This window comes from Neovison vison, chromosome 14 (genome assembly GCF_020171115.1).
Source record: "Neovison vison isolate M4711 chromosome 14, ASM_NN_V1, whole genome shotgun sequence".
Lineage (NCBI taxonomy): Eukaryota > Metazoa > Chordata > Mammalia > Carnivora > Mustelidae > Neogale > Neogale vison.
In genome coordinates this window covers 27,699,329-27,943,311 of record NC_058104.1, presented here as the reverse complement: position 1 = coordinate 27,943,311, position 243,983 = coordinate 27,699,329, and the positions used below count along the sequence as shown (strand labels likewise).

At 47.5% G+C, this 243,983-nt stretch overlaps 4 protein-coding genes across 12 annotated transcripts; 3 read left to right on the top strand and 1 right to left on the bottom strand.

Annotated features, from left to right (window-relative positions):
- Positions 1–28,316: 28,316 nt before the first annotated feature.
- CEP20 (centrosomal protein 20) lies at positions 28,317–46,590 on the top strand. 2 transcript variants are annotated; one of them, XM_044233115.1, is made up of 5 exons: positions 28,317–28,394; positions 32,235–32,432; positions 34,874–34,958; positions 39,590–39,726; positions 44,841–46,590. In XM_044233115.1, the coding sequence occupies exons 1-5, from the start codon at positions 28,367–28,369 to the stop codon at positions 44,915–44,917; spliced, it is 525 nt and encodes a 174-aa protein (XP_044089050.1). In that variant the 5' UTR covers positions 28,317–28,366; the 3' UTR covers positions 44,918–46,590. The 2 variants fall into 2 exon arrangements, with proteins under 2 accessions (XP_044089050.1, XP_044089051.1); XM_044233116.1 differs by lacking the exon at positions 39,590–39,726 and having other exon boundaries at positions 44,841–44,925.
- A 5,746-nt stretch (positions 46,591–52,336) lies between these two features.
- On the top strand, positions 52,337–165,451 carry MYH11 (myosin heavy chain 11). 2 transcript variants are annotated; one of them, XM_044233107.1, is made up of 42 exons: positions 52,337–52,413; positions 69,809–70,170; positions 80,977–81,133; positions 100,457–100,484; positions 110,231–110,333; positions 111,852–111,872; positions 114,209–114,301; positions 115,460–115,523; positions 117,132–117,230; positions 119,963–120,106; positions 124,440–124,535; positions 126,444–126,562; positions 128,154–128,306; positions 129,187–129,360; positions 130,592–130,765; positions 132,278–132,392; positions 135,002–135,195; positions 136,462–136,583; positions 136,715–136,784; positions 136,959–137,119; positions 138,283–138,391; positions 140,819–140,950; positions 141,042–141,248; positions 142,125–142,262; positions 143,335–143,458; positions 143,941–144,112; positions 145,781–145,993; positions 147,421–147,565; positions 149,496–149,702; positions 151,069–151,173; positions 151,262–151,414; positions 151,647–151,895; positions 153,583–153,795; positions 154,087–154,299; positions 154,515–154,676; positions 155,078–155,206; positions 155,485–155,573; positions 156,008–156,131; positions 156,649–156,857; positions 157,757–157,865; positions 157,955–158,127; positions 164,888–165,451. In XM_044233107.1, the coding sequence occupies exons 2-42, from the start codon at positions 69,826–69,828 to the stop codon at positions 165,018–165,020; spliced, it is 5,940 nt and encodes a 1,979-aa protein (XP_044089042.1). In that variant the 5' UTR covers positions 52,337–52,413; positions 69,809–69,825; the 3' UTR covers positions 165,021–165,451. The 2 variants fall into 2 exon arrangements, with proteins under 2 accessions (XP_044089042.1, XP_044089043.1); XM_044233108.1 differs by lacking the exon at positions 111,852–111,872.
- A 1,133-nt stretch (positions 165,452–166,584) lies between these two features.
- Positions 166,585–199,834, bottom strand: NDE1 (nudE neurodevelopment protein 1). Its single transcript, XM_044233109.1, has 9 exons — positions 199,765–199,834; positions 191,766–191,889; positions 190,202–190,355; positions 185,002–185,150; positions 173,223–173,359; positions 171,300–171,479; positions 170,162–170,253; positions 168,364–168,515; positions 166,585–167,543 (listed from the first exon to the last, which is right to left on the bottom strand). Exons 2-9 carry the CDS (start codon positions 191,846–191,848, stop codon positions 167,450–167,452), a joined length of 1,041 nt encoding a protein of 346 aa, XP_044089044.1. The 5' UTR covers positions 191,849–191,889; positions 199,765–199,834; the 3' UTR covers positions 166,585–167,449.
- Positions 199,835–204,226: 4,392 nt separating this feature from the next.
- Positions 204,227–243,770, top strand: MARF1 (meiosis regulator and mRNA stability factor 1). 7 transcript variants are annotated; one of them, XM_044233892.1, is made up of 27 exons: positions 204,227–204,322; positions 207,885–208,086; positions 210,260–210,949; positions 211,695–211,869; positions 212,785–213,011; positions 214,309–214,426; positions 215,014–215,186; positions 216,703–217,128; positions 217,327–217,484; positions 217,571–217,729; positions 218,724–218,913; positions 219,623–219,801; positions 221,329–221,409; positions 223,596–223,832; positions 223,944–224,063; positions 224,784–224,959; positions 226,272–226,492; positions 227,245–227,387; positions 227,544–227,677; positions 228,782–228,984; positions 229,637–229,864; positions 233,115–233,345; positions 235,916–236,128; positions 237,357–237,417; positions 237,505–237,630; positions 239,189–239,359; positions 241,128–243,770. In XM_044233892.1, exons 2-27 carry the CDS (start codon positions 207,943–207,945, stop codon positions 241,370–241,372), a joined length of 5,229 nt encoding a protein of 1,742 aa, XP_044089827.1. In that variant the 5' UTR covers positions 204,227–204,322; positions 207,885–207,942; the 3' UTR covers positions 241,373–243,770. The 7 variants fall into 7 exon arrangements, with proteins under 7 accessions (XP_044089827.1, XP_044089826.1, XP_044089828.1 ...); XM_044233891.1 differs by having other exon boundaries at positions 218,721–218,913; XM_044233893.1 differs by having other exon boundaries at positions 216,700–217,128; positions 218,751–218,913.
- The last annotated feature ends 213 nt before the right edge of the window (positions 243,771–243,983 follow it).

The window sequence follows — 243,983 nt, the reverse complement described above, 5'->3', positions numbered from 1 at the left end:
CCATACCAGTGTTGGAAATGGAGGCAGCTTCTCGGTGACCAGGTGACAGATCTTCCAGGAGAGAAAGGCACTTCCTTGGTAGTAATGAAATTTCAAACTGTAAATTGTCCCCCGTGTTAAAGACAAAAATTTCTCAGCAAATAAGAAAGGAACGTTTGCTCAAAGAAAAAGGTCACTAGCACCTTAGAGGTGCCAAGTATCCTCGGGAGAAATATTGCCTCTTGGGGCGCCTGGGTGGCTCAGTCATTAAGTGTCTGCCTTCAGCTCAGATCATGATCCCAGCGTTCTGGGATTGAGCCCTGCATTGGGCTCCCTGCTCAGTGGGAAGCCTGGTTCTCCCTCTCCCATCCCTCCCTCTTTCTTTCTCTCTATCAAATAAATAAAATCTTTTTTTAAAAAATTGCCTCTTGTTACCTTTGCAATTAGATTTGTTGGGTCTCTTATCCCAGCTGGAAGAATGGCCAAGCTGAGTTTGTCCTCTCCGTTTAATTTTTGTTTGCTCGCAATTAAGGATCATTCACTGCATTCTGTTCGTTTGTTCCTTTATTTCCACCTATAGTAGTCCCCACTTTTTTTTTTTTTTTAATAATATTGTGTTGCTGAAGAGAACAAGCCAATTATACCGAATGCCACGGGTTCCAAATGTCTCCTTTGGTTTCTTCCTTAAAGTGGTCTGATATGTTCCTCTGTCTCATATATTTTTTTCATTGTTTTATTTGTTTACTTAGAGCATGCACACACAAGCGGGTATGGAGCTTGGAGAGGGGCAGAGGGAGAGAGAGAATCCCAAGCACATTCTCTGTTGAGTGTGGAGTCCATCGTGGGGCTCAATCTCACAACCCTGAGATCATGACCTGAGCCAAAATCAAGAGTTAGATGTTCAACTGACTGAGCCATCAAGGCGCCCTTATTCTGTGAACTTTAGATCTGAAAACTTCATTGGATCCAGGTAAGTAAACATGCATTCTGAGGGAGGTGCTGGCAAGGACAGTTTTATTTTATTTTATTTTATTTTTAAGATTTTATTTATTTATTTATTTGTTTGACAGAGATCACAAGTAGGCAGGGAGGCAGGCGGTGGGGGGGGAGCAGGCTCCTCGCTGAGCAGGGAGCCCGAGGCAGGGCTCGATTCCAGGACTCTGGGATCATGACCTGAGCCGAAGGCAGAGGCTTTAACCCACTGAGCCACCCAGGCGCCCCATGACAAGCACAGTTTTAGGAGGACCTGTATTCCATGTAGACTTAGCACCCTGCCCCCTCCTAGATAGTCAAGCAAGAGAAATGAAAATGGATGTCCACACAAAGACTTGTACTTGGATGAACGTTATTCATAATAGCCCCCAAACAGGAAACGAGCCAAATCTCCATCAACAGGTGAGAGACAATTTGCAATATATCCATCCAGGGATAAGAGCTCAGCAAGGAAAGGGAAGTACATCTTCGATCCCTCTAGGAATCATTCTGCTGGGCGAAAGGAATCAGCCAAGAAGGGCCACCTGCTGTACATGGTCAACAGAAAAACAGACCATGAACTGCCTGGAACCTAGGAAAGGAGGAATTGACTGCAAAGGAGCATGAGAGAATTTTCTGGAATGATGGAGATTTCCTTTCTTGTGTCTTGAATATGATGATGATACATGCATATACATCTGCCAGATTTCATCACAGTGGCTAATTTAAGTGGGTCTATTTTATCGTATGTAAATGATATCTCGGGGTGGGGGGGAGGAAAAAGGACTCTGTTTGGGTCTCTGCTTCTGTGTGCTCTCTCTTCTAAAACCAGTATCCCTGAAAAAGTGCCCGAGGTTCAAGATGTTCCCTCCTTTACAACTGTGCTTCCTCCACCTCGCAAAAGTAAGGCAACACTTCTTACTCATTTCAGAACTTAGAGAGAACTTGGTAGTAAAAGCCTGGAAGCCAGAGGTATTGCGTGAGATCATAGTGTGTGACTAGGAAAGAGAATGATCCCAAGGACCCTATGACACATCCTTTCGCAATTCGGATGGCTTCCTGTTTGCTTTCAATCCCCATGGGGAAGCATGGCTTTTTGAGGGATTTTTTTTTTCAGATTTTATTTATTCATTTTAGAGAGAGAGCACAAGCAGGGAGAGGGGCAAGGGGAAAGGGAGAGATCTTGAACAGACCCTGCACTGAGCATGGACCCAGAGGTGGGGCTTGATCTCACAACGCTGAGATCATGACCTGAACCAACAACACCAGGAGTCAGACACTCAACCGACTGAGCCACCCAGGCACCCCCTACAAATAATTTCCGATAATGAATTATGATGTGGTATGTGGCAAATTACATAGAGGTTCAAACAGTGTGAACTTGAGTCACTTAGCAATGACAAAATTCCCATTCCAGTCTCCTGTTTATGTGAAAAACATTTCTCAGTATTTACTTCTATAAAAACAAAACATGGGACCAGCAGTTATTTTATCCTAAACTCCGTCCCATACCAGTCATGGGTAGCTGAACCTGAAAACAAATACACGTAAAAATAACCAGCCCCATTCATCTCATTAAAAGACTTATTTTAGAAGGAAACATTTTATATGTTGTACATCTGAAACTAATATTACACTGTATGTTAGCCAACTGGAATTTAAAACTTTTTTTAAAAAGAATAAAACAAAACAAAATAATAAAACATTTTAATATATAACAATTACTGATCATGACGCAGTATGGTTATATTGTTTTGATCAATATATTCAAATAATAATTGTAGTGATAATTCAGAGAAAAAAATTTTTTTAAGATTTTATTTATTTATTGGACAGACAGAGATCACAGGTAGGCAGAGAGGCAGGCAGAGAGAGGAAGGGAAGCAGGCTCCCTGCTGAGCAGAGAGTCTGATGCTGGGATGCTGGCCTAAGGCAGAGGCTTTAACCCACTGAACCACCCAGGCTCCCCCAGAGAAAATTTTTAACACTTACAGTCTTTTTTTTTTTTTTTAAGATTTTATTTATTTATTTGACAGAGAGAGATTACAAGTAGGCAGAGAGGCAGGCAGAGAGAGAGAGGAGGAAGCAGGCTCCCTCCCGAGCAGAGAGCCCGATGCGGAACTCGATCCCAGGACCCTGAGATCATGACCCGAGCCGAAGGCAGCGGCCTAACCCACTGAGCCACCCAGGCGCCCCAACACTTACAGTCTTAAGAACACAGGACAGCTTTCAAAATCACACCCCTGGGGAAACAGGTCCTTAAAAATAAATAAATAAATAAATAAATAAATAAATAAATGTCACTACACATAAGCCTCTTTGCAGCAGAGACAAATGATGGGGTTGATTAATTTTAAAAAGCCTTTCTAGTATATTACCTTAAGATAGATCTCTGTGGGGGAAGATGAATGAAACTATGAGTTCAAGGAGGAAAAAAAAAGAGGGAAATGAAGTTTCAAACTGTTAAGAGCCTGTTCTTATATTTTTTTTTTCCCTATGACATTTTCCATTTGTTTTCATGATGGTGTGAGATTCTGCTCATGGATTTGGGGGGAGGTTGTTTAGTTTTTATTTCATAATCATAAACATAATCATATTTTATTTCATAATCATAAACTCCACTCTGCATTCCAGCTAGACTTGGAGGTAAGGAAAAGAAACCCAGTCAGCCACAGCGAACTTCTTGGGGGCTCTCGCCATGTCTGGACCCAGAAGGGTCCTTGGCTCCCAGAATATCCCAGTCCTCTGTCACCTTGCCAATGACCACAAATTTGCCATCCAACCACCCAGGCTTGGCAGCATGGAGGAAAAACGGGAAAGGTGCTTGTTGTGGGATCCAGTATTTGCCGGGGACCCGATGCCAGGACCTGGGTGCTTCAGGGTGAAATTCCCACCCTCCAATTGCTCCCCGGAGATGGCCTTGCTGCCAATGTCATGATGTCGCACAAATCTAGGAATAATCCTGTGAAAGCAGGAACCTGTAGAACGAAATCCTTCCTCCCCAGGGCCCAGAGCCCTAAAGGGTTCTGTGGTCTTTGCAGCTTTGTTTGCAAACGGCTCAGAGGAGACATGGCCCAACAGCTGGCCATGCAGTGTTAGGATGACCCTGGCTCGGCGAGGCAGGTGGTTTCAGACCAGCAGCTTCTGCTCATGGAATTTTTTTTTTTAATTTATTTATCAGAGACAGAGGGAGAGAGAGCAAGCACAGGCAGACAGAATGGCAGGCAGAGGCTGAGGGAGAAGCAGGCTCCCTGCTGAGCAAGGAGCCCGATGTGGGACTCGATCCCAGGACGCTGGGATCATGACCTGAGCCGAAGACAGCTGCTTAACCAACTGAGCCACCCAGGCGTCCCGGAATTTTTTTTTTTAATGAATGATGGCAGGTATGTTCAAGAGTGTGAAGTAGAAATTAGAGTCTAAAATATGAATATAATAATTGAGAAATGAGGCTGCAACTATTGAAAGTTATGAGAGGAACGCCGGGGTCGGGGGGGGGCGTGCAGTTGGTTAAGCATCTGCCTTCATCTCAGGTTCCTGGGATCGAGGACCAAGTCTGGGTCCTTGCTCAGTGGAAACCTCCCTCTGTCTGCTTCTCCCCTTGCTAGTGCGTGCTTTCTCTCTCTCTCAAATAAATTATCTCAAAAAAAATAAAATAAACTTATGATAAAGTCTAGATGTCGACTTAAAAATGCACAAGGGGCACTTAGTACTTAGAAGTTCTTTCAGGAGAAACACCAGGAAAATACTTGAAGATTGCTAAGTAAGACCTCTGTCCATCTACTGAGCAGTACCGTGTCCACCAGGCAAAAAACTCAAAATCAAGACTGGCAGTGTCCCTGCTTTCATGGAGCTAACATCTAGTAAGTAACAAATAAAAACAAAGAAGGAAACAACCCAGTCTCAGGAACTGATACTTTGGGAAAGACAAGACAGGTGACCCTTGAAAAAAAACAGGAATTAGGGGTGCCAATCCCTCCCCCACCCCGCAGAGTTCAAAATCAGGGAATGACTTTCAATTCCCCCAAAACGGAACTACTAAGAATCTACTGTTTTTTTTTAAAGATTTTATTTATTTACTTGAAAGAGAGAGCATAAGAGGGGAGAGGGTCAGAGGGAGAAGCAGACTCCCTGCTGAGCAGGGATCCCAATGTGGGACTTGATCCCAGGACTCCAGGATCATGACCTGAACTGAAGGCAGTCACTTAACCAACTGAGCCACCCAGGCGCCCCAAACCTACTATCAACCAGAAGCCTTACCAATAACATGAACAGTCAATTAATGTAGATTATGTATGTTATATGTATTATATACTGTATTCTTACAGCAACGTAAGCTAGAGAAAAGAAAATGTTATTAAGAAAATCATAAGGAACAGAAAATACATCTACAGTACTGTACTGCATTTAAAGAAAGAAGTCCACATATAAATGGACCTGCACAGTTCAAACCCCTGTTGTTCAAGGGTCAGCTATAAAAGTAACAGAAAGTTCCTTGGGTGGGGGAGAGGTGAGTGTTGAGGGGAGAGGGGGCAGATGGGTTGGTCAAGGTAAGTCTCACAAGGGTAGTTACATCTGAGCTGAGACCTGAATGACAAAGGTGTCAGGAAACAGAAAATCCAGGGAAGAGAGCTTAGGAAATAGCAAGTGCAAAGGCCCTGTGGCAGGAACAAGTCCAGTACATTCCAGGAACAAAAAGAAGATGCCTGTGGCTGGAGTATGGTAACCCAGAGGGAGTATAGAATAGTTAGGCGGGGGACATGTAGACTGTGCTCTACAGTCTGAATTTATTCAGACAATAGAAGTCCTTTAGACCAGAGTTCTGCAACCTCCACCCTACCGACATTTGGTCCAGATAAGTCTCTGTCATGGGGAACTGTCCTGAGCATTGTAGGATTTTTGGCAGGATCCCTGTCCTCAACTCAACTAAATGCCCATAGCAGCCCACCTCACTCCTCTTTGTAAGAACCAAAAATGTCTCCAAACATTGCCAAATATCCTCCTCTCTCCTTCTAAAGGGGTCCTACATGGTCACCAGAAATGCTGATGCTCGTCTACGCCTGATCAGCTGATTAGCAGAAAAACACTCATGACCCCAGTGACTCATGGCCGACTGAACACGTTTTATCTCTGCTCCCTCGTATAACCTCTCTGAAATGACCATCGAGGAATCAGAAAGGTTTAAATTGACGAGGACAAGGAGAGCAGGAGAGGAAACGACATCGGATGAGGAAAGTGGACAAAATTTTGGCGGATGGAAAGCCAGGGATAAGTGACTTAGCAGAACACGGAGATGGAGGCCAGCAAGAACAAAGCTAATCCCCACCATCGAGGCCGGAGGAGTCTGAGAAACGGGTCACAGGTGGAGGCTTCCAAAATGATGATGGTTAGGCTAAAACCTCTGAAAAGTCAAGATGAACTCAGTCGTGCTGGAGTGACCCCAAACACCCGCATCTCAGTAGTTCAAAACCACTAAGGTCTATTCTTTGTTCAAGCTTTGTGTCCTCATGGGCTGTGTTCACTTAGTCTGTTGGAAAAGTCACGATCTCAAAGGTGGATGATGGAAAAGAGAGGTTCAGAGGGTCCCACTTTGGTCATTAAATCCTCCAGCTTGGAGCAACACAGCATTTTTTTAGATGAAATTCACATAGTATAAAATTCACCATTTGAAAATGAGTAATTCTTGGGGCACCTGGCTGGCTCAGTTGAAAGAGCGTGTGACTCTTGATCTCAGGGGTGTGAGTTCGAGAGATTACTTAAAATTTAAAAAAAAATTTTTTTAAAGATTGTATTTATTTATTTGACAGAGAGAAAGAGAGAGGGAACATAAGCAGGGAGAGTGGTAGAAGCAGAAGCAGGCTTTCTGCAGAGAAGGAAACTGGATGCAGGGCTCGGTTCCAGGGCCCTGGGCCAAAGGCAGATGCTTAATGACTGAGCCACCCAGGCACCCCAAAATTTAAAAATCTTTTTAAAAAGATTTTATTTATTTATTTGACAGAGAGAGAGATCACAAGTAAGCAGAGAGGCAGGCAGAGAGAGAGAGGGAGAAGCAGGCTCCCTGCTGAGCAGAGAGCCCGATGCAGGGCTCAATCCCAGGACCCTGGGATCATGACCTGAGCTGAATGAAGGCAGAGGCTCAACCCACTGTGCCACCCAGGCATCCCTAAAAGTCTTTTCAATAAACGAACAATTCAGTTCTATTTAGTACCTTTACAGTGGTCTATAAGCTCCATTCAGTTTAAACATTGTGATCACCCCAGGAAGAAACCTGCGCCCATAAACAATTGCTCCTCAGACCCCTCTCCCTGTGCCTCTAGCAGACATCCGTCTGCATTATGGCCCTATGGAGTGACCTCGTCCAGATATTTCATGTATAGGAATCCTTACTATTTGAGGATTCCGTATTTCTGAATTTGCCTACTCTCTAAAATTTACTTATAATCTTCCGGTTGAGACTTGTGGCCGCTTTCAGGATTATTCGTGGAAATGCACAGAGTAGCAAAAAATTTGAGCTGCTTAGCCTGTTCCCAGCCAAGGTCAAACAAGGCAACACTCCTCTTGTTTCAACTCTCGGACTCTCAGCAAGTATCCTTTTTGCGGTATATTTGGTGCCATGTATTTTGCATTTTTGTTGGTGATTTCGCTTTTTTTTTTAAAAACATTTTATTTATTTATTTGACAGAGACAGAGAGAGAGAGAGAATGAGAGAGGGAACACAAGCAGAGGGAGAAGCAGGCTTCCCTCTGAGCAGGGAGCCTGACATGGGGCTCAATCCCAGGACCCTGGAATCATGACCTGAGCCGAAGGCAGATGTTTAACATCTGAGCCACCCAGGTACTCCATGATTTCACTTTTAAAATGGTCCAAAGCATAGTACTTGAGGAATGAGTGCTAGGAAAGCACACGTTTTAGATCAGCTTTGTTTAAGCGTGGGTTATAATGCGGTGGGCTGTGAGTTCAGTGTTTATATATAGGTATATGTATATATATAATATAGTATTTTATTATATTATATTAATATATATTCAAAATGGTTTCTTTAAAAAGAAACACACATAAATCAAGGGGTTATGTGTTTTTTTTAAGATTTTTAAATTTATTTGAGACAGAGAGAGCATGCATGAGCAGGGGGAGGGGCATAGGGAGAGGGAGAACCAGACTCCCCACTGAGCAGAGTTCTGGAAACAGGGCTCCATCCCAGGACCCCGGGATCATGACCAGAGCCAAAGGCAGACGCTTAAACGACTGAGCCACCCAGGCACCCTGAGTACCTATTTTTATTATTTTCAATATCTACCTAGGAGTGGAATTGCTGGGTCATATGGTGGCTTCACGTATTAACTTTTTGGGGAAGGAGTGTTTTCCACATGGGTTGCACCATTTTACATTCCCACCAGCAATGTATGAGAGTTCCAATCTCAGCAACACTTGCAATTCTCTGTTTGGTTATTTGTTTTCATCGTAGCTATCCTCGTAGGTGTATTTCACTTCCCTGATGACTAACGATGCGGAGCATTTTGTTTTGTACTTGTTGACTATTTGCATATCTGCTTTGGAACAATGTCTGTTCAAGTCTCTTGTTCATGCTTTCGTCGGGTTGTTTGCTTCCTCGTTGTTGAGTGTAAGTGTTCTTTTTGTGTTCTGGATACTAGGCCTTTATCAGATACATGATTTGCAAAATATTTTCTCCCATTCTGTTGGTTGTCTTTTCACTATCTAGATAATATCTTTTGACACAGGTGTTTTTAATTTATTAAAGTCTAATTTGACTATTTTTCTTCTGTTGCTTGTGGTTTTGGTATGCTAAGAACCCATTGGTGGGGTACATGGGTGGCTCAGTCAGTGGAGCGGCTGCCTCTTGGTTTCAGCTCAGGTCACGATCTTAGGGTCATGAGATCGAGCACAGCATAGGGCATAATGCTCAGCGAGGAATTGCTTGACATTCTTCCTCTCTGCACAAATGCTCTTTTTCTCTCTCTTTCTATAATAAATAAACAAGTCTTTTTTTTTTCCTTTTTTTAAGAATCCGTTAGCAAATCCAGCATCCTAAGGATTCACCTCAATGTTTTCTTCTAAGAGTGTTAGCTCCTGTATTTAGGTCACTGATCAATTTCAAATTAATTTTTGTTGGGGAGCCTGGGGGGCCTCCGCCTTCGGCTCAGGTCATGATCCCAGGGTCCTGGGATCGAGCCCTCATCGGGCTCTCTGCTCAACAAGGAGCCTGCTTCCTCCTCTCTCTCTGCCTGCCTCTCTGCCTACTTGTGATCTCTCTGTCAAATAAATAAAAATTTTTTTAAAAATTAATTTTTGTCTATGGTGTGAGGTAAGGGTATAGCTTCATTCTTTTTCATGTGTACATCTGGTTGTCCCAGAACCATTCATTGAAAAGTCTCTTCTTTTCCCCAGTGAATGATCTTGGCACCCTTGTCAAAATCACTTGGCCTTTGGTTCGAACTATCCACATGGTCCAAGCCAACCTCAATGGATAAGGTATAGGTGAAAGGAAGGAGACTAAAAATACTTGGTACGTGAAATCAGTGACAACCGCAGCCTTCATGGAGGAGACTGCAGAATTCTTCTCCAGGAAACTAAATAGCTCAAGAGGAAGATCTAAGATACTAACATTTGGAGCTCTCCAGGATAGGTGGGCGTCCCTCACATCTCCCTACAATGAAGCCTGCTAGGCCAAAAAACTCTCTTCACGGTAGAACTTCCAGAAGCTTTTAGCTCCTCATTCTAAAACATGAACAGGCAGCCCAAGACTCCAGATACCTGAGAAAAGTTTTTATTATCAATGACAAGTCCAAAACAATGAGCAAAAAGGGATTTGGAGAAACAATGACAATGAGGGTCACAGAGTCCCCCAAAAGCTACTGTAAATACTGTGGAGAGATAACAGATGATATATCATTCCTGAAACAAGAACAGTGCATCTTTTATTTTTGCTTTTACTTTTTTTTAAAAAATATTTTATTTGTTTATTTGATAGACAGAGATCACAAGTAGGCAGAGAGGCAGGCAGAGAGAGATGGAGAAGCAGGCTCCCTGCTGAGCAGAGAGCCCGATGTGGTACTCAATCCCAGGACCTTGGGATCATGACCTAAGCCGAAGACAGAGGCTTTAACCCACTGAGCCACCCAGGCGCCCTGCTTATACTTTTTTAAGTAAGCTTGAACTCACGACCCTGAGATCAAGACCTAAGCCAAGATTAAGAGTCGGACACCTAACCGACTGAGCCACCCAGGTGCCCCCATACTAGAGTATTTAAGGTGAATTCATGACCTCTGTAACTTTTCTTAAACTATTTCAGCAAACCACAACCAGATAGCACATTGTACATTCTAGAACAGCTGTAATAAAAAAAAAAAGACAGCAATAAAAACGGATGTGGGTTTTGGTTTGTCTTCCTTCTCCCCAGCTCCATGTTTAGCTGTGTGTCCCCCCAACTGCGGACGTTGCTAACGCTACGGCAACTCGAAGTCCTCTATCCAATAGAGAGGTAGCCGCTGTCCACTGAATTCTTCACCAACTGCCACAACTGTGTAAGGTTTAATCTCAATAACACATCCCACTCACACTGATTCTACCCTGATTCTACTTCCCTGATCCAACCCTAATCGATGTAAGGTTGGTACTAATCAGCCGAGGAGAGGCGGCCATGTATTCATCAATGGTACTGCACACCTAGGACATCTCAGAAAGGCCTTACCTACCACTAGAAATCATAAGATGTTTGGAGGGAGGGGCTGAGAGGGCCAGAGATAGATTGCAAGTATTTGTTTGTTTGCTTTTTTTTTGTTCCCACATTGGGCATGTATACATTTTTCAAACACATGTTCATGGATTTATTTATTTATTTGACAGAAAGAGAGGGAGAGGGAGAGAAATCACAAGTAGGCAGAGAGGTAGACAGAGAAAGAGGAAGAAGAAGATTCCCTGCTGAGCAGGAAGCCCAATGCGGGGCTCGATCCCAGGACCCTGATATCATGACCTGAGCCAAAGGCAGAGGCTTAACCCACTGAGCCACCCAAGTGCCCCATCAGATCTTTTTATTAGGTACTCGTTAGGAAGGAGACTTGCTTTTCACTCTTTTGCACTGTCAATTTTTTTTTTACCATATGAATATATTTTTCAAAATAAATTATGAAGATTTTAAAATCAGTATGATAGCATCATTGTTGAAAATCAAAAATCTAAAGAGGTACACAGTAGGAAGTCTTTCTCCCAGTCCTGTGTCCATTTACATAACCCTGACACTCCAGGGGGTAACTGCTATTATTAGTCTCTTGTTTACCCTTCCAGAATTCTTCATACACATACCCATAAATCTATATTTCCTCTTGGTGTGGTCTGAATGTTTGTGGTACCCTCCAAATTCATATGTTGAAATTCACACCCAATGTGACCACCTTAGTACCTAGGGCATTTGGGAAGTCATTAGGTCATGAGAGGGGAACTCCCATAAATGAGATTGATATCCTTACAAAAGTGACCAGCAGAGAGTTCCTTTGTCCCCTTCTACAATGCAGGGACACAGAGAGAAAGCACTGGCTATGGACCATGGAAAGGGCCCTCGCTCAGCCATGCTGACACCTTGACCTTGGACTTCCCAGGCTCCAGAACTGTGAAAAATAAATTTTTATTGCTTATAAGCCACTCAGTCTGTGGTATTTTGTTATGGCAGCTTGGGTGAACTAAGATACCTCTCTTCTCAAATCAAATGCCATAGATTATGTATCTTTCTGAAAAAATCTTGCAGCCAGGGCAAATACACAGGGGACCAGTGGCTGCGTTCCTTGCATTCAGAAGAAGCTGAGTATGCAAATCCCAAGAAGTTCTGATAAAGGAATCCCTGGAGAGGCGTTCCCCACTGTTACACTCTGTTCTCTGAACAGTCTTTTAAAATTTTTGATCATTTATTAAGTTGCAAAGAGCCAGGTCCTATGCTCTGCTAAGCACCTTACATATACCACCTGTTTTCTCTTCTTCACCAGCGACCAGAGCCCATGTACAGGAGGCACAGTGCCTAAGACCATGATACTTACTTTTTGGGCCCCATGAAAAATACTTTAATTCTTTTCCAATCAGAAGAAAACAACAACCCTTCCTTTATTATATGTGTCTTTATAATAATGCAATAATAAAATATAGTTTTAGATTTTTTTTTATGGAGGAATGCAGCACCTCACCCTACCAGGTGGGTACTACCATTACATAAATCATCCAAGGGAAATCATCGAAGGGAGGATATTCAAGTCTTAGAAGTGCCTTGGCCAAGATCAGGCTGGAAAGTGTGGCAACAGGGACTTGAACTTAGGCCTGGAGGAACCTGCGTAGCCATCAAGCCAAAAGATCTCCCGGTCAGTCCTTTCCCATCCAGGGAACGCGTCTGGCTAGAGCTGGGGAGGTTTATGCTGGGCGGAGAAGAGTTGGTAGAGATTTCTTGTAGTTTCCAAAATCCCAAGGTCTGTCACATGGTAAGAGATAAGCCCTGTTTTGAATTGTTCCTGAGAACCGAGCTAGCACAAACAGAGTGAGGTTGCCGGAAAGTAGATTTTGATCCAGTGAGATAACGGCTTCCTGGGACTAACAGGATCCCTGGCAGTGATAATTTCTCCTGAAGACAGAAGACCCCAGCCGCTGACAAGAAAAGAATTCAAAACCAGACTCTGTTGTAGAGGTTTGCTGCCTTGGGAAGGGGATTTGGATGAGAAAGAGATGAACTTTTGTGTCCCTTGGACGAGAAGAGTTTACATTTGTAAATATGAGTCGTTCATCAGGAGAGGGGAAGGGAGACCCTCCCCAGTTGTACCCCAGTCTCACGAATCCTTATTGAGTTCTCTCATATACCATGGCTGGGAGCCTAAAGGGGACAGACTCTTCGGAAGAGCTGTTGACAGTAACTGTTAATATTGAGACTGTGCCTTTGATGTAGCAATTCTGTAGGGAGGAATCCGTCCTACGATAGCAGCACACAGGTGAGCAAAGACATTCGCCCAAGGGTTCCCCCCACAGTATGCTTACAACTGCAAAAGATTGGTAACAACTGGGCGCCTGGGTGGCTCAGTGGGTTAAAGCCTCTGCCTTCGGCTCAGGTCATGATCTCAGGGTCCTGGAATCGAGTCCCGCCTTGGGCTCTCTGCTCAGCAGGGAGGCCTGCTTCCCTTCCTCTCTCTGCCTGCCTCTCTGCCTACTTGTGATCTCTCTCTGTCAAATAAATAAATAAAATCTTTAAAAAAAAAAAAAGATTGGCAACAACCTATGTGTCCATCAGGGAACAGATTAATCAGAGGATATAGGATTGATATATTGTGAGTGATGAAGATTCCCCCACCCTTAAGGATATCGCCCTGGGAGGGGGTGTGTTAAACAATTAACAAGCATGTTAAATCATGCAGCCCAGTGGGGGGTGCATTGGGAACTTGGGAACGTGGGGTGAAGGTGGGGGGCAGGATGCATGTTTAAGTAGGATGGCTGGGGTGGGACTCACTGAGGTGACACCTGAGAAAGACCTGAAGCTCAGTAGGACACTTGTCCCTTCCTGTCATTCTTTCTAAAAAAAAATTTTTTTTTCAAGTTTTTGTTTTGCAGACTCCTTACCCAACCTGAGGTTTGAACTCTCAACCTGTGTGATCAAGGGTCGAAGCTCCAACCCTGCGGGGAAATTTGCTGAGATAACACCTAAGAAGGGCCGGGCCTCGGGAGGACTATTGTTCATTTTAGTCCTGAAATTAAGAAGAGCTCCTAGCTCTTATCTCAGGAAGATGTCTAAAAGCATTTCAGTTTGCAAACCAAGAGTGGGAGGCCTTGGGCTCTGGTGACTGTCTTATCTGCTTCCCAGAAAGGAATTGAAACATCTCGCTGTTGCGGGGAAGGTCCTGCCTGGGCGTCCTGTTTGCCTGCCTTCCTTTGCAGCAATCGGTCCATTGTGTTTCCATCAGTTTAACTGCTTGGGGAGGCTCCTCGGCTCCCTTTGTCCTTGATAAAGGCCCACAGGGCCTCCTCCATTAGGCAATGATGAAGCCACTGGTGTGGTAAAGCCTCTCCCTGGACAGGAGGTCATTAATCAGCAGGTCCTTAAACCACAGGGGTTGGTCCCTATCAATACATTTATTCCGTGTCTTGGCAACAGACAGATGGGAGGTACCAAAGGGATCAATTGCTTGCTTCCCCTGACTCCAACCAGGCCTTCTCTAGTTCCTTCTAAAAATGGCTCGGGCCCCTTTGGGGTAATGGGTATCTAACGGACTCTGCGCTGGTTTATATGTCACCTGAAGTCGAGAAAGGGGCTCCTTCAAAGGGAGAAGAGACAAACAGGATCTTTCCACAACACCAGAAATAAGTATCCCAAGACTGATCAATAAAGTCCCAGTGCAGGGATGAGGAAAGGCTTCACTGGCACCAACGACACCCCTGGTGGGACCAGAGAAGACACAGTTGGGGTTTTGACACAGGGAGATGGGGGATGGTATCCTAGGCAGAAGGCATAGTTAAGAAAAACGCATGGCAGCTGCTGACAATGGAGCCTATTCAAGCTGTTCTAAGTAGTTCCTTTTGTCCAAAACATAGCGACAAAGAAAAGAATAAATAATAGTAAAAACTAACATTCACTGTGCATTTAGATGTGCCCGGCAGCATTCAAAACACTTTCTACTACGTCTGATCCTCCCAACAATCCTGTAAGAAAGCTTATTAATATCCCAGTTCTCTGAGTGCGGAAGCAGAGGCAAAGATAGATGAATAAATTACCCATTTGTGGCACCACCACCAATAATAATAACCCTGATGATCAACTGCCACTGATTGATCACCATGTCCCCCGAGTTTTGGATGTATCTCTTCCTTTGATCCGACCCTCAATGTTCAGGTGAGGAAACTGAGGTCTGTGTAGGAGTAAAATTTTTGTCTATTACTGACGCTAAGTTGGTATGAATTCTAACCAGCTCATTATAAATTGTTAATTGTAATTCCTGGGGCAACCACTAATATAGTAACTGGAACATATATAGTACAAGAGATAAGGGAATCAAAAGAGTACACTAGAAAATACCTATCTAACAACAACAAAGTAGGCAATAATGGGGGAATTAAGGAACAAAAAGATATGACACCGAGAAAACAAATAGCAAAACAGCAGAAGTAAGTCTTTACTTATCAGCAATCACATTCAGTGTAAATTGATTAAGCTCTCCAATTAAAGGGCAAGTTGACAGGATAATCAAATAATATGTACCAATTATTATGCTTACTAGAGATCCAGAGGCAGAAACAGGCTGAAGGATGAAGGATAGAAAAAAGGTATTCCAGGCAAATAGTGGTCAAGAGAGCTGGAATGACTGTATTGATAGCAGAAAAATAAACTTTAAATAAGAAACTGTTACAAGAGGGTGCCTGGGTGGCTCAGTGGGTTAAGCTGCCACCTTGGGTTCAGGTCATGATCTCAGGTTCCTGGGATTGAGTCCCACATTGGTCTCTTTGCTCAGCAGGGAGCCTGCTTCCCTCTCTCTGCCTGCCTCTCTGTCAACTTGTGCTCTCTCTTTCTCTCTGTCAAATAAATAAATAAATAAAATATTTAAAAGAAAAAAAGAAACTGTTACAAGAGACTGGGGCGCCTGGGTGGCTCAGTCAGTTGAGCATCAGACTCTTGGTCTCAGCTCAGGTCATGATTTCAGGGTCCTGGGATCAAGTCTCCGAGTCTGGCTCTGTGCTCAGCATAACAGAATCTGCTTCAGGTTCTTGCTCTCCCTCTCCCCTCCCCACTTAAAAAATACATAAATAAATCTTTAAAAAAGAGGAACTGTTATAGGAGTCAAGAGTCAAAGGAGGACATTACCTAATGACAAAAGGGGAAATCCATTAAGAAGATATAATGATTAATCTATATGAGCCTGAAGCAGAGCCCTATAATACATGAAATAAGAACTACCAGAGTTGAAGGACAAATAGTTCAACAATAATAGTTGGGGACTATGACACCCTACTTTCAACAACGGGTAGAACTACTAGATAAAAAATCCACAAGGAAAGAGGCAACTTGAACACCATAAAGCAATTAGACCCAACAGACTTATATACAACATGTCACTCAAAAACACCATGGGCATAGAATGGAGTGGGAGAAAAACCACATGAACATCCCAAATGAGGCAGGAAAAAAAAATTTGGTAAAATCCAACACCATTTCATGATCAAAATATTTCACAACCAGGACTGGAAGGAAAATATATCAACAGGGTAAGGGATATACAAGAAAAGCCCTCCCTATAAGCAGTAATGGAAGACTTAAAGCTTCCCCCTTTAAGACAGGGGATTAGACAAAAATGCCTACTTTGGGGGCACCTGGGTGGCTCAGTGGGTTAGGCCTCTGCATTCGGCTCAGGTCATGATCTCCGGGTCGAGCCCCCGCATCGGGCTCTCTGCTCAGCAGGGAGCCTGTATCCTCCTCTCTCTCTCTCTGCCTGCCTCTCTGCCTACTTGTGATCTCTGTCTGTCAAATAAATAAATAAAGTCTTTTAAAAAATGCCAGATTTTGCTAATTCCTATTCTATACTGTGTTTGAATATTTTACAATATAGGCTTTATAATTGTTTGGGTATGGTGAGTCTGACAGATCAGGAGATGACTGCCATTGAAAAGGTATTTTATGAGGGATGCCTGGATGGTTATGACTCCAACTCTTGGTTTTGGCTCAGGTCATGATCTCGGGGTTGTGGGATTGAGTCCCCTGTCAGGCTCCACACTCACCCGCAGAGTCTGCTTAAGACTTTCTCTGCCTCTGCCTCTGCCCTTCCCCACCTCCCAACCCTGCTCTCTTCTGTCTCAAATAAATAATCTTTTTTAAAAAATCCTATTGCCCTTTTTAGCAAATATGGAAAAGTCAAATCTAAAATTTGTATTGTATTCTAAGGGACCCTGAAAAGCCCAAAGATCTTGGGAAAGAACAAAGTTGGAAGACTCACAGTTTACGATTTCAAACTTAACTACTAGGCTACAATACCGGAACAGTTTGATACTGGCATAAGACTAGACACAGACACATAAATGAATGGGCTAGAGCTGAGATTCTGGAAATAAGCCCATATAGCCATTGTTAATGGACTTTGACAAGAGTGCCAAGACAATTCATTAGGGAAAAAAAATAATCTCTTCAACAAATGGTCATGGAATGACTGGATATCCACATGCAAAAGACGGAAGTCAGACCTTGAACTCACATTGTTTAAAATTAACTCAGATAGCATCAACAACCTATATATAAGAGTTGAAACTGTAAAACACTTAAAAGAAAACCTAGAAGCAAATCTTCATGATCTTGGATATGACAATGGTTTCTTTCTTTCTTTCTTTTTTTTTTTTAAAGATTTATTTATTTATTTATTTATTTGACAGACTGAGATCACAAGTAGGCGGAGAGGCAGGCAGAGAAGAGAGGAGGAGGCAGGCTCCCTGCTGAGCAGAGAGCTTGATGTGGGGCTCAATCCCAGGACCCCGAGATCATGACCTGAGCCGAAGGCAGAGGCTTACTCGACTGAGCCACCCATGCACCCCTATAACAATGGTTTCTTAAATGTGACACCAAAAACACAAGCAGCGGCAACAACAAAAGTAGATTAATGATAAAAATAATAAATACTAAAAAAAAAAATAATAATAATAATAAATACTAATATCCAGTTTATCAAAATTGAAAACATTTGTGCACACTGTCAGGAGAGTAAAAAGGCAACCCACAGGATAGGAGAAAATATTTGCAAATCATACATTTGATAAGTCTCTGGTATCCAGAATATGCCAAACAAAACAAAACAAAATAAAACCCCAAAATGTTTACAACTCAAGAACAAGAAAAACAAATAACTGCATTGTAGAATGGGCCAAGGTTTCAAAAAGACATTTCTTCAAAGAATATACTTAAATGGGGGCGCTTGGGTATCTCAGTCTGTTAATGTCTACCTTCAGCTCAGGTCACAGTCCTGGGGTCCTGGGATTGAGCCCCACATCGGGGGTCTCCCTGCTCAGCGGGGAGTCTGTTTCTCCCTCTTCCTCTTTTGCTCCCTCCAGCTTGTACTCTCTCTCTTAAATAAATAAATAAAATCTTAAAAAGAAAGAACATACTCAAATGGCCAAAAAGCAGATGACAAAGGCTCAACACCATTAGTTATTGGGGAAATGCACATAAAACCATGATGGGATGATACTTCATGGACACTAGGATGTCTACAGGAAAAAAAAAAAAGAAATAACACTTTTTGGTGAGGATATGGAGAAACTGGAACACTTACGCACTGCTGAGAGGAATGTAAAATAGTGCATTCTCTGTGGAAAAGAGTCTGGCAGTTCCTCAAAAAGGTAAACAGACCAAAACAACAACAACAACAACAACAAAAACCTGATCCAGCCCTTCCCTGCCTAGGCATACAGAATGGAACGGAAAACAAGTGTTCAAATATTAACTTGTACACAAACGTTCCCAGCCTCTTTAGTCATAACGGCCCAAAAGGAGAAATTACCTAAGTGTCCATCAACCGTTCACTGGTAAATAACGTCTCCTCTAGTCAAACAATGGAATAGTTCTCAGCCAAGAAAGGCATCGAGGTACTACTAATACGCACGACATAATGGGCAAATCTTAAAAACAAGCTAAGTAAAAGAACCCACGCATAAAAGTCCACAGATTAGATGCATCTGTTTATATGAAATATCCAGAACAAGTGAATCCAAGAGACTTAAAGTAGTTTAGTGGTTGGCAAGGCTGGGGGCGGGGAAGCAGGGAGGTGGGTGTGACTGCTTCATGGGGATGGGGTGTCCCCTTGGGGTGACATAAATGCTCTGAAGTAGATAGTCGTGGTGATTGCAACAACGTGGTCAAGGTGTGAAAAACCATTGACTTGTATCCCTTAAAATGCTGATTTTTATGTACATGAATTTTACCTCAGTCAGTTAAGAAATGAATAGAAATGAGACCCAGCTCAAATGGGATCTGAGGAGAGTTTTGCTAAGTGTTTCCGAGCAATTTCTGGATCTCTGGGACATCTAGTTGTTTTCTCCTCTGACCATTCTGGTACTTGAATGGGATCCTTAAAACCGTCCTCTGACCATTCTGGTACTTGAATGGGATCCTTGAAACCGTCCTCTGACCATTCTGGTACTTGAATGGGATCCTTGAAACCGTCCTCTGACCATTCTGGTACTTGAATGTGATCCTTGAAACCATGTGGGTCCCCTCACCAACCCTTTTAAAAAATGGCTGTCCCTCTATGGGGGAGGGAATGAGGGCATCACTGGCGTGCAGTTTTGCACTGTGCCCTGGATAAATGCTTCCCACCAAGTAGGTAGTTGGAGATGGCAGTTTTCTGGGCTCTTCTTGGGATGTGGTTGAGTCTTTTCAAGTAAAGAGATGTTTTTTTTTTAAAAATTGCCCGGTCACCATCTGCAGCAGCAGCAGCAGCAGCAGCCTAGAGAAATCCATGAAATTATAAAGAAAGAGGGGCAGGGGGGCGCCTGGGTGGCTCAGTGGGTTAAGCCGCTGCCTTCGGCTCAGGTCATGATCTCAGGGTCCTGGGATTGAGTCCCGCATCGGGCTCTCTGCTCAGCAGGGAACCTGCTTCTCCTCTCTCTCTCTCTGCCTGCCTCTCCATCTACTTGTGATTTCTGTCAAATAAATAAATAAAATCTTTAAAAAAAAAGAAAGAAAGAAAGAAAGAGGGGCAGGGACCCAGGCATAAGTCGGGTTTTAAACCTGCTAAGAATCTGTACGCCTAGCTGTGCTTAACACTGATTTTTCTTACCAATAGAGATAATTGATTTGCATAAAACAGTCTAATCCATCACCCTAAACCAAAATCTTTTGATTCATGTATCTAAATTGTCCAGTGGTAGAGGGCCTGGCTGGTTCTGTTGGATGAGAATGAGACTCCTGATCTCAGGGTTGTGAGTTTGAGCCCCACCTTGGGTGTAGAGATTATGAAAATAAAATCAGGGGCACCTGGGTGGCTCAGTTGGTTAAATGTCTGACTTCTGCTCGGGTCATGATCTCAGGGTCCTGGGATGGAGCCCTGCTTCCCTGCTTGGACATCTCACTCAGCAGGGAATCTGTTTGTCCCTCTGCTCCTCCCCCTGCTCGTATGGCCCCCCACCCCATAAATAAATAAATAAAATCCTAAAAACAAAATAAAGTGTCCACTGGTAAATTCGGCTTCAACCATGGTCCAGGAGCTCAAGAGTTTCTATTTTTTCGTTCTGCTTTTCTCTTTGTCGGTGACCTTGTCAGCCAGGTTCTACTCACTCATAGTTAGAGATGACATCCAGCCCTTCCAGCTATATTCTTCCTAGTAAGCCCCAAAGAAAGACTTCATTCCTTATCCAACAGCTCCAGCTGATGTCCTGGGTTTGAATCTCATTGGCCCTGCTGGGGTCACATGTCCATTCCTGAGCCGGTCGCTGAGGTGGGTGTGCATAGAGTGTCCTAAGTGACTAGAACTGGGTCTTTTTTTTTTTTTCAAAGATTTTATTTATTTATTTGACAGACAGAGATCACAAGTAGGCAGAGAGGCAGGCAGAGAGAGAGGAGGAAGCAAGCTCCCCGCTGAGCAGAGAGCCCGATGCGGGGCTCGATCCCAGAACTCTGGGCTCATGAACTGAGCCAATGGCAGAGGCTTTAACTCACTGAGCCACCCAGGAGCCCCTAGAACTGGGTCTTATGCCCACTCCTACAGCCCCACTGAAAGTAATGGGGAGCAGGGCGTTAACGGTTCTCCCGTGGAACTTTAGGGTGCTGTCCTTGGAAGATGGACGATAAGGGGAGACAACAGGTGTTTAGGGGATTTTTTTGGCTTTTGTTTTGTTTTAGAGAGAGGGGGGCAGAGGGAGAGAGAATCTTAGGCAGGCTCCCTGCCCAGCACAGAGCCCCATCTCACAACCCTGAGATCATGACCTGAAATGAAATCAAGAGTCGCTTGCTTAACCGACTGGGCCACCCAGGTGCCCCAAGAAGCAACAGATGCGTAAAGCACAGGACCGACAGAGCTCTATGCAATTGGCCCTTTCAAATTCACTTTGTGCCTCTCTGTCGCCCTGATCCTGTCACTTGACCCTGCTTTCCCTTTCTCAAACGTGCTCATTGTTTGACCTCAGGAACCTTCCACGCGCTGTTCCACGTTCCTGGAATGCTCTTTTTGTCCACTGTGCCTAGCGGACACCTACTTATCCTCTGGCTCTCAGTTCAGACATCACTTCCCTAGGGGAGCCGTGGCTGTTCTATATGTAGAACCGTAGCTCCCATAATACGTGCTACTGTTACAAGCTGACTTTGACACTCTGTCCATTGAGATGTGTGTGGGTCTGTGTCCCCTTGAATCCAGCTGAACCTGAAATTCCCATCACGGTGCCACTATGTGACTCGGGGAGGAGTGGCATTGTGTGACTTTCATAAAAGGTGAAAAGCTTCTGCTATCTCTCTTGGGAGGCTCACTCTTGGAACCCAGACACCATGCCATGCCACCAAGCTCAGGTAGCCATGGCAGGGCCCCCATGGAGAGGAGCTTGGATTCGTGGTCCATATCCCTGGGTGACAGACCGCTGATAACCAGCATTGACTTGCCATCCAGCCATGTGAGGAGCCATCTTAAAAGTGGTTCCTCCATGGGGCACCTGGGTGGCTCAGTTGTTAAGCATCTGCCTTCGGTTGTGTCATGATTGTAGGGTCCTGGAATTGAGCCCCACATTGGGCTCCCTGCCCAGTGGGAAGCCTACTTCTCCCTCTCTCACTCCCCCTGCTTGTGTTCCCTCTCTCTCTATCAAATAAGTAAATAAAGTCCTTAAAAAAAAGTGGATCCTCCAGAATCTTGTCATCAAGTGACAGAAGCCAGACATAAGAGGACACATAGTATGTTTCTATTTATATGAAATACCCAGAATGTTAATAGCTATAGGGACAGAAACTAAAGTTAGTGGTTGCTGGAGGCTGCAGAGAGGGAAGCAGGGGGAGTGACTTTTAATGGGTGCAGGATTTCTTTTTAAGAGAATGAAAATGTCCCTGAATTAGATCGTGAGGATCATGGCACAACTTTGTGGATCTACTTAAAACCACTGAGTTGTAGAGTTGTACCATTTAAAATAGTGAATCTGATGGTTTGACAATTACATCTTTAAGGAAGTAGATCAGCCAGGGGTGCCTGGGAGGCTCAGGGGCTTAAGGCCTCTGCCTTCGGCTTGGGTCATGATCCCAGGGTCCTGGGATCAAGCCCCACATCGGGCTCTCTGCTCAGCGGGGAGCCTGCTTCCTCCTCTCTCTCTGCCTGCCTCTCTGCCTACATGTGATCTCTGCCTGTCAAATAAATAAATAAAATCTTAAAAAAAAAAAAAAAGAAAGAAAGTAGATCAGCCAGTCCCAGCCAAGCTGCCCTGTCTGATGCTCTGTGGGCCACAGACTCGCTGTCCAGTCCCGATTCTGCCCAAATTGCAGCTTTGTGGACAAAAATAATCATTGCTGTTTTAAGCCACAAGGTTTGAGGATAGGTTTTTTTTTGTTGTTTGTTTGTTTGTTTTTGTTTTAGGATAGTTTTGTTACAGAAGAAATGATGTGGGTGTTGATATGTAAGCTTCCTCCAGCCACCTCCTCAGTGTAGGGCATGGTCCCTGCTGTCCCTGTATTTATTAGAACTCCTATTTCAGTGCATAATGAAATATTTGACTAATTGCTATCTTGACCCATCTCTGCTTTGGTTTTAGCGTGTCTGTTCTCATAACAATTGGAGGTCGGAGCAGAAAGAGAAGTCCTACCGGTGACAAAAATTTGGAAAATTGGAGGAGATTTTGGGGAGGGCATCAGTATTCCCCTACATTCTTTTCCAGCCTGAAGAATTCCTTATTGTATGGATCTGTGAGTTCACTGAAGGAACCACATGGTACAGACTCGTCTAGTTCAGAGCGAATATCAAATCATCTGTCCACTTGGAGGATAAATGAAATGGAGAACTTTGGAGCTGGCCTCAGACTGTGAAGGTGGCCAAGTCTCCTCCCAGCTGTCTGAACTTGGGCAGGTCACTTTGTCCCCCTGAGCCTTCCGTTCCTCTTCTCACCCTTAAACCAGGATAACAATAGCACCTACCTCCTGGGAATAAATTAAATGGTGCGTGCCGAATGTTTCACACAGTACTGAGGATAGGGATGACTACTTCTTCAAAAACAACAACCGCTCCTGTTTTTAGGAGTGTGTTCAGAGCAATGATATTGCAAATAGAGACAAAAGCTATTTCCCCCTTAATAAATGCAAAAAGAATTTGAATTCCCCTGGGATTCCAACCCATCCCTCTGACTCAGCAGTTTGATTTTGGTTGACATAGTCTTAGGGGCTGTGCATGGACAATGTGGAAGCCTGTCATATTTTCCAAAGCTGCCTTGACTTGTCCGATGAGGAGATACTGTTTCTATAACGTAGTTGTCTCCAATTTGTAAAATTCCATCTATGGATTTTTTTTTTTTTTCCTGCGTAATCTCTACCGTCTCTTGCTGCAGGTTTTAAGAAAAGGCATGCTGACCAGGAGGGAGGTGACTAAATCTTGGTCAGACACTTGACTTGTTTAAACGGAACTCGGTCCAGGTAGGTTCCTCTGATAAAATACATTTCAGCAGAGTTGCCTCAAGAATTCCTTAATACCTCAAGAATTCCTTAATACCAGGGGCGCCTGGGTGGGTCAGTGGTTTAGGCCGCTGCCTTCAGCTCAGGTCATGATCTCAGGATCCTGGGATCGAGTCCTGCATCGGGCTCTCTGCTCCCGCGGGGAGCCTGCTTCCTCCTCTCTCTCTGCCTGCCTCTCCACCTGCTTGTGATCTCTCTCTGTCAAATAAATAATAAAATCTTAAAAAAAAAAAGAATTCCTTAATACCTAATCCTTTTTGTAAACAAGGCATAGAATAAATGTGGTTGCTCACCCCTCTGAAAAAAACCTTTAGTAAGTGGCATTCTCATTTTTAACTGGCAGATCTGTTTTACTTCCTCCAAAGGGCTGACATTAATATCCACCGCCTTCCTCAACTCCCACCCCCTCCACACAATTCCACATTAAAACCTCCCACATGTCAATGTTCCAATGTGAGAACCGTGTCTATGCCATGGTTCAGAAGCTGGAACCTGTAATCTCCATGGGTTGCATTTTCTCAGTCACTGGAGAGCAAGGCTGGGGTATGATCCTGGCTCTAACGCACTGTCTGCTTGCTCTGGCCGGTTACTTCTCTGAATGTCAGTTTCATCTGTGAGATGAGCTGGCTTGCGGCCCTTCATTCATTCGGTCATCCTACAAATATGTGTACCAGAGAGGATCACGATAGGCCAGGTCTCGGTCCTGCAAAGTGATCAGTGTGGGCACCAGGCTGTGAAACAGAATTGCAGCCCAGTGCATGTGGGCAGAACGGCCATGGCGGTGGGGCAGGGTAGGGAAGTTCTGGAGCCATCTGAGGGTGACTTAGACTCAACGTTCCCGCCGCCCTCCAGGCACAGTGCAGGGAACGCCCTTTGCTTCAGAATGGGTGAGTGATGAGTCACCCTTGAGAACCTGGGGAAGTGGAGTAGGCTGGGGACTAAGGGCCACCAGACTCCTTACTGGTGTCTGGGGTCAAGTCACAAGTTCCTTGGGAGGCATTTGTTAGAGAGGGCCAATGGGATCAACTTCTAGGGAGGGGTTTTGGGGGAGAGGAGGAGGAAGAAAGTTAGACTGCTTTGCAGTCCCCAAAACAACCTCAACCTACCCCTTCAGGAAGTTCTGAAGTTGAGGAGATCCCAAAGAACTGTCCCCGGCTGGGATGAGGAGGCTGGAGTTTTAGACCCTAATTCGGCTCAGGCACTGGAAGTGGTCTGCTCCCCAGGGAGGGGGCATGACCCTGCGTTTCAGAGGTGGGGACAGGGGTTTGGCGCATATCTACTTGGAAGCCTTCTCTGGTCTCCGTACCCTCCCTTCTTCTCTCAGCCCCTCTCACCTTCCCAAATAGATCTGAGAAAAGGAGCCTAATGTGGCCAGGGAAGTTTTAGGAAAAGGCAAGGTAGAAACTTGAGACCTGACGAAGGAGCAGAAGTCAATTGGGGAGGAAGAGGGAGAAATTTCTGGGCTGAGGGATAGACATGTCCCGGGGGGCAAGCAGCAAGAGAGGGAGGGGAAGCAGGGTGGAGGGAGGGAGAGGGAGAGGTGTTTCTCACTTCAGGATAACCGAAAATAGGGGTCACTGGACTTGGAGTCCAGTCCTGACTTTGCCAAGGGCTCAGAAGTTACTCAAACTCTCCCAGCACCCAAGCTTAAAATATTGAATCTGGCATCCCGTGTGTAGGCAAGCAGATACTTAGCAATTTTCCTTTCTCTAAACCATCGGTGACATACCACACACTGCCTACTGGACTGTGCTTTTAAAAATTTCTATCTATGGGACACCTGGGTGGCTCAGTTGGTTAAGCATCTGCTTTCCACTCAGGTCACGATCCCCGGGTCCTGGGATCAAGTCTTGTATCAGGCTCCTTGCTCTGTGGGGAGTCTGCTTCTTTCTCTTCCTCTCCTCTGCACTTGTGCTCTCTCTCTCTCCCTCACTCTCTCTCCCTAAAATAAATAAAAATTTTTTAATAAAATTTCTCTCTGTGCATATTGCTGATAATTACATATGGATATGTTTAGAACTCACTTTTCTTTTGAATGTTTGTGTCTCTTTTACGACTGTACCTTAATTTACTTAACAGGTTTCTCTGCTGATGATATTGGTATTTCTGAGAACTTTGGAAAAGTCAAGTTGATTGAGGTATCCGTGCAATAAAGTTCATTCTTCCAAGTGGACAGCTCTATGAATTTTGATCAATACATGCAATCATGAGTCAGAACCAAGATGTAGAACTGTTCCGTGACTCCAAAAATCTCCTTAGTGCATCCTTATGGGCAGTCCCCCTGGTAGCCACTGATGAGCTTTCCATGCATTTTCCAAAGGGACTTTGCCTTTTCCAAAATATTACGTAGGTGGAATCCTATATGATGTGGCTTTTCGGGTCTTGTTTCTTTCACCAAGTGCAATGCATTTGAGAGTCATCTGTGCTGTTGCCTGTATCAGTGGCTAACTCCTTTTAATTGTCCCCTGGTACAGATAAAACACCACAGCTAATTTATATCCATTCACCAGTTGGAAAACATTAGGTCATTTCCAGGTGGGGCAATTATGAATAAATCTGCTACTATTTCATCCTGGCTTTGGGTAGAGATAAATTCGTATTTCTCCCGGGTTAATACCTGGGAGTAGGATTACAGAGTTGTTCGGCAAGTTTTTGTTTGGCTTAATCAGCGCCAGCCCAATCGATTTCCAAAGTGACTCTACCAATTTGTTCTTCTACCAGCAATGAATGTATACTCACCAGCTTCTGTTATTGTCACAGTCACTTGTTTTTGTATTTTGTTCATTCTGATGGGCACATATAGATTTTATCTACTAGAAACAGTGTTACAGTGAATATTCTTATGTACATATCCTGGGGGATTAAATGCGAGTGTATTCATAAGGTACGTTCTTAGAACTGGAATTGGTGGGTCGTAGCGTGTGAAAGGTTGATTAGATATTGCCAAAAACCCTTCCAAGAAGGTGGGGCCAATATACACACATACCAGGAAGGAATGGTAATGCCTGTTTCCCCACATCCTCACCAACACAGTGTATCAGGTGATTGTTGTGTGAGCTGTTGGTGAGGACTTGAAGTAAAACATTAGAGTAGTGCCTGTCATCTACAGAGTGGCAAATCATGTAATTACATGATTACCAATACGAATCTATCAATCACACTATTATATGCCTCTTTCTCTGAGTTCCTCATTGGTATATCCATGATTGCTTTACTCTGAGGAGCTCAAACGTTCTACCTATGAAATTTGGTAAATCCTTATAAATCTTTTCAGATGTTGGCCAGCAATTCAAGCTCTGTGGGGTTTACAGAATAGGGAAGTGTGACAGAATAGGACCTTTCTAAGTTTACAGAACAGAGCTGTGTTCCACAAGGTCAGAATTAATCTCCTTTGGAATGCAAATGGACTCCTCTATGTTACAATGGCTTTCAAATTATTTTTTTTCCACTGCTACACTTTGAGAAATACACCAAGAATCACAACGCACATTCATACCCAAAACAGAAGTTTCAAAAACATCCCCAATACTTATTTGTTTTCTATTTGTTCCATTCCATTTCGCTGAAAATAGTTTCACTGGGAGCCACTGATATATAGATTTCAAAACCTACTAGGGGTTAAGACTAGCAGTTTAAAGGTCATGGTTCTAGGATCTAGGTCACAGGTATTGGTCTTCCTGGCAATGGAAGGAATCACAGAACCCCACACTCTGCTTTGGGTAGATTATTCCCATTTTCTTCTTCATTCCCTTGGGCTGGTAGAGATTATTTGTTCCTCAGTTATTCACAAGTAACTTTTGGACTCCTGAGGTTCTCTACCCATCATTAAGGGCCAGCGGAAGAGAACAGGCTTTGAAAGAGCAAGAGGCTTGGATTCAAATCTCACCTGCACCCTTTGCTAGTGATCTCGGTTAAGGCTCATCAGTCATCAAAGACTCCGTTTTCTCTTCTATGAACAGGAGTCATAACAGAGAAATCAATGAGCCAGCGTGGGTAAAGCTAATCAGCACAGCGTCGGGATCCGAGTAAGTCCCTAATACAGTGGTTCTCAAGGTGTGACCCCCAGACCAGCAGCACCAGCATTCCTGGAGAACTTGTTAGAAAAGCAGCGCTGAAGGGACGCCTGGGTGGTCCAGTGGGTTAAGCCGCTGCTTGCAGCTCAGGTCATGATCCCAGCATTCTGGGATTGAGTCCCACCTCGAGCTCCTTGCTTGGCAGGGAGCCTGCTCCTCTCTCTGCCTCTGCCTGCTTGTGCGCTAGCTCTCTCCCTCTCTCTCTCTCTCTGACAAATAAATAAATGAAATCTTTAAAAGAAAAGTAGTTCTGGGATCTCACCCCGGATTGACTAAATCAGAAACCCCAGCGGTGGCGCCCCGCGATCTGTTTTAGCAAGTCTTCCAGGTTATACTGAGACAGCTCAAGTTTGAGAACTACAGGCTTAATACACGGTAACCATTGACAATTAGTTCCTGAGGCTGCAGAGCGAGCACCGGGCAGGAAGGATTAAGAAAGTTAAGCACTAAAGTACCTACAGCATCCACTGAAGAGGGTTCTAACCTGCCTCAATCCCGGTTCCTCCCCCCTCCTCCCTGAGCACCTACAGAGCTCGCTGATTGGTCAAGTCCCTCCTGACAGTCACCAGCCACCCAACCCGGGAGAGCGAAAACTGAACGGGGTGGCACCGAGAGCTGCAAGGGCGGCGCGCCTATTGGCTATAGCATAGCGGGGCGGAACTGCGCGTGCGCACAGACGAGGCGCGACGCTGAGGGCGGTTGAAAGATGGCGACTGTCGCCGAGCTGAAGGCCGGTGAGTGGCAGTGGAAAGCTGGCCGAGTAAGAGGCGACTGGCCGTCCTGTGAAAAGGATGGAACGAGCGGAACACAGAGTTAGCCTCTCTGGGGTCGTTCTGCGGCGTCAGGGCTCGCAGAGAGTCTGGCTGGTGTGGCCGCCGATGCGTCCGGGCCCTGCTTGAGGGAAGCGGTCGCACAGGGGCCGTTCAGTTTTGGAACCAGCTTCGAGCTGGAAGAGGAGCGGCAGGACCCTTAGGTTCCCGAGAGGACTATAGGCCTGCACGTTGGGCCTCTGGCGCATTTGTCGGACCCCGCTCGAGCCGAGGCTTTGGGCCGCAGCTTTCATTTGGGACTGAGGGTAACAATACCCGTATCCGTTATTGGGGTTAGATGCAACTCCTAAGCTATTTGCTTCCTTGTCTCACGGGATCCTTATAACAACCTTTGGGGTAGGACCCGATCTCCATTGGGAAAATCGGGAGGTAGGAAGTTTCCTGGCTTGGCCGTTCTCTGTTTTTCACCAAATTCCACAAAGGTGCGAGTCCTCATCGTACGGGTAACGGGTTTGTGCACTGATGGTTTGGACGCAGATATCCAGGCAAATAATAGTAATTATAGTTATAAGTGGCATAGCCTTTAATGTCAGACACGGCCCAGCCCCTGTGCCACCTATTAGTCTAGGGACAACCTTATGCCCGTTTCATGGATGGGGAAATTGAGGTGCCATAGAGGTGACACAACTCGCCCAAAGTAACTTAGCTGGAAGGAGGAGTGCGTGAGAACCTGGGTAGTCTGCACCGAACTCCATCCAGGTCTCACTCGCTGGGTGATGCTGCTGCCCGTTTAATAAAACCAGTTCCCGTTCTTGGGGACCTTGCGCTCCAAATCAGGAATTGTTAAAGATCTGGCAGGGAGGGGCTGGATCTCTTTGAGAATAGGATTCAGTAAGCATTGCTACAAAATGTGTACGTGGGGCACTGGGCTGATGAACAGTCAGGAGAAAAAAAAAACAAACATTCCTTTCTCCACAAGAACAGATTTTTCAGGTGAATTTGAGCACCGTGTCTGCATGAATTACATAACACTTGTAATACTGCGTCAGCTTCAGTGGATTTAATGATACTTTGAGATATGAGGCCAGGTGAAGAACTTCTTTTCTGAAGAAGTGGTTACGGTACAGAGTTTTAAGCATAATCAAAGGAAAGGGCAAAATGGTATGGAACCTGAAAAGAAAATGTAACTGGGCATGAAGAATGTCCTTCGTAGGGGCACTTGGGTGGCTCATTCGTTGAGCGACTGCCTTCTACTCAGGTTATGAACCCAGGGTCTTGGGATTGAGCTCCACATCGGGCTCCCTGCTGGGTGGCAAGCCTCCCTCTCTACTTCCCCTGCTTGTGTTTCCTCTCGCTGTCTCTCTCTCTCTGTGTCAAATAAATAAATAACTTAGGGGCGCCTGGGTGGCTCAGTGGGTTAAGCCTCTGCCTTGCGCTCGGGTCATGATCCCAGGGTGCTGGGATCAAGCCCCGCCTCAGGCTCTCTGCTTCCTCCTCTCTCTCTGCCTGCCTCTCTGCCTACTTGTGATCTCTCTGTCCAATAAAGAAATAAAATCTTAAAAATTAATTTAAAAAAAAGGTCCTACATAGGGGTGTCTAGGTGGTTCAGTCATTGGGCGTCTGCTTTCAGCTCACATCCTGATCCAGAGTCCTGGGATCATTGGCTCCCTGCTCCGTGGGAAGCCTGCTTCTCCCTCTTCCAGTCCCTCATTCCTTCTCTCCATGTGTGTCTCTCTGTCAAAAAAAAAAAAGAATGTCCTATGCCGGTGTATCCTTTTGTTTTGTTTTGCATTCCCAGTTCTGAATATGGTTTGTGTTCAGCAAAACTCGGTGAAAGTGTATATCCCACCTCAATTATCTTAACTACACTGTATGGCCTTTTACTCCCCAGCCCCCTTAGGGGGAATTGGGGAGGGTCGGAGGGGGAAAGACAATCTTGAGTAGGCTCCATGGGCACTCTGGAGCCTAGTGCTTGCTCGATCTCATCACCCTGAGATGGTCAGGAGCCAAAATCAGGAGTCAGCCCTTAACCCACTGAGCCGCCCAGGTATCCCTGGGCTCTTACCTTATTAAAACATTTCACATTTTCCACCTCACTTGGTTTTGCTTCTGAGAGGTAGAACTCATGTTGGAGAGGGGAGCTGAGGCATGATGAGCTGGTGATGAGACAGGATAGGCTTCCTAACTCCCGCTTCATTAATTGTCATTTCTCTGCAGAGTTTGAGGCTGTGCTGTGTGCAAATTCAGAGTAATTGGGACAGGATCCTGGCCAGCGAAAAAAATCTCTTCCATTTAATTTCCAAAGATGGAGTTAGAGAACCGGGGTTTGGTTATTATCCCAAGAATATGATAAGGCTGAACCTTCCTTTTATGGACCTGTTACAAAGTCTGATTGGTACCTGTACTCGCACACCTGTCAAAAAGGTTGGGGGCATGATTTAAAAACAAGGGGCAAGAAAGGTTAAAAGTTTAGTCTAAGTCATACCTCTGTAATCCTATCACCCAGGTTTTTGTTGTTGTAAAGTTTAAAGGGATTTTATGTTTATGCCTACTTGGGTAAGCTTCTTGGGCTCCATGCATGAATTTTTTCTTTATTTTGGTGTACTTATTTGGTGCCTTTGGCAGGGTGCAGTACAATATTAAACTATGTTTATTACATCAGTAGTATACAGCACTATACGCTAATGCTCCCAGGTAGCATTTATGGAGCTCTCACTATGTTCTAGGCACCGTGGGTGAGATGTGTAGATTGGGTTAGTTATTTAGCCATTAGGGACAATGTGAAAAAAGGAGTTTCCATACCACTGCATGGAATGATGCCAGTTCAGCTCTATGCCCCTCACTGTCCATACTAGTATTTTTAGTTAAATCTCATTATCACAACTGATACTGTAATATGACCTTTGCTCATCAAAAGGAAGTAAGATTACATTCAGTGTATATATCCCTGATTGTTCAAGATGGCAGTGGTAGAGCCACGTGTTAGATTTCTATCTAGGCTTACAGTTTTAAAATCCTACTGGTTTGGTTTTGTTTTGTTTTTTAGAAAGTTAACTCATAAGTGTCTTTAAAAAATAAAACCCAAAGAAACACCTTTTTGTTCAGAATGGGCCATTCCCCAAAGGTTTTTGGTATCAGAGGTTTTATTAAAAGATAACACATTCCTTCCTTTTATGAGATGTACTTGTTATCTTTAATCATTTTTCTAGACTGGAGGGTTTTAGTGACACAGTCCTGTCTGCAGTGATAAATGCTCTTGAAAATATAGGAGACAGGGTAAATTCAGGCCCCAGTAAGCCAAGTGTAATTCTGTGCTCCCTTTTCCTCCCTTACTGACGATGCCTACCAAACTATAGCTTCCCACAGTGATGATGCTGGAAAGATAAACTTGAATTTGCTTACCTGTATTAAAATAGCAAGTCATTGCAACTTGAGAACTTTATTTTTTATTACAAACGTGATGCTAATCAGATAACTTGCATTCAGCTCATTGTTTAAATCAAAGCAATGGCTATGAGGCCATTTACTTTTTTTTTTTTTTAATTTATTTATTTGACAGAGATCACAGCAGGCAGAGAAGCAGGTAGAGGGTGGGGGAGGCAGGCTCCCTACTCAGCAGAGAGCCCGATGCTGGGGCTCAGTCCCAGGGTCCTAAGATCATGACCTGAGCGGAAGGCAGAGGCTTAAACCACTGAGCCACTCAGGCACCCACGGCCATTTACCTTTTAAACATATTTCTTCAAAGTATGCCTGAAGGTGACCAGATTTAATCTAATTGAAGCATTAATGTTTTATGTTTAACAGTTTTAAAGGACACGTTGGAGAAAAGAGGGGTATTAGGGCATTTAAAAGCAAGGATCCGAGCTGAAGTTTTCAATGCCCTAGATGATGAAAGCGAACCCCGACCGCCATTGTCTCATGAAAACCTTCTAATTAATGAACTAATTCGGGAGTATCTGGAATTCAACAAGTATAAGTACACAGCATCTGTCCTCATATCAGGTAAGAGGTTATTATTATTACTTGCCTGAAACAAAGTCTGCTTTTTCCCTTCCCTCACTTCTCAGAAAATATTGAGGCTGAAAATCTAATTCCATTACCACACAGAGTCATCCAGGTGACTGGAACATAAAAATCTCCTGGTCTCCTTCCATAGTTTGAATACATTCTTTTGGGGCTTATTGTATTGTAGAAAATAAATACCTAAACACTTAAACTAGGTGTGTGCTTGGAAAAATCATCTGTATTTTCTGATACTAAGGATAAAAAGTTGTTTTTGTTTGCTGCCAGGTTTTTTCTGTGTAGATGCTTTAAAAATACAGTTTCAGAGGCTCAGTCAGTTAAGCATGTGACTCTTGATCTCTTGATCTCTTGTCAGGTCTTGATCTCAGGGCCATGGGTTTGAGCCCCGTGTTGGGCTCTGCACTTAGCCTGGATCCTACTTAAAAAGCATTGGGAAGATAAACTCCAAACTCACTGTAATGTTAGGAGGGAGAGAAATGGTGTTAGGGGAGGAGGTGGGCAGTTAAAGAGACATTTATCTCTTATATTTCATTTCTGAAGAGAAAGTAAATAACTTTCTTGATAAGGAATGCACATTAATCAAGATAGACTTTCCTCTGGGCTGGGGGAGAGAAATGGGATTGGAAGGATTGCTTTAAGTTTTCTTTTCTTTCTTTCTTTTTTTTTAATTTTAAAGAGTTTATTTATTTGTCAGAGAGAGAGAGAGTGCACACAAGCAGGCAGAGTGGCAGGCAGAGGCAGAGAGAGAAGCAAGTCTCCCTGCCGAGCAAGGAGCCTGATGCGGGACTTGATTCCAGGACCCCAGGATCATGACTGGAGCCAAAGGCAGCAACTTAACCGACTGAGCCACCCAGGCGTCCCAGTTTAAGGTTTCATCTGTACTTTAAGACTATTTCATTCCTCAACCAAAGGGGTAAAAAAAAAATAAAGAGACCATAAAGTAGATTTTGGAAGAGAGAATGAATTCTTTGTGATGTTGGACCTTTTCCACTTAATAGATTTTTAAATTAACATTCTGTATCTTTTATTTAATGTTAAGCACATATCTTAACTGAATGAAGACTGGTAAGTTTTAGTGGTTTAAGGATCATCAGCCTCCACTTTCCTCAGTTTGTTATAGATGGCTGTATAATACTGTTAACACTCAGAAATGAAGAAAATTCATGAAAATATAATGAATTAGGTCTTGGACCTGGGCTTCCCTAGAATGAAATGTAGTCACATTTGTCAAGTTTCATGTTAAGTGTCTTGGCTTTTTTTTTTTTAATAGCTGAAGTGTAATTAACAATACAGGGGCGCCTGGGTGGCTCAGCAGTTAAGCATCTGCCTTCGGTTCAGGTCATAGTCCCAGGGTCCTGGGATCACGCCCCGAGTCCGGCTCCCTACTTGGCGGCGAGAAGGCTGCTTCTCCTGGCACTGTGTCTCTCTCCGTCAAGTAAATAAAATCTTTAAAACAAAGCAAAAACCCAACAAGACAAAAACCTTTTTCGGTATGCAGTTCTATGGATTTTACCAAATACGTATAATTGTGTAACTGCCACCACACAATCACTATAGAGAATATTTTTATCACCTCAGAACTTTCTCTGTGCCCTGTTGTAGTCAACTTCTTCACCTACCCCAACCCCTAGCAACCGCTGATCTGTTTTTTTCTGTACCTATCATTTGCCTTTTCCAGAATGTCATATAAATGAGCCCATTCAGGATGTAGCCTTTTGAATGCACTTCCTTTTGCTTAGCGTAACGCATTTCAGATTTAGCTGTGTTGGGTTTTCCCCCCCTGAATAGCATTCCTTTGTATGTCTGTGCCGATTTCTATATTATCAGTTGATGGCCAGTTGTGTGTAGTGTTTTGGCAGTTACCAGTCAAGTGGCCATTAACATTCACCACAAGTTTTTGTGTGCAGGTAAGCTTTCTTGGGTAAAGAGCTAAGAGTGGGATTGCAGGTTATGAAATACATGCTTACCTTTCTAAGAAATGGCTCAACTGTTTTCCAAAGTGGTTGCTCTCCTACTAGCAAAGCAAATATAAGAGTATACAGTTGCCCTGTATCCTTGCCAGCGCTTCATGTTTGGGTAATTTTCCTTTCAGAATTATTACCACCAAGTGGATATTGTTACTGTCCTGTGTTTAATTTGTAGGCTTCAAAAAAAGACTTCTGAAGTCTGGTATGCAGACACATATGTTCCCAACCAAAAATGGGGGGATTTAAAAAATGAATTTATGTTAAACTCTGTTAAGTTATACATATTACAAAATGATATTTTGAAAATCATAAAGTCAAGTACAGTTGGCTCTGCCTTGGTACGTGCCATCATCGTTCTTCCAAAATTGGAAAAGTCTGTGTAACTGGTAAGTAGTTCTTACCAAAATCGTATGTGCTTTTTAGATTAATAAAGACTCATGATTTTTCCTCTAGAATCTGGTCAACCTGTAGTTCCATTGGACAGACAGTTTCTCATCCGGGAACTAAATGCATTTGAAGAATCAAAGGATAACACAATGTAAGAAGTTTTTTTTTAAAATAAAGTTTTTAAAGATAAAAACTTAAAAATAAGTTTTTAGATATTGTTGTATTGGGAGTCATAATCACATAGTAGTGGTTTTGTTTCATTTTAATTGAGCAGGTATTTATTTGGTTTGAGTATGTGTCTAACACTGTACCAAATCCAAGGTGTGTAGCAACAAACAGGATAAGGCCTCTGTTCTCTGGAACTAAAATTCCTGTGGTTTCAGGGGACTGAGCATCTGTCTCACTAAGGGTCATTCTTCTTGGCTTCTGATGCATACCTTGTTTTCTTCTGAGGGTTTGCTCTCCCAGTTGTTTTCTTCCTCACGATGAACTCTTCCTCATTGTTTCCTTCGCTTCAGCATAGGCATATACTCAGATCTCCAAAAATACCGTTCAGCTCGTTTTTACCACTGAACTTCGTGAAAACCAGCCACCTGCTTTCATTTTGTTATTCTCCCCTCTTTGCCTTCTCTGCATATTAAATTCTTCCTTTACCATTTATGCTGAAACTATGCTCTTGAAAAGAAGTGTGACTGCTTTCTAGTAGTTTCTTAATTCTGTTCCTACCTCAAAGTTGCTTAAACTTTTTCCAGAGGATCCCTGAATGGCCAAAAAAATTGCCCCCAGGAGGCTCAAAGCAGTAGCCCCTCCCCCACCCCCAGGCACAAATTTCTTTGAAGTCTTATGTTTTCATCCTTCCTTTCTTTCTTTCTTTCTTTTTTTGTTAACATTTTATTTATTTATTTGACAGACAGAGATCACAAGTAGGCAGAGAGGCAGGCAGAGGGGGTGGGGAAAGCAGGCTCCCCACTGAGCAGAGAGCCCAATGCGGGACTCGATCCCAGGACCCTGAGATCATGACCTGACCCGAAAGCAGAGGCTTTAACCCACAGAGCCACCCAGGCGCCCCTTATGTTTGCTTTCTAAAAATTTCTTGATTTTTTGTTGTTGTTTCTGCTTCATGGTATAATTGTTTTACCGTAAAAATGTTATAAATGACGTACCACTTAAATTGAACTCTCCCACAAATATTTGTATAATTAATGTTCCAGTATCATATGCCACTTTTATCCTGTATTTGGTCCCAAGACCCTGGCATCAAGAGTGGGTGTATATCTGTATTTCCAATCTGAGAAGCTCAGTTTTACTTGAGTTTCTGTAGCATTTTGTAATAGTGACTCTTCTCCCTTAAAACACTTTTTGTCATTTGTCTTTTATGAACCTTTACTGTCTAGGTTTTTCTATCCGTAACAGTGTTCTCAGTTTCTTCATTGTTCCTTCAGGGTTCTTTTAAATCGTGAGTACTCTTCCATGTTTTGTCCTTAACAAAATTTTTCTTCCTGTCCCCCTTTCCTAAGTATGCTTGAGTCTTTAATGATGCCTCTATGTTCATGACTCTGCTTTAAATCTGACAGATTAAAAAAAAAAAATCTGACAGATCCCGCAAATTACAGAGCCCCATTTCTGCTGGCATCTCAAACACTGTGTCCAAAAATTAAATGGGTTATTTTCACCTTCTTAAACCCCCTTGTAGGTTCTTCATATAGCCATTCGGGTCTTAAACTCAGAGTCCATGTACTTTTCTGGCTACTTCCCCTCTCTCTATTAATTAGTCACACTGCGGTTCTGTTACTTCTGCCTGGGCACTGTTCAGAAGCCATCTGTCGGGGTACCTGGGTGGCTCAGTGGGTTAAAGCCTCTGCCTTTGACTCGGGTCATGATCTCAGGGTCCTGGGATCGAGTCCTACATCGGGCTCTCTGCTCAGTGGGGAGCCTGCTTCCCCCTAGCTCTGCCTGCCTCTCTGCCTATTTGTGATCTCTTTCTCTCTCTGTGAAATAAAAAATAGAAGCCATCTGTCTGCTTTCTCTGTCTCTGGTCACTTTCTTTCCCAACTTACCTTCATATTGCCAACAATTGGCTATCTAAAAGGCAGTTACTGCTTTGTTTATTTCACTGTAGGGCTGCCTGGGCGGGTTAAGCGGTTAAGCCTCTGACTCTTAGTGTCAGCGCAGGTCTTGAGTTCAAGGCCCCTGTTGGGCTCCACATCCATAAAAACCACAAAACAAACATCTCCGTTGTCAAGTTTTCAGATTTTTAAAAAGTAATACAGATTGTGTATTTGAAATTTGCTAAGAGAGTTCTTATCTATGAAAGTGTCACACACAAAGTAAATGGGTGAGGTGATGGGTGTGTTACTTAACTTGATAAGGGGAATTCCTTTGCGCTGTGTGTGTGTGTGTGTGTATCAAATCATCATGCTGTATCCTTTAAATACCATACAGTTTTATTTCTCAATTATACCTCAGTAAAGCGGGGGTGGGGGCGGGGGGATATAATATAACAAGTAAAACAAATACTAGATTTATGTGCTGGTGTGAACATAAAGCGTCTCTCCATAAATACGCTGATATTTTTCAGCAAAACTTAAGAATTTTCACACAAAGTAGGATGAAGTCTAGAATAGCCTTAGTTAGGTCAAGCCATGCCACCAAATGAAATTTGTGCCAAACTTATGACGAAAACTAGTTTTCAGAGTTTTTGTGTTTCACCATTGCAAATAAGGTATGGTAAGGCTGAACTTAAAAAAAAAAAAAAAAATTCTGGGACGCCTGGGTGCTCAGTTGGTTGAGCGGCTGCCTTTGGCTCGGGTCATGATCCCAGCGTCCTGGAATCGAGTCCCACATCGCGCTCCTTGCTAAGTGGGGCACCTGCCTCTCCCTCTGCCTCTGCCTGCCACTCTGTCTGCCTGTGCTTGCTCTCGCTCTGACAAATAAATAAATAAAATCCTTAAGAAAAAAATTCTTTTTGTAAACTTTTATTTAGAAACATCCTAATGTCCATGAATTTGTAGATTAAATATGCTAGCTACATCTTTTGTAATAACATCTAAAAAATCTTAAAATTTTAAATCTTAAAACTTCATTGATGTTAATTTAAGAACGAAATTGTTTAAAAATCTTCTTAAACCAATCCGCTCTTTCGGAAACATGGGTTTTAAAATTAAACAGAAGATGGAGATTACATTCCTGGGTATAAGAGGTACAGTATAAGATATATTCCTTTCCTAAGAGTTGAGGCATCTTAAATAGAGAAACTTCCTTTCCTGCTTTCCTCCTGGTCTGAGAAGTTGGCATGCAAGCAGTTAGTTATTGCTGCGTAACCCAGTACCCCAAAATGTGGTGGCTTGAAACAACAATCATTTATTGTCTGTGGTTGGTCAGGAATCTGTGGGCGGTTCCGGGGCTCTGTTTCTCAGGAGATCCCAGTTACTATGTAGCCAGGGAGGTCCTCATCTGAAGGCCAGACTGGGGCTGCAGGCCCCCCTCCCATGTGGCTCGCTCACTTGGCTGCTTGCAGGAGGCCCCCATTCCGTCCCTGTGTACCTTTCCCTGGGACAGCTCGCGGGTCCTCATGACGTGGCAGCTGACTTCCCACAGAGTGAGGGGCCCAGAGAGAAGGCACGGAGGCAGCCACAGTATACTTTATGACCTAGTCTTGGAAGTTGCACGGTGCTGTCACTTAATACCTTATTTGGTTCATAGAAGTGTCTTGAGCCTGCACTCCAGGGGAGGGCAGTTAGGCTCCACCTTTTGAAGGGAAAGGAATGTCAATCTTTAAACTGTCATATCAGCTAGTAAATAGATAGCTCAAAAAAAAAAATCAGTGAAATTGTATTTTCAGTGGTGAGATTAGAAATGAAAACATTTCTGTTGTACCTCTCCTCATTGTTAGCAAGTAGCTTCCCTTTGTGCTGGGGTACTGATAGAGATCACCAGGCAGAGTATTGTCATGAAAAGAATATAGGACTTGGAGTTCAAGTAGAAAGTTGGTTTACTTATGGAGGAATCTCTAGCATATCTTCCGTGAGCTGTGGTGGGATGATCACAAGACAAGGATAACCTGGAGAAAGGTTAGACTGTTTCATAAACTGTAAAAACAGCTTTTTTTTTTTTTCAAACCTGCCCTTCCTCCCTAAAAATAGCTTATTAAATATTAGTTCGTTCTTAACTCCTGAATAGCTAACATTTACATACCATTTAATATATGCCACGCACAGTTCTAAAAAGTTGATATTTATTAACTTATTTACTCACAGCAACCCTAGGAGGTGAGGGGTACACTCAATCTTTATTTATAGAGGAAGAAATACGTATCAGGGCAGGGACATAAAAAATCTTGTTGAGGTCAAGTGGTGAAGCCAGGATTTGAACCCAGGCAGTCTGGTTTTTGGGACATCCCACCTTTAGGCAAAGATTTATGCATCCAGTAAGTGTTCACTGACTCCTTGTTGTATATCAGACTGTGCTAGGCACTAGGAAATCTCACGCCAGACTTGAAAGGCAGAATTCCTCTGTATTGATGGATGGATGATGTATTTCAGTTTAGGTGATGTTTGAGTTCTTAACATAGGTTCTCTGGGTTTTTAAGTTGTTTTTTGAGTTAAATGTACTCTTAAATTTTAAAAAGCATTAATAGTTTGCGATTTGGATAGTAACTGTGTGTCTTGTTTCAAGTCTGGAGAGTTTCCTGGCCCTTCTGGTGGCAGAGGCTGCCTTAAGAGAGATTTTAAGCTTTTCTTAAATCTGCAATTTAAATTGATTTTGGTTTTCTTCCTGCTACAGACCTCTTTTGTATGGAATTTTAGCTCATTTCTTGGATGGAACTAAGGATGACCTCCAAAATCCATTTCTGAGAGGGTCTTCACTTCAGCCTTCAAACCCAAATCTTGGCGAACAACCTAGCAGAAGAAAGCATAAGGGTATGAATTTCCTGGGATTCATCATTTAACTGTTAGCAATATTTTTTTCTTTTTTTGTTTTTTAAAATTTTTTAAAAGATTTTATTTTTAAGTCATGTCCATACCCAATATGGGGCTCAAACTCAAAATCCCTAGATTAAAAGTTCTATCCTCCACTGACAGCCAGCCAGGTGCTCCAAGTATTTTTTTCTTCTTAATATTTTTCTCTTGGGGCGCCTGGGTGGCTCAGTCAGTTAAGGGTCTAACTTTGGCTCAGGTTATGATCCCAGGGGTGCTGGGATCGAGCCCTCTGTGGGGCTCTGCTCAGTGGGGACCCTGCTTCTCTCCCTCTGCCTGCTGCTCTGCCTCCTTGTATGCTCTCTCTCTCTGTCAAATAAATAAATAAAACCTTTAAAAAAATTTTTTTTTCCTCTCACAAATAGTTTTTCCCTGAGATTTTGAGTCATAGTTTAATTCTCCTTACATCTAATATGGTTGAAGTCTGTGTTACTGATCCTCCAAAAAGCAAAATGGTGTTTGGAAAGGGAATCTTGAGGGGATGGGAGAATAACTGGACAAAATTTTTAAATATTGTTTCTGTGCCAAAGCATGGAAAAACCTGATTTTTTTTCACATAGATTTGTATTCTTTGGAACAACTTAGATCATTGGCATTCTCAATAAATAGATTTTTACCAAATCATCACTTTCTTCCCCCGCCCAAGACTGAAGAAAGGCAAGATTGCTGAATACAGATAGGGATCTCACAAGTGTCTGTATCCTTTGTATTTTTAGGATACTGTTGGTGGAACACTGGTAGTACCTACAGATAAGATTCTTGAACAGCCCCTATTTCTTTCAGAATGTTTACTCTTTAAATGTGCTTTCAGTTGTTACCACATCAACAATAGGATCTCACTTTGATCATCTGAACTGAATGGTTTATAGCTCTTTCTTTCCAACCTCAGTAGAGTTGGTCTCTTTCTAAGGACAGTCAGAGGTGGGCCTCAAGCAGCAGATGAGGAGAACAGATCAAAATCTTGAATGTTGAAATAACCTTTTAAGAAACATCTAAAATACTAGTTATCCTTCTAGGTTATCGTAAGCTGCTGTGAGCAGTATTAATTCCGTTAAATATTTGCTGCGTCTCCTAGGATCTGAACACAAAGTGTTTGTAAAGCAAGGTGACCTCTTTTGTGGGTTATTTCTGATGTCACTAGGAGTTACTCATCTATGTATCTTAGACTGCTGAGCTGGTGAACCATTGAAAAAGAAATCACCCCACCTCCGTACTTTACAGTTGAGAAAACCAGGACTGAGATACTAAGTGAGTCCTGTAAAGCGCGTGGCTGATCCATTCTCGCAGCATCAGGACCTCTGAGGGCCATTCCTGTACACTTCTCCACTTAAAGAATGTAAAGAAGTTTTCCTAGTTCCCTTTGCAAGGCTTGGTAAGGAACTGTCATTAGTACCTACTATTTGACAAGTACTTAAAAAGCGAAACAAAATGCACAAGGGGACAAGTAAAATCTGTAAGCGTTCAAATAATAAAAAAATCAAGTTCCCTTGAATCACTTCCCTTTTGTCTCTCCCTCACTCCCTGATCTCCCTCCCTTCTGTGGAAGGTCCCTATTAGCAGCTTGGGGGCAAGGGCCTCCTTCTGGAGTCATTTCTGTGCATGTAAATTTGTATGTACCGCTACTTGACATGTTACCTGAGATTGGGTTTGTTTTCCCTTGTCTTGTCAGTATGTGCAGATCTTAACTTTATGTAGTATTGTATAGTATTGCTGATCATCCCTTATTGGTGGACTTTTATATTTTTACGTTTTTGCTATTACTGTATTGCAATACAGAATTACTTCTTTGTCCATGCAGTATTTCTCTTGTGTGGACGTCTAAAAGTACAGTTGTGGTTCCAAGTGTACGCGTATTAAAAAAACATAGTAGAAGTTTTCTAATCCCCCTCCAAGAAGGCTTTACAGCAAACCCGTGACATGGATACTTTTAGTCCTATAAGGAAAAATAACCTCTTGAGCAATCACTTTTCTGGCTTGTAAACTTTTTTATTTTTTATTTTTTAATTTTAAAAAAAGATTTTTTTTATTTATTTGACAGGGCTCACAAGTAGGCAGAGGGGCAGGCAGAGAGAGATAGGGAAGCAGGCTCCCTGCTGAGCAGAGAACCCAATGCAGGGCTCGATCCCAGGACCCTGGGATCATGACCTGAGCTGAAGGCAGAGGCTTAACCCACTGAGCCACCCAGGAGCCCCTAAACTTTTTGTTTTTACTTCTTGATTTATTTTCAGGTGTACAATACAGTAATTCCACGCTTCTATACAACACCCCAGTGCTCATCACCTTAAGTGTCTTCCTTAATCTCTGTTACGTGGGAACCATCAGTGTATTCTCTAGAGTTAAGAGTGTCTTTTTTTTTTTTTTTTTGTAAAGATATTATTTATTTATTTGACAGACAGAGATCACAAGCAGACAGAGAGGCAGGCAGAGAGAGAGGGGGAAGCAGGCTCCCCACCGAGCAGAGAGCCTGATGCAGGGCTCGGTCCCAGGACCCCAAGATTATGACCTGAGCCGAAGGCAGAGGCTCAACCCATGAAGTCACCCAGGTGCCCCAAGAGTGTCTTTTTGGGTTGTCTTTTTTGTTCCTTTGCTCATTTGTTTTGTTTCTTAAATTCCACATATGAGTGATGTCATTGGTGTTTACCTTTCTCTGACTGACTTCGCTTGGCCTGATACTCCAGCTGCACCCATGTCACTGCGTGGCTTGTAAGCTTGTTATAATCCGTCTCAGTGATGACGAATGACTAATAAGAAAGGTACACGTCACGGAGTATTTCTTAACCCATTTCTGTTCTTTTGAGACGTGGGTCACAATAGCTGGTGGGAGCTTTACACCATGGAGATGGGGGGACTGGAGAGCATGGGGGGAGGGGAGAGGCACACTAGCTGCTTTGGGGCTCTCGGAGCCCTCAGAGAGGTCCAAGTCAGTTGAGCTTGGGGCTCGTGCTCTGTGGAAAGCTCTGTGGCAGGCTCAGAGGTGAGGACAGCTGAACTAATAGGAGAACAGGGATCTTGCAAATTATTTTTCTTAAACCACCAGAAATTTTCTTGATAAAGGTGAACTCTTTGTGCAATGATTTGTGAAGAATTAGCAGCCGCGAATGGCATTTTTGTCCCAGTAACACATGTCAGCATTTACTTTCAGCATCTCCTTTTTCAATTCTAGCTTACTGTTTGATAGAAGTGTTTTATTTGACAACATGGGAAGGTTATGAAAATTTAAAAATATTATTACTCAGATTACAATACCTGATCTCTGCAGAAGCTCATCCGAGGTAGAACATACTCAGATGAAATTGTCCATGTGTGAACACAAGTCTAAAAGCAGGCCATCATGGGAGCTCTTGTGTCACAGCTCCCAAAGAGCTGGAAGAAAGGATCAGGGGTTTTAAAAAAAATTTTTTTAAAGATTTTTATTTATTTGACAGAGAGGGAGATCACAAGTATGCAGAGAGGCAGGCAGAGAGAAAGGGGGAAGCAGGTTCCCTGCTGAGCAGAGAGTCCTAGGCGGGGCTTGATCCCAAGACCTGGAGATCATGACCCCAGCCAGAGGCTTAACCCACTGAGGCACCCAGGCACCCTAGGAACAGGGTTTATGTAGACACACTTGCCTCTGGGATGATGACCAGTTCATTAGGGCTGCTGATGTCCGTGCTTGAACACTGGAGGCGGAGCAGGTTCTTAATGTAAGTGAAAGACCAGAAATCTTCTAACAGAGAAAATAATTAGCATCGCAACTTTACTGCACGTCAGTGAAGTGCGTGCATCTCATTCTTCTTAGTAATGCTTTTCTAGAAAACCTAAAATGTCTGTCGCCTCAGGATATTGTTAACTTTGTTCTGTCCAGCAAAGCTGCCTGAAAATGAGGGAGACAGTCCTCCGTGATCCAGACCTACAGTCTCCAGTCCTTGTGAGGATGATCAGCCGCTGGGGACTAGCAGGCCTGGGTGTAGAATCAGGTTGTCTTTAGAATTAGAAAATCCAGGGACGCCTGGGTGGCGCAGTTGGTTGGACGACTGCCTCCGGCTCAGGGCGTGATCCTGGAGTCCCGGGATCGAGTCCCACATCAGGCTCCCAGCTCCATGGGGAGTCTGCTTCGCTCTCTGACCTTCTCCTCGCTCATTCTCTCTCTCTCACTGTCTCTCTCTCTCTCAAATAAATAAAATAAAATCTTTAAAAAAAAAAAAAAAGAATTAGAAAATCCAGGTTGCGTTTTTGGTGCTGAAATCCATGTTTCTAACAACTGTCTCAATCTGTATTCTTTTTCTCCTGTCATCAAAATCATAAAAATGGGTTTTTCCCGTGTAAAAGTTATCTAGGGAATATTTTCAGTTTTTCACAGCTTTTTAGAATTTAGTCTTTGCCTTGCATTTTTGTTGCATTTGGATGTTAAGTCTCTTCAGGTTCCTTAAATCCAGGACACTTCTGCCCTCTACCCCTTCTCCCCATGACAAAAATTGAGCAGAAGTGACTAGGACCCCTTTGATTGCCAGAGCACAGGGCGTGGTCACAGGGGCTCTGGTCGCTTCTGAACTCTCATGGAGTTTCATTCTCGTGTCTTTGGCTGCCGAAGATTTCTACAGTTTCTTGGATATTTTCTGATGTGGGTAGGAAAATGTAAACTCTGCTAGTTTTTTTTCTTGCCACAAGAGGGTACTGCTGAGAGGCACTGCTATTTGAAGGTGGGTTTTTTGGTACTTTATTTTTTTCTTTTTAGTTGAAGAAGTTTGGCATCCCTCGAAATGTTAATTGAACACCCTGTCCTTTCAGATTCCATTCCTTACATATCATGTAAGAGAAGTTTGTAACTGCTACTTACACACGGGTTTACACTGCAGTGCTCTCTATTCCCTAAAAACACTTGATAGTGAATCTTCAGTACTAAATGTTCTGATTTCTTTAATAATGCTTTTAAAATGGTGAGTTTATTTTGTTGTCGTAAGCCACCTAAAGAACATACAATAGTAAAAACATAACATCCGAAAATACATGCAGCTACGCCTGCACACTGCCTACTTTGACTTGGGGTAAGTATTGACATTGTTTTCTGTTCATTTCAGGTGACCGCCTAAGAACGGAGAAGGGGAGTAGTACTAACATCAAAGATCATCTTGTTTCTCAAGCAGTGAAGAGATGACATTTCCATTCGGGGCATCTTTTGTCTTAAAATTGTGTCTATCAAGTAACATATTTACTCTCCCAACATTACCAAAATACACCACTAGTATTTGTCCTTTGTAGAAATTTGAGTTTCTGCAAAAACATTTAGTCCTTCCTGTTTTACTACATTTGTGAATAAAAGCTAACTCCGTCATCTAGCTTCCTAGATTTGACTCGAAAGAAAATACGTTGTTTTTAGAAGGTATTTTGAAGTTTTTTAAATTTTTGAAAACTGGAAGAAATTTTTAGTACCCCTTATATTCTTTAAAAAATAAATCAGGTCTTTATAGCCATATGTTCTGCTCTTTAACAAGGTTACATGAAATTTCCTTCAGGCTGGAATTACGTGGATTTGTAGAAAAATCCATTTGCGTTTTAAAAAAACGTTTTAAAAAATGTTAAAGCCTGATAAAATGAATTCCTGTGATGTTCAGTTTTTTGTTTACAATTAGCAGTTTTTCAGATAACCATTTATAATTTGGTTTAAATATCTGAATTACTATCCAGATCTGAACTTTTAAACTAGGTAACAATGTCCTTGTTCTTTCCTTAGACCATTTTGGCTTCTACTGGAAGATTTAATTAAAAGGTAGAGGGGGAAATAATTCTTTTAATTTTGCTGTAAGTCAAACAAAGAGTTTATTTTATTATATAAAGAATGTGGAATAAGCATGAAGAGACAGGCTTTAGGAGAAATACCAGAAAGCACCTTTTAAAAGATGGCATTGTTTAACCTCCATGCGGCCCTCAGTTGTGCAATCACAAGATGAGCTCCGAAAGAGCCAGTCCCTGCTTACCTGGACTCACTGCATGTCAGTTTTTTATTCTTGGGTTAGAAAAATGGTAAGAGCTCTTCCTGTACTATGTCTAAAATGCTATTTTGATATTTATGAAGACATTTTTATAACGTGGAGGCTGCAGACTGATGTCACTGAGCCAGCTGTGATGATAGCCCTGGTTGGCCAAAGTCATAAAGTGTAATCCGACAGAACGGCACAGGTGCCCCCATACCGATGACATTGAGCTTGAATGTTTTCCACAGGGCAAGGGCGAAGGGCTGTAGATGGCAAAATTGGCCTTCTCTTCAGGGTGTTGATTCGGTGCTGTCTTTTCAAAGTTTTGAGTTTCTCTTTGGTGTTGGTAAGTGTTCAGTCCTTACAGATGAACCAAGAATTTTTATCTGAATGCAGAAAATTATTAAAGAAATCCCATTAAGCCATACTTTGCAAGTGAGAAGATTCTGAGAGGCCCTGTTGATGAGCTAGGATTACAGAAGAGATACACTCTTGGAGCTCATTTCCATTTTTCAAATCAAATCTGTAGTATCTGGTAACAATTAGGAATCCCGTTGTATTGTATGTGGGAATATAAATGTCTGAATTCTTTTCAGAGGACTTGGTTTACATCCAAGGATGTTGGCAGTGGACACTAAGTTTACCTCAGGAATTACAATCATGCGGGACTAGATTAAGAAAAAATGCTGGAGTTTATAATTTTGGTTACTGATAGAAAATCGTCACAATATAAAACTAAACAGAATTGTCCCATGTAGTTCATAGCGTGTTTATATGCATTGTTGTGTAACTTGTTTGAACCTGGGCAACTTTTAGAATACTTTTCAATGTATTAATAAAAAAACAATTAAGCAACTCTTTTTTGTGCAAAGGATGTTCCTATGACTCTTCTTTCATTAAGAGCTGGCCACCAGGACAGGAAGAAGATTGGGAGTGGCTCCCCAGGCCTGCCTTCAGGATCTCCCGCGGCCTAGTAGTTGGAGGATGTGGAGTGAGATGGAAGGAGGAGAACTTGCCCTGGCGCGCGCCCCGGGCATCAGCCACATCAGCCACCCTGCAACACTTTTCATCCAGGAGCCTCATGATGTCCGTCTCTGGGGGGAACGGTATTATAACCTGGGGGGCCATGTAGGTGTTCCAAAAAGCATATTTAGTAGTATGTTTTTATATTTGCAAAAAGGAAAACAACCTGTTTTCAACACACTCAAGATTTTTGAGATTTGAGGTTTCCACAAAAGACCTTAGGTTGAAAAATCTGCTCTAGAAATTTTTATATTCAGGATTTTTGAACGGTGTCAATTCATTTATAAGCCAGTCATTGAAAAAGGTGCACTGGCTGAGACATTAAAGAAAAAAACAACTGAGGGGGGGAAACTGAGGGAAAGACAAGACAAATGTAACTATTCTCCTGCCTCATAAACTGAATCAGTGCATCATTGCTGGTGCTTTTCATGGGGTTGTTGGGAGAAGTTCTCCTCCAGAAACAGGGAGAAGTTTTAGGAGGAGATTTGGATATACAGAAAAATAGGATGGGAATTGAGACTGAAGAGAGGTTTAGGAAAAGTGGAAATACAAAACTTGGGCAGTCCAAAAGCCCAGCAGGAGCAGAGGTGGCGTTTGAAGATGATAAATTTAGCTTAGCATATATGTTTGCACAGAGTAAACTGATAGCTTTATAATGATGTGCAAGAACGCAGCTGTATGACTCACATGTCTGTATGATTATATAAGACTTGATGTGTTCTTTTAACCTAAAGCCAAGTGTACATGAAGGATTAACATTGTGAGAATATGCCTTTAAAGGCATTTGAGACAATGCTTCCCAGGCACTTGGTATTTGACTTTCGTTAACCATTCTGCAAGGATCGTGTGGTCTTTGTTCACTTGTTTTTTTTTTAATGAAAGGTGAAACTACCTTTTTACGAAAAATTGCTTTTTTTTTTTTTTTTAAGATTTTGAGAGAGAGAGAAAGAGAGCAAGGAAGAGGCAGAGGGAGAAGCAGACTCCCTGCTAAGCAGGGAGCCCTATTCCAGGCTCAATCCAGGGCCTTGGGATCATGATCTGATCTGAAGGCAGACGCTTAACTGACTGAGCCACCCAGGCATCCTCCAAAATAGACTTTACCTTCGAGAGCAAGCTCAGGTTCACAGCAAAGCTGAGTATAATACATAGAGAGTTTCTGTACACCTCATATCCACTCCCTCACTCATGTCACTCCTGCCCCCACACCCCTACCCCTGCAGGGAGTGTCACATTTGTGCCAACGGGTGGACCTGTGCGGACACATTATCACAGTCCATAGTTCACATCAGCGTTCGTTTTGGGTGCTGTTCGTTCTGTGCATCTGAACAAATGTGTGATGACACCTATCCACCATTCTAGTACCAAGCAGTATTTTCACTGCCCTAAAGTCCCTGAGTTCTCTCCGTTCATCCCTCCAGCCCCCCAACCCCTGGCAACCACAGATCTTATAACTAACTGCCTTTCCCAGAATGTTATATAGTTGGAATCCTACAGGATGTGGTCTCTACAGACCGGCTTCTTTCCCTTGGTAATATGCACCTAAGATCCCTCCATGTCTTTTCATAGCTCGAAAGCTCGTTTGTTTCAGCACCAAAGAATATTCCATCACCTTAGTGTACCAGATTGTCCTTTCACTGCTGAATAGCTGCTTGGTTGCTCCCAAGGTTTGACAATTACCGATAAAGCTGCTTTAAACATCCCAAGCGCAGGCTTCAGCATGGACTCAAGCTTTTAACTCATTTGGGTAAATTCTAAGGAGTATGATTTACTGGTTCATATGTGAAGAACATGTTTTGTTTTGTAAAACACTGTATAACTACTTTGAGAATTTTAGGTATATATATTTAATTTATTTATTTGACAGACAGAGATCACAATTGGGCAGAGAGATAGGCAGAGAGGGAGGGGGGAAGCAGGCTCCCTGCTGAGCAGAGACCCTGATGCAGGTAGATCCCAGGACCCTGAACTGAGATCATGACCCAAGCCGAAGGCAGAAGTTTAACCCGCTGAACCACCCAAGCGGCATTTAGGACCATTCCTAATGGAGGGTAGAGAATCTGGAGTTACCAAGACACCAGAATCGGAAAGTGATGAAGGAGAGAGCATTGCAGGTCTGTCTGCCATGCAGTCTTGTCCTGGAGACGTGTGGAGCCAACACGAGTGAAACAGAAGGGGCTTTGTGCAAGAGATAGAGGCGAGCTGGGCTTATGGCCAGGAATGATGTCCATTCACAAGAAGGCACAGTGCTGTGCAACTCTTGGGCTGGAGGACTTGAGTGCTGGTACATTTTTAAATAATGAGATTGTGAAGTACATGCAGGAGTAAATCATCTTTGGATCCAATCTGTGATATTATTAAAAACTGGAGGGAATCACATTTTGGAGCTTTTTGAAACCAATAGCAAATACAAAGCTATTTGATAAAGAGGGAAAGACTCTAAGCGAGAAATTTCCCCTCTGCCGTCTTGTTTCATGAGTTCATGGAAACTCCCATTACACAGCACCCCACAAAGAAGACAAGCCCAGGAAATTTACTGGACAGCTCTTGAAGTAACACTTTTTTTTAAAGTATGCTTTCCCCCCTTGATCTTAAAATAACTGGCTTTTTGAGCCATGAGAAATAAAACAGGCATTTGACTTCATTATTATAACAATGTGCTTTTGAAGATTCAAACATCTGAGCTTCTGCATTGGACAGATATTTAATGAATGACTGTTATGTACACATACTGTCCCTGAATATGCATAGCATGTACCAGGAAGGTATGAAATACCTTATATAAGGCCTTCACATGCATCGTCATATTTAACAACCCAGTAAGGTAGTTGAGGTAAAGATTCTGTCCATCTGCGTTCCTCTTCGAGAAGACAGAGTCTCAGTACACCGACTGTCCTGTGACTTCTGGCCTGTTGCCTCAAAGATCAAGCGTAACTTCCCATCTACTTAACATGGACTCGATCAGACATGGGGAGTTGGAATTCCTGCTCCAGCACTAATTAGCTATGCTAGTTACTTAATTCACCAGCCTGTTACTTAATTGGCTTGTCACTTAATTCAGTAAAGATGCCAGCTCTCACTTTGAGGCCAGCAAGTTCGACTGTGACAGGCTGCTCTGGGTTCGTTCCAGGACAGGAAGGTGGTGGTCAACTTCACTCTTCCCTTTCCATCACACCCTCCGCTCTGCACCCTGTCCATACCAGCCAACGCAGGGGCAATTTCCACTCCTTTTACAGTGTAGACAGTAAAAGGCACGTGGAGAAGCAGCTTATCCATCATTTTCTGAAGATCTTTACCCCACGCTGTGCAGTCAGCTGAACCCTGGCAGATCTGATTTAGGGCACTTGCGTGTTTTCAGGGGTGAGAAAGCAGGAGAGCCTGACGTTGGAAGCATGAGGAAGTGATCAAGAGGGTCTGAGACGCTGAGCCCTGCCGTGGGGACCCTGCAGGAGGGACAGGCTCTTACTTGCCGTCACACACCCAAGGCCTGTGCCAACCTACTGGGTTTCAAGTTTGTTGAGAATAATAACAACTACCAGATAACAGGACCATATGTTCATTTTACATGGATCATCTCAACGACTGTTTACAAGCATTCAGGTAGGGAAACTGAGTCACAGAGCCTTTAAGGACTGGCTTGTGGTAGAACAGCTAGAAAGCTGCACTGGCCACCAACCGTAGAGGATTCAGCCTGAGAAGGCATTTCCCTTTAACAACTCTTTGGAAGTAAATCCTGGCAATGATGGGCTCCAGTCCCAGTGAGAGCCTGGGCAAATCTCTGCACACCTCTAGAACCTCAGTTTTCTCACCTGCAAAATGGGGGTATTAACACAGGCCCACGGCCCCCTCCACCTAATCTGATCTGGTTACTAGGGGAGGGGTTGTGGACCAAGGGCACAGAGCCTGGTAAGGGTCTTCCCACGGCCTCTGACCCTCTCCCCAAACCCTCTGGCCACCGGGAGTAGCTGGAGCCCGCGTGGGCCTGGGGGGCTGTCCCCGCGCGTCGCTGTCGCGGCCGTGGGAGGCAGGGCCCCCTCCCCCGCGCCCGCCGCGCCGGGAGGCCGCTCCGCACCATATTTAGTCAGGGGGAGCGGGCAGCCCCGGGCTGGTATGCGGCGCTGGGAATTCCTGCAGGAAGGAGCCCGCGCCTGCCCTTTTTGGGTTGTCGCCCGCCCTGCGCCCCCCGCCGCGTCCCGGGAGGGAGGACCGGCCCGGGAAGCCGGAGCCCGTGCGGGGCGGGGAGCGGGGTGCGCGGGTCCCCGGCCTGGCGCGGGGCCAGCCCACCGCCTGGGCTTCCTTTTATGGCCTGTGTGCGTGCCGGCAGCAGAGACCAGGGAGAAGACCGAGAGTCAGGGAGAGAGCCAGCCGGAGATCGGGAGCCAGAGGCAAGGGCCAGAGACGGAGGGAGACGTGCGGGAGAGACACAGGTGCCAGAGACAGAGGGACACTTACGACAAAGGGAGAGACAGAGAGAGACAGTGATGGACACAATGACATACAGAGTGGCCGCAAGACAGAAAGCATGATGGATTTGCGTCAGACATACGGGAGAGACAGACAAATGCCGGGGGAGGAGGGGAGAGAGGAGTGCTAAGCTTGAAGTCAAGTTTTAAGCAGCTTCTTCATTTGCAAGAATTTTGTGGGCGGGGGAGGAAAGTTTGGGGACTTGCAAGGGCGGGGTCCCACCCATTTTATTTGGATCCTGACATGCACCTTGCAAATTACATAAATGTACCCTCCTCAACACACGCATCCGTTTTTGTTTGTTTGTTTGTTTGTTTTTTTAGCTGCGGACTCTAAGGCTCAGAGCAAGGAAATGACTTGCCCGAGGTCAGGCACTCAGCGAAAGGCACATGGAGGCCTGAAATCACAGCAGCGTTTTGTTTTGTTTTGTTTTTTGTTATTTTGTTTTTCTTTTCTTCTTTTCTTTTTCTTTTCATCTTTTGCTTGTGGGTGGAGGTGGGGATGGCAAACTGGGAAAAATAAAAAGTTTCCTTTCCCGAACAATTCCCAGCATTCGGGGGCTCCTGCCTCGCACTTTGCAAAGTTCAAAAAATCCCCTTTCTTTACTTTTCAGTCAGCACGGCCAACCCCGCATCCAGCCAGTGGGAGGCAAATAAAATCAGAAGCCGGGCGGGGAGGTGGCAATTCACAACCCCCCTCCCCCCACCCGCTCCGTGGGGAGGAAGCGGTTAAAATCCGCGCAGTGCTCTTGACCGGGCCAAGCCATTCTCAAGCATCCCCTGTAGACGCTGGCCGCTCGCCCCCTTTCTCTGGGAATCAGAGTCTCGGTGACTGTCCCAGAGCAGGGAAGGCGGGTGAGACACCTGCCCCGAAGCCTTCTGCCGCGAGCTCCGCAGCCCCCTGCGCTCCCGCTCCGCGTGCGCCCCTCTCCCCGCGCAGCCGCAGGTGCGCCCTAGGGCCCGCACTGAAGCCGCGCTTCCCGGACCCTGCAGGGGGCGCTGCGGAGGGAGCAGCATGGGACCCTCCCTCCCACTCCCCCGGCCGCCTCCCCTCTCCCTCCCGTGGGCAGCTCCGGGTCTATAAAGAGAGGCGTCCCGGGCCAACCGGGAGATTTGGACTCCCCTGCCTGGGAGGTGTGCCAGATCTGAGCTCTCCACCCAGTTTCTTCTCCGCTGTCCCCCCAGTTGGGAGATCTGTAAGTAGGGTGGTCCTGGGGTGGGGGTGGGTCAATGGGGTAGGGGGTTTGAGGGTCCCACGGGGCATCCTACAAGGGCTGGGGAGCCGCGAGGTGTTTTGGTTGTCGTCCTCTCAAGGACTTTGGGGAGGAAGTAGGGATTCCCAATGTTCATTTCTCTGCCCCAGTCAGCCTAGGTTTTCCTCAAACCAGCATCTCCCAAGGTTGTCAATGATAAATACCTCCTTGGGGGTCCTTTCTAAAGACAAATGCCCAGGCCCACCTCCAGTTACACTTGAATCTCCAGAAACAAAAACAAAAACAAAATACTTAAAAAAAAAAAAAAAAAGAGGCATCCTATACTGTTCTTAAAAGGCAAATCTGGGAGATGTGACCCCTTACAGTCTCAGAGGACCAACTTCCTAAGCTCCTAACTTTGATTTTAGGCACAGATAAAACGCAAATGAACTTCACTGAAAAGTTGCTTCCAGTCACAGAGGTGTGCAAAGTAATGCTCCAGGTGTATTCGGAAGCAAGGCTAGTTAAATGAGTCAGAAACACGTGGGCAGTTGCTCTGCAGAAAGAAGAGTGTTTTTCACCATTTAAAGGATGTGCTTGTTGATATCCCTGGAGAGGTAGGGCTGGATATGATCCAATGTATTTCTTACAGCCCAGTTTTCTTCCAGACCCCCTCACTCCAAAGGAAAAAAAAAAAAAAAAAGTCTTATCCAGGCTAATCCCAGGGGCTTCAAATACCCAGACAGATGCCAGAGCCTCAATTTGCATCCATGACCGGCAGGTGGATTCGGTAAGAAGGTTCTGGCATTGTCTGCAGAGCAGCTGATACAAATGTTGCTCTTAATGTCCCACAAAGTGGGCGCACCTGTTGCAGTTTCCTCCCTGCGCAGAGAGCTGGTGGGGATTTTGCTGCTTGAGGAAAGGCACCATTCAAAGCCACGCTGATCAAGAAGTCAGAGAAAGTATTTAGAAACCCAAGACAGAGAGTGTTTAGTTCCAGTATTAAGAACCGATCGATAAAATTCCGATCGGTAAAATTGCCAAGTGGCCAGGGTTTAGCAAAGGGAAAGTGGGCAGACTGTGAATCAGCCGACGTGCATAGTTGTGTTTTCTTTGGTCTTTCTGGATGGGTTTTGTTTTCTTAAAGATGCTGGACTGAAAGGCATTGGATGGATGGCAGTGTGTGACAGAGGATGTTGAATCTCTGTGGAAGGAATTCTTTCTTCCGAGCGTTTCCAGGGAGATAGCTGCCCAGCCTGGTGGGATACGTATGTACCAGGCACTGTAGCCATGTTTGATGTAATTTAGCTCCTTGAATCACCGCAACAATCTTTTAAAGGAGGCTCATGATGCCCATTTCGTAAAAAGGCAGCTGGGACTCAGAGAGGTTCAGTAACTTGTCCGGCGTCACACAGCTTATAAGTGGTGGAGCCCGTTCCTGGGTATGTCTGATGCCAAGGCCATAGCCTTGAACCCACCATCTTTTGTCTTTACAAAAACTCTTTTTGAAGTTAGGTTTCTAGGGGCGACCAGCTGCTTCCAGGAAGGCAAGGTTTTATCATCTTCTCTTTGAAGAAAACAAATGGACCTTTTGTAAATTTAAAATAAAATGTGTTGTTTGTCCCCCGCCCCCCAGGGGTGGGGGTGGTGGGCCGTCCGGGCTGCCATCCTGAGGGTCCAACCCATGAACCAGCTGGGCTTCCCACAAGAAGCTTCTAGGGCTCGCCTGGTACACACCGTGTTTTTTTATTTTCGCATCTGAAATAGACGTGTTATTCCGTACAAGGTATTTGTTATGGGTTTGTTATCATTACTTTTCTGTCCAGGGGCCGAGATTGAGGCAAACATGCCCATGTATGGTAGCGTTTTCCACGAGGCCATCCCCAGCTCGCTTGCAAATTAGCGTTCTATGGCAGCTTTGTTGGTTGAGACTCTGGGGATTTCTTGGCCCTTGTTCTTCCCATTTGGGAACAAGTGGGGGAGCCTGGAGAAGGAGGCTTTGGGGAGAGAAGAGGGAAGACTTCTGCCTGCTCCTCTCTAATTTACAGGTTTTATTTATTTAAGGAACTTTTTTTTTTTTTTGACCACTCACGTTTCTTAAGCTACTGCTTTCCAAGGTGGGAATAGAAAACAGAATTTCTGTTCTGTAAAAAATTAATTACCTTTGTGAGACTCTGTTGCATGGGGGGTTAATAACTCCAAGGCTTCACAAAGTCTATGAGGCGTCCTTTCCAGTGCGTTGATGAATTTCTCTAACACTCCACAGTCAGGTCCCTTCATTCACACGCAGGTCCCCCACTGTCCCCTTCTCCCCGTCTACCTCTGGCACTGTCTCATCTGCCCTTGCCTCTTCCCGGAGCTCTGGCGCTAGAAGATTTGGCCAAACCAGCTCTTCAGAATCCTGCTTGTTCATCAATTGCCAATGACCTGAGTCCACTTCTCAGCATCTGGCTCTCGTCATTGACTAAATCACTTAGCCAGATGAGGACCTGTCATCTTAAGGAAGGGAAGAGGACCAGGTCTGGAGACTGTGACGTCCAATGTCAAGGCATCGGCCGATCCCATTCTTGGTTTGAAGAAGGGTGCCTTCTCGCTGTGTGTTCACATGGCCTTTCCTGAAAATTTTATTTTTTTCCGGCAGGGGTGGGGGCGTGATGTGTCTCTTCTTTCTGCAGAACATTGGATCCAAACAGGTGGATTTTCTGTTGTAGGCACAACCATGTAATTCTGAAATCAGATAGGCATCAGATTTTTCTGGAAAACCAAGTCCAGTGTTAAATCCCCTGGAATCCTAGAATGTCACGAGCAAATTTAGAAATCACCCGCCTTGGACTTGGCAAACCTCAGTTTTCCCATCTGAAAAATGGGGTGGGGAAGAGCTGATGAGCACTTTTGCCAGCCGACCTGCTAAGCTCTTCACTGGCATCATTTTACTGGCTTTACAACAACCCTTTGGAGGAGACATTATTATTGGCCCCTTTTTACTTTCGTGCTCTGAATAACTTGCTCAAGATAGCTTGCCTGACTGATGAGAAGGAATGGATTCTGCAGATCTAGGCCTTTCTAACTCTAGAGCCCAAGGGATTACCCTGTTGGGAGGATTAAGTGGAATAATGCCAATAAAGGGTTTAACATAGTGCCTGGTCCCTGGTCAACTTCAGTGGACAGTTACTTATAACGCACCTGACCAGCGACCTTAAGGGTTTTGCTTAATGTGGGAGAGCTGGTACTTGGCAGAACCAGAATGCCTGTCTCTGCTGTGGCCTTTCTGTAAAGGAGAAACTTGTCCCTGATTTTCCTTTTGGATCATGTCTCCATAAATCCTATTTGCCCCAAAGGTGGTTGCTAGAATCTTCTGCTTCAATATGGCCACACTTCCTCAGCTGTGCCAAGAACATCGCACATTCCAGTGCTCTTGGCCCATTTGTGATTTTTAAAAAAAGATTATTTATTTATTCGACAGACATCACAAGCAGGCAGAGAGGCAGGCAGAGAGAGAGAGAGGAGGAAGCAGGCTCCTTCCTGAGCAGAGACCCCGATGCGGGACTTGATCCCAGGACCCTGGGATCATGACCTGAGCCGAAGGCAGAGGCTTTAACCCACTGAGCCACCCAGGTGCCCCCATTTGTGATTTGTGTAGGGTCGAGATGGCCCCCTTGAGGCGCTCCCCTGTGAACGAAACCCTGTCTGACTTTTATAAGGGTTCTTTTTGCTCCCTGGGGTCTCTGCCCTCCACCCCTGACCTGTAAAGAGTTTAACCATGGCCACACATCAGAGGAAAGGCTGAGTCTGAAGAAGGCCACGTAGGGATTTGAAGGGAATTTTATAAGAGTGCCTGTTGTTCTTGCTGTTGTTTTGTAAGAGTGCCTGTTGTTCTTACCTTGGATTTGAATCAGTTAATAAGCAGCTTGGAAGGAAAAGCCCTCATCAAAAGTCCCCAAGAAAGGGCAGCAGGACTCGCCCCTTGCTCACTCACGCAGCCTTGAACTTGCCACTTCCCATTCCTTCCTTGCCGGACCAGCAAAGTCTGCAGCAGATGATACAGAATCTCAAAAGGGTCAACCTTTGAGACCTCTGGGGTTGCGATTGCCATTCCCCAGGCTCCAGGTAGAACGCCCTTCTCCTCATTCCCTGAAGTGATCAAGGTTAGTGTATTCTCAAAGATCTTTTGAAAACCTTTCTATCTCAAATTTCCTTTTGTTACACAAATATTGGCATTCTGGAAATTAGACCTTTTTTTTTTTTTTTCCCCAGTTAATCCTAGATCTCCTGCCTCTTTCTATATGAGCCTGTTTTGGCATTTTAAAAAATCAGCTGCATAATACTCTGTTGTTTGAAAGTCTAGCTTCTTACGGAAACAACCCCTGATGGAAACATTACCAGCTGCTTGCCATCACTTCTCTGAAGAGTGCTTCAGGGACCCTCCTTGTATCTATTTTTGTCTAATTACACGAGTTTATCAGATAAATTCCCAGCAATTCAATGGCTAAGTCAAAGGGTATGCACATTTATTTTTATTTTTATTTTTTTGAGAGAGAGAGAGAGAGGGAGGGAGTGTGGTGGGAGAAAGGCAGCAGGACAGAAGGAGAGAGCAGGGGAGGGGATGATGGAAAGGAAGAGAGAATCTTAAGTAGGCTCTGTGCCCAGTGCTGAGCCCAACACAGGGCTCGATCTCACGACCCTGAGATCGTGACCTAAAGCCGAAATCAAGAGCCGGATGCTTCAGTGACCAAGCCATTCGGGCGCCCCGGCAGGCATATTTAAAATAGATAGATATTGAGAAATGTCTGTCCCATTTGAGACTGTCCCTTTATTGTAAGCTGCGTTATGCCAGGATTGTAAGCTACAAAGTACAATGGGGCTGTTAGGGCCAGAAATGACCAGTTCTCTCTTTCCCAAAACTGTTCTGCATAGGAGCTACGATGTCTCCTGCTCACCCAGTTTCTCTCGCTAGGGGAGAAAAAGGAGTTTGCTCTCTGACCTAAAACACTTCCCTCGGAGTGACTTTAAACACAGTATCTAGGGTGCCTGGGTGGCTCAGTGGGTTGAGCCGCTGCCTTCGGCTCAGGTCATGATCTCAGGGTCCTGGGATCGAGTCCCGCATCGGGCTCTCTGCTCAGCAGGGAGCCTGCTTCCTCCTCCCTCTCTCTGCCTGCCTCTCTGCCTACTTGTGATCTCTCTCTGTCAAATAAATAAATAGAATCTTAAAACAAACAAACAAACAAAAACACAGTATCTAAATGAGTTAGATGTTGAAAGCAAGACAGAGCTGATAGTTTCATTGCCCATCTTTTTTCTGTTACGGTGAGGGCGGGTTGCCTTGGGACCCTCCGGAGGTAGGGGATGTGATGGGGGGGGCGTGGCGTGGGGGCCAGGCCAGGCGCAAGGAAGAGCTTTTCTTTTCTTTTCTTTTTAAAGATTTTATTTATTTATTTGTCAGAGAGAGAGGGAGAGAGAGCAAGCACAGGCAGAGGCAGAGGGAGAAGCAGGCTCCCTGCCGAGCAAGGAGCCCGATGTGGGACTCGATCCCAGGACACTGGGATCATGACCTGAGCCGAAGGCAGCTGCTTAACCAACTGAGCCACCCAGGCGTCCCAAGGAAGAGCTTTTCTGCTAAGGGTAGATTGGGTGTCAGGCAGATCCGGATTTAAATCCTGGCTCCAGCTTTTACCAGTGAAGACCTTGAATGTAGTTTACTTTCCAGGATCTCTGTAATATTAAAGGAATAATAAATGATGCTTACCTTGCCGGACACTTAGGACACACTGTGAGCTGGTGTATTTAATAAAGGCCCCACCCCAGGGCGCCTGGGTGGCTCACTGGGTGAAGCGGCTGCCTTTGGGGGAATGGAGCCCTGTGTAGGGCTCCCTGCTCAGTGGGGAGTCTGCTTCTCCCTCTCCTGCTCCCCCTGCTGGGCGCTCTCTCTCTCTCTCTCTCTCTCTCTCTCTCTCTGTCAAATAAAGAAAAATTTTTTTTAAAAACTTCTTAAAAAATTAGTAATAATAGTAATAGATGGCCCAACCCCATACCCCATGAAAAGAAGGGGCTCAGTAATGATGGTGGCTATTATTAGTAACAAAGGTAGAGCCCAGTGGCCTTGTGGGGACAGCTTGAGGCCGGGAACACCTGGTGTGTTGAGGGAGCCTGGTCCTGCTTCTACTTCCTTTTGCTCCTACTTTCGAGCTCCTCCCACACCTGGGCTAGACCTTGACCTCGTTTCTCTGATGCAGAGGTCCTTCCGGCAGGTGGCTTATGTCCTGGATGGGCTCAGAGGACATTGAGTTTTGTTTGTGTGAAAGGGGCAGCGTTTGTTTTAACTTGAGGGGATGGCGCTTTCATACCTAAACTCAGACTTGTGGGTCTGTTGGCCATCTGGCCGTGCAGGGCCCACATTCTCACCCGGTGACCCCACCTGGAGTGAAGGAGCTGAGGCCATCTCTAGGCAGAGTGGGAGGTCCCCCAGCCACCTGGAGCCTGGGTCACTCTACATTGCCCCTCTGACCCCGGGGACATTTAGGTTTGTGTCTCTGGTCCCAGCTCCCGAGCCGGCGGCTGGGCAATGAAATCTTCAGGGAAGCTGTCAAGCAGGCGTGGTGATGTGCAAATCCTATACGATTTGGGCCCTGGGGTATTTTACTCATTTTTCATTGGTGCGGAAACAGAAAGGGCAAGATCTTTAACCCCTGCGTTCCCCTGGGGAAAATAAAGCCGACATGAAAACACACGAGAGCCCCTGGACAGTCTTCATGGGTCCAATTTCAACCCTTTGGTATCCACGGATATCATAAAATGTGAGTGTCAGGCCAGCCCCCACTTCCCCCTTCCCCCACATGAAAAAGGCAAGGCTCAGAGAGGCAGGAGGACTTGCCCAGAGTCACCCAGCGAATGCGTAGCAGAACTGGGACTTGTAACCTTGTGGTGTTGCAGAGGCTAGCCGACAGCTTGTTGGAGCTCAGAGAATGAAACTGTGTGAGGCTGGCAAGGAAGCTGGGGCTGTGTCCACGCTGGACACACTCAGCTGTGTTGGATGTTGCTGACGCAGAGCACGAAAGTCCTTTGTTCTTATCGAAAGGCTTGAGAGCAGCCCTTGATGAATGAACCCAACCGAGGGTCCATCAGTCCTCTGCAGCACTACCCTAGGTGACCTTTCTGACCCTGAAGCCGATGCAGGGCGTGGGAGGAGGGGACGGTGGGGGACGGAGGAATCTCCTGGAGGCTCAGCTCTCTGGGAGTCTGTCTCTTGTCTGACTCATGTCTTCATTTCACCTGTGTGACCTTCTGCACTTGGCCTTCCAAGCTGGTGTGGATCACGTAGCGACGGTCCTCAGCTTTCCTTGTCTTCCTAAGAGAACCCCTGTGTTTGCTCTTAAGCGGTGATTCGCACTAGGGACAGTTTTGAGCATCTGGCGACGTCCACAGCGGGTAGGAGGAGGGGCTGCTGGTCTGTAGCAGGTAGAGAACAAGGATGCTGAGAACATCCTCTAATGCACAAGGCAGCCCCATCCCCCACCAAAGAATGATCAGTGCCCAATGTCCCCAGCGCCGAGGTTGAAAACCCCTGCTTGAAATGAAGGGCCGCAGCCAGGAGCAGGGGACCAGGTTTTTTTCCATGCAGCAGGAGGAGAACCCTCTCACTGGGATCCTGCTCCCTGACCACTCCTGATTTTGCCAGCTTTTTTTTTTTTTTTAAAGATTTTATTTATTTATTTGATAGACAGAGATCGTAAGTAGCAGAAGCAGGCAGAGAGAGAGGGGGAAATAGGCTCCCTGTTGAGCAGAGAGCCCCCATGTGAGGCTTGATCCCAGGACCCTGAGATCATGACCTGAGCTGAAGGCAGAGGCTTTAACCCACTGAGCCACCCAGGCACCCTGCCAGATGCTTTTTATTCCTCCCTCTGTCTCCTCCCCTAATGCCTGACGTGCCACTTTGTGCTGAGGAGCCAGGATCCCAAATTTTGAAGACACAAGGCTCTGGCTACATGCTGGGGCATATCCTTTTTTTTTTTTTTTTTTTTTAAAGATTTTATTTATTTATTTGACAGAGAGAGATCACAAGTAGGCATAGAGGCAGGCAGAGAGAGAGAGAGGAGGAAGCAGGCTCCCCGCTGAGCAGAGTGCCCGATGCGGGACTTGATCCCAGGACCCTGAGATCATGACCTGAGCCAAAGGCAGCGGCTTAACCCACTGAGCCACCCAGGTACCCTGGGGCATATCCTTTTAACGATGAAGCCGACTTACCCGGAGCCTTGGACACGGAACGGGGACCTTTCTCAGGCACGCCTGTATTTCCCAGAGCCCTCAAGTGCTCTGCCTGTTTCAAAGAAGGCGAACAGAGCAGAAGAGATCATCTTGGAAATATACCTTTATTCAGGGTCCACTGTAGCTGGCTGTGCCACGATGGACAAGTAGCAGCCTCTCTGTGCCCATTTCCTCGTCTGTAAACCAGAGTTAATGGTGTATCTTGGTGTTTATGAGGGGATTAAATGAGATGATACCAGGTACCTAATAAAGATTTAGCAGCTGTGAATACTAATAGTATTATCAATTTGTTAGGTTCACTGAATTTTCTCAAGGGCAAATCTGTAGGATTTCATCCGTGTTTGGTGGGAAAAGAGGTCTGTGGCCAAATGTTTTGGGGAGCCCTGGGTCCAAAAGCATAATATCGTTTTGGGGAGTCAGGACCTGTTAACCTCTTGGATGTCCTGATATGTGGTCTCTCTATGGCGGAGGTGGGCGGGGTGGGAGCTTGGGGGAGTGGATTGAGGGGGGCGGGGAGTAGCACTTTTCAAGTGGCTTTAACCACAGAATTTTTTTTTTTTTTTTTGGAAAAGTATCTCAACTTCCCTGAATCCCACCCAACCCCCACCTCTACTATTTCAAGGGATTAGGGTTCCAAGGAACACACTCTGGGAAATGCCATTCCAGGGTGAAGCCAGGCTTCTCTTTGCTTTGCTTTGACCAAAGCAGATGTCACACTTTGTAACTGCCGGAAACATCAAAGTCCTGAGAAGTGAGCCCGCTTTTCTCTCTCCTTTTTTGGCTAGAGACAGACTTTCTGCACTTGATCTTGTTTGGGTTTCTGAGTCCTGGACGAGACAGGATTCCTATGTCCTTTCGTTTTTCTGTTGTATTATGTTTGCTGTTTTTCTGACTTGTCAGGCGGTTGACCTCCATCACCATCGGAAAGAGCCCATTTAGTTGTCATTTGAGCTGTGCCCTTGGTAGGTGAAGGTGGTCAATTTTATGTGTATTTTCTTGCGAAGATGAAAAAATAAAAGGAAACCACAATTTTTCATGGAAGTGTGTACTTTGTATCAGAAAAGTACTCATAATTTGGGTACATAGTGGAATGAGTGGTCACAAAATGATCACGTCCCTGTCCCCGGCACACAGATTAAGAAGGTCCTGCTCTGGCGTCTATCACTGTAGGATATAGCTTTGCCTGGTTTTGAACCTCCTATAAACAGAATCCCACAGTACATCCTTTTTGTGTCTCCCTTCTTCATTCAAATGTGTGCGTGAGATTTTTTTCTTACTGCGGTATGGAGCCGAAGTTCCCTCCATCTCACTGGGGTCCCATTTTGAATGTTGATAGTGTGCCAGGAACGGTGTCAGGTCCTTTCAAGGGTCAGATCTTTTACTGCACATTCTCCGTTGAGCTCCAGACAAGCCCATCCGGCTCTTGTGGGAGGCAGAGGGGCACAGGCTCTGGAATCAGACGTGGGCTCAGGACCTGGCTCTGCTGTGTGACCTCAGGCAGATTGCTTCACCTCTCTGAGCCTCTGTTTCCATATCTGTAAGATGGAGCTGAGTGTAACAGCCAGTCCTAAAGCTGTGCTGTTGTTCCCTGGTGGTCCTGCATGTGAGCCACTCAGCCCAGCCCCTGGACCGGGAATGTGAGTGTTAACACTCCCTGTGGGTATACAGAGAACCTGGCCCTGGGGATGACATACAGGCCAAATGGGAAATGGGGTGGGATACTGACACTGCTTACACATAGATGAGAATTGTTCAAATTTTATGTAGTACTGTTTTTCATTTTAAAGAAAAATGTCAAACAGAACAGCGTAGCCCATCTGTAGGCATCCCAGCCCTCAACCCCTGGCTTGTCAAGCAGTTACAACTACTTCCGACTATCTCAGAAAGGAAGGGCCTCTAGATAGTTTTTTTTTTTTTTTTTTTAAAGATTTATTTATTTATTTATTTGACAGACAGAGATCACAAGCAGACAGAGAGGCAGGCAGAGAGAGAGAGGGGAAGAAGCAGGCTCCCTGCTGAGCAGAGAGCCCAACGTGGGGCTCGATCCCAGGACCCCGGGATCATGACCTGAGCCGAAGGCAGCGGCTTAACACACTGAGCCACCCAGGCGCCCCTCTAGATAGTTTTTTGAAGTTCATTCACTTAAAGTCCTGTCCATACCCCACGTGTGGCTCGAACTTACAACCCCCGAGATCAAGAGTCACGTGGTCCTCCCACCGAGCCAGCCAGGCGCCCCAGGAAAGTACCCTAAATAGATGAAATCATGGTACCATGGTTGCTCTGAAAAGTTTAACACATTCCCTAATATAAAGGATATTAAGCTGATGTTCAGATTTTCTTGATCGTCTCCTATGTTTTTGGGACAGGTTGTCAGAATTTCGTTTTTTTCTCACAATTGCATTCGATTTTGCAAAGCTTCCCATGCAAGGCGTGGCTTTTCAGAAATGCGAAACGTGCCCTTATTTCTGACTTGCCCTGGTATGTGCGTGTTAGGGGAGGAGGGGTTCTTCTCCCCGCCTCTATGTTTGTCTTTTATTTTCTCTGTTGGACTTTTTCATTGTGAAAGTGTTCCTATGTGTGCACAGGTAGATAGACCACTAGGCCACCTCCCCCCCCACCCCCAGGCACCTGCCTTTGGTAGTAATCAAACTCCCCTTTGGTACTAATCGAACTGGGAGGACCCTCTTTTGTCTTCATCCCTGTTTTTCTCTGGGTCTCAAACCCCCTTCTAGTTTATACCATCCTCTCCTTTTTCTGTACTTGGTTAAAGGAATGCAATCATTTGTCTGATGCCTTCCCACCTGTGGACTTTGTTGCAACCCCCCACCGTCCCCCATGTTTAGTGCATTCCCTGTGCCTTGCATTTCCTGGGTGTTAGACCTTCACCTAATGAGGGTGAAGCTTTGGTTCCCCATCCCCCACCCCCCCCACCTTCTTTCTGGAAGAATATTTCCTTGACGCTGGTGGCACTTTCCATGGTTCCCCATCCGGCGTCTGATCAACTCTTTATTGTGATATTAAGGTTAATGGCCACACTTAGGTGACACCCTCCTGATGTACACATGATAAACCTCTCCAGCCACTTCTCCTCTAACTCCGTGGGTCTAAATTGCAGATCCCAGACCTACATCCTCAGCATTACCCAGGAATTTCTTAGAAATGCACGTCCTGGGGCTCACCCCAGCCCTGCTGATTCAGGAGTTCTGGGGGTGGGCCCAGCCATCTGCGATTTCACAGCCCCACCCCCAGGGCAGGGTCGGGGTGCTGGTGCACAGGGATGTGCGTGAGCCACTGGTCTCATGGTTTGAGTAACTACTGATGGTCATTGTCAGGGCCCACTGTTTTATTAGGGCTTCCAAAATTGCTACGTTCTAGTTTTGTTGTTCCTTCTACGTTTGTTCATTGAAATTCTTCCAAGCAGAAGGAGTGTTCTTTCACAACAATTAAAAGTGAGGTTGCAGGAGGGATGCCCCTGGAATAACGTCCCACAAGGGCGCCTGGGTGGCTCAGTGGGTTAAGCTGCTGCCTTCGGCTCGGGTCATGATCTCAGGGTCCTGGGATCGAGGCCCGCATCGGGCTCTCTGCTCTGCAGGGAGCCTGCTTCCTCCTCTCTCTCTGCCTGCCTCTCTGCCTGCTTGTGATCTCTCTCTGTCAAATAAATAAATAAAATCTTAAAAAAAAATGTTAAGAAACCCAGAAGAGTTTAAAACTGCAGGAATTGTGATCATTAAACTCAAGGTCATGTGCAGTTCCTTAGTGGGCTTCTTTGAGTGACAAAGTGATTATTCAGAGTTAGGGAATAATTTACTCATTTCTCCACCTTCTTAAAAATGCACGATTAGGGGACGCCTGGGTGGTTCAGTGGGTTAAGCCGCTGCCTTCGGCTCAGGTCATGATCTCAGGGTTCTGGGATCGACTCCCGCATTGGGCTCTCTGCTCAGGAGGGGGCCTGCTTCCCTCTCTCTCTCTGCCTGCCTCTGTCTACTTGTGATCTCTCTCTCTGTCAAATAAATAAATAAAATCTTTAAAAAAAAATGCACTATTAGGGGCGCCTGGGTAGCTCAGTGGGTTGAGCCTCTTGCCTTTGTCTCAGGTCATGCTCTCCAGGTCCTGGGATCGAGCCCCGCGTCCGGCTCTCTGCTCAGTGGGGAGCCTGCTTCCCCTCTCTCTCTCTGCCTGCCTCTCTGCCTACTTGTGATCTCTCTCTGTCAAATAAATAAATAAAATCTTTAAAATCAAATGCACTATTACAGGGGCACCTGGGTGGCTCAGTCGTTTTAGTGGCCGACTCTTGATTTCAGCTCAGGTTGGGGTCTATCGAGCCCTGAATTGGGCTCCAGACTCAGCAGGGAGTTGGAACCTAGTGGAGATTCTCTCCCTCTCCTGCCCTTCCCCCTGCTTGTGTACTCTCTCTCTGTCTCTGTCTCTCAAATAAATGAATATTTTTAAAAAATGAGCTACTAGATCAGGACTGCTGTTATTTTCACCCCTGAAAGAGACAAGCGGCTGTATTTTGCCTTGCAAAGTCTGCATGTCTGGAGTTGTCTGCCCGTTCACGGGACGGGGGGGCTGCTCCATCTTGCTGGGATGTGGGTTCCAAGCGCGGGCGTTACAATGGTGAATTCAAAGGAGTCATGAATTCTTCTCTGCCAAAGTAGGGGGTGCAACCACATAGTAAGTCCCGGTGGCCGTCCATCCTAACTCAGCCTGCGCCTCAGTTCCTGGGGGGCACAGCGGCAGTGGGTGGGGGAGGAGTCCTGGGGCAGGTGGGAGGAGCCAGCTGGCCGATACAGAGCCTGGTGTGTCAGTATCTGGGTCACGGACACATGGAGACATAGGGTGAAGACTGTTTCAGAGGGGCTCCTCATGCTGAAAGGACGTTTAATGACTTGAAATTTTACATGAAGACTTTTCTCTGCCAATTATTTAGTGACCTTGAGGAATGATTTGTTATCGGGAAGGCAGAATCAATGTTTTGCTTCTCCTCCGCTCAAGGTTACCAGTTTTCAAAATAAGGTCCGGGTTGCCCAGCATCCTACTTGGATGACCTTTGAAATTTATGTTCATTACCATGCGTCATGGGTTTAACAGACTCCGCTTTCCATTCTTTCTTTTTTTTTTAAGGTTTTTTGTTTTTTGTTTTTTGTTTGAGTGAGAGAGAGAACACAAGAGGGAAGGTCAGAGGGAGAAGGAGGCTCCCTGCTGTGCAGGGAGCCTGATGCAGGGCTCGGTGCCGGGACCCTAAGATCATGACCTCAGCTGAAGACAGATGCTTAACCAACTGAGCCACCCAGGTGCCCCTTATAGTTATTTTTCTTACCAATGTTCAAACTCACCTGTATGGGACCAGACAGAACCATAGTTTAATATTTTAGCATATAGTGTCCTATATATATATTTTTTAAGTCCTCTCTAGGGGCACCTGGGTGGCTCAGTGAGCTAAAGCCTCTGCCTTTGGCTCAGGTCATGATTCCAGGGTCCTGGGATCAAGCCCCCCAAATAAATAAATAAAAACAATCTTTAAAAAAAAAAAAAAAAGTCCTCTCTACACCCAGCCTGGAGCTGGAACTCACAACCCCCAAAGTCAAGAGGTCACATGCTCCCCTGGCTCCAGCCAGGCGTCCCAGTGTTCTAGACCTTTAAAAATGTCTATACATACACATAAAATTACAGGAAAGATGCTGTTATAAATATTCCCATCCACTTTATTGAGATATATTCTATATACAGTAAAGCTCACCGATTTTTTTTCTTTTTTAAATTCACTGGCTTTCAAGTGTATAACCCAGTTCTGACAAATGTGTACAGTCGTGTAACCACCATAATCAGAATATAGAACGCTTCATCACCCCGAAGTCTCCTTTGTGCCTCTCAGTGGCTAGTTGCCCGGGCTAGTCCCAGCAGCTGTCTACTGATCGGCTTTTTGTCATGATGGTTTTGCCTTTTCTAGACTTACGTATCAGTGAAGCAATGGAGTCTTTTTAGTCTGGCTTCTTTGATTTAGCATAATACTTTTGAGATTTGTTCCTTTTTTTCCCCCTGAGTATTCTATTTATACGTAAGTATGATGTATTTCTAAGTTACAAGTATCTTCGCGTGATCCACGGTCACCTGCGGTATGATTCTATTCAGATGAAACGTCTAGAGAAGCGGAGCCTGTAGAGACAGAGTAGATGAGTGGGTGCAGGGATTGGGCTTGGAATGGGGGCAGACCAGCATAAGGGAGCCCTTTTGGGGGTGATGGGAACATTCCAAATTTTATTGTAGCGATAGATGCGCAACTTGGTAAATTTGCTAAAAGTAGCTGAAATGAACATTTACAAACGAGGGAATTTTTTGGCATGTAAGTAGGTTAAAAGGAAAGGGAGAGATTTTGGCATAAAGGAAAGTCCACACGGTGGATTTTGGGGGGAATTACCCCATTCTAATGGATGGATGTCCCAGTGAAGGCATCACTGAAGCCCCCTGAGATGGATGGCAGGTTTCCTGTTCCACATAATAGCGCCCCCCACGCTGTGGTGCGTCTGTGAGACCTTGTCTGTTCCCTTGGGCTAAGTTCCTAGAAATGCAATGGCAGGGGGTGCCTGGGTGGCTCAGTCAGTGAAGCATCTGACTCTCGCTTAGGTCATGATCTCGGGGTCCTGGGATCAAGCCCCGCATCAGGCTCCTGGCTCTGTGGGGAGCCCCTTCTCCCTCTCCCTCTGCCCCTCCCCCTATTTGTGCTCACTCTCTCTCTCTCTCTTTCAAATAAATAAAATCTTTTAAAAAAAGCAATTTGCATCAATTTTTAAGGTTTTCCATCTGTAAGGGTGACATGTGCAGCGACCGACCCCATACAACTTTTGACAACACTGGATACGACTAGTGGTTTTCATCTCAGCTAAGCTCATTGGGGAAAATCAACATCTCATTGCTTGAACTCATTTTCTCATTTGCTAATGAAGTTGTGCATCTTTCTCATGTGTATTGGCTACTTGAAGGTCTTTGTGGAAAAAAATAATTAATCTAATTAATAATTATAAATTTAACAAAAATTATAAAACTACAAATATGATACAAATAGATCATTGAAAGTCTATCTCTGTTCATAGTAGCATTACTCACAATAGCTAAAACACGGATACAACTCAGGTGTCTATCAACAAGTGAAGGGATAAGCATGGAGATGCGGCATATACATATAATGAAATATTACTCAGCCTTGAAGAGGAAGGAGAGTCTGATACATGGGTGAATCTTGAGGACATGGTGCTAAGTGAGGAAGCTAGTCACAAAAAGACAAACATAGTGTGGTGTCACTTGTATGGCTACTTAAAGTAGCCAGGTTCATAGAGAGAGAAAGTAGACGGTGGGTGCCAGGGGTTGGCGGAAGGGGAGCGGGGAGTTAATGGGGGCTAACTGTCAGTTCTGTAGGACCTAAAACTTCTCAAGTTGGATGATGGTGACAGTTGCATAACATATAAATGTACCTAATGCCACTGAACTATATACCTAAAAATGGTTGATAGCGAATTTTATGTTACATATATTTTACTACAATAAAAAAATTGGGGGGAAAATGGTAGAAAATAAAAATCACCAGGGGCATCTTGGTGGCTCATTCGGTTAAGCATCCAGCTCTTAGTTTCTGCTGAGGTCATGATCTCAGGGTCATGAGATCAAGCTTTGTGTCAGGCTCTGTGCTCAGCAGAGAGTCCGTTTGGAATCCTCTACCTGTCTACACCTCCTGCCCCTGCTCTGCTCTTTCCAAAACAAAACAAAACAAAAACCTCTCAAGTATATTCACAAGTGGGTATTTCTCTAATTTTTTGCCTTTTTCCCTAAATACTTTATTTTAAATATTTAGAAATATCTATAAATAAATATATGATAATAAAATAAATACATATAAATAATAAAACAACAATAAGACATATATTTAAAAATCTAAATTATTTTAAACATTTTAAAATAAAAATGGGGTATTACACCTACCGTTTACATTCTCCTCTCTGTTTTTTTTTTTAAAAGGTCTATTGAGGGGCGCCTGGGTGGCTCAGTGGGTTAAAGCCTCTGCCTTCGGCTCAGGTCATGATCTCAGGGTCCTGGGATGGAGCCCCACATCAGGCTCTCTGCTCAGCAGGGAACCTGCTTCCTCCTCTCTCTCTGCCTGCCTCTCTGCCTACTTGTGATCTCTGTCTGTCAAATAAATAAATAAAATAAAATATTTTTTTAAAAAAAAGGTCTATTGAGTTATAAGTCACATGCTGTAAAATTCACTGCTTTAAATCGTACAGTTCAGTGGTTTCTCACATATTCACAAAGCTGTATAGTCACAGCTACAGTAAATTCTAGAAATTTCCATCACCCCCAAAAAGAAGCCCTATACTTTCTCAGCTGTCAGTCTTCAGCCCCTGGCAATCACTAATCTACTTTAGTATCTATGGATCTGCCTCTTCTGGACATTTTAGGGAGAGGGGATCCTAGAACATGTGGCCTTTTGTGACTGGATTCTTTCACCGGGTACAATTTTATCGAGAATCATCCACGTTGTAGCACGTATCAGTACCCTGTTTCTTTTCCAGGTTGAATAATATTCCTTGGCATGGCTAGACCCCATTTTATGTGTTCATTCTATCTGTTCATGGACGCTTTGGTCACTTGTGAATTTTAGCCATTATGAGAAATGCTTCTGTGAACATTCGCTACAAGTTTTTGTGGCGACGTGTAGTTTCATTTCTCTTGAGTTTGCGCCTACGTGTGGAATTGTTGGAACATGAGAACTCTATGTATAACTATTTGAAGAACGCTCCTCTTTTATTTGTACAGTAAACAATGAGACATGGACACGTTCCCGTGTCAAAGCGTGTAGATCTTATTCTTGCTTCATAACCCCTGGATAGCATTTTGTTGTATGAAAATACCATGGTTTGCATCTCGGGCGCCATGATGGTGGGCAATAGGCCATGATGCAGATCCTTTTCTGAGGGGCTTGGCCTTGTTTCCATTCTTTGACTTTGTAAACCATACTGTAGGGAACATCTTCATTCTTTGTGGAATGTTCCTGCAGACTGTGTTCCTAGACATGGGAGGAGAAGGATTCGTCTGTCTCTAGGGCTCAGTTTTGGCCAGATTCTGATGCTGTCCCTTTTTTCCACAGGGGACCAACCAGGCACCATGGCACAGAAGGGCCAGCTCAGTGATGATGAGAAGTTTCTCTTTGTGGACAAAAACTTCGTCAACAGCCCAGTGGCCCAGGCTGACTGGGCTGCCAAGAAGCTGGTTTGGGTCCCTTCGGAGAAGCAAGGCTTCGAGGCAGCCAGCATCAAGGAGGAGAAAGGGGATGAGGTGATTGTTGAGCTGGTGGAGAATGGCAAGAAGGTCACGGTTGGCAAAGATGACATCCAGAAGATGAACCCACCCAAATTCTCCAAAGTGGAGGACATGGCAGAGCTGACATGCCTCAACGAAGCTTCTGTGCTCCACAACTTGAGGGAGAGATACTTCTCAGGACTCATCTACGTGAGTACCTGGGGGGGACAGCCAGTCACTTCTTCCAGGCCTCCTGCACCCCTGAGGGAAGGAAGAGCTTTTGAGATGTGCTCGGGTTACAGGTTGGGAGGATCAAAGTCTCAGCTGAGGGGGGCCCACGTGGTGAGGTAGAATCAGACTTGAGTTCACACCCCAGTCCTGCGCCACCTTGTACTGTGACCTTGAACAAACCCTTTCACCTCCTGAAGCCTCAGTGTTCCTATCTGTGAAATGGGCACAACCACCTTCCTCCCCATAAAGGAGGTGCCAAGATGCTGTGTGATCGCCTGTGCCGAGTGCCAAGGTGCCTGGCAGATGCTCACCAGACTCACTGAAGTCGTTTCTGCCTTTCCTCCATCTTGGAAATGAGGAGGAGCTCTTTGGGAAGGCTGGGCCACCTGGGCATGCAGGTGGGGAGGAGACATGAGGGTCTGGCTAGGTTTTTGTGGAGGTCTTCCCTGTCACAAATGGGAATTCCTCACCTGGAGCCAGGACCCCTCTGGGTCTCCTGCACAGACCAGAGCAGACCAGAGCTGCTACCGTCCATTCTGGTAGCCACTGGCCCCATGTCGCTAATTAGGAAACAAAATTCATTTCTTCGGTTGGACTGGCCAGTGTCCAGTGGTCACCAGCAGTGAGGCTGGTGGCTGCCATATTGGGCAGCACAGGCTAGAACACTGGCTTCACTGAAGGAGGTTCTGAGGGGGGGCGGTGTGACTCGGGGTGTGTGGGTTCCAGCTCTCCAGAGGAAGAAGGACCTAGATCGCCCCCCTGGTATCAAGCTGCTGGGCTGCGGTGGGGGTCCTCCAGTTTAGCCTTTGTCTGCCTCTCAGAAAGGGCACGCTCATCCCTGGGGCGAGTTGCCTAACTTCCCTGAAATTTTGTTACCTTCTCTGTAAATGAGCACGAGATGAGGACCCGCCTTGCAGCGTGGGTTACTCTCAAAACAAAGCCCCTGGGACTCCTCCAGACACGTGGTCCGCTCTCCGAGTGAGTGCCAGGTCTCACTGCTGGTTATGTCCGTGTTACAGCTTTTTCTTCCTTGGCTCTTTTGCAAATCTGTGAAACAGTCCCTCCCTCCCCCTTCCATGTGGCCGTGTGAAAACGACCGAAAAAAAAAAATACAAAAGAACCCTTGTCATCTATAAAAATGCACTGCAGATTTTTTTTCCTAATTAGGAAAATAAGTCACGTTTATTACAGAAGATTTGACAAGTTCAGAAAAGCCCAGCAAACACACACAAAAAATCAGTCCTCCCCCAGAGGTCATAACCGATAAAACGGTCCTTTCTTGAGCTCTTTCTTTGCGAGAATGGTATGTGTTTATGTATTTACAAGCCCACGCACATAGGTTAGCCTGCTCGCTCTTTTTTTCCGTCTATGAGTCTGTGCTGATCCTGCCCACACTTCCATTATAACCCCAAGGATATCCTCTTAGGGGCTGTGCGAGCTATGCCGTGGATGTGTCGGAACTGATTATCCCTTCTTCATATGGAAATGTCAGACCGGTTGACAGTAGCTTTTTTTTAAAATTTAGATTTTATTTATTTATTTGTCAGAGCGAGCAAGCACAAGCAGGGGGAGCAGCAGGTAGAGAGAGAAACAGGCTCCCCGCTAAGCAAGGAGCCCGATGTGGGACTCGATCCCCACGGCCTGAGCCGAAGGCAGACGCTTAACCGACTGAGCCACCCAAGCGTCCCAACAGTAACTTTTTTTTTTTTAAGAGCCAAGAGGGATTAGAGGAGCAACCTGGAATTATCCAATATATCCTCGAACCCCTGTTGTGTGCCTTGACGCGTCTTATCTCATTTAATCAACACAATGCCCCCGGAATAAGGATACTTGTCCCATTTTACAGGTGAGCAAACTGATCTCAGCTGAAGCCTCTCTCCTTAACTTCCCTAACTACGAAGGGAAAAGTCCTCTTGGTCCGAGCCTCTCCTTGTATGGAAATACCATCGACTTGGAGCTGTTTGAACAGCCTGGGCATTTCTAAGGAGGCCGGTCTGCAGGGGCTGGAGAGGGGGCAGGATGGAGCTCTTCCAGGCCTCCCCATCTCCGATGTGTTCTCTCCCTCGAGGAGGTCAAGGGCAGGCCTGTGTATAAATCTTACCTGCTGTCCTCTGACACAGCATTTGAGCCCAAAATAGAAATCAGGGGAAAAAAAGGGGGGGGGTTATGAAGGTGCTGAGACCCAGAATATCTAATCTGACAGCAGATTAAAAAATGAATCAAAGCTTCAAATTCCTGCTGTGCTTCTCCGGACAGTTTAGATGAAAAGCCTTTCCTCCTGACTGCACGCGCACTCCTCTATCTCGTTCCTTACTGGTCAGTTTATTCCCTTAAGTAGAATCCACTGTCCATGACGGAGGCGACGAGGAAGCCGGGGAGGGGAAGCCCAGTGCGTGACAGCAGGTGATGCTGACTTGGCTTTTGCTGATGGAGAGAGCTTCCCCCTCCATTCTGCAAAGTGCCCCTCAAATGAAGACCCTTGTCCTCTGGGTTCTAGAAGAGTCTATGGAAGCCATTGGGTCCTGTGTCCTATCCTCGAGAGGCAGGTTGTTGCCTTATCTCTTCATGGTACACATCACACACGGCGCACGCGTGTGACTTGTCCACACTCACCTGCCCTTCTGGGCGCTGGGTTCCCTTGGCTAGGAGCTCAGCACACCACTCAGCAGTCGGCTCTGTCCTTACTGTTTGGCTGGGGGATGGGACAGGGCGTTCAGAGAGAGGAAGCTCAGCGAAATGTGAGCCTTGCTGGTAGTGGGTACTGTCCTAAGTCCTCCCCGTCCTGTGGTGAGAGCAAGCCTGACCTCCCGTCCCGCGCGTGACATGTCCGAGGCAGAGAGCTGACGTGACTTGCCTGGGAAGGGACCTGTGGGGGTCCAACTCTGGCCTGTCCAGTAGAACTCTCTAGGCTCTCCTGCTGGGGGGATGCTGAGCATTGCAAGGCCCAGCCCTGAGGCTGCTTCCTGATGAAGGGGAGGAAGATAAGACACACTCCAGCCAGATGCAAATAAGGGACCTAGATTCTAAGACGAAGGATGGATAAAGAAAACGTGGTATGTCCGTACCCTAGACCAACATTCAGCCTTAAGACAGAAAATCTTGCCATTTGTGGCCACAGGGATGAAGCCAGGGGACACAATACTGTGAAATAAGGCAGTCACAGGAGCACGAACAATTGGGGTTCTGCTCGCATGGGGCATTGAAAATCCTCTTGCTCAGAGTCAGAGCCTGGAATGCTGGCTGGCGGGGAGCGAGGTGGGGCGGGGGCGGAGGGAAACGGGAAGGTGTTGTCCAACAGGTACAGGGTTTCAGTCATGGAGATGAGTGCATTCCAGAGAATTGTGGCTACAGTAACAATCCTGTATGGCATGCTCAAAAATTGGTTAGGAGGGTTGGGGCGCCTGGGTGGCTCAGTGGGTTAAGCCTCTGCCTTCGGCTCAGGTCATGATCTCGGGGTCATGGGATGGGGTCCTGGGATGGAGCCCTGCATCGGGCTCTCTGCTCGGCAGGGAGCCAGCTTCCTCCTCTCTCTCTGCCTGCCTCTCTGCCTACTTCTGATCTCTGTATCTTAAATAAACAAATAAAATCTTTATTTAAAAAAAATTGGTTAAGAGGGTAGACCACAATTGTGTTAAGTGTTCTTATCTCAAAATGTTTTTTTTCCCCTAAAGCATGTCCTATACTCAGTTCTCATAAATGGGCGCTAAGACATTTGTCAGCCTCCAAGGATTTTAAGGTCAAATCTAGGTATAGGTACATGTTCTTTCTGGGCAGGGGTCTTGCTTTCATTAGACTCTCGGAGAAGCCTCGTTACCCCCACACCAGTGACGACAGCCGCTGTCACCGTGTTACGAGTTCATACCGAGATGCTAGAGCTACTACTGTTTTTTTCTTTATGTGAGAGAGAGACCCTGTTTTGAATCAGATTTTTGCAGATAAACTGGGGCTTAGAAAACTTCCATAACTTTATGAGAAACAGCCGGGTCTTGAACCCAGGAAGGCGGGCCCTGGAACCACTGCTTCGAACTGCTGCTCATTTAATCTTTCCAACGATCCTATGAGATAAGAGGCTATTACAAGTGGCCATTTCAAAGACCAGGCCAGTGAGGCTCAGCTGTGCTCAGTCCTCTTGCTGGACGCGGGCAGAGCTGGGGTCCAGAGAAGGTTTATCTCCTCCAGGGCTGGAGTGATTGGCTCCCTGTGGATGGTGAAGGTTCCCAGGAGAACTGGAACCTTGAGCTTGAACGATGGGCGTGGGCCACGGCAGGTGGGGATGCTGCCATGGGTGCTATTAGCTTGGAGCTGGACAACCTTCATGTGCAGAGAAGGAAGAAGTCCAACTTTCTAATTATGATTTCTTGAGCACCTACTAGGTTGTAAGCTGTTAGCCCAGAGTGAATGATTTTTTAAAAAATTGAATTAGTTTAATATATCTCTTCTCCCTACCCACTCTCCTCCCCCTCCCAAAAGAATAGAAAAGAAAATCTCAGTTTTTGCCATTGCCTGAAAAAGGAGAGGATCTGGTAGCCCGGGGCTCAGGTTGTTAGGTCACCATCCTGTTAGATGGAGTGTGGGCCCTGTCTTTTCCACAGGCCTCACTGCTCCCTATTGTCTCCCAGACCCTGGGGCTAAGTGTTCTTGGTTATTGATTGTTACACCTGCTTTTTATTCCTAACTGGCTCACTTCACTCATCTCTAACCTGCTCATTCCCTGTCAACAGTGGTCTGTTGTTTCTAGGTCTGTGCCAAGGCCCTGGGGTTGGGAACATGATCCAGAACAGAGGTAGATGAAGTCTCCCATTTACTGGGTTTCCCAGCCCCAAATCCCTACCTGTGAACCCCAGAGGGTATTTTTCTGGTTCTGATTTCACTGTTCTGGGAAGACCAGGGAGCTAAGGAGAGGCCTTCCTTCCAAACTCCAGCAAGTGACCATGTTTTTGTCTTAGACATTTGGCCCAGTGACCTGATGGAGTATCTATTCTGGGGTACTGAGAACAGGTATGAGCAGAGGCCTCCTGAGTGCCAGAGGGTCCTGGAGGGTGGGGGAAAAATACATTACTTCTTTGGGTCTCGAAAGGTGGAAAGGAAACACAGCTGGGAGCTGCCCCTGACTGAGCCCTGTGACCTCACTGTTTAGATCTTTCAAACTGTTATTCTTTCAAAGAAGCTTTCCAGTAACACGGGGCTGTTCGTGCAAAGACAGGGAAATATTTAAAAATAAGAAGCCTAGATCATGCCTTGTGGCTTCTTCTCGTGTATGTAGTTAACTGTCTGGCCAGATTTAAAACGTTATTTTGAATAGATAATACAGGCAAATATTCAGTAGTATATCAGGAGGTTCAGATTTTGACCTTTCATCCCTATTCCTCATCTTCTGTTCCCTTTCATAGGAAGGCTCAAGCATGTTTCTTACGTAGGCTTCCAGAAATATTTTATACCTATACAGGCATATACGTGCATATTTGTATATGTATGCAAGCATGTAAATGTACTTTAAAAGAATTTTTATTTATTTGAGAGAGAACACAAGCAGGTGTGAGAGGCAGAAGGAGAACCAGACTCTCCATTGAGCAGGAAACCTGGGCTTGATCCCAGGACCCCGAGATCATGACCTGAGCTGAAGGCAGACGCTTAACCCACTGAGCCACCCAGGCGCCCCTGTCCATCATTTTACAGATGGGTTAGAAGAGGCTCCAGGGTTCGGCCACTCGTACAGATCCTGCAGGTTATGGAGGAGGGCCAAGCTAAGGTTCTGTCCTGGACTGTGTGACTTACAGCCTGGTTTCCTTCCACCTTCCCCTGCTCGTTCTCGTTCCTGCCGGAGGAGGCCGTGGGAGCAGTTGCCTGCTCAGGGCTCTGTGGCTGACCATATAAAGTCTCAGGGAAGAACTCGAGTCCCTTCCTAATACGGTCACAGGAGGGAAACCCTGGGCCTGTGGCTGAGACCTGCTGGTGGCAAAGAGCCCTGAGATGCTGGCCCATCCCCGCAGGAGGTGGGGATATCGAAACTCTGAACTTGACCAGCTGGAGAGGGTCAAGTTCGTGGGGGACAGGGAGGCAGAAAGGCCACCAACTGCACAGGGGTCGGGGCTGGCCAAATGAACCAAGGTTAAACAGCTCAAGCCTGCAGATTCTGAAGCCCAGCCACCCTGGGTGGGGACATGCTCCTGTCTGCCCAGCTCTTCCTCGCGGGTCGCTGTGCCCTGGAAAGATGTGCTGAACTGCACAGAGATTCAGAGCCGCCTGGAAACTTGGATTAAGGGCTTGCTGGGGGCTTTGCACCAGGAGCTGTCCTAGGCAGATAGGAGCAAAGTGCTGCTTCTTCGGGAGCTGGCGATGGAGCTGGGAGAGCCGTGTGTTCTTTCTTTCCTCTATTCATTGTATTCAGCAAGGGTTTACTGAGTGTCTGCCTTGTGCATGGCCCCTGCAGTGGGCACCTTGCAGTCTGGGAGCTGATATTTAGGATGAGCCGTGAAAGAGGAGATGGAAATGGCTCTGGGAAGATGGAGGGGAGATATAGAAGCAACAGCACATGTGACAGTTCCAAGCTGGGAAGGAGCAGGGTATAGTCACTAACATTTATTGAGCACCTGTTATATACTCCACACTCTGTTAAGTGCTTCATGAGCATTATCTCCCAGCAAGCCCACGAAGGATGTGCTATTACATACCTTCATTTTGCAGTAGAGGAAAACAGGCTCAGAGAGGTCAAGAGACTTGCAGGGTCACACAGTAAGGAAGTAGCAGAATGAGGCGGGTTGGTTCAAAACAAGTTCTCAGTACTTGATTCTGGACCCTAAACTGCTACCCTTTACTGTCTCCAGGTCAAGGGCTTGGGGAGAGGGAGGTTTATGTAAAATGTAAATGATATAATGTAATGTCATTTACAGTATAAATGACCCACATTCCAACAAGGGCATGGAGGTTGGTTGGGGGCACAGCCCAGGGGCGTCTGAAAGTGGAGTTAAAACCTGAAGGAGAGGTAGGGTAGAACTTGGTTGACCTTCATTCAAATGACTGATCATTATTTGGACACTTAATGCACACGAGGCCCTGTACTGGGGACCAGGACACAGAGCCCCTGGCCTTTGTCACCAGGTCAGCAAACATCTACTGAGCACCTACTGTGTGCTAGCCCAGCGCAAAGCCCCAGGTCACAGAGATGAAGGCATTGCCGCCCCTGTTCCGGGGACTCTCTGTAATTAACATCTCTGTAATTAGCATTTATTGGGCAGGCATTTAGGGAGCACCTGCTGTATGCCCAGGCCTGTGTAGAGACTGGAGAGGGGGAAGAGGGTGCTGTGGCCGTCGGGGTGCTCGCACTGGTGTTGGCCAGATGGCAGGAGGGGGCTGGACAATCAGATGGCGGAGGGGGCATCCAGGCCGACAGTGGACCCATCAGGCGAGTGCGGGTCCGCCTGGGCCTGCTATTGTAGGAGCCTCTGCCTTTACCCTCGCTTGTCTCCTCCTCTGTGATCCAGACACACTAAACTGCTGATAATTTCCCGGCATGCGTGCCCTCACCCTGCTGCCTTCCACGCCTTCGCTACCTCCTGAGCAGGCTAACACCTCCTTGTCTGCTAAGGCTCAGGGCAGGGAGCTCCTCCCTACTGGAAGTTTCCCTGACTATCCCCCAGTGGGGATTAGGACCCTCTCTCTCTCTCTCTTTTTAAATTTTATTTATTTGACAGAGAGAGATCACAAGTAGGCAGAGACGTGGGGGGGGGGAGCAGTCTCCCCGCTAAGCATAGAGCCCCATGCAGGGCTCGATCCCAGGACCCTGGGATCATGAAGGCAGAGGCTTTAACCCACTGAGCCACCCAGGTTGCCCCTAGGACCCTCTCTTTTTTTTTTTTTCCAATTTATTTATTTTCAGAAAAACAGTATTCATTATTTTTTCACCACACCCAGTGCTCCATGCAAGCTGTGCCCTCTATAATACCCACCACCTGGTACCCCAACCTCCCACCCCCCCGCCACTTCAAACCCCTCAGATTGTTTTTCAGAGTCCATAGTCTCTCATGGTTCATCTCCCCTTCCAATTTACCCAAAAGCACATACCCTCCCCAATGTCCATAACCCTACCCCCCTTCTCCCAACCCCCCTCCCCCCAGCAACCCACAGTTTGTTTTGTGAGATTAAGAGTCACTTATGGTTTGTCTCCCTCCCTATCCCATCTTGTTTGATGGATTCTTCTCCTACCCACTTAAGCCCCCCTGTTGCATCACCACTCCCTCATATCAGGGAGATCATACGATATTTGTCTTTCTCCGCTTGACTTATTTCGCTAAGCATGATACGCTCTAGTTCCATCCATGTTGTCGCAAATGGCAAGATTTCGTTTCTTTTGATGGCTGCATAGTATTCCATTGTGTATATATACCACATCTTCTTGATCCATTCATCTGTTGATGGACATCTAGGTTCTTTCCATAGTTTGGCTATTGTGGACATTGCTGCTATAAACATTCGGGTGCACGTGGCCATTCAGATCACTACATTTGTATCTTTAGGGTAAATACCCAGTAGTGCAATTGCTGGGTCATAGGGCAGTTCTATTTTCAACATTTTGAGGAACCTCCATGCTGTTTTCCAGAGTGGTTGCACCAGCTTGCATTCCCAACAACAGTGTAGGAGGGTTCCCCTTTCTCCGCATCCTCGCCAGCATCTGTCATTTCCTGACTTGTTGATTTTAGCCATTCTGACTGGTGTGAGGTGATATCTCACTGTGGTTTTGATTTGTATTTCCCTGATGCCGAGTGATATGGAGCACTTTTTCATGTGTCTGTTGGCCATCTGGATGTCTTCTTTGCAGAAACGTCTGTTCATGTAGGACCCTCTCTTTATGGCTCCCCTCATTCCCTTGGCTCCATCCTTGTTCGAGTGACATTATTTTAAATATCCTTGTCCCTGCTCTGATCTGCAGGTTCTTGGAGGGCAGGGGCCACCACTGATTTATCTATCTCCAGCATCTAGCACAGACCCAGTATACAGTAGGTGCTCAATAAAAGGCTGATGGATGTTTAGACAGGCCTGTGTTGACCTCACTCCTGCCTTTTTAGGGTAGTGCCTCCTCCTACCTGCCAACCCTATACTTTTCGAAGATTCTGTCCCCTTCTCACTCAGGCCTATCACACCCCATTGTCCCTTCGCACACAGACTGAGCCCTGAGGGGGACTCTTCTCCTCCAGTCAGCTCCAGGCAAGGCTGAAATCCCTTTGTGGGAAGGACATTGTGTCTTTTGTCTTCTCTAAGCCCAGAGCCTTGCACGGTGTCTGGGACGTACCCACTGAATGAGGGACTGAGTAAACAAATTTGTTTTTCTTTCTGTAGGGCAGGCAGAGGTCGGAAGGCCTCATGGCTGGTGCCCAGGCCTGGCAGTGAGCCGAGCTGGGCTTGGCGCCGCTTAGGGTCTCGCTTTGTGTCTTTGGTCAAGTTGCTTAACCTCTCTGGTGTTTGCTTGGTCTTGAGTGTCACCCAGAGACAGGCCATCTGCTCCTGCATTTGTCCATTCCAGGGGAGGAGGAGGGAGGGAGGGCCTGCTTCCTGGCTACTAGAGCCTTGGGCAGCACTGATGGTATCGTTTGGGAAAAACAGTTCTTGTGGGACAGGATGGAGCCTGCCCCCCGAGCTGTGACCTCAGCCCAGGAAAAATTCGGTGTCTAGTAGAGAATGGCCAGAGCAAGGAAAATGCCTCGTGTGTGCACACAGTGGGGTTTGCCAAGTGCCTTCAGCACTTTTCCTACACAACTGTTTTTTTTTTTTTAGTTGTGATAAAATCCAAATAATCTAGAATTTGCCATTTGAGCCGTTTCAAGGGGAAAATTCACTGGTGTTTAGCTCATCTCCAGCGTTGTACAATTAGCAATATCTCATTCCAGAATGTCTTTATTAGCCTCCCCCTCCCCCAAAGGAAACCCTCGTTGCCCAGAGCAGTCAGTTTCTGGGGTGTGTTTCTGTCTCCATGATTTGCCTGTCCTGGACATTTTGTATACATGGAATCCTACACTAGGTGACCTTTTGTGTCTGGCTTCTTCCATACCGAGCATATACCATTTTCGGGGTTTGTCCGTGCCCTAGTGTGTGTCAGGGCCACTCTTTTTGGGGGACAGCTGTGTCCGTCCCTTCTGTCCACAGATGAGGTGGAGTTTTGTTAACCGTCAAGAGAATGTGAGCTCTCTTGGGGTAGGACAGTGGTGCCGGCTAGCTCTGAATTTCCCGGCGACGACCTCACCAACCCTGTTTTCGTCGTCTGCTACACGGGCAGCAGGGAAATCACAGTGTGACAGTCACAGGGGAGATAAGGGGACTCAATGAAGAGATGCCCGTGAAGGGCTTAGAGCTTGGTACAGGTGCCTAGTAAGTGTCCAGTACACGGAGGCTCGGGGAGGTGAGAGGCGGCCTGCAGGAGACGGGCCTGCACCCCAGAGAGGGGTCTGAGCCCCAGTTGTCGGAAAGCACTCAGCTCTAAGATAGAACACAGGTGGTCCGGAAACCCAGGCTTGCCCCTTGCTCCTCCTCTTCCCCTGTAGCCCTCCTATCAGTGAAGCCCAGGCGTTCCCATTAGGACTCTGAGCCTCAGTTTCCCCATCTCTACAACGGCAATACGAATGCATCCAACGTTTTGTCGTGAGGATGCCATGAGCAAATGCTTGCAGAGGTGCTCAGTACGTGTTTAAATGCAGGCGACGATGGGCATTGCTGGGTCAGGACCCGGTGGACTGGGTGTCCAAGTTCTCGCCGAGGCCCCATGCTGCAAGTAAGCTTGGTTTCTCTCTTTGGCAGACATACTCTGGCCTCTTCTGTGTGGTGGTCAACCCCTACAAGCAGCTGCCCATCTACTCGGAGAAGATCGTGGACATGTACAAGGGCAAGAAGAGGCACGAGATGCCGCCCCACATCTACGCCATCGCGGACACGGCCTACAGGAGCATGCTGCAAGGTGAGCCTCCCTCCAGGTGGACAGGGTGTTGCCCAGGGGCCGCTGCTCCCTGCCAAGGGCCGCCTCCAGGAGCTCCCGCTCTGCCCGGGCCCCTCCTGCCCGCCCGCCCGGCCTGCAGTCCTCGCCAAGAATGCAGTTTGGCAGGCCGCACTGGGCCCCAGGAGCCTTGTGCCTGAAAAAGGGAAAAAGCCGGCCGAACATCTGGGTGCGCGGCTGGGAGGGTGAGGGAGAGCGGACAGCTTGGGCAAATACGGGCATGGGCTCCTCTGCGCCCCAGCCCCTCTGCTGCCCTGGGCCCGGCCAGCTGTCTGCTGGACGGTGCGGAGCCCTCTTCACCTCTGGAGGGAAGAGGGTGGCTGTCAGCCCCTGGGTCCCAGCCAGCCACCTCTGGATTTGCCACCCTGTGGGGTGCTGTGAGAGGTCTTCTCCTCTCTGGCCTCAGTTTCCCCATCTGTAAAAAGGGAGCAATAAGGTCCATCTTGCTGCTTATGGAGATTCTCAGGCAGCCTTGTCCAAATGGAAGCCCTTTGGATATCACCTCCATGTTTGTGTATTACTATGATTAGTATTACTATTATTAATGAACTTTTAATTGAGGTAAAATATACATACAGTAGAGGGCATAAGGTCCACAAACTTCGTGTTCAGCCTAAAATTAATTCTGGCCTATGTCTGCAGTCATCTGGCCACCACTTAGACCAAGATGGGAGATGTTTCCAGAAAGTGACAGTTTGAATGCTTGCCCCCTACAATGAGTAACAAAGTAAGGATGTCCACTCTCACCACCCCTAATGAACATTGTGCTAGAAGGCTTAGCCAGTGTAATAAGACAAGAAAAAGAAATCGGGGCATCTCTAAGTTGTATGGCTTACCTGTTCAACAGCCTTGGTCCTCTCTCAGTAAATCCTCTTGCCTCAGAACGGTTGAGCCCTTGCTTTCCTCCTCGCGTTTTGGGTGCATTTTGGGTGCATCACCCATCCCAGGGTGACTATCTTTGGGGAAGGGTGAGAGCGTTTTCTTTCCTGTACATGGATCTGTACTTGAGATACAGGCATTCTCCCATTCTTACACTTGGGAGAGGGCCATGGAAAAGGACTTGGGCAGTCCTAAAGCTCTATATGATTTTACGTGGTTATAGGGTGTGACTAGTCCTGGGGTTATGAACCAGCAGCTGGCAGGCGGCCTCCAGCCTTCAGATAAGTTTGATTTGGTCCATACAGTTTTAAGGATACTTGAAGTGATTGTCAGCTTTCGACAATTGGGAAATGATATATAAAAAGTGTATGTATTTTGTTAGGGGCACGAGTTTTCCAGTTCCCCAGTCCTTACCTGGGGCATTTGTTCATGATAACTGCCCTGCCCTTCTGTTTGACTTTGCAACCTCTGGAGTAGCTACCTTCAAGACTGTTCTGAGTCAGGAATTGAAAGCTCAGTTCTGGAAGCACCTGAGCGCGGGGATCCAGGTGTAGCCAACCTAGAAGGGCTCAGTAGAAGTGCCTCCAAGTTACTGACAGAGTTAGCCAAACCTCACATGTGTGACCCAAGCTGGATCACTGCAGACATGGGGCTGCCATTACCTTCAAAGACCAGCAGATGGTGCCTTGCAAAAAGGGCTACAGACATGTAATCTTAGTTGTGAAGGGTGGTTTCTGGAGTTAGGTATGTGTCTTTGTTTAAAAAAAAAAAAAATTCATTTGTGGTCTCCCTTGATGGACAAGTTTACAGTGATGGTTCGCACATCTTTTTAAGGAAGCTGAACATCACCAAGTTATAGTATTCGTGTCATTTGGGGTACTTTTAGTTGCACAAAAATACAGCATACCATATAGCAACCAATTAAAGTGGCTTAAACAATAGGCGTTTATTATTTCACATGACAAGAAGTGTGCAGGTTGATGATTTCAGGATTAATTAGTTGAGAAGCTCAAAAACAGACTCCTTTGGGATTTTCTTGGCTTCTTCCTCATGGTCACAAAATGGCAACCATAGCTCCAGAGATCATGTCTTTATGCAATGATGTCCAAAAGCCTGAAGAAAGTGGAAGGTTAGGTTCTTTTCTTGTCTTTTTTGTATCAGGTAGAAAAACCTTTTCCAGAAACTCCTCAGGAGGCATCCCCTGATGTCTCATTGGCTAAAACTTGGTCACACGCCAACCTCTAAACCAATGGTTGGCAGAGGACTGGGACGTTAGTAATTGTTTGTAATTATGTCTCATTGGCTAAACCTTTGGGCATATGCCAACTTCTAAACTAATCGTTGGCAAAGGGGACTGGTATCTTTATAATTGGCTTGGACTATTTCTGGTTCTTTCCTGGAGCTGAGGGAGCTCCCATAAGCACGTTTTCTCTGAACACCAGAATGAAATGAAATTCTGTTAGCAAAGGAGAAGGGGAAGGGCACAGTGCTCTTAAAATACATGTATGTGACTTTAAAAAAACCTTTAATATTGGACATTCATCCTAGAATTAAAACATATTTAAGCTAAAGAAAATATACCAGCACCCATAATCCTATCACTCAGAGATCACGACCATCAACACTTTGGCATTTAGCTTTCATGTCATAACTGAGCTGAATATTCTGAAATGGAGGAAATTTTGATTGTCTGAAAATAACTGATTCCAGAAAAAAAAAATCATTTCAAACAGGGACCAAAGTTTCACTGTAAGGGGGGAGAAAAGGTTTGACTGGGGAGGGGAAATGACCTTGCCAACTGTCAGTCTATTTTAGCTGCATATAGTAGGAATTTGGTTATAACTGCAGCTAGATACTAATTCTTAGATTGAGTAGAAAATTAAGGGTTGATTTTTTAAACTTTTTTTTTTTGGACAAAATCCCATGAGAGCATAACACAACATTCTTCATGTCATGTTTGATTCCTGCAGCTAATGAGAATAATTTTTGCAGACTTACAAGACTTAAGAGAGGGGTCGCCTGTTTCTCCCAAGGGCTCTTTTGTTTTGGGGGTGCTCCATAAAGGCTCCATTGTGTTGTCCTTCATGATGACTCTATGATACAAACTTTATTTGGTTTATTGAGTTTACATGTGAATCAACAGCTGCTCCATATGGTTTCATTTTGGCATTACCTGGTACTTTCTGGAAAACTACTAATGATAGACTCCGGTGGAACAAATCGTGGGGGGAAAATACAAGCTTGGGAAAAACAACATTTTCTCTAGAAAGTGGAAGTTTGGTTTTTGCCAAGGAAGGTGGAGGCCTAGTTTTTTTGACTCCATTGATGAAGGTCGTGCTCCCAGGTTGGAAGGTCACTTGGCTGGGAAGCGCAATGAGCTTTCTGTCTCGTTGGAGACGTGAAGGGAGCATCTGTGGCTTCTTCCTTAAATCCTTTGTAGGACAAGATGAAGTGTGAAGAGGGGGGACTGGGGAGGGCTAACACATCCATCGAACGTGGTACATGAACCCTTAAGCTCCTGAGGACCCACACCCTGCATGAAAGCCAGACTCCATCCTTGTCTGCCTATTCAACTCTATCTCTACTGGTGTCCAGCACTTAGTAGCTGCTCAGTTAATTTTTTTTCTCAGTTAATATTTGTTGATGAATGAAGGAGTGCACTTAGTCATTAATTCTACCCCACTTCTCCCTTCTAAATTTGTTGATCTTTTTTAAGTATGTCCAGATATGATGGGGACCCTGCTTATAGCTTGTCCTTGATGGCAATTACTACTAGAGCCTTCCAACCTGCCCCAGCTACCCTCTATGACCAGTAGTCAATATCCAGGACCTTCCTTAGCATGTTTGGAATTGGCTTTAACCCTCTCATGGTCGATTCCTTGTTTCCTGGTTTCCATGCCTTCCTTTTCCTTGATTCACCCTCCTGTTTAAATGGAGCACCTTTTCTAGAACCTTCTGAAGTCAGGATGTAGATGAGACAGATTGAGATCACGCATATCTCATCTGAAGACTTCATGCATCTCTAGTAGGTAAAGGCCGGTTTAGCTGAGTGTACCATTTTAAGCAACAAATAGTTTTCTTTCAGCGTTTTTAAGGCATGGCTTCATAGCCTTCCGTTGCTGAGAAGATAAAAGGCAATCTGTCTTATAATCCTTTCCGTGTGACCAAAAAAAAAAAAAATCAGTTTTCTCCTTCTCTGGAAGCTCTTAGACCCTTCTTTATGCCCGTGTTCATGACGTTGATGGGATTTGTCCTGGGTCTCTTTTCACCCGTTGTGCTGGAGACTTCGTGGATGCCTTTCATCTATAAACTCGTGGTCTTATATTCTAAGCTATTTGGGTGAATTACTTACTTGATGATTTATTTCTGTGTCCTCTGTTCTGCTTTTCTAGAAGTCTTCTTATGTCCAGAACTGAACTCTGGGACTGTCCCTTTTTCATTTCCTTATCTTTTTCTTCTTCTCTCTCTCTCTCTTTTTTTTTTTTTTTTTTTCCTTTTCTGGGCAGTTCCTTTAACTTTGTCTAATGAGCCTTCTGTTAAGCTTTAACTTGTCATCATATCCATATTATATATGTGCTGGCAGGAGGGGCTAGCCAGTGATGAGCTTGGCTATCGTTTGAGTAGAGCTGGACCATTCCATTGCAGCCCTTCTCATATATCTTTCCATCTTTTTCTTTTCTTTTTTAAATATGTCATTTATTTATTTGAGAGAGAGAGAACGAGAGAGAGCATGAGAGAGGTCAGCTGGAGAAGCAGACTCCCTGCCGAGCAGGGAGCCGGATGTGGGACTCAATCCTGGGACTCCAGGATCATGGCCTGAGCCGAAGGCAGTCGCTTAACCACCTGAGCCACCCAGGCGCCCCTCCGTCTTTTTCGTCCTTGTGCTGATCAGGTTTTCAGGGAAGACTTGTGCCGTGGTCGGTCTCCCGTCATCGTGAGGGTCAAGTTAAGAGGCCCAAGGGTTTCAAACTATGGAAGGAAACTTGCACGTTATCCTTTCAATATGGCCCCTGGTGCTGCCCAGGGATTTCATTCTGCAGAGAATAAAATCTGCCGCCTCCTGTGGGCTGGGGGAAGGACAGATCCTTGGCGGCAGGGAGCGTGGACAGTATCTGGCATGTCTAGCAGCTTCTCAGACGGACTTCCAGCGGATCCCTGTGTTTGTCAGTCCTCCTTTCTGCCAGGTCTCCCCGAGCCCCCTGCTGTGGCCGGTTACTGAGGTCTGACCTGGGGGCGGGGGAATCTGTGATGTAATCAGGCTGCTTTTAGCTTTGCCCACTGGAGCTTAGAGGTCTCCTTTCCTGCGACTGTCCTCACTTGTCCTGTTTTCTGGCTTCCAAGACTTCTTTGCGTTTCTCTCTTTTCCAGTTCATTTCAACTCAGAAAGTCCCTTTACTGTCTTTTTACTCAGGTTTGGGGAGGAAGGGGCATGAGTGGCAAGGGTCCAGCCCATTATCCTTGAGTGGAAATTCTCTCTCTGAAACCTCCTTTTCCAAAGAGGTGATAATGATAATAGTGGATTTTTTTTCATAGATTTTATTAATTAATTAATTTATTTGACAGAGAGAGAGAGAGAGATTGAGAGCTTGATCCTAGGACCCACTCAGGTCATGATCTCAGGATCCTGGGATCGAGCCAGGCATCCAGCTCCCTGCTCAGTAGGGAGTCTGCTTCTCTCTCTCTCTTCTCTCTCTGCTCCTCCCCATCTCTCTGCTCATGCTGTCTCTCTTTTTCTCTCAAATAAATAAATAAAATCTTTAAAAATAATAATAAAATAAAATAAAGCCTTGAAGCTATTATAATCCAACATATGGACTCTAGAATAAAAGCGATACTAAACTATAAAGTCAGGGAGGGCAGCAAATATTTTTCCCCACAGCATTTCCCGTTGCTGGTTTTTATGAAACCGCAAATACTGAATCCTTTCAAAATTCCTCATAATTTTTCCCTCTCTTCCTTCCCATGTGCACATGTGCCTGTGGGGTTGTGTTCATATGACTTGTCAGTTAATCCAACGCTGGGGCCGGGGGTTCATTTTAGAGCCTGGGAAACTGAGGCTCGGGGGAGGCAAAGAACTTGCCGAAGGCCCTGGGAGACTCAGAGCTGGATTCGAACTTGGCTTATCTGATGCCCGAGCCCAAGGCTTGCCCAGTCAGCCATCTGCTGCGCGGAGCCCTGGGCTGTCCCATGGAAGGCGGTTTGCTCCCGGAGGGTCTGCCTTCTTACACATGTGGGGTGTTGAAGGTTCAGCCCTAGTGAAGCCAGAGTTAACCGACTAGGGTAAATTAGCAGGATGCATGTGGGGAAAGCACCATGAGGCTTCCCGGGGGTAAGCCTCTTTGGATCTCCCGCCTCCCCTGCAGGGTCCCCAGAGATCGGGGATGTGCCTGGGAGAAGGGTGTGAGAGGCGCATAGGATTTCCTCCTGATGTGCCAAGTGGAGCCTTCACGATTTGTTACCCTATGCGGGAGAGCAGAGTGTTTCGTCCTCATGTAATTAGCACGGATGGGCCACTCTCAGGGGATTAAAAAAGAAATCATGGCCCGGCTGGCCGGCTTCTGTCAGCTCCGGGGCTCTTGGCTGAACCCTCTTGAAACTGACGAGAAATCTAGGAGATGGCATGAGCTAACCTCTAAGCTCTCTGCTTTGCAAGTTCCCACACTCTGTGTCCCTCTGTCCGAGGGAGGTCGAGGTCGGCGGGTCCTGGGGGGCTGGCTCAGGCTCACCATCCCGCCAGAGGCTGCTCTGTAAGCTTGGCAGAGAGAAGGAGGGCACTGATGTCCTCCCCAGCCCAGCTCACTGCTCTGGAAAGCCCGGACAGCTCGGTTCTCTGCAGCACCACGAGCACCCATTTTACAGACGGGCAAAACTGACCCTCAGTGTACTGAGTGAGTTGGCCCTAGAGCCCCATGTCCCACCTGGAGACGTCACCTTCTGCTGCCCTCAAAACACTGCTTTTTCCCTCCTAGGCCGCATGGTAGTGACGTGCTCTTACCCCCGTTTTTCAGGCCAGGAAACTGAGGCCCCAGGGGACTAAGGGACTGGCTTAGGCCCTCTCATTAGAAAGCACTGCTCTTGGCCTCATACACCGGCCCCCTGGGACAGAATTGTTGCCGTCCAGAGCTGCTGCACAAGCTCGCTATTTTGGGTGACGTGGACGATGGGCTTGGTGATGATCAGAGCACCTGCCGAATTCTTCCACGTGCCGTGGGTCATTTTAAGCTGTGTCCACCCAGTCTTAGTTCACTGTTCTCACTAATCTCCTGGAGAGGTGTGGATTCTTATCCCTCTTTTCCTCGGAGGGACAGCGTCTCGCCCAAGAGGTAGAGCCAGAAAGTCATTCCAAGTCATTTTGCTCCAGAAACCATGTTGCTGCAATGTGTCCCCGCGGAGGGGACCAGGTGCCTTGTTCTCTGTCTTTTGGAGATTTTGCAGCGGCTCTCAGCTCTGCGTCTGGCCTGGCGGTGGGTTGGGCAGACGGGGTCTCTGTCTGCCCAGCTCGGTCATCGTGGAGGCCCTGGGACATATAGGTGGGCACTCTGAGTGATCATGAGTTCACGTTCTTTGCAAGGAAGTGAGGAAGGGTAAGGATCATCTGATTCTTACAACCCTTTTATGGAGTGCTTCTGGTGTCTTACTTAGATGGAGGGGAGAGAGCTGGGGAGAATTCTCTTTTTGTTTTTTGGTTTGTTGTTGTTGTTTTTTTTTTGGTAGCAAGCAGTAAATATCGAGTTGAAGAAGCAGGCCTGAAGTTGCCTCAGTCACCCCACACTGACTTTTGCTGAACACAAACACATACGCCTGCCTCCTCCCTCTGCATTCTCCCAACATCAGAGGGAACCTGGCTCCCTGTTCCCCTTTTAATTCAACAGTGTTGAGACCCCACTGTGGGGGGGGGGGTTTGGTGAGGTGGGGTACCAACTACTTGGTAGGGACAAGGCAAGGGAGAAGGCAGGTAGATAATCAAATCATCCCCACAAACACATGGGCTCTGGAAGGGAGTTCCCCGGGGGCATTGAGGGGGATCCTGGAGGCTGTCAAGAGTCTGGGAGGGCAAGGGAGGGGACACGTGGGCGTAACAAATGAGATGCACATGGGATCCACAGGCTGGTGGGGTTGGAGCAGAAAGGAGTGGGGCAGGTGGGAGCTGAGGCCCGAGAGCCCTCCAGGAAAATACTGGTCTCCCCAGACCCCATCCATCACCTGGCCAGGTCTGCTATGAGAGATGTCAGAAGTCCCTGTGGATCTGGAAAATTCCTCCTGGGCTCCAGCATTATTTCTTCCCACCCAGAATCTCTTCCTACCAGCTCTGCTGGAAGATAAGGGAAAGGCTCTGAGAAAGAGAAGGACCTTGACCTGCCTAGTAGTCGGTTGGGCCAAGGGCCCTGGAGCTGGGTTAGAATCTCTGTGAGCCGTGAGGCTAAGTCTGGGCCTACCCCAGCTGGTGCAGGGGTTGATTTGGACAGTGCACGGGGGACACGCTGTCCGCTCCCGGCAGGTGTCGCAGGTATCGGTTGTCCCCTGTCTGCAGCCCACAGTGGAGGCCCGGCCCTGACATTTACCTTTACGTGTGGCATTAGTTAGGCAGGTGCTCTTCTGCATACAAGGGAGGCTGTGTCTTCCATTCCTTACTGGCTGGGGCGGGGAAGGGTGCCCCTCTAGTGACATAGGCCTGGCCACCTCCCTCTTGCTGGGTCCCCTAACAGCCTGGCATGGGAAGGAAGAGAAGCCGTGAGCCCGGGTCTGTTCTCAGTCCCAGCTTGGTTTTCTCCTTTTATGGTCAACCTGCAAGCCTCTGGCTCCCCAGCCATAAACCACGAGCTTGTGTTTGGGATCGGGCCGAAATAGCTGGTCTGCGGGGAGCTGGGCGTCCCCTGAGAGTCCTCAGGCCTCTTCAGGGGAGGGACCACCGGAGTCCTTGATCTCCCCTGCAAGCTGACTCGCAGACTGGCACATCCAAAGCCGGACCCCGAATCTGGGGAGAAGAAAGAGAGAGAGGGGCATGTTTAGGGGTGCATGTGAGGTAGGGAGCACCCCACATCTCTGGACTGGGTGATGCTGGACTGCTGGCCCCAGCCCCGCACCCCTCTGCTCCTGGACTCTGTCCTCTCTCCATCTCTGACCTACTGTGTGGCAGGCCCCCTGCATGAGGTTCTCTACTTCCTTGGTGTCTCCCATACTCCCTACCCCAGTGATTCCTACACAGTCTACACTCGCTGCTCAGAATCACTTCAGCTGTGAAGACTTCGCATCTCTGTCTCAAGCAGCTGCAGAACCAACCCTCTTGTCCATAGCATTTTGGGCAAACACCTATGGGAGCCTTTGCTCACTTCCCGCCTTCATTTCTTTGCCCGTCTGACTCCCATCCTGCATCCCAAGTCTCTCAAAAACAGACTCAGTAGGTCCTCATGAACTTTGCGTTTCCAGTAGAGGCTCAGGACGTGTTTTCTGAGTGCGGTTGTGACCATAGACAGAAGTGTTTTTGTTGCTTCTGTCTCGATTGCCTTGGGGGAGAGAGATGCAAAGGAGAAAGCATTTCTTGAGCACCTACTATGTGTCAAGCTCTGTTCCTGGTAGCTGGGATCAGGCCCAGCCCTTGACCTCCAGCCACTCAGGGGCCAGTAGGAAAAGCATTAAAAGCAGTTTTGTAACTTGTTCTCTTTTTTTAAAAAAATTAATTTATTTTAGAGAGAATGTGCGTGTACAAGCCGCGGGGAAGGGCAGAGGGAGAAGGAGAGGGAAACTGTGGCAGACTCCTTGCTGCGCTCAGAGCCTGACGCGGGGTTCGAACCCAAGACCCTGAGATCAAGACCCAAGCCGAAATCAAGAGTCAGACACTTAACTGACTGTGCCACCCCCACCCCATTTTGTAACCTCTGAAAAACAAATCGATCTATGTGAAGTTTAAGGAGGCAGGTCTCTTGATTCAGAGATGGTGTAAAATTAACATAGTTTATTTTAAAAAGCTTTATTGTGGTATACTTTATGTATCATAAATCAATTCATTTGAAGTATACAGTTCCCTGGGGCACTGTTCCCTGGGTGGCTCAGTCAGTTAAGCAAGTGCCTTTGGCTCAGGTCATAATCCAAGGATCTTGGCATCAAGCCCCACATGGGACTCCCTGCTTAGTGGGGAGTCTGCTTCTCCCTCTCCCTCTGCCTGCCACCCTGCCTACTGGTGCTCTCTCTCTATCCCTCTGTCAAATAAATAAATAAAATATTTAAAAAGTATACAGTTCCCTGGTCACTAGTGACTTTATGGTGGTTGGGGGGAAGGCAGCCATCAGCATAATCTAATTTTATGTATCTCTAACCACCCCCCCCCAAAGAAAATTGTGTGTCTGTTGGTAGCCATTTCCCTCTCCTACCTCCAGTTCCACAGGATTGCTTGTCCACTTTCTGTCTCTCTAGATTGGCCTGTTCTGCACACTTCCTATCAATGTCACGAATGGTGCAGTATGTGGCCTTTGGTGACTGGCTTCTTTCCCGGAGTATCATGTCCATCCACATTGTGGCAGGTGTCAGTGTTAGATTTCTTCTTTCTGGCTGAGTGATATTCCACGGTATGGATTTTTGTTTATCCACTTAGCAGTTGATGGATTTTTTTTGTTGTTTCTACTGTTTGGCTATTGTAAATAATGTAAAGCAGCAAAATTGTTTTCTAAGATGGAAAATTTCCCCTTCATCCATAGAGTCCTCTCGTGGATAAAGGATCCATTATTTTTCCATATAATCTATACCTTTTCCCACTACAACGTCTTGAGTTAAAGCAATGATGACAGTGACATTAGATTACCATGGAGGGAGCCTTTGGGCTATTGGAGCCAGGGCCACCATGAAGCCATGTGGTACCTTAATAGAAATAGAAAAATGCACTGCTGTCCCAAGGCACTTTTCCTCTATCTGCCGGAAGATTTTTTAATAAATATACAAATCTATAATGACCAGTGTGAATGGTTTCCACTTGAGTTATGCAGTGTACAACTTGTACCACTGTCCATGGCAACCCTAGAGGGGGCATGCAGTGGAAAGGTCTCCAGTTTAGCTCTAGGAAATATAGAGTCAGAGAAAATCATAGAGGAAGTGACTTTCAAGGTGCCTCTCTCAAGAATGGATTGGGAGTGGGGCACCTGGGTTGCTCAGTAGGTTAAGCATCTGACTCTTGGTTTTGGCTCACGTCATGATCTCAGGGTCATGAGATCAAGCTCTGTGTCCAGCTCAATGCTCAGTGGGGAGTCTGCTTGAGATTCTCTCTCTCTCCCTCTGCCCTCCCCTGTCCTCATTCATGCTTGTTCTCTGTTTCTTTAAAATAAATAAATAAATCTTTAATAAAAAAAAATGGATTGGGGTCTATAGTCCAAAGAACTGAAAATGAGTTCTCAAATAAAAACTTTTACTTGAATGTTCAGAGCAGCACTCTTCACAATAGCCAAAAGGTAGAAACAACCCAAATGCTCATTGGCAGATTAATAAATACACAAAATATGGTATATCCATGCAAGGGAATATTACTCAGCCATGGAAAGGAAGGAAGTGCAGACACTTGCCACAATATAGGGATGGACCTCAAAAACACCGTACTAAGTGAAACCAGGCAGACACTGGTTGCTAGCAGTTATGGGAGTGGGGAAGGAAGAGTGATTTGCTAAATGGGTTGAGAGCTTAGGATGATAAGAATGTTCTGGAACTAGATCTGCACCAGGCACACCATGCACAGGGCACATGGCTGTGAACATACTCCACACCACCAAACTGTTCACTTTTACTTGGTTCATGTTGTGTGAATTTCACCTCAATGGGAAAAAGGAGGAGGAGGAGAATGGGTCAGGCGGGAATAGGGTGCTGTGGGCAGAAGATGCAGATACAACGCTCAGAGGAGACTCTGCTTCCCACATTCAGAGAACTCTGCTCTCTGGTGTCAGACCCAAGCTTGGGCTCAGGAAGGAGTCAGAATGCCCAGGAAGTCGTGGGTCAGCACGCGGTGCCTACATCAAGCCCTCCTTCTGCCCATACCCTCAGCTTCCCACGCTTGGAGGCAGTGCGTTTCCGATGGGAATGTCCCCAGCCAGAGGTCCCCGGCAGCCCCCAGCACAGAGCTGCCCTGGCAGCTTCTGAACCTTCCCCAGGAGTCTGCTGCCTCTCCTGGGGACCTGGCGGGGAAAGGCCCCAGGACGAGCGTCTGACCCTATAAATCTCTGGGCCAGGCTTCCCATGACTGCTGGGAAAGCCTGTCCCTCTCCCTGGAGCAGAGGGATCAAGATAGCCCGTCTGTCCGTCCGTCAGTCTCAAAGTCATTCCTTAAAATAGCAGAGGTTGTCTGGGTCAGCCCCCTCTGGGCGGTGGCGGTGTATGTGTCTCTCTCTCTGCCTGGTTCTTTTTTTTTTTTTTTTTTTTAGATAATTTGCCTTGTTTTTATTTATTTATTTATTTATTTATTTATTTATTTATTTATGTGAGAGAGAGACAGTGAGAGAGAGCACGAGCGAGGAGAAGGTCAGAGAGCGAAGCAGACTCCCCATGGAGCTGGGAGCCCGATGTGGGACTCGATCCCGGGACTCCAGGATCACGCCCTGAGCCGAAGGCAGTCGTCCAACCAACTGCGCCACCCAGGCGTCCCTCTCTGCCTGGTTCTGATCGCAGGGTGCTCTACCCCTCCCCTACTCCTTGCTCCGTTTTTCATGGGTTTCCTATTTGGCTCTGTCCCTGAGCGGGTTTCTCCTTTGGGTGGAAGTTGGAGGCACAGACATCCATATTCCTGAATTCCAGAACAAGGAGCTGGTGGTTGTGCCAGAGCCGGACACCTTCCCCAGCAGGTTTTCCCTCCACAGGAGAGGTGATCCTACTGCTGTCTCTCCCTGCTGTGCCCCTCGGAGATGAAAGTTTTTTTTTTTTAATATTTTATTTATTTGACAGACAGAGATCACAAGTAGGCAGAGAGGCAGTCAGAGAGAGGAGGAAGCAGGCTCCCTGCGGATCAGAGAGCCCGATGCGGGGCTCGATCCCAGGACCCTGAGATCATGACCCAAGCTGAAGGCAGAGGCTTTAACCCACTGAGCCACCAGGCGCCCCATGAAAGGTTTTTCTCCTGTTTTTTTCTGTCCGAATGAAGGCATGGGCAGAGTTGGTTCCTTCTGGAGAGTCTGAGGGAGAATCCTGGCTTTAGGTGGTGGCTGGCCATCCTTGACGTTCTTCGTCTTGTAGACACATCCATCCTGTCTCTGCCTCCTCCTTCATGGGGCCTTGTCTCTGCATCTCTAATCTCACTGTACTTTCCCTCAGAAATAAAAACAGTGGTCGTGGGTTTAGATAGCTATCCTAAGTCCAAGATCATCTCCTCTGGAGGTCCTTAATTACACCTGTAACCTCCTGATTCTAAATAAGGTCACCTTCTGAGTTTCAGAACAGACATACCTTCTGGAGGGGTGGTGGTGCTGTGACCTTGGGCAGGTCACCTTCTGTGCTCTGCTTTCCTCATCTGTAAAATGGGGATGATGCTAGTGCCCACCTCCAGGGCTGCCATGGGAATTAAATGGGTCATGCTGCATCAAAGGAGCTCAGCGCAGGCGCAATGAGTTGCAGTGAGCATTCTGGAAGGGGGAGCCACTGAAGGCATTGTAGGTGGTGGCTGTTTCTTTCCCCCTGGGTCATAAACTTTGGGGTTACAGTGGTTTCCCTAAGAGCAGTAAAGAATATTTTTCCAGGGGCTCCTGGGTGGCTCAGTGGGTTAAAGCCTCTGCCTTCGGCTCAGGTCATGATCCAGGGTCCTGGGATCAAGCCCCGCATGGGGCTCTCTGCTCAGCAGGGAGCCTGATTCCTCCTCTCTCTGACTGCCTCTCTGCCTACTTGTGATCTCTGTCTGTCAAATAAATAAATAAAATCTTTTAAAAAAAAAAAAGAGTATTTTTCCATTCACCACTTTTTGCTGAGATGGAGGAATGGTTAGAAGAATCCCAAGCTGACTTCCAGCTCAGTGCAGAGCCCGACTGGGGGCTCAATCTCAGTACCCAGAGATCAGGATCTGAGTTGAAATCAAGAGTCAGATTCTTAACCAACTAAGCCACCCAGATGCCCCTATATCCTTCTTTTTAAGACACAAAAGGCATATTGCCGTCTTTCCTAGCTATTTATTTTTTAGCTTAACGTATCTTAGAGTTCTGCATCAGTGGGTTAATATCTGCTTGGTCCTTTTTACTGGCTGCCTAATGTGCCCTTACATGGCCACACCAGTGTTTAATTATTAGAAGTTGTTTGATTAGCTTGTCTTCAGTGGATGGACCAGTCAAATGGTTTGCATCCAGTCTTCCACTACTGCTGATGTTGTTACAGTAGACCGACTTAGGTGTCTGTCATTAGTCACATGTGTGGGTATTCCCGATGTGGATGTTTCTGGAAGGGTGTGGAGCAGCCAGGAATCATAGCAGAAGACGGAGGTATAGGTACGAGTCCGTGCAGTTGGACTGGAAGATGAAACTCCGTGGGGATGGAGTTCTGATGCAGAGGGAGAGCGCTCCGTCTTTCTGTCTTTTTCCTGGGGTCCTTCTCCCTGCAAGGACCTCCCCTTGGCCCTCAGCTTAGGGGTCAGACTTGTCTGAATGGAGCGTCTCCACACTACCTGAACATGGTGCCCGCAGGCAGCTGAGGCCTGTACTGCCACCTCAAGGTGGAAAAACTTAGAGCAAGAAAGAGGAATTAAATAGTGTTTTGGTATCTCTGCCTTTTGTTTTGAGGTTGTGGCTCAAATGAGTCACCAGAATGCCCATCTGTAATCTGAGAGCAGAAAAGGAGAACTAATTTGAGGTGGAACAGGGTTCATGGAACTTTCCCAGTCATTCATGTTGCCTTGTGGTGGGCCAGATCTTCCCTATGTGATAGAATTCCACCCTCTAGATATGGTCATTACTGTCTGCTCTATTCCCCAGGGACACACAGGAATGGCCTTCTGCAGTCCCATCCATCCATCCATCCACCCACCCACCCAACTGTCCATCCATCCATCCATCCAACCAACCATCCATCCATCCTTCCATCCATCTTTCCATCCATCCACCCACCCAACCAACTGTCCGTCCATCCATCCACCCACCCACCCAACTGTCCATCCATCCATCCACCCACCCACCCAAGTGTCCGTCCGTCCATCCACCCACCCACCCAACTGTCCGTCCATCCATCCACCCACCCACCCAACTGTCCATCCATCCATCCACCCACCCACCCAAGTGTCCGTCCGTCCATCCACCCACCCACCCAACTGTCCGTCCATCCATCCACCCACCCACCCAACTGTCCATCCATCCATCCACCCACCCACCCAAGTGTCCGTCCATCCATCCATTCATGCATCCATCCATCCATCCATCCATCCATCCATCTTCCCATCCAGCCAGCTAGCCATTCATCTTCCCATCCATCCATCCACCCATCCACCCAGCTGTCCATCCATCCATCCATTCAACCATCCATCCATCCAACCAACCATCCATGCATCCTTCCATCCATCTTTCCATCTAGCCAGCCAGCCATTCATCTTCCCATCCATCCATCCATCCACTCACCCACCCAACTGTCCGTCTGTCCATCCATCCATCCATCCATCCATCCATCTTCCCATCCATCCAGCCAGCCATTCGTCTTCCCATCCATCCATCTATCCATCCATCCATCTAACAATATAATTGAGCACCAACTATATGCAAGGTACTGGAGATACAATGTTAAACAAAATGTATAAGCTTCTACTTCCCCAGTAAAGCTTGCTTTCTAGTATAGGGAGATAGATGATGTGGGCTCAAAGTGATAGTTCTTAGACTGGGTGAGACAGGCGTGCTGGGACAGATGTGTAGATTTGAGATCTGATTCTTAGGAAGTGGATCCTTCTATTCTAGAGGCCACTCCATACTGTGGTTCCTTCTTCCCACCTCGACCTTAGCACAGCTTCTTCATGGCCTGGGAATAGGCCTCATGCCTTCTCTTGTCTTGGTCATGCTGGTCTCCCCAAGCTGCCTTGTCCCCCAATGTCTTTTCTAATCTCCTGCAGCTATGTCCCCTCAGGACCCATGTCACATTTCCTATGTGCTCTCGTACCCGGGAAAGCAGGAAGAGCCCTCCCTCTGACCCACGGTGTTTCAGAACGCTGATTGGTCACCGAAGTGGCCATGTGACTTTGGGCTACCTAACCTCTGTTTCCTCAACCCCGAAGGGGAAGGGGTCAAGATCAAAGGTCGTACATGGAAGTGTGTCTGGCCCAATTTGGGTTCAAATCCTGCCTCATCCACTGTTGCATAACTATGGGCAAGTTAAAAAATTTCTGTGTGTCTCAGTTTCTTCATCTGTACAGTGGGGATAAAAAGGCCTATTTCATAGGATATGTGAGGTCGAATGTGTGTTAATGCAGGTCAATGCTTAGAACAATGCATGACACCAAGAAGGTGCTAAGTATTACGCACTATTATGTGGTACATTTAGGGCCGGCATCATGCCCAATATTTGGTAGATACCCTTAAAGTATTTGTTGAATGAATGAATAAACAAGTCAGTTTTTCATATGTATATCAAGCGTTCCCATCAAGAAGCCTACTTCAAAAAAAAAAAAAAAGCTCACTTCTTTTTTTTTTTTAAGAGTTTATTTATTTATTTGATAGAGATCACAAGTAGGCATGGAGACAGGCAGAGAGAGAGAGAGAGGGAAGCAGGCTCCCTGCTGAGCAGAGAGCTGGATGTGGGGCTGCATCCCAGGACCCTGAGATCATGACCTGAGCCAAAGGCAGGGGCTTAACCCACGAAGCCACACAGGCACAAAAGCCCACTTCTTCTAGGGTTGGGGGTGGTTTTTTTCAGAGCTCACCAAGCTAAACTTTCTATGTCAGGAGCTCAGGGCTTGGGAGGTGGGGTCCGGAAATGGAAGGAAGCAAGGTCCAGAACTGGTTGCTTCTGCCTAAGGACTCCATAGTCCTGTGGGGCACAGACACCAGCAAACAGAAAGAAGCAAACCTGGGACAGAGCATTAGGGAAGCACAGGTGCTATGGGACCAAGGGTGTGGAATATCGCCTCGTCTTGGGGACAGGCAGGAACCATGGAGTGGTACTGAATTTCCATCTGGGAGGGACTTGGAGGCAACAGAGGGTTTATGGAGGAGATTGGAGGCTCTTCTCAGGGCTTACTCTCTCCAGCAAGGTTGATAATTTGTGATAGCTTGACAGTGTTGAAGGAGATTTACAGCCAAGCCATGCCATGGTTCCATCGCCGTAGGGAAGGCTTCTTGGAGGAGGTGTCATCCTTTTTTTTTTTTAAGATACTATTTATTTATTTGAAAGAGAGAGCATGAGCAGGAGTGCAGGCAGAGGGAGACGGAGGCGTAGATTCCCCGCTGAGCAGGAAGCCTGACGAGGGGCTCAATCCCAGGAACCTGGGCTCATGACCTGAGCTAAAGGCAGATGCTTAACCGACTGAACCACCCAGGTGTCCCAAGGAGGTGTCATCTTTGAGGCTGAGGGACCAGGAAGGGGCCAGAAAACAAGGGAACAGCCTGAACAAAGGCAGGAGTATGCTTGGGGCCAGGGGGTGTTCCGTTGGGGCGTCAGAGTGAAGGACCCAGGGGTGTCAAGGCTGGGGAGTCTCAGGAGGCCTTGAGTGCCATGCTCAGGCCTGTGGGCTTTATCCAAGAGCACTTTCTTTTAAAAAACAACTTTATTGGGCACCTGGGTGGTGCAGTTCCTTGAATGTCTGACTCTTGGTCTCTACTCAGGTCGTGATCTTGGGGTCCTGAGACCTAACCCTGAGTCGGGCTCTGCATTCAGTGTGGAGTCTGCTTGAGATTCTCTCTCCCTCTCTCTCTGCTCTGATTTCCCAGTCACGGTTAATTTGCCAGCAGTCGAATTTGTCGGTAACTCTCCCCATATCCCTCATAGGGCAGGAAATGAGTTCCAGATCCTGGCTCCACACTCTGAGGCCACTTTAAGAGTAGAAGGTCGGGGCGCGTGGGTGGCTCAGTCATTAAGCATCTGCCTTCGGCTCAGGTCATGAGGGTCCTGGGATCGTGCCCTGCATTGGGCTCCCTGCTCAGTGGGAAGCCTGCTTCTCTCTCTCCCACTCCCCCTGCTTATTTCCCTCTCTCACTGTGTCTCTCTCTGTCAAATAAATAAATAAAATCTTAAAAAAAAACAAACAAACTTGGTCATTTAAGCCTCTGCCTTCGGCTCTGGTCACGATCCCAGGGTCCTGGTATCAAGCCTCACATCCGGCTCCTTGCTCAGCGGGGAGCCTGCTTCTGCCTCTCTTTCTGCCTGATGCTTCCCCTACTTGTGCTTGCTTGTTCTTTCTCTCAAGCAATTAAAATCTTAAAAAAAAAAAAAAAGGGTGGGGCACCTGGGTGGCTCAGTGGGTTAAGCCTCTGCCTTCGGCTCAGGTCATGATCCCAGGGTCCTGGGATCGAGCCCCACATGGGGCTCTCTCTGCTCAGCAGGGAGCCTGCTTTCTCCTCTCTCTCTCTCTCTGCCTGCCTCTCTGTCTACTTGTGATCTCTGTCTGTCAAATAAATAAATAAATAATCTTTTTTAAAAATCATAAATAAAAAAGAGTGAAGGCGATCAGTAATGTCTGTTGTCATCTCACGATGCCCTGTGTTCCCCACCAGGATCCTCTGGTGGTCAGCAACAGACAGTGACCCGGCACTTGATCTAGGAAAGGAATGTATGGAGGATGGTCAGGGAGCTCCCGGATGGGGTGGGAAAACTAGAAAGCCAGCCTCAGAAGTGGCAGGGAGGGGCTTCTTGGGACCTGGGGGCAGGAAGCATGGCCCCTCGGGGCTCTGTCCGTCCTTTGTGCTTCCCCACCCTCTGGGCTGGGGGACCCAGTGGGGACCAAGACTGTATATGATGGCAGGGGTGAGGTGGGGAGCATGTGTGCTAGAGGAACATGGGGTGCTGTTCTTCCCAGGACAGGACACGCTACGTTTTCAAACCCAAACTGTCAACTACCCTATATTCCAGATGCAGAAACTGAGGCACGGAGGGGTTAAGACTGTTTGCCCGAGGCCACAGAGCTAAGAAGTGGCTGAGTGGGATCCCAGTATGCTCTGTCTGGCAGAGTGGGCTCCCAGGACAGCCCCCACCCCACAAGAGCTGGAAGGGCTGGAAAGCCCACTGCCTTTTGAACTCATCAGGCTCCAGCATCTTTCCGGGATTGCTTTCAGGACTTGGGGGTAGGGAAGAGTGCTGAAAGGAACCGTACTGTCCTCTGGGCTCTGCTCGTGTCGCCTGCACCCTGGGCGATGAGCCCAGCTGGCCCCTCACCACTTTGATGGGGCCAGTGTGCAGGAGTTTGGGGGGCGGAGCGCGGGGAGGAGCCGTCTCCAGACCCTCAGCTCAGAGCTAATTCTAATTTATGGCCTTTTTTCTTTCTGTTCTCAGATCGAGAGGACCAGTCTATTCTGTGCACGTAAGTGGAACGCCTTTTTTGTTTGTTAATACGGTCGAGATCCAGCCTGCTAAAAAGAAAAGTCCACGAGGGCAGAGCTCTTGGCTGACCTTTCCAGGGGCCTCGCTCATATGTGGCACAGAGTAGAGACGCACTTGACATTTGCTGAACGAAAGTCCTCACAGGGAGGCAGGCACAACCAAACCAGCAATAGATACTTGGTGCCGTCTTGTTCTACACCATCCCCCTTTCTGAAATGAGCATTTAGTGAGCACTTACTGTATGCTAAGCCCTGAGTTATTTACAGACAATTCCACTGGGCGCCTCCCCTATGGCCTGGCCAGAGTTCCCTCCCAAGCAGGCCTCCTACTTTGATGCCACCTCCCTTATCCCTTCTGCTGTTTTTGAAGAAGGCACACTTCTTGGTAAAAGCCTACAGGATTTTGATAATGCAGTGTGGTATCGAGGGTACACAGATAATCTCAAGAGGGCAGCCCTCGTGGTTAGGAGGTGAGGCCTTGGAGACACAGGGCTAGGTCTGCTTTCCTACTTCGCTGCATGCCGGCAGTTCTTTCTTGGGCAAGATGGGTATGTCTGCAAACCTCAGTCTCCTCATCTGTATAATGGGGCCATCAATTGCTGCCGCACCCTGGGCTGGTTGGGAAGATTGAAGGGGCCATGTCAGGGAAGAACTTAGTATGGTTCCCGGCCCGTAGCAGGTGTCACATCCTTGTTGGCTGGTTATCTGATGCAGTGGTGGCGCTCTGCGGGGGTTTTGCTGAGCCTTGCTTGCTGGAGGCACTGTGGGGTTCCAGAGCAAAGCCCAGGCTGAGGAATCCGAATCCTGGCTGCTGTGAAGCTCTCTGCTTGCACAGATCCAAGAATCCCTGAGATAGACCTCTGTGATTTTAGGCCAGGAGTCAGCAAACTGTCACCCAAGGGCCAGATTTGTTCTTATAAATAAAGTTTTATTGGAACACAGCCACACCCACTTGTGTCAGTTTGGCTTGTGGCTGCATCTGTGCTGTTACATATATTTTATATTTAATTTTTTTGTAACTGTAAGAGTAAAGCAGATAAATACCCAAAAGTGAACAATGGGAAAACTTCACCCACAGTCCACTGCCAAGTTTGGCCCCAGTAAACCTTGGTGTGGCCCCTTGTTGCTGATGTTGCCCTTGTTGTTGTTTTTCTAGGCAGTTTTATTTTTTTTTTAAAGATTTTATTTATTTATTTGAGAGAGAGAGAGTGTGAGAGAGAGCATGAGCGAGGAGAAGGTCAGAGAGCAAAGCAGACTCCCCATGGAGCTGGGAGCCCGATGTGGGACTCGATCCCGGGACTCCAGGATCACGCCCTGAGCCGAAGGCAGTCGTCCAACCAACTGCGCCACCCAGGCGTCCCTCTAGGCAGTTTTAAACATTAGCATGAACTCAATCGTGCACATACATGTTTTTCTCTTGTTTTTTTTTCCTGCTTGACTTTCCACTGATGTCCCATTTCCGTGTTATTTACAAATATCCCTTCCAATGACTACGGACCCTCTGTAGAGTTAGTGAAACCCTTGACCAGACTCCAGGTGTGAAGTTCTTAGGTCACAGAGAGAGACAGAGAGAGAGGGAACACAAGCAGAGGGAGTGAGAGAGGGAGAAGCAGGCTTCCTGCTGAGCAGAGAGCCCAATTTGGGGCTTGATCCCAGGACCCCGAGATCATGACCTGAACCGAAGGCAGACAGTTAACGACTGAGCCATGCAGGTGCCCCCTCTTAGGTCATTTTAAATTTTATCCTCAGGGTGACTGGGTGGCTCAGTGGGTGAAGCATCTGCCTTCAGCTCAGGTCATGATCCTGGGGTCCTGGGATCAAGGGGTCCTGGGATCAAGCTGCATCGGGTTCCCTGCTCAGCAGGGAGTCTGCTTCTCCCTCTCTGCCGCACCACCCCAGTGGTGTTCTCTCTCTCTCTCTCTCAAATAAATAAAATCTTTAAGAAATAAATAAATGCATATTATTCCCAAATAGCTATATGATGATGTCCGTCTTTGTGGGCAGACCTTCCTCTGTGAGTCCTCAGCCTCTGTCTTTGAGGATGGAAGTAGGATCCCAGAAGCAAAAGTGAAAAAGAAAGAAAAAGAATTCATGTTTCCCTGACCTTATTTGCCTGGCACTGTGGTTAGGATTTTGGCTGTGTGTGCACATTATTGTTAAATTACTGTTATTATTTAAGTGGAATCACTTAAAAAATAGAATATTTTTGAAATGATTTTAGAGTTACAAAAAGGTTGCCAAGATAGTGTCGAGAGTTCCATATCCCACCTGCCAGGTCTCCGTTTCTCCTATAGTAACATGTGACATCGCCACATGTGTCCCACTAAGACAAGAACCATTGTGTTTACTAATGTCCTTCTGTTTCCTGATCCCATCCAGAATGGCATCTCGTCATCATGTCTCCCTAGACTCCCCTTGGCTATGACAGTTTCTCAGACTTTCCTTGTTTTTCATGACCTTAACGGTTGCTTTTTTTTTTTTTTTAAAGATTGTATTTATCTATTTGAGAGAGAAAGATGGAACACGAGTGGGGGAGGGGCAGCAGGAAAGGGAATAGCAGGCTTCCCTCCGATCAGGGAGCCCCACATGGGGCTCTGTCCCCGAACCCTGGGATCATGACCTGAGCCAAAGGTAGATGCTTAACTGACTGAGCCCCTCAGGCACCCGTGATAGTTTTGAGGGCTGAGCGGGGATTTAGCCCAACACCCCTCAATCTGGGTTTGTCTGATGTTGTTCCAGGACATGAAACTGGGGTTACAGGTTTTGGGGAGAATGGCACTGAGGTGAGGTGACTTCTTCATCCCACCATTTCAGGGGTACATCCAACCCACATGACTCTAACGTGACCTGTCCTAAGTGATGTTAAGCTTCATCACCTGGTTCACGCTGGGTCTGCTGGGTTTAGTCATCCTGTCCGTGTCAATGGTGGCTTCCCGGGCAGGTTATTTGGGGGACCATGACTGCTTAAAACCAGCTCAGGTAGCCCTGGGGTGCGGGTCCTTCTAGACTGTCTGTCCCCAGATGTGTCTGAACATCAGTTGCTGAATGACTGGCCTGGAAACCTGAGGGCCTGGCCTCACCGGTGGGGCAGGGGGTACTCCTGACTCAGTGGCCAGATTCCTGACCCCGGGGTGCAGGCCTTTTGGCAGAAACACATCTGGGTTACCTGGTGCATACAGAAGTTGAAGAAAAGGCCCTTGGTCTCAGCTCATGGGGAGCCTGAACTGGGCTGGAACTGCGCCCACCCCAGCACAGGGGTCCTCAGGCTGTGGGGACCTCTGGGGTCCCTTTGGCCCCTAAGTGACGCTGTGACAACACTCAGCTGACCCAAGCGAGCCATCATGGGGCCATGTTGGCTCCAGAAATAGGCCAGATTTTCATGTCAGGGGCAGCCAGGGAGCTAGACAGATAAGAAAGGAGTCTGGGACCCAGCTCTGCCGTATTTCCACAGAAAGCCACCCACCCTGTCTGAGCCTCAGTTTCATTGCCTGTAGAATGGACAGCTGCACCCGTCTCAAAGGGCGGTTGTGAGGAATATATGAGTTAGTGATGGAAAACACCGAGCACGGTGTCTGATGATGTCATTTAACACTCAGCGATCATAACTGCTGCTTGTTAGATGTTTTTGGAAATGTGACTTCACTGTCAGCCATGCTAAGTGGAAGCAAGGAGAAACGTGGCGGGGGGGACAGGCAGTGAATAGTAGCAAGTCATAATCCTGATAAGCTGTGTCCATGATTTTCTTATCTTAATGCATCTTTTAGGCCTGGCGGGTAGATCTACAGTTAGCTGCTTATAGACATTATTGTCTCCCCAAACCAGGATTTATAGATGCTAATGCCTTGGAGAGGCTGGCGGTAACAGAAAGGGGTGGATGAGGTCAGGGGTGACGTTAGGGAGTGGTGGGGACTGTGGCAAACTGGAAAGCTCACACGCATTCAAGGGGCAGCTGTGATCCTGCCCCAGACGACGTATGCCATGGGAGAATGCTGACTTACTGTTCCCAGAGCTGGTTGGGATTTTCTTCCTCTCTAGGAGGATCCAGAACTCTGGGTTTTAGAAAACACAATGGTTGTGTTTTGCACATGCTGGTCTGCCCTTAGTTTTTCCACTCCACAGTGGATCTTGGAGTACGTTCTGTCTGATCACACATAAACCAGCCTCCCTCCTTGAGGCTGCCCAGAAATGCTGTGTCGTGTTTAACCATCCTCTAGCGATGGTAGCTGTGATTGTTTCCAGGCTTTAAAAAATATGCATAAATGAACATAAAGACACACACACACACACACAATCGATCCTTATTATTTCTTGAGTCCATATTTTTTTTAAAAGATTTTATTTATTTGATAGTGATCACTAGTAGGCAGAGTGGCAGGCAGAGAGAGGAGGCAGGCTCCCCACTGAGCAGAGAGCCCAATGCAGGGCTTGATCCCAGGACCCCGAGATCATGACCCGAGCCGAAGACAGAGGCTTTAACCCACTGAGCCACCCAGGCACCCCTCTTGAGTCCATATTTGCAAATTCACCTACTTGCTAAAACCAGGACATGCAGAGCCAGGAAACGTTTGAATGGCCCAATGACATACACATTTCCAGCGGAAGAAACCCCGCCTTTGTGTTCCAACTCCCTGACTGTGTCCTTTCGGTGCTAGATTTAGTACCACACTGTGTGTTTGTGGCTTTTGTTAGTGATTTCATGTTAATAATGTACCTACATTATAAGCTACGCCTGCATTTCACAGGGCTCCTTTCCTCCTCGGGGCTACCCAACAACAGCCACCCCATGTCCCCAGCCCCCATCATGCCGCCCTGATGGAGCAATTGCAGACCCTCGGATGACCTTGATTACTTACTCGTTTCCTTGGCTAGTGTCTCCCTCCCTCTCCTGGAATGTAAGCTTAGTGAGGGTGGGACAATGTCCTCATTCCCCAGCACACTGCCCCTGTACGTGGCCAGTGCCCAGTCCCCCGGAACCATCAACAGCTTAGCTCTCCTTCTTAAATTTCTTTTGGGCCATTGTCAAAATCAGCCCAAGTGACTCAAGCATTAACCTGTTGATAGCAGGGTATGAGCTTTTAAAAATAACCAGTGGTCGAGGCGCCTGGGTGGCTCAGTGGGTTAAAGCCTCTGCCTTCGGCTCAGGTCATGGTCCCAGGGTCCTAGGATCGAGCCCCACATTGGGCTCTCTGCTCTGCAGGGAGCCTGCTGCCAACCCTCTCTCTCTGCCTGCCTGTCTGCCTACTTGTGATCTCTCTGTCTGTCAAATAAATAAATTAAAAAAAAAAAATCAGTGGTCAGGGTAAGCCCAGGTGGGACTCACAAATTTGCTACAGATGTTAATGCAGTCAGTAACTGGAAAGTGAGTGAATGTAATGTTTGGAGCTGAGTCCTGTGGTCTTGCATGTAGTTCATGCTGTGTGAACAAGTTGGGAACCCAGATGAGGGAGACATGGAGAGGTCCTGGATTGAGAGAAAGTGTCACGTTCAAGGAGTAACCCGTATGTGACAACGGGCTAGATTAAGAGAGAAGGGGGTGGTGGGCCAGGAGGTCAGAGGAAGGTAGGGGGTCTTCTGGGCCCTGGGAAGGATTTTGAACTTTAGTCTAAAATGTATAGGAAAGCGTTGGGAGACCACAGCCAGTGGGCCAAATGTGGCCTTTCGCTGTTTTTTGTAAATAAAGTTTTATTGGCACACAGCTGTGGTTGGTTGTTTTCCTGCTACAATGGCAGAGCTGAGTAGTTGGGGCAGAGAATGCATGATCCACAAAGCCTAAAGTGTTCAGTATCTGGCTCCTTACAGGAATGGTTGCAGACTCCTGGTTTGCATAGTGGAAAAATAGGATGGGATTTAGAGTTTTTTGTTGTTACTGTTAATTTTTTAATGGTGTTATGTTAGTCATAACATATGTTAGTCATAACATAACATTTTTAATGGTGTTATGATGTAATAATATATAATTAGTTTTTGATGTACTGTTCCAAGAGTATTTATGTTTTAATAATAGTGTGAATGTTGAAGATAATGATATAAACAGAATATAAGTATTATATAAGCATTAATTTAGAAGTATTAATGTAAACATTAGGGAAGAAATGGTTATAAGTAATAATAGCTCATCTTTTTGTATATCTGACTTTGTTCTAAACATTTTTATACATATCTACTTAGTTAATCCTTGTAACTATCATATAAGTGCTTTAATTATACCCATTTTATAGATAAGGAAACCAAGGCATGGGAGTAGTTGAATGACCTGCCCAAGGTCACACAGGTAACTGGTTGAGCAGGGATTTGAACTAAGATGGTCTTGCCTTGGGGCTGATTGAGTTTTCTGCAGGCTGTTGCTGTCAGGGAAGGAGAGATTGCTCCTACCTAGAGGCAGCATTCAGAACAGAGGCAATGCTTACTTGGGCTTTGCAGGGTGTGTAGGAGTTGGACTACGGAATTGCTAGAGGACCTCACTGGCTGCAGGGGTAGGGGTCCCATGAGGACCAGGGACTGAACAGCTCTGAGACTCAAAGCTAATTTGGCTTCATTGCCAAGGGCAGACCACAAGCTGAAATGGATTCGTAAATGGTGTTCAACCCTGGGACCTAAGACCAGCCACGTGATGTAAAAAATTACGCAAAATGAAAATGCAGAGCCCTTTACTCAAAAAGTGTTAAGAATTTCAAGATGGCAACAACAGAGTGCAAAGTCAAGCACAGGGTCCTCCCATGTAGCTGGCCTAGCTGGGGTTAAAGGGCCCTTGCCTTTGGGGCAGGACTTGGCAGTGGGGGGATTACAAGGCCAGGAGACCATATATGGTCACGAGGAGGGAACTGGGCACCAAGTTCCCTACGAAATAGGACAGAGGTTTTGAGTACGTTGATCAGGAAGGCATCTTTACCCCCAGAGTTCAGGGGCCAGAAAAGTAAAGATATTAATGTTTCTAAAGCAGCCCCAAGCACATCAATCTTCAGACACTCGTGGGCCTGGAGCTCTGGAGTTTTCTTTGGCACAGCCTCCCAGGACAATTTATTTTTATCAGTAAAACTTGGAAACTGTTGAGCCAAGCAGCCCACATGGGGAGAAGCAGATTCCCAGAGTGTATGTCCCACTTCCCCTCCCTCATAAGGTCAAAGGTCAGGGCCACAGTCATGGTCATGCCAGTATCTTTGCTGTAAAACAGAAGAGGTAGGAGAGGCTGAAAACAAAGGTGGAAAATGAGATTACTGTGGGAAAGGGGAGGTTCTGGGGATCTAGACACTGTGTGTACTTAGACCTGAATAGGCTCAGCATCACCTATAAAGGTGGCTTCCCCTATTCAGATTTTCTCTCCTTCCTCTTGCTCTGGTCAGAACCTGCCCTTCAGTCTGGGGGTGACATCTGGCAAGCATTCTGATGTTAGCCTGTAATTATATATATAATATAAGTAATATATATATTATATAAATAAATATAATATATAAATATATATTATAAATATAAATATATATAATATAAATAAAGTAATATATATAATGTAAGTTATATATATATATAATGTAAGTTATATATATATATAATATAAATATAAGTAATTCATACTAGGGTGTAAATGACTGAATGGCTTGGTTCATTGGTTCCTCTGGCCTTAGAAAGCTAGTCCCTGGAGGGGTGGGCCTGTATCGTGGAATGACTGGGCGAAAAGTAGTAGAAAGCATCCTGACTGCATTGGAATCAGAGGCCTTTCAGTTCTGACTGTGCCCTTGCCTTACTGTGTGACCTAGGATGAGTTACTTACCCACTCTGGGCCAGAGTCCCTCTTCTGTAATAACTGGGAAGTGGTACATCCTACCTTCAGGATTGGGGGAGGGAAGATAAAGGAGATAATGCATATGAAACAATTAACATGGGGCCTCTCCTTCCCCTAAAAATCAACTCTCCTTAAAATTTAAAAAAAAAAAAAGTTTTTTTTTTTTTTGTTTGGACTCTATTTCCCCCTCAAGAAATAGGAATAATTTACTCCTCAGTTCCCCATTCACAAAGTGCCACTGGGACAAAGACCATTAGGAAGAAGGAGAGGGCAATACTAAGGCCAGCGCTCCTGGAGATCAGACACTTGATGCCCGGACATCAGGACCTACAGCACTAGGTCCAGAAATTCAGGACACGTGTTACTTTCTGTCTTTTTTAGCCACGAGCAAAGTTGTTAACGAGTGCCTGGCAGGGAAAATTAATGTCTTTCCTAAATAGGAAAAAGAGCAGGGACCGCACCAGTGCTATGGCACTGGTTCAGCGTGGAGAACCTTGAGCTGACCTCGTGGGAGACACGTTCTTTTCCAGACTGAAAAAAAAAAAAATTATCTCTTGCATTTCAGAATGTTCTGTGAGCTCAGAAAATGAGAGAGTCTAGGCAAAGAAAGGAAAAACAAAAGAAGAAAATGGGAAGGGAGGCCAAGAAGGAAAGAAAGTTATGGTTGAGACCCTGTCCTTCCAATTCACCGGGAAGAGTGGGAGTCAGAGTCAGTATCTAGAAGCCTTGGAAGAAGAAATCCCACCACGATGATCTTTGCTGGCCCAGAGAGGCAGGTGGGTCAAGAAGGCCATTTGATTTTAAAAAAAAAAAAAAAGTCTGCCATATTCTAGGATTGCTTTTTTTTTTTTTTTAACATTTTATTTATTTATTTGACAGAGATCACAAGTAGGCAGAGAGGCAGGCAGAGAGAGAGGAGGAAGCAGGCTCCCCACTGAGCAGAGAGTTCGATGTGGGGCTCAATCCCAGGACCCTGAGATTATGACCTGAGCCAAAGGCAGAGGCTTTAACCCACTGAGCCACCCAGGCACCCCCTAGGAGTACACTTTTGAAAAGACTAAAAACACTAGGCTGTGCTAAACATATTAGTCATTTACACTTTGAATTACTTCAACCAGGTTTGTCCTCTGATACTTGCCTCAGATAATTAACTAGCCACCTTACAGTCACCATGGGCTTCTCCAGGGGATGAAGGGACTTACATGGCTGGTAAGAAAACCCATAAGGGAAGCTTCTAACACTTTTATCTTAGGGGCTGGCACTCTAAGAGTTACCTGTTCCCTTCCTAGAAGGCTGCCCTTTGCCTGATCTTTCTGTCAACAAAGCTAATGTCTTATAAGTAGACGATTTGCTGAGAAACTATTCTGTGTGGGACTATAACGGTGGATTCATGTCATGTCACATGTGTCCAAACCCAAGAACATCCAGGACCTAGCGTGAACCTTAGTGTGAACTCTGGACTTCGGGTGGCAATATGTTAGGGTATGTCAATTATAACAAATGGACCACTGGTGGGGGGGTCGTGTTGACTGTGGGGAAGGCTATACATGTTGAGAGACAGGTGGGTAGAGGAACTCAGTGTATTTTCTGCTCAACCTTGTTGTGAACCCAAAACTGGCCTAAAAAAATAAAGTATCTTAAGCAAAAAAGAGAAGATTCCAAATAGACCTAAGTTTGGACCTTGGTGGGAAAACTCAGTTTGTCTCTTTTACTCTTTTCATCTGAATCCTTTCCTGCATCCTCTCGGGGGCAGGGGGGAGGGAGGAGGAGCGTTATTGAGGTGGCAGCCAGCCTAGGGTTTCAGATCCAGCGCAGCTCTGGGCTGGCAGCATGACCTTGGGCAAGTCGCTTCCCCGCTGGGAGCCTCATTTGTCCTACCGGCAAATGGCCCGGAGCTCTAGAACGAGGGTAAGGTTATTTTCAATGTCATACTGTTCCCGTGTCTTTCAGAGGGGAGTCCGGAGCTGGGAAAACAGAAAACACCAAGAAAGTCATCCAGTACCTGGCCGTGGTGGCCTCCTCCCACAAGGGCAAGAAGGACACAAGCATCACGGTGAGTGCAGCCCCTGTTCAGTAGCCGAGCCCTAGTGCACGGGTCTCAGCTCCATGGAAAGACCTGGGTCTTTAACGGGTCCCTTGCCCAGCAACTCACAGGAGGGGTCTTTTTCCAGCTGGGTGGGTCCTTTGACTCTGGCCGATTCCTCACCTCAGCCCCGATCAGCCTCCTGAGGGGTCCTGTTTCATGACTCAGGACAAGCCCTCTCCTGCCACCGTGAGGAGATTGCTTCACATCAGGGCCTCAGTAGCGGTACCGCTGTCATTCTGGACCAGATAATTCTCTGCTGTGGGGCTGCCTTAGACATTGTAGGACTTTCAGCAGCATCCTGGTCTCTCCCCAACAAGATGCTGGTAGCAGCTCCTCTGCCAAGCTGTGACAGCACCCCCCCCAAAAAGTCTATAGGCATCTCCAGGTGTACTCTGGGGCACCCAGATTGAGAACCACCCTGTAAATCTTTGTAAACTGCCTAGGACTGAGACACACCTGTCACTCCTCCACGTGCCCCTCTGACTGGGACCCCAGGGGATGGGAAGAGCAACGTCCCTCAGCTATGGGCTTTGGCTCAGTGCAGTGACTGAGCATCGCGCGGATGCATCAGAGGATGGGGTCCAGCGAGGAGTCCGAGCGATGCTGTTGTTCTATTCACCAGACTTCTAGATGGGTGGGGAACAGAGATCGCTGCTAAATAACCATACAGATAAGCCCACACTGACACAATCTGAGGACAAGAAGAGCAAGTTTCTAGAATCATCCCTCCCGGGGTCCATTCCTCTCTTCTTTGTCTTCTGTCTCACCCTGCCTCATCTGTCCCTGAGGAGGAAGGGACATGCAGTGGGGCTCCTTGAAGGACTTGTCAGTGCCTTTGTCTGAAGGTTTGGGGCTGGGGAGGTGGCAGCCTGGAGGCCTGAAGACGGCTTGGAGGGGCTTGTTTTCTAGACCTGCTAGATGGTTTTAGAACTGTCAGAGCACCATTTGGGCACCATTTGGAGGGAACCCTTCCAAAAAATGCAGGAAATCCAACTTTTCCAAACTGTGGCACAGTGTGTAGGAACACAAAAGCCTACGGTTAAGTTTATGCAGCCATTAAACATGGCTTCCCGTTGCCTTCTCTTTCCCTATAATAGTCAACCCAAGACATAATACCTAATAATGACTGACCTCCACCAAGGGCCTACGATGGGCCGAGCCCTTTTTTCTCTGCTTCTGCAAACCTGTCTCCATCAATATCTCACTGATCTTGTTCCAAAGAGCCCACCTTGGCCCCAGTGACCAAAACTTTTGAAATGCCGGAGCGTCTAAGAAATTCTTAAAAGGAACGAGCTCAGTGGAGAAGAATCAGAATCAGAGAAAAGTTGCCCTCCCCCCCCCAATTACCCTGGGGAATCCAGGCTGTCTGGGGGAGGCAGCGGTGGGGTGGGGGGCGGGATTGCTGTCCCGATTCTCCAGCCCCGGACGTGGCGTGTGACTGGAATGACACTGACATTTGTTTTATACTGTATTGTTCAACTACAGCAAGGCCCAGCTCTTGCCTACGTGAGTAACTAAGAGTGTTTTCCTGGTGTGTACGGGAGGCACGGAGTGTATTTAAATCTGCATGGTCCTTTTGCATCCACTGAGTCCTCTAGGTGATGGTAGAAGGGGCGGGGCCCCGAGTGGTCACAGCCCAAACCAACAGCTCACCCAAGTACCATCTGGCGGGGGTTCCAGTGCCAGCGTGTGGGGTCGGGGCCCACGTGCCTGCCGCGGGAGCCCCTTGGAATGCTCCAGGTTGTCCTCCAGCCCGGAATGGAATTCCCCAGTTCAGAATGAATCCCCTCCCCCCCCCCGCCCTCGCAACCCTTCCCACCAGCGCATCCATCACCGGGTACCTCAAACTGGACTACCCTGGAGACATCTGTCCCACCTGGTTGAGTGTTTTAGGACCCCTCTGGCCCTGAAGCTTCCCTGGCTTGATTGACAGTCGGTTAATGGCACTGCTGTGGCATCCCTCCCTCCCTCCCTCCCTCCTCCCTGCCATCATCCCTACGTTTCTCCCCTGAGCCCTGTCCCCTGTGCACCAGTGTGTCCTCGTGCATGCGTGTGCAGTGCGTGTCTGTCTTTGCATGCCTGTTGCTTGACCCAAGGCTCCAGAAAAAGGAGACTTGGAGTTTGCGATGCACTAGCTTCGGTGGCATGGTAAGGCCCCAGCTATGCAACACCCAACAGGGTCCTGCCTGGACCTCTGCAGATGGAAACTCATCTCTAACGCAGAGCTTGAGGGGCTGGTGTATGGGTCCCCGTTCTAGAAGAGATCCTTAGAGGTCCTAGCATGTGTTGGGATCACACTCAAGCCATCTTAGTGAGATCCTGGGAGGCCGTGTCACGGATGGATGTCAGAAGGAGAATCACATTCTTATTTGATTCTTATTTGAGATCTGCTCCTGTGTGACCCTGGCCAAGTCACTTAACATCTCTGAGCCAGTCTCATCATCCATCCAATGGATGGTTAGAACCAGATGTCCATGTTTAACACTCTCCTGAGAAGAGAGTCCCATCTCCTGGAATTCCCATTCTACTCTTGATCTTAGCCAAAAATGCTGAGAAGCGATACTGGAATTTCCCATTCTAGAAAGGGAACCTTTTGGGGCAGATATTGGGATCCCAAGTTTGTGTTGACAGAAGTAATCCCTTTGGATTTCTTCCCACCAGGCAAGGAAAGTCCTTTGTCCTCCTTGCAGATTCCCACAGGTCCCAGTTATGGGGATTCTGCGTATGCCCTGGGGATTTTCACAGAGGTGACAACTTCATTTCATCTTTGGGAGTTACGGAGGAGCAGGGCCTGTGAAGGAAATAAGAAGAAATAAGTAGCAGCTTCATGTCCCCTGGACAGCTACCCGTGATGCCCTCCTGGTGGACAGAGGCACGGGGGAGAGCTGTGCGCTCCCATTCCCTTCTAGAACCGTTCCCAGCTTCTTTTTAGCCCTGCCCTGCTGCCCTGAGGAAAGGGACAGGGAACTCAACAGAGGGAGCATGGAGGAGACCCCAAGGTCCCAGGAGTTCCCAGGGGAGGCCCGGAGGAAGAGCTTGGATGGGGAGGCCATTGAGCCAGTCTGCAACCATCGTGTTTTGGGGCTAGGCAAAAGCAACTCATCGCTTTCCTGGCATGACTTACCTCGTTGGCCCTTTCCTGCCACAATTAATCACATGACTGCATTTGTGCACAGGAGCTCCCTCAGAGGGGGCTGGGGGGGGGCTGTGTACAGTCTCAGCTGCATTTAACCTGATGAATGGAGCTCAGGCAACCTGCTTTGAAGCTTTGTTCTGCAGTCAGTTAAGAGTATTCCCGGTGGGTTTTGTGCATTCTTTACTTGTCTTCCATAAAAAACTTCAGAAAACTAGTCCTGAGAGAAGAAAACTTGCAACTTAAAAAACCAAAATCACACTAAAACCATCAGGAGGAGGGCTGTAGTGGTTAGCCTGAAAGACAGCTGCTTGTTAAATGTGAGCAGCAGCAGAACTGCCATGGACAGCAGTGCAGGTTGTGCACTGCACAGCTCCAAGGAGCACAATTCATTATGATACAAATGATGTCCTCAACCTTGTGCAGTGGTTGTCAGTGAAATGGCATTTCATAGATGAGCAAGCCCTGGTCAGAAAGTGGCCTTCCTAGGGAACAGATGCCCTAGCTATAAGAGAGCCTGGCCAGTTGCTTCTCTTCTGAAATCCTTGAGTAAATCTGGACCTTAGCATTGAAGTCTCAAACAAGGTAGGAGATAGGCTAGGAGAGGACCTGTAGGTTAAGGGCAGAATTTTGGGACGACCTCTGACTACCGCAGAGCTGTCATTGCCTGGATTCCTCTCTCCACTAACTAGATGTGAATACATTTTAGGGTGAGCTGGAGAAGCAGCTTCTGCAAGCAAACCCGATTCTGGAGGCTTTTGGCAATGCCAAAACGGTCAAGAACGACAACTCTTCACGATTTGTAAGTAGTAAAACTCTTGTGGTGTCCTCGCCTGCCTGAGAATACAGAGCTTGTGTGTGTGTGGAGCCTGGAACAGAACGGGGGGAGGGAGGTGAACCCTCGACAGCGCTGTGTCCTGTCATGACCTTACAAGGCTGCAAGGGCTCCTGCTACTCATTCCTTCCTTCCTTTCTTCCTTTCTTCAGATATCCATTGAGCACCTTTGGTATACTAGGCACCTGTAAGGCATTTGACATTTATTCAATAAATATTTACTGAGCACTTAGCACCACTAAGTGGGTGCTAGACACTTAATATTCATTCATGCATGAAGCAAAACACAAATTGAACACCCACTATGTAGTAGGCATGTACATCCTTTAGCAAGTATTTATTAGGCACCTACTGTGTATCATTGTTCAAACACTGTTACATGCACCATCTCTTGCTTTTTGTCGGCTCCGTGGGGTTTTATGAAGCACCTGCAGGAGACCAGACATGGAGCCAGGCTCACGTCTGGCTCAGCAAACGTGAATTGTAGCAAATGATTCAGAAGTGGTTCCAGCTTTCATGAGGCTTGTGGTCTAGTTGGGGAGTTGATGAAGGTGTGTGAGGCAGAAAGTGCCACCTTCCCACATACGCTTCCACAGACTCCAAGAGGCTCCCTTTCTCACTGGAGCCTCACGGGGGACGGAGAGCCCTGAAAGTGGGTGATTAATGATTCAAAGTCCAGGTTCACCTGTCCCAAAGAGGAGGATTGATTTCCACCTGGCCACAAAGCTTGCCACAAAACTGGCTTCCTCCTTTCTTGTGGCTTCTCTTGGGAGCACTGTCCCATTGGGCAGGTCATACTACCGCTCTTGGCCTCAGCTTACCCACCTTTAAAATGGGGATAACCATGACCAGTGGAGGGGCATCGCGAGAGCCAAATGAAATTGATTTGCGAGCGTGTTTTATAAGTTCCTCTGTTGCTGCAAGGCTTGAAATCATCCCAGCTCAGCCGATGGTGGGTCCTTCTGACAGGCAGACCTGTGAGGTTCTGAGTGTTTGCAAGAAACTGTCTGTCCTCCGCCGAGACCCTCAAATGCTCCCTGACCTCTCGCTCTCCATTTGCCTGCAGTGCAGGGGTGAGGGGCTGAGGCTGGGGAGCCCCCCCGAACTGTGTTTTCTTGTTGGCAGGGCAAATTCATTCGCATCAACTTTGACGTCACTGGTTACATCGTGGGAGCCAACATTGAGACATGTATCCTTTGCTGATCCTGGGTCACATGGGCCCTGCCCGGCAACCCACCTCCTGCCCCGAGCCTGAGAGGCCCAGAAAGGTGGACGAGCTGCCCCTCTATCTCCGAGCTCCTGGGTTCCTTCCAGAACAGATCTGCCCTGGGGTTGTAGTCTTTGGACAGCAGGCACTGCAGTGTGGCTGTCGCACAAACGTGAGTCCCAAACAGCCCACATTTGATTCTGGGGTTGACCTCTCCTTAGCTGAGTGACCTCTGTTGAGACAGATCCACAAATTCCAGAATCCAGCGACTTCTGAAAACCGAAACTCAGCAGATGGTAACAGCTGCTGAGCCCACAAGAGGCTGTCTGTAGCCTCTCTAGTCCCCTTAGGAGAACAGGGACAGGAGTATCCATGAGCTCTCTTAAAGACACTGAGGGTGTCCTATGATACGCATACAGAACATCCACATTGGTCTGTCCAAAATCTAGCAAATTCTGAACCACTTCTGGCCCGAGGATTGGGAAAAGAGATTGTGGAACTTCTGGCGTTTTGATGATTGTTAACCTTACACCAGGGTAGTGTGTGTTGAGCAACTAGCCTGGGCCTTTGGCACATAGTATCTCATTTAATTCTGGCCCAGCTCTGAGAGGTGGAGAAGCGGTCTCTGCAGAGGGACCCAGCCGGGCCCGGAGCTTGTGCTGGAATGCCGCTGAGCAGACCTTGGGCACTGGTGGAATTGAGCCATGGAATTCAGATTTTTCAGATGTAAAGGACAGCTTCCTGCTTTGGAGGAAGCAGGCCCCACCGCCAACCAGCCCAGCCTCTCTGAGACCAGGTGCCCGCTTTGGGCTGAACCCCCCACGATCTTGGGGCTACATGGCCAGCCCCTCCAGGGAAGAGTCTGTCTTATAGCCTATTCTCAGACCCCTGCTCACTCTTCTCAGCTGTTCATTTATTATGTTCATGGCGAGTCCCGGACAGAGACCCCCCCCCTCTGGCCTCAGCTTCTGCCTTTCAGATCCGCAGCTGGCATAGTGCGTAGCCTGGCCAGCAGCCCCTGTGCCACCTGGGAGCTTGTAAGAAATGCAGGCCGTGGGCCCTGCCCCAGACCCATAGACTCAGAACTATAGGGATGGGCCGGCCCCCTGGATTTAAACAAGCCTTCTAAGGATGCACAGTTGGAAGTGGACTGGGACAGTGGAGGCGACTGCTAGGCTAAATTTTAGGGCTCCAGGAAGGCAAGCACTGCTACCTTTGCAGGGCCCTAACATCCTGCCACATCGCACTTATGGAAGAAGAAATCCACCTGGTACAATGGCCCAGCCACCTGTGTGCCCTCCCCCACAATCTGGGACCCCTGTGGTCTCCATGGCGCACCGAAGTGGAATGGCTTCTCTCCTTTAATGAGTTAGGGGTGGGTTTGCATTCTTTTTGCGTGCTCTTGGAAAATGACTTCCTTCCCTGACCCTCGCTTTCCTTATTGCGTTTACTTCCTTGGATACTTTGTAAGGCTTAAGTGAGATCTCCTCTCCTGCTGTTGGTGAGACAGAGATGGGAGAGGAAAGATAGGTTCTGGCAAGGGGAACACCTGTGATACCCCCAGAATCCTTAACTCCTCCCCCAAACCAGATCTGCTGGAGAAGTCGCGGGCGATTCGCCAAGCCAGAGACGAGAGGACGTTCCACATCTTTTATTACCTGATTGCTGGAGCCAAGGACAAGATGAAAAGTAAGTGACCTATGAGAATGCATCACTGGGGGTGGGGTGGGTAATGGGGTTCAACCACCCCATTCATCACGATCCAGGGTTAATAGATTGGCTATTAAACCAGAGCCTCAGATGCTGTCCAGGGAATAAGTAACTTTGGGTGGCAGGAGTGTAATTCCTCATCTCCTTTTGGTGAGCTGAAACCTAGCCTTGGCCACCTGCTAAGCCACATTCCCTAACACAGGGTTGCATCTAGCAGGAAGAAGGGATGCCTTTATCTCAGCTGCCCCCAAACACCTGCTTTTAGGAACAAAGCTGCCTGAATAATTAGATCCATATTTATCCATCCACTTATGAAACTTTATCACATATTAATATGCATGAATTTAAAAAATCAATTACTGTCAAAAGGTTTATAATAAAAACACCATTCCCTGTTCACCCTTTTTCTAATTCCTACCTTACCCTATAGTACTCCTTTTCTCTCTTTTAGCTGTTCCTTCTGGTACTTACCACTATCTCTCTATTTAACAGCTTAATATAGATGATCTATAACATAGGCATAACATAGGCTTGTATATACTGTATGTCACATATAGGCTGTTATATGTTCTGAAACTCCAGTAATTTACTCTTAAAAATCACATAGCTGAAAGGAGGAATATATAAATATTATAGTCTAAGTTCTAGTAATAATTTTAGGATTAACATTTTATGAGAGCAATACAAACTTTGCTTCCCATCATTTTTGGGGCCCAGAGTTAGTGATTTTGCTTAAGAAATTTGTCCAAGGGATGTGTGTGCTGGTATCTTCGCGGTGATGAGGTGTAGTGCAATGTTCTGCCACTAGGGGGAGACCTCATTCACTCTTAAATCCTGACGCTTGGCTGTCTGGAACTTACAATAGGGTCTGAAGTAGAGCCGTTTTGAATAAAAGGGGGAGATGCTGAACAGATGTTGTACACTGGAAATTAGGTAAGTTATCAGTTACAGTTGCAGGACAATATGAGGTGACCCAGGAAGAAATGTGTCTATCTCTCCATCACTTTGGAACCAAAGTCAATAGTTTGCTTGTTTGGTGATCTGGGTTTCAGGTTTGTGCTCTGTCTCTAGTCTTCCAACAACTGGGCAAGGATAAAGCTAACTCCTAAAATTCCTCGGGGCTATTTTTATTCTTGATGCTAGATCTGGAAAGAGAGGATCAAACATTTGTAAGTTTACCCAGAGTCTGGATAATGAAATCTTGGTCAAGACCCAAATCCTTGTGACTTCCATCAGGCATCGTGGCTAACCCAAAGGCTGGAGTTAACTGGTTTCTTGGGTCAGTTTAACCTCAGGCACTTTCCAAGTGACTTGACCCATAAAAGACCTTTGTTCAAAAAGAAAACTATCTCATTGACTTTTCTCCAAAACCACAGTCAAATCCAGCCTCATTAAAGGTTGATCTGGAAGAGGACATTTGTTGAATTGTAGGGTGTGCTAAAAGCAGATAGTACAAGAAAAAGAGAAGCAGTTATAAATGGGAGAGGGGATGAACAAGAGCGGAAACAAAAGGTAACCACAGAATACCGCTTTACAGAGAACTATGTTTCCTGTTCCAAACAGGGAGTTGGCAAATGTTGCCACTAAAGGGACTGATGGTAAATATTCTAGGTTTGGGGGACCATATGGGTTCTGTCGCAGCTACTCAAATCTGCCTGTCCCTGTAACATGAAAGCTGCCACAGAAAAGAGACAAGGAAATGGGAGTGAGATTGTTTCTAATAAAACTTTATTTGTAAAAACAACCAGGAGGCGCGCCTGGGTGGCTCAGTCATTTAGGCTTCTGCCTTTGGCTCGGGTCATGATCTCAGGGTCATGGATTAGCCCCACATCTGGCTCTCTGCTTAGCAGGAAGCCTGCTTCTCCTTTTCCCACTCCCCCTGCTTCTGTTCCTCCCTCACTGTGTCTCTCTGTCAAAATAAATAAATTAATTAAATAACATCTTTAAAAAAAAACCAAACCAGTAGGCTAGATATGATGAGAGCTAAATCTTTATCCACCATTACAGGTGATTGATAGATAATATCTCATTTTGAAATATCCAGAGCTAGTTTATTATAGATGATCTCTAAATACAACATTATAATTTGTATAAACCTATATATTACATATAGTATATACAAGCCTATGCTAAATATAATTTATTTTAAGCTGTGAAATAGATAGTGGTAAGTACCAGAAGGAACAGCTAAAAGAGAGAAAAGCAGTACTATGGGGTAAGGTAGGAATTGGAAAAAGAGTGAACAGGGAATGGTGTTTTTATTATAAACCTTTGACAGTAATTGATTTTTAAAATTCATGCATATTAATGATGTGATAAAGTTTCACAAGTGGATGGATAAATACGGATCTAATTTTTCAGGCAGCTTTGTTCCTAAGGCAGGGTGTTTGGGGGAAGCTGAGATAAAGGCATCCCTTCATCCAGCTAGATGCAACCTTGTATCAGGGGATGTGGCTTAACAGGTGGAACTAAGACTAGGTTTCAGCTGCCAGGTACCTTGGGGTAGTGCACAACCTGCACCACGGTATGAGGCTGGTGATGGCTGGTGATGTCTTCTGTGTGACAGAGTAAAAGGAAGGTTTTAAATTGTACAAGTCTCAGGAAAGGGAACAAATTTAGTGATTCTGCTTAAGAAATTTATCCAATTTATCCAGACCCTTCACCAGGTTCCTGCCTCTCATGTTCAAAGTCCCATCTTTGTCTCCTTCTAGATGACTTGCTTTTGGAAGGCTTCAACAACTATACATTCCTCTCCAATGGCTTTGTGCCCATCCCAGCTGCCCAGGATGACGAGATGTTCCAAGAAACCTTGGAGGCCATGGCAATTATGGGCTTCACTGAGGAGGAGCAGCTGTGTAAGTCTTCATGCCTTGAGACTGGAGGCTGGTGAGGGGACCTAGAGTCATGGCCACCAGAATTAGTTAGAGGTTCTTCTCTGGTTGGGACAGATTTCTGCTTGCTGGATTCTCTCCATATCCTAAAAAAAAAAAAAAAAGGGAATGAAGGAAAATTAATATTACCTTAGGTGGCTTATTGGTGTTTTAGAAAAGTGGCTTCATATGTTAGACTCTTTCAGTTATAAGCAACCGGAATTGGCATAAGCAAAAAGGGAAATGATCCACTCACAGAGCCGGAAAATTCAGGGATAGGGGTTTCAGGTACAGTGGGTTATGTGGACTCAAAGGATATCTCTAGAACCTGGTCTGTGAACAGTATTGTCTTTAGGTGGGCTGCCATTTCTTGGCAGCAGAATGGCTGCTGAGGCTCCAGCCCTTACATCCTTTGGGTTTATGTCCAGCAAAGTCGACTGGATTCCTTTTCTGAGTCTCTGGATGGAGTTCCATTGACTCTTACTGGTTGGCTTAGGTTGATATGCATATTCCTGAGTTATTCACAATGATCCCAGGAAAGTTCTGAGTGGCTTATGTTATCATCTCTGTTCCATGCTGGAGCTGGAGCTGGAGCTGGAGAGGACATTGGCCTTCTCAAGAATATACGGGCCCAGGATGGGCAGGGATTGGGGGAGTAACTGAGGTGAGGGGCTTACTTGGATTCTTCCTGGAAAGTGCGTTCTGGTCATAGACCCATGTTGATCAATATCACCAACCAATGACCAAGAAACACATTTAATTCTGAGACCAAGAAAGCTCGAAGAGATCATCTTGGTTTCCACACTGTGCTTTAAGAAATACTTGTCCTGGGGTGCCTGGGTGGCTCAGTGGGTTAAGCCTCTGCCTTCGGCTCAGGTCATGGTCTCGGGGTCCTGGGATGGAGCCCCGCATCAGGCTCTTTGTTTGGTGGGGGGCCTGCTTCCCCCTCTCTGCCTGCTTGTAATCTCTCTCTCTGTGTCAAATAAATAAATAAAATCTTAAAAAAAAAAAAGAAGAAATATTTGTCCTTCTGGGTTAGACGTGCCCCAGTGTCCAAGGTTAATCTCTTTTGGGAACATTAGGACACGGTTGTGGAAAATTTTTCTTCGTTCCCACGCCCACACCCCTTTGGAGCCCCAGAATCGTGCTAAGGTTGCTGAAATGCAGTCTAGAGGGCAGCTTCCCTCGAGATAACTGGGGGCCCAGAAAAAGCAGACTCCATGGGCCAGTGGACAAATGGGTGGTGTTTGTGGATTTTAGCCAGAGCCCCACAGCAGAATCCAGGGTAACAGCATCCCTTCCTGAATGGCATGGGCTCTCCCAGAAGGATTTATTTTATTTGGGACACGAGTCATTTTTACTTCTAATCTTTGCTTTAAACACACACACACACATTAAGTACTGTGTGCCAAGCATTTGCTAATGCCTCTTTAAAAAAACAAAAAGGCACCAAGATGTCCAGTGTTAAATAACGAAAACCAGAAATGTTGATCATTGAGGATTTATTCAATTATTATTTGGCCTTAAGAAAGAAAACGATTGCTTTCTCTATTGTTTTAGAACCACAGGGACTTGTGGAAATATTTCTAATATATTTAAAGGGAAGACATCAGGAGATAAAGCAATATGCTAAGTGCTTTATATGCCTTATTTAATATCAGAAGAACCCAGCGATGCGGCCATTGTTATCCCCAGTCTGCAGATGAGACAACTGAGGCCCAGAGAAGTGAAGAAACTTGCCCAGGGACAAGCAGCGTGTTGCTGGGAGCTGGGACTCCCTGTTGTGTCTCAGCGACTCCCAAGCCTCATTGTGTGATTCTCTGTGCTCTGTGTTTGTGTGTGGAAAGGTGGTTTTTGTCCTTTAAACCCTTTCCAAAATCCGTGCCAGAACCAGGGTATGGAAATCAAGGCTAGAAGGAGCCCAGTGTATTCTAAAATGTGGACTGGTGTCCTTATCAGGACCGGTGGGATCCCGCTGTGAGAAGTTGATCCTTTTCTCTGTTCCTTTTTAATTCTAACGACTTAAAGGAAGAGAGCAGCAGCTTGGCACCCATTAGCTCCTCAGCCCCTCTCTGGTCCTTGTGCATCTCCCGCTTTCACCACATAGAGCAGCCCCCGGGGCCCAGCATCTTGCTAGAATTTGGTAATATCCCGCCTCCTCCCCTGGAAATTTTTGGTTCTCAGAGCTCACGAGAGGGAACACTGCTGCCACCTAGTGGTTGGAGACCAGGAATGCTTCTAAACATCCTATAGGGATACACGGTACAGCAGGAACAGCGCCCCCTCCCTCCCCCACCCTGCGCCCCCTGCAAAGATTTATCTGGTCCCAAACTTAAGCAGTGCCAAGGTTGAGACCCCCTGAAGGACACTCCTTCCCTGGGCCCTGTGAGCACTTCAGCAATCCTTAGCTTAAACTTAGAGTTGAAAAACTATTAGTATAATACTTAGCAGTTGACAAAGCCCCTCTGCCTTAGTTGTTTCCCATCAGGAGAAGCTCTACGCTTTTGGGGAGGAAGGGTTTCTGCAGTAGTGAGTGGGAGCAGATGGGTGGGTGGTCAGTAAACTGGGCCTTCCTCCTGTTGAGCTGGGCCAGAGTCCCTGAGGTGGGAGGGCAGCTGTTGCGAAGGGCTGGCACCCCAAGGTTGGCCTGAAGAACCAGAGGAGGCTGGGATCTCAGGCTTTGTTTGCAGAACTCGGTGATTTCTTCTTGGAAGCCAGAACCCTGGGGGATTTGCATATGTGTTCTACTAAAGGCAAGCACCCAGATTTCCATCCTCCACCTTTCCATCTGTCAACACCATCAATTAGCCCATTTATTCGTCAACCCACTGATCATTTATCCATCATCAACCACCCACCATCCATCTACTGGTCCAGCCATTGATTTGTCCATCTTCCTCTCTTCCTTCCCTCCATGCATCCCCGATCATCATGGACCATCCAAGTGTCCTTCCATCCTGCAACCTCTTTCCAACTTCCCTCCCTCCCCATGTGTGTCTGGACCCTGAAGGCGGCTTTGAGAATACAGTGATGATAGGACAGTCCCCCACTCTCCAGTAGCTCACAGTCTTGTGGGGATGTCAGACGTAGGAGCCATTTTAAAGGTAATGTTAGTTAGTTAGTTAGTTAGTTAGTAGTGTTCCAAGGGTCTGGGAACACACTGTTTTACCTGAAGACTCTTGGATAACAAGTAGGAAAAAGTTTCTCCCTTCTTGTTCCTAGCAGAAGTATCTTATATTCTCAGCCAGACAATATTAAGAAGGACGGGGATTGTTGTTTTGCTTTGTTTCATTTCTTACTTTTTAAATATCTTTTTTTTAAGATTTTATTTTATTTATTTGACAGAGAGATCACAAGTAGGCAGGCAGAGAGAGAGAGGGGGGAAGCAGTCTCCCCGCTGAGCAGAGAGCCCGATGTGGGGCTCGATCCCAGGACCATGAGATCATGACCCAAGCCAAAGGCAGTGGCTTAACCCACTGAGCCACCCAGGCGCCCTTTTAAATATCTTTTATTGACATATAATTTACATTTAGGAAATTGTGTATATTATAAATACACTGTTTGATTAATTTTGAGAGACTGAACATACCTGTGCTCCTCACACCCATTTAAACTAAGAGAACACCAACAGCCCCCCCCCGAAGTTTCCCATAGCCTTTCTAGTAGTTTCCCCCAATCAAGGTTAACCATTATCCTGACTTCTAACAGCATAATTTTCCCTGTTCTTGAACTTTCTGTTAGTAGACTTACATACTGATGTTCTTGTTTGTATTTGGTGCCTTTTGCTAAGCATTTGCAAGATACAACAGTTTTACTGTTATCAGTCATTCATTCTCCTTGCTGTAGAGTAGGGGTTGACAAACATTTTCTGTAAGCGGTCAGATAATATAATATTTTGTGGATCATATGATCTCTGTTGCAACTGTTCAGCTCTGTCATTGTAGCATCAAATGCTACTAACCATATACAAATGAATGTTTGCGGCTGTGTTCCAATAAAACTTTATTTACAGTGGCAGGCAGTGGGCCAGAATTGGTGAATGGGTTGGTCCAACCCCTGCTGCGCAGTATTCCTAGATAACACAAGATTTTTAGCAACCATCTGAATATATTCTGCTATTCCCAGCCAGGTTTTCTACAGTGTTAGCAGGGAATTAGGTTAGTTTGCCTTTTTCCTAGACTTAGGAGCTCAGAACTGAGTCTTTTTGGGAGAAAGACGTAAGTTGGCTCTAGGGTCCCTGATAACTTTGGGACTCTAAACCTCCAGAGCACCTTGGCATTGACATTTGTGTCTCATCAGCTCTTCTCCTCTTACCCAGCTATACTGAGGGTGGTGTCGTCTGTCCTGCAGCTTGGAAATATCGTCTTCAAGAAGGAAAGAAACACAGACCAGGCATCCATGCCAGATAACACAGGTTCTTCTTGCCTTTTCTCAATAATTGACAACTTGTGTGATGGGAAGGAGGGTCACATGAAGTCTTTGCTTGTTTTTTGGGTGAGGGTATTAATAAGAGCCAAACTAACTTATTTTCACTGACTTCTGTCTTTGTCAGACTTTTACTGCTGATGATCCCACAGTGGGAAGTTCTTGAATCAGAGCGTGGGCTGGGGGGCGGGGAGGGGAACTAATAGTTTTAGATCAGACAGAAAGGATCTTTAGGGAGCATCAATTCTAACCTCAACCCCATTATTTGTTTTGTTAAACAAATATTTCTGAACATGGGCAATCTGCCAGGGCCCGGGGTTCATCAAGAAACCCCATAAGAACAGCCCCATTCCTCATGGCACACACGGTCTTGCTGGGGAGACAGAGCTCAGGTTTCTCTGCAATTAGAACTGCCAAATAAAATCCAAGATGCCCAGTAAAACCCAAACTTCACATAAACAGCAAATATTTGTATTGCAAGCTATATAATTTTATAATACATTGTATGTTCTTTGCAATATTTGGAAAGTAATTACAATTTATAAATATTGGTTGTTCATATGAAATTCCGGTTCAACAAGCATCCTGTATTTTTTTTTTTTTCTAAAATTGACAGCCTTACCTGCAAGTAAGCAGTGTTTTGTATTATGGAAAGGTTTCATGGTTACCCCCTTGCTTGTGGGGGCCTGAGGCAAAAGGGTGATTTAAGCCCCCGGCTTGTCCACCTGTTGTCGGTGTGCCACTGGCGTGGGCTGTATATTGTGTTGCTTTCCGAAGCTCCTGGAACTTCCCCTTCATTGCACCTGTTGTGTTTCTCATGGGGTACACTCCAAAATACGGCAAGTGAAAAGACTTCTCTCGCCGAGGAGAAAACTTCAGGGAACGACAAACCAAAAGCCCCCATTCAAAGAGACGGGACAAAATCCTAAAATCACACTGTGTATCAACTGTCACACACGTGCAAACTATCAGGCACCACCAGCCGTGGCATGGAGGAAGCGTCATGGAACCTCAACCTTTTGAGGAAAAGGTTTAAAATGCAGATATGCAATAATATAACAAGAGTCCCCCATCCAGGATGGACATTTGTGAATATGTTCTAATACTATTTTGTCTTTCAAATGAAGCCAAGTAGCTGACAGAGACGTCCCCTTGGCCTCCCAGCGGGATTCTATTCTCCTCCTCCAGTCTCAGCAATAGCGCCCCCTAGTGCGACAACCAAAAATGTCTCTGATTATTGCCAAATGTGCTGTAGGAGCAAAATCATCCCCAGTTGAGAGACATTGGCTGGTCTAGAGAGAGAGAAAATGAGTGTTGTTCCTTTACCTGCTGGGGGGAACTCATCTTGTGAAAATACCACGATATATTTGTTCATTTCCATATTAGTGGACATTTCAGTTTTTTCCAGTATTTTTCCACCACAAATAATGATGTGACACACATCTTGGCCCAATGGGACACATCTTTATTGGTAGCTGGCCAAATGCTGGGCATTTGATGTGCCTTACCTCATTTAAGTGCATTGACAGCCCAACAAGGTACCAGGTGGCCCATTCTTTTTACAAGCTGAAAAAAGTAAGACTCTAGGATCTGAAACGGTTTTTCCAAAATCACGTGGTTAGGAAGTGGGAAAGGGGCAAGGGCTTGGACTTAGAACTGTCTGACCCTAAGCCCCTTCTTGAGGGCATACTTCCATCCCACCTCTTAGCAAAACACTGGGGATGAGGTTACCAACGACAGCAGTTTTCAGGACTCTTTCATGCTATGTTCACTACCGTCATGCTCCATTTCTCGAAAAATATCCAATGTACACATAGATCATAAATATCTCATGTGATGGGCCTCCCTTCCTAAGCCTTCTCTTTTGTGATGCTCTTAATATGCTTTTTTCATCCAGCTGCTCAGAAGGTTTGTCACCTCATGGGAATTAATGTGACAGATTTCACCCGGTCCATCCTGACTCCACGTATCAAAGTTGGGCGGGATGTAGTACAGAAAGCTCAGACAAAAGAACAGGTAATGATACACTTGCTGTTGATTTCTGCATGTGAAATGATTTCTGTGCTTGCCATTTATTGCTGCAGAATCATCCATCCTTCCATCCGTCCGTCCATCCATCCTTCCATCCTTCCACACATCTATTCATCCATCCATCCATCCATCCATCCATCCGTTCATTCATCCATCCATCTGTTCATCTGTCCTTCCATCCATCTGTCCATCCATCCGTCCATCCATTGATCCATCCATCTGTCCATCCATCCTTCCACGCATCTATTTATCCATGCATCCATTCATTGATATATACATACATCTGTTCATCCATCAATGCATCTTTCCATCCATCTGTTCATCCATCCATCCATCCATCCGTCCGTCCATCCATCCATCCATCCATTCATCCATTCGTCTATCCATTCATGCATCCATCCATCCACTCATTGAACAGTCCATCCATCCATCCATCCACCCGTTCATCCATCCGTCTGTCCGTCCATTCATCCGTCTGTCCATCCATCCATCTATCGTTCATCCATCCATCTGTTCATCCATCCATCCATCCATTCATCCATCCATCCATCCATCCATCCATCCATTCATCCATCCATCCGTCCGTCCATCCATCCATCCATCTGTTCATTGAACAATCTGTCCATCCATCCACTGGTTTATCCATCCGTCTGTCCATCCATTCGTCCGTCCATCTGTCCATCCATCTATCTATCCGTGCATCCATCCACCCATTCATCCATCCGTCCATCTATCCATTCATCCATCCATCCGTCCATCCATCTGTCCATCCATCCGTTCATCCATCTGTCCATCCATTCATCCATCCACCTATCCATCCATTCATCCATCTGTCCATCCATCCATTCATCCATCCATCTGTCCGTCCATCCATCCATCCATCCGTTCATCCATCTGTCCATCCGTTCATCCATCCATCTATCTGTCCATTCATCCATCCATCCATCCTAACTTATTTTTGCTGACTTCTGCCTTTGTTAGACTTTATACTGCTGATGATCCCACAGTGGGAAGTGTCCACCCATCCAACCATCCATACGTTCATCCATCCATTCAGTCATCCATGTATCATCTATTCATCTTTTCATCCATCTGTCCATTTCTTTATTCCTCATCCATCCAATACTAGAATATTCAAAGTCCCATATCAGGTTGTGAAGATCCAGTACTGAACAAGAGCAGCACAGTACCACACTCACGATCCTCATCTTGATCGCTTAGTTGTACATTCAAGGTCAGACCTAAAAGATATGTTTTTGAAAATGACTGTGTACCCTTTCTAGAGGCAGCACTGACCACTTCTAAATGGTCCCTCTGATGCAACAGGCTCTCCTCAGTGCCAGCTCCCCCGATAGGAAGTATTTAATTATGCACACAGTCATTCCTTAGGTCTGACCACTCAATTCCTTACTGCCACTTTTCTACTGGGTGTAGAGATGGTGTAATTTCCTTTTTTTGTTTATTTTTAAAGGACTGATTATGGGTAGGAGGGGAATAAAAGTCTGAGCTGCTCGCCAGGCTTATCTGAAAATGTGGCCCACTGGAGATGACCATGTTCCTTCACTTGTCTCCACAGGCAGACTTTGCCATAGAGGCTTTGGCCAAGGCCATTTATGAACGTCTTTTCCGCTGGATACTCACCCGTGTGAACAAAGCCCTAGACAAGACCCACCGGCAAGGGGCTTCATTCCTGGGGATCCTGGACATTGCTGGATTTGAGATCTTTGAGGTACAGCTTGGTGGGATCCTGATAGCCATGGTCTTGACTCTTTGGAATGAAGTCTCCTTTGGAGAAGCCATTATTTCAGAGAAGGGCAGGCAGATAAATACTTAGACTGGGAGGCTGTCTAGCTAAGGTTACACCCTCGAGGGTGTAAGAAACGTACTGGTTTGTGAAACTGAGAAGGCCAGAGCTACTGCTGGGTCCAACGGGCAAGACCTGATCTCTTCCACCTCTCTCCCTCTCTCTCTTTCTTTCCCACCTCTACATTGGTTCTGTTCTCAAGCTGGTTTTCCCCTCATGGTGGCAAAATGGCTGCCACAGCTCTAGATTGCCTTTTGGCAACCCCAGAAATTCTGACCAGCCGCAACTGCTCCCAACAGTTGTAAGCAAAATCTTCCAGTTGAGTCTCACTCCCTCACTCCCTTGAGTTGGGCCAAGCCCTGTCTTCAGGGTCTTGCTGTACTTCTTGTAATGGGGATATGACTACTAGATCCCACACCCACAGACTGGAGGGACGATCCCAGTGAAAGGGAAGGTCTGGAGATGGACAGATAGTCTGAAACACATCTACGAGAGAATCACTCCCTCTCTGAGTTTCATCATCCCCATCTGTGCAGTGGTGGGTGATGAAGGACCCTGCGTAGTTGTTCTATGCATAAATCACTGCACAGCTGAAGGAGATAAGCATCCTCAAGCATGTGTGGGGACCCCTGGCGTGAGAAGAGCCAGTCCCGTGAACTCTAGGCAGCCTTTGTTGGGACTCCGCCCGCTCTGGACTCTGGTGCACAGGCTGCCAGCCATGGCGCTCTCTCGGGGCCGAGCTTCCTTGGGTGCCGTGTCCCCTCACCAAGATGCTCACCGGGCCTCCCCGCTGTTGCGCACTCAGGTGAACTCGTTCGAGCAGCTGTGCATCAACTACACCAACGAGAAGCTGCAGCAGCTGTTCAACCACACCATGTTCATCCTGGAGCAGGAAGAGTACCAGCGTGAGGGCATCGAGTGGAACTTCATCGACTTCGGGCTCGACCTGCAGCCCTGCATCGAGCTCATCGAGCGGCCGGTGAGGGCCCACATCACACTCGCATGCGTGTGTGGCCTCCTTCGGCTGTGGCACATGGACCCTGCCCTCGCCCCACGGGTGCACGGCTTCCCCCGCCACCGAGTCCTTGTGAACTCGATCACACTGTCCCTTAGCCCACATTTGATTCTCAAAGGTACTTTCTTTTTCTTTTTTAAATTTTTCTTTCCCACCCCTCCTCTCGCCTCCTTCCCTTGCCCTCCCCTTCCCCCCTCTCCCTTCTTTAGCATTTCTTCCCCTCCCTCCCCTCTCTTCCCTTCCCTTCCCTCCTTACCCTTCCCTTTCTTTCCTTCCCCTCCATTTCCTTCTCTCCTCTCCCCTCTCTTCCCCTGTCTCAATCATTCATCCCCAAAGGCAAGGGTCTTTGTTTTGTTTGCTCATGTACCCCTAAGTCCTAGAACCACGCCCACAGTAGGCACACAAGCAACAATCGTTGAATGACTATGTACTAAGCACCTGCTCTGTGCCGGGCCCCCTCTTCAGGGGCTGGGAATGTAACCATGGACCGGATGGACCTAGTCCCTGGCCTCCTGAAGGAGCAGACATGAAGCCAGACAAATCCGCTAAAAGCTCTGATAGGGCCTATGTGGAGAACGATTCAGGGAGGCCGGCTTTGGATACAGCAGTGAAGAAACACTCAGAGCGCCTGGCCAGCTTAGTCAGAAGAGCATGTGACTCTTGATCTCGGGGTCCTGAGTTCAAGCCCCTTGTGGGGTGTAGAGCTTACATTTAAAAAAAACAAAAAAGAAAGAAAGAAAGAAAAGAAATATGCCTCCCTGATGTGAGTCTAAAAAGTGAAGACCATTTGAGCAGAGTAAATGGCAAGTGTGTAAGTTTGGCCGTGTTCCTGGCACCTTGGCTTAGCCTGTCGGGGCCACAGAGAAGGGCTTTGTCCAAAGGAACCCTGGAGGGGAAGTTACGTGTAAATTACACGGAAAGCAAATTACATGGAAAGCAACAAGTTCAGGTGGGCTGTTCAGTGTGTTCTGCCCACTAGGGGACCGCAGCAAACACGTTCTGCTGGTTCCCGCGTGTCCCTCCCCAGTGCAGGTCCAGGGTAATTTGAGGATAGATCTGTGGGAATGGAAGACATAAATCCATCTTTATATGTAGGCAGAAGAGGTGACATGGCGTGTTTCGGTGACTAACTCTTTCTGGCAAGCCCGAAGCACAGGCACGCTAGCTGGGATCCTGCCTGCCTTGTTTCCCACAGAATAACCCTCCTGGCGTGCTGGCCCTGCTGGACGAGGAGTGCTGGTTCCCCAAGGCCACGGACAAGTCCTTCGTGGAGAAGCTATGCACGGAGCAGGGCAACCATCCCAAGTTTCAGAAACCCAAGCAGCTCAAGGACAAAACGGAGTTCTCCATCATCCACTATGCCGGGAAGGTACCAGCTGTGGGCCCCAGGGCTCTCTCCATCCCCGGGGACCAGGCGGGGTGCTCAGAGCAGGAGTAATTTAGGAATGGCAGAGCCCAAAGGTGTAAATCAAATGTAAACCAAATCCAAGCAAGTCTTCCTATCTATTAATCTAGAAGCGAGATATTTATACAGATATATTCTAATCTCTATAACGTATTCCAGGCAATTCTTTCTCGTATAGACCCTGACTCCTTCCTGCTACCATTTAAACCCAAGAGGCAGGGCCAGGTGGGATGGGAGGACTGATAAACACACTTTGGGGCCCAACAGACCTCTCCCTTACTGCAGCCTGGAGCTTACCACAGCCAGCTTCTGCTGTCCAGGAAAACATGTGATGGAGGTCTCCCTCTTTCTCCTTGTCCTCCTCCTCCTCCTCCTTGGTAATGATGGTCATCACATGAGAGCAGTAATTACCCAGGAGCTTCCCTGAGGCTCCCGAGGGTCCTGGATAACGTGGAAAAAACACAGCTTGGCCTGGCCTGCAGAATCTGAGTATTTTCTTGTCTCTCCAGTGCCCTTCCCTCCCCTGCCCCGCCCCATGCAAACAGGCAAGGCCCTGAACTGGGCATTGGCAAACCACGGCCCACGTGCCACATCTCACCCACAGCCTGTTTCTGCAAATGAAGTTCTGTGGGCTCACAGCTCCTATGTTTACATAATGTCTTTGGCCGCTTGTGACCCATAGTGACAGAGATGTCATGCCCTGTAGCGCTGAAAGTATTTACTATCTGGGCCCTTTACCAAAAAAAAAGTTTGCCAAATCCTACTCAAACTCAAGGGAGTGTGCATTCCCTTAAGCACACAAAAGAATGCCTTCCTCTTTCCCACTTTCCAAATGGCTCTTTTCTGTCCCCTCTCCGATCAGGCCTGGCGATCACTGTGACAACCCACATCCCGTAATAACCCCCCAGAGCTATTTAATGGGCTGTTCCCACTTCAACATCACAATCATAAAATGAGGGGTTCTGCCATCGTCCATGTTCAAGCCAGGAACTGGAAAAGCTTTATCGATCCCTTTTCTGTATATTGGTGTATCAGAATCTCTGAGGTACAGCAGTTACACTCATCAGAGAGGGGACATGAGGTCCTCACACGTCATGGGATTGTTGCCAAGGCCCCTCTTCATGAGAGGGGAGCCTTGGGGGTGAGGGAGGGGTTTTGCCATCTGCAAAGCTCTCCAGGGCTGGAACTCTAACCATCCTCCTGGGCTCTGCAGAGGGGAGGCTGCCAGAAACTAAGAGAAGCAGGGATGGAGTCAGCAGGGGGCACTGTTGGCCGAAGCCCCCATTGTCACAGGGTCCTTTAAAGAACTGATCTGCTGGACTCATCATGGGTGTTTGAAGATTTCCATTATGGTGGCTGCTAATGCCATTTCCTCTCTGACTTGGGAAGACCCCAGAGGGAAACAGGAGCCCCTGGGCCCTGACCTTAGTTAGTCACAGAGGCAGACACCCCTGACCAGTGCGGTGATGCTTGCAGGTGGACTACAATGCCAGTGCCTGGCTGACCAAGAACATGGACCCGCTGAATGACAACGTGACTTCCCTCCTCAACGCCTCCTCGGACAAGTTCGTGGCCGACCTGTGGAAGGACGGTAAGAGCCGGCTGGCTGGAGCTGGGGGACTGGGTACGGAGGGCTCTGCCTCCTTCCAGGTGCCCCTGGTTTGCACACCTGCTCCCAGAAAGGGGTGGGCCTGTGTGGGGGTGGGGAGAGGACAGGGTGTGCAGGTGCTAGTGACAATTTGTTGATGCGTCCTGTCACTTCCAGAGTGATGACCCCTGACCCCTCAGTCCCACACCTGGGGCCCAGGAAGACAGTTCTAAGTCAAGGGAGAAGCAGTAACAGAGGAAACAGTGCAGGAGGCATGATGACTTCCCATCTGGGGTCAAAAAGACTCGACTACGATCTCCTCTTAGCTGTGTCATCGTGGCTGAGTCTCTTGATGTCATTAAGCTTGAGGGTCCTCCTTAGTAAAACCAGGAAGAGAAGTATAGTCCCCATAGGGTAGAATCAGACCTGGGCTCTCGCTTGAACATGCATCAGGGTCTGCTGGCGGGCTTCTTGAAACTCAGATAACTGGGCCTCAGTCCTGGAAGTTCTGATACAACAGGTCCAGGCGGGGCCTGAGAATCTGCATTTCTAACAAGTTCCTAGGGGGTGGTGGTGGGTCTGGTGTTCTGGGGACCAGAACTTGGGTTCCCTCTGAGAACCAGAGAAGAGCTAATCCATGTTGAAGTGCTTACATCTGCCAGTCCCTTAGTGAAGACTCAGTACATGCCTGCTTCCGTGAGGCCTTTAGGGCTGATGGGGTTTTCTGCTTTTGTTCCTGGACCTTGGTGCCCGCAGCAAATTGTGTCCTTGCACAGGGCCTGTCAGCCTTGGGCTTATAGGCCTGGACAACTTGTTTTAAGCATGGTAGAAAATGCTGGAGGAGGGGTTCTGTTGTATCAACACTTACTAAGTGCTCGCCATGTCCCAGGCCATGGGATGGGGTAATGGGATCTCACCCTGAGATTTGTGACCATTTCAGCAAGACCCTTCCCTGAAGGAGCCCAGAGTCTGGCAGAAGACAGAAACAAGCAAAGACATTATGACATGGGGTCATATGACCTGCCTGAGTACAAGGAACAGAAATAGGGCATCTTAATGCCAGTGAAGTTGAGCTGAACTGTCATCAGCCAACTGATAGAACTGCAGTCTGTGAGGCGCCTGGGTGGCTCAGTGGGTTAAGCCTCTGCCTTCGGCTCAGGTCAAGATCTCAGGGTCCTGGGATCGGGTCCCGCATTGGGCTCTCTGCTCAGCAGGGAGCCTGCTTCCCCCCACCACCCTCCTGCCTCTCTGCCTACTTGTGATCACTGTCTGTCAAATAAATAAATGAAATCTTGAAATCTTAAAAAAAAAAAAAAAAAGAACTGCGGTCTATAGACTACTTCATCCCCCAACAGCAGAATGCACATTCTTCTCAAGCTCCCATGGAATTTCCACCAAACTAGACCACATTCTGGTCTATAAGACACACCTTAATGAATCTAAAAGAATAGAAAGTATACAGTGCCTGCTCTTCGACCACCATGGGATTAAACTAAAAATTAGTAAGAGAAAGATAGCTGGAAAATCCCCAAATACCTGGAAGTTAAATGACACACTTCTAAATGGCACTTGGGTCTTGGCCCCCATGTCTTATTTAGAAGTGTCTGGGTGTGTTATTTAATTTTCTCAAGTGAAATTTTAAAATATTTTGAACTTAAAAAAAAAAAAAAAGGAAAACACAGATTACCAAAATTTGTGGGGTGCAGCCAAAGCCGTGCCTTGAGGGAAATTCATAGTTATGCCGGTGGTTTTTGGCTTGGATGGGCAGCATCCAGCTGTTCTGAAAGAAAAAGAACCTTGGTGGCTGTGATGCCAGCACCAATAACACCACCACCTATTCCTTGTTGAGTCCGTATTAATGTGCTAGATTCCTACCTTGGAGTGTTTGCTATACCTTGTCTCCAGAATGTTGATTCTCTGAAAATCTACCTAATCACTCACTCAGCTTATCAGAGAGATCACCCCATTACTCTTTCTCTCTTTACCCTGCTTTATCTTCCTAGGTATGTCTCACCACTTGGAATATTGTATACTTATATACGTTGTCATTTTTGGACTCTTTCCAATAGAATATCCATAGAATATGAGCTGGGAGTATGTGTGGAGACACAGGGTCATTGTTCATGGCTGTATTTGTGGGGCCTGGTGCATAGTAGGCTCTCAATAAATATTTCTTGATAGATGAAGGTCTGAAGGCAGGCAGGAGAGGTAAACCTTATTCGCTTCTTCCTGCCCTGGGAAGTAGGTGCTGGTTTGACTCCCATTTTGTAGAAGAAACTGAGGCACAAAATGACACCAGGCCAAGAGAGCAGGATTTATTTCCAGGTCTCTGTGATAATCTAAGAGAGAGAATGTGTTCTTTTTGTTACTTCAGGAGCTTTCAGATTTCCCAAATAGACAATACATGGAAAGCAGACCTCTACACACCTCCCCTTACCTGTTGCTAGAGGAAAGGCATTGGTCTGCAGAGGAGAGAATGGGGACAGTGCCCACCAAAATGGAGCAGATAACTTGGAGTCTCCACTCTCTGGGCCTAGTCCTCTGGCTTATTATTGGGGTGGAGGGCCCCTGGGTGGGCCAGAGGCTGACACCAACATTAATGTGCCCCACAGTGGACCGCATCGTGGGCCTGGACCAGATGGCCAAGATGACGGAGAGCTCTCTGCCCAGTGCCTCCAAGACCAAGAAGGGCATGTTCCGCACAGTGGGACAGCTGTACAAAGAGCAGCTGGGGAAGCTGATGACCACCTTACGTAACACCACACCCAACTTTGTGCGCTGTATCATCCCCAACCATGAGAAGAGGGTGAGACCACCTGCCTGGCTCCTGGGGGTGGGGGCCAGAGTGTACTCTCTGGGGATATCATCAGGAAGCTTTGGGAAAGCAGATCAGGGTAGAGAGGAAGGAGGAAAACCTCCATACCCCACGGGCTCCGTCTGATGCAGGTGGAAGGTTGTCTGAATTGGGTACCCACTCCCCATCCTGGAGGCAAAGGAAGGCAAGGAGACAGAAGGGACTTTGAGCCTTTATGCATTTATATATGCATTTATTATTCTAGTCAATATAGGCAATCTAGTCAGTAGAGCTGCACCTGTGCCAGGGACTGAGGATAGAGTGCTGGATAAATCGGGATCCTTGCCTGCAGGTTTCTTCCAGTGATCTAGTGTCCCCTGGGGACATCTGGCCCCGTCTGCAGACTTCATTGGCTGTCATAACAGGGAGGGAGCCGCTGTTCAGATCCAGTGTAGAGAAGCTAGCAATGCAGCTAAATGCCTTATGGCACAGGGCAGCCCTCACAGATGGAAAGCAGAGACTAAGCCCAAGATGTCAATGGGCTGATGTCGTGGGAGACCTGCTGGGAGAAAGAGATGCACAAGCCTATATGCACAATGCAACATGGTAAATTACAAGAACACCATGCAGCTGGGGCTCCCACTCCAGCCTTGGGGCTCAGAGAACGCTGCCTTGGGAGTGAGTAGGCACCAGCTTGGTGAAGTGGAAGGCAGGGTGGGGAAGGCATCCTAGGCAATGGGACCAGTAGAAGCAACGATGTGATCTGAGAAGCGAAAGGTCTAGGCAGCAACTGGGTCATTTCATGCTGACCTGTGATGGTGTGAGGCAGGGATTGGGGATAGATGGGGCTGAATCCTTTGGCAGGAGCTGGGTCGTGGCACTCCTTGTGGGTTGACCAGAGGAGGCCGTTGTGGGCTTTTAAAAGCAGGGGTATGTCACGATGAGACTGATGTTAGGGAAACAGAATGGGAGGTTGCAGAGGGAGGCAAGACAGGGGCGGGAAGCAGGGAGGGGGCGGTGATGGTGAGTGGATGTCCTTTGGGAGCCATCTGGGAGGTAGCTGCTGCAGCACCAGTGACAGGAAGTGAGGGAAGGAGAGGCTTCTAGCCAGGTGAGGCTGGTGCCACCAAGTCCAGGAGAGGTGGCACCGGTACCTCAGCTGGTGCCTCTGTTAGCTGCGGTGACCTGACACTGGGTCACCCAGGCCTGAGATTCAGGGCTTTCTGCTCCCGGAGTCCCAGCCCCCTGGTCCACTGCTCTGCCTCTCTGCCCTTGCAGTCTGGCAAGCTGGACGCCTTTCTGGTGCTGGAGCAGCTGCGTTGCAACGGGGTGCTGGAAGGCATTCGCATCTGCCGCCAGGGCTTCCCCAACAGGATCGTCTTCCAGGAGTTCCGCCAACGGTGAGCCTGCTGGGGTTGGGGAGGGGGCTGGGGTGCAGGGAGGGCGGTGGGGGGTGGTGAGCCAGGCCAGGTGGAAGGCTGGAAGGATGCCGAGAGGCGTTTCATCAGTAGCTTCTGACCTGTGTCTCCAGCTACGAGATCCTGGCTGCCAACGCCATTCCCAAAGGCTTCATGGATGGGAAGCAGGCCTGCATTCTCATGGTGAGTCCCAGCCCCAGCTCCAGCCCCTCCCCAGGGATCTGACTGCAAATGCCCCCCACCCCAGTCGCTGGGGACACTGCCAGGAGCTTGTTGGGGTGGGACCTTCCTGAAACACGCCCCATGGACACATGTCACAGCTGAGAACGAGAGCACCTGTCCCCCTTTCTTCTGCAGATCAAAGCCCTGGAACTCGACCCCAACTTGTACAGAATCGGGCAGAGCAAAATCTTCTTCCGGACGGGGGTCCTGGCACACCTGGAGGAGGAACGGGACTTGAAGATCACTGATGTCATCATGGCTTTCCAGGCCATGTGTCGCGGCTACCTGGCCAGGAAGTAAGGACCTGAGCACTGTCGCCTTCCTGCAAAGGGCCCAGAAACATGCCCTCCTCTGGGGCTTCTGCGGCCTCATACTCTGGTTCCCTGTTTTTCTAAGAGGCCACCGAGTTAGGAAGCATCCTGATCGCCTGGCGCTGCTTCTAGTGGAGGCAGAAACGCTACTGTTGTAAGGAAGTGCCCTTATTGTAAGGGCTGTCATCCTGCCCCGCCCAGAGGATGTGGCTGTACCCATAACCCCCCGTTCAAAAGGGATCCAGAAGGCAGGGTCTTGGGAGGTCGGATGCTCCTTCTGTTTTGCGAGGCTTAGGGTCTGCATGAGGGATAGGGCTCCTCGAGGGAAGTCACACCCCACAGAGGACTGCAGGGACTGGCGGAGAGGCTCTCTGCCCAGGGCAGAGTAAGCCCATTCGTTACTCAGTGGACCCAAGAGGGTGAAGGCCAGAACCAAGGTGGTGAAGGCCAGAACGGGGGGGGTCTGCAGTCCAGGGACAGACCTGAGTGGTTATATTTCATAACTCAATTCTCTGATGCGCCCTCCCACCTCCACTGACACGAGCAGCGTCATTCTTCAAGTTGACGCGTGTACCAAGATGGCAGCCCCGCAGAGAAAGAGGAGCCATTGAGCTCCCCCTGGCGGTGGTTTTGCAAACCCACCAGCCCTGAAACCCAAAGGAGCCCTGATTCCGAGTCAGACTTGAGATTTCTAAGACACAAAGACACACCGGAGGAAAGAGTGGGTCGGCTTGTCACTCACTTTGGGGAAGACACGGCATGGCTGGAGATGTGTAGGACCCCCTTTAGGACTGGTGGAGTGTAGACTGACTATATAGGCATTGTTTGGACCACGGATCTGAGTCCGGGCATTTGGTGAGCTGGGGGTTTTCCTTGCCCACCGAGAAGGGCGCTGGCCTCCAGATCATTGAATTGGTCTGCACCCGGACGAAATGCATGTGCTGATGCTCGAGATTCCTGAAGAATCCGAGCTGGAGAGCAGGGTGGGAGGGGGGATGCCTCTGCAGGAGTCACAGAATCACATGCCAGACAGGCGCGTCTTGCTTTTGGGATGTGCGTGCGCAAGACCCCGGGGAGACAAGGCTTGGGCACCACCCCCCCTCCGCCTCCCCGGGGGGTTCTCACAGAACCCACTTCCCCTGCCCCAGGGCCTTTGCCAAGCGGCAGCAGCAGCTGACGGCCATGAAGGTGATTCAGAGGAACTGCGCCGCCTACCTCAAGCTGCGGAACTGGCAGTGGTGGAGGCTGTTCACCAAAGTGAGTGCCGCGGAACCCGCCCCTGTCGGAACCCGCCCCTGTCGGAACCCTCTGCCTGCTCTGCGCCCCAGATGCTCCCGCTGTGGGGCCGCATGTGGTTGACGGCCCATGTGCGCATGCGTTCGGGGGCTCAGAGTCACACCTCACCTGTGTGTAGTTTCTTGGCCCGAAAAGGCTTCCCCCCTTCTCCTTTGGTGGGCTCATAGGTTATCAGTGACCCTGACTGGGATCCCAAGTGTTCGCACAGGGATCCCTCCCGTTGCTCATTTCTGGCCGCACCCACTTCCCCACCATAGCCCCGCTCCTCTGTCCTCCCTTCCTGTGGTGTTGCCATTTCGAGAATGTTCTACAAGGGGAGCCCTACACTCTGTCATCAGGGCAACTGGCTTTGTCACAAGGCACACCGTTCTCTGAAGATCAGGACTTGGGGGCATTCGTGGTGGATCTTATAGTAGCACGTCAGGGTCCAGCCCCCAACACATTCCTCCCTCTGTAGGATACTTTGCAACTCTTAAAGATGACGGCCACCTAAAAACGCTGGACCGAAGCCGTGTGGAGGGCCCCTCCCTCCGCACAGTAAAGGCCTGCTGTGAAAAACCCACAGCCGATGTCATCCTTAATGGGGACAAAACTGAGAGCTTTTCCCCTCAAGCCAGGAGAAAGACAGGGATGTCCCCTGCCACCGCTTCTAGAGCACAAAAATGGCAGCTAGCAAAAAACAAAGGCGTAAAGCTGACAGCGGCATGGGGTCATGATTATCTTTTAGTTTTAAGTAACGGACTTGGCGTAGAAAATTGGACAGTGTGGTCTCGGGGGTGTGTGTGGTTTTTTTTTTTAAAGATTTTATTTATTTATTTGACAGAGAGAGATCACAAGTAGGCAGAGAGGCAGGCAGAGAGAGAGGAGGAAGCAGGCTCCCCGCTGAGCAGAGAGCCCGATGTGGGACTCGATCCCAGGACCCTGAGATCGTGACCTGAGCCGAAGGCAGCGGCCCAACCCACTGAGCCACCCAGGCGCCCCTCGGGTGTGTTTTTTAAACATGTAGGAGGACTGGCAGGAAACGTCACGGTGCACACGGTCACCTTGATGGGGAGGTAGAATGTGGGAGATTCCTCCCCCATTTCCTCCTTGGGATTGTTAGGGTACAGAGCCAACCACCCCTCAATTAGACAGAGAACACTCTCGATAATACAAGTCACACAGCGAGGTTTATTTCCAGCTCGCTGGGGTCCAAGTATCTGCCGGGCACAGCGGGTTTCAACAAGGACCCCGAGCACTCAAAGCCAAGGGTTTATATAGCGTTTTCAAGGCACTTCTCCATGGCTACATACATATCTTGCACCCCACTTTGACAGTTTAACTTTGTTTAACCTTTTGCCACCCCGGCATCACCCTGGAACCATCCTGGCGGGTTAAGTGAGATTTAGGTTTAGAAGAAATTTAACTTTATTTACATTTCCTTCCGCCTCAGCCTCGCTCAGTTTTATCGTGTGACCTTAGGCCTTGAGGAACTGAGCCCTTTGTCTCTGGAAATTGGGCCATTGAAGAGATGGCCCTATTTGTTGTAAATCACCAGGACATTTGCAAACCAAGGGAGACCCCTGTCTTGCAGGATTGTGATCTCTGCAAGTTAACTATTTGTTTTCTTTAACATTTGGTCCCTGTGGCACCACCACCTAACCGCCCTGATGGTATATGATTAAGTTGCTTTTCCAGGTTTTAGCTACTTTCTCTTAACTTGAGGTAAGTTAACGCGTGCCCTGTGGCCTGGTTAGGGACGCTCAGTAAAATGGCTTCCCGGCCTTCAGGATGGCCATTCTGATGCTAACCCACTCTTACAGTGCAAGGTGCCGGCTTTTGCTTTGCCAGGATGGCTGTACTTACGTCAGGGCTAGACTCGAGGTGGGTACAGCCTTGTTTTTCTTGGCGTCCACACCTGGAGCTGGTTTCTGGGACTTGTTTTTAAGTCCCCTGGGGGAGGAGAGCAGGGACAGTAAAATAGGTTCTTACAGGATGATATAAGCCGGTTGGTCAGCAGTAATTCTCTCTCTGGGAACGGACAAAGTGGGAGAAGGAGAGACTTTTTCCTTTACACTGTGCACATTTTTTCCCGGTGGCTTTCATCGATGATTTCTGAACTTCAGTGCTATCAGTGTGTTGGATGGAAAGGCTGTGTCACGGGGTGGCTGTCCCGTGCTTTCTAGAATCTGCAGCGGCACCCCCGGCTCGTACCCACTAGGTGTTGGTGGCATCCGCTGCCCAGACTGGAACAACCCGAACTGTCCCCGGCAATTCCCAGGCATCCCCTTGGGGGTGCGGGACGGCATAAACCGGTCCCTGGTTGAGAACCGCTGATCAGAGGTCTCAGGAGAGCTTTTAGCTTCCTCGGGCCATGGACGCCCGTGACGGCTGGCGCTGTGCACGCAGGTGAAGCCGCTGCTCCAGGTGACTCGGCAGGAGGAGGAGATGCAGGCCAAGGAGGACGAGCTGCAGAAGACCAAGGAGCGGCAGCAGAAGGCCGAGAACGAGCTCAAGGAGCTGGAGCAGAAGCACTCCCAGGTAGCGGCCCAGAGCCCGGCAGGGGCTGCGGAGGGAGGGCAGCCGTGCCCCCGCCGGGCTCACCGGCCACCCCCCTGCTCCCCGCCTGCAGCTGGCCGAGGAGAAGAACCTGCTCCAGGAGCAGCTGCAGGCGGAGACCGAGCTGTATGCCGAGGCCGAGGAGATGCGGGTCCGGCTGGCGGCGAAGAAGCAGGAGCTGGAGGAGATCCTGCATGAGATGGAGGCCCGCCTGGAGGAGGAGGAAGACCGGGGCCAGCAGCTGCAGGCTGAGAAGAAGAAGATGGCTCAGCAGATGCTGGTGAGGCCCTGCAGGGGCTGCTTGCCTTATCGTTTGACCCTCGCTGCAAGCCTGCGAGGGGCGTGTGGTCATGTATGTCCCCACTGGGGACTAAGGCTTGGAGGGGATCGGCCTGTCCTGGTCTCCCGGACAGCCCGCCCCATTCTCCGGCTCTACCCTCCGTGGGCAAACACCTTTTCCCCTCACAGCCCCGTGTGAAGGACATTCGCATTAGTTAGCTGTTGTTGTAGGACAAAAGGCCCCAGAACTTAGCAGCGTGGAAGGACACGCCGTTGGGTCACAGGGTCAGGAATCTGAGAGTGGCTTGGCTGGGAGGTTCCGCGTGAGGCTGTATCCCGCGGTTGCAGTCAGGATGGGAGCCCAGGGTTGGAGGACCTTCGTCCACGTGGCTAGCTCCCACGGTTGGAGTCCGGAGGCCTCATCTCCTCACTGGGAGGGTGGGGAGCTTTTCCTTAGGGCTACATGGCCGCTGGCTTCCCCCAGGAAGGGCAAATCAAGAGAAGGAACAAGGAGGAGGCCACAATGCCTCTTACAGCCTGACCTTGGGCATTATACCTTATCACTTCCTCCTAAATCCAGCCCACGCTGATGGGGAGAGGAATTGGGCTGCATTCCCTTCCTCTCGAAGGGAAGAGTACGAGGGTTTGCAGACACATTTTGAAACCACACAGTATCTACTATTCCCATTTGACAGATGGGAAGACTGAGGCTCAAGAAGCCAGTGGTTTCCCAAACCTTTTATTTCCAGTAAAAGGAGACCGCAGCGCCGGGGCCGGGGGTCATGAGACCCAGGCTTTGTGTGGCTCAGCCCCCAAGCTGCGAGAGAGGGACCCCCTTGGGAGCGAGGTTTGTGATTCCGTTCCCTCTCCCACAAAGGACCTGGAAGAACAGCTGGAGGAAGAGGAAGCCGCGAGGCAGAAGCTACAGCTGGAGAAGGTCACGGCCGAGGCCAAGATCAAGAAACTGGAGGACGATATTCTGGTCATGGACGATCAGAACAATAAGCTGTCAAAAGTGAGTGAGTGGGACCAACATCTGCGTTAACTCGGCAGGCTCCCCGGGGCTAAGCTCTGCAGATGCTTCCCCTTTCTGGCCAAATGCATGGTGCGGAAGGCGGCCTCCTGACTGCCTTCTAGAGGCAGGTAGACCCCATGGATGGGGTCCCTGGAGGTCCCTCCAGGACCAGGGCTTGCTATGGATCAGGTCTCAGAAAATCCATGCCAGTGGGTACCCTGAGTTGGGCAAAGGCAGCCGCATGTGCCTGAGACTCGGGGGCCTTTCCCGCATTCTCGCGGGCCGCTTCTGGTCAGTGATAGGGTGACCCACAGGTGTGGTTTGCCTGGGACTGAGGGCTTTCTGGGATGTGCGACTTTCAGTGCCCAAACTGGAAAAGTCCCCATGTCACCTGGAATGAGTAGGTCACCCAGATCGGGAACCACTAGGCAGCTCCACTGAGTTCAGACTCCCTTGAGGTCTTTGAACTCGATGTCAGCTGGGCCCCTGTGTTGAGTCAGGCTCTGTTTGGGGTACAAGGCCTGCATGACAAGGGGGGCCCTAGCCTGGTAAGGCTCATACCTAACCATTAGTGACCCTCACAGTCAGGGTTCTGAAGAAGGTGTTCACCATACTATAAAAATAGAACATCAGGGGATAGAAGGAAGGTATTCAGGGAAGGCTTCCTGGAGGGAATGACATTTAAGAGAAAACCTGAAGAATGAAGAGCAGCTGGAAGGGAAGTGGAGAAGCTGCTCAGGAGATGGTCCTATCTGAGCAAAGGCCCTGTGGCAAGGAAAGAGCTGGCATGTGGGAGGAAGGAATGAGGGTTCGATTGCCTGGACCATGAAGTGTGGGGGTCAGGGGTCACATGAGATGTGAAGTACCTGAGTTTAGGGAATGACTGTTAAGAAGCTTTTTTTTTTTTTTTTTTTTTTTTTTTTTGATCATTTTAAAGCTAGAGGTTGTATTGTGTGTTCATCTGGGTTTTCTTTCCACCTGTTTTTCTGGAAGTGACTAAAAATGAAATGTAGATCCTGGAAAAGGGAAAAGAAAGCAATTGATTTTTTTTTTCCTTTCCCCCCCCTTCAAGGAGCGAAAACTCCTTGAAGAAAGGATTAGTGACTTAACAACGAATCTTGCAGAAGAGGAAGAAAAGGCCAAGAATCTTACCAAGCTAAAAAACAAGCATGAATCTATGATTTCAGAACTGGAAGGTAAACCTCGTACCTCAAAGGGGGTTTCAAATGGATGTTTTAAAATCAGAGAGCTGGGGCGCCTGGGTGGCTCAGTGGGTTCAGCGTCTCCCTTTGGCTCAGGTCATGATCTCAGGGTCCTGGGATCGAGCCCCGCATCGGGCTCTCTGCTCAGCAGGGAGCCTGCTTCACTTTCTTCCTCCGCTTTTCCTCCCACTCGTGCTCTCTCTCTTTCACATAAACAAATTAATTCAATTAAAAAATACAATCCGAGAGTAAATCTGAGCGAGGGCCCTGCAGCGGACACACTAGTAGCAATAAAGGAGCCACATTGACTTTCCTCCTGCAAGATCATGGTCTGGGCCAGGCCAGGCCAGTCACCTGTGGGGCCATGTGTGTGTGTGTTCATGTGTGTGTCCGTGAGGTGCCAGAGCAGAGAGGCTTGTCCTCTGGGTGCCTTTCTGATAGCTGGCACCTGCTGAGAACCCCTGGCTTTGTCGTAGTGCGGCTGAAGAAAGAGGAGAAGAACAGGCAGGAGCTGGAGAAGCTGAAGCGGAAGCTGGAGGGGGAGGCCAGTGACTTCCACGAGCAGATCGCCGACCTCCAGGCGCAGATCGCGGAGCTCAAGATGCAGCTGGCCAAGAAGGAGGAGGAGCTGCAGGCCGCCCTGAGCAGGTAGCGAGGCTGGTGGGGGTGCGTCTTGTGGTCCCCGGGGGTCCATGTGCCCAGCGGGCTCCCGCCACACCGCAGTGGGCCCCGTCTTCCTCCTCCTCCAGGCAGGCCTCCATGCTGCTGGGGGCCTCCCCTGTCCTGCCTGCACCTCCAGAACCATGCCACTGATTTTCTTCTCTTCCCTCCAAACTCATCCTCTCCTGCATCTCCCCTCCTCCCGCCACGTCTGCCTCTCGGATGTCCCGGCCATTCTCACGTCCACTTGCCCACGGAGCCCGTTCCACTGGAGTCTCAGCCACCGCATACCTGAGGCAGGGGTGACCCCTGCCCCTCCTCCTGAGGGTTGTTTTGCCCCCTCTTTGCTCCTCCCACCCCCAGACCGTGGCCGGCCTCCAATTCTGCTGGTCCTTAGAAACGTGTCCCTGTCCCATTCCCTGTCTGCCCGGCTGGGTTCCAGCTGACAGCCTCACCCTGGGAATCCTGCAGCGGCAACTAACAGGGATTTTCCTGCTCACTGTGTGCCAGACTCTTTCCAGGTAGTATCTTCACGCACACACCAGGCTAGGGACGCTGCTGCGATCTCCGTGTCACTGAGCAGGACAGGGCCTGGGATCTGAGCCCCAACACTTCCTGACTGGTCCCATGGCCAGCTCTTTTGCTCCCAGTGTGTGCTGCTGGACAGCGCTCGGGTGATGGACCAGAAGCATCCCCTGGGTTGTGAACTTGACCCTTACCCGACCACTTAGCCTTCTCTCTCACTGCTTCCCGTTCCCAAGCTCAGTAGGATCAAGGTGCTCCCCTCCCCTTCCCCTCTGGGCCCTCTTTCATGCTGTTCCCTTTCCTTCCATCACAGCAGGAGGCCAGCCCCACCATGCGTCAGTGGGGAGCTGCCTTCCACGCAGGTCCTAGTGGTCTCTAGGCCATTCAGACCACGCTTCTGCTTCTCGCATCCCAACTTGACCCATGGTTGCTGCAACCCCCAGGGGGCCCCGGCTTTTAACATCTCGCCAAGCACTTTGCATGGTGAAGACGCTTTTGAACCATTTGAACCAAAAGAAGAAAGAAAAACAAGTAGTTGCTCAGGAGAAATGATTGTCCAGTGTTCATAAGCATCTATTAAGCTCCTGGTGTGAACAAGGCACCTGGCTAGTCTGGGAGCAGGCTCTGCTTTCCCTCTTTCTCTCTCACATGCACACACACACGTGTGCACGCACATACGCACTCATGCACGCACACACAGTCTCACCAAAATCTGTTGTTGGTTTTTTTTTTTTTTTAAGATTTTACTTATTTATTTGACAGACAGAGATCACAGTAGGCAGAGAGGCAGGCAGAGAGATTGGGGGAAGCAAGCTCCCCGCTGAGCAGAGAACTTGATGCAGGGCTCGATCCCAGGATCCTGGGACCATGACTTGAGCTGAAGGCACAGGCTTTAACCCACTAAGCAACCTGGCACCCCAAAATCTGTTTTTTGACATCAGATCTGTCCTACCCGCAAGCAGTCCCACCTAGAAAGAAGGGGTCCACCGTGTCCCCGGGACGTGGCTGGAACCTGGTTTAATGTCCGTGGAACATGAGTATCTCATTCCAGGCAATCATTTTTGGTGACGTCGGGGGATCGCAGGGGCCAGAGAGCCCAGGGTCTTCATTCTGGCGATCTATCCCCGGCAGGCTCGACGATGAAATCGCTCAGAAGAACAACGCTCTGAAGAAGATCCGGGAGCTGGAGGGTCACATCTCGGACCTCCAGGAGGACCTGGACTCGGAACGGGCCGCGAGGAACAAGGCCGAGAAGCAGAAGCGGGACCTAGGGGAGGAGCTGGAGGCGCTGAAGACGGAGCTGGAGGACACCCTAGACAGCACGGCCACCCAGCAGGAGCTCAGGTGGGTGCCCGGCCTGCGGACCCCAGCGGCTCCCGCCACTCCGCTGCACAGATGGGGTGGCCAGGGTTGGGGTGGGAGACAATGGGCAGCCGCCAGACACATCCTGAACCCCGAGGTCCTCAGGCCCTACAGTTACCATCTGTATTAGAGGTGCAGTCCTTTCTCGTCTTATTTGGCATCACAGTAGTCAGACTTAATTGATTCAAAAATGATTTGAAAGCTCTAGAAACGTAGATATGAAAAACATCAGTCTTAGTCCTAACACAGTCCATGTTTTTTGGGTATTCCTTCTTGCCTTTTTTTTTTTTTTTAAATTTATTTGACAGAGAGATCACAAGCAGGCAGAGAGGCAGGCAGGGGGGGGGGAAGCAGGCTCCCCGCTGAGCAGAGAGCCCGATGCGGGGCTCGATCCCAGGACCCTGAGATCATGACCCAAGCCAAAGGCAGAGGCTTAACCCACTGAGCCACCCAGGCGCCCCTTTCTTGTCTTTTCATGTGTGTGTCTACATGTGTCAGTAATTCTCTAGATTCCAGTCCCCGAGAGCATGTGTCTAAGTTTTGTGACACGTTTTAAAATAACACTTGTTGGTGGGGTCCTTAAGATGTGCTAGAAGATCACAGATACCAGCAACAAAAAAATACCCCAAAACAAACATACAGAACAAACCCCCCAAAAAACACTTTACCTGCTAGATAAGGAATGCTGACTTTAAAGAAAGTAGGTCGTTTATTCATTCAACAAACATGCAAACGCTTTTGTTTGTGTCCATGTCAGGTGCTATGCTAACACTGAGACTGATTTTACCCACACTTGGGGTTTTGTGCCACACCCCTTACCTGTGTGGAGAAGCCAGCCCAGTGTTCCCCTCCCAACAAGGCCCATGATCCAGAAAAGCCCAGTACGGTATTTTAAACGCATGGGCTCAGAGCCAGACCAGATTCTGGCTCTGTCAACAAGCACTCACTGCTTACCCTCTCTCAGCCTTAGCTGTCTCATCTGTAAGTTGGAAGGATATACCTGCCTCTGAGGGTCACTCTGAAGGTTATATGAGGTCACGTATAGAAAGAACTGAGGTTGGGGCCTGGCACATAATAAGTGCTCAAGAAATAAGAGCTAATATTAATATTTGAGGAACATTTTGCAATTTACAGATGTTCTTTCAACACATTCCTGAGTATTTTTGTGTATTTATTTGCTGGCCTTGAAGAGTTTCTGGGCAGTCACCATGCTCCCCCCTTTTGCAGCTGAGGAAATGCTAGGTCCAGAGAGGTTGGGTGACTCCCCTGAGGTCACACAGCCAAGGAGGGGCCGGCGATGGAGACCTCAGCTCTGGGTCCCAGGAGAGCTCTCGTCCCTTTCCGTGGCGCTGTCTGAGGCGAAGCCCTGTCTCCACCCAACAGCCAGCCTCTGTGTTCTTCCTGCCCAGGGCCAAGAGGGAGCAGGAGGTGACGGTACTCAAGAAGGCCCTAGACGACGAGACGCGGTCCCACGAGGCCCAGGTCCAGGAGATGAGGCAGAAGCACACACAGGCCGTAGAGGAGCTCACGGAGCAGCTGGAGCAGTTCAAGAGGGTACGTCAAGGTCATTTCGCGAGCGCGGTGCACCGACAGCTCCCCATAACCACAGATTGAGGCCGGGGCTGAGAAAGAGCCAGCCCTACGAGACTGTAATGATGGGTCGTGAGAGCATTTATTAAGCACCCACTGTATACGTGCCAGTTAATCCTCACAACCAGCTATGACGTAGCTACTGCTGAGCTTGACACATGAAGGAAGAGAGAGCCTGGAGGTGAAGAGACTTCCCCAAGGTCCCCCAGCCATTGATCGAGCTGGGATTTGAACCCGGGTGGGTGGTCTGGTCTGCAGACCTGCCTCACACCTTCCCCAGGGCAGGGTCTAAAATCCACAGCAGCCCCCACTCTGCCCTGATAAGCAACTATTTAGCAAAACTTCTGGGAGGGGAACTTGAGACAGAGGCCATCCTGTAATTTCTCTGCAGATTGGCAGAGTTTGAGAATGACTAGATCTAATCGTTCCCCTGACCCCCGTGGTTAGCTCTTTGGGTGTAGGGCACATGGGGCAGCGAAATAGCACTCCTCTGAATGCAGTGTACCGAGAACTTCCTCTCCCTTGGGAGAATTTCCCTGTTTCATTCAGGGGTGAGCTTTCTCGCTTGTGACGTCCGGATTGTTTCTGTCTGGATTGGATTTCTGTCTCTCACCCACAGCGCTATGGCTGCCCTGCATCCCTGCACTATCTAGATATCCCCCCAGCTCGACTAAGTGGGGGCACATTACCTAACACTTGCTGGAGTTGGCACCTGTTTCTGTACCGGCCCAGGGGACTATTCTTCAGGGGGTTGTTTACTGACACCTTCCTGGGAGCTGGGTCACTGCTGCTTCTATCAGAATCTGCAGAGGTCCTGCCCGTGAAAATAATGGCTCCAGCCCCGTAGGCAGCACAGGTCGTGAGCTAGATGGTCCCATGGTTTTACAAACACTAATTCATGTCCTGTGCAGCCTTGTTCATGAGCAGATCTCCTGGCCCCATCGTCCGCCTGTACACAGGTGGCCTTAGGACACTCTGAGAAATGGGGTGTGAGACTGAGCCCCCCGCAAATGACTAAAAGGACACTTGTTCATGTCCTCTTGTCAAGTGGGATCTGAATACTAACCTTTGACCTTCTGTCAAGTCTTTATGCGTGTTGGACAAATAAGATTTTGCTAATTGTAACTACGACGTGCATTTCCCCTTCTGGTACTATTTGAACGGAAGTGATAAGCGTGGACGTCCTTAGCGTGTTCGTGATCCTAGGAGAAAAGCTCTGTTTTTCTCACTGAGTATGATGTTTGTCTTGTCTTTCAAAAGTCAGAATTCCTCTGGTATATGCAGTAAAACCCACCAATTTTAACGGTATACATTCATATTACCAGCACCTGTCATGCTAGAGAACTCTAGAATTTTTGTAAAGAAGTTGGAATCCGATTTTAATTTTTTAAAAAATATTTTGTTTGACAGAGAGGGAACACAAGCAGGGGGCATGGGAGAGGGAGAAGCAGGCTTCCCGTTGAGCAGGGAGCCTGATGTGGGGCTCGATCCCAAGACCCCGGCATCATGACCTGAGCTGAAGGCAGATGCTTAAAGACAGAGTCACCCAGGTACCCCTGGAATCCAGATGTTTACATGACATTATGTTATTAAGGTGTTGGCCGCAAAGAATAGGTCAACCAGGACAATGACAACAGGTTGGATGTAGCCCGGGAGATGCTCATTTGCAAACTTTGTGATTCATAAAAAGAGAATACAGACAGTCTTACTGTGACTGGTGTGCCCCCCCCCACCCCTCACCCCCGTGTCGACAAGCACAGGTGCCTGGAACCTTCCTGACTCACTGGACAGAACGGGAAAGCGGAAGATGCCCCAAGGGATGGAGGGTCCCATCTTAAAGTGCCTTCCTGGCCAGAGCTGTAATGCCTTCCCTCTCCTCTGTTGACTTGGCCAGGCCAAGGCCAATCTAGACAAGAACAAGCAGACGCTGGAGAAGGAGAACGCTGACCTGGCCGGGGAACTGCGGGTCCTGAACCAGGCCAAGCAGGAGGTGGAGCACAAGAAGAAGAAGCTGGAGGTTCAGCTGCAGGAACTGCAGTCCAAGTGCAGCGATGGGGAGCGGGCCCGGGCCGAGCTCAACGACAAGGTCCACAAGCTGCAGGTAAGGCGGCAAGCATCCCTTGGTCCCAGCTCTGCGGCCATGAAGCTCCTCTCGGCTAACTGAAGTCTCACTTGCTACAAAGCAATTTGGTTTCCTCTTGTTGCGATCCTCAAGGAGAGGAGATGGTCTCCCTCTTCCATTCCGTCTTTAGAAACCTCCGTCTCATTCAGCAAGTATTTGAGTATTTGCTGTAGGCTGGGCGCCATGTTTAAGGCTGAGCTACAGGGAGCAAGAGAGACACAGCGCTTGCCCCACTAGAGGGAGAGGCATTTCTAATCCCATGAATGAAGGTCAAACGATGCAGTAAGTATAAATTAACAAAGGGCTTGGCCTGCAGGAAGAGGAGTCGAGAAAGGCTTCCATAAGATGGAAGTATAGTCTGAGATAAGAAGGCTGGGAGGCAGAGGGAGCAGCATGTGCAAGGGCCCAGTGGTAGGTGGGGGAAATTAGAAAAGATCAGAGAAGTAGAGCTAGAATGCTGAGCTGGAAGGCCAAACGGGCTGCAAAGTGGGACTAGAGAGGTAGGTCATGGCTGAATGGCACAGGGCCTTCATGGCCCCATTCTATGTGCATGTCTTTACTCTGAGTGACAAGAAGCCATAGATAGGCTTCAAGCTGAGCAAAGATGAAGTCTGTCTGTCTTTGGTTTTACTTAGCTTTGACTAGACGTTTGGCCCGATTTCCAGTTGTGGGATACAGGCAGACCTTTGATAATTATTTAATGTGCTTACAGCTTGGGATAAGAGGGCAGGGGAAGCATTAAATGGGATTTTTTCCTGCGTGCAGGGGAGAGCAAGGGTTCTGCTCTCCTAACAGAAGCAGTGTGCTAGAGGAGCAGAGTCAGAATCACTTACATCCTCGTAAGCGGGAAGAGGATGGACGGTGGACTGACACTTGCAAAAGGACCTGCTCCCCGCATCTCTGGCTTTAGCCCTAAGGGCCCATGAGAGGGCCAAGACTAGGGGTGAGGAAGAGGGCGGTGGAAAATGGCTGTTGGAAGTGGACATGCCCTCTGTATGCTCTTCCCCAGCATTAGGAGGCGGGCGAGTCCAGAAGAGCTCTGTGTGGGGATTCTCAAACCTGTTTCATTTTCCCCCAACCGTGGGAAGGATCTGGGATCTATTTAGTGGGATTTGGGCCCAGTCAACACAGTTGGGCGCTCTAAGAGGTTCTTAGAACCAGGCATCCCAGCTTGGAGGGGATACATTTCCCTTGGGAGCCTCAGAGCTAGTGTGATCAGGCCCCATAGCTCCTGGGTGTGTCTCAATCGGCAGATCCCACAGGCACCACCATGAGACTAGAGAGGGCTTCTCTTAACAAGGATCCTGTTCTGGAAGTTCTAACCAAAGTCTCTTGGCGTCCTCAGAATGAAGTGGAGAGTGTCACAGGGATGCTCAACGAGGCTGAGGGGAAGGCCATAAAACTGGCTAAGGACGTGGCGTCCCTTGGGTCCCAGCTTCAGGACACCCAGGTGGGTATTCGGCCGCATCCTCCAGAGGGACCCCGGGGCATGAACTTCCGGGCGTGGGTCCCTGGGACTTCCGTGCATCCTTCCGTAGGAGCTGCTTCAAGAAGAAACCCGGCAGAAGCTCAATGTGTCCACCAAGCTGCGGCAGCTGGAGGACGAGAGGAACAGCCTGCAGGACCAGCTGGACGAGGAGATGGAGGCCAAGCAGAACCTGGAGCGTCACATCTCGACTCTGAACATCCAGGTGCTGGCTGTGTGTGCGTCCTTGCTGTTCCAGAACAGCCTTGCGGGGAGAGCAGGAGCTCGCATGGGCTGTGGTGGTGGAGCCTTGGAGCCATTTCGCTTGGCTCACTGGCTCCCCCTGCTGTTGAATTTCTGCAGTGCAGCGAAGGTTGTCTCTTCCCAGGGTGGGGTCAGGGACGGGAATCACCCAAAGGCCCTCTCCCCTTATTGGACCCTGGACACTGCCATTTTAGCTCTCCGATTCGAAGAAGAAGCTGCAGGACTTTGCCAGCACCGTGGAAGCCTTGGAAGAGGGCAAGAAGAAGTTCCAGAAGGAAATCGAAGGCCTCACCCAGCAGTTCGAAGAGAAGGCAGCTGCTTATGACAAACTGGATAAGACCAAGAACAGGCTTCAGCAGGAGCTGGACGACCTGGTCGTCGATTTGGACAACCAGCGGCAACTGGTGTCCAACCTGGAAAAGAAGCAGAAGAAGTTTGATCAGGTAGGGGCTGGAGGGTGGTTCACTCTGTGTGCGGACGCGGGCCGGGGCAGGTGAGGCTCCGAGGCCGCTGGTGGGGTTGCTCTGTCTCTGCAACTCATCCTTGCTTGGCTGGTGGCGATGGAAAGTCACCTTGTCCCGGGTGACCATGAAACACGAGGGCTCCTAGGTCAGAGTGGGGAGAGCAGCGGCGCCCGGACGTGACTGCCAGGTACCCCCACCATGAGGGCACCCAGGGACCCCAGTGATGCCCGAGTTTCTAGCCCCAATCAGGAAGGAGGTTCATTTTATTGACTTAAGCACTTGTAGATTGCCTCCTAAATATTCCTAGTCATTTAATGTTTCTACCCTTTAGATAACCAAGTTCCCCTCACATTTCATTATGCAGAATTTCAGGCACCCAGACACGCTAAAATCACGCAGCAGTGAACACCTGTGTGCCCACCACCGGGATGCGATGGCAAACATTTTACCAGACTTGCTTTATTATGTGTTTATTTACAAGCATGAACGGGAGTTGTCAAGGGGGTCTTACCTTTTGGATGCATTTCAAAGCAAATTACAGACCTCCCCCTCTGTACTCTGCGTATCAACTAGAGTTCTTGTTCAAGATAGAAGCTTGCTTCCAGGGAGATAAAAGTTTACCTACACGGAAATGCACAAATTTTAAGTGTACACACTTGAGTTCTGATCGAGGCCTGCAGCTCTGTAGCCTAGATCCCCAAATACCGACTTTTTTTTTTTTTGAAGATTTTATTTATTTATTTGACAGAGAGAGATCACAAGTAGGCAGAGAGGCAGGCAGAGAGAGAGGAGGAAGCAGGCTCCCTGCTGAGCAGAGAGCCCGATGTGGGACTCGATCCCAGGACCCTGAGATCATGACCTGAGCCGAAGGCAGCGGCTTAACCCACTGAGCCACCCAGGCGCCCCCAAATACCGACTTTTACTACGTTACTCAGATTCAGCAAATATCATTTGGTTTGCAAGTGACTGGGGGTTATCCTAAAAAGCACTTTGGGGATGGTTCTGGGTCAGAGGCGTGGGGGGGCTCAGAGCACCAGGCTTCTGGGCGACAGGCTGGCCCTTCCCTTTTCTGTCCCTGTGCAGTGGGCCTGTCTTCACTGTTGGCACCCTGCTGTTCTGTTATCGGTTTGAAGGCCCGAGGCCCCATCTTTTCTTTTCCTGTCACACTGGGTGTAGGGTTTTTGCATTGACAGTGCTATTTGGGGGTCCCTGTTACTTACTTGTCTTTGCTGACTTCTAGAAGTCTGAGTCTTGGATGTTTCCGTGTATGATATATGCTGCTCTCTCTGCAGAGAAGATTACTGTCCCTAGTCTGGCTCCTAGGGCACTTTTGAGAGCCGGAGACGAGTGGCCATGAAAACAACAGAATAACTGGCCCCCGGCAGGATTAAAGGTCACTTGGACCCCAGCAGTCGCGTGTTCTGACATGGGCGGCATGAGTGATTTCAAAGCACAGAGACTCAGCAGATGCTGGCTGTGCATAAGGTCGACCTCGAAGTCAGAAGCAGGGTTGTCATTAGCTCTTCCCATAGGTATCTGGATGAGTTACCCCTGCCCCCGAGGAAATTCAGCAGGACACGAGGCTTCTCACCGGTATTTGCAATGAGATGAAGCCTGCCTTCGGGTTGGCCTAGGGGTCACCGCCAGGGCTTCTGTTGTGTTGTAGCTGTTGGCCGAGGAGAAAAGCATCTCTTCCAAGTACGCGGATGAAAGGGACAGAGCCGAGGCCGAAGCCAGGGAAAAGGAAACCAAGGCCTTGTCCCTGGCGCGAGCCCTCGAGGAGGCTCTGGAGGCCAAAGAGGAACTTGAGAGGGCCAACAAGATGCTCAAGGCCGAGATGGAAGATCTGGTTAGCTCCAAGGATGACGTGGGCAAGAACGTAAGTCGCCCTCCCCGCGATTCATCCGTCCTTGGGGTGGGCAGGGGGCGGGGGCGATGGCTCCGTGCCTCTTTGATGTGAAACCATAATCCGGCCTAAAGGCAGTCCCTCGGATGGTCCCATACATGTGGGTTGGGAACATCTGTTGGGGAGGGATGGTTCCGAGTCCACAGTTCCCAGAGGAAGGCTCTGGTCCTCACTGGACAAAAGCCGCCTCTCTCTGCCCCGAACGAGCTTCCTGGCACTGCGGGCAGCCTGCCCGTCTTCATGAGGGCCGCTCTGGTGTGAAAGGTCCACGAGCTGGAGAAGTCCAAGCGGGCCCTGGAAACCCAGATGGAGGAGATGAAGACGCAGCTGGAGGAGCTGGAGGACGAGCTGCAGGCCACGGAGGACGCCAAGCTGCGGCTCGAGGTCAACATGCAGGCCCTCAAGGGACAGTTTGAGCGGGACCTGCAGGCCCGCGACGAGCAGAACGAGGAGAAGAGGAGACAGCTCCAGCGGCAGGTGATCCGGGGCAGGCCAGGGAAAAGGTGGGCTGTAGGGCGGGGGGGCCCCTTACCACCTCCTGGCCCGATGGAGACTTGTTTTCCTCCCTTGTAACCTGGGGATGGGAAGACCCACCCGGGAGGGGGCTGTGCATGCCTGGGGGGCGGCCGGCTGGTGGCGGGGCTGGGGGGGACGGCGCAGCCCAGCGGCACGCATCTCCCCTCCTCGCTCAGCTTCACGAGTACGAGACAGAACTGGAAGACGAGAGGAAGCAGCGTGCCCTGGCAGCCGCGGCCAAGAAGAAGCTGGAAGGGGACCTCAAAGACCTGGAGCTGCAGGCCGACTCGGCCATCAAGGGCAGGGAGGAAGCCATCAAGCAGCTTCGGAAACTGCAGGTGGGTGATGCGTCCGATGCAGGGTGTGGGCTGACGGCGGTGGTGGGGGGGATGGCGTCCCCAAGGTTGGGGAGGCAGCAGCAGCAGGACGCTGGCCTGGAAGTGGTGCCTACGACCTGGTGTTTTCCCACCACCGTTTGGCATTTGCGGGCTGTTTCCTGCCCTGGGTAAGGCACGGTTACCAGGCATGTGGCCGTGGCTCTCCATCGCCGTATTTTAGATCTGCTGAGCGCATCCAGAACGGGGTCTCCGAACAGCAACCTGGTCCTGCTCATAGGATGGGGACGTCTCTGTGGTTAATTGTGGCAAATCCTAGGGGTTGGCACGGGAAAGCTCATTTGGGCAGCGGAACTCGGGTGAGTAAGGACCTCTTGGCTTGTCCTTCCTGTTGACTCATGCAGGCTCAGATGAAGGACTTCCAGAGGGAGCTGGAAGATGCCCGAGCCTCCAGAGATGAGATCTTTGCCACCGCCAAAGAGAATGAGAAGAAAGCGAAGAGTTTAGAAGCAGAACTCATGCAGCTGCAGGAGGTAAAATCTTCTCCCTGGGAGCCCCAGAATGGTGGGGGGGGGGGAACAGGTAGGGGTGTCATGGTAGGAGCCCTTGGCCCGCCGGTGTGTGTCCCCATGGGTTTCTCCCATTCATCCGGCATTCCATGTGGCCGGACCCTGGAGTAAGGGCGAGGAAAGACAGGATGTGGAGACAGCACTTCCCCTGAGCTCAGGGAAGGGTGGCTGTCGAAATTGCTGGGGTGCAGCCCTTCCGTGGTAGATAACAGGTTTCCTTCCTCCCACCCACCACTATCCAGGATCTAGCCGCGGCCGAGAGGGCTCGCAAACAGGCCGACCTGGAGAAGGAGGAACTGGCGGAAGAGCTGGCCAGCAGCGTCTCAGGAAGGTATGGGGCCGTGTACAGAGGAGGGGGTCCTAGATGCGGATGATAAGAGAGAGGCAGCTCATGGGAGCACCTCCCGGACACCCATTTTAATGCTAAAAATGACAGTGTCCTGCTGAGCTTGTCCCGGGGGTCTTCACCCCCCGGTTGAGTGTGGCCAGTTTCATTCATTCTGAATAAGCAGCATGGCGGGGCTGGGGCGGCTGGGGACATCAGAGCGCGGAAACTGTGGGACAGGCCTGGGTCTGCTGATACCACCTGGGTAGGAGTCCTGGCTCCCTCCTTGCCGGCTGTGGGGCTTTGGACAGGTCTCGAAGTCTCGGAGCCTGTTTCCCGTTGTAAAGGAGGACAGCCCTCAGGCATCACTCCTCCAAGGAGAGGGAATCTTACAAGCCCAAGGGAGGCTCGAGCCCCAGATGTGGCTGCGTTCCCCACAGGAACACACTTCAGGACGAGAAACGCCGCCTGGAGGCCCGGATCGCGCAGCTGGAAGAGGAGCTAGAGGAAGAGCAGGGCAACATGGAGGCCATGAGTGACCGCGTGCGCAAGGCCACGCAGCAGGTAGGGGCCGGCGCGGGGCAGGGCACTGGAGCAGCGCCAGAGCTGCCCACACGGGCTCCGGGGGCCGGCCTCCCTCCTCTCATGGTCCCGCAGCACCCTGCCAGCCTGCACTGTCTCCGCGGCGGGCCAGTGTGTGTCCGGCTTCCTCCAGCAGATGCTGTGTACCTCGAGGAAGGGCCTTGGGGGTCTACTTCTTGTTCTGTCCCCAGCCTTACACTCCTGAGCACTCAGTGACGTTACTGAGTGTTGGGCTCCAGGACGGGTGGTAAGGACCCACCATGGAACCTAGAAGCAGGGAACCCTGTAGCACCGGGACGCTCCCCCTGTGCCCAGGAAGGCGCTGGTGGCTAGAGGACATGGTGGGGGGAGGGCTCTTGGGGGCTCCAGCTCCAGGGACCCCTGTGGAAGCTGAAGAAGAGGAGTGGTTGGGAGGGGGGCAGCAGGACACATTCATCACCTCTGTGGACCACCCTGGGCTTCTGTGCCCCTACCTCATGACCTTCCCCATCCTCCACAGGCTGAGCAGCTCAACAACGAACTGGCCACGGAACGCAGCGCGGCCCAGAAGAACGAGAGCGCGAGGCAGCAGCTCGAGCGGCAGAACAAGGAGCTCCGGAGCAAGCTGCAGGAGATGGAGGGGGCGGTCAAGTCCAAGTTCAAGTCCACCATTGCGGCCCTGGAGGCCAAGATCGCACAGCTGGAGGAACAGGTCGAGCAGGAGGCCAGGTACGTGGAGCCGGGGCTGCAAAGACAGCCTGCGTGCCGGCGCGTGGCAGGGGGGAACCCGGGTGGGGGTGGGGGGCTTAGGCTCTCCAGGCCTCAGCTGTGGCTGGGAAATCATCCCTGTGGTACCCGGACCGCGGCCGTGCCGGGGGATCGGTGTGTGCACATGGGGGCAAGGTGGGCCTGGCCCAGAGGAGGCCCTTACGGCAGCACAAAGGAGCAGGCCTCCTCGGTGAGGTCAGCCAGCCTTCCCGGGGGGCGCGCCGGCTTGCCCTGGCCTGCATTTGCAGAACGTCACGTTGAGGAAGGTACAGAAAGTCCCCATCGGCCACCCACGCAGCACAAGCAGCCGCAGGAATGCTGCTCACGAGAAAGGAAGGTCACAGCACCGGGGTCCCCGTCAGATGGCAGGGATTCCCACCCGTTCTTTCCATTTTGGCAGTGGCTTCCCCAATCACTCCCATGCTGTAGACTTCAGCCCTTAGTGCCCCTCTTCATGGCTTTGAGTCTTTTTGCAGAGAGGGGACCCCTCTCCACAGCCAACCAGGGAACACTTCCATACCCCCCGTAAGACCCCCTGTACCCCTTCACCCTCCCTCCCCGCGTGTCCCTGAGCCCTCAGCAGCCACTGACCCGACTTTCCATTTCTGTGGTCTGTTCTGGGCCCCTCCTATGAATGCAATCACGTGCTGTGGGGCCTTTGGTCACCCGCCGCCTTCACGGAGCACGTTCCCCGTCTTAGAACTATGCTCCCTTTCGTGGCCGAGTCCGGTTCTTCCGATCTGGGGGAGGAGCCCCAGCGTGAGGCTCTGGACGGGTGCTCACGGCGCGCACGGTGCCAGTCGGGGCTGTGCATGGACGGCCAGGGAAGCCGGCCCCACTCCCTCCGTGTCCGTCCGCAGGGAGAAGCAGGCGGCCGCCAAGTCGCTGAAGCAGAAGGACAAGAAGCTGAAGGAGGTCCTGCTGCAGGTGGAGGACGAGCGCAAGATGGCGGAGCAGTACAAGGAGCAGGTACCCCTGCCCCGCGCCCCGCCCCCCTCCGCCCGGCGCAGACCCCGCGGCCCCCTCCCCCGACTGACCCTCCGTCCTCTCTGGGGCAGGCGGAGAAAGGAAACGCTAAGGTGAAGCAACTGAAGCGGCAGCTGGAGGAGGCGGAGGAGGAGTCCCAGCGCATCAACGCCAACCGCAGGAAGCTGCAGCGGGAGCTGGACGAGGCCACGGAGAGCAACGAGGCCATGGGCCGCGAGGTGAACGCGCTCAAGACCAAGCTCAGGTGAGGCAGGCAGCACCCCTGCCCCCCGCGTCCTGCTCCTTGCCGCGGGCTCCGGCGTGCGCCAGGCCGGACCGGGGATGCGGATGCTCCCGGGGCCTCTGGGACGGCTGCTTCCCTACCCCTCCCCGCCAGTCCTCAGGGAGGTGGTGGCTAACTCCCGTCTCCCGCATCAGCACCAGCCCTCCTCTCCTGAACCTCTGCTCCCGACTCTGCTCGGCTCCGTGGTCTGCCCCAAGGGCTCTGGCACCACTGCTGTCGGGGCTGGATCGATTGTTCTAGATCGCAGGAGCTGGCCTGCGTATTGGGGATGTGAGCAGCAGGCTCGGTCTCTCCCCACCGGCGGCAGCGTCGTGCCCCGGATCCTGCCAACCCAAAATGTCTCCAGACCCTGTCCAGTTCCCGTGGGGGTGCAGTCGTCCCTGGCTGAGAACCTCTGCCCTAACCGGGGCCAAGTTCTCTCCCACACTCCTGCACCTTTGGGCCTGAAGGTGGGTAGGCCACCCCCCTGCACCTCAGGGCTCCCGGACCCTTCCCCTGGTTCCCTGAAGGCTGGGACCCCGAGCTTCCTGCCTGCGCCCACAGCCCTCCGGGCAGGTGATCCAGCATCTCCCGTCCTTGACTTCTCTCCTCTGCGATCCCTCCATGGGGTCAGCACTAGCTCTAACTTGCCCATCAAGCATCGAGCCTTATCCCTGCCGCCGCCTCTAATTTGTTCGAACACAATGCACACGAAACCACACTTTCTACCTTCTGCTCAGAGTGGCTTAAGAAAAGCAAACAAGCACACTGCCATTTCCTGCCGGGCATCCTCTAGGGCCAGGGGGAATGGACCCCACTCACTGCTTCCTGGACCTCAGGCTCCCCTCATCTTCCCTCTCCCTTGGACATCTGCTTTCCCCCCAGACTTACTCTCCTGGCCCATCCTTACAAGTGCTGTTCCCCCCCCTCCCCCCCACCGACCTACCTCCTGACAGACATGCTCATTTCTTCTCTGTCCCCGTTCTGGGCTGGACCATTTAGAACCAGCTCATGCTAATACCTCTGGTAGACGTGCTCCTCATGTTCACTCAAGGACGTTGCTCCAGAAATTCTTACCCTTCTCTCCTTTACAACGTTTTCCGTCCACAGAGTCATTCCATGAGCTAAGCCTACTCCCCTCCTACCTTTACCACGCAACCCTACTGGTCAGTCCTCAGGCCCCACCGGACCCCGGTGCAGCTTGTCCTTCCTTAGCTGGGGCTTCCTGGACACTCCCCGCAGCTGGTTTGCTTGCGGCTTTTCTCGCTGTCTTTCCTCACCTCTTCTGCTGGTACATCTCCAAGCTGGCTTGTCCTTGGCCTGCCCCAATGGCCTGCCCCACCATCTTGGTCTTTCTTCATCGCTCTCTCTGCTCACTCCCTGGCTGATCTCAAGCAGCCTGGTGGCTTTTGAATTCTACCCACAGCAAGTGACCTCCTTATTTCTATCTCCAGCCCAGACTTCTTCCTGGAACCCCAGACCTGTGTGCCATTCCCACCCCATGCCTCACAGGGCAGCTCACACCTTGAGCCCTGACTGAACCCCTTCCCCCCCAAACCGCTTCCCACATAGACTTCTCCAGCTCAGCAACTGGAATGATAAAGCCATCATTAACCCAGGCTACGAACCTGGGGTGATACTTTGCTTTTTCTTCTCCTTTATACCTTATATCTAATCTGTCAGAGAATCTGGTCAACTTTCCCTTAAAAATACTGTATATACAGAATGCAGCTGTTTCTTGCCATCCTGGGTCAAGCCACTCTCTCCTACCATCTAGATAATTCTCACACTCTCCTCATGGGCCTGTGTTCATGTTGTGCATTTGTAGTCTATTCTCAACACAGTCGCCAGAGGGATGCTATTGAAACCGAGGGGGGTCACAACCCTCCTTTGCTTGGAACTATCCAACAGCTTCACCTAGTGCAGACTGAAAGCAGCATCTTTAGGATGGTTGGTTCCTGGAGGCCCTAAGGATCTCCATCCACTGCCTCCTAAATGAGACCTCTAAGTCTATACAGGCTGCCTCAGGGCCTTTGCACTGGTGGTTGCCTCTGCCTGGAATGCTTTTCCCCCAGCTCTCCGTGTGGCTGGATCTCTCCTTCCCTTCCTTCAGGCACGGACTCATCCACGATACCTGGTCTACAACGTCCTGCTTCACTCCCTGCAGTCCTCCTTGCCCACCTGTCCCCATGTAACCTATTTATTTTACTTAGGTCACTTTTAGCCTTCACTCTGACCCCATGGGCACATGGGTCAGGTTTTGTCTGTTCATTCATCCCCAGTGTCCAGGATAGTGCTGGGCACAAACTTTCAATCACTGAGTCACAGATGTTTCCCCAGCCTCATTGTCCAATCACTTTGGCTCTTCCACCATAACCTTGTACTACCTGTACCTTGGTTGACTTCCCATTGTCTTTAAAATTAACTGTTCTGATCACACACATCTATTTGCAAATAAAATCTACCACCCCTGTATTGTTAAACCAGCATCACTGGCATTTATAGGTCACAACACAATAAAATACAGTGAAAACAAAGCAATAATGAATTCTAGCCCCCGTGGCTACAAATTGATGACTACAACCAGAAGGCCTACTTTTCAGTGAACAAGAGAGTGACAGAAGACATTTGCACCAAAAAGACTATCTCTGACATAATCAGATGTATTTAAAATGAGCTGGAAAAGGAATACCTTTGTCACTGTGCAACTGAGTCATCCAAGGTCACGGCCAGGCACCAACATAAACTACCTGCCGTGTCAACTCCAGACCTTGAGAACCCCTGCATGGATGAAGGAAAGCCCAAACCCTTTTCAGAATGGGGAAGAGAAGGGCTAGCGAGGGAGGGTAGAGGGCTTCGGGAAGGAGACCCCGGATCCTGCCCCAGGTGAGGGGCTGTGGGTCCCACTGCTGGGAGGGAAGCCAGACATAAGCCCTCAGGTCCAACAGAGGCTTACGAAAACCCCCCAGGGTGATGGTCCACAAGAAGCTGTTCTCACCACGTGGACCTCTGGAATTTGCTCTGCTGGGGACTGGACCCTGACCCTCCCCGGCATCCCGCCGTGTGGTGGGGCAGCAGTCGGCCTCTCTGGCTGTCCCCCTAAGCTGTCGCTGCTCCCTTTTCTTGGGACCAATGACCCTTTTGGCACATGCTGAACATCCCCTGTGGGTTCTGCCCCAGACAAACAACCCTTCTTAGGGCGCACAGCTCTCCGTTTCTTACAGTCCTAGTATGAGCAAATGCTAAGGCGGGGTGAAGACAGGGCCTGCCTTTTCTGCCTCCTGAATCTCGTACTCGTGTAAAACCTGGAGGCAAGCACTGGAGCTCTGAATGAGGGGGTACGCCCTAGCCAGCTCTCCGAGGACAAGCGCAAAGCAAGTTTCATAGTTCTACCGACCAGATAAATCTCAGCTCCTGGTAGAACCTGCGCGCTGTACCCAGCCTTTGCCATGACGCCAGTGCTCCCGACATGAGCTTCTCAAACGCTACAAAGGCTTAGGTGCACCGGCCGCTCTAAGAGCTCTTGGTAGCACGGGCCTCACTGCCAGGTTGCCTTCTACGTGCCTAATTTAAGAGCTGAAGTGAAGGTCTTTAATGATTCAGCCCGCACTCACACAGCCTCCCTCTCGTTTGCGGATGGTAACCACCTGGGCCTCTCTCTGTTTCAGAGGCCCCCTCCCCCCGGAAACTCTGCAGTGACGCACCAGGTATCATGCCTTTCGCTTCGCAGCTCATGTGTGTGGCACCTGGGTTCCACTTTTCTCTTGCCACCCCACCCGCCCTGTCCCCGGTAGCCCCCTTTCCTGGCCTCCGCCCTCAAATTTCCATGAGATTGCTGTAAAACCTGCAGGCGTGGAGATCTTAGTTCAAAACCCTTTTACCACAGCCGAGATCAAACTAAGAAGACTTCATCTCTTGACCTGTTTTCCTTTCCTATCTCTGCTTTGGCATCGGCCATGGCTCCCAGCGGGTCCCTGTCACCGCGTGTTGACCGCTGTTCAGAGGCTGCGTGTGTCACCTGGATTGTTCTTACCTGCCTAAGAGGGTGTGTCTCCTTCACTTGGCTGCGCTGTCCTCCCTGGTCTGGTTAAGACCCCACACCGAGCTAGTAGGACAGCTCCACAGTCCGGGTCCATTCCTGGAGCACAGCTTCAGGTTGGCTGCTTTGGTTCGCCAACCCGAATTCACAGGGCACAGGGTCACGGTAACCCCAGCCCGACAACTGGATTCCCCCACGGCCCCCCGCAGCTGGGCCTCCACAAACACATCTGCAAAGGAAATGAGCTCTCACCGCGCCTCGTGCAGTTGCTGTGGCTGCGCGGGGCTGAAGCAAGGCCCGGCCGGCTGCTAGCTTCATTTCCAGCACACCAGGGCGCACGCCGGCCCCCTTGGAGCCCAGCGTGGTCCTGCCACAGCCTTTTCCACAGAGGTCTTGCGGGCACATACTCAGAGCAGGGAGGGGACACCCGAGACTTGAGGAAGAACACAGCGCCCTTCCCGAGACAGAGTTAAGAGGCCTCGAAATGCCTGGGCGTCTCACAGCACGATCACATGTGAAGTTAGGAAACTGGGGCTGTGTTTCCCTCCCAGTTTCCCCGAGAGGCCAAGCCAGCCCTGGCTGGTGTCCCCCTTCTGCTCTTTTGGAGAATCCCAGCTTTGCGGCCACTACGCAGGTACTTAAAGGTTGACGGAAGGATCGGCAGGACCTTTAGGAAGAGCTTTTGAGCAATGCTCCTGCCAGCTCAGCTGGGACATGGCACCCACTAGTTGATGGGAACCCGAGTTCTTGCAGAACAAATGCTCGGTCTTGGGTCGATTCCTGCCATGCTACTAAGGGCCTCACACAAGTTCTCTGAGGCCATGAATAGAAGCCGAATTCTCCAGGATCAGACCCTTTAAGAAAATCTTTAGAGGGGGTCCCTTACTTCATGGGGGACAGATGCAGCCAATGCCAGTCTTTGCCTTGGATGTGAAACCAATTCCTTCAAGAAGGGCACCTGAACTGGGAGACAGGCTCACAGGACGGGAGACTAAGCAAGGGGGGGTTTATGGGAACTCTGGGCACGATTTACCTCTTAGATCAAGGGAACCCGTTTCTCACTTCAGCTCTTCACACTTGCCAATACAGACTGTCCCAAAGGGTAAAGAGTGCTTGGAGCCTGGAATGGGAGGAGAGAGAGAGTTTCCCAGCCCCAGGCTGTCCCATCAAGTCTGCACAGGGAGGGGTGGTGCCGGAGGAGACCCGTGTGAGTGCTGGCTGCTACTGGTCCTGTCCTGTCCTCAGAGACCCTTCTCGGGGACCCAGGTTCTGGGAAAGCACAGTGATCAAGAGGCTTTTTTAAGGTCACTTCTAGAGAGTGTGATGGAAAGGCAGTTCTAAGGGCACTGGGCACCTCCCAGCTTCCCTCTGACGTGAGGCTGGCCGGAGCCTTCAGCTGGGAGTGGCTACAGCTTGAAGTATTCGTTCGTGATCACTGCGCCACCCCCCCCCAAAGTACCATTCTCTGAACTGGGGTGGGTTTTCCCAGCCCATGTCTCTCCCACTCTCGGGCCCTAAAAGACTCCGGTTGGGACACCCCTTCTCAGCAATCAGAATACCCTGGGCTTTGCCTCCAATCTTACCTCTCTGAGTTGCCCCTTTTGACTAAAGCACGGATAACCGGAGGGGAGTTCTTTTCCCTTGTGGCTTTTCTGCTCAGCCTTTGCATGGTGAGGCGGGTCGTTTTCATTATAGAAAGTCTGCACTCCTCTTAGGCATCCTAAAACGAGTTAAGATAGGTCCTCCGATTCGGGTCAAACAGGGCCACACAGCCAGAGCCCAACAAGATTATTTGCTGTGGTCGCAGAAGAGAGGACCAACAGGTCTTCCAAGAGGAGGAGGCTGAATGCGGGTGGCTCCGTCTTCTCCTTCTGCCTGCCTGCCCTCCTAAGCGAAGACTTAGGTCAGGTGACCTGGGCAGGCCCTGGCAGTAACTCAGGGCATCTGGCACTCCAGAGATGGGAGCCGTTAAGGACAGAGAGAAAACGGGGGCCCTACCAGCTAGCGCTAAAACACATGTTGGATTAACAGGTCTATCTTACTTTTCTAACGTATTCCGTGAGCACCTATCTATAGGCCAGGCCTGGTACCTGCTTGGTGAGCGAAAATCAGATAAGACCCCTGCCCTGTGATAACTCACGCCAAGAATTCTGCTCCACACGCAAGCAGGGGGCCCTGCGCTGCCCGAACCGAGAGCACCCTTCTGGCTCTTGCAGAGGCCCGCAGTGACCTCTCCCCTGCAAAGGGAGGGGTCCCACCCCTTGCCAACTGACAACCTACAACCCTCCCCATTTCTACCTTCTGAAAAGGAGGTACAGCATGAGAACACACTCCCCTTTATACCGGCCCCACAGGGTACGAAGTAAGCCCACGGGAACGTGTCAGCCTCCAATCGGTGTTTCCTTCTTTTCTAAATTAAAGACCCCAGCAGACCAGAATCTTCTGGGTCATCGGATGACTGAGCCAGTTTTTTTTTTTTTTTTTTTTAAAGCAGATCATCTTGCTTTGAAACATCTCCTTTCCCCCAGGCCAGCTGATGAAATGCTAACTGTACCCTGAGGCTGGTCAGGGCTTGACTTCAACCAGAGTCTCCGCCTCTCACTTGAGTTTGTCAGTGTTCGTTTTTGGCCCCTTGAAAAAGCTATTCCCATCTCGGGGGAGATTTCCGTACCCAAGAAACATGTGTTCTCTCGAATCCCACAGGCGAGGCAACGAGACCTCTTTCGTGCCCGCTAGAAGGTCTGGAGGACGTCGGGTCATTGAAAACGCGGACGGCTCAGACGAGGAAGCAGATGCTCGCGACGCGGACTTCAACGGAACCAAAGCCAGCGAATGAATGACTCGCTGCAGTCAGGACAAAACCGAACCCAGTGGACTCTGCTCAGCACCGTCAAAATCCAGCCTCAGATTCTGAACACCACAAACACCCCTCACGATGACTATAAACACCACCGTTCTGAGTCCGGGGCATCATGGAACTCTCGAGTGACGTACCAAATGACAAAAACCCAACAGGCGACACAGACACACCCCCGCTGCCCCCGTCGGTGAATTGTGCAGCGACTCTGAGTTTTTAGGAAAGATCTGACTCCAGTGCCTGGTCACTGTGACATGGGGAGGAAGTCACCAGAGCGGGCCGCCTCTGCCTCCCGCTCCCAAGTCGCTCCCCCTGTGTCCCCTGCCCATGTGTCGCGTGGGCCCCTGTTTGAGTTCTTTCCCCTCCCAGTGACCACACCTCAGACGCACACAGTTCACGGAGACCAAGTGCCTTCGGCAGTCACAGGAATTAAAAAGGACACCCTGCTCCGGTGGGAATGAGCAGGATTGTTAAACACTGTTTTATACGCACCCCGATTGTACTTAAGGACACCCTCACGAATAAAAGGTTATAAATCACTGGAAGGCAGTCAGCTCTTCTGTTGTTTTTGAGAGTGAAAGAATGGGGGGGAGGGGCACGGGCATTCTTCCGGAATCCTTACAGTGACCCTGTGAAGCGAGCTTACTCTTCATGCATCAATGGGGAACCTGAGGCCTAGGGAGATGAAATAAACGGAGATCCCAAAACTGCCCCCCCACCTAAAAAAAAATCCACAAAAAAGCCAAAAAACCCAGCTACCAGACATGTCCTGTGAGTCTGTGGGAGGGGGACTTCTCCAACCAGAGGGGGGCAGCTGCAGGCCCAGGAAGTACGAACGTCAGGAACATGACCAGGAAGAACGTCCTGACCAGTCTAAACCCATACGTACATACTGTGAAGAGTACAAGAGATTCTTGAACTTTTAGGTTAAAACACAAGACTCCATCCAACAGGGGACAACAAACTTCCTGTGAAGGCCAGAGAGTCAGTATTTCAGGCTACATATGGTCTGTCAAACGTGTATCTATCTTTTTTCAATTTTTCAATTTTTTTTTTTTAAACAACCCTTTAAAAACATAAAAGCCATTCCTACCGCGGGGGCCATACAACACCAGGCTGTGGGTCATTTCCTTGCTCAGCTTGAGTGTTCCAGATAGAGATCCCTTGCAAAAGTTCTATTTAACACAAAACAAGTCCACACACCGACTCCGTGGGGGTCCAATAGATCTGAGAAGAAATAATGCAAACCGAAAAACTCAAGCCAGTGACCATAAGCAAATATACCCCAAGCAATACACACATATCCCCAATACACTTCCTTCTAAGGAGCGGACTCAAAGCGAGTTTTTACAAGTAGGTAAAAATTTAGTTACCTGGTTAGTTATCTGGTTTAGTTTACCTGGTTAAAAAACAAGTTTCTGGTTTAGTTACCTGGTTAAAAAACAAGTTTCTCACCACTGTGCAAACCGTGCAAGCGAGCAGGAAAACACAAATGAAGCGGCATTTACTGGCATTTACCTCCACCACCACAAACTAGGTGAAATTTAGTTTCTCTTGATTTTATTGTTTGTTTAAAAAAATAAAAGTATGTCTTTCACCACTACAGGCTAGAATGTTCCTAGGGTAAGGAGCCGGCCGACCGAGCCCAACTGTCTGTTGAATTTCAGTAGCACTGCAAAGTTCTATCTTCAACTCAAGGACGTTTTTGCTATTCTTGTGGAAAAATAATTTAGTGACAAGAAGTTCATTAAGCTGCAGGCATGCTCCTGATGTCGTGTGTTCTATTTTCTTGCCTCCAAAGGTGTGAGACGGCAGCTCACACCAAGCAGGGTTGAGTACACACAACGTCCACGTGGAAATCCCGTGTTTGTTTCTTCTTTGACAAGGAAGCTTAAGATCTCCTCAGAAACACAAACACCTCTTCTCAGTGCCTCAGGGAGAGGCAGATTAAAAAAGTCCCAGAGGTACATGACAGCATAGATTATTTTTAAAAAGGCAGGGGCCTATTGTGCCCCTCTCTCTTAGACATGACTTTATTACACAGACACTTCCTGGGCCACTTCTGTCCTGAGGTGGACTCACACGCCACGTTGAAGGCATCTCCAGACATTAAAAACTCATCTCAGAACCATTCGGGACTCAGGTCAGCTCACAGGGATGGGGCAGCCTCAGCTTCCACACCTCTGAGCCCTTACCAGATGGTCCCGTTTGTCCCTGTCCACACCAGCAAAGATGGGGATTGTGACACATTTCCCCAGGACGACCATGGGCGATGGCCTCGTTGGCTAATGTGACTGTTTGCTCCTATTTCTCAAACTAACTTAAAAACACAAACACCTAGTTTAAAGAGGGGAGGAAAGGCAGGACTCCCGCACGGACACGCCGGGGCTTCAGCTTCCGTGGATTTCCTAAAGCAACATCTTGACTACACCCTGGGTTGACGGCAGCGACGGTGCGGAAGTATTTGAAGGCGGCTTCCCAAACTCCAGGCGTTTTCCCAACCTTCAGACAGAGCAAACCAAATTAGGCGGACATGACAGCTGAGACACACAGGCTAGCATCGGGGCCCACAAAGCTCTAACAGTGACGATCAGGAGTCAGGAACAGTGTCTCCCTGGGTGTCATTTTTCTGTCCTGTGAAATGAAGGAAAGGACACTGGCCATCTGGCTCACACAGTCCCAAGGCCACACGGAAAGCCTGATCACAGAAGACCTGCTAAAAACATCCTCATCGACCGGGCTGGCGTTTACGTGTATGCCGTGGAGAATGAGTCTTCTGTTTCCTGCTATCTGTCTGCCACGGGTTTCCCACAGCGACGTGGCTTGGGGGCCAGGAAGATGGTGGCATGGGTTAGAAAACGAATGAATCTAGAAGCTGCCCCCAATATTCCGCAGGTAAGAAAACATGCAAAGTTGTCAGAGGTCAGATTTGCATTTTCCCCTCAGGTGACTGGCTTAAGAAACCAAGTCTGGGCTGGAATGTAGTGTCTTGTTTCCTGAGTTTCTAAAAAAATATTTTTTTGTTTAAGGAAAAAAAAAAATCCTCCTCTGGGGGAAACAGAGCCGTGTTTGGAGCCCAAGTCTCAAACCAGGGTTTCACACAGGACATGGTCCCTGTATGACCAGGAGCAGAGGCTACCAGAATCAACTAATGAAAACTAGCCTCTCCCTAGGCATTTGCCCTTAACCAGAAGACACCACCTAACTCTGTCTCAAAGGCGTAGAGGGAAAGCTTCATGGACTAACTCTGCAACTTTTCCAAAATGGCTATGGGTCAGGGGTTGGAGGCTCCCCCCTGGAGTGGACAGCTAAAGGTACTGACCCTTTGTCACCCAGAGGCACACCGGTGCTGCTCGGCTGTCTCTCACCGCCATCTCTGTGCCTGCTCCCCCGTCCCGAGGCTGGGCCACTCGTTCGGTTTGGGGACTGATCATACACAAAGTTCCGGCAGGACGCAAGCTTCGACTCCAGGGCCTGGAAAGAGACACGCACTCATCTTCCAAGTTAGAGACAAGAACTCCCCTCGCACCCAAAGCCTGTACACAGAAAATAACTGGAAGAAGGGGTCCTCAATTCGTGTTGGACGCTGGAATTCCAGCGTGGGGCCTGGAAAGAATCCAATGTACATCAACTTTTAGAGCCACTGGCCTAAGACATTTCAGAGCTTCCAGGGAAAACAATTACCCTGCCTATTATCCAGTTCTGCCTATGGGAAATAGGAAATCCACTTTTGGAATGATTCGCTCTTTTGTTCACCTCCATAAACATGCACAGAGTGATTTGTGCAGAAGCCATGTGCCTTGCTGGAAAGGGACCCCATGAAAACCAACAGGGCACTGAGGCCAGCCCATACTTCCTGTATGCTAACTACACAAAACATTAACAGAGAAATGTGTTGGGGTGCCTGGGTGGTGCAGTCGGTTAAGCATCCGACTCTTGAGTTTCAGCTCAGGTCGTGATATCAAGGTCGTGGGATCGAGTCCTGCATCAGGCTCACACTCAGTGCAAAGTCTGATTCAGATTCTCTCCCTCTTCCTCTGCCCCTCCCACTTATTTCTCTCTAAAAAGAATAAATAAATCTTTAAAAAAAAAAAAAAAAAAAGAGAGAGAAAGAGAAATTGTGCTTATGGTACAGAAAACCAGGCAACCAAAAGATAAAAGGAAAAACATGAGACATCAGTTGCAAGCTTCTAGAAGATTTCAGTTCTTACTACATACATTCTGGCAGGATTTAAATTATGTGACCATTCCAGGCCATCACTGTTAAAAATAAAAGAAACCACCACAAAGAATACCTATGTTATTTCTTAAGTTAGAGACTTAAGAAATAAGTTCATTCCCCTGTAATGAATATAAAACCTATGAAATTAAAGTTTTTTGCCCTAGCCTTTTGAGATTGTCTTTAACTCCCTAAGAAGCTTTTAAAAAGGTAATTTTTAAATGTTTCTCAGGTTTTTTTCAAATTAGGAAAAAAGGAAATCATAGGGATGCCTGGGTGGCTCAGTGGGTTAAAGCATCTGCCTTCAGCTCAGGTCATGATCCCAGCGTCCTGGGATCGAGCCCCGCATCAGGCTCTCTGCTTAGCGGGGAGCCTGTTTCCTCCTCTCTCTGCCTGCCTCTGCCTACTCGTTATCTCTGTCAAATAAATAAATAAAATCTTTAAAAAAAAAAAAAGGGGGGGACGCCTGGGTGGCGCAGTTGGTTGGACGACTGCCTCCGGCTCAGGGCGTGATCCTGGAGTCCCGGGATCGAGTCCCACATCAGGCTCCCAGCTCCATGGGGAGTCTGCTTCGCTCTCTGACCTTCTCCTCGCTCATGCTCTCTCTCACACTCTCTCTGTCTCAAATAAATAAATAAAATCTTTAAAAAAAAAAAAAAAAAGGGAAAATCAGACACCAACCAAATTTCCGAAATCCCAAAGAAAAATGGCAGGGAAAGATATGCCCAGGTATCAAAGGGAAAACAGTCAGAGCTCTGGGTGTTTGTCAGGAACTCGAACAGAAGCAGAGTTTTGCCCAAAACACAGGGAATCTCTGCTAAAGGGGAAAGGAACCGGAAAGGTCACCTGTCTCCGATATCCTGAAACACAGGCAAGGAGCCCGGGGAGGTGGCAGTCTTACCCCTACTTTCCGAAGCAGGTCTCCCACAATGTTGAGGGCCGATATCCGTGCTGCAGGAGTGAGGGGGGTCCCACCCGTGGAGTCATCCAGACCTGGGTGTGCAAAAGGAAGCACATGTAACATCAACCCGCAGCCCTAAGTCTGTGCACTAATATCCCTCAACGCAGAACCACGGGGGCGCACTTGGGAAGCTGACGCAGCCCTCTGATCCCACAGGCGGCCCTGGTGCACTCACTAGTTACCTAACATAGGCAGAGTCTACCTGAGGACCCTCTGCAGCCTTACAACCACTATATTCAATGTTTAACTTTACGTGTTCTTCTTTTAAAACAAAATCAAAGTAAGTCCTCTTGGAGCTCTAGGAAGTGCAGAGTTAGGAACAGCATCGGAGCAAACCCCATCTGTAATGGGCTTAACTCTCCGAGCCCCTCCCTCTCCTCCAAGCAGGACTCAGGCACCAGCGGCACCAGCATCACTGGGGTGCTGGTTAGGACGCAGGATCTCAGGCCCTGCCCAGACCTGCTGAATCTCGGGGGCATACTCAAGTGTGGAAAAAACCCTGCTCTAGACTGTGATTCTCGAAGAACCACTGGCCTCTGGATCCCAGAGGCAGGGGAAGGGATAAAACAGCATGAGCCCTGCAGCCTGCCTGGGTCTGAATCCCAACTCTGCTATCTACCAGTGGTATGATTTTAGACGAGCTCCTTTATCAGGGCCTCAGTCTCCTCATCCACCAAATGGGGACAGCACTTGCATCTAGGGCCTGTGGTGAGAATTCAGTGAGGTCATATATATGCAAAGCACGCCAAGCAGAGTGGCTAACTAGCACAGACCGAGCACTTAGTAACTGCCTATTGCTGTCGCTTGCTGTTAGGTGGCCCGGTAACAGTCTCGGTTCCTCAGCAGAGGAGCTGGGGAGAAAACTCAAAGTTTTCACGTTTTTACCTCGCAGCCCAGGTACACCAGCTCCGTTTCTAGGCTCTTCTTGCTTATCTCAAAGCTGCTCCCCGCGCTGCTGCGAACACCCCAGTTTGCTCCCTGCAGTACAGCCTGGGCCCGTGGTCCCTCTCGCCCAGGACGCTACCCCTGGGAAAGCTTTGTGAAGCAAAGGAAATGCTCCCGATGGCTCTTCCCTTACCGCGTCTGAACGTCCCCGGCGTGTTTAAGCTAGTGCCGGGTGCCCGATGAGCCACGGGTGTGGACGGCACGGAGCCAGTGGCCTGCACAGCTGTGTCTGTCCTTTCGGTCTCCACTGAGCTGGGCATGGGGGTCCTGGGCTTCTCCTGCTTCTGCTGCACAGCCAACTCCTGCCGCAAATCTGAGCCAGGACGAGGATTCAGATTAGGTTCTTGCTTCGGGGGATGGGGGAAGGATGGGGAGGGTCAGCAGGAGACACTGGTCAGGGAAAAGAAGTATCAGAACGAAAAACCGTAGTTGGAAACCCTCAATGAGGTGGAATCCACAGGATTTGGCCTAGCAGGCCTGTAGAACTACATGATTTCTTAGGCAAAACCAAAAAGATCTAAAAATTTTTTAAAACTGTGGCAGTGATAGATACATGAATGCTTTTCTTGCTTCAAAACAATTTTGCTGCAATCGGGTATAGAGAATACGAAGTGAAAATATGCTTTCCCCAAATGCCCTTCCTCGCTCATAACCACTGTAATATGGGGGTAATATTTTCAATCCTTTTTTCCCTGTATTTTCAGACAAAGAATTTATATGTACCTCTATTAAGCATATAATAGGAATAATTCTTATTAAGCATAAATAGAAATATAGCTACAGTCCAGGACAGTATGTCTTCATCTAACTATATTTATATCTATACCTTGTTTAATGATGATTTAATGTTCCAGAAAATAAATCTGTGTAACTTGTTTAACCATTTCACTATGGACGGGCATTTATACAACCACCTTTCAGACTTAAAAAGAGTTTTTTCTTAGGGGCACCTGGGTGGCTCAGCTGGTTAAGCCTCTGCCTTTGGCTCAGGTCATGATCCCAGGGTCCTGGGCTTGAGCCGCACCCACATCAGGCTCCCTGCTCATCAGGGAGTCTGCGTTTCCCTCTCCCTCTGTTCCTCCATGCTCTAATACATAAAATCTTTAAAAAAAAAAATAATAAAAATAAAGGGATACATGCACCCCAATGTATATTAAAAGTTTTTTTCTTTTCTTTTTAATCCTCCTTCTACTAGCTATATGTTAGAAACTAAATGTTATGAACAATTAATTGGGATGTTAAAAAAAAAAAAATCTCTTCTGCATCCAGATCTACCTCTGGAACCGGGAACTTCCATGGAGCAAATGGTGATGGGAATTCTGAGCTCTAAGCCACAAGAACAATGGGCTAGTGAACAATTCTATCTATAAGAACTTTCTCCCCATAGGGGCGCCTGGGTGGCTCAGTGGGTTAAGCTTCTGCCTTTGCCTCCGGTCATGATCCCAGAGTCCTGGGATCGAGCCCCACATCAGGCTCTCTGCTCAGCAGGGGGCCTTCTTTGTGATTTCTCTGACAAATAAATAAATAAAATATTTTTTTTTTTTAAAAAAGAACTTTCTGGGTGCCTGGGTGGCTCAGTTGTTTAAGCCTCTGCCTTTGGCTCAAGTCATGATCCCAGGGTCCTGGGATTGAGTCCCACATTGGGCTCTCTGCTCAGCGGGGAGCCTGCTTCTCCCCCCACCCCTCTGTCTCTCTGCCTACTTGTGATCTCTGTCAAATAAATAAATAAAATCTTTAAAAAAAAAAAAAAAAGAACTTTCTCCCCACAAAATTCTTATACACCTATCAATCAAAAAGCCAGCCAGGGGTGCATTTAAGTATTTACAAGGGGTCTTTAGAGGGTCAGACATCTGACAATTCTGAGCAGGGGATGGGGACCAAGGCTGAAGCCTGCCCAGTGTGGTTCTGTACCCTGTGACCAGGCTGCCCGTGTGCTGAGCAGGGAATGGATTTCCAGCAAAGGTAACACTGGGCAATACTGCAGGACAAGATGTTCTCAGGTAGGCAGAGGGGGAAACACTAGTGAACAAACAGAACAAAGTCCAGGCCTCCTGACCTCTGGCTTCATCCTTCAGCCGCTGAACAGATTCTAGGAGATTCTCTTTCTCGTCCAGTTCGCTCTCCAGGAAGGCATTTCTTTCAATGGCTTGATTCAAACGCTGCTCAAAGTCTTCCAGAGACATGATTGTGGCCCTGGAAAGAGAAAAATAAAGCTGTCCAAGAGAGCAGACGGCAGTATCCATTTGGTGCCTACAGATCTGGCAGAGAAGGAAGGCCAGACACGGCAGGGGGCACGAGTCCCAGCGCCGGCACTTCCTAGACATCATGGACCTGAACAAGCACCTTAACCTTCCAGGACCCAGACTCTTTGCCTGCAGAATGGGAATCAGCTTAGCTCTTGGGGTACCCAAAGCTGTCCTGGGGATTAAATGACCAATGTCCATACAGCACTTAGCAATGAGCCAGTGCCTTTTTGGGATGACACAGAGAGACCCAGTCAAATGCCAAAAGCAGCAAATCTTCCCTTGGAGACTCACAGTGCAAATCAGTATTCAGAATATCCTACTAAAATCCATACACAACTTAATAATGTACATTTAAACAGGGAGAAGAACCCATCTTTAATTTTTCAGTTACCTTAAACAAATCAAAACGCCCTCCTAAAAACCACTACCTCTTGTGACCAGTATAGACATTTCACTGGAATGCTATTAAAGGCACTGAGAAATGCTGTAATAAAGAAATGTGTCTAGGGGCGCCTGGGTGGCTCAGTGGGTTAAGCTGCTGCCTTCGGCTCGGGTCATGATCTCAGGGTCCTGGGATTGAGTCCCACGTCGGGCTCTCTGCTCAGCGGGGAGCCTGCTTCCCTCTCTCTCTCTCTCTGCCTGCCTCTCCATCTACTTGTGATTTCTGTCAAATAAATACATAAAATCTTAAAAAAAAAAAAAAAAAAGAAATGTGTCTAACTGTGAGGCACAGAGCAGGTGGCTTGCCCACACAGTTGCCTTATGTACAAAGCATGGGTAAGTCACAGTACCTTCGCATGGTGGTGGGGGTGTTGGAGGGCAAGTAATACATGAAGCCCCCAACAGATGTTTCGCACATGAGTCCTCAATAAATGCCAGCAGTATTTTCTTCCTTAAGGATTTTATTTATTTATTTGAAAGAGAGAGAGAGAGAGCAAGAGAGGGAACACAAGCAGGGGGAGTGGGAGAAGGAGAAGCTGGCTTCCTGCTGAGCAGGGAGCCCAATGTGGGGCTCAAACCCAGGACCCTGGGATCATGACCTGAGCCAAAAGCAGACACTTAATGATTGAGCAATCCAGGTGCCCCAATGCCAGCAATTTTTATTAGTGACCCTGTGTTAGCCTTCAGAAGAAATTCAACATGCTGTTAATTGTTATCTCAAGGTGGTTGGAAGTGTATGTTTGGAGCAGAGCCCCAGAAAACCTGGCTCTTCAACGTAAGACCAGCTAATAACGGTTCTTGGGCACCGCTGGTACCACAATCGCAAAGTAAGGATCAGTTCATGAATTCATCCATGCAACACACCCTGCTGTGCCCAGACTGAATTGTGTTCCTACCCTCCCCTTCAAAGGGTCTTCAGAGAAAAATAAAGTTACCAGAAGTGCTTAAATAAAAACAACAAAGAAATGACATTTAGGTGCATAATACTGGAATCCGTTAAAATCACCCTCAAGGCCTGACATGTCAAACAACAAATGAAAAAGGTAAAATGCGTAGCAATTCATGTAACAGCAAAAACGTAGGATTTTACCACAGGGCACAGAAGTCTTGGTGAAATGTAGATGTATGGTGTTTGTGAAGAGAAAGACCCAACATCACGAAGAAATCCATTCTCCATTAAGTTACCGGATAGTTCAGCATCCTACCCAAAATATTAATAGGCTTTCGTTGGGGACAGTAGCACAGGGGTCTGATGAAGAAGAGCATGTGATAATAAAATAAGAATGGGGCACCTGGGTGGCTCAGTGGGTTAAAGCCTCTGCCTTTGGCTCAGGTCATGATCCTGGAGTCCTGGGATCGAGCCCCACATTGGGCTCTCTGCTCAGCAGGGAGCCTGCTTCCTCCTCTCTCTCTGCCTGCCTCTCTGCCTACTTGGGATATCTGTCATATAAATAAATAAAAATCTTTAAAAAAAATAAAGTAAAAAATGGCCAGAAGCACTCTGAAAAAACAAGAAGAGCTCTCCTGGATATAAAGAACATACTGTCATAAATCCTCAATGGAGAGTTGAGGTGGTGTGGCATTTAACAGTTATGGGGGCAGAGTGGGAAGACCCCAAGATCCAGAAATACATCCAAATACAGAGGAGAATTTAACTTAGGATAAAAGCGACACTGCAAACATTGATGAAAAGATGGTTGATTCAGGGGAACCTGGGTGGCTCAGTGGGTTAAGCCTCTGCCTTCGGTTCAGGTCATGATCTCAGGGTCCTGGGATCAAGCCCCGCATCAGGCTCCTCGCTCAGCAGGGAGTCTGCTTCTCCCTCTACCCCTCCCCCCCGTTGTGCCCGCTCTCTCTCTAATAAATAAACTCTTAAAAAAGAAAGAAAGACAGGGGCGCCTGGGTGGCTCAGTGGGTTAAAGCCTCTGCCTTCAGCTCAGGTCATGATCCCAGGGTCCTGGGATTGAACCCCTCTCTCTCTCTGCCTACCTCTCTGCCTACTTGTGATCTCTGTTTGTCAAATAAATAAATAAAATCTTAAAAAAAGAAAGACAGAAACAAAGAAAGAGAGAGATGGTTGGCTCAATTCCAGGTTTGGAGTCTACTAAATAGCCACCCAGAAAAAATTAGCACTGGCTCCATACATCATACTACACCCCAAGATAAATAGAATCAAAAGTTTCAACACCTCCGTATTTGGTCAGAACCTATTACTGGCTTCCAGAATGCCAGATAACTACGGACCAACTTAACGAAGTTTCTGAACCGATGCGGATCGATCCTCATCATGACTATGCATGACTATACAGTCAGCACTGGTAATACCAATGGGGCACGGCTCTTAGATGCGCTGTCACTGTGGGAATATTGGCTCTCTAAGAAAGGTAAGCATCCTGTGGCTGTAACCGGGGTGAGAATGGCTTCATGTGCTTCTTTTGTTAAGATTCTGTCAACTGATGTATTAAAAGTGTATTTATCAGAACAGGAAAATGCTGTGTACCCAGTCTGCAAACTGGTAATCTCCTATACCATTACTGAGAACTGGAAACGAGCTAGATTTTCGGTAAAGGTGACTATTAAGAGATACGTTTGGTAGATAACTAAGAACATCCTTTTTGAGGCAATAAATGCTTTAACAATCTACGTACCACCCCCATGCATCGGAGTGGCCAGTGCCAAAAGAACAGTAAGCAACAAGAACCAGCGGGGACTGGAAACGTTGGACCTTTTGTTCACTGCCTGTGAGAAGGTGAAATGGTGGGTCATTATGAAAACGGTGTGGACGTACCTTAAAAACTTAAAGATGGAGCAGCCCATGGGGTGCCCCGGTGGCTCAGTGGGTTAAAGCCTCTGCCTTCGGCTCAGGTCATGATCCCAGGGTCCTGGGATATCTGTCAGGCGTCCCACTTTATGCATATGCACTTTATGCCCCATAAATAAAAATCTTAAAAAAAAAAAGAAGTGAGGGGCGCCTGGGTGGCTCAGTGGGTTAAAGCCTCTGCCTTCAGCTCAGATCATGATCTCAGGGTCCTGGGATCGAGCCCCACATCGGGCTCTCTGCTCAGCAGGAAGCCTGCTTCCTCCTCCCTCTCTGCCTGCCTCTCTGCTTACTTGTAACCTCTGTCTGTCAAATAAATAAATAAAATCTTTTAAAAAAATTTTTAAAAAAGAAGTGAAAGCAGGATCTCAAAGAGATATTTGTACTCTTGTGTGCATAAAAGCATCATTCATAACAAAGAAGCAGAATTGATCCCAATATCCACGAACAGATACAGGGATCAAAAGAATGTGGTATATATGGTTGATTTTTGAACAACACAGGGGCAATGGGCACCAACCCTTCACATAGTCAAAATCTGCGTATAACTCTCAACTCTGAAAAATTAACTACTAATTGCCTACAATCAACCAAAAGCCTTACCGACAACATGAACAGTTGATTAACACAAATTAGTTATGCCTTATGTATTACATACTATACTCTACAATAGAGTAAGCTAAAGAAAATGCTATTAAGTAAATTGTAAGACAAAATACATTTATAGTACTACACTACATCTGTTGAAAAAAAATTGCCTATGTGAGTGGACCCATGCAGATCAAACCTGCACTGGGTCCTGCACTTATTTTCTTAGCCTAGTGCCCTTGAGACTCACCCATGTTGTAGCATGCAACAGGATTTCCTTTTCTTTTTTAAGGGTGCATAATATTCCTACGTATGTAGAGTGGATCCATGCAGTTCAATCCTGAGCTCTACATACATAGGAATATTATGCACCCTTAAAAAAGAAAAGGAAATCCTGTTGCACGCTACAACATGGGTGAGTCTCGAGGGCACCAGGCTAATAAAATAATTTGTCCCACAAGAGGACAAATACTGCAGGATCCACTCCTACAGAGTATCCACAGTAGGGAAAAATCACAGAAAGCAGAAAGGCGATTACCAAGGGCCGGAGGGAGAACAGAAGAGGATTTAGTGCTTAGTGGGTGCAAGTCGCAATGTTGCAGGATGACAAAGGTGTGGAGAGCTGTTGGACAATAATATGAACACACTTAATGTTACTCAACTGTAAATTTAACACTGGCTGGGGCACCCGGCTGGCTCAGTCAGTCGGGCATCTGCCTTCAGCTCAGATCATGATCTCAGGGTCCTAAGATTGAATCCCACATCAGGCTCTCTGCTTCGCAGGGAGTCTGCATCTCCCTCTCACCCTGCTGTTCCCTGCTTGTGCTCTCCCTCTGTCAAATAAATAAATAAATAAAATCTTTTAAAAAATGGGTATGGTGGTGAATATGATGGTGTGTTTTTATCACAAGTTTCTTGGAAATGTCTATATAACCATAACACATAGAACAGTAAAGTTAGATAAAATTAATGTTAATCTTTGTACAACTTTTCCATATCTTAGCTTTCATATGTTAAACAAAAAATAACCTTTACGGAATGTATTTAATTTTTAGTTACTTCCAATGAGGCCCTGAGTCTTTCAAGTTTATCCCCTAACTAAAAGTCAGTCATTTCGTTTTACAGATTACAGGGGAATAGCTTTAGCAAGCAAATACCTGGTAAGGCCAAGAAATTATTGTTCTTGAAGTAACTGGTCAAAAATTCAAAATATTACTATTAAAATTTTACAATAAAGGATCAGATTTTTATATTTTTAATAAAATTTCAATATTCCAGAACTTTATGCATTCTATTATTATTTTTATTTATTTATTTGGCAGACAGAGATCACAGTAGCCAGAGAGGTAGACAGAGAGAGAAGAGGAAGCAGGCTCCCTGCTGAACAGAGAGCCCGATGTGGGGCTCGATCCCAGGACCCTAAGATCATGACCCGAGCTGAAGACAGAGGCTTAACCCACTGAGCCACCCAGGTGCCCCACTTTATGCATTCTGTAATGAAGATCTGGGCCTCCCTTCTACCTCCTCTGATTTTAACACCAAACAATTCAGCATTTGGCCAGAATGTCAATGCAATACACCTTTAATTTTAAAAAACATAAAGAAATGGAAGAAAAGGAAAAGGAAGCATAGACTAATTGCTTTACAAACCTTAGACTGCAGAAATCCCTCCCAACTGACTGATACGTCTCATTACAGAGAAATCAAATCACCTTTCCCAGTAACATACACAAAAAAGCCAGAAGACAAACGTAAATGCCAAATATTTTCAATTTGTATCACGAATATAGAATGATCCCCTAGAAATGAAAAACAGCAGCTGAAATGAAAAATAGGCAAAGATAAAGAGTTCATAGAAAAAGAAATAAAACAGTTCTTAAATTAGGAAAAGGAATCAGCGACACTTTTAACTGACTGTTACTTGTAACTGAGTAACTTGTAACACTGTTACACTTGTAAGACTGTAACTTGCAACTGAGAAGGATACCCATTGGTCACTTACTAGACTGGCGGAAATGCAAAGTTTGAAAACCACTCTGTTAGCGAAGTTATTTGGAAATGAGGAATTTACATATATACCTGCTAGGAATATAAAGTGATACAACCACAAAAAGAACAAATGGGCAAAACCACCAAAATCACATATGCATCTATTGCTAGACCCAGCAGTTTTACTTGTGGGCACCCATGTTACAGATAAAATCTGGGCAAGCCATGTTTAGGATTCATTACAACAATGCTTATCACTGCCCAAGAATGCGAATGTAGCAGACATCCATCCACAGGGGACTGGACAAATAAATTATTATGTACTATGCAACACCAACTATACAATAGAATATTATGCATTTGGGGAAAAAAAGAACAAAGAATGCTCTGTGTCTTGAAAGATCTCCAAGATGTACTGTTATGTGAAAGAAGATGTACAATGGCGTGTATAGAATGGTTTTTGCAGGAGGGGGAGGGTAAGATGAATTTTCATTTTTATTTGTTCTTTGGGGGGGAGGTAAAGATGAATTTTCAATTTTATTTGCTTGAATTTGCATAAAAATACCTCTACTCTTTGTATATTATTTTGGAACCCGTGAATGTACTCTGTCTTCATGGTAGACTGCATTAATGGTCCTAATTCTTCAACGGTCCTAGACCCACATCCTTGCTACCGCCTCACTGTGCTTGGAATGTACTGTCCCACCTCCTAACTTGGGCCATGTGACTTGCTTTGATCAAAGAAACACCGGTGAAAACAATGGTATGCCCAGTGGCTTGTGAATATACTACAAAGTCATGGTAATCAAGTTATTATAGTATTAGTATAGTAATTCATAAATTGTACACTCCACCAAAATAAAGAATCCAGAATGAGGGGGCGCCTGGGTGGCTCAGTGCATTAAATCCTCTGCTTTCAGCTCAGGTCATGATCCCAGGGTCCTGGGATCGAGCCCCGCATCGGGCTCTCTGCTCATGGGGGAGCCTGCTCCCCCCGCCCCACTCCGCCTGCCTCTCTGCCTACTTGTGACCTCCGTCAAATAAATAAATAAAATCTTTAAAAAAAAAAAAAAGGCTTTCAGAATCCAGAATGAGATCCCAGGATATGCCAGAGATTAACATATGCTGGGGATGGGTTAAATTCAATGGAAAAAATGAGTATTTAATAAATAGAACTGGTAAAATGGGCTATGTATGTACTGAAAATAAAATTGGACCCACGTCTTGTAGTAGACAAATAAATTTCAGGCAGATTAAAAATATAAGTATAAAACAAATAATAAAAAAGTCCTATAACAAAATTTAAGAGAAGACATGCACAATCAAGGGATCAAAGAGATTTCCCTAGTGCAGTCTGGAAACCTAGAAGCTAAAAAAGGAGATATAAACGGGATGACGTAAAAATGACAATTATTTGTATGGAAAATGATACCAGAGACAAAGCAAAAGATGAGATTATTCTATGAGAAATATTTTTCATGCAAGACAAGAGATGAGCGGCAAAAACATACAAAGAGGGGTGCCTGGGTGGCTCAGTTGGTTAAGCGACTGCCTTTGGCTCAGGTCATGATCCTGGAGTCCTGGGATCGAGTCCCGACTCGGGCTCCCTGCTCAGCGGGGAGTCTGCTTCTCCCTCTGACCCTCCCCTCTCATACTCTTTGTCATTCTCTCTCTCTCTCAAATAAATAAAAAAATAAATAACATACAAAGAGCTCTAACAAATGGATGAGAAAAGAGATCCCACTTCTGATCATGCTAAGGTGGCTTGTATCAGAGCAAACAAAGCTGCCAGAGATTACAACTACAAACTCCAGGTCCAACAGCCACGTTCCGAAGGCACAGGCAACAACGGGCGCCAATACTCAGAAGAAACAGCAGTGGGTGAATGTCACCTCTCTGCCAGTGTTTTGCCGACAGCTCCGGTGAAAGAAAGCCACCATTACGGTCAAATTCTCATCTAAAGTCTTCCCACATCTCGGGCTCATCCCTGAACCATACCTATACTTAGCAGGCCTGAGGCAGCCTGGTTAAGGCTAAGAGAATCAAAGAGATTTCAGCTACTGCCCATGAAGTGGGAAGTTGGGAGTGTTAGTTCAGCCTAGTTAACAGACCAGGAAAAAAAAAAATCAAAAACATAATCCATAGTTTCTGCAACACACCATTCATAATTCAGAATTGAGGATGACTCAACAAGACATGGGAAGAGCACAAAAAAATGGGACCCAACTCAGGAGAAAAGGCACTCAGTGGAAATAGCCCTAAGATAGCCAAGATGTTAGAACTAGCAGAAAAGGACTTTAAAGTAGCTAGTGTAGCTATGTACAAGAATATAAAGACAGGGGCGCCTGGGTGGCTCGGTCTGTTAAGTGCTTGACTCTTGATATTGGCTCAGGTCATGATCTCCGGGTTGTGAGATCGAGCCCCGTGTCAGGCTCTGCACTCAGTGGGGAGTCTGCTTGGGATTCTCTCTCTCTGCTCATGTGCTCTCTCAGATAAATAAATCTTTAAAAAAATAAATAAATAAAGGAAATCTTAAAAAAAAAAAAAAAATAGGCGGCAGGGATGCCTGGATGGCTCAGTCGGTTAAGCATCTGCTTTTTGCTCAGGTCATGGTCCCAGAGTCCTGGGATCGAGCCCCACATCAAACTCCCTGCTCAGCAAAGAGCCTGCTTCTCCCTCTCCCCTGCCTGCTACTCCCCTGCTTGTGCTCTCTCCTGCTCTGTCAACAAATAAATGAAATCTTAAAAAAAAAAAAAAAAGGAAATTCAGAACTGAAAAAACTGGTTTATCAGCAGATTGGAGAAGAGTCAGTGAACTTGAAACCAGATCAATAGAAATTATCCAATTTGAAGAACCGAACGAAAAAAAGATTGGGGGGGGGGTAGAAAGGAAGAGGCTGTGTGACAATATCAAAAGGACTTATGTGGGTGCCTGGGTGGCTCAGTGGGTTAAGCCACTACCTTCGGCTCAGGTCATGATCTCAGGGTCCTGGGATCGAGTCCCGTATCGGGCTCTCTGCTCAGCAGGGAGCCTGCTTCCTCCTCTCTCTCTGCCTGCCTCTCTGCCTACTTGTGATCTCTCTCTGTCAAATAAATGAATAAAATCTTTAAAAAAAAAAAAAAAAAAAAAGACTTATGTGTGCGTAGTTGGTGTCCCAGAAGGCCAGAAGAGAGAAAATGGGGCAGCACAAATCTTTGAGAAATGATGACCAAAGTTAAGTTAAGCAAAAAGAGAAATTTACAGACTAAGGAAGTCCAGATATCAAGATAAATACATATAGGGGTGCCTGGCTGGCTCAGTCGGTAGAGCAGCTAACTCTCAATCTCAGGGGCATGAGTTAGAGCCCCATGTTGGCTGAAGAGATTAAAAGGAAATTTTAAAAAATCAATTCTGGTTAAATCCAACAATTTAAAAAAATGTGAAGTACATATAAAATTGAAGCGTGGGGCGCCTGGGTGGCTCAGCGGGTTAAAGGTCCTGGGATTGAGGGAACCTGCTTCCTTCCCTCTCTCTCTGCCTATTTCTCTGTCTACTTGTGATCTCTCTGTCAAAATCTTTAAATAAATAAATAAATAAATAAATAAATAAATAAATAAATAAATAAATAATCGAAGCGTATCAGGAACTGCAGCAAACAAAAAATTAAGAGAGAATCTGAGAGTGGCCAGAAAAATAACATATCACATACTGGAAAGTAACGATTCAAATGACCACTAACTTCCGACCTGAACCAAGGAAACCACAAGACAGCGGAACAATCCACTGAACGAGAAAAAAACAAAAAAACCTGTCAACCCAGAGTTCTACATCCAGTGGATGTACCTTTCAAGAATGAAAAGAAAAGGACATTTCTGAAAAACTAAAATAAGGAAACTTCACTGTGCATAGGCCTGTGCTGCAAGAAATCCTAAGGGAAGTTCTTCAAGCTGAAGGGAGAGGGGGAAACCCAGGTTCTTAGGAAGGAATGAACCAGAAATGGTACCTATGTGGGAAATATGAAAGCCCATCTTTTTACTCTCATTTCTTTAAAATATACTTGGCTTTTTATTTTTATTTTTTTATTTATTTTTATTTTTTTTAAAGATTTTATTTATTTATTTATTTGACAGAGAGAGATTACAAGTAGGCAGAGAGGCAGGCAGAGAGAGAGAGGAGGAAGCAGGCTCCCTGCTGAGCAGAGAGCCCGATGCGGGACTCGATCCCAGGACCCTGAGATCATGACCTGAGCCCAAGGCAGTGGCTTAACCCACTGAGCCACCCAGGCGCCCTATACATGGCTTTTTAAAGCCAAAATTATGTGGTGCCTGGGTGACTCAGTGGGTTAAAGCCTCTGCCTTTGGCTCAGGTCATGATCTCAGGGTCCTGGGATCGAGTCCCACATTGGGCTCTTTGCTCAGCAGGGAGCCTGCTTCCCCCCTCTCTCTGCCTACTTGTGATTTGTCTGTCAAATAAATAAGTAAAAAATCTTTAAAAAATAAAAAAAAAAGCCAAAATTATAGCAACATATTGTGGAATCCACAGCATTTGTAGACTTAACAGTATTATGGGTATAGCAGAAAGTTCAAGGATAATAAAAATGAAACTATAAGACTGCAAGGCTGTTGTATTTTATAGGAAGTGGTATGACGAAGGTATGCTATAATCCCAAAGCAACCCCTAAAAAATAATGCAGAGGATGGGGCACCTGGGGGTCTCAGTCGGTTGAGCGTTTGACTCGATCTCAGCTCAGGTCCTGATCTCAGGGTTCTGAGTTCAAACCCTGCGCTGGGCTCCATGCTGGGTGTGAAGCCTATTTAAACTAGTAATAATATTATTATTAACAGGAACTCAGGGGACTATGGGGGCAACACAAAGGTTCCATATCTTAATAAGAGCATGCAATGAACATAGACACAATTTGCCCAAAATGTTGGAACTGTATGCTTAAAATCTGTGCATACCACAGTAATTTATATCTAATTTTTTTAAGGTTTTTATTTATTTATTTGAAAGAGAGAGATCACAAGTAGGCAGAGAGGCAGGCAGAGAGAGAGGGGGAAGCAGGCTCCCCGCTGAGCAGAGAGCCCGACGCGGGGCTCGATCCCAGGACCCTGAGACCATGACCTGAGCCGAAGGCAGAGGCTTTAACCCATGGAGCCACCCAGGTGCCCCAATTTATATCTAATTTTTAAAGTGTTTTCATTGAACAAAAAAAGGGGGCCTGGCACAGAGTAGTTATTCAATAAATATTAGTTACAATGGTTAGTATTCTGCTGAACAAAACAACGTCAATTTAAGAAATCCTGTTCTTGGGGTGCCTGGGTGGCTTAGTCGGTTAAGTGTCGGCCTTTCAGCTTGGGTCATGGTCCCAGGGTCCTGAGTTCAAGCCCCATGTCGGGCCCCCTGCTCAGGAGGGGATCTCCTTCTCCCTCTGCCTCTGTCCCGCTCCCCTGCTCATGCTCACTCTCTCTCGAATAAATAAAATTTTTTGTTGGGCTGCAAAAAGATTATTTATTTATTTTGCTGCAAAAAGCTTTATTGTTTGTTCTTTCCCAAATAAATAAAATCTTAAAAAAAAAAAATCCTGTTCTCTGCGCATGTTGACCTTAGGGCGCTGTGGAGCACATGCTTGTCCTTCTGCCTGGGATGTTCTCACCTCATCCCCTTCCCTGGATGATGTCTCCGCATCCCCTGGTCTTAGCCCAAATGCCGCCTCCTGACATTCACGGCTGCACGAGTGCAGCCCCAAACCTGTCCCCTCCTTCCCTACGTACCGTTTTGCTCTTTCCAAGTCATCGTTTGCTTGCTCCAGCTCTCGGATGTATTTCTGAAGTTGATCCTTAATTGCTTTGGTCTGGGCAAGGTCATCCTCCAAGGCTGAGATCTGCCGGTAGCCTTCCGAGTGCTGCGTTTCAAACTTCTCCTGGAGGACAAAATCGACACTGGGCGTGGGATTTAAGACTTCTGATAAGCTTATCTCCTTTCCCTGTCACTTCTTCAAAATACTGAGGGATTAATCCTGGAACGGATGCACCCCTGTTGGAGTGGACACTACTGTTGTGAGGTTGTGAGCATCCGATCCCCCCCTGGGCACACGACTGGGCTGCACCGATTTCTTTAGCGGCTCTAGCTCTCCCTTATCTTAGGAGCTTTATGGGAACGGTCTTCGTATCACACTAAGGAGGCTCCAGACATTCTCACAGCCTCCCACCACAGCTAGGACACACGACTAACTTCAGCCAGTAGAACCTTCTCTCCACAGTCATGGACTCTAAAGCGAGGGAGGGCAGATGGCGAGAACGAGGGGCCACCATTCAAAGTCGTTATGTCCCAAGTGCTTCCTACCTTCTGGCCCACAAGCATCTTATACCCGGCCCCCTCCCAAACTTGGTCCCTGCAGCCTCTGGGTATCAAGAAGCCCCCAACAATCTCCAACACAATTACTTCGCTCAAGGTGTCCACAGCCATGGGAAGCCACATAGACCTCTCCATGCCTCATCCACAAGGGTAACACAAACCCACTTCCCGTGACATCCCCGCATTGTGTATCAGGAATCACAATAACTTTGGTGGCTTGTGCCTCGCCCTAAGAGCAGGAAACCATGTACTTAGTCTGACAACTGTTCTAACTTTGTGACCGATGACACGCTCCCTGCAGCACGGGGGAGTTAAAGAGGACTTCTGGACCTTTGGGGGGAAGGAAGGAAGGAAACAAAACAAAACCCACAACCTGTTATTAATTATCAAGAGAGCTTGGTGTGATCTGACTAGTACTTTCCAAGGCAAGGAAAGGTCAGATGACTTCACGATCTGTCACTGCCCAGTTTCAGCCAGCTAACATTCGTTCACTGCATGCTTACTTACTCTGGGCCAGCTCCTGGGCTCAGGATAATACTTGGGTTGGCTCATTTAATGCTACTTCAGAGATGTGAACAGAGGCTACTTCATTAGCCCAAAGTCATTTGGTAGCAAATGACTGAGCCAAGATCCAATCTGGGTCCCTGGGGCTAGAGCTCATTAAACAACTGTGCTAAACTGCCCTCAAACATCTCCTCCTGGGCCACAAAGGTATCGATCACACACGCACACGTGTACATACACACACACACATTCTGCTCTGGCTGCTCTTTCAAACCACCTTCCTTCACCAAACACCCTCACTGCTTTCCCTTCACCTACACACAAAACATGTCCCACAGGAAAGGTCCAAAGTCTAATTAGAAAGTTTGAGGGCAGCTGGCTGGCTCAGTTGGTAGAGTATGCGACCCTTCATCTTAGGGTCCTGAGTTCAAGCCCCAGGTGTGGAGATTACTTAAAAATTAAAATCTTCTTTTTTTTTTTTTTTAAAGATTTTATTTATTTGACAGAGAGAGATCACAAGTAGGCACAGAGAGACAGAGAGAGAGAGAGAGGAGGAAGCAGGCTCCCTGCCGAGCAGAGAGCCCGATGCGGGACTCGATCCCAGAACTCTGAGATCATGACCTGAGCTGAAGGCAGAGGCTTAACCCACTGAGCCGCCCAGGCGCCCCTGAAAATTAAAATCTTAAAAAAAAAAAAAACAAAATACACACACACAAAACAAAACAGGGTGCCTGGGTGGCTCAGTGGGTTAAGCAGCTGCCTTTGGTTCAGGTCATGATCTTAGGGTCCTGGGGTTGAGACCCACACTGGGCTCCCTGCTCAGCAGAGAGGCTGCTTCTCCCTCTCCCTCTGCCTGCCGCTCTGCTTACTTGTGCTGTCAAATAAATAAAATCTTTAAAAAAAAAAGAAAGAAAGGAAGCTTGAAATACAGACACACTCTTCTTTCCTCAATCGAGTAAACACAGGCGTTGCTAGAAAACAGTTGGGATGTAGGGGGAGAATGACATAATGGTGCCTGGGCCAGAGAGGCGTGGTGAGAAGAGCTCCCACAGAACAAGCACATCATTTACAGGGTGGGGACAGGGAGGGCCTGCCACATCCTCACCCTGCTCCGTCCCCTCTGATGCTCTGTTTCCTGGCCATGAGCGGAGCAAGCAACTCTGCTCCGGCAAGGAGGGGCCGACCAAGCCCCACGCAAGGACCAGTTCCCAGGGCTGGCCTCAGACCCTTTCTCTGGGTGCATCTCCAAACAAAACAGGAGCGCCGGGGAGCCGCTGTCATTAACCCCAATTCAGATGCAGGTTCCAAGATGATGCAGTTAACGGGCTTCTCCGCCAGCATCAAGATTCAAATGATGGCCTTTGAACTTGTGGACATGAAAAGCCGTTGCTCAATATGGTGCTTTCATTTGGGGCTAATTCTAATAAGCGGTCAGCTGATGGAGGCATCAACAGACGCTCTGTTTGATCCTTTACAGGCCTTCTCATTCAACTTGTGATGAATAAGCCAGTTGTCAAGAATGCTCCATGGAGAACATTTCTCTGAGGTGACGGACACATATTTGCTGGTGGCAGTTTATCTATTTTTTAAAGTAATCTGGGGCTCAAGATTACTTTTTTAAATTTAAATTTAAAAGTACTTTTAAATTTAAATTTAAAATTACTTTTAAATTTAAATTACGTTTTAAAGTCATCTCAGGCTCGAACTCATGACCCTGAGACCCTGAGTTGCGTGCTCCAACAATGAAGCCAGCCAGGTGCCCCGGGGGCAGTTCTATTCCCTTGGACATTTCTCTTCCTTCTCCTGCTCTGTGCTCTGCATCTCCGGCATCTGTCAGGCGGCTGTCATGAAGAGGCGTTTGCAGGTTCAAGGGCTTGGTCTTAAAGCAGTTACTTCATCATTGCTCGACAGGGGTCTGCCTCGGTGGAGGCCCGGTCCCGCTCCCGACTGTGGTTCATACCGCCCATCTGCCTTCCACACGGCTTCCGCTCCCTGAGTCCCCTTCAAGTTAAGCATGAGGACTCCTCAGTGCCTGTGGCAGAGGTTGGGCTGTCCCCAAAACAAGTGGCACGGGGATGCCTGGGTGGCTCAGTGGGTTAAGCCACTGCCTTCGGCTCAGGTCATGATCCCAGGGTCCTAGGATCGAGCCCCACGTTGGGCTCTCTCCTCAGCAGGGAGCCTGCTTCTCTCTCCACCTCTGCCTGCCTCTCTGCCTACTTGTGCGCTCGTGTGCTCTCTGACAAATAAATAAATAAATAAATAAATAAATAAATAAATAAAATCTTAAAAAAAAAAAACACGAGAGGCGCGGGCCAGGTGTAGGGATAAAGCAAAGGGCACTTATCTTTCTGGGTCAGGGATGGAGGTGGGGGGCAGTTGTGGGGACTGAGACGGGCTGGTGAATGCTTGCTCCGTCTCGGCCACTGCTACCTGGCTTTTCGCTGGGGTGGAAGAATGCAGGCCTGGCATGCTGATTTTTAAGGAAAGTCAGAAATCCAGATTTTTATACGAAGACTTACAACTCTGAATATTAACTGCTTAAACGCTAGGGGCGCATGGGTGGCTCCGTTGGTTAAGCATCCAATTCTTGATTTTGGCTCAGGTCATGACCTCAGGGTCCTGAGATAGAGCCCCACGTGGGGTTCTGTATTCAGGGTGAAGTGGGCCTGAGAGTCTCCCTCTGCCCCTCCCCCAGCTCAGATGGGAACTCTCTAAATAAAATCTTTAAAAAACACTACAGAAATCAGTTTTACTATCAAAAGAATGAACTGTAAATAAACCCTCAACTCTATTTAGTAACCGCAAGCTGAAGTATTTAACAGAGAAGCGTATAGCTGTCTGCAAGTCACTTTGAAATGCATTAGAAAACCAGATTGATGGATGGATAAACAGGAAATAAAAATCAATTATGGCAAAGGTTATTGGCAAAGTCTAGGTGGTGGATATACAGGTGGTCCCTGGAAAATTCTTTCAACCTTGCACTGTGCTTGAAAACTGTCATGATAGAACAATGAATAAAAGCCACAGAGGGCTAAGCAAAAAATGTCGATGGGTCAGACCTGCACATGTCCACTGTGGGCTCTGCGGTCTATGACATGAAAAGCTTACACTCCACTGCTCAGCTTCTGATGTCTTTGGGGTTTTTCCTCTGCCCCTCCCATCTCTCAATGCCCAATCCATTGTGGATCCCACTTTTTTTTTTTTTTTAAGATTTTATTTATTAATTTGACAGAGAGAAATCACAAGTAGGCAGAGAGGCAGAGAGAGAGAGAGGGGAGGAAGCAGGCTCCCCACTGAGCAAAGGGCCCAATGCGGGGCTTGATCCCAGGACCCCGAGATCATGACCTGAGCCGAAGGCAGCGGCTCAACCCACTGAGCCACCCAGGCGCCCCGTGGATCCCACTTTTTCCCAGCTGTGACTAAAGCCGGGATGTTCCGGTCTGCTAGACATCCATTCTTGTCTCTGTCTACAGAAGGTCCGGATTAACTCTTCACTAACCCCTCTGCCCCAACCTGCTGGGGACGTGTGCACATGCCACACACTCCCCTCACCTTCAAACACCAGTTCAAATCCCTCCCAGCTCCCCCATGAAGCTGTCTCCAGCTCATGGAGACCCTTCTCGCAGAAGCATCTCTCGATAACTACTATATAATTGAGCATCTTTTAAGATCTCTTGGGGTTAGTTTTGTCTTCCTCACAAAGCTTCCAGAACGCTAGGAGCACATCTGCTTCCACTACCCACCAAACCTGGCCCTTGGTTCTTCTTCCCTAGCAGCTTGGGGGCTACCACACTGGGCAGCATAATCTGGACTTTGTATGACCTGAAGGTCAGCAAATCCAGGGACACTCCATACTCTGGCTTTCACCTGTCTGCAGGGGGTGTGGTAGACAGCCAAGGATGACCGTGGGGACTTGGGTGTGACTTGCTTGTCACAGAGCTCCTCCAAATAGGGGCAGAAAAGATTCCCGGCACCACTTCCACCCAGCAGACCTGGAGGGAGCGGGGAGCACGCCTGGGGCTGGCCGTGGCCTCTTGCACGGCCGGGCTCGCTTTCCCAGGCACACACGCCATGCTGGAAGCGTCCCTGGACCTGTCGTCTGTGCCCCCTCACCTTGATGGTCTCCAGCTCCATGCGGAGGCGGTTATTTTCCGACAGGAGGTCCCTGTTCCTGGTTTCGATCTGCTGCAGCTGCGTCTCCAGTTCGGCTTCGTATTCGCGGCTGCCCTCCTGGAATTCTCGGAGCTCCTCCTGCGTGTTCTCTGCCCTGCGGGAGTGCCACATGCGTTAGGCGATCATGTACCGAGCACCTCCCCGGGCTGTTGAGGGTGAGGCGTGGATTCGCTGGTTTTTCAGCCCCTTTCCAGGCAGAAACTAGCCTTCCCTTTATTTTACAGATAAGACTTGTCTTGGGGCGCCTGGGTGGCTCAGTGGGTTAAAGCCTCTGCCTTCGGCTCAGGTCATGATCTCAGGGTCCTGGGATCGAGCCCCACATTGGGCTCTCTGCTCAGCAGGGAGCCTGCTTTCCCCCTCTCTCTCTGCCTGCCTCTCTGCCTACTTGTGATCTCTGTCTGTCAAATAAATAAATAAAATCTTAAAAAAAAAAAAAAAAGACTTGACTCAAGGTCTTCTGATGTGAGTCAGCAGCAGAGCTCACGCCTGAACCCAGGGCTGCCTATCTCCAAAGCCATTTCTTTACCAAGTCACTCTCCGCTCATTCATTCAATATATTTTGTTTTTGAACTTGACATGGGGTAAATATACTTGGGACTGCGTACCCTCCGCAGATATACTTGTAAGCAAGAATTGGGCCTCACATAAATGTGTGCTTTTCCCACCACTACCGTGTACCCCTGGCCAACTCCAGACACCCAGTTCCAGCCTCTCAATCCTCAAGAGTCAAGCAACTTTTTTTTTTTTTTTTAAATACTAAACCTGGGGCGCCTGTGTGGCTCAGTGGGTAAAGCCTCTGCCTTCAGCTCAGGGTCCTGGGATCGAGCCCTGCATTAGGCTCTCTGCTCAGCAGGGAGCCTGCTTCCTCCTCTCTCTGCCTGCCTCTGCCCACTTGTGATCTCTCTGTCAAATAAATAAAGAAAATCTTAAAAAAAAAAAAAAAAAAAGTACTAAACCTGAGTTATCTTTAAGTCCAATTACGAATAAGGAAATGAAAGGGACTGGAATAAGACCTCCACATGGAGAGTGTAAGAGTACATGAGAAATAAAAAGAAAAGGTGCTACGTGCGCACGTGCGTACACACACACACACACACACACATTTTCTCTACTCCCAGATAGGGACACCGAATCGCTGGTTTCACAATTAAAATCTGCAACAACCCATACGGTCAGGCACAGGGACCGACCAGATAGGGCATCTGTAATGGATGAAACCCTGCCAGGAAGTAGGATGGGCAGGAACACACCAGTTTCTTAGGACCAGAGGCTTTGGCGCTCACATTCTAGCCCGGCTGCTAACAGGCTGGTGTGACCTCCTTGGGCAAGTTACTGGCCTTCCCTGAGGCTCAGTTCCTCATTTGCAAAATGGGGAACTGAGGCAGTTTTGAGATTTAATGGACAGAACACGTGTCAAGTCCTTCGGAGGGCTTGATGCCCCCAAATGAATGGTGGCTGCCACCACGGTGGGAAGAAAAAGCAGGGTGGACTTTGGAAGACTGACCTTTGCTTGTAGGTCATAGCCATATCTTTCCAGTAGTTTGCCTCTTCCTCCCCAGAGCTGAAAGTCTTTCCTGACTCCTCCATGGTGAAAACAGCAGGAGCTCACTCTTCTTGTGGCATGGTGTCTAGGAGAGAAAACTTTAACATTATTACCCATGTCTGGTAAAAGAGCTCCTCTTCAATGAGGGGGAAGGCACCTTCCTGAATTTTATGTTGCATTAAACGATAAAACGTTGCCAAAATCTGGAACCAAGCCCGGCCAAAATGCAGCCCACCCTCAAGTTCATGAATACATAAAGCTATCCAGATGTTATTCATTTGGGGAAGGGGGGGCAAGGGAAAAAAAAAAAAAGGAGGGGAAGACCTCTCCTGGGGTTATGGTTTAGACAACTGCTGCCACGACCATCCCCACCACCAGGAGAATGGAAAGTCTTTGGGGCGAGAGGATAATGAGCCCAGTTTGGGAGATTTCTAGTTTGACATGCCAGTGACACACGAAGAAGCAACAAGAGAGCTAAAACTCAGGGGTGAATTCCGGGCTGATACAAATATAAGAGTCAGGAGCCTGTAGCAGGTTCTTCCCTCTTTCTCGTGATGGAACTGCTGGAAAATCTAGTAAGGACTATTTATGGAACTCTGAGGAATGCCAATGTTTGACTGGTAGGCCAAGAAAGAAACAGTCATCTAAGGAGACAGGAGAGAAATGAAGAGACAAGGATCAGACCGTGAGCTGTCCTGGGAGTAGACAGATGGTGTCAAGGGAAAAAGAAGCACCGGTCCACAGTAGCCATGATGTAACACAGAAACTAAGATAAGGACTGGAAAATACCCAGGAGACGCAGCGAAATGTCGGTCACTGGTGATGTGAGCAAGAGGAGTTTCAACACAGTGCAGTGGGGAGGAGGAATAAATTGGGCGGAGGAGTTTTGAGGAGGTGAAGAAGAGGAAGTAGAGGAAATTTTGGAGAGCTGGGTGTGAAAAGCAGACAGACAGGACAGTAGCTAGAGCGTAGGGGGTGGGAATTGGCTCTGAGGACTTGGAGAGATCCAGAGCAGAGGCTGGGGAACGGATCTCTAGGAACAGAGGGCAGTTTACAGCCTCCCCACTGACAGAGCCCCTCCGAATAACAGCTTATTCTCTGAATTTAAGGCTTGTCAAAAGTTCATCAGGAACCCAAATGAGAGATCTCCAAGGTCCCTTCCTTCCCTCAAGGGAGCTCACAATCTGGTGTCCTTAGGAACAAAAGAATGAAAGCAACCCCTCACTCTGCAAGGCATTAACAAGCTGTATATTTGTTTTGTTTTGTTTGAGGGGGGGTGGGGGACACAGAGGGAGAGAAGCCTAAGCTGACTCCAGCTCAGAGCACAGGGCTTGATCTCAGGACCGTGAATCACAACCTGAGCCTAAATCAAAAGTTGGACGCTGGGACGCCTGGGTGGTGCAGTTGGTTGGACGACTGCCTTCGGCTCAGGGCGTGATCCTGGAGTCCCGGGATCGAGTCCCACATCAGGCTCCCAGCTCCATGGGGAGTCTGCTTCGCTCTCTGACCTTCTCCTCGCTCATGCTCTCTCTCACTGTCTCTCTCTCTCAAATAAATAAATAAAATCTTAAAAAAAAAAAAAAAAAAAAAGTTGGACGCTGAACTGACTGAGCCACCCAGGCGCCCCATAACAAGCTATATTTTTGACTACAAACATGATTCATTCAGCTAAATATGTTAGTGTGGACATGGACACAATCACCAACTTCTGGATCCCTGGTTAAAAAAAAAATCAAACAATTATACTTATATTTAAGCACAGCCCCTTTTGATAATTGGATGTGCTAGTACCTATACTCACATCTCCCTTTCTGGATTTCTCTCCCTTCTCTCATTCAGAGACAACATGCCATGTGCCCCACCCAACCCCTTCTGGGGAACAGAGTTTCTCTGAAAGCTGGATGGGCACACAGAAGCTGGAAAGAGTAGAAAGCTGTTCATATGTCGATCTTTTTCCAGTCCAGCGTTTCTTCTTCCATATTTCTGTCGCACCACTCCAATCTCGGGGAAACCAACCCGCCATTCATTCCATGTGATTCAGATCTACTGACAACCAGCATCTAGGAGGAGGCCCATTACAGAAGGGATGGCTCAGAGGTGGGCTGAACCCAAGCCGAGCCAGTAACAGGACGGGTCTCATTCAAACTAGGCCAGTGACTGGTTCAGGGGTGACCCTACCCAGAGCTGAGCAAACCGGTGTCCCGGCCTAGGGCTTTTGCAGAGTCATCAAGAGACACACTCCGAAAGTGTTAATGAACCTTATTGTGTTAATGGTTTCATAATATATGCATTTATCAAACAGTCATGTTAGAGACCTTAAACTTACACAATGTTCTATATCAATTATATTTCCAAAAAGCTAGGAGAAAAAAGAGAGAAAAACTCTTCCCACTAGGGTAAGAGGGTAGGAAGTAAGCTTGGAGCTGCCAGTGATCATCTTTCCATCACAAGGGAGGAGTCTGCCAGAGAATGAAGCCAAAACAGAGGAAAGCAGGGCCAAGAGGTGGAGACACTGGGTCCTGATGGTATCATTTGAACACCTGGACCCAGTCATACTGATTTAAGGTTATGAGAGATAACCAACTCCCTTTCTTGACTATACCAGTTAGGGTTGGATGGCTGCCATGGAGAGTCCTTAATTAAGGTAAGCAGTGAAAAATGTTGTCTGCTGAAAGTAAAAAGAATAGTGTACCTAGAGTGAACAGCAAATAACATGGCAATGGGTAAGGGAAAATTTAGGTCCAGTACTCCCTGCTCAAGTCTTAAGCTCTAATGAGCCCAGAACTCATCTGATATGAAGTCACCAAACCAGCCCCTGTAAGTGTCGAGAACCCATGCAACAGAGTACCGTGCAGCCACTACCTTATAGAGGACAGTCTCAACTGCATGGCACGGGAGTCCATGTAGTAGGGTAAAAAACTGAGGGACTAGGGAAAATGAACGTGGACTGGCTTTTCCTGACATTTGGGAAAATATCATATCCAATATTCAATGTAATTAGTTCCTGACTAAACATCCCCCAACCCTACCCCCTTCATTAGTTTATGTTTAAGCCAGATGGCCCTCTTTTTGTTCCTTGAGCACACCCAGCTTGTTCTCACCTCAGGACCTTTGCACTTGCTGTTCTCTGCCTAGAATGCTTCTCCCTCATATCTCCGCCCAGGTACCCTTCTTGCCATTCAGATCTCAGCTGGAATATCTTCCCTAGAGAGACCTTATTTGAATAATCCACCAAATATCCCCTCTAGCCCTTCACTACTACATTAACCTCTGCTTGGTCTTATTTCATCATTTTGAGTTTTGTTTTTATCTCCCCCCACCGGAATGTCAATTGTTGAGCACAGGGGCCTTCTCCATCTTGCTTTTTTATCCCAATGCCTAGAACCTGTGCCTGGCGTATAACAGGAACTCAATAAATGCTTGTGGAATGAATGAGCAAAAGGGAAGCTAGAGATAGACCACTAGCAGGTAGGAGATGTGAGGTTAAAGAAAGGCAAGAAGCCGGAAACCTATGAAGACTAGCTTATAATTGACATCTGTAAATCCCTAAGAGGTTTGTCAGAACGGGGAAAACTCTACATTCCCTCAGCACCAGAGTGTCATCCCATTAGTGGGAAAGGGCAGGAGGAGGGGATACCATGTTGGAAACAGCCCCCTGCCCAGGTGTACGTGGTAAGGAACATCTGATAGTATCCTCGGGGTTTCATAACTGCACTCTTGTGACAGTTGAGTTTTAGGAAAAAAGTTTCCTAAATAAAACACAGCCAGTGAGGACTAAAACTTAATCCTCAGGAAAGGAATGAATTTGAGATGTTTTAGGAGGCACTTCCCTTATGCCAGAGGCTCTAATTACAACCGCGCTGATGGGAAGGTTCTGGTTTGGGATTGGGTGGGGTGGTGGCAAGAAGCTAAGCAGAGACCTGAGCTCCTGCCACAGCCTGCACTGTCTGTAGCTGCTTCAACTAAAGGGCAAAAACCACAGGCCTGGCATTTCAACCCGAAACCCCCCTGCATTTTAACAACAATCCTTAGGAAAAATTTACCATAGACTAAGAAGAAGTAACAGCTGAACTTCATTTTGTTCTCAAACAAGTCCTTTTTTTTTTTTTTATAAATTTTTTAAAAGATTTATTTATTTATTTATTTGACAGAGAGAGATCACAAGTAGATGGAGAGAGAGGCAGTCAGAGAGAGAGAGAGAGAGAGAGAGGGAAGCAGGCTCCCTGCTGAGCAGAGAGCCTGATGCGGGACTCGATCCAAGGCCCCCGAGATCATGACCTGAGCCGAAGGCAGCAGCTTAATCCACTGAGCCACCCAGGCGCCCTTTTTTTTCTTTTTTTTTAAGGTTTTATTTATTTGATAGGGAGAGAGGTCACAAGTAGGCAGGGAGGCAGGCAGAGAGAGAGGAGGAAGAGGCTCTCCGCAGAGCAGAGAGCCCAATGCGGGGCTCGATCCCAGGACCCCGGGATCATGACCTGAGTGGAAGGCAGAGGCTTTAATCCACTGAGCCACCCAGGCACCCCTCAAACAAGTCTTTAAAACGTACGCTTTTTCCTTTGCCATTTGAAAATGTCTCACAGTTCCAATGTGCATTATTCTTTGCCACAGAAAGCAGGTAATACGGCTTGGAAAAACTCCTTCTCCCTACTGAATTGAACCACCGCATGTGGGTTCAATTTTAACGCCTTTAAGCCATTTGATTATTAAGAGTAAGCGAGCTATCGCTTGGGTTCTTAGAAGCAAGAGCCGGAGCAGAAACACTGCACGCCTTGGCCATCTCCAGAGGTGCAAATGGACAGCAGAGGCAAACCAGACCCAAGTGCAAGTTGGGGGGTAGGGTGGGTGGGGGTGACTGGAGGGTTCTTTGAATTCAAGTTCCTGGTCTCCTTGGGGTTGCCAAGAGACTCTTCAAAGGTCAGATGTCCTCGTTTCATCTGGTCCAGTCCTTTCAAACACACTGTGACAGGCACGGGTCTCGGTATATACAACTCTGTACCCACTATCTTCAAAATAAGCGCTGTATGCCTTTATTTCATTTGTGCTGCAAAGGTTATAAGCATTCTGCCTCTGTGCTTGTGTTCTCAATACACCATCAGGCCAACGTGCCCCAGGGGCTCTGTGGACAAACCTAATGGACACCTCAAAGTATGTGCCACAGCAGGCAAGAAAGAACAAGCTGGGAGCAAAAAGTTCAAAACGTATGTCTTCTCTGTTTTGCATAACTTAGATCTTCCACCCCACCTTTGATTTCAAAACCCTAGAGAAAACAAGGCATTCTCCCTTGGCTTTCCTAGGAGTGAAGAAAGCCAGCACAGCTGGTCAGGAGGCAGCAGACACGTATAAACCATCAAGAATTAACTCACCACCCATCTCCACGCCAACCTCAGTCCTTCCCAATCAAAACAAAGGGAGGGGACTGAAAGACGGGGGCCAAGTGTCTGCACGTGCTTCAACAGCTCCTAAGTTATGACGCAGGCTCCACATTTTGCAGAAGTGCCATCACAGGGGCAAAACCAGTCAAGAGTCAGCAAGTCTGGCTTCTGTCTCTGTGCTTTCAAAGGCTATAATGATCTTCCTCCAAAAATACTTAGATAGGCATGCAAGGACATATACTCAAGGCTGTATGCCATCATTCACTGATGTGGAAAACTGGAGAAAACAACTGTCAACAGAGGGCTGATTTGGAAAATTACGCAGTTGTTAAGAAGTAAATGAACTAATATGAAAGAAAGTTCATGATACGTTAGAAAAGAGTGCCAATTTTGTGTATAAAGGGATCTCTTGGGTGCCTGGGGGGCTCAGTCAGTTAAGCATCTGCCCTGGCTCAGGTCATGATCCCAGGATACTGGGATGCAGGGAGTCTGCTTCTCCCTCTTCCCTTCCCCCTACTAGTTCTCTCAATCTCTCTCTCGCTCTCTCAAATAAGTAAAAATCTTTAAAAATAAATAAAGGTATCTTGCGCTCTCTGCATGCATGAATCTAAAAGGTTCTGGAAGCATGTACCAAATGGGGGTAAAGCAGACACTGAGATAAGAACCTATACGGGGAACACTGCTATATCCATTGATTTTTACAGTAAGCGTATGCTGCCTTTGAAAATTTAAAAAGCTTAAACTCAGATCAAAATATAGAATGAAAATAGGAGGGCTATTGTTCCAAGATGATTTTATTCTACTGAATCAGGATGCCAGGAAAAGGGGCGCCTGGGTGGCTCTGTTGGATAGGCGTCTGCCTTTGGCTCAGGTCATGATTCTTGGGTCCTGGGATGGAGCCCTGCATTGGCACCCTGCTCTAGAGGTAGGGGGGCTGCTTCTCCCTCTCCCTCTGCCTGCCACTCCCCTTGCTTGTGCTGTGTCAAATAAATAAAATCTTAAAAAGAAAAAAAAAAAAAAAAAAGGTGCCAGGGAAAGAAGTTTTCCTTCTGCGATTTCCCTCTCCTCTGTCCCTTCTCGAACATTTCCAAATACCTACTAAGTGCTAAAGCACTACTGGGAGAGGCAGACAGAAAGCACCTATATCAATACCAGGTGCATAAAGTCTGAGCTGCTGACACCAACCTTCTGTACGCAGGCCAACTCACTTTAGGAAATTAGCTGGTTAAGGAAAGGGAGTGTAATCTCTCTGGGTTCACACGTTCTAAGGCAAAAGAACACACTTTGGAAACAAAAATAACATCTAAACAGAATAAGCCAAGTTAAGAAACGATTATCCAAAATGAGAGGATAGATAAAATATGCCAATGGGACACCCCTGAGATTTCCGGGATCTAATCCCACACAAAGGACACAATAAGGGGAAAGAGTTAAGTTTCAAACCTGGTTAAAGACCAGTGTGGCGGTGGGGTCATGTAAGTGGCTCTGGGAGTCAGTCACTGGGATCCAATTGCTCTTCAAAGCACCCTATCTGGGTCCTAAAATGCCATCCTATCCAAGAATACAGAAACAAAACCAGCATAGAAAATGACAAATCTCTGCCCAGTGCACCCTGTAAAGGCCATTTCTTTAGAAAGGAAGTTAAAAAGGACCTGGAGGCTAAAAGTAGAAAGAGGCACAACCTGGTATAAAGCCTTGACAAAGAAATCAGGGGAGCTCAGACCCTCAGGAGGCAGAGAACCTGAGATGACTGGAGAAGATAAGGCAGCTTCCCAAAAAGCGGTGTCAAGGTGATAGCGGGATTTCCCACGACCTCAGGGAGGCAAGGAAGCCCCACCACGGCATTCAAACTGTAGAATAAGCATTTTCATCCTTTATCCAATCCTTCCCCAAAGTGCTGTCACGGGAAATCTGAACCTTCCTACCGCAGAGATCTGAGAAAAGCAGAGGGAAAGAGTTCCAAACACGATCCCGAAAGCAGGGAGATGCCAAGCTGCGGGGCGGGGGGGTTGGAAAGAGGCCTGAACTAGAGGGTGTAGTGCGTGGCGGGACGGGGGTGTGTGTGGGGGGGGCGATACGAGGAATGAGGGAGGGTCTGGGGCAGCAGGAGGAAAAGGGGGTGGCAGGGGCTGAGAAGAGACCAAGAGAGTGAGGAGGGCAGCCTGGAGTGGGGGTGGGAGGGCTGGAGGGCAGAGGAGCCAGGCGGCGGGGGCTGGAGACGAGGAGGGCACGAAGGACCGAGGAAGTCATGGAGGGAGCGGAGGGCAGCTGGTCGGAGACCAGCCAGCGCTACAAGAGAAAGTTGGCAAAGGCGAGGAGCTGGGCGCGAGGACCCAAGAGTGGGAAGGCACAAAGTTAGGAAAGGAGCCTGCAGAAAGCGGGATTTCTGAGCCCCGCGCCCGGGACCCGCGGAGGACAGGCGGCGCGGGGAAGAGACGCGCGAGCGACGGGCGCGGCAGGGTCCCTGCAAGGCGGCTCCCGGCGGTCCCGAGGGCGTGGCGGGCGCCAGGGCGGGCAAAAGAGTTTCCCGGTGGTGGCGGCGGTCCCTGGACGGTCCCCGCTCCCGGTCACCGCAGCTCAGCACTTACCCCGGCTCGGTCCGCGAGGACGGGCGGCGGCAGCGGCGGACCGCACTGCCCGGGCCTCTGACCACCGCCCCCACCCCCGCGCCGGCGGCGGGCGCAGACTATTGGCTGCGGCGCCACGGGACCGCGTCCGCCTGGGCCAATCAGCGCCTAGCAGCGCCGTTTGGAAACTTTTTTCCCAGGGCCCGGGCGCCGCGTGGCCACGCGGCGGCACTGGGCAGGCCCAGGCCTGGGAGGCTCCCGCGGCTGGGCAGGGACCTGGACCGCCTTAGAGTGTGCAGGCGGTTCTCTGGGCGTCCGGGGACGGGCTTGGACGCGAGGGCCACGCTGGTCAAGAAAATACGACACCGTTTGCATTTTCCCCACATCAAGGGAAAGACAAAGATCCAGGTCCGCTTAGGCTAAGCGATGTTCCATGTTCTTTGCACCCAAAATAAAAATTTCGACATCATTATCTTTTTTCAAAGGCAGCGAACTTCGTGTGTAAGGGTCTGGTTTCGAGCCTGGCTTTGAATTCTAGCTGTACTCCTACTAGCCGGTTGATCTTGGGCGAGTGACTTAAACTCTCTGTGACTTAGTTTCCTCATCTATAAAATGGGGGGCCCTTGAAGGATTCTACCTTGAGGTTATGCAGAGACAAACTTGGAGTCTGTAAAACATTTAGGACAGTGCCTAGTAAAGTTAAATACAATCTGTGCAATTCTGGAGTGATTGTGATTTGTTCATTGGTTATGTGTCAGACATAAGGCCAACTTCTTGACATGGTTTTTTTATTATATATATATAATTTTCTTTTTTTTTTTTTCTTTTTAAGATTTATTTATTTGACAGAGAGAGGGGGAAGCAGGCTCCCAGCTAAGCAGAGAGCCCCAGAGATCCCAGGACCCTGGGATCATGACCTGAGCTGAAAGCAGAGGCTTTAACCCACTGAGCCACCCAGGCGCCCCTGAAAGGGTTTTCTAATTCTCACACAATCCCAACTGTTCACCAACAAATATTTGTTGAGCACTCAAGCTTGTAACACAACAAATGTCAGACAACATGCCAGTCCTCAAAAGTCTTATGCTACTAAGAAAGCAAGACACTAAATCAGCAAACAGAAAGAAAGAGTAAAATAATTTCAGATGCATGTAAGTAATAATGTCGGAATAAACAGGGTCGTTTGAGAGAAAAGGGCCAGGAGGTTCACTTCAGATGATCAGGGAAGGCTGCTAGATGGAAATGACAATGGAGCTGAGATCCAGATGATGAGAACCACAGAAAAGCAATTTTATTGTCCTCAATAAAGAGAGGAAACAAAGGTGCAAGAAATTAAATGTGTTGCCCAAGGAGTCCCAATTAGTAATAACAAACCAGGCTTCAAACCTGTGTCTGTTTGATGCCTACACCCTCATTCTCTAGCATTACTCTAGAGGCAAAGAGATTTTTAGCTATTCTGAGGTCCATGGCCATACTCTTAGAATCCTTCCTGCCTCCATGCCGTGGTTAAGAATGACCTTTCTCTAATTTGACTTTGACTCCTTGCTACTTCTTGCATTCAGAGATGCAAAAGGTAACCTCACTATCTGTATCAATAGCGTTAAGTACCAAAATGCCTTTCAGGAAACTTCCATCCTGCTCACAAACACTAAATATACACACCCTCCTCTCAAAACTTTTCCTCTGATGCTTTCTTTCATCTTCAGAATTTTTTTTACTCTCACCTCTCCGTGAGGTTTCTGGGCAGGGAGTAACCATCCCAGTTTACAGATAAACTGAAGAACGAATCCATGAGTTACCAGTTCTGCCTGAATGGCATTGATCAAGTCACTTAAACGAGCTCGTTTACAATTTCCTTCATTTTCCATGAAAACAACAGGGAGGACACTGAAATGATTATCATGAAAGTTCTCGGGAATAATTTAAGGAAATGGCTTTTATTGCGTAAAACCTTTACAAGAAAAGAAAATTTGGGAGCATGTTAAAACTTTTTCCTCCCTTTATTCAGTGTTTTCCTTGTAGCTTTTAGATATGAATTAGCAGAGAGCTCAGTTTCTCTTGCTTACGTCCCTCCATTGTAATTTATTATTTCAAAGCACTAAATTGGACACAGGCAGAAGAGAAGTTGCTGTGGGAGAAACTCCTTTAGTGACAGCTAGGTAATTTAGAAGGTGAACTGAATGTAAAATGGCCACTTAAACAGCACAAAAATAAAACTTCATCCCAGTTTTATAAATGTGAAGATTATCATTTAGACAGGGAAAAACTGAAAGTTACTCCTACTCTCTGATAAAAGAATTTGCCCATTAAATAAATAGGAATAAGTTGAACGGAGACAGTATTTAAGAAAATATCTCTTAAGAAAAATGTGAAAGCACTCTTTCAGAAGTACCAAATTGCATTTCACTTCATAATTGCTTCCAAGGGCTGGGGTAGTCTGCCTAAGCAGACTATTGGTTTTCTACAGAAAACACTAAAAACTGCATTCCATTAAAAATTGTAATTCAGGCTTTTCATTAACTTTCCATTTAGTAGAATTGATTTGACTTTATTTACAGCGTTTAACCTGTTGAGATCAGGCACAAAATGTGTCTGATCTGGATTATTTTGTGACCAAAACACCTTTTTAAAAAGGCAATGAAGAATCCACAATTACTTTGTTTCCTTTTTTATTTTTTATGTTACTTCGGTCTGTGGTCCTGCAATACTCAACTAGAATAAAAAGAAAAACTCTGAAGAGAAGCATATTCATTTGGTACTTTGGGAAAGAAAGAAAGAAAAAAAACAAGACTAGACACAGGGTTGTTTTTCATCTGTTCTAGTTCCCACTTGGAAAATAATACCCACACACAGACACAATGAAGATTTACTCAGCAGTAATAAATACCTAAGCAGACAGATGATGTGTGTGTTTCATCTGCCTTCTGGAAAATGAAAAGCAAGCACAAAGGGCACTTTAGCTACATGTTTGATCTTGCCCTCTGCAACAGGAGTCTACAGGGATGTGTCAGTTCCCCTGAAATTTCCCCCCACTTCCTGCAAATTGCCTAATGAAATTGCCTCACCCTGCAGACTTCAGGCAGAGACAAAACAAAATAAGACAAAACTCTTTTGACCATTTCTACTTATTCGTCTGCAAAATTAATCTGTTTCTCGGCAAATTTCAGGAGTGAACTTTGAGGTCGCATTCAGCTAGCACATCCTAAATATGTCTCGATTTAGGTAAGTTTCATTTTTCTCATTGGCAACAGGAAATAGCGAGCAGTGGGCAGTTTCAGAAACGACCTTCGTGCTGAGCTTTAAAAAACAACAACAACAATTACTTCAGGACGCCTGGGCAGCTCAGTCCTTAAGCGTCTGCCTAAAGCTCAGGTCCTGATTCCAGGGTGCAGGGGGGCTCCCTGCTCAGCAGCAAGCCTCCTTCTTCTTCTTCTCCCACTCCCCCTGCTATGTTCACTCTCCTGCTGTCTCTGTCAAATAAATACATGAAATCTTTAAAAAAAAAAATTATTTCAGCTAAAAGATGGTAAAGTATCAACCCTGCCCCCACCCAGGAAAAAAAACCCCAAAGCCTCAAAGCCTCCCAACCCCCCATGACCCATTCACCTAACAACATAAGCAGTCACAGGTTTCACAGTGTTTTCCCCACCCAGTCCCTGGAAAGTTTGCACGCACGAACAACAGGCTCTGGACCGGGGCTTTCAAAAATGACGTTTTCTAACTGAAATCACGAGCATCCCCTACTAGGTGACAGTTGCCCAGCGAGTCTGATTGAGCACACACTTCCTTTTGTGCCCGCTGGGTCGCCGCCTCGAGACAAACCCCGCGGCAGGAACGACCTCGCGGGAAGACCCGCCCGCGGTTATTTTTCTCTCCACTCGCCACTAGGTTGCACTAGATTAAAGATGCTGTGGAAATTATGCGTCATTTAATTAAAAAAATAAATAGAGCCATCACGTGACGCGAGGAAGCGGGAGAGAGGGAAGCGCGCGCACGAGCGACAGCGCCAAAACAATCGGGTTTTTCATCCAAATCCCGTTTAAAATCGCTTTCCCTCAAAAGACCGAAAGAGCTGAGTTGTATCAAATGCCGGTTGGCAGGTTCCCCCCCCCCCCCGGCTCCCCCTCATAAGCCCCCTCATTCTTCGCTTATCAGGTTCTTTTCCACGCCACCACGATGAGCCAGGGGGAAGGCCTCCTTAAACTCGGGGTTTTCGCCAAAAAACCCGGGATCTCCCCCAGGGAAGGTCCCTATTTAGGGGTTTATCGGGAGGGGACTGAGCCTGACGAGGCTGCAGGGCCGCGAGGCCCCGCCCCCCCCGGGGTTCCCAGCACGCCCCGCGCGGGGAGGACGCGGCGGCCCGGGCTGGGTGGAGGAAGGGGCGGAGCGAGGTGGGGTGGGGGAGAGAAGAGAAGGGCGTCGGTTTTGCGACAGGGGCGGTGCGGTGCGGAAGCGGAAGTGGAGGGTGCGCTTGGCGGCGGCGGCGGGAGCTGCGGAGTCGGGAATCAAAACAAAGGGCCTGGGGGGGCGGGGGGAAGGCGGCGGGGCCGGAATGTGAGCGGAGGTGGAGCCGGCGGCCGAGGTGAGTTGGCTGGCAGCTCTGGGGACTAGTTCCAGACGGGCTCACTGCTCTGGGGCACCAGCTGGAGGCGGGACAGCCCCCCCCCCTTCCCCTGCCCTTTGCTGGCGGGCGTGGGGGAGGTTGGCTACTCCGAGGGGGAAGATTGAGATTCACCTGTCAGGCCCCCACCATAGTTTCGGGTTGTCTCCCTTTCAGACCCGTTAGCGACGGTCACTGCTGCACCGCTGCTGCCCTTTTTGGGGTGTTTGGCTTCCCGTCCGCAGCTGTCCCCGTGCACCCTGGGGGGCTTCCAGGTGTGGAGAGCAACCTTTCCTGAGGAGTGTGCACACTTAGAAGGTTAAGAGAGGAAGAAAGGGGCGGTGTTTTTCAACCTGCTTGAGCGGTTTTGCATTCTCTTCTGTAGTTCAGCGCTCCCTAGGGTGTAGTCTCTGGGCTTGACAGATAGTGTTGAGTTGCCTTAGGGCATGAGCCACTCCCACTAACAATTGTAACGCTACACTGTGATACACAGTTTCGTTTCCCAAGCACCTTTCTGGTATTTCCCAGAGCTTTCTGATTACATTTGTATCTTTGGGACTTTCCCACTTCTCTGAGCGCTAAGTATGCTGTTTTTGCATACAGGGAAATCAAAACCTAAAGGTCTTCCGAGATATTTATTGAACTCTTCATTCGTTCAGCAGTTGTTGATATGCACCAGGCACTGGTAGGTGCAGGAAACACAGCAATGAATGAGAAGACATGATGACGCTGTCATGGAGTTATATTCAAGTAGGGGAGACATATAATAAAGCAAATAAACAATTTTAGATAGAAGGGCGATGAAGAAAAAAGTAATAGGACTAGGTGGTGTGGGGTTCCAAGACTAACTTGGGTAGAGAAGTCCACTTCTAGATTTTAGACTTTGATTACCTCATTAAACCCCAACAACAGCCCTATGAGGATGCTACAGTTATTATCAGGCCCATTTTACACATAGGATCTGAGGTTCAGAGAGGTTGTGAACTCTACAACGCGACACATACAGGAAGCAGCAAAACTGGGGATTAATACACAGACTGACATCAGAGTCTGTTCTCTCAAGCACACTCTGACTTGTTCAGAGAATCCCACTCAAATTAATAGAAACCTTGCTTAGGCTGCCTAAGGTACTTAGTGGCATTCCCAGGAATGCTTGGGAAGTTTTCTGGGTTCGGGCCACTAACAAGCTACTACATTTGTACTTTCTGTTGATTGTGTTGAGCAATACTGAAGGCATCTTGGTGTGGTGGAAAGAGAACAAGCCTGACTCTGCCCCTTTTCTAATTACCTGATCTTGGCTAGTTATAAAACTTAATTAAACTTTTGTTTATTCCTCTGTAAAATCTGTGGCTTATTTCTCCCTTGACTATCTCACAGATTTACTGTGGGGGAAAAATTAGGTAAATGAATCTTACTGTCTGGTTATTGTCATCATTGTATTTCTTGGGCCAAACACAGGCCTGTTAATATAGTAGATAGTAAATAAATAATTACTGATTGAGGAAAGAATGTTACATAAAAAGGCTTTGTAATTGGTATTGTGCATTACCTACTAGCTCACTGTCAGGACTGGCCTTGAGGAGATTTGAGAGAGCATGTGGAAGTATCACAGATTTCTGTGGTCTGGGGAGGAGCTTGTTGTGGGACTCCCAAGACCTATGTTTGGTAGGAATAACAACAATCATAATTTGTTGTCATTGTGGCTGTTAACTCCATCTCTGCTTCCACACTAACTCCTCTAACTGTACATAGTAGGTGAAGAGTTGATGTAAACATTCCTTAATTTAACAAATAATTACTTAGTATATGCTATGTTAGAAGCCCTGTGCTTGGCATAAGCTCTACATTGGGGAAGACAAAAACAGATAGTGGGCTCCTTTTTCTCATTTTCCCCCCTCAGCCATGTTGTGGAGAGGGAGAAATTAGCCACACTCTGCAGAGGAAGAAACTGAAACTTAATGAAGTTATTGTAACTTCCACATAAGGGCCAAATAGTCAATATTTTAGGCTTTGTGGGACATGCAGTTTCTGTTGCAGATACTGGACTAGGTAGCTGTAGTGTGTAAATAACCACAGACCATATTAAACAAATGTCTCTATTTATAGACACCAAAAGTTGGATTTCATATAATTTAGTGTCACAAAATATTATTTTGATTCCCTCCCCCAAATTAAAAGTATACAATGCCTTCTTAGTTTGAGATCATTTAAATCTTAGTTTGAGGTCATTTAAATCTTAGTTTGAGGTCATTTAAATCCAAGCAGTGGGCTGGTTTGGGCTGGCAGGATATAGTTTGCCTGCTCCTGCTTTATGTGATGAGTTCAATATCTTAGATAGAGTACTCCTCTCTCCCTTCACCGTACTATGTAGATGTTACAATCCCTTGAGAAGAGCCTCTTGGAGAGAGAGAGAGCTAAAAGAAATGGTTTTCTTTATGTCTGGGTGAAATTTCTGATGCATGGTTAACCTTAAAATGGCCACCGTAGATAAGAATAGGTGGTGGTTCTATATGATGGGGAGGACTTGGAAATGAGGTGCAGTTGTCCTTACCGTTGGCAGGCTGCCTCCATGCCCACTGGCTGTTATCGATTTGATCTGCTTTTATTGTACTGTTTAAGACTTGGAAGAATGTGTTCGCACTAGAGTAGATACAGCACAGCTGTGACTTGAGATTTCTTGGTTAGCTTCTTGGTGGTATATCAGATTGCACTTTTGTAATACATACATGAAGAAATTGGTTTGCTTGTTCTGTAGCAGAATCAAATTCACAGAGTCTACAGAGTTCACTTAATTTGGACCTTCCACAGTCATATCAACGACATAGCGGGATAGGTTGCTATTAAGTCAATTTCAGAATCTTTTGTAATTGGCAATGAAGACACATAATTTTTTTTCCCCTAAAATTACATGCTCTTTGTTAACTTTTTCACCCTCATCAGTAGGGTCTTCAGGGAGAAATGGTCACAAAGAATTAAGAAAAACTAGAAAAGGCCTGCTCGGGGCTGGAAGAGGTTGGCACTTGGCTGAACTGATCTCTTGTTGGGAGCCATTGTACCATATAGTTGTACCATAAGTACAGTTGTAGTCTCACTTTTTAAAAAAATTTATTTGAGAGAGAGTGGGAATGCACACACAAGTTAGGGGGAGAGAGAAAAGCAAGCTCCCCACTGAGCAGGGAGCCCAACTCAGGGCTCTAGATCCCAGGACCCAAAAATTGTGACCTGAAGGCAGACACTTAACTGACTGAGCCACCCAGGTGCCCCTGCAGTCTCACCTTTTTTTTTTTTTAAATAAAGATTTTATTTATTCATTTGAGAGAGAGAGAGAGCACAAGCAAGGGGAGAAGCAGAGGGAGAGGGAGAAGCAGACTCCCTGCTGATCTGGGAGCTCAACATGGGACTTGATCCCAGGACCTGGGATCATGACCTGAGCCAAAGGCAGACACTTAATCATCGGAGCCACCCAGGAGCCCCAAGTCTCACATTTTGATAGTGAAACTTGTACTTAGGCAAATAAAGAACACTGAGACCTCATTCTTAACAGGGTGGAAGAATGAAAGAAAAGAAAGATGAAAGGATGTTGAAGCACTTTGTATGGCTGTATGATGGAGGGAAGCGGAACTGAGGACTCCTGCAGTAGAACACCTGGATGGCTGCAACAAAATAATGATGCTAAGCCATGGCTTTGGAAATTCTCTAATTGCTTTTCTCGTCCTGAGCAGACATTGCCACTTAGTCCCCAAACGGTAACTATGCGCAAGACTGAGGACTTCGCAAATTCCTTATGCAAATAGACGTGTGGTCCATTTGGTCTGGGGTTTTCTCTCTCTCTGGAGTCTGTGCTGAGTTTCACCTTATATCATGCTTATTCCTGCTCATAGCACATGATTATAATTCCTGACTCAAGGAGAGCGTAAGTTTTTTTTAACTCTTGTACTCCTAGTGTAAGGAACTGTAGGTGCTTTAAATATTTAACGTTAACATTTGGGGAAGATTTGTTTCTTATGGAAGTCACAGAATGCAAAGGTAAAATCCAAATTGTAGAGTCAAATCAGAGGAAAGTATAAAATAGATTTTATTTCATTCTAGCCTTCTGAGATTTGAGTCTTAAAATCAAGGGAAGATTGATGGGACCTTATTGGCAGTCTTTTTCTATTCCAGATTTCTCTTGAATATTTAAATATGTCTGTAACTTCCTTTGCCTTTTCATAGTGATTGTGACTTTTTCTGATTTCATTCCATGCACCGTATTACCACATTTCACTGCTATGTCTTTTTTTTTCTTTTTTGATACTGCATTTGGGTTTTACATGAGTCTTTACTATGAATCTACAAAAGGGTATTAGTGACTATTTAAAAACTCAACTAAATTCCCTGTCTTCTCCAGGTTTTCATTATATAGTTATCTCTTTTGCATGGTGTCAGTAGTTGAGGTCATTTACATTAGGGACACTTGGCAACAGGGTTGGCAGCTCAGACAGGGCTTCCTGGAATGGAGGATCTGACCCTTACAGAGTCACACAGTACTGGTTTGCACTCAACTTTACAGATCCAGAAACCTGATTTTATTCGTGGCACCCAGAATTGAGTAGATTCAGGGGAACCAACTCATAATAACCCTGACCATAAGAGCCAGATCCTACCCCCCCCCCCCCGCCTTTTTGAGAGCCAGATCTCTATAAATCAGAATGCCAGTAGTTTCTAGCCTAAACTGTAATTACCAAGAGGGCAGAACACACTGCTTGTTGGCAGTCAGTCAGTTGCTGTCTCCTCCCTTTTAGGAAATGTCGAGTGAAAAGTCCAGATTTCACCCAAATGAGTGTACTCTCCCAGATGAGTGTAGAACCACAGCCAAAGGAGTGAAATCATAGCAGTCAGATGGCCCTTTCTGTGCTCTGAGGGAAGAGCATGTCTCTCTCACGATATCAGGACATCCTCTTTCTCTTAATAGTTCCTGCAGTCGGCCAATCGGGGCTATTGATTAGTTAGATCCCCTTTCAGTAGCCAGGTACTCTGCTGAGTGCTTTAAGTACCCTCTCATTTTATCCTTCTAACAACTACAGGAAGTTCATCCTGTCGTCCCTAACTGAAGGCTGACAAAACTGGAATGTAGAGAGGTTATGTAACCTACCTAAGTTCTAAAACAGTGAGTATCACATTCAAATCCAGATCTCTGACACAGGAGCCATGCTGTAACCTTGTAAATATACTGGCCTCCTGTATCTACATTAGAGGCATATGACAAACGGTTTCTCTGGAATCTTATTTCTAAATAGTTTTCTAACTACTCTGATTCTTGTCCCTGGCTGCAAAGTAATTGTTGACATTATGGCTTTAGATTATGGTATCCTAGAGTTTGCTTAATGTCAACAGCACCTGTAAAACTTCTCCATGGATGGGCCACTGAGGCAGATGGCTGATCTCATCCTTAATGTCTGGAATCATCTGGAGGACTTTCCGAAACCCTTTATGGTCTGGCTGCAAGAACTATTAAGTCTTTTCCTCAGAGTGCTTGGCTTGTAAGCCACCTTTATTGGATGCTGTTTGTGACTGTGTTATTTTCATACCACCTGTTTTGTCTTTAGAAGACCCTGTGAGGCAAGGGGAAGTTATCAAAGGGAAGTCCCTGAGGCACAGATGGTTAACCTGCCTTGCTGAACATGTAAGCAGAACCCTCCCCCAGTCTCTTGAAATTGAGGAAGGACACGGTCTTGATTTTAGCTGTTTTGGTGTTCACCTCCTGCAGTCCTCTCTGAAGAATGCCCCTGGTTTCAGCTGCCATTCCATATCGCTTGGTTATGGTTGAGTTATGTAAACAGGATTGAACGCTATTTCCATTTTTGGATTGCAGTAGGATGTGAGTAACCAAAAGTCACTGGCCTCCTAACATTGACTGGCGTTCTGATCTTCTCTTCCCAGAAAGATTACATGGAGAACAAGAAAGTTGCTGTGGAATTAAAGGATGTGCCATCTCCCCTTCATGCTGGCTCTAAGCTTTTTCCAGCAGTCCCACTTCCAGATATCCATTCTCTTCAGCAACCTAAAATACAGCTTTCACCTGTCCCCAAAGTAAGCTGCTGTGCTCATTGCCCTAATGAACCCTCCACGTCGCCAATGCATTTCGGTGGTGGCGGTGGTGGCGGTAGTGGAGGTACTGGTAGCTTGATTCACCCCGGCGCACTGTTAGACTCGCAGAGCACCAGGACCATCACGTGTCAGGTAGGGTCAGGGTTCGCTTTCCAGTCTGCGTCTTCACTCCAGAATGCCTCAGCTAGGAACAGTGTGGCCGGCATTGCAAGTGACTTTCCCAGCATGTGTCTAGAAAGTAATCTGTCTTCCTGCAAACACCTGCCCTGTTGCGGGAAGCTTCATTTCCAATCATGTCACGGTAACGTGCACAAGCTGCATCCGTTCCCGGCTCTCCAGGGCTGCACGTCTGCTGGCTACTTCCCCTGTTCCGATTTCACAAGCGGGGCTCCAGGGCATTTGGAAGAGCACATTTCACAGTCGGAGCTTACGCCTCACTTGTGCACCAATTCTTTGCACCTAAATGTGGTACCTCCGGTTTGTTTAAAGGGCTCACTTTACTGCGAAGACTGTCTGAACAAGGTGTGTATCTTTTTATTTGTTCTCTGGGTGCAGCTGACCTTGGAAGAATGACTTTGTGAACATAGCTAGGTGTTGCCTGAGCAATCTTGGTTGTGCACGGGGGTGAAGATTCTCCTGCGAGGTAGCGCTCGCCCCATCAGCGTGGCTTCTCTCACCTCTGAAAGAAGCATAGGGTGAAATGGGAAGGGCCCTTCCAAAAGAGTGCAGAGTCATTATGTAGTTCATGCTTTTACAGGCTTTTGCTGTAATCAGTTCCCTACGTGATGCAAACCGAGTTCGGCAAGGCTTCGTGTTCTCTTTGGACCTTAAAGGCTAGAGCACGATTGCGATTTTTCATACCACTGACCTCATACGTGGACCCACTCAGGCGACGCAGGTCATGCCGTGTCGTTTCTCTAGAACAATTTGAGGGACTTGGAACTTGGCCTCGATCACACGGCTGTTAAAGTAGACATCTCTGACCTTCCCGTAAAGTGTATTTGGGCTCACCTTTGGAGGTTACACATGCCCTAGAATGATCACGTGACTATCTTCCCAGATCATTTCAAGTCACTCCTTGAAGTGAGCTTACGAATTGATAGCCGATAGTTCTGGGAGTGCTCTGAAGTATTGAAAATACCTTCCATCAGAGGTTAACAGGCGGAAAGAAGAAACAGACTGTGTTTTCAGTTGTTGTTTATCACTCTAGGTTCTGCAATGATGTATCTGAAACCTCCTCCTTTTCTTAAAAAAATTTTTAAAACAGCCGGCAAGAAATAGTATAATTGATGCTGCTAAAGTCTGGCCAAATATACCACCTCCAAATACTCAAACTGCACCTGTTACTATTCCTCTGTGTAATGGCTGTGGAACCAAAGGAACAGGGAAGGAGACCACGTTGTTATTGGCGACCAGTCTAGGCAAAGCTGCTTCGAAATTTGGTAAATGACAGTATGGTATAAAATGTGCATATTTAAGTAGTTCTCAGTATCTGATAATAACACTGCATTTAATCGCCTTGAAAAGATTCCTTGTGGTTCTGAAGCTACTGGGTATATAAGTCTCCATTTCTCCCTCTTGGTAAAAAAAATCTTTTTATCCTTATAGGCGAGCAAGCCATTTGCTTTTCATGTTGAGCTATGGCTACTTGAAACCAGAAGAAAAATAGGGAGCGTAGTATTAGAAGTCAGTGCTAGAGGGGACTCCTTGTCAACTTAGGCTCATAATCCTGCTGTTAGTCGTACACTCTGTAGAAATACTTAATTTTTAGAAAAATTTAGTATTGGTTGATGAAAAACTCATTGAAAAAAACCCAAATATCATTTCCCCAAAAAAGTAGTTAATGTGGTATTTTATCTTTTGAAAACATTTTTTAATATTAAATCAGATGTTAATGCAGGTTAAAATTTTATTTTTTTTTAAATCAAAGATGGTAACAAGTTCACCCTTTGTCACCTCTTCATGGGTCTTCTGTACTGAGCAGGTAGACAAGCAGGGGCAGATCATGACGATCAGGTCCCAGAGCTGCAGTGTCCATCTACCTCCACGTTAGTGTTCAGAGACACATTACGCCCAGCATGAGAACGGCTCGTGCTTTGCAGTGGATTTATTGTGGGCTTGAAGTAACTTGGCCTTTAGATTTGTTCTCTCCTGAAAAATAGGAATAATCACTTAGAAATAACTATTGGAGATTGCAATTGTGCTATTAGGTCAACCGGTGAGGTCGGTGTCCTTAAGCTTGACATGAATCAGTAACTTCATTTTTCTGCCGCTAAGAATGCTAGGTAGCTACCTATTTATTTTAGTTTGCCATTGTTTTTCAGTATGTATGATTGAAAGTGTTAACATTTCCTAAGGGTCACCAGAAGTTGCACTAGCCGGACAGGTGCTGGAAAATTTACCCCCCATTGGAGTTTTTTGGGATATTGAAAACTGTTCAGTTCCCTCTGGCCGCTCAGCTACTGCTGTTGTACAGAGAATCCGTGAGAAGTTTTTTAAAGGCCACAGAGAAGCAGAATTCATCTGTGTGTGCGACATTAGTAAAGAAAACAAGGAAGTTATTCAAGAGCTGAATAATTGCCAGGTAAAATAATAATAATAATAATTTTAACTATTATGATAGAAGAATAAGCACATGCGGTTTTTTTTAAAGAATTTTAATTTAAAGTTTAATATACATTTGTGCTGAGTTTGCAAATAAAGGAAATTATCAAAAGATCATATCTAGGGGCGCCTGGGTGGCTCAGTGGGTTAAAGCCTCTGGCTTCGGCTCAGGTCATGATCCCAGGGTCCTGGGATCGAGCCCCACATCGGGCTCTCTGCTCCTCGGGGAGCCTGCTTCCCTCTCTCTCTCTTTGCCTGTCTCTGCCTACTTATGATCTCTGTCAAATAAATAAATAAAATCTTTTTTAAAAAAGATCATATCTAACATACTAGAAATCATTTAATCATAACTGATCTTCCTGTAATCTATTTATATGTGACTAGCGAGCGCTCTGCTAATATGATGGTTACATAAATTTATATCCTTTCTTTTAGCTTCCATGACTGCTCTGTGGAAAGGGCTCACAGGATTTATTATTTGAAATACACAAATTCAACTGAAGCACCAAGGTGTTAAGCAACTTTTTAAAAATCATATGGCTAATAAACGGATGAGCTAGGATTTAAATCCAGATTGTCTGGCTGCACAGTCTATTAAGCTGGAACTAGAATCCAGTTCTTTTGATTCTTAGACAAGTAATTCTGTTGATACGCCATTTTGCCAAAAATTTTATATTTGTGCTCCTTTAAAAAAACTAATAAACCCTACTGTGTATTGCGCATAGTTGAAACAGTGCTCAAAACCTTTCCTTGCTCTGGAGACTTTTCAGTGAGTCTGGTGGCTTTAACAGAAATAAACACATTTGAGCTCTGTCGGGGACAGAGGTCTCTCCTCTCTCATTACCTGACCCCAGATCCTGAAAACCACAGACGATGTATAGTGGAGACAAATGACCTCCAGTACAGCACTAAATCTTAACCTTCCTCATACACCTATCTCTGCTACTTCCCCAGCTGCTGGCAAAAGCTGGTAGGGAGAGCTAATTTACCTACTTCAAGTTTCACTTCCTTTTCTGCCTGTTTTCTCAAAGGCGGATGGACGAAGTGCAAAAGCAGAAGATTAGAGAGGTGAGCAGGGATGATAATGGGTCTAGTTCCTTTGTATGGAGAGACAAATTTGAAATTATTGAGATCCACTTAGAATTTTTTCCATTCCTAAGTGGCAGTAATAACAAGAGTATCTTTCCTCAGGGACTATCTCTTAGCTGCAGGCAGAGTGTGTTGTGGTTTTCTGACCTCAGCTCTTGCTCATTTGTCCTCACTTTAAATTAATGCAGGTAACTGTTGCCCACATCAATGCTACCGCAAAGAACGCGGCTGACGATAAGCTCCGCCAGAGTCTCCGAAGGTTCGCGAACACGCACACTGCTCCGGCCACTGTGGTTCTTGTGTCGAGTAAGTGCGGAAGGTCTGCCAGTTTCAGTTAAACTCATGGATGGAATTGTTACAGAAGCCAGAACATGTTAAAGTAAAATATGCCCCCAGAGTGGCTGACCTACACCAGACATATTTATGCTTATGTCTGAGAGCTGTTTAGAGAAGAAATGGAGTCTGTGTGGGTTTTGTGTATTTTTTCCTTAGGATGTGAGTAAGAATTCTTGTGGGACCAGTTAAAGAAAATGTAACTTTTTTTTCTTAATCCCTTTTTTACCCTGGGCCCAGCAAATTTTTTTTAAAAATCTAAGAAGAAGCATTTCCAAAGTTAATGTTCCCCAAAATGTTAATATTTGCTTTCTTTCACTGCGGGAAGTAACATGTGTCTTGAAATCCGTAGAAGTATGTGGTGAAATTGTCCTGTGGTCTTAATTCTTCCAATACGAAATGTGTTCCTGTTCCAAGAAGTGGTGGGAGGTGGAGAGCAACTCTGAATTCTATAGTCCAGCCATTTTTTTTTTTCCTCAGTGGGTGTCAGGGAAGTTGTGTGTCTTTGTACAGTCCTCCTAATGTTTGGGGACGGGGGTGGGCTGTACCTTTTCTTGCAGCTGATGTCAATTTTGCATTGGAACTCAGTGACCTGAGACACAGGCACGGTTTCCACATAATTTTGGTCCATAAAAACCAGGCCTCAGAAGCACTGCTGCATCACGCGAATGAGCTGATCAGATTCGAAGAGTTCATTTCCGACCTGCCCCCTAGGTTACCACTAAAAATGCCAGTAAGTGGGTTTGTGTTCCTTTTTGTTGTATTCTGATGTTATATTATGGAAGGTGAAGACCACCCCCCACCCCATAACGGGCCATCAAGTGAGGCTGCTCTTTGTAGGAGGCTGGCCAGAGTTTTGAAATAAGGCTTTGAAATAGTTCTTCTCTTACAAACATACAGAGAATTGATATGTATGGATTTTGCTTTAATTTTGTTGCACAGTATCACAAGGAATTGACATGTAGGTTAACCTTACCAACAGCCACTTTTCAGTTTCTCCAAAGCTAGCAGTGTTTTGTGTCCATTGAATGGAAGTAATGGAAACATTGATTACTCCTTTTGCTTCCAGGCATGGGTAAAGAATATGGTGATGGTTTGTACGCATTCAAGATTGGAGTCAAATAAACAGAGAAATTATACACTTTTTATTTTTTCCATACAGAGTTTCTTTAATTTTTTTTCCAATTTATTTATTTTCAGAAAAACAGTATTCATTATTTTTTCACCACACCCAGTGTTCCATGCACCACCTGGTACCCCAACCTCCCACCCCCCTGCCACTTCAAACCCCTCAGACTGTTTTTCAAAGTCCATAGTCTCTCATGGTTCACCTCCCCTTCCAATTTACCCAGAGTTTCTTTAATTTTTTTTTTTGCCTTGATTTTAGGACTTTTTTTTTCCCCCCAATTTATTTATTTTCAGAAAAACAGTATTCATTATTTTTTATACACTTTTTAAAAAAGATTTATTTCTTTGAGAGGGAGAGGTGCAGGTGTGAGTGAACAGGGGGAGGGGCAGAGGGAAAGAGAATCTCAAGCAGATTCTGTGCTTGGTATGGAGCCCCACATGGGGCTTGATCCCATGACCCCAAGATCATGACCTGAGCTGAAACCAAGAGTCCGAGGCTTGATTGACTGAGCCCCCCAGGTGCCCCTAATTGACTCTTTTTAGGCATCGGGAGGTCTGTTTTCTACAGTTGCATTCCCCACCATGCACACGCACTTGCACAATTTGTAGTTCTTATTGCTACACCTGTAGCTCGTAGAGCCACGTGCTAGGGGAATGTGGGCATATTTCCAGCAGGGTGAGCATGTCTTAAAGTCTTGATTTGGAAGAGCATGTTTACTGCAGTGTTGAACTATTTTTAAGCTATTTGGAGAATATATCGAGAGCAGCATTCCCTTTTCTAATCTCCAAGGCCTTTAAGTCAGTTGTAGTGTTTTAGGTAACAGATTGCCCACTTTTGAGCTCCTTATTCTTGATGGTTAAAAAAGAAAAACAAACTTGATCAATTAGAACTTTAAATCTTGCCATTCTCATCCACAAGAGCGATTGTTTAAGGTACACTTCTCTCTTTCTGTGTTTTTCAGTCTAAATAAGTTCACCTTCTCCCCTCTACATCATCGTGACTTCCCCTCCAAGGCTAAGGCTGTTAGCTTAAGCCTGGATATCGCTCCTTGTTCTAATTGTGTGATTGAACGTGTGCCCCTCCGTTAACCTGTTGTAACACTTCTCCTCTGTATCAGCAGTGCCACACTCTGCTCTATGTTTATAACCTACCAGCAAATAAAGATGGCAAGAGCGTCAGCAGCAGGCTCAGGCGCCTGTCTGATAATTGTGGTGGGCGAGTGCTGAGTATCACGGGCCGCAGTGCGATTCTCCGCTTCATAAACCAAGATAGTGCGGAACGGGCGCAGAAGCGAATGGAAAACGAAGATGTCTTTGGTAATAGGATCATTGTGTCATTTACTCCAAAAACTAGAGAACTCTGTGAGACAAAGGGTTCCAGTGCAATTGCTGATAAAGCGAAGTCTCCCAAAAAACTTAAGAATCCAAAATTGTGCCTCATCAAAGATACAAGTGAACAATCTTCCAGTGCCAAAGCCACGCCTGGAAAAGGGTCGCAGGCAAATTCTGGATCTGCTACAAAAAACACAAATGTTAAAAGTTTACAGGTAACTTCGATACCTCTTGCTTTCTGAAGTTTATGGTAGGTTTGGTTTGTGTCTGTGTTTGATATGCCCGCTTGCTTTTGGCGTATCCTTTTGAAATTTTCATTTTTGACCATACTCAGAGCTCCGTGTTTCCCGGACAGGCTTTAACACGCCATGGGTACTTACGTTTTCACCTCCACCGCACTTGTCTCTTTTAAGGAGCTGTGCCGCCTGGAGTCGAGGACTGGAACTAGAAGCATTGACTTCCAGCAGGGTCACCCGAGGCTGGCCGCACCTCCTCACAGAAGCTCGAGTGCCGCAGCGCCCGCACCTAAGAACTCGGGGACTCCAGAATCTGCGTACAAAACCAATCCGAAGTAGGTTCGCTCACTCTTCTCGCAGATGCTTGTCTAATATGAAGGAAATCCAGTGACCCTTCCCCTGCAACTTTTCCCTCCATTAGAAAAGAGAACCTCTGTGCCCGAAGTATCACCAGTTCTCCTGTGGAGAAGAGAGATAAAGAGGAGACCCCGTTCCAAGTGAGTTACCCGTCGGCTTTCAGCAAGTTGATCACATCAAGGCAGATCAGTCCTCTGCTCGCCACACAGTCTTGGTCTTCTCGGTGAGTCTGGCTGCTTAATCGTGGGGTAGTTGCTCGCAAGAGGAGGGATTACAAAATGACACCTGTTTGGAAGAATACAAGCGATACAGGAGTGCGTGTAGTCTTAGCTGGTGGTGTGGGCATTGCTGCTCACCTGCTCCCCCGCTTCCACGTGGGGATCTGGGTAAGCAGAGGTCAGAGAAACTTGTCTGGGAGTCCCTGGTCTGGATGGGATGCACGTTAAGATGTCCCTGCCATTTCCTCCTGACTTCGTCATGTTGTCAAAGAAGCCCGAACTGGACACGCACTGGTTATTCATAACTCCTAGGGTAATTACCAGGAGCTGTTTGAGAAGTCTCTAAACCACTGTCATTACCTAAGTAACACTTACCTAAGCCCTCCACACTCACACTGAGTTCTCCTCGGGGGCCCGGAGGGCAGGAGCCATAAGGCACCTTTGCGTCCCATGAATTCCTTTAAGCATTGTCTTTTTCTGCTAAGTTGGTGAAGACTCCCTCCAGAAAGTGACTTTGGATCTCCAAAGTTACATTTTAAGATACATGTGAAAGTTTTCCTGATGTGGAGAAAGTCTGTAGCACATGAGCAAGAATATCTAGTGTTTTCAGAGCCGGGGAGAGGTTAAGTGCCTTACATTAGTCTCATAGGCTAATTAACCAAGAACAAATACTCCAAGTGGAAAATTAATTCATTAGGCCAACCTATATTTTGTCTGTAGTTTTAAATAATCCAGTGAAAGGATATTTGATACTAAATCATGTACTGGTCAATAAGGGGCCAGCGGGTGGTACTTCTGACAATAAATCTGTGTATATTTAAGATAAACATACGTTTGAAAACCAAATATTTAAAAACAAAACAAAACACCAAATATTCAGTTTGTTTGTTTTGTGGAAAGCTTTTCCTTTGTATAGCTTCAAACAAATCCTAAATGATATGAACGAAGTAAGTAGAACCACGGTTTTTAAAAATAATTCAGTTTGTATGTCTTAAGCAGGAGTATGTCTCCAAACCTTTTAAACAGATCGTCCCCACTTGCTTTCAACATTGCAAATCCGAGCACTGTTGCCGACAGCCCAGACCCATTTGCAAATGGTGCTGACATCCAGATCAGCAACATCGACTACAGATTGTCCCGGAAGGAGCTGCAACAGCTCATGCAGGAAGCGTTTTCTAGGCACGGCAAGGTAACCTTTTTTCTCTCGTTCCTGCCTTTCTTGTACCCTTCGAGGTACCTGTACTCCAAGTCGAGAGCATGTCTTTCAACACACGTAACTACAGCCAGGATATGAGGATTACTGAATGAGTTTTTCGTGTGGTCTGCTCGTGGTGATACTATGTCTCCAGTTTTTAGGACACAGCCCCAGAGAGCAAGAGACCTAGTGAAGAAGCACTTGTGGTCATGGGCAGAGATTTAAGTGGCACTTTGGGAAATAAAACGCTGATGGATTTTATTTAGCTCTGACTGCTAGAATACAGGAATAGGATTCTGAAGTAATGTTGGCTGCTTTTGTTAACATCTTTCTGTATTAATGCAGTTTTTAGGTGCTGTTTGCTAGAAGTGCACCTTTTCCAGATTATTAAATAGCTATGCCCCAGGTGTTTGCAGGGTCCAGAGGAGACCCCCAAGACTCATCCCATGTATTGGCTCCTGAGCCTACATGGGAGTACTGTGTGCGCAGGAGCGTGCAGGCAGGCCAGGCCGGTTTCATATCCTCGAAGGTCACCCCGTCCTAGTTCACTTAGGTTTTGCTTGGCAAAAGTCTAGAGTTCGGACAGATTCCCTCACAGAAGCACGGAAGTCTGCAAACATGTTCCCTAATAATTCACCTTCAGTTTTAAGATGACAGGGTTCTGGGTAGACATAGCATTCCATTTTCCTTTTTACTGCTGTAGGTGAAGAGTGTTGAGCTCAGCCCCCATACAGATTATCAGCTCAAGGCTGTTGTTCAGATGGAGAACTTACAAGAAGCAATCAGTGCGGTGAATAGCCTCCACAGATACAAAATTGGCAGCAAGAAGATCCTGGTCTCACTTGCCACAGGAGCTGCTAATAAATCACTCTCTTTACTGAGGTAAAAACAAACCATTTATTTCAGGAAATAATATTTGGCCCAGAAACAATTTTAGAAATAAGAAAATAGATTCGATCATTTTCCCAGCCCTCTTAGACGATTACATATGCAGTAATGCTTATTTGTTAATTGATAGAGCTTAGAGATAAGCTGGAAGTCAGCAAGAAGCTAGTTAGAATAATTCGACTGTTGTTCAAGTCACTACTCAAAGGTGAAGTACAGCTTAAACTTGGCAGGCAGTTAGGAGTAAAATAATACACCACATATCCAGAACAGGTTCTAAAAATAGTAGCCCTCTATGATAAAAGTTTATATGCCTGGAAAGTGTGAAATACTACCTCCAAATCTTGGGAGAAGGTTGGTTGGTTTGTAAAGGGTAGGTCTACCAAGCTCCAAGCTCTCAACCTACAGGTAGATGCTTAATATCAAATAGACACTCCATAAGTCTGCATTATGATTATGTCACTTGTAGGAATCTGGTCGTGATTTTATTCTTAATGCACTTTGGTGATTCTTCGGCTCTCCCTGTTTTGGGGGAAACTAGTAAAACAGAACTCAATTCTAAAAAATCTCTTTGAATTCTTAAAGGTATTTTTATGTGACATGTACTTCACCATTATTTTAAATTACAGTTTTTATCCCCTAGAATAAAAGTAATACTGATGGAAGAAACTTTGGAAAGGTCAGAAACATAAAAGAAGAGGGGGAGAAAACCATAATCCTGTGGCTCAAAGCCAGATCATTCAACAGTTTGCCTTTTGTTTTCTCTCTGTTTTTGGCTGCCTTTTTGGTTTTTAAGACCATAGTTGGGATGATATATTGTATTCAGTTCTGTATCCTCAACTGTGGGAATTCCACTCCCACGTGGAGTTCATGAACTATGTGAACCACAACGTGGCAGGAGACATTCAAGCTGTTCTTTTACTCTGAGTCAACAGGGTGTTTGTCTCACAGAGTAGTCAGCATTCTTCTGATACACAGGTGTGAGAAGCCCTATGCTTGTGTCTGATTTTATATTCTTTAATCACCTTGTCCCTAAAGTTATTTAAGTTTTTCCGGAAAATTAATTTTGACATAACAGAAACTGGTAAATTTATGTTGCGCGGACCCTTGAATAACGTAGGGGTTGGTGTGCCAACCCTGTCCCCATGCAGTCAAAACTTCACATACAACTTTTGGCTCCCCGCAATCTTAACTACTAATTGCATACTGTTCACCAGTAGCCTTACTGGTAACATAAACACCAGATTAACACCTGTTTTGTATGTTACATGCGTTAGATACTGTATTTTTACAATAAAGTAAGATAGAAGAAAACATTACTAAAATCATAAGGAAGAGAACGTACACTTACAGGACTGTACTGCCTTTATCAAAAGAAATCCACAAGAACACCAACTCGTGAAGTTGTTCAAGGGTCAGCTGTAATTTGTGTTAATTATGTGAACTCAGTTTTTTAGATACAACTTGGAAATCCTTTGTTGATGTCCAATAACTTCTCTCATAAAGTGAAATTTTGTTTTACAGTGCAGAAACAATGTCTATTCTTCAGGATGCCCCTGCCTGCTGTCTGCCTCTTTTTAAATTTACAGATATCTATGAGAAAAAGTAAGTTAGGTTTATTTATTTTTTACTCATTGATCCAGTCTGTACTTATTGGCAATTTCCAGAATTCTTACATTGATTGGTGATTGGCATAAAACTGTGGTAGCCACTCTGCACCGGCCCGGTGGAGGAAAAGACATAAAAACAGTGGTATTCAAGTTCAGATTTCAGTTCTAACATACATCTTAAAAACATCTTTTGTTTTTAGCAAATTTAGACCTCAGTGCCTAAAGCTGTACTTTTTTTTTTTTCCCCAATTTGACTGATGAGTTTTGTCCTTCATCAAGTAAACATTTTTGAGCACCTTCTAGACTGTAAGCTCCTGGACAGCAAGGACTTAAGGACAGTCTCTTCAGTGCACAGGGCTTAGCAGGCACTTAGCAGGTACTAGTGGAATGAAAGTGTGGGGCTCTGTGGAGAGCGCGGAGCTGGGAGGACACAACCCTTGTCCCTGAGGACTTTATGACTGGAACAGAAGAGAAAACATTCACAGATCATTCTAGAACAAAGAAAACTGTCATAAAGGAAGTGCAGGGAGGAGAAAATGGTATGAGGATGAAAGGAACAAGGAGCCGGGAGTGTTAGTCTCTGAACCGTGGGAGCCCTGTTCTGTGGAGGAGTGAAGGGGAGGTGTGGATGCAGGTGTGGATGCAGGAACCGTGTTTCCAGAAAGCTTTTCTGGTGACGGTTCCGTCGGAAGTGGAATGGACAGGGCAGAGGGTGAGATGGAGGGACAGTGCCACACCAGTCCCCAGACCTGGGCGGATGCTGTTGGAATACCGAAGTTTGAGTTGTCAGTGAGTTAGGACTTGGTGACTAGTTTTACGTGGAAGGAAAGGTAAACGGTAGAGGTTGTTTTGATTCTGAGTGGTTGGTTTGTTTTTTTTTTTTTTTGCCCCAGATTAACTGGGAGGATGGTTGTCTGGTTGAATCAGAAATGGAGAAATAAAGAAAGCATGTTCAGGAGGTGCAGTGAATTTTTGTCCTTGGTTTTTGGACACTGAAGATAGAAAGATGTGGCAGTTATTTTCCTAAAGGGGATCGTGGGATAGGGGGGCAGATTGGGAGGGAGAGGCAACCCAGAGAAAGGCAGAACTGGATGAAATGCCACGAGGGACAGGAAGCGGGAGAGAACCCAGAAGTGAGAGTGATGTCGGGACATGGGGGGATGGTGCGAGGTTTGGGAGGAGGAGGCTGCTTGGTGACTTGAGAGCCATCCCTACAGAGCCCTGTGGGTAAAATCTGGGGGCAACAGGCTGACACACTGGATGGTAAAATGCAGAGCAGCTTCTGAGAGAGCAGCTGTTCCCATTAGAAGTATAACGAGGTTACAGGACTGAGCGAGAGCACCAGGGGTGTTTATGTGCAGGAGCAGACAGCTTGAGTGAGGGCGAGGGTGTGAGGCCGAACTTGGTCGGAGCATCAGTGTAGGGCCCTGGGAAGAAACCAGTGGAGTGGCAGATGTGCACTTAATGTGTGCCAGGTTCTTTCCAGACATAACATTTAATCCTCCTATCAACCCTGTGAGGTGGGTATTATCTTCCCATTTTGCACTGGGAAAAGCTAAGCCTGTGTGGCCTCAGTCACCCTGGTTCTAGAACCTTCTAGAACCAGGGTGACTGAGGCCACACAGGTTGGGTCAGGATGTGAAATCAAATCTTTCTGCCTTCTGAGCCGGTGCCTTTAAGTTCCATAAGTAAGAGACCTGCGTCGGGGGGATGATTGAGGAGTTGACCCTCTGGAAATGAGGTTGAGGCATAGATGAGGGGAAGGAGTAGCTGAAAATGAGTATACCTCTGCTGAGGGAGGAGAGCAGAGATGGTGAGAGGGGTAGGTAATCCAGAGGGATTTCCAGTTTGGGGGAGCCGAGTTAAGAGGTCATATCCTGTAGCTTTCCATCTCAGGAAATTAGGTGAGATCATTTATAGAAACTTTAGGGTTCGAGGAATAAGCACCAAATGACATAGTGACTAAGGGGCAGTGTGCCAGAGGTGACTTGAAGAATTGCCAAGCATTACTGGTTTGGTAGTGAATGAATTTATAGTAGAATTATTCCAGTTTTACGTTTGAGGAGACAGAGGAACCATTCTTGGCAGTAGCTCCTCATTGCGTCAGAGACACAGGCATTTCTGTGTATCCAGCGAGAAACGTTCTAAGTCAGCGTATCTCTCCTTTTCCTCACCTTTTAGGTTTGGACACAAGTTGAATGTGTCAGATTTATATAAATTAACAGACACGGTCACAATCCGTGAGCAAGGGAATGGCAGACTTGTGTGTCTCCTCCCCAGCAGTCAGGCCCGACAGAGCCCCTTGGGGTCTTCCCAGTCTCATGACGGCTCCTCGACGAATTGCAGCCCAATTATATTTGAAGAGTTAGAATATCACGAGCCTGTCTGCAGACAGCATTGTTCCAATAAGGACTTCAGGTATAACACTCATTTCCTTTTAGAAATCATCCTTGTGCGTAAGATCACGGAATATCTGTTAAAATGACTTTGCAAATGTTTTAGCCAACTGTTGTGTTCTCTTTTCTGTAGTGAACATGAATTTGATCCAGACTCGTATAAGATTCCTTTTGTGATTCTCTCTTTGAAGACGTTTGCGCCCCAGGTTCACAGTCTTCTGCAGACACACGAGGGCACCGTGCCTTTGTTAAGGTGAACATGTCAAAGCCACCGAGATACGATGCTTTGGTTCTCCTCTTTCTAGAAAGGCTGCCCTCTGCCCACCCCTCTTCCCAAGCGAGTATCATAGAATGCCTCATCCTAACATTTTCGGCGCCTTGCAGTCAAAGTATATCTGAAATGGGATACATTCGCTTGGTATTTCCACAGAAAATTTTGTGTGTGTGCAGATTTTTAGAAACATAAGCAACGAATAGGAACGTTTCTTCCCCACAGAGATGAGATTAGTGTAAGCGCTGTTCTAGAAGTATGTACGTGTGCTGCTAGAGTGCACACGCCTCAAGCAGTAACTCGTAAAGCTTGAGAGAGAGGTGTTCTTCAGAAGGCCTGTAAGCATCCTGGGGCCAGGTAGACTTACTGTAGGGGCCAACATGGGCCCTAAAGCCCATTTGCCTTAAAGCCACTGATAGCTTAAAGCAGGTAAATAACTGGGCTTGGAACCCAGCTGCCTTATTTCTCACGCCCCTGTGCTGGAACACTGTTCGGGTACTTCTGGTATCCTCAGCGCCAAAGAGGTCAATGCCGTGGTGATGGCCTCCCCGTCCCTGGGACCTGAATTTTCACGTTCAAACCCAGATCCTGAGGATTTAAGGAGAAAGGATTTATGAGTGGATATATTCAAATAAAGATTTCTGTGTAGCAGGTGCTTTGCTTTTCCGTTAGTTTGATTAGCTTCCCTGTCCCCCACTTCAGCTTTCCAGATTGTTACGCTGCCGAGTTTGGCGAGCTGGAAGTAGTGCAGGAGAATCAAGCGGGCGTTCCCTTAGAACACCTCGTCACCTGCGTTCCGGGAGTAAACATTGCCACTGCGCAGAGTGGCATCAAAGTGGTCAGATGGATCCACAACAAGCCCCCGCCTCCAAACACAGGTAGGAGGCAGGCCCTGGGGTGTTCTGAGCCACCAACCACTGCGAGAGGAAGCCGTTGGCTTTTGTCTTGCACAGCAGACTGTCTGCCAAGCGCGAAGAAGCACCGTTAATGTCGGCTGTTGTTGTAATAACTGAAATTTCAAGGTGCTGAAGGTCTGACAGAACCAGATGTCTTGCAAGTTCCAGCGTAAATTCTGTAAAAAAATTTAAAAGCCACATTTCACTGTTACAAATACCTTAAGACCCACCTAATTTTGTGAAGCTTTTTGGCTCATCAGTTGACCGGCCTTTTTAAAAAATGGTTTCAAGGTATTTGAAAGAAATACTGCTAAATGCAGGTTTACCTTTGAAATTTGTTTTGGTCAACGTTTGTGACTTGGATAAATGTGAAAACAGATTTAGCTTTCCATGTAAAGGACCAGGAAATGTAAACCTAGCTTTGGGTGAGTGTCTGAGTTCCGGGCCTCCTCGCAGGCTGCAGCTGTTAATCCCACCACTTGTGAATGGGGCTGAAAATTGTTGCCTGCCTAACTTCCTTCTTTTTGACCCTGACCACTTCCTCCTTTGCTGGGGGCGGGGGGCGCCCTGTAGGAAGAAAGGTAAGGATTACTGGGGAAGGAGAAACATTTGTATCAGAGCTGCTTACCACCTTCTCCTGCCTTTCCCCTCAGTCCTAGACCGCTCAGGCTCCCATGCACTGTGCTTTTTCTCTTCCTCTTTTGTCGTCAGTCTGCTAGTCTTGTAGAAACATTTCCATCCGATTATACTTTCATAATTAAAACTTTTTCTTAATTACATGGACATTCAAGATAAATACAAGAATCTCTTTCTTAGTTTTGTATCGGCAGGTTTTACGTTACTGCTTTCCATGGTTTCCTGCACGATGTTTTCGGCTTCCCTACAGGTTAATTAGACTTTTCTGGGCTACCTGCTTGCTCCCCACTTGTAACTTTGTTTCTGTCGGAAAGTATGTTCCATGGGACCAAGTTCAAATGAACCTTTGAAATACAACCAGTTTACAAGCTGGAAACCTCCTGTATAATTCTGCTTTAAGTTAACACTCTGCTGAACTATGCTTTACTTTGACTACAGAACTTTAAGAAGTAGTGGTAAAGCATCTGCCAGCCCGTGAAGAAGTTGTGCTCGTCTATAGATTATACGGGACCTGAGTGTAGACGCTGAGAAATACAACGGCCCTTTGGTCTCATCTCCGGGTTATGGTTGAGCTGAGGCAAGGAAGGGCGAAGTTAGTTGGCTTTCTTTCAGGAGTGAAATCCTGTCTTAGGCATGTTCTCTTTCTCTCCCTGTCTAGATCCTTGGCTGCTGCGTTCTAAAAGTCCTGTGGGCAACCCCCAACTGATCCAGTTCAGCAGGGAAGTGATCGACCTGTTGAAGAGCCAGCCGTCCTGTGTCATCCCCATTAGTAATTTCATCCCGTCCTACCACCACCATTTTGCAAAGCAGTGTCGGGTATCCGACTATGGATATTCCAAGCTGATAGAATTATTGGAAGCCGTGCCTCACGTGTTGCAGGTAAGGAAGGATTAAGGATTATTTGCTTAATGACAGGAACGTTCCTCTATGGCCTCTGCTCCTCTGGGGAAACAGAATAGCTGGTCACCTCATTCGGAGTGACTTCTCAGTTTTTCCAGAAAACTGTGAGTTTAAACATAAAAAAGGAACCCCTCAGAGCACTGAGGAGTATTTTTCTTCTAATCTCTGTAGACTGACTTTCCTCTCCCTAGTTCAGGACTCTCCAGGATTGTTCACTCTTACAGAGGAGCTGCCATGAACATGGGCTTAGCTCTCATCAATGAGTTAAAGACCAGCTCTTGGGCTGGAGCCTAGCATTGGTTCCTAAGGAGTCTTGACCCTATTCATTTAGCTTGTTCCATAGCTGCTTACCCATAAAACAGCTTCCAGCTTATAAACTGGCCTGGAACACCTGGGCTGTCTTTTGTAGAGTTTAGTTGAAATTAGTAGTTGATTTAGTTGAAATTTAGTAGAAATTAGTTGCCCAGATTATTTCCGTACTCATGACTATTTGGGAAGGAGTATAAAGGGCAAACAAAACGGGGGCAGGGATCTCTGGCACTTGAACAGTAGTTCATTTTGACTGTCTGCATTCTGTTGACCTACATGTATTTTTTAAAATGCAGATCCCATACATAAAAGGACTTGTTCTCCGAGACAGGTAACAGGAGAGAGAGGGAATGCCATCACCCAGAGAGTCAGTACGTGCCACCGTCTGACAAGTATAAATAATCAAAGTGTTTGATTTGCAGATTCTCGGAATGGGCTCCAAACGTCTGTTGACCCTTACCCACAGGGCCCAGGTGAAGCGCTTTACTCAGGATTTACTAAAACTTCTCAAATCCCAAGCCAGCAAACAGGTCATTGTGAGGGAGTTCTCACAGGCTTATCACTGGTGAGTTGAGGAGAAGGGCGGGGGTCAAAAAAGAAAGCACATACTTCAGAACTCTTTTTCCTTCCCACAGATTTAAAATCATTATCCAGCGTTTTCTATTTAGGATTTTTGAGGAAGATTTCTGATTCTTTACCCACTTCCCTGGTTGAATTCTAGGTGTTTCTCAAAAGACTGGGATGTCACCGAATATGGTGTTTGTGAGTTGATCGATATTGTCTCAGAAATCCCAGACACAACGATCTGCTTGTCCCAACAAGATAATGAAATGGTGATTTGTATCCCCAAGAGAGGTATGTTGACCTAAATGTGCTGTTCGACAGTTGTGTATCTTAACAAGGAATCCTATGTCCTTTCCCCGCCTCCGTGGTTCCTGAAGATTCCGTGGAAAGTGCATCGTGAGAACTATCGTGGTACACTGGATCTGGGGTTCTTCAGAGCAGGTGCGGCCACTTGCCAACAAGAAAAGCAAGCTAGGTTTTTAGAATTCACTGTAGGGGAAAGACGGGCATAAGCAGCACTTTCTTGAAACGCCTTCTTCAGCCTGTCTGTGGCTGTTGACCCCATAATTATCCATCTGAGAGACAGTTACCATGGCTGTTGCTTGTCTCCTCTTTAACTGAGTTACTTGACTGTGCACTCTTGAGAAAGAAAGAAGATCCAAGCAAATGTTTTGACTTTCTCATTTTGGTCCTTCTGATTAAGCTCTGGGAGCTGAGATAAGTCAAGTTACGTGTACCTACTGCCATGTTCTCCCAGTATTATTAATCCGTGATTCCTAACCTGTGTTCCTGCAGAACACTCCTGTTCGTGAAATCATAATCTCTGAAAGCTTTTGGAGTGAGTCCTGTCAGTCTTCCGAATTCTGATTTAAAAATTAATAGAAGCAAAGTTGCAGTTGAAGGTTTTTCTCCCCTGTGTTTTTGATAAACTTTTGTTGCCTGATACTCTGTCCTGATAGCAATTTTAACCGAAGATTAGAAGGCGGCACAGAAAATGTGTAGCTTTTCAGAAAGGCAACTTTACAGAAATAATTTCTTGGTTACTCTTTCAAGTACAGAGACCTGGAAGTATGTCATGTGCATATATACGGGATAGAAGTGAGGGATGGAGAGCTAGAGAAAATACACCTAGCTTGTAAGGCAAAACTACATGGGGGTGTACGTATGTGTCTTTCGTAGTATACCATAGTAGTCTCCTGGCTTCCTGGTGCTGTGCCCTTGACTGAGTTTGAAAACCATTCTGCAGAGAGAGAACATGAACGTGTTTATTTTAGGTTGCATGTGTTTGGAAGGCAGAGATGGTATCTCTTGTCATCTGTGCATAGGACTAATGCAGCAGTCAGGTTCGACACAGATGAATGGAAGAAAACTGTGATTTGTTTTTTCTTTTTTAAGAGCGTACCCAGGATGAAATAGAAAGGACAAAACAGTTCTCCAAGGATGTTGTCGATTTGCTGCGGCATCAGCCGCACTTCCGGATGCCCTTTAACAAATTTATCCCCTCCTACCACCACCACTTTGGCCGGCAGTGCAAACTCGCGTACTACGGGTTTACTAAACTACTTGAACTTTTTGAAGCCATACCTGATATTTTACAAGTGAGTGAAGAGGTTTCCAGTTATCCTTTTCTGAGCAATATATGGGGGGAAATTTTTCTTTTCCAGGTCTGTTTTTCCTGGGAATAGGGAGTTAGGAAATAGGAGGGAAACCTTCAATATTTTGATCAGAGAAGCTGTGTTGTTGGCTCAGTACTTAGTATTTCTAGGTAAATATGGGTTTTTAAACTTTAATAAAGAAAGGAATTATTCTTTGAATTTATTTCAGGGTAATTATTGAAAAAAAATTGAATAGTTTGATTTCTTAAATGGAATATTCTTCCGTTAGTGCCATACTTCTCGAATCTCTCTGGTTGGCAGTGGGGATGAGTCTGTGAGGTGATGTGAATGCTTGGCTGTTGAGTGACGTTGAACCAGATTTCTGTTGTTGATTTTATTCGTATTACTATTTTTGACCCTTCAAGTACTTTTAAAATTTTTCTCATGTGTGATAAAATACACATTACCTCGTTAACCCTTTTTTAAGTGTGCATTTCAGTGGTACTAAAATCTTGCAAAACTGAAGCTCTGTATCCACAGAAGAGCCCCAGAGTGCTTCTCAGTTACTAAGTGTGTACATTTATGTGCTCTTGAATTCCATGAACAGTCCGAACTTGTTCACTGTTGCCTTCCTCCTCCCTGTGTGTTTTCCAAGGTATTGGAATGCGGAGAAGAAAAAATCCTCACTTTGACAGAGGTGGAACGAGTCAAAGCTCTGGCTGCCCAGTTCGTCAAACTCCTTCGGTCCCAGAAGGATAACTGCCTTATGATGACAGATCTGCTTACAGAATACGCTAAAACTTTCGGTTACACATTTCGTCTCCAAGACTATGATGTCAGTTCAATTTCGGCTTTAACACAGAAACTCTGCCATGTGGTAAAGGTGAGCAGATCTTTGTTTTTATGGATGAAAATGTGGCAGCGGCAGCATCTTCCCCGGGATGCTTACCTGCGCTTAGCATTTCCTTGTTCACCCCTGGCGCTGGTTCCCTCTTCACAGGAAGTGAGTGCTTTGTGTGCCGTTAATGCATTACTAGGTAGTAGGAGAGGACTGTCGTTTGAAGAGTTTTGGTCTTGCTCTAGTGTGTTGCTTAGAGGCCTTGCGGAAGTAATGTCTCTCTGAGCTGAGGAGGTCTCTGTTTTATCTGAGGGTGTTTCTTCTCAGGAGGATCCTTCTAAGTCGATTGTGGTCTCTGACGGTGTGGGGAGACTGTAATCACAGGTTACAGCCCTTCCGGATTCTGACCCACTTGAGTAGATTTAGGAGCAGGCCAGGCTCACAACTGGAGAGGGTAACTTCCTCTTCCGGCCGGGGGCTGAGCTGACCCTCCCCATCCTAGGCAGAGCAGCTGGACAGTCTCAGGCTGCTTCCTGCACAGGACCAAGAAAAGTCACTATAAGGAGGGAGCCGTGAAAGGGAAAACATATCTAGGTGGGGTCAGCCCCAGTTCCAAATCTGGATGGAATCCAGTTATGTGGTATATGATTAAAGGGAGAAAAACTTTCTCAGGAGACAGAGAAGGAGCTGCTGGAGAGCAGGAAGGACACCAGGACTGTGGCCTGCTCCCAGTGTCGCCTGCTGGGAGGACGGATGAGGGAGGGACTAAGTAATGTGACCTTCAGGCCTAGCTAGTGGGGGGCCTTAGTGTTGCAGGCCAGGACGGGGTCAGCACCAGTGTGTGGGGACCAAAGAAGGGCACATGGAGTGGGTTCGGAGTGGGTTGAGGCAGGAGGACTAGGACATGACAATAGTGACAGGAAATGCAGACAGCTTTTTGGCTTGTGTATCCGTGAGGGAGGAGAGTGCGAGCGTCACGCAAGGAGAGCACAGGACAGAGTGGGCCAGTGCGCTCTCTGGTGGCTGCTTCGCTCCCCGGTGGAGAGCCTTGAGCAGGTATGAGAGCCACAGGGAAGGATCTGCTCGAGGAAGAGTACACAAAGTCGAGACAAGGCAGCAGGGTGGGGTTCCTGGGGAGGCAGGCCTGGGAATTAGCATTCAACGGAAGGAGGCACAGCCCTGATACTAGTACTGTGACTGAAGGGAGAGAATGTAGCGTGACTGCGGTAAGTTTGATGTTCTCACTGGGAAGAAGAGGGAGGGACTGAAAGAGACCTGATTCAAGATCGAGGTGGCTGTCATGGTGCTTGGGACCCGCCAGGACCTCAGGCGGGGGAGCTGGGAGTAGGGGGAGCTCTGCAGGAGGGAGGTGGGACCCATAGCGCTACTGCAGGGCTGCCGCGGGGAGGGTCAGTGGCATCGGGCTGCTTTGGTGCAGGCACGGGGAAAGCAGACAGTTGGCGTCAAGGCGGGAGTTTGCCAGACAGTGCAGAGAAAAGGCACAGCGGCAAAGGAGTTTATGGAGTATGACCAGAAAGGCAATGAATTAATGGCCTTTTGTGCCAATGTGAACAAAAGAGGAACGTGTGAAGAAGGGAGAGGACCTGAATTGGGAGGACATGGGAGTCCATGCAGGTGCAGCTGGAGAACGGGAAGAAGAGCCGATCACTGGACTCTCTTTCCAGTCTCCCCACCGCAGCGTCTGGCCCACACATTCTTTCGCATGCCGTTTGCGTGGGGAGTGTGCATGAGCTGCTTGGGAAGTGGCCAGTAGCTGGCAATCCCAAGTGTGACCTGGGCATGGGGTTCTGGAGTGGAATCGAGTAGGAGAGGATGTGCCTGGAGATGGGGTGGATGAGGAACGGAGAGGCCACGCGGTGGGGTAGCCCTCCTGGTTGCTCGGTCACCCAGTGTGCTAAGGCAGTGATGGGCTCCAGTCGATAGCAAGCCTAAGCCGTGAGCAGACACTTGGAAGAGCCAGGGCAAGTGAGTGGGGAGTTGGGGCGTCAGCAGTCAGGATGGGGAGGGATCGGAGGGGCTCTGGTGTGCTCCCAGGCTGCTGCTGCCTCTCCCAGGGGCCTCTGGGAAATGCTGATGCCCGAACTTCACCCCTGCCTCTGACGTTCTGACGTAGTAAGTCCCAGTGTGCTCTGAGCGTTGGCTTTGCAGTTGATTCTGTTGTGTAGCGTGGGTTCAGAGTTGGGAGATGTCTCTAAGTAGCATCAAAAGGGCAACTTTTAATTTTTTTTCCTTGAAAGAATGGAGTTGTGCAATGGTCTGGGCATCAGAGGATATGGCTTGGATACCCCTAGACTTGAATCTGTTGCTTGATTAAACCTTGTGTTTGCAGAGGAAATCTCTCATTGAAATAAATCTCCATGGATCTGTAACCACAATAAGTGGGGTGGAGGGTCTACCCACTAACCTCCTGCCTTGGCTCTGGGTGAGCGTCTGAACCAGGGACCCACGAGGATTATGAACCCAGAGCCCCAGAGAGTACGAGCCTCTGATTACCCAGCCCTGACCGAGGCACTGAGACCTGTGGTCTTGGCTAGGAGACCAGACAACTGTAAACTTGGTTTGCCTCTCAGCACCTAAGCTTGTGCATACTGAAGCTCTGCCGGTTCTAAGTCCAGGGATGGCTCAGTTCAGCCTGTTCCTCGGCCCAAGGCTGCTCTCAGCCCTTGCTTGTTTCTTTACCTGCTGTTTGGTCCCCGGTGCCCACCTGTGTCTTTTCCAGAAGGCCCCCCCCACCCGACCCTCTGTCTCCTTGAGAAGCAAGGGTGAGACATGTCGTCTGATAGGAAAATACCCACTTGCTGGCTAGCGATGATGGACTAGAGAAGTGCAGGGGCCTTTAATCAGAGTGGGCTTTCAGTCTGCTCCGGGCCCAGAGGTGGGGTGAGTTGGTCTGCAGAGCAGCCCTGTGGACTGTCGCCAGCACAGACTCCCCCCGACTTGAGTGCAGCAACCTTCAGTTCAGGGTCTTGGGCCGCTGCGTGTCAGCCGGCCAGTCTTACCTCCTTCCATGGGGGAGTGGAAGGAGTGCTCTAGAGAGGGCTGGTGAGGACGGCTCACTCTGATCGTGGACCAGCGGAAAGGGAGAGGGCAGTTCCCGCTCCGGTGTCTCACAGCAGCTGAAAACAAACTCGGGCCCTCGCTTCTGTGTAGGAGGAGGGAGTAGAGGTTTTCCCTCTGTTGGTCTCCCTAGCCCAGAGGACAGTAGCTGAACCGGGTGGCTGTGGCCAGTGTGCCGCTCTCGAGCTGGGAAACCCTGGGCCTCTTGTTCCCCCAGATTGCCGACATGGAGTCGGGCAAACAGATCCAGCTGATCAACCGCAAGTCCCTGCGCGCCCTCACTGCCCAGCTGCTGGTGTTGCTGATGTCTTGGGAAGGAGCTGCCCACCTTTCTGTCAATGAGCTCAAGAGACATTACGAAACCACCCACAGTGTTCCCCTCAACCCCTGTGAATACGGATTCATGACCTTGACCGAACTTCTGAAGAGTCTGCCCTACTTAGTGGAGGTACGAGTGCTAACGGTCCTGTAGAGCCGTCTTCCTGAGGTCTGCTGAACTGCTCCGGGGTCCCCTGATGGTCTGGCTTGGAGGCTGTAGAGCAGGGAAGGACCAGTCAGCTGTTCTGTGGTTGAACATATGAGGCAGGGCAGGGGTGCAGGCACCTTGCCCAGTTGAGTGCCCAGGTAAGGGGGAAGCCCTGGCCTCCTGAGTCCTGAGCTGGGGTGCTTTCGTGCTCTGCCAGGCTGCAGTTTGCTACTGGCAATGCTTTCTGAAGACGTGGATGGTGTGTGGGTGGCTGGAGGGCTGTCATCTGTCAGACACAGGTCAGAAGCGAAGGCTGGTCATCCGGGTAGACTTTAAGAATAGCACTTAAGATGAGAAGAATCACAGAAGAATATTACAGATGTAGATAAGCACCCCCCACCCCCGCCAAATTAACAAAATTGACCCAAGAAGTGAAAAATTACACCAGCTGGGGCACGTGGGTGGCTCAGTCTGTTAAGCATCTACCTCTGGCTCAGCTCAGGTCATGATCCCCGGGTCCTGGGATTGAGCCCCGCATCAGACTGTCTACTCAGTGGGGAGTCTACTTCTCCCTCTACCCTTCCCCCGTGCTCATGATCTCTCTCTCTCTCTCTCTCAAGTAGATAAAATATTTATTTGATGCAGAGAGGGAGAGAGCACAAGCTGGGGCAGTGGCAGGCAGAGTCAGAGGGAGAAGCAGACTCCCCACTGAGCAGGGAGCCTGATGTGGGACTTGATCCCAGGACCCTGGGATCATGACCTGAGCTGAAGGCAGACGCTTAACTGACTGAGTCTCCCAGGTGCCCCTAAATAAAATCTTTGAAAAAAATTTTTGACCAGTTACCACAAAGGAAGCTCTAAGATCATTGAAATTTTACCAATGAAAAAGACACCGGGACCAGATAGGTTAACAGTTGGATTTTTAACTAACTTTGAAGAATAACTCCCAGCTTCCTAAAAACCATTTAGGCCATGTTAAAAGCAAAACAAAAGGATAAAAGAAACAAAAAAACCTCACCACTTAATTTTATGAATCCAAAGCAACTTTAATACCGAAAACCTAACTAAGTTAGTCCTCCAAAACACAATGGTTCTAAATAGGGTGTTAACCAGTAAAGTCTAGCAATGTGGGAAAAATGTGTTCCCCCATTGATACCATATAACCATATGATGGATAACTAAATAATTGAGAGATATTGACAGAAACTCTCTCCTTAGCCATACCCAGGCCAGGCTTCTAGACTAGACCACGACCTTGGATGTCTTGGTAATTTTCCGTCCACCAACACCCGCCAGCCCTCCACCAGCTATAAATCTTCACTTCTCTTTGTTGGAGCCCAATTCTGCACTGAGGTTCTTTCCTTTTATTGGGGATAGTTCTTGAATAAAAACTGTTTTCCACCTTTACTGTCCAGCTCTGGTTTGTCCTCACAATATCACATCCAACAGGGGGGCACCTGGGTGGTTCAGTGGTTGAGCATCTATCTGCCTTTGGCTCAGGTTATGATCCCAGGGTCCTGGGATCGAGCTCCACATTGGGCTCCCTGCTTCGCAGGAAACCTGCTTCTCCTCCCACTCTCTCCCACTCCCACATTCCCTCTTTCTCTGTATCTTTCTCTATCAAATAAATAAAATCTTAAAAAAAAAAAACAGCATCACATCCAACATTTTGAAAACTCTCTTGATTATCTATCACGTGAATAGTGGTTCTAGGCAGCATGAACACATAACCCAAGACAAAAGGCTTTCCGTGGCCAGCTTGGCCTGGGAAATACCCCTTCCCTTGGAGATGATCAGTGCACATTAAAGACTCTAGAAAGGTTTATGGTAAAGAAATTTGTTTACTTGAGGACAGAAGAGCTTTGGGGTTTCTTCCTTACTAACTCCCCACCCCGTCCTTTTTTTTAAAGAAGACTGAGGTCATCCTCAGCACAGAGTTCCTGGGGTCCCCACTTTGGGCGAGGGGGTTCGTTGGCCTCAGTCCCCTCTGTCTGATGCAGTCCTCTCACTCTGGGGGTTTGCCTCCCCTCCTTACGGTCTCCTTTTTTTTTGAGAGGCACATCTGCTAGTTTCCCTCCTTTCTGACACGCTGTTTCCCCAGACCTCAGCCATCTGAGACACACAGCGAGAACTGTAGTTTGCTCTAAGGCAGCACTTGCTGTGGGCGGAGATCCCTGAATGAGTGCCCCCCTCCTCCCAGGCTCAGTGGCTGTTTTCAGGTTGATTTGGTGCCTTTTTACTCTCAGCAGGAGGCTGGGACTCCCCAGCGTGGCAAGACTAGTTACTCTGGAAGTTTGTTGTTGTTGTTGTTGTTTTAAGATTTTAGTTATTTGTCAGAGAGAGAGAGAGAGCATGTGGGCGAGAGAGAGTTCAAGCAGGGGCAGAGGCAGAGGGAGAAGCAGATTCCCCGCTGAGCAGGGGGCCAGACACAGGGCTCCATCCCAGGACCCTGAGATCATGACCTGAGCTGAAGGCAGACACTTAACCTGCTGAGACCCCTGCAGGCGCGCCACCCTGGAAATCTCTAATGCTGCGTTTTTCTCTTGGACCAGGTTTTCACCAATGATAAGACAGAGGAGTGTGTGAGGCTTACGAGCCTGTACTTGTTTGCCAAGAACGTGCGCTCTTTGCTTCATACATACCACTACCAGCAGCTTTTTCTCCATGAGTTTTCCATGGCCTATACCAAATACGTCGGAGAAACCCTGCAGCCCGAGACCTATGGCTGCAGCAGCGTGGAGGAGCTCTTGGGAGCAATCCCGCAGGTGGGTGTCCCTGGAGCCTGGAGGGGGTCTTCCGGGAGAGCCCCAGGCTCTCTTGAACACAGTCAGCAAATGCTGCCAGAGGAATGACATGGCAGGCATTTTGAAAGACATACTATTGGCATTAAAGGGATGATGCTAGCATTTCTCCTAGGTTCTGCAAGTCTTTATAAAATGTGTATATGCCAGGTGAGTAAGTTGCAGTTCCGTTCCTCAGGAAGGTGTCAGGCGATGGAGAGTGGGGCACCTGGCAGGTGACGAGGCAGTGTGATCAGCCATCCGTGGGGACCCCGAGGTGGGGCACAGGCAGGGCCCCGCCCAGGCTCAGGGTTTGTTCTAGAGCCCAGATGTCAAGGATTTATAGACATGAACTATATGACGAAGATGGGATGGTCTGGGCAGAGGGGATTGGAAAAGCAGATGCAAAGCAGTGACCAGTAGTGTGGAACGTTGAGGGCATTAAAAACCAGGCGGAGGCCTACCAGTGCAGTGGGAGCTACTTGGGGAGGGCCTTGCTCCTCCAGGTGAGCAGAAGGACCTGGAGGAGAGAAGTGGAGAGCCTCGGGTTTGTGTGTGAAAACACCAGGGTCAGTGCTGTGTCCAGAGTAGCAGGAAGGGAGGAGGGAGCTTTCGAGGACCCTGGATGTGGCCGGAGCCCAGGTGAGACTGATAACGAGACCGAACCTGCGTGAAAGTGTTGCAGGAGGCAGCAAAAGACCCAGGGAGGCTGAGATCCGGACTCGGTGCCGACGCGTGTGGGGGTGCTGGGAGCCAGGGTCCTCCGCTGCCCCTCCTGCTTCGCTGAGGAGGCGGAGCGAGGACTCTGTTTCAGGATTAGGACCAGGAGCTTAGTTTGGGGGGTCTGGAACATCCCCATTAGTTCTTTGAGGGTGTATTTAGTTTCTGGAGGAAATAGGAAGGACTCTTGTGTGAGAACTGTCTCTTTTTAACAGACCAGAACTGGTGTTGGGGAGATGGTCTTTCTGAGAGCCCTAAAGAATATTTTTAAAGCTGAGTCTCATCATTTTTAGACTCGATGTTTTCTTACAAGGTGCATGTCTCTGCCAGCTTCTGTTACTTTAAAAGTTAAAGTATAGAAAAATTTTCCTTGACGTTAATTTCTGACTTCTAAGATATCTAGGGTCAACGCAACGGGTCCCATTCTTCCTGGACTTAGGGCTTATTTCCCCTCCTTTTCCACTGCTTAACCAGTAGTATGTCTTATACGCAGGTGGTCTGGATAAAAGGACACGGTCATAAGAGAATTGTAGTGTTAAAAAATGACATGAAATGTAAGTAAGCACCCATCCCCTCCCTGCTTCAGAAATCCCGGTTCTCCCACTGACTTTTCCCTCTGACGGCTGCTCTTGGTCCCCCAGGTCGATTGAGTTCCTTTGGGCTTGCCCCCACCCATTCTGAAAACCAGCCGTTGGCCACAGGGCGCATCTCGGTGGTGCCCAAATCTGGCACAGCTATGGAACTTGAACCTGGAGCAGGCAGCGATGGTAAGCGAGGCACAACACAGCCAAGCTTGTGAAATTCTTGGAGAACCGGTGGGGTGTGGGCTGGGAAGTGGGTGAGGGCAAGGACCACAGTGAGCCATCTGCGTATATTCTCCAAAGCAGTCTTGTGTTTGATTGGTAACAGAAAAACGAGCCGGCACTTCATAGCATTTTATGGTTCAGGTTCTTGAAGGCTGTTGACACCCTTGTAATGACAATATGTTAGCCCAGTTGAGACCTGAGAGGAAAAAATTTTTTCAGCATTTGCTAAAACAGTATTTTAAGACTATTGCAATTGGATCAACTCCGCTGCACCCAAGGAGGGAGATGGAAGTTAATTCTGAGTACAAGGATGGACAGGGATGTTTTAGTTAAGGAGCAGAGCGGGGTCAGTGGGGGGTCACATCACCAGAAGAAGACATCAGAGGTGGAGGACTGAGGGCCTTGGTTGGAGAGCAGGGGTGTGGAGTTCTCACAGAACTGACTTCCAGGATGCTTGCCAAGACTGGCCTCGGTAAGGACCAGACAGACATGGAAGGCCAAGGTCAAGGCCTCGTGGAAAAGAGGGCTCAAAGGGCCAGGCTCAAGTTGGATGGAGAGAGTCTTTGTCACAGGGCCTTCCTGAGAAAGACTTGGTAATAATGCATGAATAATCCTCAAAACAACATTGATCCACTCAGATTTTATGGGGAGCTTCCTCTGTAGGTAGAAATTGACTAGCTTGAGCTCTGTAGCAATTGTAACTTTACTAAAAGACGTTTGAATCCATTGCTGCATATGAGACTTTTATCTTTGTATGACTCTGTAAGTCGCTAATTGGAAGCGTTGCTGTGACCTTTGTGTGGAGGACACCTTACACGTTTCATAAAGCATGGGAAGCAACTCCCCACCCTTAGCTGTCAGCACAGCCTGCAGGGAAGTTACCACCAGTCTCCGAATAAGGGACCCAAGTTCTGGGAGGTTAAAGACCTTACCCAAGGGGCTCCTACGTGGCTCAGTAGTTGGGTGTCTGCCTTTAGTCCCAGGGTCATGGGATCGAATTCTGCATCATCAGGCTCCCTGCTCAGCGGGAAGCATGTTTATCCCACTGCCCCTGCTTGTGTTTTCTCTCTCACTGTGTCTTTCTCTGTCAAATAAATAAATAAAATCTTTAAAAAAAAAAAAAAAAAAAAGCTTACCCAGAATCACTTAGTAAGGGAGTGACAGAACCGGGGTCTAGCTTTTGCTCATTTTAACTACTTTATACCTCTTCTAAGGACTTACTTTCCCCTCCCCCTGATTGTGGAGCCTTTTTTGGTGTTTGTGTGGCCCCTTGGGGCATTGCTGTTTCTGAACACAAATCTGGAGAGCCTGGCTTGTGGCACTTCATTTACCAGAGAGTGACCCAGACCTTTCCCTTAATGGCTTTGTTGTTGCTGTTTTTGTTGTTGTCGTCATTAACCTGTGTTCTGGAGTACTTCCTGGCCTTTTTCATCTTGAAGGCTGAGAAAGAAAGCCTCAGGAACAGACTCAAGGTAGACTGCTGTCCTGAGTTGAGCCCCGGTCTGCCTTCTCTGTCCAGGGCCCCACCAGACAGAGCAGGAGCTTCTCCGCCTGACCAGTGACTCCCCTGTGGACCTTCTGTGTGCACCCGTCCCTTCGTGCCTGCCGTCCCCACAGCTGAGACCGGATCCTGTCGTCCTCCAGTCTGCTGATCTCATTCAGTTTGAGGAACACCCTCAGGAGTGTTCTGGTAGGATGCGCTGTTCGGTGGCGAGGTTTTTCTCTCTGGGTTGAAAAAAATCAAAGCACGATGCCTGTATGGTCAAAGTTTGACGGAGGTGGGGAGAAACCGTATTTTCAGGCACAAGAATACCTGCGCTGTTTATTCAGGACCCTCTTTTCTGGTCGGTCTTCCTGCGGAGTTGGATTCATAGCCCAGGGAGGCTTGGGGAGCCCCAAGCCCAGGAACGATGGTGCGTCTGGAGGGATGATGCAGCTGGGCCGTGGAGAAGCCCACGGAGGCTCCCTGGGCTTGTGTTGCCCGCCTTTGTCAAGGTGCAGCCGCTCGTGGGTACTCCTGGTGGCCCACGTGCGTGCACGGCAGCTCTGGTGCAGCCTGCAGGTCAATGATGGCCCTGGGTTGGGGCCTCATGGTGGTATGAGCAGGGGAGGGAAGGCCATCTGTGACTTGAGCTCTGGACCCTGCACGGTGGGCTGAGAAGGGACAGGAAGCTGGCTGCAGCCAGCACTGACCTGGGGGGTGGCGGTTGCGGTGGGAGGCGGCTCCCGGCACACTCGCACCTCCTCCTCACCGCAGCCCTGCAGGATGGGTGACAGACCAAGGACCACGCTAGCCCCAGGCGCTGGACTGGGAAGTGACTGAGCTGGGATTTGAACCCCAAGCCTCTTGTCTTGCTGTTGTGTCACCTGGCCTCCGGAGAGGTGGCCATCTGCTTTGTCGAGGCTTTTCCCCTTTGTCTCTCACAATGGGTGCTTCTCCACTCCGCTTACCGTTCCAGGGGGAATCCAGGGACAGCCTCGTGTTGCCCACTGAGGGAACGGAGGCTGTTTATCTGGAGAATAGGAGGTAGGGAAACATATACGGGGCTCCTGCCCCTGGCAGATGTAGTGTGTGACAGAAGCAGGGGTGTGCTCCTCTGGAGGGACAACAGGAGCCGGTGTGAGATGGATAGCGCGCCTGTGGGGTTGCAGCTGCGGTGCCTTTAGTCTGCGCAAGTTCAAGCAGAGGCGTGGGTCCACAGAGAGATGCCGCATGGCGTGGGCAGCTCTGTGTGCCGTGCTCCTGCGTGCTGACCTGAGAAGGGAGCTGGGGCTCCGCACCCCCTCCATCACTCGGGCCTCTCCGCGCCTCTGGTGCGAGGGCCCCCTGCACATGCACACACAGTGGGAGTCTGAGCTGCAGTACATCTTGTGGAAGCAAAAGTGGCCCCCTGTGTAGGCAGCACTCGGCCAGAGAAAGAGCAGCCTGTAAACACTGCAGGAAAAATGGCCGTGTTTTACTGCCTGAATATTTCAGGCTAATTCTGCCTCTGTGCACTTCTCTCTCTGTCTGCCCACCTTAGATCCATGCAGGGCACAGCCCTCAGTCAACGGAACGGGCCCGGGGCTTCCTGACACTGAGGCCCTTCCTCATGGGAAAAGTCGTTAGGTCCCATGAGGCTCATAGGTCTTTAACTACCTGACAGAGCGAGTGAATGGGCAGAGAATCCAAACTGGGGGTAAAAATGTCTACACCATTGCCCTTTGAGTTATAGCCAAAAATGGAGCTTTCTAGAACTTTGTAATCCCAGGGAGAGCGAGCTGAAGTGCAGTTTTATTTATAAATACCGGACTCACGTGATTCGTTGGCCACATAGCTGATAACAGAAGTTGTGGCATGGGCGTGATGTTTGGTGGGTGATTTTAAAAATACTTTTTGAGATGAGACGAGAGAAACTAAGACCCCACACGTCTTGCAGGTCCTAGAACTGAATGTGTTTGCTCTTTGGTGTTTACAGAAATTATGATTTTAAACCAAGAAGAGAAAATTGAAATTCCAGTACCAGTAAAGAGTAACAACCCAGCCTCGGACTCCAGCTCCTCTGGCATCTCTGCAGCTGTCCCGGTGCCTCCCTGCCCCTCCTCGGAAACCTCAGAGTCACTGCCCAGCAAGGACCCCGTGGAAAGCCCAGCCAAAAAGCAACCCAAAAATAGAGTAAAATTGGCAGCCAATTTTTCCTTTGCACCTATAACCAAGCTTTGACTCGCGTTTTGAACATAGAATTAGGATGGGGAAACACTGTCTGATTCTGCACACAAAAGTGGGTTCAGAAAACACAGCCTTTTCCGTTTGAATGCAAACCCCCTAGAAGCCAATTTCTTATCAGATTTATCCCATAACGTTTGGTTTCTTTGACGTTGAACACAGCTTTAGAGCTGAAATGTTTCTTTTTTTCCCTCCCCCAATTATTTGGAAAAAGCAAACAAACCAAAAAACAAAAAACAACAAAAAAACCCCGAAAAAAAACCTTCCTGGCAGTTGTTAAGGAATCCTCAATATATCTTACCAAATTTTTCTTAATTAGTAATGGTGTTCTGTAAGGAGAAAGTGGTGAGAACTCATCTGGAAGGGAGTGGTTTTACTGCCATTCAAGCCACATCTGTGCTTGGATCTTACATGTAGCCTAAGATAGCCTCTCAGCCTTTGCTTACTGATGTTTCCAGACAGTGCAGATCAAGTGCGTGGCGTGTGATAGCACAGAGCCTGCTCTGCGGCCCTGTGTGTTCTCATGCGGAAGCAGAAGGGCAGGCAGGCGAGGCAGGGAGAATGTTTTCGGGTTGGATATGAAGCTTCCTGGCTTCCGTGTGACTTGTAAGCGTGCCTTGTTTGTTTTATTGAGCTATGTCTGTAGTTGACAAATGTGGCTTCATCACAGATTTTTTTTTTTTAACCCTGCTTCCACTTCCGGGTGCCATGTAGGAGCTTTCTAGACAGTTGAGGATGTTTTAAGCTTCCCTTTTATGTTACGTTCCAGTGTGATGCGGATTAGGTTAAGGAAAAGGAAATGGTCTTGTTGTCATGAATTTAAAGTCAGCATTTGAATTCCAGCACACAGTACTGTGTGTCGAGGGGCAATGTTGGGAAGAGAGTCTGATTTTCTAAAATATGCATGAAATGCATAAATTACAAATCAGAGCTGAGGGGCGAGGTGCTTTAACCGGAGTGATATCGATACTCTTTCCACTAGGAAGAGACAGAAATTCTATCTATACGTGTGAAGGCCAAGGTTGATCATCTTAACCTTGTATTTGTAATTTTAAAGCATGGTTTTGGTAGCTGGGAAGCTTTATGTGTGAGTGTGTTTGGGGGGAGCGCTCAGTGTGTTTTAATAGTGTCTGCTTCTACTGTTACTTCTCACTGTTGGAAGCATGTTTGGGTTTTTGTGGTGTCTGATGTTGGCATTTGGGAAAAGCCAGCCTTTGAGAGAGCACTGCCCTGTGGAATGACCTTCGCCTTGAGGTGACGGGTGGTCTCTTACCCCTCCTGGAGAAACCTGACATTTACAATGGGTTGTATTTGTTGGGCAAAAAGGCGGATTCATTCATAGAGCAGAAAGAACCTGTGGGCATAAGGTCTTCCACTACTGTGGTTTCTTTTGGGGAAATGTTTGTATTTTGTAATTTCTAGAAAGCCAGAAAATGGGCTCTGATTTCATAGTCAGCATTTTGATAAAATGCCACAAAACAAGGGCTCCAGAGAGATTTCTACAAGGCGGGTTTTTGTTCCCCAAAATCTTTAAAATGAAGCCAGTGGTTCCCAGTTCTCCAGACGTGGCCCCAGCCGAGATGGAACGACCCTGGAAAAGCCTTGCAAGCAGTATGGCCCTCCGCGAAGCCTCTCCGAATGAAGGCATTTGTCCTACAGACATAATACGGCAAGAAGTCAAATGCAGATGAGCAATTTTTTTTTTTTTTTAAAAAGCTTTTAACCAGTGTGAGGAAGTTGGTGTTGAGAACCTCAGTGGCCTTATTCTGAGACTCCTTAAGGCTGAGTTTGCACTCTCGGACTTTAGTTTTGCTCGCCTAGGCGGGATCGACTTTAAAAACATCAGAGGTACCATTACAAGTCACGAGGAACAGCCTCAGCAGCTTCTTTGGGCAGCAAAGAGGAGCCCGCGGGCTCATGCTGTCCCAGGAATGTGGTCGAACCCAACCGTTAGCCGGAGTCGCCAGCCAGTCTGGGACGCGTGTGTGACCAACCGTCGCTGTTGGAAGATACGAGAATAAATACAGCGTGAGTTCGTTGTGTCCGTGATGTACTCCACAACGGCCAGTCTGATTGCTATCTATTTTTTTATCCAGAGGCTTTAATTAAATGATGTGATGAAATGATGTATGAGAATTAAGACAAAGAAATTCTTTATTTCTGGGTGGAAAGATGTACCAGATTAGATATATCTGTTTAAAGAAAAAAAAAAAGATAAAAAGTTATCACCACAGCCCCCTTTCCCATCTTGCACTGTTTGTTTCGGATTGGGCTTGGGGGAAGAGATGTTTTTTCTTAACTGTCTACTTTGTTTGAACACTTTTTTTGTGGTTCAAGTGCTGTTTTGTGTGTTGGGACCAAACAGTTGTCAATAAACTACAAAGCAAGCATCAAATTTGAGTTTGCCAAGTGCTGTGTTATTTGTCTGAGGGGAGGGGTGGGAAGCCAGTCCAGGCCTGTCCTCTCTCCACGTAGGGTTTCCCCAACTTCTCACCCCTTCTGAAAACCCAGCTGTTTTGGGGAGAGTTAAGTAGTTTTTCAGGGCCCTTCTCACTGAGCCCGCAGCCCTGACAGGTGTCTGCATTCCTGATACCCCAGGCCCTCAGAG

Coding starts and splice junctions, on each gene's coding strand:
- CEP20 (XM_044233115.1), top strand. CDS start 28,367: ATGGCGACTGTCGCCGAGCTGAAGGCCG. Junction 28,395..32,234: donor TGTCGCCGAGCTGAAGGCCG/GTGAGTGGCAGT, acceptor TATGTTTAACAG/TTTTAAAGGACACGTTGGAG. Junction 34,959..39,589: donor GAATCAAAGGATAACACAAT/GTAAGAAGTTTT, acceptor TTCCTGCTACAG/ACCTCTTTTGTATGGAATTT.
- MYH11 (XM_044233107.1), top strand. CDS start 69,826: ATGGCACAGAAGGGCCAGCTCAGTGATGATGAGAAGTTTCTCTTTGTG. Junction 120,107..124,439: donor CACTGAGGAGGAGCAGCTGT/GTAAGTCTTCAT, acceptor CCTCTTACCCAG/CTATACTGAGGGTGGTGTCG. Junction 151,896..153,582: donor AGCAGAAGAAGTTTGATCAG/GTAGGGGCTGGA, acceptor GTTGTGTTGTAG/CTGTTGGCCGAGGAGAAAAG.
- NDE1 (XM_044233109.1), bottom strand. CDS start 191,848: ATGGAGGAGTCAGGAAAGACTTTCAGCTCTGGGGAGGAAGAGGCAAAC. Junction 168,516..170,161: donor ACCTGCTTCGGAAAGTAGGG/GTAAGACTGCCA, acceptor GTCTCTTTCCAG/GCCCTGGAGTCGAAGCTTGC. Junction 167,544..168,363: donor GTGCCTCTGGGTGACAAAGG/GTCAGTACCTTT, acceptor CTCTGTCTGAAG/GTTGGGAAAACGCCTGGAGT.
- MARF1 (XM_044233889.1), top strand. CDS start 207,943: ATGATGGAGGGAAGCGGAACTGAGGACTCCTGCAGTAGAACACCTGGA. Junction 213,012..214,308: donor AAGAGCTGAATAATTGCCAG/GTAAAATAATAA, acceptor AAATTAATGCAG/GTAACTGTTGCCCACATCAA. Junction 219,802..221,328: donor AAATCACTCTCTTTACTGAG/GTAAAAACAAAC, acceptor TTTGTTTTACAG/TGCAGAAACAATGTCTATTC.